This window comes from Sceloporus occidentalis, unplaced genomic scaffold, assembly GCF_023333645.1.
Source record: "Sceloporus occidentalis isolate IW3139 unplaced genomic scaffold, rSceOcc1.0.p SCAF_17, whole genome shotgun sequence".
In the NCBI taxonomy this organism is placed as follows: Eukaryota; Metazoa; Chordata; class Lepidosauria; order Squamata; family Phrynosomatidae; genus Sceloporus; species Sceloporus occidentalis.
In genome coordinates, this window is record NW_028316997.1 from 13,902,116 (window position 1) to 14,190,473 (window position 288,358).

General features: G+C 39.3%; 5 protein-coding genes across 7 annotated transcripts; 2 read left to right on the forward strand and 3 right to left on the reverse strand.

Annotated features, from left to right (window-relative positions):
* The first annotated feature begins 44,740 nt into the window (after positions 1–44,740).
* Positions 44,741–138,353, forward strand: LOC149302865 (cadherin EGF LAG seven-pass G-type receptor 1-like). Its single transcript, XM_089482078.1, has 35 exons — positions 44,741–48,026; positions 79,785–80,423; positions 83,511–83,733; positions 84,685–84,800; positions 87,698–87,786; positions 111,172–111,329; positions 111,698–111,861; positions 112,109–112,234; positions 112,863–113,026; positions 114,192–114,377; positions 114,920–115,033; positions 115,127–115,301; positions 115,679–115,820; positions 116,038–116,158; positions 116,519–116,702; positions 118,318–118,419; positions 120,604–120,698; positions 121,404–121,613; positions 122,894–123,077; positions 123,264–123,407; positions 125,856–126,045; positions 126,705–126,872; positions 127,047–127,173; positions 128,123–128,323; positions 129,927–130,101; positions 131,292–131,404; positions 131,964–132,043; positions 132,209–132,335; positions 133,844–133,969; positions 134,971–135,107; positions 135,834–135,922; positions 136,237–136,404; positions 136,549–136,791; positions 137,227–137,491; positions 138,329–138,353. The coding sequence occupies exons 1-35, from the start codon at positions 44,741–44,743 to the stop codon at positions 138,351–138,353; spliced, it is 8,856 nt and encodes a 2,951-aa protein (XP_089338204.1).
* A 7,234-nt stretch (positions 138,354–145,587) lies between these two features.
* On the reverse strand, positions 145,588–157,648 carry LOC149302866 (mitochondrial tRNA-specific 2-thiouridylase 1-like). The gene is made up of 11 exons (XM_089482128.1): positions 157,567–157,648; positions 156,369–156,534; positions 156,149–156,255; positions 155,744–155,866; positions 154,652–154,824; positions 154,009–154,062; positions 153,859–153,925; positions 153,188–153,288; positions 151,262–151,406; positions 146,597–146,679; positions 145,588–145,743 (listed from the first exon to the last, which is right to left on the reverse strand). The coding sequence occupies exons 1-11, from the start codon at positions 157,646–157,648 to the stop codon at positions 145,588–145,590; spliced, it is 1,257 nt and encodes a 418-aa protein (XP_089338254.1).
* Positions 157,649–160,038: 2,390 nt separating this feature from the next.
* On the reverse strand, positions 160,039–170,613 carry LOC149302867 (G2 and S phase-expressed protein 1-like). The gene is made up of 11 exons (XM_089482079.1): positions 170,598–170,613; positions 170,091–170,148; positions 169,344–170,007; positions 165,515–165,685; positions 163,002–163,140; positions 162,476–162,862; positions 162,119–162,191; positions 161,615–161,860; positions 160,567–160,741; positions 160,298–160,453; positions 160,039–160,128 (listed from the first exon to the last, which is right to left on the reverse strand). The coding sequence occupies exons 1-11, from the start codon at positions 170,611–170,613 to the stop codon at positions 160,039–160,041; spliced, it is 2,175 nt and encodes a 724-aa protein (XP_089338205.1).
* Positions 170,614–191,992: 21,379 nt separating this feature from the next.
* LOC149302868 (EKC/KEOPS complex subunit Tprkb-like) lies at positions 191,993–201,465 on the reverse strand. Of its 2 annotated transcripts, none has more exons than XM_089482179.1 (4): positions 201,424–201,465; positions 193,535–193,657; positions 192,695–192,871; positions 191,993–192,079 (listed from the first exon to the last, which is right to left on the reverse strand). In XM_089482179.1, exons 1-4 carry the CDS (start codon positions 201,463–201,465, stop codon positions 191,993–191,995), a joined length of 429 nt encoding a protein of 142 aa, XP_089338305.1. The 2 variants fall into 2 exon arrangements, with proteins under 2 accessions (XP_089338305.1, XP_089338304.1); XM_089482178.1 differs by having other exon boundaries at positions 201,325–201,465.
* Positions 201,466–203,797: 2,332 nt separating this feature from the next.
* Positions 203,798–210,494, forward strand: LOC149302869 (dol-P-Glc:Glc(2)Man(9)GlcNAc(2)-PP-Dol alpha-1,2-glucosyltransferase A-like). 2 transcript variants are annotated; one of them, XM_089482188.1, is made up of 3 exons: positions 203,798–203,962; positions 208,530–208,736; positions 209,457–210,494. In XM_089482188.1, exons 1-3 carry the CDS (start codon positions 203,798–203,800, stop codon positions 210,492–210,494), a joined length of 1,410 nt encoding a protein of 469 aa, XP_089338314.1. The 2 variants fall into 2 exon arrangements, with proteins under 2 accessions (XP_089338314.1, XP_089338315.1); XM_089482189.1 differs by having other exon boundaries at positions 208,530–208,727.
* Positions 210,495–288,358: the final 77,864 nt, after the last annotated feature.

A 288,358-nucleotide genomic window follows, 5' to 3' on the forward strand; every position in this document is an offset into this window, starting at 1 on the left:
CCAAGTCCTCCATCTGGCAAATAAAGCCTACCTTCTTGAGCCAAACAGAGACGGAGGGGGATCTAGCCTGCCTCCAGAAGCTAGGAACAGTAGCCCTAGCCGCGGCGATAAAATGAATAGTGAGTGATCGCTTATATACACCCATGCTAGAAGGGGTATAGTGCAGCAACATAGACTCAGGACTGGGTTGGAAATCCGGGTCATCTACTGCCCGGATCACCGCAGCTACAGCCGTCCACAAGGGCTGTACTAGGGGGCAGTGCCACCATAAGTGCAAATAGGTACCTTCATCAGTCCCACAGCGCCAACAGGGCGGAGCGACATGCGGGAGGAAGCGATGCAAGTCGGCGGGCACCCTGTACCATCTGGTGAGGAGCTTGTAAGCTGACTCCTGCAATTTACTAGAGGTGACCCCTCTAAGGGTGAGCAATATCATCTTGTCCCAATCGTCCTGTTCGAACGTACGGGACAGGTCCCTTTCCCACAGACTGAGAAAGTATGGTTTCCTATGGGTACGGCAAGACAGATACATTTTATAGAGTGTGGAGAGAAGGTGGGAATGTCTGGAGGGATCCATATAAAGTAACTCAAACGCCGTCAGCGGTCTAGTCAGGTCGGAGGCGGGGGACAGGGAGGACAGGAAATGTTTAATCTGGTGATACAGAAAGGTCGCCCCGAAGGGCACGGGCACAGCAGATACAAAATCCGACACGGGGCGAATAGAGTTCCCGACGTAAAGATGTGTGACGCGGAGCACCCGCACTTGAGCTGGAACAAAATGCGAGGGAGAATATTCATTTTGATTACGCTCACCCTCCCGAACCAGGAGACGTGACTGAAGGACCATTTCCACAGATCTGCTGAAACTGACGCCAACAGGGGGGCAAAATTCAAGTCCACCAGAGTGGATAGGTCAGCCGGAATGCGCACACCGAGGTAAGTAAGATACGCATCCGCCCAGCGAAAGGGGTAGACGGCCTGGAGGTGCAATTTCATGGGGGGGGGACATGTCTACCCAAGATCTCCGATTTCTGCAGGTTAATCTTATATTGCGCCAAGTCGTGGAACTGCTGCAACTCTGAAGTGATGTGGGTGAGAGAAAGCACCGGGTCAGTAACAAAGCACAGCATATCATCGGCGTAGATCGAGAGCTTATAATCCTGACCTGTCACCGAAAGACCCGAGATATGGGGATTGGCCCGTATGGCGTTAGCCAGGGGCTCTAACGCAAGAATAAATAATAGTGGCGAGAGGGGACAACCCTGCCTAGTACCATTGGCCAACGTGATTCTGTCAGAGAGGGAACCGTTAACGCGTACATGTGCTGAAGGTGAAGAGTACAACGAGTGAATGTGTTGGAGGAACCTGGGACCCACAGCCAACTTGTCCAGGACCCGGAAGAGGAAGGCCCACGAGACCCTATCGAAGGCCTTCTCCGCGTCCATGGAGACTAGAAGGAAGGGAGTTTTGCGCGCGTGGGCCAGTGCCACGAGGTTTAGGACCTTGAGGGTGTTATCCCTGGCTTCCCGACCGGGCACAAATCCCGATTGGTCACCATGGACACACCTGGGGAGGAGAGGATTAAGTCGAACAGATAAGATTTTGGCCAAAATTTTAAGATCAGTATTGATCAGTGAAATCGGGCGGTAATTGCCACAGATTTCAGGGTCCTTGCCCGGTTTAGGGATGACTGTAATGTGGGCCGTGTTCGTTTGGGGGTCAAGAGGCGACCCGTCAGCGAGGGCGTTAAAAAAGGTCACCAGTTGGGGGCCTAGAGTGGGGAAGAATTTGCCGTAATACAGTGGGGTGAACCCATCCGGGCCTGGACATTTGCCCTTCGGCAGGAGTTTGATCGCCGCTCCACTTCCTCCAAGCTAATAGGAGAATTGAGTCCGACCCTATCCTCAGCAGTTAGCTTGAGCTTAAGGTGTTTGTCCAGGTACGCTGCCATACGATCAAGTGTCGAATCGTCAGGGTCCCTTACCCATTTAGGTTATAAAGTTCAGAATAATAGTCAAAAAAACAGCGAGCAATGTCCCTCGTTTGATGATGCAGCATACCCGACGCGTCCCTAATCTTGGGTATATAGGTGGCCAACCGTCTGGCCCTAAGGGCCCTGGCTAACAGCTTCCCAGGCTTGTCTCCAAGCTCGTAGAAATGTTTCCTAGCGAGAAGGAAATTACGCTTAACTCTGGAATCCAGGAGGGAAGAGAGGTCAGCGCGGAGAGCCTGGAGCTGTGCGTGGGTATCAGGAGAGAGGGTAAGCTTATGTCTGAGCTCCAGGTCTGCTATTTGACGCGTGAGGGAAATGAGGGACAGGTAATCCAAACGTTTCAGTTTGGCTCCAAGCTGAATAAGATGGCCTCTCATCACCGCCTTATGGGCCTCCCAGACCGTCGGGACCGGGGTACCTCGGGCAGAGTTGTCTGCAAAATAATGTTTGAGGTGGTCTTCGAGTTCCGGGAGAAACGTGGGGTCGTTAAGCAGATTGGCATTAAGGCGCCAGCACCAGACCTTGGGAGGACCAGAAGGGAGCCGAAGGGACATGTGGACGGGGGCATGGTCACTAGTCGCCTGAGTCCCAATAGAAGCGGAGTGGAGGTAGGAAAGGTGGTGGTGAGACACGAATAAGGCGTCAATACGCGTGTACCTGTTATGCGGAGGGGAAAAGAAGGTGTAGTCGAGGTCAGTGGGGCCCTCCAAACGTCGACTAATTGGTTAAGGAGGAGCATCCGTTTCACTTTCTTAATTTTAGCGTATGGGAGATGGGACGTACCCGTCGAGCAGTCAAGTCTAGGGTCCAGGACCATGTTAAGGTCCCCACCAAAAATCGTCAGTCCCTCCTGGAGGTCAGCAAGCTTGGACAGAAAGCGCACTAGGAAAGGTATTTGGTCTTTATTGGGGGCATAAACTGTGGCTAAAGTGATCTTGTGCATACCCAAAAAACCCTTGACAATCAAACTTCTACCCTCCGTGTCCCTCCAAACATCAGTAAGTTGGAATGGAAGGCTCTTATGTAGCAAAATGGCAACACCCTTGGTCTTGGTAGTAGCAGAGCTAGAAAAGTATGCCGATTGGAAATGTCTATTTGTGAGCCTAAATACCTGTGCAGTCGTGAAGTGGGTTTCTTGTAGGAAGGCTATGTGGGTTCTATAGGACTGGAGGAGTAGGAAAAGTTTTGACCTTTGCTGGGGTTTATTCAAGCCTCTGACGTTCAGAGACGTACATTTAAGGTGATTGAGAGCCATAGGATATTAAAGGCCAAGGTATAGCAGTACTTGTAGACGGTACCTCATAGCATCCAAAGGAACATAATATGACAGCAAAAAGAATAGAATATCGTACGTGCATATAAACAATAAACAGAAACCAAAAACAAACTGGGCAACGTGGGGCCTTGATGTAACAACATCGAGTATTGAGCCAAATGACCATACCAGTGGTCAAAGACCTTGTACCGAACCCAAAGGGCAGGGGAAGTAGGCTCTGGTAGGGGTGGTGGAATAATACAGACAATGACAAGTCGTAGCGACAAGAAAAGATGGTAGCAAGGCAAGGTGCAAGAGCACCCCCTCCGTGTCAGACGGGCAGCAAACACAAATGCAATGGTAAATACAATAGCGTGCATGAATGTGTGACTAGGTAAGTATGTGTAGGGAAGGCAATCAAAACAGAATAAGTGAGAAAGAAAAAAAAAAAAGGGGGGGGGACATGGTCCGTGGTGTAATGTATCTAAGGGATGAAAAGAGGAATCCACCTCGTAGTAGGCACACAGCCCAGGAGCGGTAGCAATTAGGTCCATACCTGAAAGGTTGTCTTGTATTTTTAACTAAGTCTGAAAATGTATTTCTTTATATGTACAATTGTTAAGATTCCGCTAGCCGTTGCATGCAGGGTCATCGATTGTTTGCTCAGTCTTTCTTAACTTGTAGACTTCTAAATTATTTGTGTAATGAGTATGCCCGTAGTGTAACACCACAGATAAAATTGAAACAATGAGTTCAAATTATTAATTGACAACACTGAAATGTCACTAGATCTATTAATCATACATTTTGTTCATTCTTGTTTGTTTTTGTCAACTTTTGGATTAAGAGTTTAATATGCATTAAGTTGAGAACCATAATTCATGTAATGCAGAGACATATGAGAAACACAATGTACTATTTGATTCAGCAGTATGTGTATAAAAATAGGCTCTTGACAGTGCTGGGTTTCAGCATACAGTTTATCGTATTATGCATTTTTATTTGCCATGCCCGTATTTGAAGTCTGCTTTTATTGCAGTATTTGCTTTGAATGTATTTATTTAACGTGGATGTCTTCCCTTTTCTGAACAAAATCTATTACTTGGAATTAAATAACACAATATATGAATGTAGCCGGTTAAACAAAATTCAGGCTATATAATGAACAAGCTACTACTAATACCACATTTATTTTTTTACATTTATACTTTGGGCTACACAAACCTGCACAATCACGGTGTCTCGATTGCAGAGCAGGGCTGTCTTTAATGTGAGCCCAGGGGTCAACAAGGTGCCCACCACCCTGCCAGCTCACTCCAGAGGTGGACTGGACTGCTCGCCCCTGCAGGAACAGGGCCTGTTGGGGAGATCATGGATCTTTATCTAACGGTCCCAAAATAATAACATCATATCCCAACACTCAACACTAAAGCTTCACTCACTGCGAAGGAGCACTGAAACAAAGGTCTGTAGGAACAGACCTTGTGCTCCCACCGCGGGAAGTCAGAAAGGTAAGAGGTGGGGAGAAAGGGGAGATATAAAAAGTTATAGGGGAGAGATAGTGAGGAGGAAAGAGGAGAGATTGAGAGAAGGGGAAATAATGAATAAGGGGACGGATAGGGACAAGGGTGTAGACAATGCAAAGGAGGAGAGATTGGGACAAATGGGAGAGCTAAAGAAGTGAGATAGAGATAAAGAGGAGGAAACAGAGAAATAAGACAGATAAAGAGGAAATAGATGAGATAAAGAGTAAGGAGGAAAATAAGTGATTGGGAGAGGTAATGAGAAAATGGGGAGTAAGGAGAAATGGGAGGGATAAAGTGAAATAGAGGAAGATATAAAGAGAAATAGCAGAGGTCAGATAAAGAAAAAGAGGAGAGATAATGAGAAAGGAGGATCAAATAATAGGAGGAAATAAAAGAAAATGTGGAGAAGTAGTTAGAAAAGCAATAGAAAAGAGGAGGAGATATAAACAGAAAGGGCAGAAATAAGAAAAAAGGTGAGGTAATGAGAAGGAAGAGGAGAGATTAAGTAAAAGGGAGAGAGAAAGAGGAGAAGAGATAATAAGATGGGGAAGAGGTAATGAGGAAGGGGAGAGATAAAGAGAAAGTGAAGAAAGAGACATGAAGAGAATATGGATGCTGGGGCACGTTCTTATGTTTGCAATCTGGGTGCTGGGCAAGTCCTGTCATTGCTGTCTGGGTGCTGTGCCAAGTCCTATGTATGCAATCTGGATGCTGGGCAAGTCTCATGTGTGCAATATGGCTGCTGGGTAGATCCTCTGTGTGCAGTCTGAATGGCATGGCTTGCCTTTGGGTTGTCAACCTGTCATATATGTCTGCAGTTTAGGGTTTCCATGCATTATGTATTTGATTTATATATATATATTCAATCAGCGTGCATGTGGTTTTCAATTGATCTAAACCTGCAAGGCTGGGTGTTAGGGACCAGGAAGCAGACGTAAAAAACCAAGCAAAACAAAGCCAAAACGTGATCCAGAAGAGTATACCAAAAGACAAGCCGGGGTCAGGAAGAAGCCAGGAGGGACGTCAGGGAAAGCCGGGTCAAGCATAGGTAATTAGGAACACAGGACAAAGTGAACCTTTGCTGCTTCAATAGCCTGAAGAGCTTGCTGTGGGCTTGATAATAGGCTGGTCCAAAGGAGAGCCTCCGAGCACACCTTCTCCCCTATTTGTGGAAGAGGGGACAGGCTATCCTCATGGCTCCTACCTTTTGTGGAAGTGCACCAAGAGGCGAGAATATTGCAGATAGAGCCGCAGAGAAAGATTGGAGTGCCTGGTCTCATTGGCAGCAAATAGTCCAGGAATTCTAGTACCTCTGCCTGAAAACATGTAGTTGTACGTAACTAATAAGCAAGTTATTACTTTTTGCTTATATAGCATCATAACAAATTCCACACTGCTGAGGTTATACAGTACATAAAATTACAGATTTAAAATGTGGAGGGACCTGTTTTCTAGAGCTTCAAGCAACATAGCCTGTTTAGACTTTATGTGAAATGTAATTTGTTAATTGTTTATTGTAGAGCTCATCATATTAAACAGACTCTTACAAATGTGTTTATGAAAAATGGCAGGCAGGCAGTCAGACAGTATATTTATAGCAGGTCTGAGTCCTCAGGCAAGAATAATTGATATAAGAGGACAAAAATCAATTAGTGCCGAACATACTGATAACAACAACCATAGTTTTATATATATGTAATTTACTGGAATCTAAAAAATAGGAAGATTCTGCTCTGGGGTTCAGTTTTATGCATTAGTTCTCTTATTAATATTTAGTTAAAATATAAGAAAATACTTTGCTGCGGGTTACACTTTGGCAGAGTTGCCAATTTGCCACCCTAAGGCATGTTATTTCAGGATAGGTTTGTGGGAAAAGAGAAGCGTTCCCGCACCTCTCTTTCTCCGCAAATCTATATGAATTAGTCTTTCATGTACCGTTTGGTGCTCTAAATGCGGAATCCCCATCTACTACATAGATACACACATCATGAGTATTCATGACAAGGGACGTGTCTTCAATATGACCACGCCCCTATGGCAAAGGAGGATGCAGCACCGTCTGTTTCTGATCAGGAAAAGGCGCATCTGTGACCTATAAAGAAATCAGCTGACCCTAGGACGTTGCTCAGTTATACTGTCATATTCAATGGGTAGTTACACTCTTTGTTTCTGACCCTTGGCTTTGAATATGACGTTGACCCTGTTTTCCGGTGTCCAGATCACTGGTTTGTTTAGATTAACATCCAGCACCCTGAACGTCGGTTTGCATACCAATTCCACTTGGTCAAAGTTACTCCATCCACTTCTGGCCCCCTCTAGTGTATACTGTTATGGCAATAGTGTCAATCTCAGCTCATTTGGGCTCCCCTCAGTCTAACCATAAGTCTAAACCTAACATAGTCTTGCCTCTCAGTGCACTCGCAAATGGGCGTAGCCACTGGGACAACCTCTCCCTTGTTTTTCCAAATGGAAGCACCACCCTTTTGTGGAAGTGTACCAGGAGTCCAGGTTCACGGAAAAGCAGAAAAACAAAGGGGGCAGGAAAGAAGACAAAATATAATAAGAAAATAGAGCTGCAAGAAAGAAGACGGGACACGGAAGCAGTCAGCTGTATGAGAGTGTTAATGAGAGTGCAAGAGACCTTGAATGAGTGTGTGAGAGTGTCACACCATCATAAAGTTTGGGACCCCCTTTCACAGATTACCCTCCACAACACCAGGGTTTGGGGCAAATATGGCACAGGCAGGCTGTTTGGGTGTACTCACAAGCTGTTGTGTGGCAAAGATGGCACAGACAATTTTTGGCAGGTACTGAAAAGCTGTTTGGGGATAAAAATGGCACAGACAATCTGAGGAAAAAGGTGGCACTGACAAGCTCTTTGGGGACAAATGTGGCAAAGCTGAGGCGCTGACAAACTTTTTGGGGGCAAATATGAAAGACAAGCTGGGGGCACTGGCAAATTTGGGGTGACAGGCAAGATGGCACAGGCAAGCTGTTTGGTGCAAAGTTGACACAGAGGACAAAGGTTGCACAGACAAGGTCTTTGGGGACAAAGATGGCACTGGAAAGTTGTTTGGGCAAATATGGCAAAAGCAGGCTGTTTGGGGGTACTGACAAGCTGTTTTGTGGCAGAGATGCCACAGAAAATCTGGGGGCCCTGACAAGCTGTTTGGGACAAACTGGGGACACTGGCAAGCTGTTTGGGGACAAAGATTGCAAAGGCAACCTGCAGCTTGTACAGTTAGCTTGAAGGTTTACTTCATGTAAGGGTCAGCATTATGTGCTCAATTTCTAGGTCAGTCAAGATATTTTTGATGACTTTTTCACCACACTGAGCTAGTTCTTTATGGGCATGCTAATTAAATCCTGAAAGTCTTCCTCCATAGACTCAGTAGTCAGTAGTTATACTATAAGGAGTCAGTATGTTTGTCTAGTATATTGGGCTAAGGTAATACGGATAGAAATTACCTTATAATCATTGCAAAAAAAAATGTAATACCTTTGTGTAGCTTAATATATCATAGGAAACCTACACTAAATCACTGGAGCGTATGTGTGTGCATGTGTATACACACTGCACATGTGTGAATAGTTATTCATACAGAAAATTACATTTGAGTTACATTGGTTTGAAATAATTATAAAGATTAAAATGGGAAATTTGGGCTAAAACATTTGCATAGTAAAAATGGGCACTTTTTTTGCATATGAGCCAGGTTCTATTACAATTTAAAACGATCAATGTATGAGAGTATTTCATGTCATATGCTGGTTTAATGCACCATTTTTACTTATTCCATTTAGCAAATGTAATGCTTTTCATTCTACTTTATTCTTAAATGTGATATTTTAATACAGCTGACTTAAGCTGACTAAAGGGACACTCTGGTGTGCCATACATTCCCATGGGTGTGATATATTATTAATAGATTTCAATAACACCAGCACCATCCCCATTATACTGCTCCCTCACCGTGAAGGTAAGGGGTGAGCTCTGGGAGGCAAAGTCTTTATTTTATTTCTATGAGGGAAGAGTGGTAGCAGTCACAACCTTGCTGACTCCGCTGCATTCAACTGTTTTCTTTTTAGACTTTCGTTACAGTTTGCTGCTTTTGGAAACCATGTACCAAGTCTCCGGAAGAGAGAGAGCTCTCGGCAACCCTATACTATGGTTGCTATAGCATGCTATGTTAGATTTACATCTGAAATGGTAGAGGTAAATAATGGCCTTTATTGAGCCTTGAACTAATTGTTTCTACATAAAGTTCTAAATATAGTATAGTCTGTATCACGTAAGCCTTGTTGTGGTCCTCTCATCAAAAATGGAGGTTGCTTGTGCTTGATGTTTTCAGTAACTACATAATAGCATTTTATTTACGTAATAAGGTCAATGAGATCTAATTCATAGTCACAAGATCTGTTAAGAAGTATAATACCCAGATTCTTAAATGATTTACGCAAATCAGTCTATTGAGTTAATATAATGCTCAAACTGTTCACTTCTGCATGTGGTAGGCATGTGATTTAAGGTGCTGCATTAATATATATATTGATATATATTGACAAGATGTCCTTGACCTTAATGTTTTAGTGATGTGCTATTAAAATCGACAAATGCTATCATTCCAAACCATGCTGCTTTATCCAGTGAATATAAGTTAATATAACCATTTGTCCCAGACCTACAGAATGGACCTGAGAACCAGTGTGACTGTTAACCAAAGGAGTGGCTGCATTAATGGTTAGGCGGCGTACAGTGCTGATATTTACCTAATTTTTTGTGTGCAAGTATTGTTGGCTGCCCAGGGTGCTTAATCAGTTTAAACAAATTTACAGAAAGTACATAGAATGTGGCAGCAGATAAGAACCATTTGGCACATGTTCCACTTCTAACAGAATCTTCTTTACTAATCCACAAACTAAACTATTAATATCTGGTGTAAAAGACTGCATAGGGTATACCTGGCTAGAAACAACACAGCTAACATACCCTTTAATTTCAATAAACAGAGTCACTGCAACCTGGGAATTAAGTGGAAATTATACCCAATCATGCGTAAAAGATGTCTGTTTCCTTAACCCATTCTCAAAATATATATTGGTTTGTGAGTTTCGATTACAGCAAGCATAGTTTTCAGTTCATCTTTTCTTTGCATTATTCAGGTAGCAGGTATACTTCACCTAATAACCAGCTAGGTCAGATCGTATTGTGTAAAATACAAGACAAAACAGATAATGAGTCAGAGCGTGACAGATGTATGACAATGAGAACACAAGGTCAGTATACAGTTACATTTGCTTACCCCCCTTGGGCATAGAGGTGACACAATAATTACTGTGGATTTTTTATATCCATTGACCTTGTTTTAACCACTTCTGTGCTTAAGAGGCCAGGGCGGCAAAAGGTTACATAATTAGTGGGGCACATCCATTTGCAGTGATAGATAGCAACCACTAATAATCTATACTCATGTCCATTATTTTCAATATCACCACCATGAATTTTGGAAAGAATTTAATTTTGGGAGTTAATTTGAACATGCAGTAAATTATTCACCAAATACACAGTTTATTGAACATGGCGGAGTGAGTTAAATGGTGGAGAAAGAAACCCACTAAATGTAACAATGGTTTTTTTACATATTTATTTACTTATGTATGTTTTGCATATGTTATTTATTATTACGTATGTATTTCAATTATATCTAACCTAGTGAGCTTCTATAAATATGATTTTCATCCCTAAAAAAAAGAGTCCCTAAAACACCAAAAATTACAATTCCATATGTGTTCCAATAATGCATTATAATGTATAGAAATATTGGCTCAATCAGTAGCAAGACAATTTGATTACGGGTTTATTTTCTTCTAGGGGAAATTCTGCGACACCGAACACCCACCACAGGACGCACTGTGACTTCTCCGGAGAGTGGTCACAACCGCCACTGCGAGAAATTTCCAAATTTTCCAAGAAGGTCTCGCCAGACCCTCCTGAAAACTCTGGCTCCCCTTGCAGGTTGAATAAAGGTACTGCATTCAATTATGCAATTCAACGGAGCCCAGCTTTCTAATCTAATGTGATTAGTAAAATATTGTAAAAAGTTATTAAACATAAAGGGAAAAAATAGCCGTCACCATCAGGGGAACCATTCGGTCCAAAAAATTATAAAATAAAAAAATTAAAGTTTATTATTATGAGGAAGTGCTAAAATTAGATCTTTCCAAAATTCCTGACATGGAAAGAGTTAAAACACTAGCATTTCAAATACCGAAGGGGTGTCTACTTTAAAAAAAAAGAATGGTTTGATGGGGTAAATTGGAGTGGCCGGGTTCAAAGAGAGGACATACTGACCAAAATGGAAAAAAGCACATTTCTCAAATGTGGCCTTTTACCCCCCAAACAACAAGACAAACCCATGCATGGGTGGTATCACTGTAATCAAGAGATGCATGATTGCTGAACACATATTGGGGTTTTATTTGACAGTGACATATACCAGGAGTGGTACATTTATACTTGAAGTACAATGTGTTTGAAAAAAAAACACACAAAAAATACCACCACAAATTTTGACAAAGGCTGGTGGTAAAATTAGTGCATGGAAAGGGTTCAAGTACTGGCATTTGAAATACCCTAGGGTAAATTGAACTGACCGGCTTCAAAGTTGGCCCAAATAGGACATGGTCGCAGAAGGACCAGATGTCAAAGTTCTAAGTTAAAAAATACACACATCCCAAATGAGGCATTTTACCTCCCAATCAACCCGACAAACCCATGCATGGGGGTATCAGTGTATTCAGGAGATGTTGCTGAACGCATATTGGTGTGTTGTTTGGCTGTGACGTATACCAGGAGCTGTACATCCATACCTGAAGTACGATTTCTGTGATAAAAAAACAAACTCTGACAAACTTTGTGGTAGTAATTTATTTACTACCCTTTGTCAAAAGTACTGGAATTAGTGTATGGAAGGGGTTCAAATATCAGCATATGAAATACCTTGGGGTGTCTACTTTTCAAAAATATATGGTTTGATGGGGATAAATTGAACTGACCGGCTTCAAAGATACCTGAAATAGCACATGGGGCATAATTACCAGATTTGGAAAAAAATGGTTTTGAAATAGCAAAACGCTAGTTATACTTATTGCCCAATAAAAGCAAAAAAAGAAAAAAAAAGAACAGAAAAACATTGGGTATTTCTAAACTCAGGACAAATATTAGAATATAATTAGCAGTTTTCGCATTACTTTTTAGATGAGTAAAAGAGCTTTCAAATAAAAGTGATAAAAAGTTTTTTGGTTTTTTTTTTAACTTTGTCATCATATTTTTTTTATAGGAAATTAGATGATATGATCAAGAAAACTAAAGAAAACAAACAATATATAACTTGTGTGGGTACACTAAATGGGAGAGGAAAAAAAAACCCACTATACATCTATATAATTTATGTTTGATATCTTGAAACAGAAACACAGAATCTTAGAGGAACACAATGCACATTGTAGTTAATGTAGTTAACATAAAATAAAACCCTATGATATATCGACAAACATTTAGAAGACCCTATAACACACGTCCATTATAAAAGTAGTAAGAGAATGCTTGTGTATTGAGAGACTGAGTATTTGGCATGTACTCTTAGCTCCAGAAGTAAAATGAGCTCATGTGACCCAGCTACAAACACATTTGCTCAAACATGCCCAAAGGGAAAATTTATCCTTAAGAAAACGAATTAAAGTTTAGTGAAAGCTTCTTTTCAAGCGATAGTTTGTCTTTAGGCGCTGCACATATTGCCCAAAACATGTAGCAAAAAATATGTAAAACACATATCAAAAATGATATCCCACTCAAAGGATTTGGGGAGAAGTACTATGCATGAAGAGCCGTACCAGTGCATTAAAGGTACAGTATGAGTGTAATGATTGTCCTCTTGGCTATAGTATAAGATGCAGGTAATTGTATGACATTTTTGGCTTTAAAAAGTGTGTTTATTATGGAATAAATGTGTTAATAGGCACTTTGAAGTCCAAGTAGTGTGTCAGATATGTCATATGTGATATGAAATATGTATCTATTTATAAATCTGTTTATTATGATGACACATAAAATGTATCAATAACAAAAAGGCTGTTTTACGGAACCACAAAAAAAAAAACAATAAGCAGTTATGCAACCCTATCATTCAGCAGAGGTAACATCGAAAGAAACAGTGTCATCAGCCACTCATTTTCAATCCAAAAAGTAGACCAAATTAACACAAAAAATAAACAAGCCCGATCCCACCCCTGCCTCCAACTGGTATCTCATTGGTCCATGGCATCCTCACCATGGACCCAAAGTCCACATCAATGTTCACATCTCTAGTATAAAGTGTTACCTAGGCTACATTATGGGGGTTTATCAACTAACACTTGGGTGCAATACCATGATGTCAATTCAAAGGTACGTTTTATTGTCATTTGGGTATCAATATCGAATGTAGCAATATAACCCTGGCCAGGGGCGGGGGGGCAATTGCCCCCCAGGCCGCCCTGAATCCGGGCCGGCGGGCTGGCCGGGCGGCCAGCAGACGAACATTCATGGCAGCCGCAAAGTTAAAAACTAAGCGGCTGCCACCGGGACCGGCCACCGTGCCGGTAGCGTACCTGGTGGGGGGCGGTCCGCCTGGAGTGCCGCTCACTGAGGGGTGCCAGGACGCCTCCAAAAATGATGCGCGCGGCAACTGTGGCTGTGCGTCGGGACTTGATGTCAAATCCCGGCGCACAACACTGAAGCCACGCCCACCGTCTTCCGCGCACCGGAAGGACCGGACACAGAGGAGGAAGAAGAAGAGGAAGAATGAAGAGGAGGAGGAAAAGTGACAGTGCCAGAGGAAAGGTAGGAAAATATTAGTAAGTGTGTGAGAGTGATGGGTGTTATGCTGTAGTTTATGATGAATGTTTGTGAATGAGGGTTTCAGATTGCATGGAAGTGTGGGGGGATAGCATGGCATAGGGAGGCTGTCTAGGCATGATAGGCGTGTGATTGCTGTTATCAAATTTTTTTGATCACACGCCTATCATGCTAAGTCAGCCAGTACATGCTAGAACCTGGGCATGATAGGATTGTGATTGCTGTTAAATATATGTATATATATATGTATATATATACATATATTAATATTGTTGATTTTTTTTTTGTCTAATTTTGGTGTGTTACTTAAACTTAAATAAAGTATTTTAAACGTTTTTTTTTTGGTTTTGGCCAAATGAATGCTGAATTTTCAGTTTCGGTCCAGAATTTTCATTTCGGTGCATCCCTACTACATACTATGCCAGTCACTGAAGTGTTAGGCCTACACCACATCAATGTTTGGCTTAGTATATAGTGATAGGGGTTGTACTGCAGTATTGTCAGTGTCTGGCTCAAAGTATAGGCACACATTGACAGTGGTACAGCGTAATCCCTAAGTATATAATGATAACAGTTATGCTGTACCACCGTCAATGTGTGCCTCAGTATATAATGATAACAATTTTGCTGTACCCCTGTCAATGTTTGCCTAACCATAGAAAATATGCAGTTTTAAAGTGTGTGTGGGGGGGAGTGCCAAATACAGGATCTGCCACAGGTGCCAAATACTCTAGGTACGCCCTTGCGTCGTGCGGCAGTCAGGCCCAATGGCCATTCCTCAGTTCTTCGTCCCACGTCTTAAAAGGGGTGGGATAAAGAGCTGAGGCACGGCTATTGGGCAGCGTGGTGCATGCACGCCGGCCGCTTTAATTTCATTAGGCGCCAGTGGAGTGACTGCTATCATTGTCGCTCGCAGCCGCTTTGGTGGCGCAGTGGGCCGCTTGACTAGACTTGCCCCCCAGGCCTTAGGCTGCCAGCCCTCCCCTGACCCTGGCAAACATTAAAGAGCTTCTGTGTTTACTTTCTTGATCAAGCTAGGTGTCCAACCAATCCATATGGAATAAATAGTATAGTTTAGCTGTTACCGGGGTTAGTGTAGGAGGGGTATCATTGATCCACTTTGCTGCGTGTAAGAAATTAAATGCGAGCAATGGACAAAATAGCAATTGCCGGTGTGATATAATTCACCGGACATTTAAGACCCATGCCAAACTCCCTCCCCTTACCCCAAAAAGTCTGAACAACCAGGCAGAACCAAAGGCAATGATATAAGTCAGCATCCAGCAAGTGACATTTAGGGCAATCTGCCCTCCCGTGCCCATATGCTGCTTACACACCGGGCAGAGATAGACATAGTGCTTTAACTTAAGATGCATGTCACTATATGTAGCTGTCACAAACCGGGTCCATACAGACGACTGTAAAGATCCAGAGTGCCCAAAGATTGTGTTCAGGAGTTACGGTGCAGTAGCGGAGTTGGACAGGGCCTGGTGCAGGGCGACAGCACTCTCCCAGTGGGCATCTAGGATTGTGCAGCCACACACCAACGCCCAACCCTGCTTAGCTTCCGAAATCAGATGAGATCAGGCGCATTCAGGGTGGTATACTGTCACGCTCTACCCAGACTGCGGAGCTGCATATCTCTGTCTTGCTTCAGTTTCTGTTTTGCTTCAATCCATTCCTGGATTTCCTTATGCTCTGTTCTGATCCTTCATTCCTTGCTTTTAGTTCTGCTTCCTTCATATAGGTATGCCCCACCCATTGTTTGTCTCAGTCTGCAATCGTCAGGTATGTCTCTCTGATATGTGTTTGGATTTCATGTTTGGTTTGTTTAGTACCTTTGTAAGTAGGGTTTAGCGTTAGGACCCATCGTAAATTGGAGTACTTTGGCATAGTGGTGGGCTAAGCATACTATGGCCATAATATGTGACGGAATCTCCAATTGTTATCTTGTAGTCCTAGGCTAGTCCTGTTTGGTCCTGTGGTTTTTGTGTATTCTTATCATGTGTTGCTTGGTCACTCTTGTCAGCTCTGTGCTTTGTTGTCCTGTCTTGAATCCCCGGTAGAGGGGTGTCCTGTCATGTTCATGTTGGATCTTGAGTATTCCTTGTCTTGTTCCCTGTATTATGTATATCATGTCTGGTTATGCTCCTTGTTCTGTCCCCCTTGCTTGCTATGTTTCTCCTGTACTCTGCTTAGCTTCCATACTCTCAGCCTGCAGCATCCTGCACATGATTCCAGTGCTATGTCTCATGCCTGCTCCAGGGTGCCTGCAGGATATCTCCAAGTTCTGCTCTGTTCTGTCATCATCTGCTGCTATGTCAGGGCGCTGGTATGTGGCTGCACAACCAATGACGTGTCTACTACACTTGAAGTCAAAGGTGCTTCCAGGTCAGTGAGTTAAAGCTATGCTGCAGTTTAAACTGCTCCAGAGCCTATCATGAGTGGGTGATCTTGATTATTAGTGAGTGATCAGAACTTAACTTGGAAGTTAAAAAATGCAAAAAAAACAAAACCAAAAAACCCACACAAATTATTAATGGGGGAAAAAAAAAATCTATTTCAATGTTTAATACATAATTATTACTATCTGATCATTCTAGGTCACTGATTATTGATTGTCTCACTGATCTGTGTCAGTGTCCTAAAATTGTCACTTTAAATGATTAGGTTTGAAAACTGCAACTCGCATGGTGCAATTTTGAACCCGCAACATTCAAAAAACATGCTCTACCCATGCATGTGAGGTATTGCTGTACTTAGTGGGTGTTGCTGAATACAAATGATGATTTGTTTCTGTGCTTTCACATACCCTGGGAAAGAAATATGAAGATTGGTGCTAAAATGGTTAAATAATAACTGTTCAAATGCCCCTAGAATATATACTTTTTTTTTAGCAGTTTTGCTTTTTTTATAAACTCTATTGAGACCCAACTCCCAGTATTTTTTTATACTCCACTGTATAGAACAGTATAGAGTGATGGGAGTTATGATGTACTAGAGCATAATTATTTAATGAAAAATACATTGGAAATGGTACAGCATAACACCCATCACTCTCACACACTTACCAATCCACACATATACCAATCCACACGTATACCAATCCACACGTATACCAATCCACACATACACCAATCCACACACACACACCAATCCACACACACACACCAATCCACACACACACCAATCCACACACACACCAATCCACACACACACCAATCCACACACACCAATCCACACACACACCAATCTCCACACATACTAATCCACACATACTAATCCACACACACCAATCCACACGTATACCAATCCACACGTATACCAATCCACACGTATACCAATCCACACATACACCAATCCACACATACACCAATCCACACATACACCAATCCACACATATACCAATCCACACATACTAATCCACACATACCAATCCACACACATACCAATCCACTCTCACTCACTGAATGCTTTCCTACCTTTCCTCTTTTCTCCTTACAGCTTCTTTTCCTCCTCTTCTTCAGTTCTTCTGTCTTCTTCCGGGTCAGAGGGCACTGACGGCAGTAGGCGCGGCTTCAGTGTTGTGCGCCGGGATCTGACAACAAATCCCGGCACACAGCAGCTGTTGCCGCGCAGATCGCAAGGGGGCGATATCGGAGGTCTTTAACAGACCTCCGGCTCCTTTGAGTGATTTTAAGCCGGGTTCAAGGGTTGAACCCGGCTTAAAATCACTCAAGGGAGCCGGAGGTCTGTTAAAGACCTCCGATACCGCTCCCTTGCGAGCCTGCTCCTCCAGCGGCGGACATTACTGTCCGTCTCTGGAGGGGTGCCGGGTGCCGGCAAGTTGGCACCCCCCTGATGAGCGGCACCCAGTGCGGACCGCCCCCCCCGCCCCCCGCTAGGTACGCTACTGCCTATCACTATATAGAGAGGCACACATTGACCGTGGTACAAGCCAGACATTGACAATAATGCAGCATAACCCCAATCACTATATACTAAGCCAAACATTGATGTGGTGTAGGCCTACCACTTTAGTGTTAATTTAGCATTCACTTGACTGAAACCGAAAATGACCCCCCCACACATTTAAAAACAAAAAAAAACACTTTTATTAAAAGTAAAACCAAAATTAGACAAAAAAATCAACAACAATATATATATATATATATATATATATATATAATTAACAGCAATCACACTGGTTGCTTGGGCATGATAGGAGTGGGATTGCTGTTAGCAATTATATATATATATATATATATATATATATATATATATATATATATATATATATATACAATTTTGGTGTGTTACTTACTTTTAATAAAGGTGTGGTTAACACACCAAAATTGAACAAAAAAATATATAATTGCTACCAGCAATCTCACTCCTATCATGCCCAGGCAGCCAGTACATGCTGGAACCTGAGCATGATAGGAATATGATTACAGTCTCCCTATGCCATGCTATCCCCCCCACACACACTTACACATCCATGCTATCACACACACACACTACAGCTTAACACCCATCACTCTCACACACTTACTAATTCACTCACAGAATGTTTTCCTACCTTTTCTCTGTCTCTGTCACCTCCTCTTCTATGTCTTCTCCTTCTGGTGCAGTAAAGACGGTGGGCGTCAGAGCCGGCCTTAGGCGTTGTGGCGCCCTGTGCGGACTACTCCTCTGGCGCCCCCCCTCTGCCCCTTCAAACTAACCCCCCTCTCTGCCCCTTCAAACTAACCCCCCTCTCTGCCCCTTCAAACTACACCCCCCCTCTGCCCATTCAAACTACACCCCCCCTCTGCCCATTCAAACTACACCCCCCCTCTGCCCATTCAAACTACACCCCCCCTCTGCCCATTCAAACTACACCCCCCCTCTGCCCATTCAAACTACACCCCCCCTCTGCCCCTTCAAACTACCCCCCCCCTGCCCCTTCAAACTACACCCCCCCTCTGCCCCTTCAAACTACCCCCCTCTGCCCCTTCAAACTACCCCCCTCTGCCCCTTCAAACTACACCCCCCCCACTTACCTTGTTGCCGGAGTCCTGCGGTGAGAGCGGGAGGCATCCGTCTTCTCGCTCTGCCGCGGTGCCGGCATTTCATGTTGAGCGCCGGACTATGAGATGCCGGCACCGCGACGGAGTCACGGAGAGTAAGGGGCGCCGATCGGTTGCTGAAAACTTCACGAGCAACCGCTCGGCGCCCCTGCCCGGGATTTAGATTAAAGCATCGTTTTTTTTAAAAACTTTATTTAACATGAATGATGTTTATTTAACATCATTCATGTTAAATAAAGTTTAAAAAATTTAAAAAATTTAAAAAAAAACGATGTTTTAAGTCCCGGGCAGGCGCCCCTACTACTATGTCGCACACCCCTAAGGCCGGCCCTGGTGGGCGTGGCTTCAGTGCTGTGTGCCGGGATCTGACATCAAATCCCGACGCACGGCATCAGTTGCTGCGTGCATCGCAAGGGAGCAGGATCGGAGGTCTGCATTAACAGACCTACCGCTCCCTTGATTGATTTTAAGCCGGTTGGAGGGAGATCCTTGATCTCACCAACCGAGCTTGCTCCACTAGCGGCGGACATTACTGTCTGTCTCTGGAGAGGTGCTGTGCATACAACCGGTAGCGGACCGCCCCCCCCCCCTTTGGTACGCTACTGGTTGTGCGCACAATTTTTGTTCGTGTGCGCTCCCTCTGAAAGCTATGTGCGCGTGCACAAGCGCACAGCTTAGAGGGAACACTGCACCTGTGTTGCATTTATTTTCATTTAAAGTATCATATCGTAATCATTATTAACCAGCTACCTGCAACACTGTTATTATTTGGTTTTCATAACCAGAACTATTGTACATCATTATTAAAGCAGACAATTAACTCTGCTCTCTGAATTTGCTATTAGCTCACCTGAAATAACACTTTTGTTCTAATACAAAAGGACATGTATTGCATATAAAGTGTTTCTATTAAAAACTAATTGTTGGCTCCACAAGCAAATATTTTCAGTGATTCTTTTAATACTGGTTTTCCTTTATTTCGTTATCTATTTCCATTGACCTTTCATAGATCAGCCCACCATTATGTATATGGCAAGCCCTTCCAAGTACTGTGCAGAACACGTCACATGACAGCATGCGCATGTATATAATCCACTCTCATCCAAATGCTTCTGCCAAGAAATGCAATTAGAGAAGCGCATAAAGGAACCAGCCGTGATGTGTCTGCTGGTTACAAATCCATGGAGACAGGGATATGGAAATGCATGGAGACAGGGATATGTAGCCATCAATAAAACAGCCTCAGCTCACACTGACATATTTGTTAACTTTCCTAGAAATAAGTATTTAATCATGTAAAACTTTATTCAGTGGAAACAGTTTAAGCCATAGAAGCCGTTTTTTATGTGGTTAAACCTCCAGAGGAAAGGCTGCCATACAATTTCAAATCTGCTAAATTCTAATTGCACAGTAGTGCAATTAATGTTTTGTGGAAAAGTGCCCTTAAGTACATAAACACTTAAAGACCCACTCAAATGATATAAAGTCTTTTCATAGTGTGTTAAAGTTCTTTTTATATGATTTTCTCTGTTGCCAACTTCTATAATTCTATAATTTGAAGAAGGTCTACCACTTTGTAGAGCCCCCTTCAGGTGTAAATAACAGTTCTTATCTAACATGATTAGCTATAATTTCTCCCTACAGCAAGCTTCTGGTGAGTAACCTTCACAGAAAAGATATATGTAGATAAAGCTATCCAGAACAAAACCACCCTCATAAAGCAAAAAAACTGCAATTATGTAATAATCATTTAAACAAATGAGTTCATGCTTATATTTTTATATATACTTAACAATAATTTGATTCATCTTTTTGAAACTATGACTTTGGTCGCTTGTTCCTTCTTCAATCTGGGTGTCTTCAAAATGTTATACTCTAAGTTCATCAACCTAAGCATGACTTCAGTTGTAACTATACATGTCATATATTACACGTAAAACAATGTCCATGTCTGTACCAGACAATATTGTCCATGTTACCAATAAATTGGTCCATACATTTTTATAGTTAGTAATAAAGTTAGTATGTTGGTGGAATGGAGTCTGGATCCCTTAAAAACCTGATGAGCCCATATGGACAAGTAGAGGAGCCTATGTAGTGTATGGTCTACAGTTTAGCAGCCCAGATACATTTCTGTAGAAAGCATTCCTGGAAGCTGAAAGCTGTGCTATTAGTGTTTCAAAACATAAGGTATTGGGGGGTTTTTTTCTCCTGAATTAACATTTGAGCTCATACAATCTTTTAATTAAAACATGAAAACTGCATATACAGGCAATTCCAGATCCATGGTCAGATTTTGCCAGTATCATTATAAAATAAGTGCCAGAGTGCTGTGACTGTCAAAAGGAAGATCACATTGCAATCTGGTCATGATCTAAGGACAGATACTGTTATAAATGGAAGCATCTTTTAAAGGCTGTAATTGCTGTTCCATTAGCTTGGAAATAGGAGACAAAGACAAGTACAGAATTGCCTAAGAAACACGTACATTGATTTATCCCCCGTAGTTTGATACATCTGCAAAGTGTAAATAAACAATGTTCGGAAACGTAATTTGTTTCACTGCATGAAGTTGTGTACTACTAAGTTTATCTTAAAACTCCTAAGACATCTAAGTAATATCACAACATGTTCACACAGTACTCTAAGACTCCAGAGAGACTTGGGGAAAGAGATAAAGCACTGACATTTCCAAAGTGTTTACATATCTTTTAATGGAATTAAAATGTCTGCTTATAATTTCTTTTTTTATTGTTTAGCTAGTGAAATTAGAAAAAATCATGGAAAAAGTTAATATTCCACACCAATAATGATTCCCCAACTTCAATATTTAGGAAGTGTTACTAGAAAATGTACACATTCTGTAATGGATCATGGTTTTCCATCAAAATATATACCAAAAAAATAATAAAAAATAATTCCTGTTTAAATTCTAAAGGGATATTTATTGGCTGTGTAATAAGGGTATAATTGAAAGGGTGAAGTGTATTTAAACTCATCTAGGACTGTGTGTTTTGTCTTTTAGTTGGAACCTTCACATTAGGAAAGAATAAAGTGTAATAGTTGCGTTCCAAGAGACCCTTCACTGACCTGCACTAATCGATCCAGAGCCATAAGCACTGTATAGCAGAATATGATTCCATGCAGGATGTAGTAATGCCATTTATATGATCCATTACATGGATCCATTCCAATGACTCTGTGTTCTTGTACTCGTGGTGCCAAAACAACCATGCACTGTATATTCCAATGAGAACACAATAAATACAAATTAAGCAGGAATAAATGAAAGCACTTTGGTAGTTATGTATTGTCATTATAAAGCATTGGTATTTTGCAGTTGTCACATTTTAACTTTGCAAACTGTAACACATGTGCAAAGAATGTGGTGTCTAAATGAAAAGGTGCAAAATCACTCTTTAAAAGCCTGTGCATATTATGCATAAACATAGTATTTATAACATTGTGTTGCAAGTGTAACTGTAGGCATTGCTTCTATAGAGTGCTTGCAACACATTTGTACATAACCTTCTTTATGCATATATATACACGATCAACCATAATATTATGACCACCTGCCTAATATTGTGTAGGTCCCCCTTTTGCCACAAAACAGCCCTGACTCGTTGAGGCATGGACTCCACTAGACCTCTGAAGGTGTGCCTGTGGTATCAGCGTTAGCAGCAGATCCTTTAAGTCCTGTAAGTTGCGAAGTGGGGCCTCCATTAATGCATCCTGGTGCCATGTGTTCTCCAGGTAAGCGATGCATACACACCCGACCTTCTATGTGTTGTAAAAGAAAATGTGATTCATCAGACCAAGCCACCTTCTTCCATTGCTCCGTGGTCCAATTCTTATTCTGATGTGCCCATGGTAGGAGCTTTCGTCAGTGGACAGGGGTTAACACGGGCACCCTGAATGGTCTGCGGCTACACAGCCCCATACATTAACACCTGACTTTTTCAGCAATTTGAGCTACAGTAGCCCTTCTGTTGGATTTTACCATACGGACCAGCCTTTGCCCCCCATGTGCATCAATGACCTATTGCTTTTCCGTCCTTGGACCAATTTTGATAGGTACTGACCACTGCAGACAGGAAACACCCCACAAAAGCTGCAGTTTTGGAGATTCCCTGACGCAGTCATCTAGCCATCACAATTTTGCCCTTGTCAAAGTCGCTCAGATCCTTACGCTTGCCCACTTCTCCTGCTTCTAATACATCAACTTTGAGGACAAAATGTTCACTTGCTGCCTCATATATCTCACCCGCTGACAGGCGTCATTATAACAAGATTATCAGTGTTATTCACTTCACCTGTCAGTGGTCATAATATTACGACTGATCGGTGTATATATTAACCAAAAAGGCTCTGTTTTAGGACTCCTGTTCTCTCTTTACACTACCTCACTTGGCAAACTGATCTAATCCTTTGGCTTGTAGTACCACCTGTATGCTCATGACACTCAGATCTACCTACCCTCTCCCGATCTCTCTCCTTTTGTCTTCGAACGTGTAACAAAGGTTACAGAAAACCTTTACATACAGATCACATTATTTCGGGTTTGTGTATTATATTTACCCAAGATTGGTTATTTTTGGCATTGTTACATACATTTTATTTGCACAGGGCATTTCATTGCCTTTGAGATGTTGGGATTGAAAAAAAGTCTTGGAATATTTAAACTACAGCTGTATGTACTTAAGGTACTCAAGAATTACGGTATAAATGTTATTAGCTTAGGCTGTTACCTGCATCATGATGACTTTATGTTTCATGCATATTATGATGTTTTATATATTTTTTTTCTCTCCAGAACATAAACAGAAATGTTACATTTATCAGAATATTCTGGAATTCACACAGTTGCCATTCATGTTCATGTTTCAGGCTCTCTGCTTTATTTTAAATCTGGTATCTGCCTAAATTTTAGATTTACTCCTTAAATTGTTTACATGTTTATTTGTTATTAAAATGATGAAATTGTAAAATATAAAAGATCAAAAATACCTTGAAATGCTTACACAAGATGAAACAGCACATTGTAGACTTACAAGAAACCAGCAGGGGTCAACAGAGCCCTAACTATCACATTGCACAGTATAATGGATAGCATGTGGATTAATGTAGGGCAGGGGCGTCCAACATGCGGCCCGCGGGCCACATGCGGCCTGCGAGACCTCGAGGTGCGGCCCGCGTAAGATCGGCAGCCAGGGCAACCGATCTTACGAGAGCCGCACCTCAAGCCCTGCTACTTACTTGTGGGAGGGTCTTCTGGACTGCACAGAGGAAGCGGAGTTCACGTGACATCCTACTTCCTCTGTGCTTTAGCAGAGAAGGCAGAGGGAGGCCGCGCCCCCTGCTGAAGTCTGTGAGCGGCATCGAGGAGCTGCAGTGCAGGTAAGGGGGTGGGGAGGGTGTTTGAATGAGTGTGTGTGATTGAGGGAATGAATCTGTGAATGAATGATTATATGAATAAATGAGTGTGTGTGTGTGATAGCATGGATGTGTAAGTGCTGGAACCTAGGCATGATGGGACTGTGATTGCTGTTAGCAATCACACTCCTATCATGCCAAGTCAGCCAGTACATGCTGAAACCTGGCCAGCTGCCCCCCTTGTGTAGTGATGCTGCCAGCAGTATGGGGTCTGCACATCACTTACAGCCACCCTGTACCAGCGTGTGTTGGCTGACTTGGCATGATAGGAGTGTGATTGCTAACAGCAATCACAGTCCCATCATGCCTACGTTCCAGCATTTACTGGATGGATGTGTAAGTGCTGGAACCTAGGCATGATGGGACTGTGACTACTGTTAGCAATCACACTCCTATCATGCCAAGTCAGCCAGTACATGCTGAAACCTGGCTAGCTGCCCCCCTTGTGTAGTGATGCTGCCAGCAGTATGGGGTCTGCACATCACTTACAGCCACCCTGTACCAGCATGTACTGGCTGACTTGGCATGATAGGAGTGTGATTGCTAACAGCAATCACAGCGAGCACAGTCCCATCATGCCTAGGTTCCAGCATTTACTGGTTGCCTGGGTATGATAGGAGTGTGATTGCTGTTAGCAATCACACTCCTATCATGCCAAGTCATATTGCTAATTTTGTCCAATTGTGTGTTACCTACTTTTATTAAACATGTGAGTTTTTATTATTATTTTTAAAGGTGGGGGTCATTTTCGGTTTTGGCTAAGTGAACCCTGAATGTTTTGGTCCAGAATTTTCATTTTAGTTCATCCCTAGAATAAATCTAGGGAATCCTGAATTTGTAGTCGCAAAACTTTCAAGGCCCAGAAATCAGTGAGAGGAAGAGTAAAGGTTTTGTGTCATTTTACTTTATTTTAATCTGCATATTTTATTAAAGGCCATATTTTTTGTCACAGTGAAAAATGAGTGCGGCTCGCGCACGTATACAATTCTGATGAAGTGGCCCACTGCAGAAAAAACTTGGACACCCCTGATGTAGAGGAAGAGCAGGGTGCATCCTTTTGTATAGTGATTGATTTACTCACTAAAATAGTTTCCAGGTGAGTTACAGACTTTTTAAAATATTATAAAGGACCAGCGCCATTGTGCTTTTGTTATTAAATAATAATAATAATAATTTTTTTAAAGACACTCGCTGAACCTGGCATTATACAGGACCAGCTCAGCTCTTTTTGCAGGAGAACATTGGCATCATTTGTAGGTTGGACTTAACTCTCCTGCAAACCCCTGATGATTTGCAAATGTTTATTTTATTCAGGTAAATAAGGACCTGGTTCACATACACATGGGTTTAAGTTTTTACAAGAGGTACATTACTTGAAGACCATTTTTCTTTTGCCATGGGTGGGGTTGCATCTTCAGACACATTGGGACACATTACACTATTTCATGTCATCAAAAAGTGCATTTTCAGACTAGATTCACTTTGCTACTTTGCCAAAATAGCATATATTGTATTTGATGGTGCTCTACAACATTCACTTGTGATAATTCCATTTTAGATGAGAGTTTATCTAGAGATTCTCATAATCTCCAGCTTGTCATACACCAAAGTGATGCGTGTAGGATAGCCGCCATTATGAAGTGGCTGTATATTTGACAGGATATACTTGGCCTCTTTTTTAAAGACTTCAATAACTCATTCTGCGCCAGACTACTTGTCCATGTGCCTTAACTCCAGGTTTTACTGTAGCTTTTACAAATTACTTATGGTGATAAAAATGGCTTTTCAATAAATCATGTAAAGATCTCTACATTATGTTCAAATGCTTGTGACAGCCAGGGTTGGCCCTACCATGGAGCAGAGTGGGGCAATTTGAAACCATTGTAGTTGAAGAATGGGAGAAATGGTTTAAAATTCCATTTTAAACTTCGCCCCAGGCAGCATTATGTCTTGGGCCCAGGGGAGGGCTGGCAGCCTAAGGCCTGGGGGGCGAGTCTAGTCAACTGGCCCATTGCACCATCAAAGCGGCTGCGAGCGACATTGAAAGTGGCCGTCGTGCGGCAGTCACTCCACCAGCGCCTAATGAAATTAAAGTGGCCGGCGTGCACGCACCGCATGCCTCAGCTCTTCATCACACCCCTTTTAAGACGTGGGAAGAGGAGCTGAGGCATGGCCGTTGGGTCTGACAGCCGCATGATACAGGGGCGTACCTAGAGTATTTGGCACCTGTGGCAGACCCTGTATGTGGCAACCCCCCCCACACACACACACTTTAAAACTGCATAGTTTCTATGGTTAGGCAAACATTGACAGGGGTACAGCAAAATTGTTATCATATACTTAGGAATTACGCAGCACCACCGTCAATGTGTGCCTATACATTGAGCCAGACACTGACAACCCCTATCACTATATACTAAGCCAAACATTGATGTGGTGTAGGCTTACCACTTTAGTGACTGGCATAGTATATAGTAGGGATGCACCAAAATGAAAATTCGGGACTGAAACTAAAAATTCAGCATTCACTTGGCCAAAACTGAAAAAAAAAAAAAAAAAAAAAATTTAAAATACTTTATTAAAAGTAACACCAAAATTAGACAAAAAAATCAACAACAATATTAACATATATATACACATATATATATATATATATACACATATATATATATACACATATATATATATATATATATATATATACACACATATATATAACAACAATCACAATCTTATCATGCCCAGGTTCTAGCATGTGCTGGCTGACTTAGCATGATAGGAGTGTGATTGCTGTTTGCAATTATATATATATATTAATACTGTCATTGAATTATTCTGTCCAATAAAAGTGTTAACACACCGAAGTTGGACCAAAAAATTATTTATAACAGCAATCACACTCCTATCATGCCTAGGCAGCCACTACATGCTGGAATCTGGGCATGAAAGGGATGTGATTACGGACTCCCTATGCCAAGCTATCCCCCAACACGTACACATCCATGCTATCTGAAACCCTCATTCACAAACATTCAGCATAACAACCATCACTCTCACACACTTACATTCAGCATAACACCCATCACTCTCACACACTCACATTCAGCATAACACCCATCACTCTCACACACTCACATTCAGCATAACACCCATCACTCTCACACACTCACATTCAGCATAACACCCATCACTCTCACACACTTACATTCAGCATAACACCCATCACTCTCACACACTTACATTCAGCATAACACCCATCACTCTCACACACTTACTAATCCACTCTCTCCTACCTTTTCTTCTTTCACTCTCACTTTTCCTCCTCTTCCTCTTCTTCTTCTTCTTCTTCTTCTTCCTGTCCTTCCGGTGCACTGAGCGCGGAAGACGGTGGGCGTGGCTTCAGTGTTGTGCGCCGGGATTTGACATCAAGTCCCGGCGCACAGCCACAGTTGCCGCGCGCATCGTTTCTGAAGGCGTGCCGGCATGGTGGCACCCCTCAGATGAGCGGCAGCCGGGGCGGACCGCCCCCTCCCCCCCCCGCCAGGTACGCATGACGGCCGCATTCAATCCTGCTCGCGGCCGCTTAGTTTTTAACTTTGCGGCCGCAGCTGCATTGAATGCTCGTCTGCTGGTCGTCCGTCCGGCCCACCGGCCCGGATTTAGGGCGGCCTTGGTGACAGCAATTTAACATCTAAATGTTGTAGTTGAAGAATGGGGAAAAAATCCTGATATCTATGGTTAAGGTGCAAATTCATGCTTAGCGTTTTTGTCTGATCATCCCAGGAATTGCAAAAAAAAGGAATTATATAAATACATATACAGTATATATATATATATATATATATATAAAATGAAATTTTTTTCTTTTTTTTGTTAAATTTTCTATTTTAGCAAATAATTTTTTTTTCTAAGGTCAGGACAAAGCTATGAATAAAAATGGAATCAAATCAGACTTCCAAATGAATGTTGGTGATGAAGTTTGGAGGGGCTCCAAACAAAAAAGATTCAATTTAGAGGAGCCCCATCTCATGTACCAGTGATACAAAAGGATACATATACATAACTAATGAATCACTTTAAGGTTTGCAAATGAACAAAATGCATTGTGACAATTGATATAAACGTATACATTTTCTGAGGAGGAGCATGAAGATAATGGTGGCTCTATGCAGCTACTTAATCTGTTTAAATGGTATTTTGCTCATGGTTAAGAATATTTTAAAACTGGGTTTATTCAGGCTTGCATAAAGACAAAACAAGACATATGTAACATTAGAGATATGCATCAGATATTAATCGTAAAACCAGATTTCTAGGAAATGAAGGGCTGCATAACTCATAACTCTAAGGCTCTCCTCTAACGTCTAATGAAGAGAGGATGCTATCTCGCAATAGGTTCTTTAATACCCCTCGAATCTTTTAGATTTTTTCTGAAATGGGGGGGATCTATGCCTCATCGCAGGCTTTTAGAGCCAGTCTCTTATTTTGGTGGGTTACAGGTCCTCCAGGATGTGCTTCTGGTGCCAAATTCTTAAGGTAACCTTGACAGGTCCTAATGCTGACCCCTGCTTTGAGCCTGGTGGCATCTAAATCAGTAATTACTAGACTTGTGCATTCGTCTTCTGGCGAACATGAAAACGAACACGAAGAGTGCGTTTTCGTGTTCGTTCCGAAGACACGCCGAAGAGAAGACAGCGGTGGTAAAACGTAGGCGAAGACGAAGACACACACCACGAAGATCTTCGTGATCGTCTTCGTCTACCATTCCCCCCCCCCCTTCTAACTTACCTTGTCTTCGCAGGAGCGCGGCCGTGCGAATGAGCCTATTGGTCGCCTACAGGGACCTCCTCTGGCATCAACCAATTGGTTGATACCAGAGGAAGACCCTGCAGGTGACCATTAGGCTCACTCGCATGGCCTTTGTAAGTTGTAACCTCTGACAGCGAACCTAGCGGAAATCCGTAGGTTAAAGGGCCGTGCAAGCGACCAATAGGCTCACTCGCACAGCCCCTTAAGAGGGAGGCCAGTGGGATCTGCAGGGTAAGTTGCAGCATTGGGGTTTTAAAAGTCTGCACGAGAGACTCTGTTGGTCGCTCGTACAGACTTTTAACCCCTTCGTGACAAAGGCTGATTTTACTTTTTGTACCCTTCGTGACAATGGCCGTTTTAACATTTCTGCGCTGCTCGTGTTTAGCTGTAATTTTCTTCTTTCCCGTTTACTGAACCCACACACATTAGATTGTTTTTTTCAGGACAAGAAGGACTTTCTTTAGATGACATTGTTTTGATTGTATCATATTATTTACTATTAAAAAAAGTATAAAATATGGTGAAAAATTTAGAAAAAAATGACTGTTTCTAACTTTTAGTTGAAAAATCTTTTACTCATCTATAAAAGGTAATAAAAAAACCTGCTAAATAGATTCTACTATTTGTCCTGAGTTTAGAAATACCCAATGTTTTTATGTTTTTTTGCTTTTTTCTGCACGTTATGGAGCAATAAGTACAGGTAGCGTTTTGCTATTTCAAAGCCATTTTTTCCAAATCTGGTAATTCTTCCCCCCATGTGCCATTTCGGGTATCTTTGAAGCCGGCCAATGCAATTTACCCCATCAAGTCATATATTTTTGAAAACTAGACAGCCCAGGGTATTCCAAATGCTGGTATTTTAACCCTTTCCAAGCACTTATTCTACCATCAGCCTTTGTCAAACTTTATGGTAGTAATTTTTTTGCATTTGTTTTTTCACACACATTTTACTTTAGGTATAAATAAACAGGTTCTGGTATATGTCACTATCATAAAACACCCCAATATGTGTTTAGCAACAACTCCTGAGTACAGCGATACCTCACATGAATGATTTTGCCTGGCTGTTTGGGGGCAAAAGGGCCACATTTGGGGCATGCACATTTTTCAATGTTGAACTTTGGCATTTGGGGATCCACTGCCCATGCCCTATTTGGTACATCTTTGAGCCGGGCCATTTCAGTGTGCCCAATAAAGCTATATATTTTTGAAAACTAGACACCCCAGGGTATTTCAAATGCTAGTATTTGACACACTGTGATTAGAAAGCTGAGCTCCATTGACTTGCATGGTTGAATGCAGTACCTATATTCAACCTGCAAGTGGAGCCAGAGTTCTCTAGAGGGTCTGGAGACCGTCTAGCGAACTTTTTAGACTTTATTGTTTTTCTTTATTGAATTTTCCCGGACCGCCGCCATTTTGCAGATGGCGAAGATCACCGGCAGCTGCGGCTGTGACCGCTCTCCGGAGCGATCACAGTCCATCCCCAGGTAAGTGTTTGGTGTCGCTGGATGCCTCCTGATCGAGGCATTCCAGTGACACCATTTAAGTTTAGGAGGCGATCGTTGATCGCCTCCTAAACGCTTTTAAAACGGGCGTCCGCCGCCATACAAAGTATGGCGGATGTTGACGCCCCGGGGAGGGGCCAGAGATGACCCCTTTGTGCCGATAATGGCGTTGCTGAATGCCTCGAGGTCGAGGCATTACAGCAACGCCGTTTCGGTGCAGAAAGCGAAAATAGATCGCTTTCTGCACCCGTTTAATGACGTGCCGGTCCTGGCACGTCATTTGTCGTTATCGACTTGAATTTCCGTGACGTGCCCGGACCGGCAATTGTCATCAAGGGGTTAAAACCCCAATGCTGCAACTTACCCTGCAGATCCCACTGGTCTCCCTCCCTGTTCAATTAGTTAAATGTCCGTACGAGCGACTTTATTGGTCGCTCGTACGGACAATTAACTGATAGAACAGGGAGGCCAGTGGGATCTGCAGGGTAAGTTATGGCACCAGGCGTTTAACAGTCTGTACGAGCGGCCCTATTGGTCGCCAGCAAAGCTGTGTTAACCCCGTATTAACCCCTTAACCGGAAAAAACGAAGAAAAACCGAACACGAAGAATGTCCACGAATATTCGCCCGAAGAGAAGAGAAGGAACGGGTGAATATTCGCGGAATACGAAGATTTTTTTTCCCCCGAAGACGAGCACGAAGACGAACACGAAGAGCCCCCTGGTACCCAAGTCTAGTAATTACTATGTCCACAGCACAATTCTTAAACAATGTATTAGTAGATGTCTCACTTAAACAACCAGTGGCACCTCATGGGGAGAGCTGTGTGTAACATTGGAAATCTGACTTTATGAGCTTATGTAGTCATGTGAATGTGAGACAATAACAAGTCAGATTATTTCATTTAGCTGTACCATTCATTTATAAGTGGATTTAAGAAAAGTAATTAACTTCTTAAATGCTGGCAGTTACATGTTTTAACCCAAGCCCTGAAGCTTTTTTTTTTTTTAAATAGCTCAGTTGAAACCTGTATTTTCACTGCGTTTTACCAGCTTCCTTTGATGGGCGTTTCCACGCCAAGGGCAGGTATACTTTTAAATGGTGACCGGCCCCATGCAATCATGTTCAAAAGAAATTGTGTGCAATCATCTGTCAGCACATTAGAATATTACACCCACTGTTAGTGTGCTTAGAGTAATTGTTGATCTAAAATTGTGCATGCACACAAAAGGTAATATTGATCGTTTTTAGGATGCCATGCCCAAGCAAAAAAAATCTAATTTTCATTATAATCCGATGTGAAACAAAGGAAATCATGGTTAAACAAGTTCATCATTAAAAAATTGAAAACTAAATCTCCAGGTTTTAAGGAACACTATACCTTTAGTAAGGAAGTTAACCCCATGACTGCTGAAATCAGTAGCCGGTGGTGGTAGAGCCAACATTATTTGATCAGTTTCTTGTGCAGTGGCGTCTCCAGCTTTCATATTTAGGGGGGGCACATGGGGGGCCAGGGACCAAAGTAGGGGGCCCAATTATAAAACGGTACATATACACTATATATATATATATATATATATATATATATATATATATATATATATACACACACACACACGTTAGACGTGCATTTTTAACTACATAATATGCACTTATCTCTTTGAAGTAAAGACTGTGATTAAAATATGATTTCAAAATAACAGCTAAAGTGACAGTTATTTTTCATTCTTTAATATTAGCCCCTGCTGACGATATATATAAATATTAGACCCTGCTGCAGATATATAGAAATATTACACCCTGCTTCTGATATATATTAATATTAACCCCTGCTGCGGATATATATTAATATTAGCCCCTGCTGCGGATACATGCTTATATTATACCCTGCTGCCGATATACATAGAAATTATACCCTGCTGCCAACATATATTAATATTAGCCCCTACTGCCGATATATATATTATTAGTCCCTGCAGCCAATATATATAAATATTAGCCCCTGCAGCCAATATTTATTGATAATAGGCCCTGCAGCCAATATACATTAATATTAGCCCCTGCTGCCGATATAGATAAATATTAGTCCCAGCTTCCGATATATATTAATATTAGCCCCTGCAGCCAATATATATTAATATTAGACCCTGCTGCCAATATATTTGCCACACTGACTGCAGATCAGGGGAAGACAGCGAGAGTCAGTGCAGTGTTCCCTCCTTCTGACTGCACCGTGACATTGAGAGGTCCTCTCCCCTGTAATCATCCCCAGAGTCCCTTTGTCCCCTCATTCACTAAACCATACCGCTCTTTTACTTACACCCTGTAGTTCAGGTATAGATCAAATAAACAACACATGGAAACAGCACACGCAACTGAATGAGATAAAAAAAAACAACCTGTATTTGCAGGTATACATAAATAATGTATGGAAACATAGCAGATACAGATCAACAGAATTTGACACACTATTTGACATCCAAACAACTATAAATCATTCTTTTTTATCACATTATTAAAATCCCAGAAATCAAAAAAGTTAAAAGGCCCAAATAAATTAAGGAGATTAGACATAATGGAAACTTCAACAAAACTTTTAGCCATTAATGCATCACAACCATCTTAGCGCTGCGTCACCAAATGAACACCTCATCACAGATAACACAATGCATACAGCTGCACATAACTAAGCTGAATAGCACTTGGTCTGTGAAGGCCTGTGAAACCAAAGGGGAATAGCATCCTCTATAATGAAATCAAGAATTGAGTTTCACAAACTCTGAACCAACATCTAACTTTTAATAATATATTCAGATTGAAATAACACAAAACCTTTACTTTTCCTCTGATTTCTAGGCCTAGAAAGTTTGGTCCTCTGAAGTGACCACAAAATCTGGATAAATAAAAATTACAAAGTTCTATTTAACCCTCTACAGCAAGTAAAGTGCCAGGGAACAGATGACCAAACACATATCAGGACAGGCTCTGCCACACTGACACCCAAACACATACCCCAGGACAGGCTCTGCTGCCACATGGACCCCCACATCAGGATGGGATAACCATATAAAATGCCTTCCACATTGCTTTGCTGTTTGTGTGTATTGACCCTTGTGTATTTGTGCCCCCCCAGCCACCCCCCTTTGTGCATTTTTGCAATACACCCTTGTGTATTGATTTATTTGATGCCCCCAGCCAGCCCCCCCTCCCTTGTGTATTGATTTATTTGATGCCCCCAGCCAGCCCCCTCCCTTGTGTATTAATTTATTTGATGCCCCCAGCCAGCCCCCCTCCCTTGTGTATTGATGCACCAACCCCTTGTACTGGTTAATATAATGACCCATGTGTATTAACCCCCCCCCCCCCCCGTTTGTGTATTGATATATGTGACATCCTTCTAACCACCCTGATGTGTAATTATGTCCCCAGCCACCATCTTTTTGTATTATTTAATTTTCCCAATGCAGCCCCCCCTTGTTAATGTCCCTCCTTCTGTCACCTCCACTATTTATTTAAAATAAAATACTTTTTTTGCTGGCCTTCATTCTTCCACTGTAACACAGCAGACCGCTCTTCTCCCTCATGCTCTTCTCCCTGTCAGGCAGTGACAAGCAACTGTTCCGTAAGAGCCCGCCCCCTTCAAAGGGGCGGGACGAAGAGCCTCAGTCAGTGATCGGCATGCCGGCAATCCATTAAGCAGCCAGCGGAGGCGGTTTTACAGCCGCTTTGAAACTGTCAGCCGCATCGGCTGCAATTGGAGCTTAGTGTTCCGGCACACCGGGTCAATGGTATAGCGTTTCAATTGGGGGGCACACTGGGGGGCACAGCATAATGTAGGGGGGGCCATGGCCCCCTCTGGCCCCCCCTGGCGACGCCACTGTTCTTGTGCTGAAAATCACCAATTTGTTTATTTTATAGAACCATGAACTGTAGAATTTGGGAAGAGTGACATTCAAGTTGTTAATTTCTGGGACTTTATATATATATATATATATATATATATATATATTAATGTTTATAGGATGGTTCTGAAGCTATAGTGTTAACGTTGTAACATTTGTCTTGATATACCATCATGGGGAGCGATGAAACTATCCCATCTAAAAGTGTCCATTCCATTCATTATTTTATCTTTCTGTTGACTAAATCTTTTGACAATAAACATTAGACTTGTGCTAACATGGAAACATACAAACTTCACTTTTACAAATGTTTTGCCAATTTTTGTGTGTTCGTATTAATCTCCGATAACAAGAAGGGTCCCCAATGAAACAGAGGAAAATGAAAGGCATAATGTCAGAAATGTTAAGCTTTGTTCAGTTGTTTGCCCTGTTTTGGTTCTCTTTCATGGGGCAAGTGGGAAGGAACTGTGTATAGAAGGGTGCATTACAAATTATTAAGAAGTAGCCAAAATATTGAAGGGATGGTATAATTGAAGGTGTGATTGATGGGTCCAACAGCATGTTTTTTTTCCTATTTGTATTCTGGTCAATCAGTATTTACAAAGGGATAAGCATAGATATATAAGTGTCTGATGCCATTTTAAATTGTCCGAAGCAGTTACAGACTGATGAGAGTGGAGTGCGAGGCAATCAGTGACAGTGTTGAGGCTAAAATTAAGCTCATCTACCATACAGCAAGTGTCACTATTGTACTGTAGAAATTTTACAGGGTGGGATGGATTAGAGAAGCTGTATAAATTTTATTATTGATTTACTGGGACTACAACAAAAGGTTTTTTCCCCACTGTTTATGTAATAGATTTTTTTGAACTTTAAGGCTGCTTTTTCAACTTAAAAATTAACTTGGGAGACAATTATTCAAATATTGATTCTAATTTGTATTCAGTTGTTCTTTAGTAAAAACACTATTAGCAAAACTTCTTTTGTGTTGTGCTCAACACAAAACTATAAATCATTAATAAATATTGGTGACAAAATTAGGCTGCTGTTCATCTATCTTCATCTATCTTCTTCCTTACTTTATTTTTGGGGATTGGGAAAATTCAGTCCTGTACCAAGTAGCTGAATGTGTCTGCCTGCCAGTACCTGCCACAGCCAAGTGCACTCCAATTGCTCCTCCATCTCCTTCCTTACTCTCAACTATCAATTATTTTATTTTGTGGAATATTGGGTAAATTTAATACAGTACCAAGTGGCTGCATGTGTATGTCTGCCAGTGCCTGCCCAGTACCCTACTACTGCTGCTCCTCTGTCTCCTTCCTTTACGCTGAGGTGCTTAGTTATTTTTTTAATATTGGAGAAATTCAGTCCTGTGCCAGTCCTGAATCCCCTATCTCCCATGTTACCATGTGTACCATATGTCTTGTACCACGTGACTGGATGTGTCTGTCTTTGTCTACTCTGTACCCTGCCCTGCCTTAATCTTCATCCTTACTCTGAGGGATCAATTGTTTATGATTTATTTTATTAATGTTGGGAGTAACTCTTGTACTGAGTGACTGGGTGTGTCTGTCTGCCAGTGCCCCTCTAGTGCTTTATCACCTTCCTTACTTTGAGAGATCAACTCATGAAATTGCATAGGTAGACTCAAGGGGGCCACATGACAATGGCCACCACCGAGAAAGATGGTAGCCAGCTCTAGTTGTAGGCATAAAGAGGCAAGTCCAACATAAATCTTACCTCTTTATTTCCCTAATTTCAAGAAGGAGAAGAGGTTGAGCAAGCTCACATCACATTGCCTCACAGGCTAAAGCTTCAGCATGGTAAGTGGGTTATTCGTGTCTGGGTATGTTAGTGGGGTGACTGTGTTTCTGCTTATGTGTGTGTCTGTGATTGTATGGTGTTGAGTGCCTGGTTGTGTTAGTGTGAGCATCTAGGTGGGTGTGTTAGCGTGAGTCTCTGGGTGTGTGTTTTACTGTGGATATTTGTGTGGATATGTCACTATGTGTGGGGTATGTTAGTGTGTTTGTGTGCATGTGTGATAGTGCCCAGGTGTGTGTTAGTGTGGGTATGTTATGTGTGTGGGTATGATAGTGTCTGTGTGCATGTGTTGAGTGTTGTGTTTGTGTGTATGTGTGCATGTGACTTAATGTGCCTGGTTGTGTTAGTGTCTGGATATGTTAGTGTTCGGTTGTACTAGTGTGCGTGTTAGAGTGCCCCTCCTGAGCTGAGGCTCTGGATCCATCCCTGGGAAATTGGTTCAGATGTTGGATAAATTGAGTCCCATAGCATGCTGCTGATGGGACCGGTGGTGGTCCTGCAATGCAAAAGGGAATCTGGACCTATTCTTGAGATGCTGCTGCTGTAAGTGGTGAGTCCAGAAGGTGGCAGGGTACTCCTTCTTTGATAATACCCATCCGAATTTTGTTTGTGAATAAAAAAAGCCCTCCAAATTTTCTCCCAAGCCTAAGCGGTGTTGCTTAACTTTTTAACATGACCTAACACATGCTATTCAGCAAAATGGGCCAGTGGGTTGACCACAGTAATACAATGCGATATGTAGCTACCACAAGGTACAACTACAATTACAGTGCTACCTAAACGACCATCAATTGTCATCACAACAGTCAATCATTTTTTGCATCCAAAGTCATAGTGAATGTGCACTCACCTGTGCAAAATCACTTAGCAGAGCCAATATAATATCTGGATAATGGTTTATATGGGTATTAAGAGGTATATTGGGTGGACCATCTAACAGTGGAACAGGAAAGAGTAAGGTTAACCCTAGGGTATCTAGCTCCCTGTGTGAACGCTCTGTCTCCTGCAGCCCTACCAAGTTTCTAATTGACTGCTTTAAGGCTATTGGATGCTCCGTTGTTATCACCCGTACTAGCAAAACATAGGAGTGAAGGGAAGCTTCATCAATGTGGGTGGAGCTGAAACATAAAGGGGTATGATTTTCATTAAGCTCCTCCTCTGTCATATCCTCCAACACTCTTAAAACATAGGCATGGTTAGTCTGCCTAGGGGAAGTATGCAGGGGCGGGCTGGGCCGGGGGGCAATTGCCCCCCAGGCCGCCCGAAATCTAATCTAAACGGCCGCTGGGTGCTGATGCCGCCGGCCGGCGCTACTTTAATACTTTTTTTTAAAATTTAATATGGCAAGCCGGATCGGCTATTAAATGGAAAAAAAAAATAGTATTAAAGCAGCGCCGGCCGGCGGCATCAGCACCCAGCGGCCGTGTGCGATGGCCGCCAAGTGATGGGAGCAGCGTGAGGGGTGAAAGCCCTGCCCCCTCGCACTCACCTTTCACCCCTCACGCTGCTCCCATCACTATGCGGCCATCAGATTGTTGGAAATCGAATCTAAACGGCCGCTGGGTGCTGATGCTGCCGGCCGGCGCTACTTTAATACTTTATTTATTTATTTTTAATATGGCAAGCCTATCCGGCATATTAAATAAATAAATAAAAGGATTAAAGTAGCTCCGGCCGGTGGCATCAGCACCCAGCGGCCGTTTAGGTAAATTTTCCAGCAGTCTGACGGCCGCATAGTGATGGGAGCAGCGTGAGGGGTGAAAGGTGAATGCGAGGGGGCAGAGCCACTTCACTTGACTTGCCCCCCAGGCCTTAGGCTGCCAGCCCTCCCCTGGAAGTATGTCCCAGAAGATGACATTTAAAGGGACATTGTTAAAAATAAACATTTCATTTTAGTTTAATTCAAGATAATCAACGTAAATGTGCATTACATTTTTGTTTTAAATTCTATCAAAATCTACTGTAGTATATATGTTCACGTTATGATTAAATGGTACTTAATGCTTAGTGATGGAGTTAAACCTTCAAATCCCTATAAGTGCTTCAATATAAAAGATCAAACAGTTCTTACCTTAACTAACTTTATTTGACTCTTATAAAATCTGATTAATTAATTAGAGGTTGATATATGTTCAAGTGACAACCTAAACAGCCGCTACTTCGTAACTCATCTGTTTTTAGATACAAATTTAGTTAAATTCTTCCCATGATGATAAAAACAATACATATCCACTAGTATCCACTAAATAGTGGATAATAGCTTGGCTGGCTGTTATATAGCAACCTCAGATGCTGTTTTTGTGTGAGCAGAGTAATTATTCTTTACACAAGTATACTACAGATAAAATATTATATCATTGTCGAAGAACATTTTAAGGAAAATCTTTGTACTGGTTCATCAAATATCTGCTAGAAAAGTGTAATTATTGGGCTTAATTGTGTATTGTAGGGGATTCATTGTTATACAGTCTTCTATTCAATATGCAAGCTGGGTGGATCTCTAACATAGGTGGGAACAGTGTTATGCTAATTCAAACCCCCTTCACCCTACTCATCTTTGCATGTTCTTCAGTGAAACAACACAATGTTCAAAAGTGTAATGATAGAAACCTAGTCACATAAACAATGTGATGCAGCCAGAGCAAAGGAAGTTCTGTAGTTGCCCCCCCCCCCCACAGACAGTAGAGATTCAAAGTACTTGCTTTTAAATGCTGATGAACCAACGTGCCATGGCTTTTTGTTTGATGCTTGTATTGTAATTCATACTGGTAGACCCCTTTAATCATTATTTTCTTCACAGCAAGACACATTGGACACGATTCACAGATAAAATTGATATACTTATCACAAAAAAATAACTGGACACTACAAGCCTTTCTCTGGGTCTCACTGACTGATATGGGGGTTGTAGATAATTTGGGTTTTCATATAGAGTATGCATTTAAATCGAGCCACCCATACAGTGAGAAGGGCTATGTTGGCCCTGCACACATTTTTTTCTGTGCCTACACTTTTTCATCAGGGCTGACCCTTCATAATTGACCCTGACCCTTCATAATTGTTTACTGGTTCTGTATATGACTCTACAGCATGCTGTGATTTTAAATTGATTGTTATAGGTAAAAGTTGGTTGAGTGCATTCTGGACCACTTTTAAAGCGAGCATTCAATATATTAACACATTTCCCGAATTCTCTCCAGGTTGACTAGAAAGACAAGTCTTAGCAAAGTTGTGGAAGGGGAGCCCCAAGGCTTCTTACTGCAAAAGTGACCTTTTTAAAACTGACTTTAATCTGCTGTTTATTATATCTGCATTATTTTATCACTGAGCATAAGCAAGGTGTGTATTTACATGTCTCTGGCATATATTATAAGCCAAATTTCTTTCTTTTTTTTTTTTGCTCCATAATATAAGTGCACATCAGAGAGCACTAATTTCATATGTTTCATATCATCTTCCAATACAAACATTGAATTCCAAAAGATAAGTCATAAGGAGTGGGTGGAGGGGGGCTATTGTGTTATGTCATTAGGCCAAAGTTAACTTTATAAATACTCAACTTGATAATTTTCAAAGTTAAGTGCTATAAATAAAATTACAAAAGTACAAGACTAAAGTAAATATCGTATCAAGGAAAACACGCTTTCAATGACAGCTGGAGATCAAAACCAAAATAGAGGTCAAATAGACAAAGTATGTGAAGAATAATTGATCTTTGTAATGTCACATCATTTCAGGCTTTTCAGTTTAGTGGATAATACTTGTGGTGTTATAACCCTCTCAGTACCTTTTAATGAGAGAGTGGCCTGTGTTTGGCATCTTAAAAGGAAACTCTCATTTTACTGAAAGTATCTGGTTAAAAATATGTTTTGTGCTGTTTTCTTTTAAAAGTGTTTTTTGTTGCATAATATAATGTTTCAGACAGCTGCATATTAGCCATTTGTAGCCCAATCTACTTGACAAACACCCTGATTCTTAGACACTCTGACTAATTAAAGGAGAAGCAGACTTCATTACAACTGCCATAAAGAATCAGCTCACTGCTGTGTTTGAACAGAGAAAGCCACGCAAAATATTACAACTGACAACAATGGCAACCTACAGGTCTATAGGAAGTTTATTGGAACAAAATGAAATAAAACTAGGCGTTTTTAATCCTAACCTACTTTACTGTATAGAACACTATCTTCTGTGCTCAAGGAAAATATTTTCTTCCATAGGATTTGCCCTTTAATCTGAGAGACTATGCTTAATCATGGGTAAACCATCCACACAACATAAAAATGTCACTTTACTACAAAAGCTCTGGCCTGACTGATGAGGGTATCATGTTTTATTAGAGATAATCATTTGGTGTATGCAGTATAATATATCTGCCAACAGGACAATGCATTTCATGTTATGATTCTGACATTTGCATTAGGAGCACTTAAATGTTGTGCTATTGTGTATTTTGATATTAGTAATGTTTGTTTTTAAATTAGTAAGGCTCTCAGTTAAGCTCACGGGTTGGATTATATTTCTCATGATAAATGTATTACTGGCATTGTTCAAACTGTTCCCATAAACTGTATTAAAAATCTAAAATAAAAACATTACATGCTATCTTCAGCATTGTAAATTTTAAATGATTTGTAAACAATGTTATGTCATTTTCATAAGGCAAAGCCTATGGTTCATGTCTCCTTGAAGTACTCCTGATGGGTCCTTCCAAGTTTGGGATTTACTTAAAAGGTACCTCAAACCTTTCCATCACAGGACCAGAAAGTATTTGATGGTAACACATAACACTAATAACACATAACACTAATACTAAGTGAACAAAATGCGCACACGAGGCTTGCTTGGTTTGGTACTATGACCACTAGGACAAGAGCACTGGTAGAAGAACACTGTTACCTAGGTGCAGTCACTAAGCTCAACATTTGCTGGTTAGGTAAAAATTTCCACTCGGTGGGTCACTGTACATTGTAAAGAGCCAGTCCTAATGAGTTTCTCATGCAAGTATGAGGAGATAATAAGATGAGAGTTGTTAATTTGCCTATAATTAACCAATTTGCCTATTGATATTTAATTTCATGTTATATTTAGTATGGCTTTTTTTGTTTCCACTGACCTTTATACCACAGTGCTGTTTGTATCACTAGCTACAAAGAAGTGAATATGATCAAGGTTGACAACAAAAGAGTCTTAAAGGGTCTTAAATGGCAGAGTAGATAGGCCAATTGTTTCTTCTCTTATATCACTACCTATGTATCTGTGATCCATACATGTAATGTCAAGAGCCAAAGATTTGATGAAACAGTAGGTCATGGTAGCCATTAAGGAATAAGATAAGAATAAGATGGTTAGATGTCCAGAGGACAAAGACAAAGCAAGGGCTGATAAAAGACTGATGAGAAAGTGGGACAGGAACTGGAGCACTAGAGATTACTTTATCATTGGTACGAGAGTATTAGTTATAACTGACGGTGATCACATTGTACTACACACAGTATGGAAATATGCTTCTATGTGGTTTAGATGCACTGGTGACACCCATGTTTGCAGTGACACATATGTCCTTAAATTATGCCTACAGTATGTGTGGAACGTCCAGCTGCCTGCTTATGTATGAAACAGGGAGACCTTTCAACAATATCATTCTCTAGTAACTATATGCCACGAGGGCTGTCAGTGGGACATATTAAACTAGTCCTCAGAAGCCATACCTAATTGTCAAATAGCTGACTTCTCATGTAAGAATTAAAGATATAAGCTGGTGTTATGACTTCCATATGGCATATGGGCTTGTCTTTCTCTAAAACTGCACTGGCTCAACTGTCCATAGGGGGCATGACAAATCGGCATGTGCTTCAAACATTTTTGGTGTAAGAACAGTAGTTAGTATCACCCAGGGCAGCCTTTAATGCAGTCCAGTCATTTCTGGGGGCCCAAAGCATCTGTCCCTTCAGACCATGAATCAGCAAGGTGTCCATACACAGACACAAGATTCCGCCACCACAATGTGTGGTGTCCACCACCATGCCTGTTCTCTCCAGAGGTGAACTGGATAGCCTGCTGCTGGAGTAGCCAGTTGGGGAGATCATTGATCTTCCTCTAACCAACCCAAAGTAAAGGGAAGGCGAGGTCTGTCACTACAGACCTCTGCTTCACTGTTCCCTTGCAAAACATCCCAGCTATTGAAGTAGAGCCCGGATATGATGTCATATCTCGACGATCCGCACTGAAGCCACATGCACCGCAATAGAGCAAATGCTTGCCCGGGGTCCAATCAATGTTAAAAACGGCACTGGTGCAACCATTGTTTGCCTAAACATACATTTTTCCTTTTAGGATATTTCAGAAGCAGTAATGCAAAAAGCTAAGAAAATGTTATCCACATCCCAGCTGCACGGTTGGATATTCCAGCACTGAGATTAGGCATCAGTTGTGAATGCCAATGTTTTATTAAGTATGGCTGCAGATAGTAGAGGAATGCAAGAGCTTGGCCTCATTATACCACTTGTTGTTAGCAGCTGTATTCAAGTGACTTGAAACCAAGAATAAAACAGCTAACAAATCAACAATCTCCAGTTCCTACTCTGAATGTTATTTATGGCAGCAAGTACATGGATTTGGGTAATGCTTTCACGGTGAAAATATTTTAAATAATTTACAGAGATGCTTCCCTCTTATATAAAGCCAGATGGATGAACCCAGAGGTCCACCATCAAAGGACAGTTCAGGCGGTGCATTTTTAGAGATAGACAAGGCCCTATGTCCCCAGGGAAGTCATGGCAGTTGTATAGGTATGGCTTCTTTGAAACCACCACCCCCCTCCTTCCCCAAGCATTTTTCCCCACCAATTCCCTACCACCATACAAAGGCTAATTTAAAATAAAACTATTTATTTTATTTTGAGTAAGCAGTCTTTGTGCCTAGGGACATACTGGGCTATAATATCATATCATATAGTTACTGCATCACCCATAATGGTTGTTAGATGACCCATAGGTTTGGTGACAATTTAAAGTACCCCTTTCATTAAAAGTCAGGTCTCATTTTGTGGAGGGGAAGACGGAATAAATACATCGTGTATTATTACAGAGCATCATGTTATTTTACATTTTGCCAGCAGGTGGCACTAGACCACATCTCCTTTCATGACATCCCGTTGAGACAAATGGGGTGTGGCAGGCAATCCCCTCCCTGGGGACGCTTCAGTGACCTACTGTCTCCATGGTAACAACAACTTACTCGTCTCATTCAACGTGTTCAACAATACATTTAAACTGAACTAAAAAAAGTTTCTTTTCCCACTCGCACTTTCGATTTTTCGTGGAGCCTTAATCCTGTGTCTCGGTAGGGTGGCATAGAATAAAAATACTTGCTTTTATAGATCAGTAAAAACTGTAGTCACACGCCTAAAAAGTGACATTATTTTGACCACAAATTCCTTAGAATCGTTGCAAGTTATCCTTTTAACCACTTAATGATCAGAAGTGCTTATGTTAAAAACATGTTTTCTCTTTGTATCTAATAATATTTACAGTTTACCATTTCAAAGCCAAATACAATGGCTTCTTTTGGTGATGGGAATATATTTATAGAAAATTCCCCTCCCCCACATAACCGGGCACTCCTCCCCAAACTGTCGCTCGTGGATTTATGGGTCACGCTGTTCGTGCTTCTTCGTACCCTCCTTTATATAAAATGCCCCGCATTAAAGCCTCCAGGCCGTGGTGTTAACCCGCTATTGTCTGGAATCGCCCGTTGGCATCATGTGCAGTTTAGGGAGGGCTACATTTTAGTTGAAAGAAGAGGGGACAGGTGCAGGCAGCAGCCTGTGTTGGGGGTGGGTAGGTGGGTCTTTACAATCCCATCCGGGAAACACTGGAAATACAGCTTTTGAAGAAAAGGGGGCTGATTGGCAAACAGTGAATGGAAAGAAGTTCATACGAGAGAGTTGGGGAATAAGAACGAGAAATTTTAATCCAGGGGGCAGAATCCGTGGGGTTGGTTGCAGTCTATAAAGCATCGGCTCCATCTCTGGCATGTAGTGGTTTAAACGCGGACGCCCGGCTGGCATCGTGGGCATCCTGTGCCCGCTGTTTCGGAGAAAGCCACGGTCCACTCCAGCACTGGGGAGGAGGGGGGTTGCTGTGGGAAGCTCCGGACAGGGTGAATAGATAGAGCAGGTTTATGCTAATCAGCTCCACAGTGGGAGGGGAGGAGAGGAGCGGCACAGGGTGAGAGGGGGATGGAGCCATTTTGAAATCACTTTTGAGAGTTACCGTGGAAATTAAAGTTGAGGTGCGGGTCCGCCCCGGTATGCCGCCCCCCAGCCCGGTGTGAGGGGTGCAAATGGGCCGAGGCAGAAGATCTGAACGGGAGATGTGGGCGCCGTGCGTGTGGATCGCTCTTCTTGGGCTGCTCCAGCCGGCTGGGGGACTGGATGTGCATCTCTATCCCGGGACCCCCGGAGGAGCTAACCTGTCTATGGGAGCGGGGTGGACTTATCACTTGGAGGGCTCCCGGCAGATGATGGAGACCGTGGAGGTGACCGAGCTGGGGCAGCTTAGGCTGACTTCTGGGGCAACTTGTAAGCGACTTTCCAGCCTCCCGCAACCTGTGTCTGCGCTGCTGTCCTCCCGCAGGGAGCTCACCTCCATATCTCTACGGCTGCAAGTGTACGTGCACGGGCAGGACTGTTACACCAAGCACCGGAGGAAGAGCTTCTGGCCAGTGGAGCTTGATGTGGATATTGAGCACCTGGCTGCCCCGGGGGGCCCCCCGTATCCCCCGGACCTGTTGGACAGGACGCAGGAGCTGGTGGCCGCCGTGACGGGGAGCCCGGGCTGTACAGTGAGAGGGTCACCCTCCTACCCAGACCAGGGTGGCAGCATAGATGCTAGAGGGCTTCGGGTGTTGCTCGTTTGCCCCACTCAGGACTCTTCAGGGCAGGTGATGGCGCGGGTCAGACTGAAAGCTGGCGGAGAAGAAGCCAAGGTGGCCTCTTCGAGACGGAGAAGGGCAAAGAGGAATACAAATAGTACCCCTCAGTTCCAGCTATACAATTACCAGGCTTCAGTACCGGAGAACGAGCCTACGGGGACACGAGTGACCACCCTGAAGGCTTCGGACCCGGACGATGGAGAGTCCGGCAGGGTGGAGTACTTCATGGAGGCTCTGTTTGACAGCAGATCTAATGACTACTTCGAGATAGATCCCGAAACGGGCACTGTTACCACCACTCAGCCACTGGACAGGGAAACTAAGGACACCCATGTACTGAAGGTGACGGCCACCGACTTCGGCTCGCCCAGGAGGTCGGCCACTACTTTCCTCACAGTGACAGTAAGTGACACCAATGACCACGTCCCCATGTTTGAGCAGTCCGAGTACAGGGAGAACATCAGGGAAAACTTAGAAGTGGGCTACGAGGTAATGACCATCAGGGCCACCGATGGAGATGCCCCTTCTAATGCCAACATGCTGTATAGGCTGGTAAACGGCGACGGGGTGAATGCAGTGTTTGAGATAGACCCCAGGTCAGGGGTGGTCAGAACAAAGGCACAGGTGGACAGAGAGTCCGTTGCTGACTATCAACTCATAGTGGAAGCCAATGATCAGGGGAAGGACACGGGCCCCAAAAGTGCCACGGCTACCGTCTATATCTATGTAGAGGATGAAAACGATAACTACCCTCAGTTCACAGAGAAGAGGTATGTGGTGCAAGTGCCTGAAAACGTCACCCCCAATACTCAGATACTGCAGGTCCAAGCTACGGACAGGGATAAGGGCAACAATGCCATTGTCTACTATAGCATGGTAAGCGGCAACATCAAAGGCCAGTTCTTTATCCATTCACTGACTGGGAACATTGATGTCATTTACCCCTTGGATTATGAGGCCATCAGAGAATATTCCTTACGGATTAAAGCGCAGGATGGTGGGAGGCCACCACTAAGCAACACAACTGGCATGGTGTCAGTGCAGGTCATTGATGTGAATGATAATGCACCTATATTTGTTAGCACCCCATTTCAAGCTACTGTCTTGGAGAATGTGCCCATTGGTTACTCGGTAGTTCATATCCAAGCCAACGATGCGGATTCCGGTGACAATGCCCGCATACAGTACAGCCTCACTGACATTCCTCCAAATTTCCCCTTCGTGATTAACAATAACACCGGCTGGATTACAGTGTCTGCCGAGCTGGACCGAGAAACAGTGGAGCTCTACACCTTTGGAGTAGAAGCCAGAGACCATGGGGATCCCATCATGACGTCATCGGCAAGCGTTACTATAACAGTACTGGATGTGAATGATAACAACCCTACCTTCACTGAGAAGGTCTACCAGCTGAGGCTCAACGAGGATGCTGCTGTTGGGAGCAGTGTCCTCACCATGACGGCTGTGGACAAGGACGTGAACAGTGTTGTGACATATCAGATCACCAGTGGGAACACCAGGAACCGCTTTGCCATAACCAGTCAGAGTGGCCATGGGCTGATAACCCTAGCACTGCCTCTGGATTACAAGCAAGAGAGACAATATGCCCTTACTGTAACTGCATCTGACGGCACCCGCTCGGACACTGTCCTAGTATTCATCAATGTGACAGATGCCAATACCCACAGGCCAGTATTTCAGAGCTCTCATTATACAGTGAGTGTGAGTGAAGACAAACCCATAGGCACCTCTATAGTCACTATAAGCGCCACAGACGAAGACACAGGGGAAAATGCCCGAATAACATATTTCATGGAGGATAACATCCCCCAGTTTAGGATAGACCCTGACACAGGTACGATCACAACACTCATTGAACTGGACTATGAGGATCAAGCTTCCTATACCTTAGCTATCACGGCTAAGGACAATGGCATCCCACAAAAATCTGACACCACCTATGTAGAGATCTTGATTCTCGATGCTAATGACAATGTCCCACAGTTCCAAAGGGATAGGTATCAAGGTTCTGTGTTTGAAGACGTTCCACTTTCCACCAGCGTGCTTCAGATCTCAGCCACTGACAGAGACTCTGGGCTTAATGGGAGGGTCACTTATACTTTTCAAGGAGGAGATGATGGAGATGGAGACTTCTACATAGAGCCCACCTCAGGCATCATCAGGACATACCGAAAGCTGGATAGAGAAAATGTGCCGGTATACAACCTAAAGGCTTATGCAGTGGATAGGGGCAACCCTCCTCTGAAAGCTCCCGTGGATATTCGTATCACAGTGCTGGACATCAATGACAACCCTCCGGTGTTCGAGAAGGACGAGCTGGATATTTTCGTGGAGGAAAACAGTCCCGTGGGGTCTGTCGTGGCCAAAATAACAGCCACTGACCCAGATGAAGGTACCAATGCTCAGATAATGTACCAAATAGTGGAAGGAAACAACCCGGAGGTTTTCCAGTTGGATCTGTTCAATGGAGACTTGACAGCTCTGGTAGACCTGGACTATGAAGTCAAGACAGAATATGTCATCGTGGTCCAGGCGACCTCTGCCCCTTTGGTCAGCAGGGCTACAGTCCACGTGAAATTGTTGGATAAGAATGACAATGATCCTGTTCTGCAAGACTTTGAGATCATATTTAACAACTATGTGACCAATAAATCCAACAGCTTTCCAACAGGAGTAATTGGCAAAATCCCTGCTTATGACCCAGATGTCTCTGATACTCTCCATTACAGCTTTGAGCAAGGTAATGAGTTAAACCTTCTCATTCTGGACTCCTCTACTGGAGAATTAAAGCTCAGCCGGGACTTGGACAATAACCGACCTCTGGAAGCCCTGATGAGGGTCTCAGTTTCTGGTAAGTGAAGCCGACATTTACAACTGATTTGTTTCTTTATGAAATTGTTACAGTTTGGTCCCTACAACTTCTTAATTTTGTCAGCTATGTGATCTTATCTGTTTAGATGAATTATGTAAACCGAGGAAGTGCAGTATAAATTTGCTTTGACATATTTGCAGAGGTTACTAAACACGATCACCTTTCAGGAGGAAATGTTCAAGTAACTATAGCTAATCAGCCATAATGTTTAGAATATAGCACAGGGTAGGTTGGTCATGGCTAAAGAACCCGCCATGGCTATGTAAAATGCTCTGTCCTTCATAACATTCATCTGGTAAAGTTAGCTATCTCAGAAGTAAAGTTCACATGTGGAGCAATTCATGCATGTATCTCACTAAATACATCCCTACCACCTCATTTGGGTAGCTCTTCCATGTATCTGCCATTATAATATGTCATCTTGTTTTGCACTCTACCAATACCTAACATGAACTGTTTGAGTTTATATAGAACATTCATATGTTCACACTGCTACTAATAATACACTGTGTATGGGGTAGCAATTTGCATTAGTAAGCTTGGCTGGAGATGGAAGAATAAGACATGCTCTTTTAGATGTGGGTTGTGGACACCTGGATTAGTTTTGTTATTTTGGTTGGTAGATTTGAAACATTTGAACATACTGTATACTTTGATTAACATTTTAAAATATGTTTTGGAATTCTTACAAGTTACTTTCCCAGACAAATCATAGTAAAGGCTAAGAGCACTACTCTTTGTCATGCTCACATGTTTCCTATGTTTCCCATGTTTTTCAGGCTTTAATGTAGACTCCACAGTGTTCCAAGATGGATAAAAACATTAATCTTGCCTTTTAGAATTTACAGGTCACTATTTTTCACATATAAAACAAATTTATGCCCAATTGATGACATTGAAACGGTGTCACTTTGATTAGTTTGACTTATGTAATTCTAGCTAGCGCACATTTTTATGAAGTACTGTCAAATGGAGCAATCATTTGGTGTCTTTAACTTGTCAACAGGTGACTTAAATATGTATTTAATAACCTGGCAGCTGGAAGGAGAGCTGAACTTTTCAACTGCTTGGCATCAGTAAACATCATAAAGGAAAAACCCTGGTTAGCTTTTCCTTTAATAAGTGCTGAGATTGCCATGCAATTACATTATTATTATTTATTGTTTTATATACCGCCATCAAATTCCGTAGAGCTGTACAATGGGTAAGCAGTACATAACATGTAGTATATAACATAACAATCTGACTTACAGAAACAACTTTATGATACTGGAAAGGAAATCCTGCAAAACCCCTCCTTAGCCAATACACCTTTTATTGTTCACGCAAAATTTATTCTGTTTATTAAGGACAATGTGGTACAGTCAGCAGGGATGATCTTGATTTTTAGGTGATTATTCTAAATGTATTCCGCAAGCCACTTCCTTGCATTTTAAAGAGTCGTATACGTCAAATATATAAATCTGCACTGAATAAATTAGTTAATTATAACTAAATTTTAAATACAGTATCCCTTTCCCCTTAATGTTGCCGTTGAACATTCGACTAATACATTATAGTTTTTATGCAAAAGACCAACAAGCTGTTTTTTCTTTTCCTTCCTCAATCTAAATACTTGTACCAGAAGCGTGAGAAAATATAGCTGAAATATGAAAATACAAATACTTATATTTATATGTCATTAAAAAAAACTATAAATGTGACACCCACAGGGATCATCAAAATAGGCAGGATGTTTTTTTAAACTGCTGAAGCTGTTAATTAGTGCTCCACGTTCTTTTCTCACCAGTTTAGACAATGTGCTCATACTGACCTTTTCTGAAACTACTTCATTGACCTGCCATGCATTTGAACACAAAGCAGATGGTTCACCATGTGAGATCAACCCAGCTGTCATACCCCATGTCTGGATCACTCCCAGACACATTAGTGGAAAGCTATACAGCATCTCCTCCAACTCAGGCCATTATATTGGTCTCATTAATTGTTTATGGCTTAATGAACATTAAAGGACCACTTACATTATGAGTTAGCTGCAGAGATGAGAATATGGCTAATGTAATGTAATTTAGTTCAGAATGACTAGACGTGTGGTTAAATGTCTCTGGAAGCAGCCAGTGGGTGATGTGTCCAAATACACATTATAATATTTCTCTTGGTTATGATCCACCAACAAGATCTACCTTGTTCTGGTTAAGAGCCCATAAAGGCAAACTCATTATGAAGGACCAAATTTGGTGACCTTCTCTTGAAAGTCAACTTACCTATCTCACTTTACCTTATGCCAAGCCAATTAGCCCCCTTCTTGCAGGAGCAACTCATTGCAGATTGCCATTAGTGATACATAGTGAAGTCAGTTAAAAAGTTCTCACTCAGCTGCAAAAATGTGAGTTTATTGAACTGAATTAACCTTAAGTTTTTTCTTTTGGGGTTGCATTCTTTTTGCCTCACCCTAATTAATATAAGAGCCTAATAATCTGTGTACATATGGCCAACTTCATGCATCTGTCTACTTTAATAGCAGTTTTTCGTGTTTCTTCTTATGTACTTAGAGTATATTTTTTATTAAGTGCTAACATTCTGCATGCGTGGAGCAATCGAAATTTAACCCCTAATTAGTATGTATAATGTAAACCAATAAATGAAGCTGAATACATATAATATGCACTTGTTCTCCTGGCACCGTTAAGCAATTATAGCATGCTTGTTAAGAGCTCTCAATAAACACCAGCTTCTTATCTACAGACAGGAGGCAGATTCAGTATTTCTGTTTAGTCTGTAAGACGACTGAGAGAGGCACAGCTGACATGCTGGAACAGATTGTTGAGAACCGCTCTATTGTATAGTAAGATCGGGGAAATCAGTGTCATTTTACAAGAAGAATCAGTCAAAAATCATGACATGCAATGCCTTTTTAACACAATTGAGCATATTTTTCATGGGAAAGGGAGTTTTGGCAGCGATTTCTTGCCTAGATTCGGAGGAGTTTCCCCCTCCTCATATGGTAAATGCCCACTATTCCAGTTTGACACTATCCAGAAACTATTCCCATGGCTGTTTACTGGAAATCCTTGGGAACCAGACTAAGGGAGTTCATTCTGATTTGCTATTTAATGTCTAATGGTCTTTACGAGGGAGAACTCAAAATCTGTATTTAAAAATTCAATATTTTTCCCTAAATAATAACATTTAATTGAAATGTTTTATTGTTAACATGAAGTCTAATTTTTAAGAAGCCTAGATATGTTGAGCAGGAGCCTTATTGCCGTGAAACTAGTGACGTTCATCCTCAAGTATTTCTGATTAATTTAAGTTATGTGATGATGGATCAGGGCCAGCATAGCAATGACAAGACGTCCTTGGCACTTTAAAGCCGGACACCGCCTGATGAAGTAGGTGTGTGTGGCTGCACGTTACATGCAACCGGGCAGATTTAGCCACCAGACGCACACTGCAGCACCAGATCTGCCAGTGGAGAAGCAGATTGAGTGTTGGAGGCAGTTGGCCAGTGACCCATTGGGCATTTGACTGGTGTGCCAGGTGGGCAGTCCTTGCATGTCATGCACACAGGTAGATATAATCATGTTTGTATTAAAAATACCCTTTATCTCTATTACCTTTTGGGAAGGTTTTAATTAGTTGTCACAATTCTGTGCATTGTCATTCCTCTCATTTGCTGAAAACCAGTTCAGGCAAACTTAGGAAGAACAAGGTGAAAGGACAGACCGAATGGAAAACTAAAAAGTGCAAGCTGTAGTTGGTATATATAAGAACATGTAATGGTGCTAAAATTGCAAATGCAGCAGGTCTACTTTAACTCTATGCTTCTTCCAAAGACTAGAAGCCGAGGCTACACATGGATTTGTTGTCTTATGATATATTATTTCTCGCTATCTTGGTAGCCTTTTAATAAAGCTGTATGATATTTCCCTAAAATGTCAGATCTTTAACATCATACTGTGTGGCTTTCTCCAACTTGCCGGTTTCAGAAAGTTGCAGTTCATAGGCCAAGCTGCCCTCTGTCTCTCAGAAGTCCCGGCTTGTCCTCATTTGCTGTTGCTATCAATACCAAGCATTCATAGTCCGGTATATCGAGTGTCTAGATAAAACAGACTGCAATAAACTTGCCATGTAATCCCCGGCTTCGTGTTGCTGAAAGGATACGTTTATTGCGCCTCGTGCCAAGAAATTACCGAAATCTATGAAAATGCTGCAGAGTGTGAGAAGCCACGGTTTTCACTCTGTGAAGTGGAATTACAGGTGTGGTGTCTTCAAAAGGAAGACATTTTTCACTGTCAAGACATTTATGAAACATTTTTTTTCTGCCAGCAACAAATTGGAAGTGATGCCTTTTAAGCTAAGCACAAACTAAACATGAAAGGAGAATAAACCATAATGACTGACAGGCTAAAAATGTTTCTTTTTTCCCCTTTGTTTTATACTGTTTGAATCTCTATCGGATTTGTGTTGTTTGTATATTGAGTGTTATTTTTTAACATAGACAAAAAAAAGATATATATATCTTTATTGTTTTTATTTCCTTTTATTTACCACTCTGCCCCAAGTTATGCACATCTGCCCCACGACTTGCTACTCTGCCTCCCTGATATGCCTTATACCCCCATATGCCACTCTGCCCCTGACATGCCTTTTAACCCCCTATTTGCCACTCCCCCCCCCCCCAGGAAGTGCCAGCAGCAGTGGTAGTTGCCTGTGTGCAAATGGAAAACGTTCACCGGCTACGAGATGCGGAACAATATCCGCTGCTGCCGGCACTTCCGCCGGGGATTTTATGGTGGAGCACAGGAAGGTCATGTGATGCCAGCGCTCCATCATAGAAGCCCCAGAGGAAGTGCCGGCAGCAGCAGAGGTTGTCTGCACGCATTGCATAGACCTCCACTGGCAGCTGGAGGTCTGATTAAAAGACGACTTTGAATATAAGATGAGCAAATACGATATATATATATATATATATATATGTATGTGTGTGTATATATATATATATATATATCTCATGTTGATCAGTATTGCTTCAGACCTGATAAAGAGAGGATAACTCTCGAAAGCTTGTTTTTAAATGTTATATTATTCCAATAAAAAAGGTATCACCGCATACTCTGCAATACTTTGACATTATATATATATATATATATCTATATTATCACACGTTTCCAATTATGATGTCAGTGGATGTCAGATCAATAGGATAAAGAAGTTTCAAGCTATGTACCATATGAGAACTTCTTACTCTCCTTCAAAGAAGTGGTCCCTGTAAGAGTAGATGTGCGTTTCAGTACATAATAATTAAATTAAACCTCATTAAGACATTTTAAGAAAATAGGTATAATTGAAACAAACATACATTCTGTCATTTAGTTTGTCTCTATTGCAAGGAATGCAGACGTCCTATCTGTGTTACCCAGGATTTGTGTAATTATTTCTTCCATCTGAGATATGTGGTAAACGGTTTCAAAGCTTACATTCCTAATCTATTCCCTGTCCTGAAGTTCGCTCTCTTCTCCTGGCCTCTCTCTTGCAATTGCTGCTTGAATCATCAACTTAACCACAGAGCAGAGATAACATAATAGGGACGGATAAAAATAGAGATCTTGCAAACAAAATTGAAGTATTTAGCGCAAAACGCGTTAGGTGCGGTTTATCTGTCCACATCCCCGTGTTCACTGAACACTTCCATATAAACATATTTTGTGAGTTTGCTGTGTTTTTGCGCTTTGGTTTTTGCTTTGATACATGCCATTGGCTCCTGCTGCTTTCTTTAACCCCAGTCGGAGTGCTACTGAGCATGTCCAGTAGTTTGCATGCAGCTCATGCATTGGAGTTCATGCAACATGTAAGATGCAAGATTTGGGATATTAAGGGCAACTTAAATGGAAATTAAAAGCCATTTCATCGTCACAGACATCTTAGTCTTGGTTGCATGCCGTAACCTGTTTTATACCGTGTGTGTGTGTTTTTAGCATAGGAGCTGCAGTTTTTGCAGGCGATATCCTTTCATCACAGCATTGTGCTCTGCACTGTTTTTTGTAAACACCCTGCACCTTCTAGCACCTGTGAATACTGCTATCGCATATCTGCCATTCAGGGGCTTTGTCTTTTTCCCTTTTCTCTTTATTACTGTAAAAATAAAGCCCAAAACCAACAAATCCTGAAATTCCCGTCTCCTGCATGTGCAGGTTTAAGTTCCAGGATGTACATAAAGTTGTATGTTTTTTTTTTTTTATCTGTTAATGCCCTAAACTTGTTTTTCACAAATATAGTAGATTATAATAAAAATATGTCTTCCAAAATCAGAAATATATATATATATATATATATATATATATATATATATATATATATATATATATATATATATATATGCAATGTATTCAGGCGAACAGAGGCTTAATAGCTTTTCTAGCTATTATTTTATACCACTTTCCAGGAGCACAGCAGTGTATTTATTATTGAACGTAAATGAGTTGACAGCTTAATAGGGCATTCTCCTTACCTGCAAAGTTTGAACTATAAATGATGTCATGAGCATGGGTGTCGGATCATGATGTTATAATCCCAGCTACTAATTATAACACTTTAACCAGAGGGTTGCAAGCATAAACGTGATGTTGCAGGGATGGGTTTGTAAGAACAGAGCCATTCTAATGCTATAGAGGCTGTCAGGTCATGCTACATAAACCCATCTACTATTATGTAGGGCAGATCTCATCAATAATAAATATCCATACTTCAGAGAGCATCATAACTAGTACATTTCTTTTTCTAATGGGTTTCTTATATTGCCCTTGAGATAGACTAACAAGCAAAATCTTTTACTTGTTTAATCTCTCGTTTACACCTGGGAATTTTTAAGGGTTTTGTTTTTATTTCTTAAAATCTAAATTCAAAAGGAACTTGCTCATAAGGTGAATAATGATGAAGATCATCCATTGGGCTAATCAGCTGTGTATGGTGTAGGGGCCATCTTAAAAAGTAATTAATAATTTGCAACTATTTTATCAAGTAATATATTGGAAAACTCATGGATAACAAACAGGTAGGAACCACTAGCTGTATGATTAGGTATGACTTGGTAAAAGTCAAATCCAAGGGAAGGGATGACATTTTTGGCTGTGCTAATCAGTTTTATTAAAGTTTGGCAGGGTCAGACTACTCTTTGGGGTAATCAGGAAGATGTATGAATGTCTCTATTCCCTTTTATATTCTCATTCACAAACATGTGCATGTTGACCTGGTTTCCTTTTTCTGGTTGCAGTTGAATGGAAGTTGAATGTCTAGTTTCTACAGTATACCTTTCCTTCCCAAAAGGGTAGCTAAGGGCTTTGATGCAGGAAGTGTCTTGTTTTCTCACTCAGCTACAGAAAACATGTTGATAATTATATCATATGCCAAAATATTAGTATTGTAGTTCCTGAGTTCTAAATATTTCATTGTCCTCCATAGTGCGGAGTGTGGAGGGTGAAAAAAACATAAAACTAACAAATACATATGTGCCTGGCAGGCAAAAGGCAGACAAAACTTTTTTGTGACCTTCTAGACATGTGTGTCTGCGTGATGGTATCAGGGTAATGGTTGGCTGCTATCATTGTGGTGATGAGGGGGAAAAGTGCAAGGTTATCTGAAAAGTGTTCTTTCCATAAAAATTACCAATGTGGAGGATGGGAGAGAGTCTAGTGTTGCATGATGGGAAATTCCAATGGCAAGAGTAAACCTAGAATCCTCTATTATCACTAGTACAGATATACAATAGTATACTACAGTGCTTATATCAGCCAGACACGACGAATAAGTTGTATTCATTACACAGTCTTGGAGCTGTTGACTTGTAACATGAAATACTGTGCTAGTGAAGAGGAAGCATTTCTTTGATGACAGGAGTGTAGTCTCCTGCATTGTAGTACCATCAGAGCTTTGTGGCTCAAAAGCCACAATGAATGGCTGAGAATGTTTTTTTGTGCTTCTAGAATAAAATAACTCTGTAATAATAGGTAGTAGAATTTGTTCACTTCTATTTCCCTCTTGGCACACCTTGTGGGTAATGTTGCCAAGTCTGTTACTTAATCCGACTGAGAGCTGTGTCTCGCAGACCTATTAACCAGCCACCAATTCAGGCTCTGGATAATCTTTCCAGTCAACCTCTCCATTCTTACATGTATTCAATGGGATTGTTTGTGATTAATAACATATTTAATAAATTATTTTTTAAATGGAGATGTCCATGGTAGATCACAAATAGTTTTGGAATATAACTATTTTTCCAATGTCAAGCAATACAAAGAAGGAATTGGGGTATTTTTTTTTTAAATAGAGGCAATGTGGGACTGTCTTAAATTGTTAATTTGTCCAAAATGTTCTCTAGGCAGCCTAGGGGATATTACAGGGTTTTTTTTTAGAAACCTCTGTACCTTTGTTTAGATGTGAATTGGTAGACAATGTTCTTTTACTTGCTTTGGACTTTTTAGTGATATTGAATTGGGTCTAATATGAGTATTGAAAAGCTGGTCAATCTGAGTAAAACCCAGCATTTGTTACACTTATTAAGTAATAAATGTGGCCATTTGTTTTCTGGGATTGTAGACGGGTTTCTAGGAGGATATGCAGGAGGAGTGCCTCTCCCATTTAATAGCTTGCTATCTGTAATGGTATCACCTGGTTATCAGCAAAATGTATCAGCAGTTGACATGCCCCAGCAGAGTGGGGGGTGTTTTGGAAATGCACTTTGGTGCATTAGAGGTACATTCAAACCAAGATGCCTATTTGTAATTCGAGCAGGGACTGTGTTTCTTTCTCAGTCTTAGTTTTAGAGAAACTATAATCAAAGCAAAACTGGACATTATAACCCCTTTGGTAGATACAGTTACAATGTGCAGATAGTTTTTACAGTCTCGAGATAACCCAGCCATCACAACATTGTAACATTGCAAATTGTTTTATTACACGTATAAAACGTGTCTGCTTTAGGTGTTATCACAAAAAAAACTCTTATGCAGCCCAAATTGCCAATGAGTGAAATGGTGGTTTTTGAACCTTTTTGAAACCCTGTTTTTACATGTATGTGTACAAATAAAGGATATTTAATATACGTTACAGTGAGATAGTTGGGTGAATTATTGGTAAAGTATTATCATGTACATTTTTTTTCTTCAACGTTGTCAAACATCTATATTAGGCAATCTAAATTGCACTAATTATTTGTGTAATGTTCAGCATAGCTGGCAAAGGAATTATGCTGGGACCCAAAGAATAGTTCAGATTTTAGGAATACTCCAAGCAGAAAAGGATTCTGCCCAGGGGGCTGGAGTGAAAGATTTGTGATCCAATAGATAAGATTGCATTTCAGAACAGCACTGCAATTGGTTTGTCTTCTCCTTTTCACTGCTAGACGTGTGGAAGTAGACGGATTCTAAAATCCGAAAGCAGTGATAAAGTTGATGCAGTGTCCAACAGCATAATTACTTTTATTGAGGAAGCTCGTATTTTTGTTTGTCTTTAGATGAAGTCCCAAAAAGGTCAATGAGTTGCTCCCCTTTTCTGGTTCCTGTTCTGTGTGCCAGATAGCTGACTAATGTCCAGAACAAATCTGTTCCCACCCATAGCGCTCCCAAATAATTAAACAAAGGGATCATCTATAAAACAGCACCAGTTTACAAGAAGAAGTAGGATGTTAATAGAGCACACAAGCAGTTAGTGGGCTGGGGTGGTAATTTCTACTTAGTAATGTTGAAAATTCAGAGGCAAATTAGTATTTTTATATGTGTAGAAATGGAATGCAACTACTACAGCAGGGGGTAAACGTGAAACTGTCTGAGTAGGAAATGAAAGGATATATTAGGACTTATCTTTGTAGATAGGGAAGGACAGTTGAGATAGGACTATTGACTCTATCTATTGTAAAGTACTAGGATTTCTCTAGCTCCTTGGCTTTTACATTACTCTGATGGTTTTATTGATGCCTTCGTTTACTGGAACAGTGAGTCTTTCCCTGTAAACTGCAGAAGTCCTGGAAAGAGTATAGCATTCAGTGCAATAGTCAGAATACAACATGGAACTGAGTATGGGAAAGAAGAGTGTTTTAATTTACTTTCCGATGGTCACACTCGTAAAACTTCAGAGCCCAGGGTTGGGCTAATAAGGACAGGCTTTAGCACTAGTGAATTGCTCCGTCGGTAAGCAACGGCTTGAATCACTTTTCATACAAATTTGGATTGCTACTGGACCTTGTTTTATGTAGCATAATGATGGATTGTAAACATGCAAAAACAGGGTCCTTCTCCTTTACCAGTATGTCATATCCTCATGTCATAGTATATTTTGTATTTTGCCCTTATATGCAACCTGCTGGCGCACTCTTCATAAAATGTAAGAGTAAAGCACAGAAAATGTATACTGCTGGGGGAAATTCTGAACTGTATATGATAATTATGTTTACATGATTGCGTATGTAATGGTGGCAGCCTATGTATACATAAGGGGTTTTGCTCATTTATGACAACTTTGAGTTTTCTTCTCAAAGAGAGGATTTTAGAAAAATGCTTTAGTAGTAACTAACCATATGCTAATCTTTGAAAACTATATCACTTATAAAACAACCTACAGTTATCTAATACAAATATCTAAACTTAAATACCTAGCACAAGCCAATTGCAAATATGTCATTTACTTTGCATTCGTTGAATCATTTATAGAAGTGCTTATGGTTATCAGAAAGGTCACTTTTTCCAGTGCAGCGTAGTATCTGAATACAGCTACTGACTTTATCACTGCTCAGACTGACTGTTGGGATATTAGCTGCTCATTAAATCTTTAGGGTAATTTGACAGCTTTGGGGAAAACCAATATAGTGAATTATTAACCACAACCTAATAATTCCTAACTTGGCCCTATGACATTAAGAAGGTTTGCATGCAAAATCATCAGTTCAGTTAATTTAGTGGTCACTGCATACCTATAGGAATAAGAAACAACTAGTGAGCTCTAACTGATGGACACACTGATAATGCTGACACATGTACTAAGAGGAATTTCTAGTACGTTTGTAAGGCCATTTGAGTTTAGGCCCCCAATGCGGACCTCTTTGTTAGAGTGGGCATGCAATTTTCTCATATCCTAGTGGGCAGGGAGTGGGAGACTTTAGGCAGAATTTACACTTCCTATGAAGTTTTTCTCGGGAGGTGTGTGTAGGACAGGCCTAGTCCAGTAAGTGTATTTTTGGCTCCATTAGTATTGGCCATCTTAGTGAGGCTTTCTCTCTTGGGATGAATCATTAATAATAGCTTCACAAATGCTGTTCTTTTATTAATGATATGAAAGTTGCTGCTACATTATCACAAATGGTCCATCACAACTATTACTTTTTAAAGACCATGGTGCCATTTGTAATATAAATGTTTGCTTCAAAATACATCATTACTGTAACAATGTTTTTGAACATGTTACTGACAAAGCTTAACTCATGACCCACAATACACTACAGGTAGCTTTTCAAGTGTTGCTGAATATTATCTCTCATGATCATATCTGGGAACATCCCAGTCTGGCTTACTATGATTGTCCCTCCTCATGTTCCCCAGTTGGGTCAAGAAGGTTAGGCTAGCCACAAATAGGTGTTTCACTGGCTCTTATTCCATCACCTAGTGGGCATGAAGTATGCTAAAGAGTAATGACAAGATGGAAGACCACATCACCTATCCAGAACTGCCTCCGAGGTCATCTAATGATCTGCGAGGGTTCACAGGTATCCTTAGCTTCTGGCTGTCCAAAACGTGGCTGAGGAGAATGGATGCAACTCCTGAAGAGATACCCTTTGGCTTAACTACACCTTCGCTTAGTGCTCATCCTTGGAAAGTGTATATGTCTTCTTCAGGCATAAATTTGGGGAAAAGATTCAAAAAATATTGTTCTTCTTGTTAAGTCATCTACTTATAAAGGGCACAGCCAAATGAAAATAGGTATTCCGGAGACCTCTGAAGTTAGCTAATAGGAATGATGTGTTTTGTTTGAGTATTTGTTCAGTAGGTGCAGTTGATGAAGCTCTCTGGAGGTATTTGAACCCATGCCACCTATTTATTTGACTTTATGTGACTGAAGAACTGGCACAGTCTAGATGTTTTCTCTGGATTTCGGGTTCTTTCTTTTGTCTTTAAAACTAAACTGTGACATAAATATATTATTATATGCCTCATAAAGGGGAATGTACAGGGCACTCCTTAAGGTGAGAACCAGCAGGTTTCTAGCACCTTAGGAAACCTTTGCTTCCCAAACCCCTCCTGCATGTACTTGCGTGCTAATGTAGGAGAGCCCCTGGTGTAGGTGTCCTCTGCCATCTCTGCGGAAATGGGCTGAGAGTGAGTGGAGCCAACATAGATATCTTAGATGCCCAGTAATCAGCTCTGGTTCTAAGAGCCTCTGGATGAAACCTGGAGATTTCCCATATATGTTTATGAGTTAGGTGTAGTGATATTCCATTTTGTCTTACAGCATATGCTTTATGATTAGTTTCTACCTCCCTTTCGCTGAATGTGATTGGTTCTGACAGCTTTAAAATGAGGTGAGAAATACATACACATTCATCCAGCAGAGCATTTGTTGGATCAGGCAGTGATGTTGGAGGCCTGGCTTGTAATTTTCCTTCCAGTTCATCCCAAAGGTGTTTTTGATGTGCTTGAGGTCAGGGTTGTGTGCTGACCAGTCAGGTTTTTCCACACCAAATTCACCCAACCATGTCTTTGTGGACCTTGCTTTGTGCACTGGGGCATAGTGATGCTGGAGCAGAAAAGGGCCTTCCCCAAGCCGTTCCCACAAAGTTGGAAGCATGGCCTTATCCAAAATGTCTTGGTATGCTGAAGTATTAAGATTTCCCTTCATTGGAAGAAAGCAGCCTAGTCCACCCCCTGAAATACAGCCCTATACCATTATTACTCCTCCACCAAAATGTACAGTTGGCACAATGCAGTCAGGCAGGTTATGTTCTCCCCCCACCTGCCAAATATAGAAGTGTGATTCTTCACTCCATCGAACACTTTTCCACTGCCCCAGAGTCCAGTGGTGGCGTGCTTTACACCTTCACTCAAACCAATGCTTGGCATTGTACTTGGTGATGTGAGGCTTGCATGCATTCAAAGCAGGAGTGACGTGAATATAAATACGTAATAAGTGTAATAATGCTAAAAGCCACATAGGTATTGGATCACCCCTCTATTTGAAACTGATTAGAGGCAAAGCAGGGGTGTGCTGTAGACATGGGGAGAAGCAGTACTTGCCAGTGGATATTGGAACCTCTCTGATGGCTTACATGATATATTACAACCTGTCTACATCTGGAAAGAATACTGTGGCAAACGATGTTGAATGCGTTGTGGGCAATATATAGCATAATAATGGTCTGGTCATTGTCATTGCAAACAGAGACGTGCTCTAAAAGGGTTGAAGTATTGTTTGCTTGCACGCCACCCACTCAATAATAGTTTTTTTATTATACGAAACTATGAGAAAATAGGTTCTAATGGTTTCCAGTGTATTCGTGAGTAATGTTTAAACCAGGTTTGTGTAAAGTAAGATAACACTTTCGGTTCTCTACGGGCTGTTATTTTCTCTATAAACAAACCTGTTTGCTCTTGCATAGCTAAGCTTGACACCCATAGCAGTCTGCACATGTATGTGAAATACTGACGAAACCTTCTTTGGGTGAAAGGCTAGTAACACTATCATGCAGTAACCAACAGAAACCCTCACATAAAGTGAACAAAATGATTATCGCAGGGGTGCTATAGCATCAGTGCTGCATGGCATGATCCATTAATGTGTCCATGTACAAAATAGCCTTATATACAAAGCCAGTGCCACTCATGGACATTTAAATAGTTTAAGGTTTGGAAACCATACAACTTTAGCTGTACAACTATAGAAAGCAACAAGCTAGCTTCTTAATTCCCATTTACATCCCAGTGGACGTGATTATGTTGGATGTATATGATCTGTTGTGGATTTTGTATATCAAGTAGAATTATGCTGTTTGTCTTTTGTTAATGCATTATTCTATAACAAAATAGTTTGTTATAAGAAATGTGTTATATACCATTCAATATGAATAAAAAACCTTTTAAGAAAGGTCTTTCTTTAAAAAAAAGGTTGGATTTTTTTTTACAAACATATTGTTTCCATGATCTTGTATCTCCATCACTTTAGTTTTTTTTTAACCTTTGTATTATGTATTTATTTAAGAACATTAAAATAAATCTAGATGCATCAACCTACAATATTATTAATATTATTATTATTACATGTGGATTAATAATTAGCTGCAAAGTTTATCTATTAAAAATTCAATATAAAATCTAGGTAAAGGTTAGCGATCAGGAGATCAAGTGAATCAGGATGTTGTTTTCTGTTGCCAAACTTTATTTTGCCATAAATTAGGAGAAAACCCAGTCTTAAAATTTGAAACGTCCAGGCAGGTCAGAGCAGGTACGCCATGCAGAAAAGGGTAAAGAGCACAGAAGAATAAATATGAGGAACCTGATTTATATGAAAAAAACCTTTGGAAGAAAATAAAAAAGACCTCTTGCCGCAGGTTATCCAACATTTTCTAATATTAGATGATTTATGGGACAGATTATAACAGTCTTATTCAACAAAATGACAGTAAACATTTCATAAGACTACGTAGACATTCAGCTTGTATTCTTGGGGAAATCAAAATGCTAGCTATCAAATGGATTAATATTTGACTGATTGTTTCATCAGGCAACTGTCTTCTTAATTTATTGGTTCTGCTTAAAGCAATACATTTATAATCCAATTTTTGTTCACAGTTGAACCCATACAATAAATCATAACTTCTGGAAATCTATAGATGATTCTTCTTAGGGTGTGCAACATGTAAAAAAAAATTGGCTCCAGGTACAAATGGCTTGAAGAATGAGTCAGAACATGCTGAAAATAACAAAATGTGTAAATTAAAAAAAGTAAACTTCCTTCACATCAAAAGGAGCATATTTCAGTTCAGCAATCCAATATTACTGATCATCCGGACAGAGCTGATTTAGTGTGTCAGCCATGTATGTAGTATGTAGCATGTGCATGTGTATTTGCCCTGGGTTACTCTGTAGCCAGTGCAGGATGCAGTTCAATGGGGGAGGTTAAATATGTTGCATATACACAGGTGGAAAGAGGTTCTCACAGCATTTATTTACCTGTGTTGTCATTTATTAATAGGAAGGAATGAAAGTTCAAGCTTTGTGGCACCAGAGTATTGACCAAGCATTTAAGTATTTCCAAGTAGAGATTCTATGTAGACAGACTTAATTGATTTACCACCTAAAAATACACTCACTCTTTGCTACGATTAAGGTAAAAAAATAAGTAAAGTGAAAGAATTTAACATTTTCAAACATTGAATAAAAAAAATCTACAAAGTGCAAATTTGATGACACCATGAATTACATACGCTTAGTACTTTTTGGAACCTCAGTCATTTACTTGTGTCAACAATATTTTATAATATTTAGCATTTTCCAAATTGAAAGGAAAAATATAAATACAGCATTAAGCATACAGTTATCCATCCGGCAATCTTATCTACCTGTGTCAATTAAGACTAATTTTACAATGTATTTTTCTTTCTGTTTGGGACAATATTTTCCATACTTTACTATTTAAAGCTTTTTTCTTTCTTTGAAATAATAAAATGGTAAAAAATAATTCTAATAAGGCAATATAATGTATGTCTGAATCACCGATGATGTAATGAAAGATCAAGACCAATATGCACAATATCGATGTAAATTGCAAAGACAAGTCATTGTGAACTGTCTATATGCATCCCCTAGACTTAAGTGTATTGGGTTTTTTTTAATGTTTTTTATTTTTTCTGCCCACAGCCTACAATAGCCAGAACGGTGGTTTTCTTTGTTTTTGAATAAATTGTATCTTTATTAAATAATGCTGGGTGGGCATGAAAAGTTAAATTGTAATCTGCCCTCACTTTGAAGAAGTAAAGTAGCTGCCAGCTTGGAATATTTCAGTTTTCTTTGTAAATAACATAGTTTGCCCAAGGTGACCTTGTCCATTATGGTGTTGTCAGCCATGCTTAAAGTACAGTTTTGGCAGAATTTTGAGACATGCCCTTTTGCAAGACAATGGTTGTCTGGGGTTGGAAAAGTTGTTGGCATTACAAAGGGGTCCCCATGGATACCGAAACCTTCACATAAGCATTTCACAGTAAAAGCAGACTGCAAGATGTACCTTTTGTAGTTACTTTCTAAGCAACGGACCCTTTAAATCAGGGAGTCCATTTTATTGTGTTAATGCAGATTTCTGTCACAGCCACATCAATGGTCATCAGCAGCGCTGTTTGCGCATCAATGAGTATTTTAATTGCACTGCACATGAAAGTCTACAAAGAAAGTTGAGTTCTAAGGCTTAGTTCTTGAGCAGGCATGGGATACGGAGAATCAAAGAAGTTAACATGTGTCTCTAGTTTGTTATGAAACATTAAGATAGACTAGTACAGAAATAAAAATAACAAAATAACAAAATGTACAATTCTATCAAGGTTATAGGACTTGAACTCGACTCCAGAGTGCCTAATTCTTTTTTAATGTACATTATCAAAATAGTCATTCTAATAATGAGTTCCATAACAGCTGCTTGTATCCTAGTGGGTCCAAACACAAGGACCACCCTTGCACTGTAAAGTGTCCACTCTATAATCCAAATCATTAGGATTTTCTCGTATTGTTTCAGCAAAATTCTCCATTAGAAAATATGCAGAAAATCCAGTAAAATAAGCTCTTCTGACAATCAACACAAAGTAAATCAGATTAAAACACTGATAATGTCTCATCATCTAGATGTCTTGCCTTGCCTCATCACCTTTGAAAAGTAAAATATAACAGACTGAACTTCTTGTGAAAGCCAAATGTGCCCTTAGATGGTTTGATCCCAGCACTGTAATGAAAATAAAGTCAATTTCACAGGCACATGGATAACCACAACATTGCATTATGTCTACAATGTATACCTTGGGGCCATATAATCAGAGCAGAGACTGCACACAACTGTGTGCTTTATTTTAATAACTGACTGCAAAAGGGCATTCTCACAGCAACACGATATAGCAAGAAACTACTCGCAAGAAAAATACATTTACAGAACTGTAAATTGTAGGAACCTAGAATCGTGGCTTGAGAAAAGAACCTTTGAACCCTTTGAATATATGTATTGTAGGAAGTGCTCCATAAATTTAGTCGCTATATAAAAATAATAAAAAAACAATAATAGAAAGATCGGCTTATTTGTTAGGATATCTTTGTTCACATCCTAACTTTTCTTGAATTTGATGACAGTATTTGCTTGTACTACTGGTAAATTTTCCATATCTACTATCCTTTCTGAAAACTAAAATTCCTTAACACCCCTTAGCCTCTTCCTTCTAACTTCAAAGCAAAGGACTTTTTCAATCCCTTAATATATTTAAACGTTGCAATCATATATCCCTTCTCTCTTCTAAAGTTTTTCAGTACTTTCTGTTATGTTTTGTGATTAAGGCCATGTACCATTTTACCAAAAGTGGAAACAATATTACTAATTACTAACTGTAGTATGTCCTTTTTCCTGCAACTGATACCTCTTCATATACAGCACAGTGATAATTCTTTAAGCAACATAAAACTTGAAACCAAAGTTATTCAAACTGCTATAGTATAACATGTTGGAATTGTATGTTTTAAAACAGGTATCTATTATAAATAGTATGTCACAGCAATTATTTATGGTATCATATTTACATTTTTTTCAGTTTTACCAAATTAAATGTTACTATTTATTAATTTTGCTCTAATATTAATGCTCTCATTGCGTATATTGAAACAGTAGCTAAAAGTGTGGTCACTTGGGAGTATAACCTCTTGCCATTGCTATCTTCGGCCTGAACTTATAACATGGTTATGCTATAATTTGCATACAATGAAGGATGAGTGTTTGTCTTCTAGTGAACTTGGGCATTATACTTTTTGTACATACGTTCTCCCTTTGGTAATCTCTCGTGGATCTTCCCAACCAGTGATGAATTCTGTCCTAGACTGACAGGTCCAGAAAGTGTAAAGGAACCCCTTGGGCAATTAGAACCTCAAGGTGCACCTTTACCCAATGGGCAGGTTACAAGGGCAATCTCTGACCTTCCCGACCAGCCCATTTACATTTATGGACTGCTAGTGGCACTACTATTACGTGCCTTTAGATAACAGGAGCCCTGGGTCAAGCTTAGGGCAATGCCCAAGGTAAATGCATATTTCCCCAAGTATAAAGGTGTGTCCAGACCTGAGACTTCCTGCTCGCTGTGGTTAGAAGGACACAAACAGTACTTGCTGTGAGGCTGTTGATTCCCTTCTGTGGAGGAAATTTGTCTCGCCTTGCATTTTTGATGTAGATTGCCTTTTGTGAGTCTATTAGTCTGTTACGCTGATGGAGAATATTCCTCAGTAGCAGCTAAAATCTGTGACAGTCCCATGTGGGAATTTCCCTGTAGGGCAGGTTATTTAAGTGCTTTCTGTTTAGTTTGTCTCATGTTTCATTGTCAGTTTTTCATATATTATCATTTGTATTAAAATATATAAAATATAAAATAAAACAGTATGTGCACTATAGCAAAATGTATAGATTGGATCAGTGCTTCTCACTAAAATGCCACTTAATCTCATATATCATATGTTACTGTGGCATACCAAGAGACCTTTCATATCTATCTGTGATATGTTTATATGTATATATATATATATATATATATATATATATATATATAATCATCTTCAAATGAGGTCAGCAGCTGGGTAAATGTTTCTACTTATCTATTGTCAACAAAGATATTAAAACAATATAATCACAGAACATAAAAGGGCCAGCTGGTTGGGAGCGAGGATTATATGGCCGTTACTCTTTAAGGGGTTGCTACACGTAACTAGTTTAGTAATATTGCATGATATGACCATTTAACTTTATAGCAAACAAGATTATATTATTTTTAACAGGACACTTTATTGCATATGAGAGCTGAGTGTTACCTTTAAATTAATATTTTCGAGTCCATATACATCAGCATACTTCTCTATGCATTTGAACTGTGATCCTGCCCCACAGCTCCTTGGCTTGATGTTGCTTACCAGTCCGCATGGCTGTATGGGACCCTAGACTGCCCCTGTGAGGAGTACATATGCATTTCACATGCAACTGACTAACACAAGCTGTTGTATTTCTCTGCAACACTCTCAGTAAAGTTAAACTGCCTTACATTTCATGTAAGCCTCCGACCCTCTACTTTTAGCTTATGACCCTTTGTTCCAAATTTTCTCTTCCTTTGAAATAAATGTCTTGCCTGTACATTGTTATTTCTTTTTACATTTAAGTGTTTCTGCCGCATGTCCTCTCTCACTCTCTCTGCTCTTTCCTCCAAGATATTGGAGCAGTATTTACCATGGGTTGTCAGTATAGTGTGATGTTTATGGAAAATAGCTGATATGGTAAACCTAGCTATACTAAAGAACAAGCAGTTTGCATTGGCCTATAGCAATAAAGACATCGGTTTTCTAAGGCGGTGAGGTGGCCCCACACCCTGGGAAATCTTGTTTCAGGCAGATACCTTCTTGATCCACTTGGGACAAAGATTGAGACACCCTTTACACCCCATTTTCATACAATGCACCTTTGTCTGTTGTTGGACTGTAAACCCATACTTGCTATGTATTCTGGTGGGCTGCAGGCCTGACCTACATTCTAAAATTTCTGAGGCATTACTCAAGTAATGAATAGACCAGCTTGTGGGAATAGTCCTGTCTGTGTAACACCCGTAGGCATATTTTAAATAATATGTAATGCCGTCTTACAGGGTAGGTACATTTATCCCCCTGGCTATTCTTTTTTTTGTATAATGCTACTGTGTTTTAGAGGAAGCTGAACATACTGTATGTACCCCATTTCCTCCCTTCTTATCTGCATTGGTTGTTTGATAAGGTCAGGGTGTGGTAAAGAAAACACTTGCTTGACAAACACTTAGCCACAATATAAATCCTTAATCTAGTTATTAATCTTTATATAAGCTTTGATTTTGTTAGAACATTGAGGATGTTTTTAGTAAGATCCGCTCATTTATGGACACTTCTGATCACACAACTTAAAAAACTGATGTTACCATGCTACACAAATATAGTTTAACAATGTTTGCTAATGTTAGAACTAGATTTTAAACGAAAACAAAATTCCCTGATTATTTACAATAACTTTTGCTAATAAAAAGTTGATTCAAATAATTATTTTAGTGATTGAGTTATTTTTCCAATGATCTTGGACGTTTTTTAGTTACTTCCTAAAAATGACACTTTAGTCTCATACGTTATTAGATACCTCTGCTAAACCAGAATTTCTCAGCATAAATCTTCGGTTATTCCCAACAGTGATTTAGTGTTCTGCCCTGACAGGTGTATCTGTCAGTGTCTGACCTCTGGTAATTGCCCCTTGGGCTCATGAAGAGAAACAGAAAAGAAGAATTTAAGTACCCAACATTCTAAAGCCAGTTTGAGAAAGATGTTCTAAAACACTATGCTCTGACATCTGATACGTCACTCGTTACTCATGTCCAGGTCCTTTTAGCAGACTGTGTCTGTGGTATAAGTATCTGTTGATGACATAAGCTTATTGGGAATGTTAACCAAGTGCATTAAAGTGGGTTGCACAGAGTTACAGTTCACTGCTCGGCCCTCTGGAACTTAACAACTTTAAATTTGTAAGAGCATTAGTATTTGGGTTTACAAATGTTTAGGTGGTGAACCATTTTTCCTCTGGTCCCCACGAGGAGCCTCATATGGTGCACTTTTGAACCTGTACACAATTAATTCACTTTATAGTAACAAAATAACCATGATTTTCCTGTAAGTTGGCATAGCTGTGTTTAACTGTTGTGATAGCAAAGCAGCTGACCTTGAAAAGGTGTTATTCTACAATAGACTGCACCTTGATTTGATCTATTGATAGAACTCCGCTTGCGTAAACAGTTACAGCAAATACGTCTGTCGCAGAGCACCTGCAAACAACTCGTATTATTCACCGGCCTTTGTAACAGAAACAGGTCCTGATCCAAGAATTTTCTTCTTTTCTCACAAGAGAAGTTCTATGCTATTCTCATATCCCGGGTGTTTCTCTTTTGGATGGAGATACACAAGAGCTAAGGGAAGCTTTGGGAAGACAACCTCTCGGACCTGCGTTTCTCCTCTTATGTATCTCGTTAACGAAAGCTTACAATTTGAGGGACGTGTGTGCGTACCTATAGCAGAGTTGTGTGGCTAATTAATTATACTGCAAAAACTGTACATTGATTAGTTAGCTTTGGTAGTTTACAGTTTAACTGTATACAAATTACACTAGAATATACATTTTGTTCTTAATACTCTGCTTAGAATGTATCGCATGCGTGGGAAAAGGTAGTTAACATGTCAACATGATGTTTTGTTAATGACATCTATTGCATATTTTTCTGACCCTTCTTTACCTGAAAGTAAGAGAGCAGGAAAACACAGATTCTGTAAAGTTTACAGTCTTGTTGATCAAACCTCAACTTAGTAAATTTTTTATTATGCAGTAGGAATGTGCTTATTATAAGGTGGATCTTATTTTATTGAATGTTAAATGTTAAAATCCAAAACAGACACATGGTTGAGGTTGTTAATACTGTGTATATAATAAGTCCACAAACAATGGTAAATAATGTTAAAGTAAATAAGCTAGTGAAAATGTGTAAGTGCAAGAAGATGTGGATTTTTTAAATCCATTTTTGAGACTAAAACGAAAATACGTCACAATATTGCTTCTGCATTGAACTTAGTACCCTTGCTTGAGGTATCTGTTTCTCCTCCGTGATTGTCAACATTGAAAAAGTGTCTTTTTGGATCTAAACTGGGCTTTATGTCAGTGTAGATATTACCAGTTATTGAAAGACTAAAAATGAAATATGATGAAATGTAAAAACTGAACTATAAAGTGTCCTAATGGGGCACATCAATAAAAATAGTTGTATAAAATATTTAAAAATATATTTATAAAAGGTAATGATAGTAAGAATTGGAAAAATGATAAATAGAAAGTAGTGAGAGTAATTTTTTTTATTTTTTTTACTGTCGGGCCAATTAAGGTAGAGGAAGGTGGACAACTCTGCCAAGTGAAGTGGTTTTGCTGAATTAAGCTAATGCTTTCAAAAAAAGATTGATGCACACAGGCATCAGTAATTATAACAATTAGTTTAGCACAGTTAATTATGGATTGTTTTTGTTTATTTTTTACCTGTATGGTACATTGTTGGACAAATATCTCATTTGGCATGTTCTTGCCTGCTGGATCAACAGATATGGGTACTTACTTGTCAGGGTTGAACTTGCTAGTCTTTTTTCAACCTACTTAACTATGCAATTATAATACAAAGAGTCAATACAATTTTAACACAATCATTAACATATTCCCTGGAATTTCTTCTGGAATGAAACAGGGTGGGGTATATTTCAAATGCTGAGTGTGAATAAGAACACATTTTGCTTTTGAGGACAAATAACAGGTCAGGTGAAGTTTCAAAGTGGGCTGTGCCCCACATCTTGTTCCCACATCCCTTACTGTAAGTCCTTCTTCCATGCCACACATGATATAATATTTTTTTTTTCTGCAAATAGACTTGACACATATTTCTTAGGTTGTTTGAGAATGGCCAATGTGTTTACTATTACTTGTATTTTAAATTGAACCTTTGCTTGCATACCAAGCAAAAAAATACATTGCTGTTTAATATTCACTTATTTCATCAACTGCAAGCTCTCAATACTCCTTAATGCACTAGAATTCTTCAGTGATGTTAATTGCCTTTATACCATATATAATTAATTACATCTTAAAATACAGCACAAGTAGAGACCTTCTCATGCGATAAACAAATGGCAAATATCTAGTCATCACAGCAAAACAACTTCCATCACCCTCAGCTAGCCAATACATCAGGGTCTTGCGGTCTCCTCTTACAATCCAGGAATGGTCTGGATTTATATTACAGACTCCAATATCTCAGTCAATCCCACTTTACCTGACGACAGTTTCCTTTCCCAGGTATTTGCCAGCAGGCACCAGACTTCTTCTTTGTAATGTATGTGAACGCTCAATTTTCAGTCTATGCTTCTAGTAAAATGTGTTACTCGGACGTTTCACCTAACTAGAAATTGTTATCATTATTTATACCGTCTATAGTCTGAAATTATATAATTAAAATATGTACAATACCAACAAAAATACAGTTTTGATACAAATCCAGGAATTTTCAGCCAAAATATGTTTTCCCATGTAATAAGCCAAAAAAACACAGTTGCGTAAAAAATTAGAAAACTGACTGAAATAATCCAGATTTCTTGACATGGTGCATAGGCATTCATGCATGGGAGATGGGGGGGTTATTAGCTATGCTTAAATATTGTGTCACAGATAGAATGAGGCAGAACATAAGATAGGATATTAGATGGGTATTTCTAACATGCCATCGCCATACCAATGAGCACCAGGTAGAATGTTGGCGGGGCTAACATTCAACCGTATTCAAGTAAAACACACCTGATGTAGCTACTTTAGAATTTTATAGTGTTCTTTCGTCTATAGATTCAATATAATGACCATAATTGATATAAAGTGGTTTTGCATTCTGATGGCACCATCTTCACTGATTTTGGTCTGAAATGTAGATTGGGTGACTGACATGACCTTTCAGGTTCAAATCTAAATGAAGCATGGTGAACACCCACATACAAATTAAATTGGGCTGAGGTGCTTGCTTTTCATATGGACACGCAATGATAAATGCTGAGCTGTCCGTTTTACCTTACATTTTCTGGCTCTTTTATGTCTTTGCTGGAGGACTCTGGTTTTGATCTTTCTCTTGCAAACTCAATTATATTATAGATTTAACCTCCACCTTAAACAGGATAAGCTATATAAAGTGACGGCAGCTCCTTGTTTACAGTTCTAGTTCCGGCTTAGTGATAGTTGCTGCCGACTGGCAATCAAAGTATTTTGTCTATGGGAGCTTCCAGCTGTCTTCATAAAATGAGCATGACATTGACAATGGAGGGGGTGGAGTGGACAGACACTTTACAGAAAGTCGCATGGAAAGTTTAATATAAGATTATTACACTCAGTGGGTGCATTATATTTTGGAGAAAATATGTGTTTACCCAATGCATTTTGGAAAAGGTGGATGATGAAAGAGGATTGCCCTAAAGTTTTGAACTGAACTAGTGATAAAACATCCCAAAACATTTTTGGTAGACAAAAGGCTTGCTGCAATCTATATAGTACTGTCCTACACATGCTCATCACAGAAACTGCATAGAAAACATTTAAAAGAAGCACAGAACCGATCTAGTCATTGTCCAAACACTGCCCAACGTCCATGTTACTTTAGACACCCTGCAGACTTTATATGGAATTAACATAGTAACATAGCCACATAGCAAGTCAGGTTCATAAAAGTCTATCAACTTCAACCATTCTACTTATCCTTCCTCCTTTTGATCTAAAACAAGGGAAAACGTATTTTTTATTCCCTATTTTTCCAGATTTCTCATTGGATCGAGAAGCTCTAAAGTAATGTCTATTCTATCATTTATAGCGCTATATGTTCTGTTTTTCCAAAAAATAGTCATTAAAATAAGCCTTATTGAAGGCACCCATTGTTTTTGATAGCGCCACCTCTCTGGCAAGCACATTTTACACAGGGGCATCAAACTGTGGCTCCAAGTCATAGCATCCAAAGGGGAAATGTCTCCATTCCCACCCCTGGTGGCCTTTAATAACCTACGTTTAGGCAAGTTAAGACAGCATTCACCCTCGCCATAACATAACTGTTTACACAGTTGCTAAACCTGTCACAGGGTCACATAAAAAAATCTAAGTAAAGCCTTGCCCAAGACATGCTTCTAACCACATCTCATAAAACAAGTGTTCTGCTTTAAGAGATGTTGATAAGTATTCATTATGATACCGTGAGCCCAATGATGGATAAGTTGAGAATTCCGCCTAGATTCTCACACAGTGTTGCGGGACAAGGTCACTAGGCTTGGCCCTTTATAATGCATAGTGAAGCTGCAGTGACAAAATGTTTCAACTTGCCCTGAAAAGTGCTGGTTTAGTGACAAAATGGGTGAATAAATGTGTGTATTACAATGAACCAAACAGTTTAATTTCTAGGTCCACCTGTCTGTCCACTTGTGTCATGCCCCACTGACCACAAGTAAGGCAAATGAGCCGCAAATGTCTTATGAAGATCGCTGCTCTTACTGCAGTGTTTGCCACAGTTATGGGAGGAATTTCAGGAGTGCCAAGTGGCTGGTTTGGAAGAGGTCAGCAGGAGGGAAATGCATTAAATCTGAATTGACAGCAGCTGAAGGGGTAACAGGGGCAACCAGTTTGGTATCAGACAACAGCTGTAATATCCCAGCAATGGAAGCCGAGGAATGAAGCCAGCAGGAGCAGATAAAGTAAAAACAGGCTAACGGCATTCAGTTCATATGCCTCTCTGCAGACAGCGACCTGCCCTGTATAAAGGATCACTTATCTGAATTACCATTATTATTTATCCAGTTTATGCAGCACCCGTATTCAGCAGCTTACAAAAAAAGGCATGTAGGTAAATGTAGGACGTAGGCAGGTATATATATATATATATATATATATATATATATATATATATATATAATATTTTTCTGTATCTATCCCTGCAATGCATTGAAAGAATGTATGGGACCTGATACTGAACAGACTGTAAAAAGCAACTTCTTTGAAGAGTCAACAGTCATATCTAGGTTCTCTTGGACTTATTGGCTGATATGATGCATCATACATTTGTCCTTAATGGACCTCTGTTACATTGTCTTTATAATACCAGAAACACACAATCATAAGTTCATTCTTTATAAGTTTCTCTGTTGTTTTCTGTTCCTACAGTAACTGTGTGCCTTGTTAATGAGCGGCACTTTATACTCGACCCATTGTTGTCTTGTTGTCATTTCCTTATTAATTATTCACTGGTGATCTACGTTGATTAACTCCATTGTTGCCTGCTAAACATGCTACCTGCTAGCATAAGACGAGTTAAAATACATTTGTGTTGGTGCATGTGCTATGTACAGAGAGAGAATGTATACACTAATATATGTGTTAATTATCATATGTAGCAGGGCACTTCAGAAAATACAAGCTGATTTAAACAATGATTGAAAGGCTATTCGGTATTTTAGGTTTAAAATTCACACCTTTCTATGGTTTTGGCCATAATATTTCAATATATGTATTTATGCGGTATAGTCTTTATTTCCGCACCTGCACTGTTTGTCATTCTGTTGTTTTACCCAGTAGTAATGAAAAGAAGAGGGTAGAAGCTAATTTTGCCTTAGTCTGTGAATTTAGTAGCAAATAAATCTAATGTTTCTTATGACACTTGTAAGCTTCATGTTTTAATTGATGCGTTTAAACACGCAGGATAATTACAGTGCAGCTGGCGTCACCGTGGCTTGCCTACATCGCTACCAGTGGCTACATGAGCCTATGGCTCATGAGCTACTTTATCTATGCTGGCAAGCTCCGGTGTCACAGGACAGCAGCCGGCACGCTGAGCTGCACCATCTGCACACCATTCCCACCTACACTGGTGCCTGCTTCCAGAAGATCACTGGTCTCCAACTTGTTCATAGTGAAAGCCACTTAAGTTAATGGGGAAAAATAACGCTCTATGTTAAATGCATCCTGAGGTTGGAACAAAAACCTTGAGACTTGGGGTCAAACCCTGAGAGTCCCCCGGAATACATTTAAGGATATTAAAGGTATATTGCATTATTATAACTTTTTTTTTTTTAATTCCATGCATGAAGTACCTAGTATCTCTGGCGTGGTGATGGCAAAGTTGCATCTATGACAGGTGGCAAACTGTACAAGTTTTTTAATTAAAAAATATAATAGATATCTCCATTAACAAATATATTAATTAATCATTAATACATGAATTGCTACATTTTGTCTACTATGTAACAAAAAATTTGACTTAGTAAGCTCATGTGGAACACAATCAAGAACAGAGGCAGGGTTATTCATATATATATATATATATATATATATATATATATTCCTCTTGGCATGCCTTTGCTATACATTACACCATATATAATATACCTTTGATATATATTACTCGATATATTATTACAAATAAACAAGGCATGTGTTTAAATACACAGTTTCCCCGTTTTGTTATTTAAATACTGCCCCTGTCAATAATATATTACAGTTATCATTGAAAGGAAACGTATTGGTTGCTCAGACAAAAAGCGTAACGCATGATATAATCTGATGCTGCCTTGAAAAAACAATAATGCTTATTTGTTCCACAGTAAAACCGCCATGCATATGGATGTTTGTAAAACAGGAAACACATTTGCCTTCTGATTGAAATGTTGTTGTTCGCTGGTAGGATGGAAAATGTCCAATAATATGTTTTTACCCATCCAGTTTAATGTGGTATGTAACGTTATGTTGGTGACAGAGGTGTCACCAGCCAAATTAAACAAAAGGTGTTTGCGCGTCCAGTTTGGCCACTCAATGACAGCAGTGCCGCAGGCCGCCGTGTACACACACCTGCAGGAAAGTGCTCAGGGGGTGCGTGTGCCTTTTCAGTCACCTTTGTGGAATGGAGTTTGCTGCATTCCAGGTAGTGCGTGGAATGGTTGGTTTACAAACACTCTAATTGCTTACTATATTTTGATGGGCAAGGTATGTCTACTAAACCCTCAACCTGCCTCTACTCTACTCATGATCAAACTGCTGTGAGTAGAGAAGCAAGTTGAAAGTTTTAGTTTAGACATTAATTTCATCAAAGCATATATCTATATATATATATATATATATATCTATATATATAGATATCTATATATATATATATATAGATATATATCTATATATATATATATAGATAGATAGATATATATAGATATATATATATAGTGAATACTTCAAAATTCATGGAGAATTCATGATTCATGGAGAATAAACATTAAATCGTCTTATCTTCAAGTGTGTGCTTTTGCATTCTGATCGCCACTCCGCCATCTTCATGATTCTGACCACAAACAGTCTAGGACTCAATGGGCCTTTAAACAATTCAGGATCTGAAGAGGCTCACACAATGTAATAACCAGCTGGTGAAATTGAAGTGACCACTTAGCAAAGTAAAAACAGAAACTATGTTAAACCATCACAAAATAAGCGGTGACTTATGACATTGCATCGCCTTCCTTTATATGTATGTGTGTTTGTGGGGGAGTTATGCATGCGACGTTGCATGGTGTTGCAAGCCCTGGGTATGGACATACTCTAGTGCATTAGGGACATATTGTGGGTGAGAAGTTTTCTTTAGGAGAGATTTGAGGAACCAAAGAGACAAAGATTCCAGACAATCTGTTGGAGAACAATTCCCCAGAATAAAACCCTTAGGCAGTTAACTTTTGGCTACTCCCAATGCACATGACTACTAAATACTGATTCAACAGTGACTCTCAGGCGGAAGCAAATGCAAGGTATTCAATAGCTAAATTGTACCCACAGTCAATATAAAACATATGCACATTATTTTTAATTTTTTTCTATTTATGGTCCACTGACCATACAGGTATGTAAGTGTATCAGGTAATTGAACAAGTTAATCTTAATAGTACGATGGTTTTCAGAATGCAGTGAAGGCCTTTGTAACCGTGAAACACGGTTCTATCACCATGGCAACGAATAAGTTGTTCCTGCTGACTGGACCATTGCATTGGTTGATGTGGTGATAAGGTAATGTTTCAAACTTTTGACAACTATTGGGAAAGTGACATGGAAATGGACCTCAAGTAGCAATAATAAATTCACCAATTAAACTGCCTGTGGTTTGTGTTTTGCTTGTCAGAGGAATTGTTTTGAGATATTTAGTTTAAAAGTTTAGAGACCAGAGCAAAAATTATCTGTTCCTAATCCATTTTCAATTCTGAAGTTCCCTCCTGCCACAAAGGCTGTCTTCATATATCAGCAATTTAACCCATAACAATGGGTAGGAATAATCATGCCGAACTTTTCCCATGAAATACCGTATATAATGATTCTATAATTCTATTATGTAAGATAGACGCAACAGAATAAAACAACTTTTGAAGTTTCATATCAATGCTATTTATTATGTAAATACAAACAGTAAGAATTTGAATACATTTGGATGGGTTCTTCCATGGCTTGATGAAGGCTGCCATCATTATAGAGATTATAATTTACATATTTGTAGATGATGAATCCAACCAGGCAGCAGCTCTGGCAAAATGTCACAATCATCACTGATGTTATATCCAAGTTGTTCTGATAATTGTTTGGAGGCTTGCTTGGTACTATCTTCATCTTGATTAAATTGTTGTCGTCATCATCATGCCAACTTACAGGCAAGGGAGCAGGGCAGACTTCCATCACAAATTCTAAAGCTATTTATTATGTAAAGAATGCAGACAGTATGACTTTGAATACATTTGGACCGATTCTTCCATGGGTTTGATGACGGCTGGCATTATTATCGCCATTAAAAGCTACATATTTGTAGATGATGAATCCAACCAGGCAGCAGCTCAGGAAAATTGACACACTTAAAAATGATGCAATAGAAGCAATACATTTTGTACGCATGTTTTTCTGATAATTGTTCGGAGGCTTGCTTGTCTTCATCTTGATTTACTTGTCATCATCATCATCACAATTTACAGGCAGTGGAGCAGGGCAGACTTCTATCACCAGTAGAAATACGAGGATAACTAACAGCTTCATTTTCCTTGTTCAGTCAATCCAGCAAAGTGGTGGCCTGAGCCTGTGTTCTCCACACATTCAGCTTTGCCTTTACTGCATCACAGAGCTATGATGTCACCATAAGTACTGTTACAGCTGGAATATTTGCACCTGGACTCAAGTGAACAAAATATAGTTTTATTAAAAAAAAAATAATAATTTTGTGTTTGCTTTGTAATTAATTATAGGATTTTTAATGTGCTCATCAGTATACTATTACTGCAAATAAAAAAGATAGTTGTTATTAACTGTGATATGTAAAAAGGCACTTAAATGTAATGATAGAACTGAAATATGTTAGGAATGCAGTGAAGATCCCGGTTTCTATTACTATGGCAGCCAATCAGTTGTTCCTGCTGATTGGACCATTGCATTGGTTGATGTGGTGATAAGATAATGATTCAAACTTTGCACAACTATTGGGAAAGTAACATGGAAATAGACATCATGTAGCAATAATAAATTCACCAATTAAACTGCCTATAGTTTGTGTTTTGCTCGTCAGTCAGTGAAATTGTTTTCAGAGAGTTAGATATATAGTACAATAATTCATTGAGCATTATAGAGGACCATCCCTTTTTTCTGTGAAAGGGTTTAGCTGGCCCTGCATAATGCATAGTTCAATTAAGTACTTGAATCAATCTCACCGCATGCTTTACACAGTACCAAACAAAGTGTTCATACAACCGAAGCTCATTGGGGTTGGGCTTTTATAATGTAAAATAAAGTCAGTAAGGTGAAAAACAACTCTTCTGTCAACCGCCTGTTTAGCTAATACCCATTTTAGAGGGATTGTTGATGTAGCTTAACCTTTACATCCGTGAAATGCTAATCTATCTCTCCCGTACCCTGTAGACCATTTTGTATCTCTGTAATAGTCTGGGTAATTTTGGATTGGGTAAATGGATTTTACAAGCCATTTAGTTGAGTTTTTATAGTGAACAGTCAGTAATGGTGATCAAGGCAAAGATTGAGATTACACTGCTGTTTCCCTATTTAATGATGATGTTATGAGATCTGACAGGTCCTCTCAGGGGACTTCTAAATCCACAGCAGCAGCTCCTTTTGTTGCACCACCACATATTCTTTAATAGAACATACAACTTTTTCCACTCTCCATAACATAAGTTTATTTTCTTTTGAATAGTTTCTTAGAAGGTCTTTTATAAATTAAGATGTACAGATTAACAGTCGATATGTATAACGGTATATATATATATATATTAATATATATATATAATGTATGTATGTATGTGGGGACCTGCTTTTATACTAACAGACTGTACATTGTGAGTATATCCTTTTATGAATTGTTCCACTTAGTCTTATTGCCATGTAAATCCATACATGGGTCATTATTCTGCACCAGGGAGATTTGTGTTTGTCAAATGCAGTGATGAAACATAACTGCATATTTATGTGCCAATAGCAACCGCCATTTTTGCTGGTTACATGTGTTTTACCACTTCATGCCAGAACTGCACGTGTCCTCCATTGGGCCATCTAGTGCGTCCAGTGCAGTGGAGACCTTTGTTTTCCCTGCCTTCCAGGATGCTAAACATTCTGGACCCTCTTCTCCTTCTGTACCAGTATATTTGTATGTGCGTTAATGTTATTGGCAAATTGTATATTGTCCGTCTTGTAACAGTACTATGAAATCTGCTAAAGCTCTAGTCACGATAAATTGCATATAACAGTGCATTTAATCCACAGTCAATTATTCTGGGATTTTCGATTAGTGCATATTTTTAGTGTTGATTTAATCTTAAATGGAATGTACTCATTGGTTTATTTTTTTTCTTTCAGATGGTATTCATAGTGTAACCGCACATTGTACTCTTCGAGTGACTATCATCACAGATGATATGCTGACAAACAGCATCACAGTACGCCTGGAAAATATGTCACAGGAGAAATTCATGTCCCCGCTTCTTTCACTGTTTGTGGAAGGAGTTGCTACCGTATTGTCTACCACCAAGGATGGAATTTTTGTCTTCAATATTCAAAATGACACAGATGTCAGTTCCAACATTCTTAATGTGACTTTTTCTGCACTTCTTCCTGGGGGTGTCCGTAACAAGTTTTTTCATTCTGAAGATCTCCAGGAACAGATTTACCTCAACAGGACCCTTCTAACCATGATTTCCACACAGCGTGTCCTGCCTTTTGATGACAACATTTGTTTGAGAGAACCTTGTGAGAACTACATGAAGTGTGTGTCTGTCCTAAAGTTTGACAGCTCTGCCCCCTTCATTAGCTCAAACACCGTACTTTTTCGCCCCATTCATCCTATCAATGGATTGAGGTGCAGATGTCCTCCTGGATTTACTGGAGACTATTGCGAAACAGAAATTGATCTCTGCTACTCCAATCCTTGTGGCAAAAATGGGCTGTGTCGAAGCAGAGAAGGTGGCTACTCTTGTGAGTGCAATGAGGAATACACAGGTAAGCTTCATTTATAATATCTATATATTATATATATATTATTTACTATTATTTATTGTATTTTGGTGTACTTTGTTCAGTTGGCATAATAGCAAAGAATGCATTTTTCTGTATTATATTATCTGGTAAATGCCCTTGGTTTTTAAGGAGGCTGGGTGGATATTGGAACTCGGCAAAAATGTTACTTTATTATTATTATTATTATTACTACTACCTTTTATTTATTAAGTGCCAACAAATTATGAAGCACTGTGCAACTTAAATGGGGCAGTTAACAAACATATCTAAAATGCATGAATCCATACAGACACATCAGGAGATGAGAACCTTACTCGAGAGCTTGCCTTCTAGCCAGATGGTACTTTTTATACAAAGTTTCAGTCAAGAATGGTGGGCTTTTCGGGCCCCGCTTGAAAAGTGTGTTAGATGACTCCATAACAAGACATGCAGGATTACTCATATGTGGTAGTAGTAGATGTACCTCTTGTGATGTTCATGAATAAACAATTCCTTAGCTAGCTAGTACATATATCATCAAGCAGTGTCTGGTGAATCTGCAAGACGGAAAAGTCAAGATGACTTATTACGTATAAGTGCTGTAGGCTGTGAGCATGCCCGAAGTGCCCCTGATTTACCTCCGCTGGTTGGCCTGGCGCATTCACTCCATGATATCAGAAAACTACCTGTATATAATTAAACACAAATTATTTTTATGGACAAAATTCTGTTCATGTGTTTCCCTGTTTAGCTTTAGTAATTAAGCAACGTGTCTGCTCCCTCAGATCTCACGTAGAGGTTTTATGCATAGGTCATAAACAATTATGTTGCATGCTTTATACATTTCACAGTTTACAAAATATACTAGAAAACACATTCTCGCAATTTAATGTATTTCTGAGTATCGTGAAAGACACAAAAGAACTAATGACAAGCAATTTGTAAAGCAATATCATTGTATGTGTTACTTTTTTTTTTTTTTTTTTAAAGACATCTCTATTAATCTAACAACCTTTTTTTAAAAAAAAAATAATAATTTGGGCTTTGATTGCAGTTAATCAGGATAATAAAAGTCTCCTTCGTGACAGTTTGCACCCATGCTGGGAATGTCTATTGTTCCCGGGAATCTTCTTCCCAGTAAAATCTAGGCCCCTGGAACTCCAGCTGTAACAGTCATGTTATCTGTGTAGCCCTGAGCGGTGGTGACTTGCTGCAAGCTGCATATTAATGCCAGGCATTGTTTGGGCCATGAATGGGCTTGGCGTCCAGTCATTCTGGTTGATGGGGTAATGCTGGGTGGAATGCAGCGCCAGCTAGGGGCTCCCTCCTTTTCATTTTCCCTTTTCGGTGCGCCGTATATCAGAAATCTGCCATTTCAAAATGCTACAATCTGTCATCCAAATGATAAGGCCCACTAAGGAATGATGATGGAGAGCATGCCAGAGATATAGCTCAGTTCACAAATAACTACTTGTGGCCAAACATGAAATATACCTCATTAAAAAGGGCAACGATTATCCTCCTTCCTCCGGAGGATAATCATAGCGTAATGTCACCATTATCCCATCCAGTACTTTGAAGGTCTTCATTTGTCCTGCAGTAATTATTAGTAATTTATACACGATGAAAGTTATCCTATCGCTTGAGTTTTGTGTAACTTACACTCCAGTAAACTGAGCTGCAGTGTGCATTTTTGTAACTGGTATTCAGGACAATTAGACTGGCTTATCTTTAAGTCTGTTTCTTTTCTGAAGGTTTTGACACGATGAAATAACTAAAATTGCATGTACTTTTTTAAACGAAAGTTAGGGAGTATGAGATATTATAATATTCTTTTTTTCTCTAATGCCTTCATCTTCCTGAATTAAATATTGCAATAGTCAAACCAGGTTTCATAAAATAATAATGTTGTTATCGTAAAATACCATGTACTGTAAAGACCATTTTTACATATCCTTTTAAGGGTTCTGGGGTGAGGATATCATAGAACCTGTTTTTTATTTATTTAATTATTATTACATATTATACCATGGGATTTAGAAACATTCTGGCGCATTCCCAGTACTCTTTTAACTAATATAAATGCTGGTGAGCTAGGTTGTTTACTTGTGTTACCTTTCCTCACCAAATGCAATAAACTGTATTCCATGTCTCCAGGGGTAAGCCTTCCCTTTTTCATGAGTAATATGAATTCTGCTCCTGTGGCATTACTAAACAACATGATTGCCAACTCCGGAAAGTGATTAGCACATATAAACAGCCTCAGGCCCAACAATTCAAACCAAGTGTCTGCCAGTGATAGATGGCACAGATGACGCTATACCCAGTGCTTATCTTTATGATATAATGTGAGATATTGAAACAACAACAAAAATAGCTGTGTTACAAAGCTATAGAGATTGTATTTCAAGATGAAATTTCTATAACCATAAGTATATAAAGTGTGAAAAAAACGTGCATATGGGCTTTGTTAAGGTTTACAGTTTCTATGCCATTGAACAGTTATGAACTGAATATTCCTATCTTGTTATTATTTATGCACTTCAAGTGGTCAATATAATTCCATTTCATCGTCTCACACCAGCAACATATTTGGGCTCATTTTGGATCTCAAAATTAGGAAAAGGAGCAGGTAACAAAGTAACTGAGACAGAGAGATAAAATAATCTAATCAAGGTCAAATTTGTCAACCTTGAATTTCCGACACATTTCTTTTGTTCACCAAAAATGGTCTTGCAATACATATTGAGGGTCATCACTATCTGGTCAACATGACACTTCATTATATTTTACACTTGCTCTTTATGAAGATGAGCACAGTTTCCGAAACGTATATTTTCAGGAACGAGCCAATGGGTCTTTTGGGCAATTTCAAAGTTTGTTCCGATCAGGAAGGATCCAGGGGCCTAGTAAACCATTACAAGGAAAATTACTTAATAATTACATGAATATATGAAATACAAATTCTTTTATTTATTGTACTTGTTATTATTAGGTATGTCATTCTTTGCAATATAGTATTCTAATGCCCTGCTTATGTTTTTAGAGTACCTAATAGGCTTTCTAAAACTTTACTTACCTCTTCATTAGGAGAACACTGTGAAGTGAGTTCCAGATCTGGACGCTGTGTTCCCGGCGTCTGTAAGAACGGAGGAACCTGTATTAACTTGCTTATTGGTGGTTTCAAGTGTGAATGTCCAGCAGGTGAATTTGAGAGGCCTTACTGTGAAATGACCACAAGAAGCTTCCCACCACAATCCTTTATTACATTCAAAGGATTAAGGCAGCGTTTCCATTTCACAGTCTTTCTAATGTGAGTATTAACATATAGACCAATATATACGTGTTATGGCATAGGTTAGTATGTGACAATGTACAATACAGATAGATTTATTGTATGCACCACTTTACCAAAGGTAATTCTTTTAACAGCACTACACTATGCTATACAGAAGAGTCATATTATCAGCATGGTTCACCGTTTGTTTTATTAATATATTTATATATTTATAATAATCATCATCAAGCTAATGTTTCTAATGAAAACAGTGTATCACTAGCCAATATACACAAACAGCTAGAAATCCCATTACATTGCTCCAGTAGCTTTCCTCAAAAAGCAGCTCCTGGGATGATAACCAAAGCTTAAAACCTTGAGGGAATAGGGTGAGCCGAAACAGAGAAAGGTGGGGTAGTGTGGTAGTAGTATCAGTGACAGGGAAGTTCTAGCAACTAAGATGGTATGCTTTTCTGGAGAAGTGGCTTTTGAGATTTTGCTTGAATGTTGGGAGGGAGGTTTGGTGGAAGAAGGTTCCAGTAGGCATGGGGCAGCCCAAGTGAAATCTTGTAGAGTGGAAAAGTGAGGAGCAGAACCTTAGCCGATGGAAAGAACGTAAAGATCGAGTAGAAGACTCGATTTTCTGCCATTTATGATGGCAGAAATGCATGGCCTTATATGTTAGTACCAGGATTTAAAATTCAATTCTTAAGGTAATAGGGTGTCACCACTATTTACTGGTGACTCAGTTCTGACACATGACTAGTTTGCCTATGTAGTAAATACTATGGGTAATGTTTTGCCGCAAGTTGGTAAGAGTTACTACAGAATTAGTACATGTGATGCTTCCTGGTTGCACTCATGTTAATTTTGTAGGGAAATGTTACAGTCTTGATGAAACTGACACTTTTGTATTGTTTTACTCTGACTTTTGACCCTCATCCTCTGTGTTTCAATGTGAAGAATGTGCCTGTTTTTGTGTTTCAGGTTTGCTACCAGAGAAAGGAATGCTCTGCTGCTTTACAATGGGAGGTTTAATGAAAAGCATGACTTTATTGCACTTGAGATCATTGAAGAGCAGATCCAGCTAACTTTCTCAGCAGGTACCTTAATTATCTTGTGTAGATCACATGGATATTTATATACGAAGACTCTGAGATATAAATACTTTTTTGGGGTTTTAGTATTCGTTATTGATTTTAAAACATACAAAAATGAATAACGTATTGGCATATACATTCCATTACAATACAATGCAGCAATTTTAGTGTAGCCAATATATATAAGACAGACAAAACAGACAACTAAATAGGGGGGGGGGATTATATTGCCGGTTGGGGGAAATCTGGGATAGAGAGGAGGTATAAATACTTTTAAGTACCTATGGAATCAAACTTAATTGACAGTGGTGTTAATGTCAAGGGTGTATTTCTTGATTTCATTGCTTTGTTTTGGTTTATGGTTACTTTTCAGTCAAAGAGTCGAGAGACTGTGCAGCCAACTAACATTGTAAATAGGATGGTTTTTAAGAATAGTGTTCCTTGACCAGTGATTTTATTTTAAACCAGAAATAGTATTGAAAATTTGAAAATCATCTATGAAGGCGGCAGTCCACAGTTCCAAGTTAAATGCAGCGTAACTCTACTTACTTCAGCAAATCTGTAGTAATCTTCCAGTAACTTTTTTAAATTAGAGAATATGTTACATTCTTGCTCAAGAGGGAACAACCTGGAAAATCCTGGCCTATTGTGCCATTTGGTTTACATGTCCTGCAACTAATCATATCCAATTAACTCCAGATTAGTCTGCATAACCTCTGATACATATTAGTGTCAAATAATCCCAGATTACCAGATGAACACATTAATATGCCTAAAGATAAATTAATACCAGATTATACAACTATCTAGCAACTATTTATGAACACCAGGTGAAGCTTTGTAAACTATAGCCAACCTAATTGGTGATTACTGCGTCTAACCAGCAAAATCCGTTTTGGACTAACCTTTTCAAGAGAAAGGATTTAGCACGTTTTAGAGTCTTTTTCTTTTTCTTACCATATATCATGATTCCTCCTTTAGTGTACCCACAAAAAATTGATATATTGTCATTTGACAAACAGGATTTATATTTGGTACGATTTGTATAGTCCATAATTTAAAATGAACAATTTATAATAGAATTATATATATATATATATATATATATATATATATATATTTCTAGTGGGAGGAGTACTAGTCTGTCTGTTTTTCTTTCATTCTTTCTTTCATTCTTTCCTTCTTTCTTTCTATACTAGAGGTAAAGAATGGTTCTTATCTGCCTTCAAATTCTATGGTTCTACCTCTTCTCACTGAAGCTGATCCCAAATTAATAAAGAAGCAATACAGTATAATCCTGCATTCCTGATCTCAGTACCTTTTTGGTTCGGGAGCTTAATAATAAATAGTTACGTTTGGTTAAAAAAAAAAGAAAAGAAAAAAAAAACAAAAAAACCAAGCATTTATTGTTGCCTACTGATGATTTAAGGAGATTATTCACTAATTGCTGGGAGTGATAACACATGAGGGGACCGTTCCCCCCCCCCTGAAATTTTTATTCAACTCAGTCCTGATTAACAAAACCTCTGGGAAAAACTTGGAGGGTTCCCAGGTAGGCTACTTTGCTAACAACATCATGTCTTTGCATACAACAAACAATTTGTAAAGAAAACATTCAATCAATATAATAAAATCTAAAACATTTTGTAACAGTGGAACCCTTTGTATTCCTTTAGATTAAGTTAGGTGTAACTTTTAACTGCAGTTGTTGTTTTGTTGACCTGGAAGAGTACTTCTTTTTTTAATTAACAAGCAGCTCGTCTTCTGTTGCCCTGAAAACTGGTCTTTAAATTGCCCTCTGGGTTACGCGTTGAACAAGTCTGTATTAAAACCATCTCTTGATTTCTGTCATAACATTTTGACAAAACCCGTATGACGCATCGCCTCAGCATACCATACAGGCACACGCCACGCATTTTGAAAATTACCCTGAAAGTAGTTATTATGAAGGTTGCGTTTCCCACAAAGTTGAGCTGCAATCCTCCCACTACTGCATGTCTTGGCAAAACACTAAATAACATAAATACGCTTCCAGTCGTTCATTAATGGGGTAAGATTTGTATGCATTTTAAATACTCTGGTATTTTCTTTATCCTTGATTAGGCTAGATTAAATAAGCTTTACTTAAAATGCTGTGCACCGCACTGATTTATAGTGAGCGCTCTCATTATTGTTCATGATCCATCCACGCAACATGCACATTCTTGTGTGGGTTATTATAAGACCTTAGGGATAATATGACACATTTATTCATCCATTGCATGTCGTAAACTAATTTATTGGCATTTCAAGCCTAAACTAGGACCCCACTGGTTTCTGTGAATTATCCAGAAGCTTGTTGGCATAAAGCGTGTATGATATAATGGTCGGTTACAGGATTCTAGAATATAACAACAAATCTCTGCGTTTCGGTTAATTTAGTGTTTTGGGAGTGTACTAGTGGTTTAAGAATAGGCTTACAGCTAAATACATTTTAGGGACCAAGCTAAGATGTGCAAACTAAGAGGTTACTATGGTATTTAGTTGAATTTGGCACTAAAAGAAAAGTACTTAATTATCTGAACATGTGCAGTCTTACGAAATGAGGTCCTTAAGTGTTAACTATGATTATGGTGAATTTCGGTAAATGTTTGTTTTGCAATAATTGCTCACCTGCATACATAGATTTGATTTGAGGAATTTCTTCAGACATTTTTACTGAATCATAACTATTTTGTATAGTTTTCACTGATGCCACTTTTTATGTAGCCATCTGCTTTTTTTAAGATTCTCAGGCTCAGGCACATCCCTTGTTGGAGTCAACAGAAATAATGTATTTTTTCCGATCCGTGTCAGCAAAGTCAAGCAAAACGGATAAGTGTAGGTAATAATAAAACTTCCCTAATTGTGATCTTCTGCAGGAGAAACCACAACCCGCGTGACCCCCTATGTTGAAGGAGGAGTGAGTGACGGGCAGTGGCATTCCGTGCAAGTGCAGTACTACAACAAGGTAAGGATTAAAGCGGCTTAATCTTTGCCATCATGACATACAGGCAGCAGCTTGCGTGTTGGACTTGCATAAAATTGGAATGTTTGCCTATGCACCTTCTTTCGCTCTCTCTGACATTTCTTTCCAGTCGCTGAATCACAATGCAAATAGAAACCAGTATGATTCTGGAATTTGATAGGGCTTACTTTTTTCTGCTGTAACATTTCTTTCAGAAATGTAAAATGATGCAGCATATTTGCATATTTTACAAATATAAATTTTTAAGAGGGAATAGAACAATTGGAGTTATGTATAAAAAGGTGGTTCTGGAGCAAAGTAAAAAAAGATCACCATTAGCAATCAAAGGTATGGTTCTAGCGGCACAGACACTTTATTGGTTTCTGGAGAGAAAAGACCGCTTTTTAAACTTTGTGCCTAAATCACTTCTTATTCATTAACCCCAATATGTTTGCCTGGGGAAAATATTAATTTATTAAGAAATAATATCGTATATTTGTGAATAGCTTTGGCTTTGTGTAGTTTGTTTATGACTTTTAATGGCCCAGGAGTGGTTTTTGTTTTTTAAAAAGGGATTCTGGTGTAAAATGGGAAAAATGCTCTTATCCCCATAGAAACGAATTGAAGCATTCTGTGGGTTATTATGGTGATATGGAGACTTTACAAATGTGGCACTGGAAACACTCTTTATATATAAAGCCTCCACTACTTTGCCAATAATGACTTTGTGTGACTACCCGACACCGAGACTACTAAAACTGACATTGTAAGTGCACCCAGCTTTGTTTGTCTGGATATTGGCTCCTTATAGAGAATATATTTGAGAATGGCTTTTCCCACTGCGCATGTGCACTTACATGTTTCCTTCTCACAGTAAACATAGCCTGTTCATGCTTGCATTTGTTTTATAGAAAAACAAATGTCCCTATATGAAAATCCCATGATGTCTGATACTTTCCTAGAAAATGTCTCGCTTTGCATCACCGTTTTTTTCACTGAACAATGAAATAAAGGGCCAATACTGCCACGATACAAGAAAGGTGAACTAAAGGTGTATCGTGGCTCGTAAATAGGCCGGTCAAGTTTCACCAAGGTATTCATTTGACTTGTCAGCCCCATATGAGCTGCGTATAAAGTTACTGACATGCGTATGGAGAGAAGTGTATGGGAAGTTTCCGGAATGTCTTATGCTAGATCTTTCCATTTGTTCTAGTTTCCTCCAGGTCAGTGGGCATACGTCCCAAGTGAATTCAGTGTTACATAAAGCCTTTGTGTTGGTCCTCTAAAGTAATAGTGATACCCTTTGAAACTAAGCTTTGGCTAATTATTATAATGATTTCTAATTAGTTGGACTAGTGTGAGTTTCAGATGTAGGCTCCAGAGAAACCTTTTGATGCTCCTCAATGACTATAACATGTGTTATAGTCCTACTATAAGTAACATAGTTCTACTTCTATGTGCCTTTGTTATAATAGACATATTCAAATTTGCAAGATATATGAAATGAATGTTGTGTACACGAAGATATACAGATGATTGGGGCGCAGGTACATATAGGGAAGAAAAACAAATATATATAGTGTAAATCGTATAAACACTAGAAAGTGTATGGAAATATGGATGCACTCACAAACGAACAGAATGCTTCAGGCCTCTCAAGTGTAGTAAACAGTGAAATCTTTAATTGATCTTCATATCAGATCTAGAAAATAAAACTGAACATAGTGCAGTATCTCAATAAAAGCAAAAATACTTCTTTAGATTGCACTCACAGTTCATCCATGCACGAAATGCATTTAAAAGCAAATGAAGTCCACCAAGAGGGGGGGGGAAAGGGGAATCCCGTATGGTGTTTTCCTCGTGAGTAAAATAATAAACGATAAATCCGCTATGGGGGTTCCGTATAGTCCTTCTGACGCGTTTCGCCGTGTGGCTTCCTCAAGAGAAGGATTTTCTGTTCGGTTTTCGGCATCGTCGTTTCTCTTATCTGTAGGTTCCGTCGCTTTTTCTGACGTGCCCTCTGACGTTTTCAGTGTAGAAAAACGTCTGAAAACGTCAGAGGGCACGTCAGAAAAAGCGACGGAACCTACAGATAAGAGAAACGACGATGCCGAAAACCGAACAGAAAATCCTTCTCTTGAGGAAGCCACACGGCGAAACGCGTCAGAAGGACTATACGGAACCCCCATAGCGGATTTATCGTTTATTATTTTACTCACGAGGAAAACACCATACGGGATTCCCCTTCCCCCCCCCCTCTTGGTGGACTTCATTTGCTTTTAAATGCATTTCGTGCATGGATGAACTGTGAGTGCAATCTAAAGAAGTATTTTTGCTTTTATTGAGATACTGCACTATGTTCAGTTTTATTTTCTAGATCTGATATGAAGATCAATTAAAGATTTCACTGTTTACTACACTTGAGAGGCCTGAAGCATTCTGTTCGTTTGTGAGTGCATCCATATTTCCATACACTTTCTAGTGTTTATACGATTTACACTATATATATTTGTTTTTCTTCCCTATATGTACCTGCGCCCCAATCATCTGTATATCTTCGTATTTGCACCCTAAGGAAGAGTGCTTTTTGGGTTGCTGCGGTCATTTGGGAAGTATATTATAATTATTATTTTTCTCACTTTTTTCCACTGTTTTCATTTTACTCACATACACGTGATACAGCATATTATTTTATTTCATATTGTGTACACGAAGAGCCTACAAGTTTCAGATACATTACAGCATATAGCTTTGGTGCAAAAAATGCAATCCAATTAAGCACAGCTGGAGTCCCATTGAGATCACTAATCTGTAGTGAATGGCGTTTTCACTACAACCATCCTACTGGATCTGCTGTCATGATATGACTTTCACATGTAAGAGATTCATGGTACAATGGAAGGAAACTTAAATCTATTTGTTTTTAATTTTAACAGACACTTGTACAGGGCAGTATCTTCATTTCACAGTATGGAATGCCTTTGGTGACACGACCAGTGTTCAAGGAAGGAAGACAATGTCTAAACCAATTCACTGACCTGGATCTTGAGAGGCACCACATGCTCAATTCACTTTATAACCCAAGTGCCTACTGAGCCATTGTTATCGTCGGCCTTATGCACTAAAAAGGAGACCCGCACAGGCTTTCAGTCCAACTTCCTGAGAACGCCAGTGTTAGTCCACTAGCGCTCTGCTTTTCATTGAGATGTAAATATATTTGCCCGAGTTCCTAGGGGCTCTATATATGTCAAGATACTCAAGGAAAGTTAACATTTTAAGCATCTTTATGCGATTTATTCTTCTTCCACGCCACACTACGTAGAAATCTATTTAACAGAGATATTTCTATGAAATTAAATTAAATATATTATTAGATATAGGATAAATATAATTGACATAATGTTCTAGCTCTCATTTCCACAATGTATGTGGAGTTGACATGTATTTTTAGTATTATTAGTATGATCTACACTGTGATTTGCAAGGCCCTAATGACCAAGTAAAATACATAAGGCAATAGTATTATGTTTCCGTTAGTAAGACATCTTTGAGCTGCTGTAATCTACTTAAAGTGTAAGAAGACAACGACCGTAAATCCGGAGAATTAAAAAACAGACCTATATTACCTGTCTCTTTAAACTATGAGAAAATCCCATGTTTAAAAATAAACGTATTACCTCATAAGGAGGCTAAAAAAGAAAACCTAAAAATAATAAGTCATAAGTAGACCTATTTGCTAAGCCAATTTTTAGACCAGTCTTCTGGTTATAAAATGTATGTTAATGTGGTGCTCAGAATGTCTTAAAGGTGAAGTAGTCTTTTTAATGCATGCTATAAAAGAAATGTTAGATATATTCCCTTAGCTAATGAGTTGGATGGCAGGTAAGCTGAATTTTAACTTAAAACTGATCCAGAGTGTTTCGAACATTCTATAGTTTGAATTTTCATAAGGGGCTGGTTGACTTTAAACATAATAAAACACAGCAAAGGACCATAAGTAATGTACAGTTGTTCCATCCGTTCTCTTTTCTCTAGACAAAGATTTGTTTAAATTTCAGGTTTATTTAAAAATGTATCACAGGGAAGACATTTATTCCTTATAAGGTAGAGTTTCTCTGGGGGTCTCTGTTATGATTTTAGTATGGTATTGCCTTACATAGACACTTTACCTACTTCTAATCCCACTTAAATTCCCAGCTAATAGTGGACGGGAAATCTAATAAGGATATGTTTTTTTTACATGCAAATGTATAATCCACTTGTCTAGCCTGTTTTTATTAGACTTCTTGAAAGCTTAGCTATTTTCAAAAATGTATCTTGTTAACGAAATTTAAAACATGCAAATATCTAATTTTTTTTTCATAATTCATTGTTTTATTTGATTTTTTACATAGTGGACTGGCATGTACTGTGCCATATACTGCAATCTGTTTTAGTCATCTTTTCCAGTTTTTAAGACAAATTAATATAACACATAGTATATTTCATTTGTTACAGAATCTCTTCCTCCACTCTTATGCTTAATGTAACCCTTTGAAAGCCACAGCCGCTTGCAGTACATCATGCATAATGCATTTCCTATCACGATGTACTCAGAACAGGTTCTCCACTATCAGAAACTATTTTCCTTATACGTTTGTTTATCAATGCAAAGTAAAAAAGATACTGTGGTTTTTAAATGTATTTATTTCTCTGTGTTTTATCTTGTCAAGTTGATTATCACATTTTTTAAAATGCATGAAAAGGGAGTTGCACAGTATTGCCAAAAAAAGTTATCCTATTTTTTGGGGGTTGGAATTTTAGATTAGCTTGGATTATGTGTATATGTAGGGCCATGCGCTTTACATGTCAAAGAAACCATAAACATGACATTGTTCGTGAAACCCACCCAAATCCATCTAGTTACATTTACCAGTATAATCTTCTGCGAGCAAGCCTAAAAGAATGTTCTGCATTGCTTATTCAGTTTACATTTTCCACGCTAAATTTTAAACCCAGCCTCAAGCATTGTGTAACATATAATTTCTACGTTCTGAATGTTGTAATCGTATATTAGCAGTAAGCCAGTAAACAGCCGTAAGTAATAGTTTTATTTTATTTTTTTTACTGTTTTGGAGCTTTAGACCCAGGTTTAAAGCATCTGATCTGTTGTGACAAGTAAAGATACAATGGAAGACGACAATGCTGTTTGTAGAAAAGCCTTGCATTAAAAACAAGTAGCAAGATTGTGCTTGATGTGGTTAATTCAATGATGTATAACATGCACACATATTATTTCATCCCTATTTGTTGTAAAAAAAATAGCTGTATTTTTGACATCCCTTAACCATATACTAATCTTGTTATTGATGATCCTAAATTCTATATTTTGTCAGGGCAATTTGAAGGAGCTCTATTATTGAATAATAATTATTACAATTATTCTATTACCTCTGACCGTTAAAAGCGCTTTGTGGTAAGATTTTTCAAGTTTGAATTTACTAATGGCACATGAATTAATCAGTACAATCAAATGTAACTGTGGAATAAGCTAGAAAAGAAAATGTATGTAGTAAACTTTGGGAGTTCTGAAACTAATCAAGAAAGATGCTTTGCCATCATCTCTCACATCTTAAAGAAACCTTCCCTTGATACTATATCTTGATACTATATCCCTATAAAACTACTGTCTAGTGTCCCTTCTCCCCTTGGCATGCAATCTGGTTTATGTCCACAGTATTTTACAGACAGCACTCACTAAAATTACTAACATCTCTGTTACTGTTGACAATTCCACCATTCAATCAACAGACCATGTTAGCTGCCTTGGTGTTACATCCCTTACATCTAGTCCCTCACCAAATCCTAAAAAACATAATCTGAATCCTCCCATCCCTTCTGGATTACTGCAGCTCACTACTAACTGGTCTCCCAGTCTCTCGCTTTTCATCACTTCAGTCCTTCCTCAACACTGCTGCTAGACTAATCTTTCTCTGTCATTGTTTCTTGTCTCCTGCTCCACTGTGCCAATCGCTCCATTGGCCCCCATACCCTTCTGACCATGACCAACAGAGCACTTAACAACCCTACACCCCCTACATCTCTACCCTCTTATCCAAATACATCCTTAACTGCCCTCTGTGTTCCTCTCACATCTTGTGTGTCTCTTCTATCACCATTACCTTTTCCCTCCCCTGCATTCAGGATTTCACACATGCTGTACCCCTTCTCTGGAATTCCCTACGCCATTCCGTCAGGCTTTCTATCTTGTATGCAAATTTCAAAAGCTCTCTGAAAACCCACACGCTCAACCAGCATCCCAATCAATCCATCTGAATGATCAACAACATCTACTGATTGGATTAACTGATGCATATCCAAGCAGTCCTCTCCTACTGTTTAATTTCCATCATACATCTACAATAACATATGGGGTTTCATTTATTGAACTCTGGGTTTGCAAGTGATTTTCCATAAATTTGAAGTCCTACAGTATGTTAATTCTACGCAAGCAATAATCACTCTGCAAAGAATAAACTCTGTTATCTGAGTTTATATAAGTACCCAACGGTGACAGCATCTTTGAAAGCTGTGGCAACTCTCTGTCCCTAGACCTTTAACCAGTTTTGTAACAAACTAACAATTATGTTACAATAGGCTATAACCCTAAAAGTAAATGACCTGCTTACCATTTAAAAAATACATCCATATCTGCATCCGCGTGAAGGCAAACTATATGGGCCAAACGGTTGTTAGCTGCCAAAAGGCCACCTGTCCACCATGTGGAATGACCACAGTCAGTTTTCGCTTTGTTTCTTAGTACACGTATAAAGCATGGATTTATGAGTTTATTTGGTCACCTTGCAAAATAAAATATGATGGTTTCTTAAGCCTTGCATGTCCTGGCTTATTTGTCATTATATATTCTGACAGATTCCAAAGTAAGGATGTATATCTATAGCTGTGTCCTATATTAAAGGCTGATGCTCCTACTTGTAAGCCTTAAACCGTTGGCTACTCAGCAAGCTCAAACATAACAGAGCAAGATGAATGCTCCAAGGGGGTAATTCAATACGCACAGAAGCCTCTCTGAGGCAACTCCCTTTAACATGAATAGAAGTTTTTCTGCCAATCACAGTGTTATCAAGGGTTACTGTAAGTGAATGACTCAAGAACACCCATGTACTACCTTCTTTGCATTGACATGCACATCAATCATTAAATACTTTTCTGATACAGTCACTTTGCAGCCATCTGCTTGACTAATTGGTGCAGGTATAGTATTTTAGTGTTAATGCAACTGTGAGCCCACTATGGAAGCAGACCAGCTTGTAACGTATTATTCTAGTCTGGATTTTCAGTTGTTTATGCCTTCAAGAAGCCAGCATTCCTGTGATACTAGGTCAACATATTGTATATTGAAGTATCAACTTTCATCTTCCAATAGCAGAAGAACCATGTCTTCCCACCTTGTCAGTGGCGACTCTAGAAACAATATATAGGGGGGGCACACAAGATACCACAGTCAAACTGGGGGGGCATTAATAATTTACACCATTAAATCATACCACTGAAAAAACACACATATATATATATATATATATATATATATATATATTAGACTTGTGCATTCGTCTTCGGGCGAACATGAAAACGAGCACGAAGAGGCCGTTTTTTTGTTCGTTCCGAAGGAACGTAGAACAGAATACAGTGCCGGCAAACCGTAGGCGAAGACGAAGACTCACAATCACGAAGAATCGAAGATTCTTCGTGATCGTCTTCGTTTTTGCCGCGCAACCGCCAAAATTTCAAACAGGAGTGAGCTGATCCTCGTCTGTCCAATCAGCTCACTCTTGTGACGTAACGCTAAGGGTCTCGTCCAATGCCTGTGCTGCTGTTTTTTGAATTCTGAAGGCGCCTTTATAAGACCAGAGCTTGCCTGAGAGATCCATTCATTTTTCGCTGTGACTGCTTTGGCAACACTGCTGTGCTGCATCCGAGCGTTACAGAGAGAGATTGTTCTGTTCTGTGTGAGACTGGTAAGCCTTAGCCTGCCATTTCTCACTGTGTACTTCATCCTCACTTCAGTGCTACTTAATTAATATATTTAATAATAATAATTTGATTAATTTAATTTTTTTAAAATTAATTTGTCATCAACTTTAGTGTAAGTGCTGTTGAGTTGACAGTGCACCCAGTGCCTCAGTGGCACTGGGGTGCCCTTGCCCTGGGCTGGCACTAGTGCCTATTGCCTGTCCTGCTTAAATAAATTAAATAGAATTTATAAATTACAATTTAATAGAATCTATAATTTAATAGTTCATTATAATATTATATATATATATATATATTTGTCAGTCATATATATATATATACTATAGTATACTAGTGTAGAGTGTACTGTAGACATTCATCTACTAGTGTCTAATTTAAAATCAGTAATATTAATTAATATAATTAATAATTGAATTCATTATAAAATTATATATATATTTGTCAGTTATAGTTAGTAATAGTATACTAGTGTAGAGTGTACTGTAGACATTCAGAACATCTACTAGTGTCTAATCTAAAATCAGTAATATCAATAATTCTCTAATTCTTTCTTATCTTAATAGTTAATTAAATTAGCTATAAATAAAAGTAATAATATTAATTAATTACTACTAGCGTATAGTTCAGCTAATCTTATTAGTACTGGTGCTGCAGCTCTATAGTTTGTGCTTTGTTTTAGCAACAGTAAGAGACCAAGTCAATTTTTCTTAATTAATCTTTCATTTTATTTCATTTGTTTTGCTCACCTCAGTCCATCAGTGAAGTGAACTTGTTGGGCTAGTGAGTGCAGCCGCATAAGTGCTGTGGTTTTTTTTGATCAGCAAGCAGTGACGTTAACTGTTTTGCAAAGATTTTCTCATTTATTTTACATTTTATTTCAATTTTATTAAAAGTACCCTTAGTGTTTTGCTCACCTCAGTCCATCAGTGAAGTGAACTTGTTGGGCTAGTGAGTGCAGCAAGCAGTGAAGATAACCGTTTTGCTGTGACATTTTATTTTATTTCTAATTCTTTTCAAGAAAAATTGACTGTGACGAGCTGTACTAAGCAAAGCTTCAAGCTACTAGCTGTAGTACTAAAATAATTCTAATCTTCTTTAATCTTAATCTATAATATATTATAAATAATAATATTCTAATTCATAATCTATAATAAGTAATTCTAATTCTAAATTCTAATTCATAATCTATATTCTTCTATCTATAATACATAATATATAAGTAAATTAGTTCTAATCTATTAATATTATATAACTTAATATTAATTAATAAATCATATACTGAATCTGATTTAACCTCACTTTAGCTTAGTGGGTTTGAGAGCGTCTGCCTAGAGGTAGACTTATAGTAAGGAAATATAGCTTTAGGCTAGCATAGTGGTAGGCTAAGCTCTTAGGCCCGTGTAAATTCAAATTAAAAATAAAATACTGCTAGTTATTAAATAGTTAATCTTGAGTTAATAATTTCAATAACTTTAGGATTTTGGCAGATTGCACACAGCACAGTGCAGTAGTGCATAGTTTTACTTTTTAAGCAGTAGCACTGAAGAGAACTTCCTCTAATTTTTTTGTCTTTAATTCGTTTTTCCTTTTTTTATTTTTATTTTTTTATTTTTTTTTTTATAGTTTTTTAAACACTACACTACACTACACTACACTACACTACACACACAACACAAAATTTGAAATGGATCCTCCTTTTGGGACTAAGGAGGGACAAGCTCCATCTACCACCACCACCACCACCACCAGCACCACCACCAGCACCACCACCAGCTCTAAGATGCAGCCTTTGCGTCAGTCTAGTCGGCCAAGTAGGCCAAGCTCTCGCTTATCATTTGGGGAAGCATTGCTTGAAGGATCATCAAGTAAAGGAAAGGCACCAAAAGCAGGCAGTAGTAGTGCGGCTAGGCCCACAAGCTCTATGGTTTTTTACGGAAAGCCTAAAGCACCAGAAGCACGTTCAAAGTTAAAGGGTAGCACAAGTAGTACCAGCCCAGTGACTAAAAAGAAGTGCCTTTTGCCCCAAGCAGCATCTTCCCCATCCACCAGCAGCATGCAAGGTACCAAGCAGAGCCAAATTAGCAGCAAGACTCAGAGGGGTCCCAAACCAACGCGATCTCATTCCTTTGTAGGGAAAACCACCACCACCACCACCCCCGCCTCTACCACCACTAGTGCTGCGCCTACTGTTCCCACTGGTACCGCCACGCCATGTCCTCCTAGTACCTCTAGCAAGCCACCAAGTCCTTACAAAATTTTTGTAAAGACAGTTAGAGAGAGGGCTACACATAGTGGAACTCCACCTAGCGAGGTAGCAGAGGAGCCTGAGACTGAGAGGCCAAGTGCAGAGTCTATTCTTCCTGCTCGCACTACTACTAGTCACGAGTCTCACGACGATATCAGTCTTAGCTCCAGCCTAGCAGGAATTCCATTCGATCTGGCTAATGAAGAGCTAGACTATGAGCCAGAGGAAGTAGAGGAGATGAGTGGTCAGGAATCAGATTCCTCAGGGAGCAGTGTCCAAATGACTAGTGCACAATTTTCCCCTGAGCCTCCACCTTCTCCGCTACGATCATCACCATCACCACCACCAGCAGCAGCAGCAAAACCTAGCAAATCTAAAGCAATTAGCAGTCCCACTATGGCCAGTACTGTTACCACCAGTCCCACCACCACTAGTTCTGCCTCTGTTCATCCACCCCGAGCAGTAAGAGCAGCACCCAAGGCACACTCCAAGGCTATGCGCGCCCCAATTTGGGAGCACTTTGAAAATGTTGAAGAAGGGCGCTATGGAAAGTGCAAACATTGTGGGAAGCTAATAAGCAGAGGGAAAGTGTCTGGCCATTTTACCAGTGCTAGCATGAAGCATCACCTCAGCACTCAACACAACGCTGTGCTATTGGGGAAAGATGCAGAGGTAAAACTTAGTGCAGGCAGCATAGCTGGTGGCCGTGGAAAAACCCCAACAGCTTCTTCTTCTGAGCCAATAGCAGCAGCAGCAGCAGCAGCAGCAACTAGTGCTGGCAGCCAGAGACCAAGGCAGGTTGGAGCACTGCATGCCCAGCCCACCCTGGAAGAATTTGGGGCATTCCACTCCAAGAGAACGATGCCCAAACAGCAGGCCAATAAAGTAACGCGACTTATTGGTCAGTTCATTGCTGTTGGAGGGGCATCCTTCTCCATGATTGAAGGGGAGCCTTTCAAACAATTGATGGCGGCTGTGGCTCCACAATACACAGTTCCGTCACGTTCCACTTTCAGCAGGAACATTGTCCCCTCGCTGTATCGGTCCTGTGTTGCAGCAGTGAAAGAGGAGCTTTCCAAGGCTGCTGGTCAGTGTGTTCATTTCACTACAGATTTGTGGAGTGCACCTAGCGCCCAGCATGCCTTTCTTTCTTTGACAGCACACTGGTGGCAGCCCGGTGTGTCTAAGGAAGTTGCTGCAGCAGGCTACCGATCATTCCTTCTCCATGCAGAAGTGATGGATGAAAAGCACACTTCCCAAAATATTCTGCATGCGATTAGGAAAATGTTTAGCCTTTGGGTGGGAGCAGAGGCGGGCACCAATGTTGAAGTTGGTTTTGTGGTAACTGACGGAGGTGCCAATATGGTGAAAGCGCTGCGAGATGGTCATATTGTTGGTGTGCGCTGTGCAGCCCACATCATCCATCTTGTAGTGAAGGCAGCAATGTCAGAAGGAACTAATGTGGCAGCAGTAGTTCTGTCCCGCTGCAGAAAGATCGCTGGGCACTTTCACCATAGTGTTAAGGCTAGCCAACTTTTGAGGGAAGAGCAAGAGAGGTCAGGTCTTCCCGTACACTGCCTACGTCAGGATGTCAGTACACGGTGGAACTCCACGTTAGACATGCTAGAGAGGATTTTGGAGCAGCAGAGGGCAATCCATAATCTTGCCTCAGAGCACAATATTGGGATTACCTCTCCATTGAATAGGGAGGATTGGACAGTGATCGCCCAGCTAGTGGCAGTCCTTAAACCATTCAGGGATGCCACAGAAAATTTAAGCTCAAACACTGCCAGTCTGGCCCAGGTAATCCCAGTGTTCTCCCATCTAGGCAGCAAGATGGATGTGTCCCTTGGAAACCGTGAGGCTGTTCAAGGTGGCACTCTACATCCTGACGTAGCAGCCATAGTCAGGAAGCTGAAGGATCTGCTAAAAGTACACCTTCGCAAGCGAATGGAAGAGAGTCCCGAAATGATGCTAGCGTGCCTTTGTGATCCAAGAATTAAGGGAAAGCTAGCTTTGAAATTCAATGTTCTCAGTAGCTACCGGGAGCAATTGGTCAACAAGGTGCGTGACTGGCAGCGTAAAATGGGAATGCTGTCCGAGGAGGGTGAGGTGCAGGAGGAGGAAGAGATGATGTGGTCTGCTACCCCTAGCAGCAGCATCAGCAGCAGTGCCACAAGCAGCACAACACAGCTGAGTGGAGCAGCTGCGTTTTGGGAAGAGGCACTTGGCAGTATAGTTGGACCATCTGACAGAGCTAGCAGCAGAAAGGAGAGTAGTGCTGCTGAAATGGTCAAACTTTACCTCTGTGAAGTTCCTTCTGCTCCTAATGTTGATCCTCTTAGCTACTGGGATGAAAAGAAGAGTGTGTGGCCTGCACTCTCATGGGTTGCGCAGCAGCTTCTATCATGTCCGCCAACCACTGTTCAAAGTGAGCGCGTGTTTTCTATGACTGGAAACATACTGAGTCCACAGCGCTCACGCATGGCACCTCATCTGATGGAGCAGATTGCCTTTCTTAAATTCAATCTGCCCAAATTGGGTTACCCAGCTCTTAGCTTGGAAAGTTAAATTTTTTCTCTCTAATGTTTAAGGTAGTTTCTCCCCCTGGTTGCACTTGCTGCGGTGTGGCAATGCCTGCTACCTCCGCTGGTGTAGCCAATTTACGCTAGGGCCTAGTGTCTGAGCTCTGTAAGTCCGCTCCCAAACGCCTAGGACTGACAGTCTTTGGATGCTTTGCCCTGGGGTGAAACAGGTGAGTGGGTCGTCAATTGCCCACTCATTCACCTTTTTCCGTTTCCAACGCTGCTGCTGGTGGTGGTGCCAGTATCTTTTGCCAGTTCGCTTCCTGGCTGAAATCATGCCTCAGATGTCCCTAATGGAAAGGGTAGTTTCTCCCCCCTGGTTGCACTTGCTGCGGTGTGGCAACGCCTGCTACCTCCGCCGGTGTAGCTAGCTTATGCTAGGGCCTTGTGTCTGAGTTCTGTAGGTCTGCTCCCAAACGCCAAGGACTGACAGTGCTTGGATGCTTTGCCCTGGGGTGAAACAGGTGAGCGGGTCGTCAATTGCCCACTCATTCGCCTTTCCCAATTCTGCTGCTGCTGGTGGTGGTGCCAGTGTCTCTCTTCAATGCCAGTTCGCTTCCTGGCTAGTGTCATGCCTCGAATGTCCCTGATGGTAAGGGTAGTTTCTCCCCCCTGGTTGCACTTGCTGCGGTGTGGCAACGCCTGCTACCTCCGCCGGTGTAGCCAGCTTACGCTAGGGCCTTGTGTCTGAGTTCTGTAGGTCTGCTCCCAAACGCCAAGGACTGACAGTGCTTGGATGCTTTGCCCTGGGGTGAAACAGGTGAGCGGGTCGCCAATTGCCCTCTCATTCGCCTTTCCAATTTTTCAATGCTGCTGGTGGTGGTGGTGGTGGTGGTGGTGGTGCCAGCATCTCTTCTCTGCCAGTTCGCTTCCTGGCTAGAGTCATGCCCAAAATGTCCCTAATTGTAAGGGCAGTTTCTCCCCCCTGGCTGCCTCTGTCTGCGGTGTGGCAACGCCTGCTACCTCCGCCGGAGTGGCCAGCTTACGCTAGGGCCTTGTGTCTGAGCTCTGGAAGTCTGCTGCCAAACGTCTAAGACTGACAGTGTTTGGGTGCTTTGCCCTGGGGTGAAACAGGTGAGTGGGTCGCCAATTGCCCACTCATTCGCCTTTTCAATGCTGCTGCTGGTGGTGGTGCCAGCATCTCTTCTCTGCCAGTTCGCTTCCTGGCTAGAGTCATGCCCAAAATGTCCCTAATGGTAAGGGCAGTTTCTCCCCCCTGGCTGCCTCTGTTTGCGGTGTGGCAACGCCTGCTACCTCCGCCGGAGTGGCCAGCTTACGCTAGGGCCTTGTGTCTGAGCTCTGGAAGTCTGCTGCCAAACGTCTAAGACTGACAGTGTTTGGGTGCTTTGCCCTGGGGTGAAACAGGTGAGTGGGTCGCCAATTGCCCACTCATTCGCCTTTTCAATGCTGCTGCTGGTGGTGGTGCCAGCATCTCTTCTCTGCCAGTTCGCTTCCTGGCTAGTGTCATGCCTCAAATGTCCCTAATTGTAAGGGCAGTTTCTCCCCCCTGGCTGCCTCTGTCTGCGGTGTGGCAACGCCTGCTACCTCCGCCGGAGTGGCCAGCTTACGCTAGGGCCTTGTGTCTGAGCTCTGGAAGTCTGCTGCCAAACGTCTAAGACTGACAGTGTTTGGGTGCTTTGCCCTGGGGTGAAACAGGTGAGCGGGTCGCCAATTGCCCTCTCATTCGCCTTTCCAATTTTTCAATGCTGCTGGTGGTGGTGGTGGTGGTGGTGGTGCCAGCATCTCTTCTCTGCCAGTTCGCTTCCTGGCTAGAGTCATGCCCAAAATGTCCCTAATTGTAAGGGCAGTTTCTCCCCCCTGGCTGCCTCTGTCTGCGGTGTGGCAACGCCTGCTACCTCCGCCGGAGTGGCCAGCTTACGCTAGGGCCTTGTGTCTGAGCTCTGGAAGTCTGCTGCCAAACGTCTAAGACTGACAGTGTTTGGGTGCTTTGCCCTGGGGTGAAACAGGTGAGTGGGTCGCCAATTGCCCACTCATTCGCCTTTTCAATGCTGCTGCTGGTGGTGGTGCCAGCATCTCTTCTCTGCCAGTTCGCTTCCTGGCTAGAGTCATGCCCAAAATGTCCCTAATGGTAAGGGCAGTTTCTCCCCCCTGGCTGCCTCTGTTTGCGGTGTGGCAACGCCTGCTACCTCCGCCGGAGTGGCCAGCTTACGCTAGGGCCTTGTGTCTGAGCTCTGGAAGTCTGCTGCCAAACGTCTAAGACTGACAGTGTTTGGGTGCTTTGCTCTGGGGTGAAACAGGTGAGCGGGTCGCCAATTGCCCACTCATTTGCCTTTCCCATTTCCTTTTCCATTTCATTATTTTCCTTCTGATACACAACCAACCAAACATAACACACACAATAACACATATAACACATATAACACACAGTGACATCACACATAACACACATACACACACACTTACAATGCACAAAACACAAGGACCTTTTCCTTGTTATTTGCCCTGGCCTTCACTCACTAATAGCATTACATTAACACTATAACTCACACTTCACCCTATAACATTTTTCCATCCACATACCTGCCAACAGACCCAACTTTTTCAGGGACAGTCCTGCTTTTTTCCAGTCCTGTCCCATCTAATTTAGCTAAACTAGGTATGCAAAATGCAAATACACATAGGTAGTTATAGCTCGGTAGGTAACGCTACTATAAACATTTAATAAATATAATCAAGTACTAAATAATAAATCTAACTTTAAAATACATTTAAATAAACCCCTATTTTTTTTTTAAAAAAAACATTAAAATTAAATTATTATTATTTAGACATAATCCATCTTTAACCAAACCAGTGCACTGCTACTAATCTTAAACATAACCGTACATTAACCCTAAGCTATTTTTTAGTTCTTGTCCAACATTTTTCCATCAGCATACCTGCCAACACACCCAAGATTTTGGTGGACAGTCCTGCTATTTTCCAGTCCTGTCCAATAAGTAAGTTGGGTTGTTGCAAAGTATGCCATTGTAAATAGGTAGCAAATGTTAGGCATGTAAAGTGGTCCAAAATCAATTTAAAAATGTAAAATATTCCCTATTCTTTTATTAAACATCTATGGACAGTACACCTCGGTATGTGTGTGCAACTCTGTTGGTCGTTTCGGCAGGGGGCTCGCCTGCCATCAACGAATGAAGTGCTTTCTGCAGTTCTGCAATTCACTCGTTGATGCCAGACCAGCCCCCTGCCGAAACGACCAATAGAGCTGCACACACGTACCTTCACGGCAGCTGCTGCTGCTGTGATGTGTTATTAACCCCGTATTAACCCCTGCTAGGCAACCAGGAGGAAAACGAAGATTAAACGAGCACGAAGAATGTCCGCGAATATTCGCCCGAAGAGAAGACAGGAACGGGCGAATATTCGCGGAATACGAAGATTTTTTTTTCCCCGAAGACGAGCACGAAGACGAACACGAAGAGCCCCCTGGTGCCCAAGTCTAATATATATATATATATATTGCCAAAAGTAATGTGCTATGGAATGATACTTTTGTTATTGGACAATACAATACTTGATCATTCAACATGGGAATCCTGAAGCCACAATTTAGTACGACTAATCCTTGAAATCCTTTAAACAACACAATACCTTAACTTTTCCACTAAATGATTTCAGGGCCTAATATTAGTCCCTGCTGCCGATATATATATATATATATATATATATATATATATATATAAATATTAGACCCTGCTGCCGATAGCAGGTATAGATCAACACATTAACACACAAACCCAGCTTTGCATGTATAGATCAATTGAAATTCACTTGTGATCTCAGCACTGAAGGTATATATCAAATCAACAGAATCAGACATACAAATCCTGTATTTGCAGGTATACAATAATAATATATGAAATGTAGCATTGCAGGTATAGATCAAATAAATACATGGAAACAGCATTGCAGGTATTAATCAAGTGAACAAGACATACAAACCCTGTATTTGCAGGTATACATAAATAATGTATGGAAACATAGCATAGCAGATATGGATCTACAGAACACACAAACCAACCTTTGCAGGTACAGATCAATTGGAATTCACATAAAAACACGGCATTAAAGGTATATTTAAAACCCCTAAATTACAGGGATAGATCACAGGTTGCACACCCCAAAGCCAGCCCTGGCGTTCACACTGCCCACATAGAACCTGGCCAGCACCCAGATAACACACATAAGATTTGCCATCTTTGTCCCATATACACCCTGCCTGTGCCATCCTGTTCCCCAAGGCTAAAACATCCTGCTAGTGCCATCTTTGCCCTTCCACAATTATACATCTATGATACACACAATCACATTAACTCATGCTCTCCCTCATTCAGACAACTCATCCACATATTAACTCATACTCATCCATTTTAAGAAACTACACCCCTTGGAGCTTCAAATGAGGGGCTACATGTATTTCTAGGACAAAAGTTGAGTGCACAAATAATGATGGAATATATCGCTTTGGCTTGAAAATATGTTTTTTCTAACCATAACGACATGTTCATTTGTGTCTTGCGCACTCCAGGTTTGTACTAGAAACACATGCAGCCCCTCATTTGATGCGCCAAGGGATGTCGTTTTTGCAAATGTGTACTTTTTGTGCCATAATTTAACTTCCTACGTGAGCAGTAATGCCACGTCAAGGCTTCAACCGTAATTACTGATCATTCACACGCCTTTCAAATCTCCATTCACTCACAGAAGCACACGCCATTCTTTCCATACATTTACTCACAGTAGCACACACCATTCTTTCCCCTTACAATCCCAAAGAAATGATGGTAAAGGGAGAAGAAAAAATCACTTTTACAGCAAAAATAAGTTTTGCATTAAAAATGCAAGGCGCTCCAGGGATGATATGGTTACTCACGTACCGCACGGGCTAAATGGCTGATTTTAATAATATTTGCAGTGCATCAGGATTTCAAAACTTGCCTCCCTCTACCGTTGGCTAAATTTAACCCCATGATCAAAGGGATCATAGGATTAAAAATTAGTATCGGCCATTTTTAAAAAGGGAATGTGACTTTTTATAGCTATATGATCGCTGTGGTAACATTGGCTACCACAGTGATCATTTAGCTAGAATACTTCAACTTTTTTTTTTTTTAAAGTTAAACTACTTTATGTTTAAATAATTTAATTTGGGGGTCTCTAGGCAATTTTGATCTTTTTTTATCTACCTTTAGAGACCCCCAAATCATTTTTTTTAAATTTTAATTTTTTTTAACTTAATATTTTTAATTATTTTTACAATCTATATACCATTGGAAAGGTGAGGCGATTACCTTTCCAATGGTATATGTTGGGGTTATGTAGCTGCTTAGATGCCTGAGATACAGGCATCTAAGCAGCATGCCCCCATACCTCTTTAACTAACAATTGTCAGTTGTTAATAAAGTTGCGCGGTGATGTCATCGCGTCATTGCGCGAGACGTCACGGGGCAGATCGGGTGGCCCCGGTGATGCCCTTCAGTGTGAGGGGCAGATCGCCGGGGTAGGTGGTGATGGAGGTCCACAGACCTCCATCAAGGTAAGATAGTGCTAGTGACGGCATGGTGCCGTCGTTAGCACCTGACTGGGACTGCGTGCGACGGCACCATGCCGTCGTTAGCAGTCAAGGACTGTCCTGGGTGGTTACAAATTCGGCGGGGGGGCAACAGGGGGGGCAAGGAATAACCTAGGGGGGCAATTGCCCCCCCTTGCCCCCCTGTAGCGACGCCACTGCACCTTGTCCTTATTCAGCATTGTTTTTATATTTTATGTTGTGCTATTTTGAGGTCATAATTTATTTGCGGTTGTGACTGATATTTTAGTGTGCATATAGTGAGAACTTGTTGCCTCCAGTGTTCCCATGTATGACATAATTCTAATAAAACAGACACATACTTATTTTTTCTCTTAAAGTGTCAGTTACTCAATTTCAATGGATTCCATGTGGATTTGTAGTATATTAAAGGCTGATTAAATTAGTAATATGGCTATCAATGAAAACAAAATTTCCAGTAATGCGAAGGGAAGAAGTAAGTAGATGCTTGAGAAATGAGGCTTTACAGTATTTTTTGGCTGAGGTCAGGGGGTTAGTGAAATGCTTCTCCAGGGTTGGCTGGGTGCCATATGGGATGATACTTGTTTGAAGTAAGCATCCGATATTTTCCAGGTAAACACTCCCATTACTTAAAGGGAACTAGCAAGATTTGGTCTTAAATACTGTATACTCTTTTGTCTCCTTATTAGACAGCTTTAGACAGAGACTTACATATGGCTCATACACTTCTGTGAACCTAGTTTTAGAGTTTATCATGGAGTTTCAAAAAGGAAAAACTACAAAGTCATTTTAAGTACATTAAATCATTTAAGTGTTTGCCAATATAATCCTCTAAATAATGAAATTTCGACAGTTGATTTATGTTAGCTGATAACTATAACTAAGAATGGTCAGAATGCCCTCGTTCTTCTCTTTGGTCATTGTTTAGAAGATAGGAGTAAGTGTTATGTTACTTTATAGTATGCATGTAGTGCCTGAAGCTTCCTCTACAACCTGTACAATATTTTCTGTATACTTTTTGTATAGCGCATATTCCACTTTCCTATGTATCATTATAATAATAATACTCCATAGTTCCATAATGTAGTTTATACTATTAATTCCGTTCCCTCTGAACAAGTTAATATATATATATATGTATAGTGTTTCATAATTTAGTGCCCTGCTGTATTACCATGAGAAGATATGTGTATAAGTGAGAGGGACTTCTCAAGGTGTGCAGTTTTTAAGGTGTCCTGCTAGTTTGGTGTCCAAACTAACGAGTAATATCCTGTTTGATGACATTCCTAGCTCAAATAAGTTTATTTAGTGCTTCAAACACTTGGTTGGAGGCAATGTTGACTTCTAAATGCTATACTTAAATGTAAATGTGGAGACATTTTAAAGGCTGTGTTCTGCTTAGATCATTGATTGGACTGTCCATTATCTTAAGCAAATAAACCTTAGCTAATTTGTCACTTTGTTCTTTCCTCTGATGGCTGAATCACATAAAAACACCTATTTTTTAAGCAACAGCCTATCAATACGTGCTTTTATATTACGCGACAATTAAGTATTCCTAGCAAAAAAATATGAATCAGATTATTATTATTAGCTTTTATTTATATAGCACCAACAATTTACGCAGCGCTTCTTACAATCCATATATATTCAAAGGGGTCTGACAAGACGAGAATTGGCAGACTAAGACAAACCGACACATTAGTTGGAGAAAGCCCTGCTCGCAAGCTTACAATCCTGTGCTAAAATTGTACTTGATTAAATCATTTCTATTTGTTTCCGGTAAGAGTTTGGGCATTCAACGTACCGTGAATGATGTTTCTAGTGTTACAAAAGTGTACCGAACCGTTACAGACCATCGCCAACTCTGGAAGTCTACGGTCATAGTTCTTTCTCCTCTGTTGAGCATTTACCTGTGAAACCTGTGAAACACGTGTTTATTTACGGCTGTGTGAGCTGCAAATGCTGAAAAATATCTAGCCATTTAAAATCGTGACAAACACAATATATTTATATTTAAACCACAGCCACCAAAGTGGGAACACCCAGATAAAACTAAATCAATGCTCAACAGTGGGCAACCCAAAATACAGACTTCCCATAACATCTTCATTCAGCTTTTCTAGTTGCTGTGTAACAAGTTATAATTCAAAACTAAACTATTATTTTCTTTGAAAAGGCACTTTCCTAATGTTTGGAGGATATTATTTTAAAAGCAAAATGTTGTTTTTTTTAAACTGGCGTCAACATGCAATAAAAAAAAAAATTATATATAGTATATAATTGGCTTTAAGGTAAATCATTAGCTTACCATTAAATATAATTGTGTATTTGGCATTTGTTGAATTTTCTGTAACATGCAGATTACTGGTGGGGTTTTTTTTCAACATTTTAGTAGATCAACATAAATTATTTTGAATTGAGCATGGGACAAGCGTGTGAATATTCTTAATAGCCACCATTTAAAACTATGTTCATTTATAGCCACGGATTTAGCAATTTGAGATGATACAGGCAGTTTTCATAAAGCTGTTAATAACATTAATTGCCGGGGGTAGCTTATAGCTGTGATCTAACTGTACCATGTGTTGACATGGCAGAAAAGGTAGCTAGGATCTGTCTGCCGGCATACATTTGATCCTTTAATTTGTGGTTCGCTAAACCTTCCCACAAAAAAAACCAAAAACTACTTATGAATAACAGACACCACCAAGGGCTGTCAGTAATGCCTGGGTAATAATTGTAGAAAAACAGGATTATAGGATTTCCTTGTTGCCGAAATGCTGTGTATTAAAAAACCTTTTTTTATTGGACACTTACCTTTTTATTTTAACGTAATGTTGGTAAAATACAAATGATTTATGTGTCTTTTTTTTAATACATATTTATACATATGTTGGATACATTTATATGTGAAGGGCACCTAAGACTGTAGGTTATTCATTTAAATGTACTTAAATGAATGATTTTAATGGTATTTGCTGGGAATGCACCGATTTCTTCCTTTGTTTTGTATTGATTTAAAGGCACAGTAAAGGGTTTATAAAATTACTTAACACTTTCATAGGTTTATGAAAAATAAATAATCTTAATGCTAGTTTTTCTGTCTGAGATTCTGAGAATCGGTTACTTTCTGTGCAGCAGATTCTGAAAGAGGTTTTGCAACATTTGTAAGAATTGTCACAATGCAAAACCTGTTTGGAAAGGAGCCTTTGTTGGAGTTACATGGTTCCACTTGATGTATGAAAAGAAATCTGAACATGTTTAGGCTTCATGGGTTTCTTGGAAGTCTGGAACAAAAGTCTAAAACATAGATCTTTTGTGGAGCTGGGCTTTAACGCTTTCTGTCTGTCCATTTATTAGAAGAAAATGTGAGCCATGCAATAAGTATCCAGGGTTTGGTGCATCTAGACCGCCATTTATTCTGTAGAGTTTTTGCTGTATTTCTCTGTACATGGTGTGATTACTGGTATGACAGGAAGATGCCGATTGCAAATGTCTTGCCTTTTCTGAGCTTGAACCAACATTTTAACACACATGGGTCCATATGTTACTCAACGTATTGTAATATGCATTTGAAAAACATTTACCATGTATAATATATATATATATATATATATATATATATGATTTTAGACTTTAGTTTTTTTCAGAACGTAATAGATGACAACAGGATTTATATAGGACTGGTGCCTTCACGCACATTATAGTCTTAATAATAAGCATTAGCACAGTTTCTTCCTTTTAAAATATTTCTGTACCCAATTTTTTTCTTCTAATAATATAATATCAAATAGAAATGCATAGCGAATTTGTTTGGAAAATAATATTTCAAATAATTCAATCTGCAACGTTGATCTTATTAATAAACATTTTTTTAAAAAAAACAGGAATTCCGGATTAGTTTTCCTGCCTGCCACTTTGTGATTATGTTTCACCCACCTACTGAAGAATACCAAATCATGTTTTCTAGGGGATGTTGCGAATTACCTGAGTGCTTTGCTATGTATTACCTGAAATACAGGTAGTGGGCACTGAAACCACTCAGCGTGACTGTTTAAAAGGTTATGTTGCTAGCAGAGCTTGTTATGTATGAGAGCTTTGTTCTTAGGCCAATTCACTGTTGTAAGTCATACTTAGCAATGATGCTGGTACTATTAGCAAGGTAATGCTACAACATACAAGCACCAATAAAACTACTATTATATGATTTAGATGTGGATCTCTATTTCATGTAAACATGTCCTTGTGCATACAGGTTAATCTATGAGATGGCTTTGTCTCTGTAATACATTTTTTTGATTGAAAGACACCAAAATCATTCATATCAAATAAATGTTGTTATTGCAGGAAAAGGAAGGAGGTGGTTAGCAATGAAAACAAAGAGGAAAGTTGTTTGTTTGAGTAAATCATTCCTTTGTTTCCCCTGGACATAAAATAAGGAGACAAATTGTGTTTTGCTTGTTGAGGGTCAGTAAGCATATGGCAAAGACACACTAACCTTGCATGATGCAAGAAGTTAAAAAACATCAATAAATAATGTTATACATAATACAGACTTTTTCCTTAATTGTAAACATTTCAAGTTCAGTTATCATACTGAGAGCCGAAATACTTTATTAATGTAAGCTAATGATTTAGTAATCCTGCTGTAAGGTATCTGACACTTGTGACATGCACCAGCTCACAGAATCGTTGAACTCTCAGCAATTATTTTTGCAGCCTGATATTGGAATGCACATGTGGATTACAAAAGGCAAAAAAATAGCTCTTATTCAAGGTACACTGCTATAATAATTTCCTGCATCATTAAAAATATATTATTGTTACCATTACTGGCGCACAGATTAAATTAGATTACACTAATGAAAAATGAAGCGTACAAATTGCTGTATTTTTACCGTTTATTCAAGTTTTTGTATCCCTAACGCTGAATATATTTTACATTGTAGCCTAACATTGGAAGACTTGGTATCCCACATGGACCATCTGGGGAGAAGGTGGCTGTTGTTACAGTAGATGACTGTGATACAGCTGTGGCTATACGGTTTGGAAACTTGATCAAGAACTATACATGTGCTGCTCAGGGGACCCAAACAGGTTCCAAGAAGTACGTTCAATATATTTCCTTTAATTACTTTGTACTTATTTTAGACTTTAGGTCAAGTAAAATACAATATTATGCATAATGTGATGGAGTATCCTCTAGGTCCCATTTGTAGTGACATAAAGAATATTGGTGATCAATGCCTTAGTTTATCTAATATCCTGCATCTGTCTTTCATGATTAGCTCTATAGCATTGGGCATTATACTTATCTTTGTTCATATTATAGTTTAATCTATACATTTTCTGTCCCTGCCTATCCTACTTTGCCCAAAGATTTTTTAATAGATACATATTATGCTGCTCTGTAGTAATTGTTTACATTGTTGTACTGTATCAAAATGCTTAGGTATTTACCAATTAATTTCGTAGGTCTCTTGACTTGACTGGACCTCTTCTACTGGGAGGTGTTCCTGATTTGCCTGAAGACTTCCCCGTTCAGAATCGCCAGTTCACTGGATGCATGAGAAATTTAACCATTGACAACAAGCCAGTAGACATGGCTAGTTTTATAGCCAATAAAGGCACTTTAGCAGGTAATTTTGACATATAGTAAATACTTTAACAAGTTATATAGCGAATTGTTTTGCAGTTTTCTGGATGAGCCAAGTCCATAGGTATACCTAAAATGTTAATGTGACATAAGCTTACATAGATACTAATATAACGAACCTTACATAATATCAGTATGAGACAGAATACTTTCACAATCCTCTTTTTGTTTCTTATGAACAATAAATTCTTATGTAAAGTGATTATACCTCTCTATCTTATACTTGGAAGGATGTAGTGCTAAGAAAAATTTCTGTGAAAACATCTTATGTCAAAATGGAGGGACATGTGTGAATAAGTGGAACACCTACTACTGCGAGTGTCCTCTGCACTTTGGTGGGAAAAACTGCGAACAAGGTAAATCACAAATATTCACAAAGTTCTTATTAAAAACAATGTTTAAACTCCCAAGGCACTGCAATGTTACCAACACAGTACATCCTACCAATATTATCCAAAAGACTGTTTTTGTAACCATTTAACAAACCATGTAAAAACCAAGTTTAATGTTCTTTAACACAAAAGGTACATCACATTGTTGGTCTGCCAAGGTATCATTCAGCAGGATGTTCTAAGCCTGAGTAGGAAATGCCACCTTTCATCTGCTGTATATGTTTGGGACATACTTTGTCCTTCAAGAAAATGGCATGGTCATTTGCTTGAAATATAAAGAGTGATGGGCTATGTGTGTAATTTGTGAGAATTCTGGGAGACATTAAGAGAGAGCGTGAGAGAGCGTGAATGAGTGTTTTAAGAGTATGTGAATGAGGATGAATGACAATTAATTTTGTTTCCGAATTTAAAATGCCCGAACCAAAATGGCAAGAAACGGAATGAGTTGTCCGAATAGTTTTTTGGGTCCATAAGCACAAGTCTAGTTTCAAAAAATGCTGTTTATGTCATGTGTTGCCATTTATAATGTAGTAAACTCCAATCTTATGGTGAGTTGCTGATTGTGTCATTAATAATGTGTTCTCTCTTGTAGCAATGCCTTTCCCTCAGCATTTTCAAGGCAATGGAATTGTGATTTGGTCTGAGATGGATATCATGATTTCTGTGCCTTGGTATATCGGACTAATGTTCAGGACACGACAATCTACTAGCGTGTTAATCCAGGCTAACGCAGGGACTTCACGGATTAATATTCAGGTTAGTGTTTAAATAGGGCCTATGTGAAGACACCATACTTAGCAAGCCATTCCTAAGCAATATGAAACATAAATGACACCATATAAATTCCCGGGCAGATGACCAACTTGCCTGTTAATGCAAATGTTACAGGATCATTTCACAGTGCCAGTTTTGTCTATAACAAGATTTTGGCCACCATATGATGGTATATTTTTGGTATATATAATAAGAAACCACAAGATTACATTACAACAAACCAGAACAACCAGTATGTTTGTAAATTAAAGTTAGTAAGGCTTCATAAAATGAGATACTGCTGAGACTTATTCAAGGGCAAATCAAGGGCATTCAAGTCTTTAGATTGTAATATGAAGTTAAAAGTGACCTCCACGCCTTTGGCCTCTGTTTGTGTATATATATGTAATGTGTATATATAATCACTGTGTAGGATCTGCAAAAAACATGCACATAGTATTTAATTTGGTGTCTGGCCACAACACTTCCATCTTGTGTTCTATATAGTGTTGTATCAATATGCTTTGGGAAAAACTAAAGCTGTGGAAGATTCTTCCTAGTTAGATATACAAAGGGTTATATATAAAAAAGCAACGCTTTTTTTCAGTAATTTGTTTTTCAATATATGCTCTATATAGAGCCATCTTATTTGTATTTCAACTCTTCCATAAATGATGAATATGGTGAATATATTTTTTTATATTAATAATAATTACGTTTTGTCTGTCCCTGGTTAGAATAAATCAGTGTCTTTATATAATTATATATTTCAGTTCATACCACTACATGATAAAGAACAGAATATTATTTAAAAATAATTATATCAATGCTAGCAAGGTTTACTTTTCTCCGTGATGAGCTTTTTTCTTTTCTTTTTAGTCTACATCATCTGTTATTAAAGCTATCAATATTAAATATAGAAATTAACAACATTTTGTTTATATCATGAGATGTGTGTTTCCTACTTTTTTATCGATCATCTTTTTCGCTATATAGATCCCTTTCTCGTGGTGTGTAAATGTACTTGACGTTCTATACCATTATTTCACTAATGAGTTAGTATCTTACGGCACCTTAGTAGACTACTTTATACATTATTCTTACTATACCAAACATTCCATATAATGTACTAGCCTTTAACTGACGTAAAATGTTAACTTGTTAACAGATATTAAACAAGTACATTCAGTTTGAAGTATTCAATGGCCTCAGCCGCATTGCAAGCATGATCATCCCTCAGACCCATGTGAGTGACGGCGAATGGCATCACTTGCTCATAGAACTGAAAAGTTCCAAAGATGGAAAAGACATCAAATACCTGGCCATAATGTATCTAGACTATGGAATGTATCAGGTAAGGAATTATTTACATCAAAGACATGAATAATAATGTGTTTGGATTCTGGAATATATAAATGAATAACCTATATACTGTACATCAAAATAACATTTCAGGTATGCACGTGAATTATGAAATACATCTTGTAAAGTAATTAAAACATCAATATTTTATCTTCTATTCTATATTCTACTTCTGTCTTTATCACTTCTATGGGCAGTGTTCAGGCTTATTTTGTACCTGCTATACTGGCATAAGTGTTGATGAAATACTTGGTACATTCTTTATGATTTATATTTATTTGTTTTATAAAAGTAGAGAATGTTTTGTATAGTAACATTGTTTCAACAAACATCTCCTATGTCCATTAAAATAGTTACACTGGTATCTCACTGATGGGTTCTTCAAACATCTCAATGGGCCCTCAACAGGATTCTGTAACAGAGTAACATTTAATTGTTAGACCACATATTTTGTGTTCATCTCCATGCCCTCATCCAATTTTTCTGCCAGAAATGTCTCCCTTAAGAGGTTTTTGTTTTTTTTTGTTTGGATAGAACTCTGTGGAAATTGGGAACGACCTTCCTGGTCTAAAGCTGAAGAATATCTTTGTTGGAGGTCTCACTGACACAGAAGGCACCGTAACACAAGGTTTTAATGGATGCATGAAGGTAAAATATTCTGTGACTGCATATTCACCCTAATGTCAAATTATCTGTACCTAGTTAACCTTCACGTGTTTTGTTTTTTAAAATACCATCTAGGGAGTAAGAATGGGAGAAACCTCAACAAATATTGCCACTCTCAATATGAACAAAGCAAAAATAATCAATGTAGGCAGTGGCTGCCAAGTAGACAACCCGTGTGACACTAACCCCTGTCCATACAACAGTGATTGCAATGATGATTGGAAAAGTTTCTCATGCCATTGCGAGCCAGGTAACAATGAAACTAATGTTTTTACAAAAACAATGAATAATCATGCATGATATTGCCAGTATTGATGGTACTGGGTAGTATCAATGAAAATCAATACGACACATTCTCCGAAACAGGAATACATTTCAGTTTTACAATGGTCATTCCTGAACACATCTAATTGTGTAGCTCTTGACATTTTCAGAGGGAGCTCTGTGAGGGTTAATAATTACACATGATTGGAATTTACAGCCCATAACATGTCCAATCTAAAAGAAAACGCCACAGACACATTATTGACATTATCATTGAAGATCTGATTAATTGAGATATTTGAACGGTGTCCATATTTGATAAGTTATAGCGGAGTATGTAACTGTATCTCTTCTTTCCTCCAGGGTTCTTTGGAAAAGACTGTTTAGATGTGTGCAGCCTAAACCCCTGTGAGCATGTTTCTACATGTGTTCACAAGCCGAGCTCTTCTCATGGATACACATGTGAATGCGGATCCAGCTACTATGGGCAGTACTGTGAGAACAAGTAAGACCCAACTAAAAGTCTTGCTCTGTTGTATTGTTGTCTTCGTTAGTCAAACCATGTATAAATTGGTATGTTTACCGAGAGATTGGTTACGTCAGGGATATGCAGCTCATTGAAGGTGTAATGTACCTTGCCATTAAGAATGTGTTTATATTAAATGTATTATTTTATGCATGAAAGAAATGACCAACTATCTTTTTTCCATTTCTCCATAAAGAGTTGATTTGCCCTGTCCTAGGGGCTGGTGGGGGAACCCTATCTGTGGGCCATGTAACTGTGACATCAGTAAAGGCTTTGACCTTGACTGTAATAAGACAAATGGAGAGTGCCGCTGTAAGGTGAGTGTTTTTCATGCGCTACCCTTTTTCAATGAGCTGCTTGTGTGTATTGGTCTGTTCTCTAATTCAGCGCACTGAAGCAAAAGACAGTAGGTGGGCAAATCATGTAGGCAATCCTGGGCCCACAAAATAGCTGCTTTCTGAGAAGTTGCCCTGTAAGGGCTAAAGCATTTTAGTGTTTCGTCTGCGTAATAGAGTTTGGTCTCATGGTTATCCAACCATACTTGCGAACATGCCTAGAATGGCCATCAACATGCCAACTACCTGGTGGGACTGTACGTGTTCCTAACAATACCAAAGCAGAAGAATCTAGAATGCTGACATTTTTTTATTTAATTATTTATATTCATTGCCTTACAGGATAACTATTATAAACCCCAAGACAGCGATACTTGTTACCCATGTGACTGCTTCCCCTCTGGTTCTTATGCCCGTACCTGCGACATGGAGACAGGACAATGCCCTTGTAAAGCAGGAGTTATTGGCCGACAGTGCAATCGTTGTGACAGTCCATTTGCAGAGGTTACCAGTCAAGGCTGTGAAGGTACTTTACACATATTCTGTTATTCACTATTCGCTCAACAGAAAATGAAGTCCTCAGTTGATGTTGATACCTTTTATAGGCCATCATAGAAAAAGATACATAATCTCTCTTCAGATCAAATCCAAGAAAGGCCAATAAAAAGTATTAACTTTGACTAAAGGCTTTATACTAGAGGTTCTGATTTAGCAAATTGTGGTATATATTTTTTATATTAAATCTCTGAGCGTATAAATGTATTGAGATTCCACATGGGCAGCCTGTCCTCTATACCTACAACCACTATTAGCAATCTCATGATATTACTTATTCACCTAGGAAACGGGTGGCGTTCTGACATCTTGAAACTGAAATAGTGGAATACGATAGAGCTGTCTCACCAGGACTCAGACTCAGATTAGAGGATTTCTTCAAGCAGATATCTGCTTTATGAATTAGGATTTTACACGACATAAAAATACTTTTCATGCTACTATGGCTTTTTTGGTTATGTTTGCAGGGCCGGCCCGACAATGGAGCCAAGTGGGGCAACCGCTCCAGGCGGCACTTTTGAAGGGGCGGCACTTTGCCGCCCCAAGCCCTTTTTTTTTTTTTTTAAAAGCGAAAGAGAGAAAGGGGCGCCGAGTGGTTTTCGCTTACCAAGCTGTCAGTACCTGCTCGGCGCCCCTCTCTCTCTCCTCTGCGGCGAGTCTCCGTTCGGTCTCGGTGCCGGCTTGTAATGCTGAGTGCCGGACGATTTCCGACGCTCAGCATTACAAGCCGGCACCGAACAGGGAGACTCGCCGCAGGACTGCTGAAAGGTAAGTACAAGGGGGGGGGGGGGGGAAGGGTAGATAATGGGGGGGGGGAGGGTAGATAATGGGGGGGGCGGCAGGGACGGAGGGAGAGGAAGGGTAGATAAGGGGGGGGGGCAGCATTTTAAAATTCGCCCAAGGCGGCATTTTGCCTTGGGCCGGCCCTGTATGTTTGGAACAGATGAGAGATGAAATTCCTGTTTCTGGAAAAGCCTGTTTCAAAATGTTTATTTTAATATTTAGATTTATATCACATATCACATATATTTAGATTTGCTCAGCAAACTAAGTCGCATACAACATCTGCTTTCCTCAGATAACACCTTACTTTTCATTCTATTCTGACACTCAGTGTTATAGTTTTCCATAGAAGGTGAGATATTTTGGGGTAATCGATAGAATGTATTCCAAAGGTATAATCTCAATTTGTGTAACCTACACTTTCCATGAGGAGATTTCCGACAATTCACGGGCAAGCTGGTAAAGGCTTTGTTGTTTTTTAAGTGTTGGCGGCTCATGATAAGTTATCAGAGCACAGCTGTGGACTGCATGCTGCTGTATTTTTCTTGGCACGTGAACAGCCATAGGGGACATCAAACCTAAATATTTTTAACTTTGCAAGAAAGGATCTGAGTCACTTTGTAGGTGTGATTCCAAGACCGGATTATGGTGGTTGTGGCATGGATCAGTAAATACATTTCACAATGGTAGAAAAGAACACAGTTATGGATCTACCGACCTGTCCCACTGTGCTTTAGCAGAATATGTCATGTTCCTGCAGTTACTGTGAGTGACAACATCATGATCTGCTCTTTTGATTGCAGTGATTTATAATGGATGTCCCAAAGCGTTCGAAGCTGGAATCTGGTGGCCACAGACAAAGTTTGGTCAGCCAGCTGCTGTTCCGTGCCCCAAGGGATCTGTGGGTAAGTTCAGCTGTGAAACTCTACCTGCTTAAGGAGTACAATAAAATACAAATGCCCTGGAGGACTTTCGAAAATATGAGCATATGCAGACCAATGTAGTTAAAGAAAAAGACACCAAATCACCATCACCTTTATTACTTTACAGCTAAAGTAACTTTCTAATATACATATATATCATATTGAATGATACGTACATCCATTAACCATAACAGAAAGATTTATTTGTCTGCATTTTAACATTGTTGTTCATTTCCGTTTCAAAGTGAGAGAAAACATATTTTTGAGAACTTTTTTTTTTTTGTCTCAAAAACTGCACCACGTTGACCCGTTACCGATTGGTGTACATTGATTATATGGTGAGGTCCAAAGTAGGTGAAGTTTAGCATCGATGTACACTGCAGGTTCAGGCTATGGCAAGCTTGACAAAGGAAGCTGTAAATGATTAACAGCGTGAGTCATAAACTTTCCAGACTGGTCAGGCCATTCATTTATTTAGACAGGATTGCCCTGAGTTAGATGGAAGAAACAAACGCGGTAAACCGGCTTCTATGCTGTCAGTGCATAATTAATGAATGCTGTAAATGAGTCAAGTTAAACAAGGGCCAGCGTAGTCACTGGCAACTGTACAGGTTTCAGAGTTATGGGAATAACTTTTTCTGGTCTAATTTACAAATACATGTTACAGTCAAAGTGTGAAGAATCTAGCATTAGACATAATGTTTGATCAATTCAGAAAGAGTGTGAAATCTGAACATTCTTTCAAACTTTGGTTAGGCATTGTATAGCATGGTCAGAATTTTTTTTTCCAAAAGCAAAAAAATGCATTAAACATTAAAGTTTTAGTTTAGTTCTCGCACTTCATAGGCACGCGTTAAATATTTACATAACATATCTTTATAAAAAGTCATCATATGAATATGCAACTTAAAAGTTTGCATAATTAGTGAAATGTTACCATTCATTTATACATTGTGAAGCGTTAGTAACAGTGCATGAATGGCATATTACTAAATCATAAAGGTTAAATATTGAACAGTGTAAACTTTGATAAATTCCCCCACTAGTCACTAATCCATTAGTATTTTGTAAATCATTACAGAATAGTCCATCAACAAAGGAATTCCCTGTAGTTACCATTCACATGTATTCTTACCTTTATTAGTGCCATATTAAATTACTATTTTAAATTTGCTCTAGTGTGTATGGTAATTCCATGGTTTATCGCACGACTGGTTATTTTAACTTTGAGCCCTAAAGTTTTAACCCTTCTTTGCTTTGTTCAAATCCACTCTCTTAGCCATCGGCCCTAGAGTGCTAGGAAAGTGGCATACACCCCTCCAGCATTGAAGGGGTTACACGAATATCATATGCTAATCTCTGTTCTGTTAATCTGCGCTGACATTATAACGTAAAATGTATGGAGGAGGGTAGCTATTGTATTTTAATGAAAGAAACAATGGAGTTTTGCAGTCATTGGCACCACTACAAGTTTCGGGGTATCTATATTTTGTTGTCTCACATTATATTTTATTGTTCATGTCTGTAATTCCAGCATTCACTTGATTTCCCGGAAGGTTTCCTACTAATTATGAGAATAAAAGCCTATGGAGCCGTATAATGATTACTGGCGGCTGGCAGTATTTAAGGGTCAATTTTACAAATGTTAGATGAACAAAAGATCCTGGTATTTTCAGATTACAAACTACATTATTGTCTGTGTTTAGAGCCTCAGGTCCTGATTTTCATGTAATAGCAATGCCACTGTTGGTATATGTAGAGAGGCACCAAAACAATTTGGGACAGGACTTTTATTGTGGTCATTGCAGCCATGTTCAAGGGGGGGGGGAGTATAATGCCACAAGGGTAAGCTACTGTTTCACTCTGACCTTGAAAACCACACGTTACCCCACAAACATTTGTATTAAAAATCCAGCTTTCTGAGTGTGTTTGATAGATTTACCAAGCTTTTATTCCTACCTGTATAGATTAAAGGAAAAGCAAAAACATTAAAATGCATGTCTTTACCAAATCTAACCGATTTTATATTTATTATACATATAACACCAAAAAAGCATCTGCTATGGCTGTCCATTCCCAGAAGAGCCACCCAATTGGTGGAAGACCTAGCACCAAGAGCTAAATATTGTAGAAGCACATGTATCATTTGGTTTTCATTTGGCATAGGAAACGCAATCCGGCACTGTAGTGAGGAAAAGGGCTGGCTACCTCCTGAACTTTTCAATTGCACCACCCTGACCTTCCTGGAGCTGAAGACTTTGGTAAGTGTTCCTCCGAAACAAAAATGACAATAGTCAGGCATAGATGGCATGAGGGTGTAGCTCACGCTCCATTAGCATCAGGCTGCCGTCACTCACAAAGCTTGACGGTGTTAACTTCCCTTTGCTACAAGTGACCAGTCTGAGTATGGCGGACACATTCAATGTTCAGGAAACAATGAGAAATGATTAACATATTTGAAGATGTCTTTTACGTTTCATGGGGTACCCTGGCATTGCTTGAGGAATGAGCACCAAACACATTTCACAGAACAATTAATGAGGACCAGTGAACTGTGTTCCCCATGCCTGCCAGGATCTCCACAAACATAGCTTTGCTAATGAATGTTTGGCATTCTGTGCGTGTGTGCTTCTATAAACTCTTACTTGATGAGGTTGACTTTGCACAACACTAATATGTTTTGTGATATGCCTAAAGGTATTTGAAGACTTAGTGTCAGAATTTGTGTTGGTTTTGCACGGCTTTAGGAAAAGCTATTTAAAACAAAAACCTGGATATAAACCAGATCACAGATATGTTGCTTTCTTAATTCTTATGCTTCTATATCTACATTTCTTTGTATCTGAAGTTATTATTTAAATGAGGCATGGATATATCATCCGAATCTTGCTTCTACATGACATAAGTCTCATTAAACTATTTCAATGCAATGGTTATAATGCCCAGCAATGATTGCTCTATTCTAGAACGAGAAGCTGCACCGCAACGAGACTACTTTGGACAGTGACAAATCAATCATGATTGCCCGGGTGCTGCAAAATGCCACCAACCACACAAATGACTTCTATGGGAACGATATCCGAACCAGCTACCAACTTCTTGTCAGGGTACTGCAGCATGAGAGCCAAAAACAAGGCTTTGACTTGGCTGCAACAAGGGATGTGGAATTCAATGAGGTACGGAGATCTGTCTGTATTAATCTGCTGGACTGCATCATCACAATATAAAATTGTATTTCTTTTCTAGAAGTATGAAACAAAAATGTACTGGTTTTGATTAACCAGTATCATTGATTAGTCCGATATGGTTTTGTGAAACAGACACAAAGTAATATTGATTGCAAATTAGGTCATGTCCATGCTTGTTATCTGCAATGAGTGTTATGTATAGAGCAAATATTATGCAAAATGGTAGACAAGGGGCCATTGGCAGGAACCCTCACTAGTTGTATGGTGAGTGCTCCATATTTGCTAACATATAACCTCATAGAACCACACTAACTGCATAGAAGATACAGTTAAAATAAGGCTTTCAAAATATGCATTTGAGCAAGTTTAGAATGTATGGTTTCCCAATTTCATAAGGATCAAGAAGAGAAGGGGCATTGTCATCTTCTTACTGATTGGTAATTACAATGTTATTTCCAACTGCTGGGTCATAGCCAGTGATAAATACATGTTCCTGAGCCAGAGTTACTCTGCTGCTCCAAATGACTTGCCGACATGCGGCTTTGTGGTAACTGGACTCCTTTAGAAGAGAGATACCTAGGTCAGATAGAAAGCAGGCTGTTGATGGATGCTTCCTCGATATCATTAAATCACCTTGAAGATAGGTTACTAATCTGGATGCATGGACCTCTAAGCCTTCCGTGGTGTTTTTAGCATTTTGGAACTCAAATTCTAACTTATTGACGGTATTAAAGCTAGAACACATTTCGGCTTCCATATTAATATTTATAGTAAATTGCTGAAATCGGCTAAGATTTGTTAGTAAAAAGTTGTCTTAAGGATTTACTTGAAAGTTGTGCAGTTTGTGACCTTGAGGTTTATTACAGGAGATGCAAAGCCGTGCAGTGAACCAAAATTAGATGATGTTGTTAACAAAGTCTTTAATCTCTGTTCAAGAATATATGCCCTCTATGCACTGGGACATACCTGTATGCTGTTACTAAGTCTACAAAAAGCGTAGTTTTACCATACAAGAAGGTTCTGCACAGAAGCTAAAGCAAAGATATTACCTATAGGACCATTGTAAAGAGCAATTCTGGTGCCAAGTACTAAACGTGGGACAGTTGCCAGCAAAGCTAATTACATTTTCCTGATGATTTCCCCAAATATAAAATACATTGCACTAGAATTTTTGTTTACTATTATGAGTTTGTGCTATAGGTTAAGCCTCGTTCTGTGTTTTCTGTCCTTATTATTCACCATGCATGCATTTGCCTGTTATTTCACAGAATGTCATACACGCAGGGAGTGCCATCCTAGACCACAAAAACAAGGACCACTGGAGCCAGATCCAGAGAACTGAAGGTGGCACGGCTCACCTCCTGAAACATTATGAAGAGTATGCTAACAACATAGCTAGGAACATGAAGAGGACGTACATGAAACCTTTTGTCATTGTAACTTCAAATATTAGTAAGTCAGTAAGCACTAAAGTGGCACTGAATAATATACTTGTTAGGCTGCTTATATATATATACAAAATTATGTATAATATATCTTTATATATATATATATATATATATATATATAAAATGATGTGAAGTGTAAAAAGTACTGTTGTCGATTTCACTTGATTTATTGTGGTCTTTTTCCCAACAGTCATTGCTGTTGACATATTTGATAAGGCTAATTTCACTGGTGCCAAGGTCCCGGCATTCAATGAGATATACGAGGATTATCCAAAAGATCTTGAGTCATCAGTCATATTCCCTGACACTTTGTTTAAACCCCCTGAAAAAAAAGGTAAGATAATTTGTCCATTGGTTGCTGCTACGTAAAATATATTTCACATGAGAAAATAATTGCTACTAGCTGTTCTCAATTAACGTATCTGGGCATGCCTTTTATCCTTAATCGCTGCCCCACCTGTCTCTGTTCGCAAGCAATTAAGGGTCTTCCCTCGGAAGACCATATGTTGCGTCTACCGCTATTTCTTACAGAATGGGTTTAAGCCTTTAATTGCCAGATATATAAGCAGATTTGTAATTTGTTACATGTTCCTCTTGGTGTAGAAAAGGGTTAAGGCTTATGATCACTTTTTGAGATTTTTGTCTAGTGACATTATTTTTCCCTGAACCTTGATGCATACATTTATTAATCTGTTCAGTGCACCAAGCGGTAAGAGACAATGAATGGGTTATTGAGATGAGAGGAACAGGGTTAGATTGTAACATGCTTTGTGATGTTTCTGCAAAAATGGATGGCATTCTTTCTGGATTAACACTTTGGTTTGCATTTTATCGCTAAGCAAGATCCTGTAGATGGGCAATTGAAAGTGTGGTTTGTAATACTTTCAACAGAGAGCAGATTCTGGCTGGTAATGTATTTGTAAAGAAGACTATTGATAAGCCTGAGAATGATATTACATTTGTGGCGGGTAATCTTTTTGAACTAGGCTTAACCACTTCAGGCCTGGGTATTTTCAGAACCAAAGGACCAAAATACTTTTTGTTATTTTTACCATATATGTGTTAAGCCATGATTCCCCTTTTCCATTTTTGATGAACCTGAAAAAAATAATACATCATTTTGTTCAGGAGAAATTGGAACTTCTTTTATATCATAGAAAAACCATAATTATATAATTATAATATTTGTTTATAATAATATATAAATATAATATAATATAATTTTTTTTTTATATTATTCATTTTATTCTTTCTTTTTTTGCATTGTTCCTAGCCCAGTATGGCTTCAGATCCTTTTGGGGATCTCTTATGCATTTTTGTATGCTAATGATGTCATGGTAACATCACTGGGCTCCCAATTAATTTTTATTTATTTCATTTACATTTCATTTTTACTTTTTTTTCATTTTTTGGAAGGGGAGAAACTATTTTCCTCCCACTCCTCCTGATCTGTTTTTATTTATCACACTGAGATCAGCAAGCATGGCTCCATAGCTCTGCATTGCCATTTGCAATAATTGCAGTCAACCAGCAGAGGAGCAATGAAAGAGCACAACAGGGTCTAGAACTTCCAGTGGGTGTCAGCAGTGACACCTACCAGAAGGGAATGTCTGATTGTGTGATTGGGCATACATTGAATGACATTGTACCAGCGCTGGCTGCAAGTGCTGGCTTCCGCCAACAGGATAGAGTCCAGGCTGTCGACAGTTATGCTGTACCACCCTCTATCTCTGGCTCATTGTATAATAATAGGAGGCATGCTGTACCACTGTCGGTGTCTAGATCACCATATAATAATAGGAGACATGTTGTAACACCATCTTTGTCTGGCTCATTATATAATGATAGGAGTCATGCTGCATTTTTTCTGTCGAATGTCAAAGAATGTGGCCCATCCATGCATGCACTTCTGATGAAGTTGTCCACTGAAGAAAACTGGACACCCTTGCAATAGAGCATATGGGTTTCTCAAACAATCTGCAACCACTAATACTTTCAAGCATGCAATTATTGCCATAAAAAAATGCACATTGATCACTGTAATCTTGGAACATTTAATTCACCAGTAAATATTCAAATTATATATAATTTGAATATTTACTGGTGAATTAAATGTTCCAAGATTACAGTATTTATATATATAGGTACAAATTGAGTATGTGGATGTATAGAAGAGAATGGCAGGTATTTAAAAGATGAAAATTGCAAATGTGTTGTTTACTGCTTCGAGGCATCCAGATGAGGAACACAGCCCTCTGTCACTAATCTTTCTTGTGACTACGCACTGCAAAGCTGTCAGAACTGTGCTCTGGAGTACCTTCCAGCTCTCTCTAATCCCAATGATTCCAGCTCTGTAATTGGGCTGAACACCTGGACAAATAGGAGATGCACTACTGCTACTAAGGCAGGGTAGTAAATAATCCTGCCAAATTAATGCCTTTATTACTATGATCCTAAATCTGCCCAAGTGGCGTGTCTTGTGTGTTGAAAATCATTTCATGAAATATTACAGTTATATCAATAAAAAGCTAGTTTTCTAAAATTTAGACAGTTCCCAAAGTGACAAGATATACAACAAATCTGATTTTAAATGTACCACTTTAATTCACATTGACAAAATATTGTACGGGACATATAAGTTACACACACAATGTAATTGTATGAATAAGTATCAGCTGTTTTGCGTATAGCAAATAAAATATTTTGTAAAAGTGATGATAGTTTCCCTCTGGGATTATATATATTGCGCCCTTATTCACACCATTTTCTTTTTTGTTTGCAGTGGCCCCTACAGCTAAACCTCCATACCAGCAATTTCAAAGTAGAGATGACGGATATGAGGCAAGCCTGTCCAAAAGAAAAAAGAGGCAGCCTGACCATTCAAACCAGCATGCTGTTGCTATGGTGATTGTGTACCGTTCCTTAGGCCAGCTATTACCAGAGCAATATGACCCAGACCGTCGCAGCTTAAGGTACGGTAACTTTGTTCTGAAGCAATGACTGTCAGGTGCAGCAATAATTTCCACCTGGAGCTTTAGAAGTTTGATACACAGTCTGGGAGAGAGACCAAAGATGAATGGTCCTCTCCATGTATGGGCTGGCCAGGGGCCTTGCCCCCCAGGCTGGTCCAAAATTGTTCACAATGGGCCGGTCTGACCTGCACGTGGCAACCTGCAGAGGGGGGGGGGACACAGCAGGTCATGTCAAGGTTAGGGAGTGAGTGAGACAGAGCGTGAGGGTAGGAAGTATGTATGTTAGAGTGAATGTGTAACTGTGTGTGTTAGTGTGAATGTATATGTGTGAGAAGGAGTGTGTATTGGCATAAGTGTGTGTAAGTATGTGTATGAGTTAACCTGTGTGTGTATGTGTTTGGGTGTTAGTGTGAATGTGTATGTTTGCGAGTGTGTAAGTGTGAGAGTACATGTAAATATGTATGTCGGTGCATAGGTTAGTTACTGGGGGTCCAGAAAGTCTCAGCCCTCACCTGGTCCTTTTACCACAGACCCATAAATACTTATGTTAAGCAAATGTGTACAATAAACAAACCTCTAGTATTATTAAACTATGTCTTACACAATGATTGATCAGCCAACTGTAGTGACATTTATTTTTTGTTTCTTTTTCCTTACAGGGTTCCCAATCGTCCCATCATAAACACACCTATTGTAAGCACAACTGTTCATAATGAAGGAGACCCCTTGCCTGCGCTTTTGGAGAAGCCAATAATACTGGAATATACTATGCTGGAAACAGAAGAGAGAACTAAGCCTGTCTGTGTGTTCTGGAACCACACAATAATGTAAGAGTACCTTTGTAATGAAATTATCCACGTTTTCTAAAATACAAACTCATCATCATACCTGAACATATGTCCTGATACTTTGGGTTCTGCTATATGTCATTTACGTTTTGCTTCTTCAGGAATTTGTAGGTTGCTGGTGCTTGCACTAAAATCGCATTTTTAATCCCACAGAATTGGAGGAGCCGGAGGCTGGTCTTCCAGAGGGTGTGATCTTATTTCCAGAAACAAAAGCCATGTTACCTGTCAGTGTAATCACATGACCAGTTTTGCTGTGTTAATGGACATTTCTAAAAGAGAGGTCAGTAACTGTGTGGAGACAGCTTTGGCCACGTTTGGGGACTTGTCTAAACCTAAATTCCTGTCCCTCATACACACAGTATTACACATGTATATACTGTAAAGCCATTTTATGTTTTGATACTGTTTACATCATGAGTAAAATCAGAAAAAAATCAACACAAGAAAATATAACAATGGACTATGCCGTATGTGCTTAAGTGGTCTTTACTTTTCAAATCAGAAAGAAGGTGGACGTCTTCCCATATGTTTTAGTTTTGGGAAAGATTTAGGGTATTCTGTGTAAAACAGGTGTATGTGGAGCATCCAAAAGCTTGGGCATGTGACTAAACCAGACAGACCACTCATTCATAGTAAAAGGAAGGAATTAGTTAGTTGATACGAGATACAATCAGCAACCAGTTGGTCAACTACAGTTCTATTTATCCACAAATCCTTGGAATTTATTTCCCATCATTATGGGGACTGCATAGAAACAGTTCTATACATCATTCATATGTAAGATTTTTGTTTAATAGATTGGGTAGGTGTCCTTATGGCCTTGTCAGGATCTCCTAACATGATAACTTGAACTGTACACAATTTATAGTGTTTTGAATATTTTATTTAATAACATGTAAAGGATGTTTTTAAAATATTATTATTGTTATACATAAATTGAATTTCTGCTATTACCTTATTAGGCTGTGATATTGTTATAGAGTAACTGAAATTGCATAAAAAGTACACAATTGCAAAAATAACAATTATCCCAGAATAGAAAGCATGTACTGTTTGTAAGCAGCAGAAACATATAAACCTCAGTTAAACATGCTGCGATAATATTTTTTTTCCTCCAATGTCGATATAGAATGTATAGCTATATACCGGTATGTTAACCTTAAAACAGTGGTAAGTACACAATGTATTTGTGCACAGATGAAATTAAATGTGAAATGTCTCCTTAACAGAACGGGGAAGTGCTTCCCCTGAAGATCATTACATACGCCTCTGTGTCGATTTCACTGGTGGCTTTGCTGCTGACCTTTATTCTGCTGGTTCTTATCAGAACCCTACGTTCCAACATTCATAATATCCACAAAAATCTGGTGGCTGCCCTTTTCTTGTCTGAGTTGGTCTTTCTCATTGGAATCAATCAGACTGATAATCCGGTAAGTGGAAAAATGATCTGGTTCCTGCATTATTTCAAATAGCTAACTTTTAATGTCCTATTAATATGATAAATGGCCTGATAATGGACATGTCTATAGAGTAATTTCAGACCACTTGTCTAATTATTCCTGTTGTCTTTGGGTCTGGAAATTCCACATCCTACATTGGACACTTTTCATCTAAAGATCCCTTTTGTACTCTTCATCCCCTGGCAACAATATAAATGTTCAAGGTTTTAGGACTGAGAAATTTATTTTTTTTAACGTAAAGTTGCCTTTATGAATTTACAATGCATATGCCTTTAATACGCTATACATATTTACAATCAGTCGATACATATATTCCTGTTAGGAAAAAGAAATCCAGTTCCCAGGCTGTTTGGATCAACATTGTAGGAATTAGGAATTAGGAATAGTGTAGCTTTCCGGAATCCTCCATGGACAGTATCCTTTCTATTTCTCCTTTATCTTTACAAATACAAATAAGTAATTTAAAAACAATAACAGCAGCATACATTTTCCTTGCAGCCCTTTTTGCTGGTTTTTTATCCATAGACAGACGATTGGCTCTGTGCAAGCAGAAACAATATAACTTATTGCAGACACAACATGTTTTGTAAAAACAGTCATGTTGAGCTTTTAAGTTAATTTATATTTTAGATCTGGGCTAGAAATCACTTTTCTTTTGCTGGTTAAAATGGTATCATCAGCTCGTCCTAGTTTGCAATATATGCTTCAGGTTTCTGTAGCCAGTGCTGGGTGTTTTAAAAGGAGTTTAATGTTCTTGCTGTGCTACCACTGTGCAGCTTTGGCAATTTGGTACCTCGATTAATCATCTATGTACCTGCACTTGAGCTGCTGCCTGACACGTAACGCACTGGTAAACCTGAGAGCAAATAAGAATGCTGGAGTGGAAATAATTCATGGGTACCTGGCTCCAAGCCTGAGTTACTGACGTTAGCAAACAATGCCGTTACAGGGAGAGGCCCTAATTCCCCATGAATGCCGATAGCCTCAGAAGATTAATTGCAATGCTGCACCATTTTAGTTTATTTTTTAATTAAACTGTTTAGTGAAGGCCTCTCAAATACAAAATTGCTAAATTACTAGATTGTTCGAAACAAACTAGCAAAGTCTGACTAGTTGAGACTCTTTTTTAACAAGCATATGCTATGTGAGTTAATTGATGATCATATACAGTATCTCACAAAAGTGAGTACACCGCTCACATTTCTGTAAATATTTTATTATATCTTTTCATGTGACAACACTGAAGAAATGACACTCTGCTACAATGTAAAGTAGTGACTGTACAGCCTGTATAACAGTGTACATTTGCTGTCCCCCTCAAAATAACTCAACACACAGCCATTAATGTCTAAACCTTGGCAACAAAACTTTTGTGAGATGCTGTATATGGTATTAACCATTCCTTTCTTAGAGTGATGGCTTTTTTTTTAAGAGAGGTAAGAAGTGTAAGTGCAGATGTGTTTGATTTGAGATATGCGTGTAGATTAGTGTTCCCTGTGTGGGACCTAAAAAAAGATTTAAATGTGGGTGATCCCTCTACTGCACCTTATGTGACTTATTCCTCCTCTTACAGTTTGTGTGCACTGTGATTGCTATCCTCCTCCATTACTTTTATATGAGCACCTTTGCCTGGATGTTTGTGGAAGGACTTCACATCTACCGCATGCTGACAGAAGTGAGGAACATCAACTCCGGCCACATGCGATTTTACTATGTTGTGGGTTATGGGATCCCAGCCATTATCACAGGTATGGCACGTAGAGCTGCTTTCCACGATACATGCTTCATGTTAGTATTGTTGTAGTTTGAATGAAGGAACAGCCTTCCCTTGAGATCTGCAGCAGGCTGTGGCAGGACCAGCATTAAGTTTCCTGTAGTGAAGCCTTCTCCCTCAAAGGCTGTCTGAACCAATGAACATGTCTTTCTTTGTATGGGTGATCACTTGTTATGCAATCACAGTAATTATTAAGATTACTATTTTTACTACACATGTGTTTAACCCATGTATTACTGACAACTGCTTAATTGGTAAAGAATCATCCCCAATTCTGCTAATTTCATAGCCGGTTCATAGACATGTTTTTATTTAACCAGTAAAGAATCAGGTGCAAATGGGTATATAACCAGGGATAAGGGAAGTGGTACGAGATATTACAGTTGTCTGGAAGGCCCAGACAGACACAAAGGCTGTATTACCCACGTCTGAGTAGTGACGTTGCTTTCAGGAACTCTTGTGATCTGTGGCTGTGTTACGTTTGATTCCTATTAAATGTAACCTTACACCTGCTGAATTCAATGCTCTGAGTACAATGTAAGAATTTACAAACAACAATGTGCTAAAGTCTTCTTTCTTATGTGCATTCCTGTTTTCTTTTCATGCAACCTTCAAAAGTCAACCCCATGGAATAAAAGTGATTGATATGTGTACGCGCAAGAATAATAGCTGTTTGTGTCCAGAAACATGCCCGCAGTGCATTCGTATCTTGCTTTTCCAGACATAATCTACCACCCCACTGTATTAGGGTATTCTGTATGATTAACAAGATTCCAGCCTCTGAAAACTGACAGAAAGTAGCCTTTTCCACACACTTTTGTGGGAAAACTCAGCTCCGAGTCTTCACTGATGTATATGTCACGATCATTGTGGCATGCGTGTCACGTAACCACATTTTTTTATATGTCACCTACCTCTGGATCCTGCTATTCTCCATGGATCCTGGGCCCTTTCTGAACATTCACTAACCACCTAGCGTTTTGTAAATGTAAAATAGCGGTTTTAGGAAAACGTCGGCTTCTGCTTGAATTTCACCGAATCCGCATGACCTATTGCGATTTGCGGTGCTGTCAGTTCACTTTACAAATGGCCCAGCTGTTCTGTTACTGATACTGCATCTTGTGTTGTTCAATGGGCTTAAGTTTTTTTTTATTTATTATGCAGGGCTCGCAGTTGGGCTGGATCCTCAGGGTTATGGAAATCCAGATTTCTGTTGGTTGTCTGTACATGACACACTTATCTGGAGTTTTGCCGGACCCATTCTTGTGGTCGTCACTGTAAGTGTTTGTTTATAATCTCTAGTCTGCTTGAGTAAAATGAATGCCCATCTGATGAGGGCAAGTAGTCTTTATTAGGTGTTTCCATTTATATTTAGTAACTGTAAAATAAATTAGAAATGTTTAGATTAGCGGTAGTAGAGAGTTTATTGTACAGGTATTTATATAGGTATGGGTACTGATTTGAACCAAAGTGCTTAGTTGCTGGACATTATTATTATTATTATTATTTATTACTTGTTGGTCAAAAGGATACATAGTTAGAAAGGCTTAAAAAAGTCCATTGATTCCTGCGTTTAAGTCAAAAAGAATTAAACCTGGAGACATGGACAGCAGATATGTTGTGAACGTATCCAATCTACCTGTGTTTAGCAGAGAGAATTATAATGGGACATAAAAAGCATTTTGAAGGATAAATTGTGTAAAATGTAGTGTTATTTATATATCGGAGAAATACCACATAAGTTTTATTTAAGTAGAAAGAGTATTATTATAATCACATGTACTGGACTAACAAGCAGCGGCTGGTTTTATGTGTAATGATGTGTTATCTTCACAGATAAACATAGTCATCTTTGTGTTGGCTGTAAAGGCATCCTGTGGACACAGACAGCGGGCATTTGAAAAAACCGGAGTCATGTAAGTCCATATTGCAACTCCAAATAAAAGTGTTTAATTAAGTGTCGGACTGCTCAGTGCAGTGCTCTGCATTGTTCAACCCTACACAAATTCAAAAATGTCTGGAATAAAAAGTTATTCAAAGCATTAGAATCACACCTGTTCACTTTTTTGTTTATTTTTCAGCTCTGCACTGAGAACCGCTTTCCTGATGCTCCTCTTGATCAGTGCAACGTGGTTACTGGGACTTATGGCCGTTAACAGCGATGTGATGACCTTCCATTACCTCTTTGCCATCTTCAGCTGTTTGCAGGTGAATTGTCTTCTGGTCTGCTCCATTAAAATCTACATTGACCATTTACCTACTGTTTTTTTTTTTAAATAGTCAGCTCTATGGATTATGTGGTGATTGGTGATTAGCTCACCAAACGTAAGAAATAGCAAAGGCCACCAAAACATTTGCCTACAGAGCCAAGTACTGTGGAAAACAGAAAATTATATTTTCCTAAAAAAAGAGTGGATTAAAGGAGAGCTACCCTGTTTCATAAATATAGACAACTGCAAGGATCTCAAGGGTATCCCTCCTCCCTGTATATAATGTGTGTGTTATTTATGAGGTTCTAATTGGAGTTTCATGGGTATGCCAAAGAATTCTTTGTTCTGTAAATATAGGCTCAATCTGTGTGAGAAAATGTTAACCTTAAGAAAAGCTAAAACAAAATATACCAACTTCAAAAATATTTTATTACTAAATGTTAGCAAATGTATTAGTTGTATACAACACTAATAATACAAATGTAAACTTCTTTTTATGCAATTCATTTTTATGTATCTTTGTTATTTTGGAATGAATACAGGCTCAGCTAATTTGAGTTATCTTTATAAATTGATAACATTACATAAAAACAATGTTGCTTGCCTTATTAAATTTTTTATGGCGATGAACACTTTGCTTGTTTGGTTTCATCATAACTCACAAAACCTTGAAATACTGCATTGGTCTTTTTTTTCAAGAAGGTTACTTGTCTGTAAAACTGCATGTCCAAAAAAATATAACTTACCGGAGCAATATAACCCATATCATGAAAACTTGGCAATTGTTTTAGCAATTTGTCAAAGTTCGCTATATGTGTTCTTCAAACCTGTATGTCAACTTTATAATAGGGGCTAGAACTGAACTTATTTGAGATGTAAAAAGTACTAAGGCTGCTAGCAATGTCTATTTAATAGTGTCAAAGCCGTGCAATGTGGTATTTTGTCATGCAACGTCCATAGATCTTTGGAATCAATGCGCCCGTAGTTAAGAACCAAATACAAAATAATGATTTCATGTGAGGAAGCCTATGGAGTTCTCAGGAAGGTGGTTGGAATAACACGCATTGACCCATGTCCTACTTAATTACGAGACAGAAGAAGACTTTAACTTTTCAGATGTTTAATAAGTGAGATGCTGACACGCGTGTGTATATCTAAATAGAAGAGAAAGGGGGCAAGCACTTGTATGTGAGAGAAGACTCTAATAAGGTCTGTAACAGTGCAGTGGCTGGCAAATGAGGTCACTGGCCTGGGAAAGCTCAATGAATCAGTACAATAAGGGTGACTGCCTACCCTCCCTTCTCATCCTGAAGAGCTCAGTGAACCAATTCTACTGCCTGTGCTGTTACTCCTGCTGAAATAGGGTTATTAGGACATTAAACCATTCCAAGACCTTCCAAAACATGCATTTCATGCCTTTGGTGTTACTGCGGTGCACGTGCTTTATAATTGGCAATTACTGGCAACATTGCTTCACCTCTTCATCTTCTCTTTTGTTTGTCATAGGGTCTCTTCGTTTTCTTTTTCCACTGTGTCTTTAATAAGGAAGTCCGCAAGCACTTAAAGAATACTTTTAGTGGAAAGAAAGCTCTAGCAGACGACTCCACAACAACAAGAGCCACATTGTTAACAGTAAGCAAGTCAATGTATAAATTGCCATTGTATTCATTCAGTTCCATACTGCCCTCTATAGGCAAAAATATGTAACTGCAAAATTGTTTGAATGTTTTAACCATGTTTTAAGAGGATGAACAGACATATATATACCTTTTTAAACAATAATATTTGTCAGTAAAGGATACTAAAGAAAGAGTGTGAGGGCACTGGTTTGGATTCAATTTTATTTTGAAGTAGGACATATATTAAACTGCCCTTTCACTCCATGAGTGGTGAATTCAAAGATGTCAAAAAATTTCTTTCCTGACCTTCTTCCATCTTTTAAAGATGTAAGAAATTGTTTATAGAGATTTCCACGATCAAGAGGGAGGTGTCAATGTAGTCTAAATTACTTTATTTGAAGAGAAAAAAAATGTTTCTTTTCAAGGAATGAATGAAGAAAGGATAAAGAATTATAGTCTATAGTTGCAAAGTTGTGGAATGTAGCTTATAGTAGTCATATGTTTTGTAATAGGATTAATTTTAATATTTAAAAGTAACTGGTGCACTGGAGGGTAATTCTTTTTCTTTCACAAACATTTTCTATGATTACTTTAGTAGTAACTAAGATCCTTGAAGATTTTGCCATTCCGTAGTTGGGGTCGGTGGAGTTTATCCATCATTAATATATTTAAGGAGAAAACAAAAAGAAACAGCAGAAAGGTTCAGTTGCTCCAGTGTATTTATTTTCCAAAACACATATATATATACACAAAATAATATATCTTGGATTCACCTCGTCTACCTGATGAGGGCCTGTTCTTATGCTTTGTTTATTTTAAGGGATTCAGGAGGCCATTTGTAGGGAAGGTAGAGTCTTAGTGCCAGAAGTAGGGCCACAAAAATACTCTGACCTATTTGTCTTTTTTTAATTATTATTATTATGTTTATTCATTATTTTTACAGTACACTTTCTTGCTTTAAACACGATTATTTAACAACAAACAAATGACATTAATTATAACTTTTTCATAAAGCGAACTCTAAACTGCAACAATACATATATGGATGAGCCAAACATGTACAGGACAGGCATCGGAGAGTCCACTGCCTCACTGGAGAGCACCGTCAGGTCAGCCAAGAGCCACAATAGCTACCTTGCTTATATTCTCAGGTAATCTGGTGGTGGGTGCATGGCGCTTGGGTTCTATGCTATATCTTTTGCAGAGAAATCGCCCCCTACAAAAAAAAGTAATTTGATATTAGCTGAAATATTTACATTAAAACCTCCACCAACATGAATGCTACATGTTTTTATATCATCTTAACAATAGGTGTTCTTTCTCTTTAATATTGCCACATGAGTTGTTGTGGTCCTATATAAAATATTACATGTTGTTTTGAAAGTGTTTGATATGACTGGTAATCATAGGTTCATTATGAATGAGAACATTATAGCAGTCCATAACTAAAGAAAGTTCTTGCAGTTGGCCCCTAAAAGCCCCCATGACTATGCTTTAAACATACCTAAGTAGTCTTCAGAACTTGCAATCTGATGAGTTTCAGTTAACCTATGAAGGTATTGTCCTTACCAACTGCAATGCTCATCTTCTTTTCACAGCTAACACAATGCAATTGTATACCTCCAGAAACCACTAACTAACACTGTCTCTATTCCTTCTGAATTTTAATTTAAACGCTATACACAAGAAAACCCAATTTCCTGCTAATTATCTGTTTATGGCTCTTTTAACAATATTTCACTAATTTGGCTGGTTGCTTGAAATCATAAACACAGAGCATGAATTCACACAACTTGCAAGCAGTGATTTTAATGGGCGTTTTGTTTGTGGTTAATTGTGTCCACTGATAAAACGCTGGCATTTTTTTCTAAATTCAGAGATGAAGCTGCCCAGAAGCTTAGTACGTCTTCTGGACAAACTCGGGCTGAGGTAGATTCCTCCTTTTTGCGCAGAGCACGCTCCAATGGTATGTAATTCAATCAATATGGATTTTTGGTTAAATGTTTTTATATTTCACTGTAATGCAGGGTACTTGTTTTTCTTTATCTGATTTCTGATCTATTTTCTGGTTATTTGCCGAGCATCTTTAAGGAGGTACTTAATATCTCCTTGAACAAAACTATGCATCCACTTTACCTTCGGTTTAGCCAGTACTGTGGTCTTAGAAACCAATTTGCCAGCCAACCTATTTTTGCTGTATTCCAAGCTGACAAAATTCTGTTGGAAGTGCGAAATGATGTTTCATTGTGTTCTTTCATAACTCTGGTTGCTTATTTGTAGGCCATGATTCTGATTCAGACAGCGAGCTCTCCCTTGATGAGCACAGCAGCTCATATGCGTCTTCACGTTCCTCGGACAGCGAGGAAGATGGGATTGAAACGGAAAAACAATGGAAGCCATCAAGTCCCAAAAACAACGAAAGAGGCCCTGTCCACAGTACTCCTAAAGGTATTTAGAAGTACATTTCACAGTCAAGCAGAATAATCTGTCTTTTATATAGACATAACACAACTAAATTATATACCTAAACTTTCGTTACTTGCTTGTTTTTTAATGTTCATTTGGTGAGATACATATGTTGGTTCCTTGCAGTGGATTCTATACCGAATCACATTAAACCTTATTGGCCTGGAGATGGTATGACTGCCAGTGACAGTGAGGATCAAGGTGGAAGATGTAAGTTGAGAGTGGAGACCAAGGTGAATGTTGAGCTGCATAACGAAAATAAGGTCAATCATTGCGGGGACACACCTCACGATAAAGAGAATGAGGCACACCTCAAGGATGGGAAGCTGGTCATCAATCAAAACAACCAGCAGCCAGAACTGAGAAAAGGTAAAACATCACAAAAGCGTAAATGTTTTTACAGTATAACAGCAGTATTTGACCTTTGCCAGTGCAATAATATTAATGCCAAGAGAGTGCTATTTAGCAAGGCCCAGAGAGCTCTACAGCCTTGATGACCTGTTGCTGGAGCATGTTATATCTCTACAATATTCCTGAAGGTTCTAAGGAACAATCTAGTAGTTTAACATTATATATATATATATATATATATAAAAATATATATTAGAGTTATCTTAGTTAAGCACCAGGCAGTTGAGTTGAGCAATTGTTTTAAACCGTAATGTAATTTATCACCAGATTGCTAGCAAGACAATTGCTGAATTTGTGTTCTATAATAGAATGGGCATAGCCCATAAAATCTGCTTTTTGGGGACAAATTGTTTCTTAACGCTATGGTAACTTTCTTTTTAACTTTTTTATCAGGTATTTTAAAAAATAAGGTAACATACCCTCCACCTCTGACGGACAAAAACATGAAAAATCGACTGCGTGAAAAATTATCTGATTACAATCAAAGCACCATCTCATCAAAGCCTTCGTCTCTGTGCTCTAATGATGGTGTCCGTCCAGTAACAGACCCCGGGATGAGTATTAAAAATGTTCAGAGGAATCACTCTCGAGAGCAAATTAATGGCATGGCTTTGAGTGTGCAGGTTGGACCTACAAACGGAGAGGCATCAGATTCAGAGTATGTATATCCAACAACAAAAAAATTATGGGGATACACCCTGGAATTAATGGGATAAATTGATTCTTTTAAATAATGAGCATGTACTTTATATAATAACATTTAGTTTATGAACTTGTGTGATTAACTCCTGCGTACAACACGCAACACACAAAATATATGTAGTGATTTTATTAATGTAGGATAATATCACCCTATTTATTTAGTTGTAAAAATCATTTTCTGATTTTATTTCCTAAAATATTGTGGGCATTATTCTTCTTCTCCATTTATAGTGTTACTATGCATTAAAATTTGATGCACATAGTATTTTTGGAAAACAGGTTTTGTAAAAAGAAAATGTAAAAGATAAAACTCAGTGCTTAATTTTACCCTTATACAAAAATGATTGGTCAATGTATTATATACGACCTATAACAGAAATAGACAACTCTACAATATATATATGGAGATTCTCTGTTAAATGTATGTGTTTAATTTGCCTTGTGTGTATTCATTGATAAAATGTTTCTTGGCTGTTTTCCCTTTGGAACCCGTGGACGCTATAAACCTAATTTCATGGTGTTCATTGGGTTAAACTTACTAGAAGTGTACGTTCAGACATCCTGTAGAAGGGTCTTTTCTGTTACATTTTGCCTATGTGTACATATTTATCATTGGCATAGTGCATGGTCCCATATTGATAGGGTCATCGTAAATGTTAGGTCCTGGTTTGGTCTTCTGTTTTTCCTCATCAAGCAGCATGATCTGGTAATGCATGATAACTAACACACAGTGACTGGTGTTTGGCTCCTGTACCTAACCCTAATCCTGCATGGTCCCTTCTTTCATGCACAGCGGCAGTAATGAAACCTCCATTTGAATCATCAGGAAACCATGAAGGCTGCTAGTAAACCGGAGCGCTGGTGGAAGTGTGGACCTCCCTGTGCAGAAGAGCTCACCTGTCAGCATTGAGGATGTGTTATTGTAATTACTTAAAATGGCATGCTTGTGACTGCTTTTAAACCAAGCAATGAAAAAAAGCCATTTAATAAGCGAGGATCCCTGCTCCAAAGCTCCATGCTGGACGCCAGTGCCAAAAGAAAAATCAATGAGACTCCATTGCCTTGGATGCACAAGACGTCAACATTATGGATCTTGCTATAGAAGATCAGCAGTCACTCCAAGCCATACATGGAAACGAGATTGTCTTGTGTTCAGCCTGTGCTCATGACTTTGGAAAACATGTAAATACAATGGATGTACTATTTTCAAATCAGCACTGTATAGAGAACCCTCCTGCATGGGGTCCAGCTTGCTGATTGTTACGTGTCTGTCACAATGTGACATTCCAGCCTACTGAACAATACTCACAGGAATGACACCAAGTGCCCTTCATTCATTTCACCACATTACAAATTGTCTTAAAAAGAATCAGCTTATAAATCTATGAAAAAAAACAAACAGATGTAGATAATTTTATATATTTTGTATGGAGACTCTTACAAAGAAAAGCTCTTTTTATATTCATTTTTTTGTCACTAGTACTAGTTTTGTTTATTTGATACCCGCAATCATGCTGATAACAGATATTTTTCTAAAACGAAGATTGCACAAAGTTACTTGAATTTCATGTGTCACAACACAAAGGTTCCCATAATAGAGGGTTTTTTTTAAAGAAAATCACGGGTGGTTCTTTAAACAATTAGCTCCAAATTGAAGGTTCTTATTCTAGTAGTGCTCCAAGATAAATATGGTGTTCCCAGGTGGCCCTTTTAAATGTCTTTGCTTTACTAAGACCCCCATTTACCTTGGCAACCAGTAGTAGGGAAATTTACTTTTCAAATCTATTCTTCCATTTTTGTTCTCGATTATCCGATACGTCTTTCTTGCTACTTTAACATTCCACCATAAATGTTCATTAGAGGTTTTATTAGTGCCAATGTTACTCTTAAAGTTTGGTGGCTCATTGATGTTTTAGGACGGTATGTTTTGCCTGAAATGTTTATCTTTCCTTCTCCATATTCTTCACTGCATGTACTATATGTCACATTCAAGTTACACAGTCATGCTTACTTCCTAAGCTCCAATCAAGGGCTGATCATTTCTTCTTTGAAAAGTCTTTCTAGGCTGTAGCCATTTGCAGGTAACTGGCAGTGACTGTAGCTACTAAATTCAGGGTATTTTCTCTAATACAAGGAGTCAGAGAGTAAGAAATGCCTTAACTTAGATTTTTTTTTGTTAAATTATGACATATTCTTATTTTCTTTTTTAACCCTTCATTTGGAAGTATCCAGAAGAATATGCATACATTGCAGATGGTTACAAATCCCTAACCCCTTCAGGTTTAGGACCACGTGTTTGTTAGGAATATTTACACAGCCAGTGTATGATATCTGTATCTGAAATACTGACACAGCGGCCCACGCGAAGTAATGAATGCGTAAAAAAACATTGTGGAAAATATGCAGGTTATACTTTGGTGCAAAACCACTATGAAGTTGTAAAAAAATGTGATCTTAGAAGCTCTCACCTGTTTCTGTCTTCCATAGAACTACTGTAATAAATATTATCCCTCCTCCTCTGTTACTGTAGCCTAGAATCCAAGGCTTTGTTTTACAGAGACTTTTTATGTATATTTTGACCCTAAATGTTTTCTTGGCTTGGGTATTTAAAAAAAACCAAGAAGTGTTAAAATATCAGTTTTGTTGAAATTTTTAAAATTATTTTTATGACATACTTTTATGAAAAATATCAGACACTGGATTTTTTAACGTGTATTTATTGATGTATAAAACACTGGAAACAGTACAGATGGAAGATGGAATGGTAAATTAAAATTATGAATTTTTGAGTGTGTGTTGTTTATTACATTGAAATAACGGTTTTAGCCAGAGAGGGCTGGTAGCCCACTCTGGGGGGCAAAGCAACGAGAAGGCAGAGAAAACCACAATTAACAAACAATACATGCCCTTCAGTCCTGTCCAACTTCCATAGGGAACTACAGAGACCACCTGTAAAAAAAGAACACAGAATCCCACCAGGGTGTAAATGTTACCTTGTTACTCTAGACTGTAAGTACCTTTATGAGGAATTGCAAATAAAGCATAGAAGAAATAGTTTCTGGCGGTGGTGCAAAATCTTTAAACCAGAGTGGTCCAAGACTCAATTGCCATATTCCCCTCTTAGCCAGCCAACATCTGGCCTTTATATCCTCTTGTCAAGATTTTCATGACCTTACTTTCCACCATTTTGTTAAACTACTATCCCCCTTTACTTGTCCTGGTTGCCTATTGGGCGTGGAAGGGGTAGATTGGGATTCTGTACTCATTTATACAAGAAATTCAAATGTCTGCAATGTATTGTGGATTTCACAAGATCCACCTAAACCAATTTAGAAGGGAAAAAGTAGGTAATCTAATGAGATTTTCAGTAACATCCTACAATTAACTAGGGGGGAACAATTCTTCCAGCACACAAGTAGCAGAAAGAATGTTACATCTTAAATAAAGGAGATAAAAGCAAGTCCTGGTATGGCAGAGAAAATAATGGGGAAAGGCGCATCCCAACCTCTCCTTTCTTGTACTGGTTTGATGGTATTTATATTCTTGCTTTCCACAGTTTCATCAAGAGCAATAGTAGGGCTTCAGAATAACTAATATGGCAAGCTTATCAGCTGAGTATGAGTATGAGCTGAGAATACCTTCAAATGGGGTCACGGGCACATAGACTCCAAATCAGAAATAGATGACAGCTGTTCTGTTCTCTCTAATGAATGGACTTCGTAGCTTCAAATAGTCTGTTTAAATGTACTTTTTAAGTAACTGAGGTTATTGTACTGGTGTTTATAAGAATTTTTGTAACTGTCAGCCTTTACACATTTGGATGATTTAGGATATTAAGAAATAGTAGTGAGTTTAGTAATTTTGGGGTGTACATGTCTAAATACTTATACATAACCATTTTATTAAGTGATTTGAGGCATTTTAATTCACAGACCCAAAGTGCTATACAAATAGTTGCAGCTGCAAAATACTAAGAATTGTTACTGATTTTACGATACCTTTCTCGCCATTTTAGAAGGAAACTCGCTGGGCTTGGCCCTTTATAATGCATAATGAAGTTGCTCCGTTGATATGTTCAGCTGTGCCAGGTTAGTTATTACACTTTAAAGTTACGTTTAGCGGTGGCGGAGAGTGTGTTTGCCGTACTATACCCCTTGCCTGACCCGATAAAGCACACACTTGCTCTTTGTATGTGACCTGTAGACCCGCCTTACTCTTTTTGTTTAACCGAGGGTGTGGAAAGCAAATATTACATGGATTAAGTGAAATAATAGCTTGTAAATATTACCTGTCAGGTAAACCATTTGCATATACCTTATCAGCCAACTGTTTCAACTGTGGTGAAAATACCGGATTTTCTGGATTCTGACGACATACCTTATCGATTCTTCTTTGCAATGGATTTTCAGTTATACTTCGGTGCCCTAGGAAAATAAGCACACAGATGGCTGTTCACGAAGGTCCAGGAAACATCCACGTTTGCTTATTAACACATCACTGAAATATTATCAGCTAGATCAGGTTTTCTCCCCTATTGACTCGGTGCTTTGAGTGTAGACAAAGGGTCTTTTAATGGACGCGGATTTTGTATGTTACTTGGCTGCCTTACTATTGTGTAAATTCACAATGCAAACAGACTCATGTGCACATGACCCTGCAGTGTTCAAGGTACACTAGGAATGGTAAAGGCAGATAATACTAGAGAACGTTTCATAAAATCTAAATACCCGGCATACCACACCTTGTCATGACTCCATTTTATTTGCTCTACTTCACTGGGGTTTCTAGATATCCAGCAACAACCATGCAAATTGTTTTAAAAGGACCCAACGCATTTTTCCGATAAAAAAAAGAATTCTATAGCTTAATATACTTATTAAACCTATGTTCAGATTAATTGTTTTGCAGGCCTGCTTCACGTGTTTATGGTCCGAATGAAAATTGCATTGGTGGCAGCTGCTTTTGGTAGACGTGAAGGTTGGAAGCTGGAAGCCATTGTTTATTTCTTCTTGCTTTTGGCCTGATAGTAAAAGAGCTACTAGGGTGTTTAAAAAGTATTCCCTGCAACAGAGGGGTCTTAGAAACTTGATTTTGTTTTATTTCAATGGATGCAGCTGCAAATCCTTTGAAAATGTGAATATAATAAGCAAAATAAAGCAAAAAATAAAAAAAGTTGAATACTAATGGTTAATTAAAAAAATAAAGAGGATTCTCAAGATGTAATAAAAATAGGGTAATGGAGCTGCTAAGATCTGGGCTCCAGTGATACCACACCGAAAGGAAAGAAAAAGACAGCGCTAAAATGACTCAATGCCACAATATAATATATATATTTTTACAATATATACAATATTTTATAAATATATAATGGTATTAGATAGGATACATTGATATATTGTATTTATTTCCTGTATATGTTTATTGATCTTGATTTATTTATATATGTATTGAATAAAATGTATGTTTGAATCCTAGTTTATGGTAAAGTGTGCAGAATATAACAATATATAGTGGTAAAAACAAAACAAAACAAAAAGATATGCCCAAAATCAAGCAGACTATACGCTGCTCAAATATGCCATCCTTTATGAGCCTCTGATGTAATTGTTTGTGGAGCTGCAACTCCAATCACCATTGTCATCATTCTGGCTGAATGTGATGGTAGTTGTAGTCCATAATAGCTAATTGGTCCAATTTTGGGCTTCAAAAAAAATAAATTGTTTCATGGACTCAAATATTCCCAAACAAGCTACAGTCGGTCACATACTGATCAACATACTTCTCCACTACAGACACAATAATGTATAAGTAGTGATAAGGGATGGCCTATGGGATAATAGTGATTTTATGCAGCAAGAGTGAAACAATAGGGCCCAAAGACCTATTAATCAACAATATCATATAATGCAACAATGGCAGTGCTGACACCATGATGGAATTTATTACATTATTAAATGGACACAACATACATAATACAGAAAGCATCAAAACAGGTACATTCGATTCCTTTAGTGGCCATCATTGTACTGTATCACACATGATGTCACAAGCAGGTCAAAGGGGGTTTTAACTTATATACCCTCAACTGGCAACCTAAAGAAACCATCTGTCATCCCCACCTGCAAGCTCTCAATACCACTGAGCTCTTACCCCAGTCTTGTTGGTGCAAGGTTTCCAGGGCTTCCCCAGATGCTTGGACATCCTAGATGTTTATCATGTGTAAGTCTTCTTTTCAAAGTCATCCGTGGATATAGGCTAAGATGTCATACCCTAACGTTCTACTTTGGTAAGTGATCCTGCACTAAAATTGGTTTCATGGAACATTAAAAAGATAAAGACCCCAAAGTTGAAAATTGTGTTACAAGGGTCTCATGACATATATTAAACTGTACCTCTGCCATCGCCACAATCACATACTCACCTCCAGGTGCCTCCTTTTTACCATTACAAACAATGCCTTCAATGTATGTTTCAATAATGTATTGAATATGTGATCGGCGCTCCACTGTGTTTATAGCGCGCTACCTTACGTCTAATGTCTAATAAATATTTTCTTGCGTAATGTTTTCAGGCAGCTGCATATTAGCCATTTGTATGATAAAGGAGAAAAGTATTTTTCCATGGTACTTCCCCGAAGGCAGCCACTAATAGGTTCTTCCCATAAAACTGAGAAAAAAAAAATCATTCTTCAATGTTCTCATAGCCTGTCTTTATGTAACTAAACCTTCAGAGAAAAGAATAAAATGACAAATATGCTAAGATTTATTTACAGCACCTTTGATATTTTATTTGGGCACAGGTTTTACAGTGAAACCAAATGAAATACATTGCCAATTCTTCTTGTAGTTATTCAGGGAAAGTGATTGTTTGTCACCTGCATTCAGAAGCATCGGCATGCAGCTAGTTATTGAGTTATAACATAACATCCATTAGCAGCTCACACCTCTGCACTAAAACAGGGGAAGTATTTCACACAAAATAAAATAAGACGAAAAGAACTACCAGAAAGCCATACCGGGAAAAAAAAATAAAAATGTATCATACAAAGCAATATCTAGCACTAAAACTTCCATGCAGAACGTAGTTGCACAATTAACACTGCTCCAATGTACAGAAGGAACTTGTTTATGAGACATAAAAAACATATTTAATATATGGAAAATAAAGACAGCAGCACACAAAATGCATATCAAAACACATCATCAGCCAAGGCATCTGCTTACTCTGATCCCATTTACCAAATTGGAGATTTCCTAATTATTTTTCTCCCACATGTAACATTTGGGGATTGCCAATCTGATCAAAAAGCCAATATGTAAGCCAAAACGCACTTAAATATATAGAGCATATACATGTTGAGGTATGATGGATTAATAAACTGAATGGGAAAAAAGTGAGACAACTTATCCTGTTAATTTTGCTGCCTATGTTTCACAGTTTTCAGACAAATATGGTCCATAAAGTCATACCTGAAATAGATTCATAAAATAATAATATACTAATCATTGTTTCCTTATTTTAGATGTAAACCGTAAGTGTGTAATATACATATATGTATACCGTTCAGCTCTTGCATTATACATGGGTGCCTATTATTCTAGTTTTGTAGTTCCCACTTTTTTCATTTTCAATAACATAGTCAGGGAATTTAATGTAGATTTTCATTGGTTTCCCATGACTATATGTCAAGCTTGTATTGGAATCCATAAGTCTTTGTCAAACCTTAATAGACCAAAAAATTCAATCATTAGCCAGTGTCTAGAATTTAATAGAAATTATAACAGTGTCAATAATAAAACAATTTTAAAAATGCATCATTTAATCTTCAGCAGAAAATATATTTTCATGCCATTGTTCAAACACACATGAGTATAGATTGTCTTGAACACAATCAATGATTGTTTATAAAATGCCCCGGAGTTAGTATGCCAGTCATATCTGTCAGAACTTGTGCCTTAATTAAGGTAGAGACAGTGTGTGCTTTCCTTCCCGCATAATTCCACGGCTCAGATTTCATAGAATTCTTTCAATTTGCCAGGAAAATAGGAGCCGTCAGGACACCGGATCCATCTCTTCAACAGCCTCTGTCGACACATTTGCTGCCGATTTCATTCTTTGCTGGCCCTGCTGCAATGTGTGCAGCGAAGGGCCCAGTCTCATGATCTTGCCACTTCCAAGGCATTCCTCCCCTTTGTAGAAGACTGCAAACTGGCACAGGGACGAGAAATCAGTACATTGCTGGTTTTTAATGTAAACATACCCCATTGCGCACACACAAACTGAAATGGAATCAAATGGATTCAGGCAAAGAATCACAAACACATTTCCAAGTCCTAAAGTACACACAGAACAGATATTAAAGAAAACAGCTCCGTGCAAGTTGTTTCACGAAGACGCCTCTGCAACCCTGCCAGTGTTCACATTACGATAGCTTTTATGTTGGGACACCTGCAGCTCTAATCGTAAAAACTTTATAGGGAAAAATAGTAACCCATGTTGGTCCTACCATGGCAAAAATTAATTGCAATGCTTTATTAACTGGAATAATTTTATGGTAGCCAAGAAGCTCTGCTAATTTCACAACCTATGGGGTTCCTTGACATGGTAGGCAAGGTGTGTGGCTTGTCCAAAATGTAGTACCAAAGGCATGATTACATTTATACAATAGCGGGTTCAGATTTGAGCCCTGGCAATTTGTTTAACTGCTGTGTCAAAATTGCATATAATACTGCAGGAGTAAGAGTTGGCTTTCAGCAAGTAGATGGCAGCAGCGCATTAAACGGCACAGAGCATGTCTCTAAATTTGTAACATTCAGTTATAATTTATTTATGCCAGTAAAATGGGGATATCCTTTAAAGCTGCCCATTGTATTTGGAGTATGAGATCCCTTAATAACCTGTAAGCCATGTAAGGCCATTGCCAAGTATTTAGAAACAAATGATGTTTTACATAACATCAAATATACACCCCCCCCCCCCTTTACATTCCTACATTCCTAGTGCAGCCAATAAATCCAATCAAAAAGTTTTAGGAATGAAAAGAAAAAAGTATAAAGTCTACCTGTCCAGGCGTCAGCGCACGGATTGGCTTGACCAACGACACCCATACTGAGCCATCTTGGTTTAGCGTCAGCACACACGGCACTAGAATATAAGAAAACCCCTCAAATTTGGCATTGCAAAGATTGGGACAGGCAAGTAACACCACCAAGATAATGATTCCTTTGTTAAGCAGATTGACATAGCATTCTTGAGTAAAGACATTACATATATTACATATACACACACAAATTAGATTAAGCACGTGTGAAAACCTGAATACAGAAGTCAGAAGAGGAGATAACAGTAGGAGAGATCCAAGTCATCGGAGGAACCAAGAGGGCGGTTGGGATTGTATATGCATATGAGAGTAGCAATATGGAGGGGTGGAGAGTTGCTTTCTTCTGGACTGGTACAGTGAGGATAGGAAAATTAGTCTGGCAGCAGAGTTGAGGAAGGATTGGATCAATGCAGGGTGGAAGAAGTAAGGGAGACCAGATAGTAGGAGTTGCTATAATCCAGACTGGATATCACAAAGTAGGGGATTAGCAGTTTGGTTTCTTGTGTGAGGAAAGGGCAAATTTGGGAGATCTTTTTACTGTGAAAGTGGCAGGACTTTGTGACTGACTCAATGTGAGGGATGAAGGACACAGAGTCAAGAGTAAAACCAAGGCAGCGAATGTAGCCCATTGGGTGGATTGTGGAGTTGTCAACAGTGAGAGATGTTGTCAGGAATTGTGATAGCGGAATAACCATAAGCTTGGTCTTAGAGTTGTTGAGCTCCAGGAAACGGGACACCATCCATGATGCAATTCGGGAGGAGGGAAACCAGACGGCCGCTTGATGGGGATTTGAGATTAAGGGAAGGTTTCTTTAGATGAAAGAGAGATGGTAGGACAACAACAAGGTCAAGTGGGCAGGTGGGAAGACAAGAGGGTGTTAGAAACCTTACTAGGTGTAACAGGACTGAGGGTGGGTTGTGGTAAAGAGAGGTGTTGAGGTACAGTATAAGTAGCACCCTTGGGGTGGAGGTTCTCTCTGATATTTTGCATTTATTTTTAAAATGGGTAGTAGACCTTGGGATGCAGATGGAGAACAGAGGTATAAGAGCAGAGCATAACTTTGTACTAAAGTCGTCAGGTAAACACAATTTACTCCACAGAGGCTTAGTGGTGCGCGAACACCTGGAGGCAACGGGACTGTGTGGAATGCCTTTGCTGAGGCGGGGGACAGCGCAGTCACAGAGGCAACCTCCTCTAGACCAGAGGATAGCATGTGTTGGTGGTGGTTTGAGTAGTGGGAGGTAGAGATGGTTGAAAGGAGAGGCAGAATTGTGTTTGTTAGCTGTAGAGGGTTAAGTTCACAGAGGTTTTGGTAGGTTTGTGGTGGCTGTTTAGGTAGAGGAGGTGGTCCAACGATTTAGAAAAAGGACTATAAGCAGCAACCAATAAGACCTGGGCCAGTGCAATGAAAGGAGTAGTAGGATATATAAATGCACAAAATAAAAATTCCCCAATTTACACAAACAAAAGTAAAGCACCAAATGCATTTGCAAGTGATGGTAGCACTGAAAACTATAGAAGAAACGCTTCTGTTTTAGGTTTCTCAAGAGACAATATCACTACTCTGTCCTTTAGCAGGATGGCAGCCACAGAAGAGGTGGCTGGGGCACAATACATTTTTTTTTTCTTTTTAAAAGGAGGCCGTGAAAAATTCAGATATAGATGTCAGATCAGCTGAGTTTGTCAACGTGAACCGTTTTTAAGCCTATGGGTAATGACAATAATAGTAATAGTAAAAATCCCATGGCTGCAGTAACATACAGGGACTGCATGGATTCTGTTGTTGAAATGGTTCTACGATGGGAACCACAAGGCATGTTCCAACGTATAGCAGCGAGACAGTTAATCGTGGTTAGCATCATGGTTATAGTAACTTTTCTTCAAACTCCAAACAATGTAACGATTGAAAAAAGCAGAACCCTAAACATGATTTCTGAGCTGGGTAACAAGACGTGACAAGCAGTGCATTTCTCTTGGATTAGTGCATGCCGTGGGTGCGTTCGCCAATAATATGATACATGAACTTCACAAGAGCTGCTATAATCACACTGAAACGCCAGCCAACGCTAACCACCATTACCAAAGACAAAAGCTAATTGCAGACAGCACCTTATCGGATGGCAAGCAAAACAAGCTATTTAACATTTGGAAAAGCTTCAGAAACATTACAATATATACGCACAATGAAAACTTTGTTTACTCGGTTTTGTAGTGCAAGCCAAATCTTTATAAAAAAAAGAGCTGCTGAAATTATACAATTTTAATTATCACAGTTACAGAAAAGTGACACTTAAAAATAATAGCAAAGTACACTGGATATTAAAATTGATCTCGTATTCACTAGATGAGGTGGGACAAGCGCGTGTGACCTAGCAACGCAGTTTCTCTATGAAAGCCGCACTCCCGTCACAATATATATATCTCCAGTGCCCACTCCCTGGGTATTTTTGTGCAGGAGATTTGTTTCGCCAAGGTGAAAATGTATTTAAGGGGATTCTACAGGAAAACCCCAATGATTCTGGAAGGGGCCACCATATCATATCATATATACATTAAAGGAGGGCTTGACAGATTTGCTTTGAATCTAGGAGCCAGTTTTGTGTTTTTTATAAACTAATATATATATATTTTCAATGACAAAAATAACAGACCTTAAATTTACACATAATAAAGACTAGAAGCAAAGAGATTTAACGTATGCAGATCACTAATATTCCCTGATGTGACAATAGATGTTTCATGGAATATATCAGTTTTTAGAACTGAAGTGCCAATGCTCCACAGGCTTTGCACCTTTTTTCTAACCTCTTACTCTCTTTAAAGTCTTTTCTGTCTACTTCTTGCAATCTTTTTACCTTGTCTGTCTTTTAGATTCTTGCATGTGATTGCTATATCTCTTTCTGCACCAGACCTCCCTTGCTCTTTTTTCCTGTGGTTTTCAAGTCCCCCTCCCCTTATTCTCTTGCTGTCTTTTGCTTTTACCTTATTCTCATACTGGAATCAGAGAGCCAGAAAAGGAGATAAAAAGGAAAAGAGACTGCAAGAAGTGGGCAAAAACGTTCAGCAAGAGGAGAGACAGAAAAGAATTAAAAACAGAAAAAGAGGCATTGAAATCAATATGCAAAAAAAAAAAAAAAAAAAAAAAAGATATAGCAAAAGAAACTGTACAAGAATCAAAAAGGCAGAAAAGGGGATATCAATGGGGGGAAAGAGATTGCATCACAGGACAAGATCAGGTCTTGAGATTTAAATGGGCATTCTTTGTGACAGACACAGATGTACGTGTACGGACACCATGCCAGTCACTGCAGCCAGCACATCATCAAAAATGAATTGTGCCACGGCAGACACAGTTTTAACACTAGTCAAGAAACAAATGTATCTACCATCCCTGCTGACAAACAGAAAAACTAGACTAATCCAGCCACATTTTCCGTTGTATGGACAACAGTGAAAACCAAATCCATTAAAGGAGACTAGAAAGAGGCGTGTAAATAAATTAAACGTGATTTACACTGTGTGGACTCATAATATAACATATGAAGACCCATAATAATATGAAGACCCTGTATGAAACAAACTGAAGACAACTAAAATTAATAAGGATGTTCTGCGTGGCCAAAATATTGATTTTCACAGTTTTACTGGTGTAAGGCTTTGATAATAAAAGTTTTATATTATTAGACCAGGGCTCGACAAATCCCAGGCGCCAGGTCGCCATGGCAACTGATAATTTTGTCCTGGCGCCTAGGTGTTTGTGAGCCAAACCGGCAAAATGCCGAAATTAAAAAAAAAAAAAAAAAACGGCCGAAAATAATCCCCGCAGGGGCCCCACTGCTTAGCTGTGCGTTGCTCTTAATGTGCAAGCAGCGTCTCTTGTGCTGGAGTGGCCACAGGAAGCAGGAAACCAGAGGAGTCGGGATAAGAGAAGTTCGTGCAGAGAGACAGAGATAGAAGCAGCAGGGCCCCTATGGAAGTCTGCGTGTGAGAGATCTGCAGTGCAGGTAAGGGGGTGAAGGAGGGTGCATGAGTGAGTATATGAATGAGTGTGTGTGATAGCATGGTTGTGTAAGTGGTGGGAGGAGCATGGCACATGGGGCTCTAAGTGATGTGCAGCATCAATACACAAGGGGGGGGGGGGCAGCAAGCCAGGTTTCAGCATGTACTCCTATCATGCCAAGTCAGCCAGTACATGCTGGAACCTGGGTATGTCTGGGCAGGACTGTGATTGGTGTTAGCAATCAATAACTCGAGACTGAGTGCTGGGGCAAAGTGTGAGACTGAGTGCTGGGGCAAAGTGTGAGACTGAGTGCTGGGGCAAAGTGTGAGACTGAGTGCTGGGGCAAAGTGTGAGACTGAGTGCTGGGGCAAAGTGTGAGACTGAGTGCTGGGGCAAAGTGTGAGACTGAGTGCTGGGGCAAAGTGTGAGACTGAGTGCTGGGGCAAAATGTGGGTGCTGGGGCAAAGTGCGGGTGCAGGGGCCAAAAAAGTCCTGGCTCCTAACTTTTTTAGCTGGCTCCTAGATTTTTTAACAAATTTGTCAAGCCCTGTATTAGACAGTCATAGCATTGTTAAAGTCACCTATACTGAATGCACATTAATACACATGTAAAGTAAAAACTCACTGAGCGCCATCTGGTGTTGGAATCTGAAATGACACTCCATCATCTTATCCCTGATCAACTCTGCAGGTGGGTCTTCGGAGAGCCAGTGCACACGATCTGTTCGCAGCAAGTCTCTCAAGAGAGCTGGATGGTTTGTAGATGGTGCCTATAAAAAGAAAAATACATAAAAAATTATCTTTGCTGGCATCTCTTAAATATGCGGCTAGGCGTAATCCTTAATATCACAAGTGGGTCAGAAGGGGAGAGCTCCCTTCTAATTGTTTTTTTCTACAGTGGTGGCCTCCCAAAGTGTATTGCTGATCCAGATGCTATGAAGTGTCAAAGACAATATCAGATAATTACAAAAATTACATAATGAGATACAGATTTCAGAACTCAAAAGATATAAAAGGCAACAGCAATATATTTATAGGGGAGTCATGCCCGTATATCCCACGGAAAAAAATAGTTGGATCTTTGTTTATTATTAGTTTTTGTTCCTACAAAGCTGCATGAAACTAACTGAATGTCCACACATAACCAGGTACCCATCAGACAAGACAGTATAAAAATAAATTGTTTGCATACATGATGGAAGCAATTATGCTGCTGTTGTCCTTGTGTTGCTACACCAACACACAGACATATAAAGGCACAATGCAAATACATACATACATACATACATACATACAGACAGGGCCGGCCCGACAATGGAGCCGAGTGGGGCAACCGCTCCAGGCGGCACTTTTGAAGGGGCGGCACTTTTTTTTTTTTTTTTTTTTTAAGCGAAAGAGAGAGAAAGGGGCGCCGAGTGGTTTTCGCTTACCAAGCTGTCAGTACCCGCTCGGTGCCCCTCTCTCTCTCTCCTCTGCGGCGAGTCTCCGTTCGGTCTCGGTGCCGGCTTGTAATGCTGAATGCCGGAAGATTTCCGGCGCTCAGCATTACAAGCCGGCACCAAGACCGAACAGGGAGACTCGCCGTGGCAGGGACGGAGGGAGAGGAAGGGTAGATAATGGGGGGGGGGCGGCAGGGATGGAGGGAGAGGAAGGGTAGATAAGGGGGGGGGCGGCATTTTAAAATTCGCCCCAGTAGAGAAAATTCGGCCGGCCCTGCATACAGATATCCTTAAAGAGCACAACCACACACCATACAGGGCAGCCAAGATCACCCCGCAGAAGAAGCTCATTGGAGGTGGATCTTCAGAATGCATATTGAATAAAGTCTACATACACTTCTGCTGCAGGAAAGTGGCTCTATTCACCTAGAGGGCCACTTCTGGGCAACCACATTACCCAACACAACTCTATTCCCGCTTATTAGTGTAAATGCATAAATTACACTGCAGCAAGTGATGCCCCTTGCCACCAGCCAAAAGACAAATTATAAAAGCTTTTGGGCAGTGTATGCTGAATAAATATAAAATACTTAATAAAGGCTGCCTGTCATATTTCAGGAAGAATTCCAGGTCCCAGAAAAGCAACCATATTGTTTTTGCAGAATAAAATTAATTACATTATTAAAATCCTAGTTGCTTTAAGGCACTTGCTTAAACAGACCTCACTGAATTTTAAGTTCCAAATAATGCTGTAACAAATGATAAGCAGGGCTGGAGAAGAACACAAATTTATCTTAACGACGAACACTGTGGTCATCAGCAACCTCATTGCATATGAGAGAGTTTGTTCCTGCACTCCCTATGGCGCTATATACTAAAATGCATAGCAAATGCCATAAATTGTTATGAATTCGTTTTTTTTACAGGAAGCCGGTAATAGAGATGAAATGCCCCAGACTCTATTGCAAAACAAAAATGTATTGCATTGGGACTTTAGTAGAGCAACTTTACATTTAAACTTTAATTTGCACCTAGAAGTCAACCTGCCCACGAGAATCTTATGTTACAATGAATCGAGTCAATGGTGATGCTTATATATAGGAGCCACATACCACATAAACAGTCCCTGTGGCCACATCCTTATCCACAACAAACCATGCATCCTGCTGACCTCCGATTCTTGCCCTCTGTCCCAGGGTGAACAGGAACCAACCTATTGAAACAAAATAAAGTCAAGATATATCATACATTTATTAGTAGTGGGACAAGTGAATTAAAGCAATTGTGGAATTTCATTACAAATACAGTGGCTGTATGGGGTGGGGGGGGGGTGTTTTAATGAACAACTCACTCAGTATAGCCAGTTTCTTTAGTATGAAATGCACAGCCAACACCTCCCTCGAGGAAATACCTAATACTGCATGTAGGTTATCTGATCATTGGTTAAGAGCCCAAACGTTGCTATACACGCTATTCTACTAGCATGTATGCAAACGTAATATATATATATATATGTATTCAGATATAGTACAAACTTAAACAAGTATGTTTTCATCCAGCTGCTATATATTTTGGATTCCACCCCATCCACCTAAATAACAGGTTCACCGAATAAGATTTGGTAGAAACGGAGTTACACCTTAAGTAATGGAAATAAAAACATAGCAAGTCTCGGAATGGAGAAAGGTGAATCCCCAAACCCTTTCTATTCTTGTACTGGTGGGGATTGTAAAAATTCGGACTTGAGTAACTATCAAGAACAGACGAAAGTTAGGATGCTCACCTTTATGAGTTCCCATGATTTTTCCATCCTCTATTGAAACAAAGTTTCCAGGCTGAGGTTCCAAATACTTGAACGACAAACATAGATTGCTATTAGAATTGCACTGCCATTTTATATTTCCGGTAGCATGATCAACGCGAAAGAACCAACCTCCAGTATGAATCTTTCGAAGTTCCTTTCTCCAATGAAACAGATTCCCATACTCTAAATATATATATAAAAACCAAGAAATTAACCTTGTTGTATAAAGTATGTTTCATAACACTAATACTTTATATTCTTCTGGTTTATCATGTACCAAATTGTTGAATACATCTCACAGTATTATGGTTTGAGACATGTTACCATTGTTACTGTACTCCCCTTTATTTCACTTTAGTGAATAAACCCTACTATATTATTACGGTAGGAAACCAGAAATGGCGTAACAACCAGGTTCTTTGCATGATCAACTAGTTATGTCACAGCTAGAAGGCAACTTCCTGGTTATATAAATTATATAGAATATATTCATAGTAGTGAATTGGTTTGTCACATGTAATAGGGAATAAACCGATACAATGTTATATCAAAGTTACCTACAAATTCAATTGGGTAGGAAATACCAAAACTCTCAGTAAAACCAAGCCATGTGCAAACTCCACTGCTCTGAATCAACGATGGATATGTGTATTTCCTAGGAAATATATGTGCTCTTTTTATATCTAGGGGGCATCCCACATGCTTTTAAGTCGGTTATTGTCATTTAGTGAACAGAAATCTCAATAGAGAAGCACTGAGCTTGTTTTCTTGCCTCTTTTCTCTTTAAGACATGGTGGAATCCAGCTTCTGCAGCTATTTTCTTTACAAAGTCCTTTGTTAATCCTCCAAGCGGAAACATGGTTTTCCGTAATGCATTTTGGGAAATCTGACATAGGAAAAATGTCTGGTCTTTAAATTTATCAGCTGCTTGTAAAAGCTTTACATCTGTAAATAATAAAAGAAAAAAAAAAAGAATTCTAAGTTTAATAGTAACTCCAGCACAGCCCAGGCTTTTGTGTAACCATGAGCTCAGTAGGTAATGGGCGACGGTAAAAATGTTGACCTAAAACCAGTATGTGACAGATTTACATGTAAATGTAACAGAAATGGCCTTCAGACAGATGTGGTACAGCCTAATTTACACGGGGTGGCATTAGGTTATCTATGCTAAACATAAGCCATGGAACAGTTTAAGATTTTTCTGCAAAAAGGGGGAAATGCTTTTTTTTCCCCCAATTGTATGTTTCTAAAAGTGTAGAAATCTTGTCAGGAACACAGACAATAAATATTTTCAGAATGGAGTTCTTTGCCATGAAAAATAGAATTTTCAAGCTTATTACCAATCTTTGTTATGAAATTATAAAATGCTGTAACAGTATGGCTTAAGTGCTTAATTACAAGGGATATCATCTTTTTACAAAGCTAATGAAAAAAAATATCACCTTTAAGAAAGATGAAAGGTTAAGAAAAAAAATAGAAAGTTATATATATATACACACACACTAATATATATATATATATATACACGTATGTATTATTTATTACATATACACATACAAACACAGAGAAATGGGAGAAAGTTCTTGCAGCAAAATCTCAAACTAAAAACCCTAGCATCCCCCTCGTGTATAATCCTAACGACACAAAAACAGGATTGGGTTGTAGTTAATTAATGTAGTTAAGTAAGAGACAGCCTTGAGGTCCTTGATATTACCGAGTATACAAGTTTTACATACATGCTCTGGACCCATTGTGTATGTTAATGTGGGGTATGCCTGTAGATACTCTGATTAATCCACCCGTACTGAAGCAGAGTTAGCCACAAAACAAAAAAACGTAAACGAGTTTACGAATCAAAACCTACCATTTCTAACTTCAAATCTGTTCCTAAAGAGACTTGGTCTATGCTTAATATATTTCTGCTGAAATACCTCTTCATCTTCTTGTGATGTTCTAGCATAATGCCCAGTGGCAATGGCGTCAGCACCTATCATACAATAGAAATATAATACAAATAAGCAATCTTATTCCGATAACATGAACGAACACCAGTCTATCTGATACAAAACAGAAAACTAAATCTAATTGGAGCGTATATAGTTTATAGGCAACGTTTCCTCTTCTTACGAAGTCACTTACTACAACTAGCAGCTGCCAACAAGACATCCAAGTGATCAGCCCCTGTCAAATAATTACTGGAGTTTTGGCACAGAGATAAACTTAACTCAAAAAGCATAATGAGTAGGCTACTAGCACATGAGACACTTACCTAAATTATCTATGGCTTGGCTGATTAAATAATTAAACTTGATATGCTTGTTGCACAGAATGTCAGGGTTAGGAGTTCTTCCTTTCTCATATTCATTCAAGAAGTAACTAAGAAAAAAAAAAAAAAGAATCAAACAGATCAGCATTTCAACAGAATTCAAACCCTCCTGTTATTTTCCTAGAGAATGCTGCATAATTATATAACGATCACTTAGAAGTACCTGAATACATCATGCCAATATTCCTTGACGTAGGACACTTGATGGAAGGGGATATCCAGCATCTGGCAGACCTTATATGCATCCTCGCAGTCTTTCTCCGCACTGCAGACACCATGCTCATCCACTACATCCCAATTGTTCATAAATACACCAGTGACATCATATCCTGTTTAAAGACAAAAATAAACACTAATGTTTTACATAGAATATTTTAACATTGATGATGGAGCGAAAAACATCCGGGAACATAATGCCTAAAAAAATATCAACACTACAATAGCATCAGATGTTCAGGCAGATCAGTGAGGCAAGTGATTATACTGTGGGGTATTCTATCACAAACAAGTAAGCATATAAAACACATTTATAATGGCATAATAGCATATGTATTTAACGTTACTTTAATTTCTTAAAAGGGACAATATTTATCTCCTTCGTACTGCACAAAGTCATTATAACACTCTAAAAGTCAGTCGCTAAATGATATTTAAGTTAAAAATGAGCTTTAGTACGCAGTTGTGACACAGTCCCCATGATGGGATGTCTGTCTGGACTTGCATTGGGTCTTCAGCTCAGCATGTCAGCAATTTATTACAGGCTCTGAAAGTTGTTGCTGTTTGCTGCTGAAAGGCGAAATATGGAAAACAGTAAAGCTATGAAGCGATAAAGTGCTGAAATGCGTTGGTTTCACATGCAGCGAGTCTCAGAAACTGATTTGGATTCGGCTACAGAGATCTGTAACGATGGTCACTAGTCAAAACCGGAGGGAACGGGGTAATCAGAGGTCTATAGACGAAGCGCAGCAGAGTACTAGTCCCATAGTGTGTCACAGAACTCAATAGGTCCGTGCAAAACATAATGGAGTTTATTCACTAGGAGGGTTTGCAAGCAAGTTGTAATTTCAACTCCCTGACTTCACTATTCATTAGGAAGGGCCAATAGTGGCAGGTTTCTCCAGCCCTATGTAATGCATAATTCAATGGGTGAGGAGACTAAAGAAATCTCACCGAGTTAACTATACATTATACAGTGAAGTAAAGGGCTGAAACCCAACTCTCCCTTTAAATGAATAAACACCGTTAAGACGCCAGTCCCAGCTTCACTCACATGTCCCCAAACAGACCTCCGAACATCACAGTGTCATGATGAATGCACACGGTGGTAAATCCGCGTGTTACTGAGGCATAGCCACTCTCACCTCTTCTCCGGAGCAGTAAAGCGGCCACCGAGCTGTCCACCCCGCCAGACATGGCACACACCACCCGGCGGACTGCCTGCATGTTGCCCTTACTTCCACACCGGGCAGAATGTCACCGATACCGCAGCTGGCGGAAAGTGCAGCGTCAATACGCGCCCGTGGGAAAAAGGGAGTCGGAATAAGAGTTCCGAGTTGGGACTACTCAACCTGTGACTAGCTTAGCGCGGGCGGGATAATGCTACTGGTAACACCGTGTCTAATGTATTGTAAGAACGGCCCACGCGTGTCAGTGTTAATGATGTAAGCGCAATTATCAGGCATTAGAAATACAGCTCATATATCAGGTTTCCGGCGGTTCCCCTCAGGAATTGTCTGTCGCTTGAAAACCTTTAATGTGACCCATAACTTGGCCTTTTGATTTTAATATTTAAAGAGCCGGTAAATGTTATTATTTTAAAATGAAAGAGGTAATTGAAAAAACAAAAAAAAATTGTACCGTGTTTGCGTAGAAAAAGCGCAGTACTTATCACCTTTACCTCCTGCCACCTACAGTATGGCCGCCAGCTGAGTCCAGCTACACTGTGGGCGCAATAGCACGTCCAATAGCGAGGGTCCAAACTGCGGCTATGGACGCTGCCGGCACCCAGCAAAAAGGTGTCCAGCGCTTATGTGTGTATTGTTGATTCTTGGGGCCACAAATAGTGTAATTTATCATACAGCCCAAGCGTCCCTATTTGGGAAGCACAATTCCCTCTTTCCTCCACTGATGTATGACTTTGGTGGGTATAAGTATGGCAGTGTCCTGGAGTACCAGGTCACAATAAAGTAATACATCCCCATAGTTGCCAACTGTCCCATGTTTTCCCCTGATTTGGCAGCTTCAGTGCTCCCAAACACCACGTGCTGGCGATTGATGCTGAGCACCCGGATATAACATCATATCCCGGCGGACAGCAAGGGAGCGCAACACTGAAGCAGAGGCGTGAAGAAACATACCGAATCTGTCAGCGCTTAATAAAGGATTATAATACCTTGCACTTCACAAGACAAAGAAAACAGAGGGATAAAGCCAAGAGATGGAGAGAATAGCTTGGTCTGCCATCTTCTACATCTACCTAAATGAATTTGTTGGCTGCAAGCAAATTTGTGTCTTCAGCTTATGTTCATATAAATTCATCATATATTTGTAACACACAAAAGGCCACCAGGAGCCATACCCACTTCTCCTTTCCAGTTCATGGGTTTTTTTTTCCCTAAAGTGGGAGTTCATAGGGAAATTTCAATGTGTATTATGGATATCCTTCTGTGACAGCTTTATCCTGCAAGCAGGAGCTACTTACCACACACCATAACACGTTCAAGCTCACAGATTTTGAAAGAGGATTACAAAGGGCCAGTTTTTCTTTAATTCACACCACAGCTTTTAGACTCAGTTCTACTTCCGAACTCTGAATAAGGGGCAAGGGAGGCTAGCTGTGTAGACCACCCATTTCTAACATGCTATTTTGGGGTATTGTGCACGGTTTGCATGAAGCGATAAAGTCAAAAGCCGCTTCCTAGTGATTATATATTTTCCATGTTTTATTTCAATTTCTTTAGCGCCGATAGTAGACAGATTATTGTATTTTCATTCATAGATGCCTCGTCGTCAATGAAAACATATACAAGACAACCGCCTAAATCAAGTCTCACTCATTTATGAGAGGAACTGCCATTCCCAAATTCAGACGTAATATGTGGCTTAACTGCATGTAGAAGAAAAAAAAAATATATATATATTACTTTCATATAGCTTTATTTTACAATAACACAAATTTCAAACAATCATAATTTACAAGAATTGTGCATGTAGCATTGCTTATTTGAGATATTTCATGTTTTGATTTTTTTTTTCTGCACAAATGCACTTTAAGTACCCTCTTTCCTCTTACATATTTTCATCAGGTAATACAAACACTTCCCCCAAATACCAGTTTTGTAGAATTAATGGGATACTACAGTTCACCCAACAGAACAATTACATACAAATTTAGAGACATTTATTTGATGGTGGAGGCAGCAGCACAAAGGACCGCTGAAGGTCATGCTATAAATGTCCCGGTCGTTTTACAGTTTGTGTCCAGTGAATCTTGTAAACAAGCAAAAAAAAAACAAAAAAACACTTTCCAGCTATTTCTGACTATAATGTCAGAAAAGGTTAATCATCCAATCATTAAAACGCGATAGGTATATAACCACCGCAAAGTTTATTACAGCTCTTTATTCTGTCCTATTCAATAAGACTTTAAATGGTGGCGATCTTTGTATCTCGTGTAGCCTTGAGCGCAGTAAATTTTAGTTCTTCCTTGTGGAAAATAAGTCTTACACCAAAGCCACCAATCCATATCTCATTGTACATTGGCTGATATGTAGTACGGTAGCTTTTGAATGAATCTCCCAAAATGCACTCCCTGGTAGACAGGGTTGTTCCTGTTAAAACTTTAGAAGAGGAGACTCAAAATCCATGTTTTCTTTGTTCACTATGGGGCTCAGCTTAATAAGAGGAGAACTGAAATCTATCAGCTGGAAAGAAAACAGAAGTCAAACATTAATATTGTGAGCCGGTAATGTTCTTGGTACAGGAGAAACACTACTAACATGGAGCTATAGTTTATACATTATCTGTAATAAAAGCTTTTAGTATTTTATACAGTGCTAAGAAATACAACAGAAAACGAAAACAAATGCTCACCTGGCCAACATGAGCTGCTTTCGCTGGCACAATTCTTTTGTTCAATTCAGGTGTGTTGGATAGGTCAATAAGAGGTTGGCTGTCAAAATCAGCTGACATTTTTTTCACTTTCACACCCTTTTCGTGATTTTCCATTCCAATGTCAATCAATAAAGCCTTATCAATAGAAAGGAATATATTGTATTACGAGAATTGGTCTACACTACGTTCGATCGTCGCAGTGTTCCAAGCATCGAGGGCGCAATGGAGCGCAGCGAATATAGACATACCTCTGTGCTTACCGGAAACGCCACACACTTTTGCACTTCACTTTGTTCCAGACATGCTGGCTTGCTTTCTGGAGAAAAGTTTAAGGAACATGGAACGATTTCAGGCATGTCTTCATCTGTTGGCGAACACGGACTAGTAACAGCAGGCAGACCATTTCCATCAGATTCCACAGGCCTAAATTTAAAGTTATAGTACCAAAAGAAAAATAAACATTTATATATCTACATATACACACACACACATATATATATATACCTATCAATACAAGTCACGTAAACGTTACAAAACAAAACATTTAGGTGGGCCCCAATTCAAAATAGCCCATTTGTCAGATTCCATAGTTTTTTCAGAGCTCGGGATCTTATGAATGTCAGGCACAATGATGCATAAAGAGCTTAACACACATTGAAGAGCATTTTCCACAGACTGCAATACATTTACTGCATGGAGTCTTCAGTCCTAGCCCATATCTTTTATTGTGCCAAAACAGAAAAGTTGTTGCGCTACACAAGCTTTTGTGACCTCAGACGTCTCTCCCTCAGACGCAGCTCTACATGTATGTTCATATAAAGGTATCAGCTTTGATTTGAAGACACCATTCTTCTCTTGGTCTAAGAATTATGTCCATTATACTTTATGCAAATTAGTGTATACATTCCTAATATTTGAAGTTATGAGTTGGAAAGTTAGATTTTCTGCATATGGTCTGAAGGGCTCCAGCCAAAGTGAACAGAAGGTCAGTGGCCATACTTTTAAAATACTCTTCCTCCTTTCAGTACAGGCAAGTGTGGGGGTGAGAAGTCATTTTCCCACTCCAATATCTTAAGAATGTAGGCAACAAAATGTATATTGTGTAATAAGCGTGCAAATTCAAATAACAAAAAAACAATTCCATGAAGGTAAGATTTGTTCCTTTAAAGCCATCAGTCACAATCTCCGTCCTTTAATAAAAAGCGCCACTTTTTATGGAAGAGAAGGTTCAAATTTACCTCTGAAGCTAATGTTTGTTGTACATGCCACCCATTGTAAACACAACTAACTTCTTACCCATTAACAGGACACTTTATGGCAGATTTGTTTGAGACCGGCAGAGCAGGAGTCTGCCGCAGAGATGAAAGAGACCTTGGGAGAGTCCTTGGCGTTAGCATTCCAGAGGTCCTTCGGTTAACGGGAGTGGGCAAGGCAGATGCACGCTTTGCGCTAGGCGTTGCGGAGGAAACTGATCTTCCAACCAAGGTAATGTTGCTTGGAACGGCCTGTATTTCTCTCATGGGGGTACTTTGTTCAATACCACTAAAAATTATAAAATTAGGTTTTTCACAAAAATGGAAATACGAGAAACAGCAAACTACTCACTTATAAAATGTCATTTGAGAGAAAAAAAAAAAAAATCATCCATAACTTGACATATCCACTGTATAACTTAATGCAAGTTTGACAGAATTAAGTTTGAGGCATTCTGTGCAAAATTATATAATATGAATCTGCCATATAGACAGTTTAAATAAAAGTAAAATGTAAAAACAGTTTAGTAGAGGTGTTCATACCTACCTTCCAATATCACCACAGGACATAAGCCTCGTTGGTTGCATTTTTCTCCCAACAGGACGATCAGGAGACATCCCTATGTTAAACAGATACGCAAGAACGCCCCTTATTCAAATGAAACTTGCAATGAGCTACAACCGACAAACATTTGAAAGAAGCCTATTGTGGTATTCCCCATTCATAAAGCCTCAATTAACAGAATTTCCCAGCTCATGTTCATGATATTTCTCAAACTACACTACATGAGATTATTGAGCAATACAAGCTCAATTGAGCCCAAGTGGGCTAGTTTGATATGCTTAGAAGATAATGGTACATTTTTGTGACATGTTCACTAAATTAATCAACACAGTGCCTTACCTGCAGGCCTCTGGGGCAGTTTTAGCCGGCTTGTAGGTGTAGGCAGTACCCTAGCCTGAGGTTTAGCACATGACGCTCCTTTGACAGCACTTTCTGGGTTTGTCTGCACAGGTAGCCTTTGAAGATTAGGAGCGGATATCTGCCTCTGGAATTTGCCGGAAGGCGTCTGTGGTTGCACCACTTGCATGGAGGAGGACTTGCTGTTATTCCCAGCTATTTTTCCTTTTACTGCACCAGCAGGCTTCAGTAGGTTGTTTGGAAGCTCTGTGCCATTTGCTTTTAAAGAGGATGTGGACCCACCAGTAGGACGAACTAGTGCAAGCCTACTTGGATTCGACTTGATCTTTGAATTGCTTGCCGAGATATTCAAGGAAGCATTTATTTTGGCTGGGGGGAAAAAAAAAAAAAACATGTATGTAAGCACACCATGCATTTTATTTTGGAATATTACCTTTAAGAATTGTTTTTTGTAATTAACAAAAAGGGAAACAGGGTACCGCTTATCAGTTTGATAAGGAAATCTTACCATTACTAGCAGGTGGTGAGAATGATAAGCTTGAGTTTAAACTTGTGTTGACGCTAGAATGCGAAGATGATGAAGAGGAGGTGTTCCTTCTATAAGCAGTCGATGTTGGTGCCTTGAACTGCGTATTTTTTAGACTGAGCTAAAATAAAACAAAAAAAAACAAAAACAAAACATATATAAACTTTAGTTAACCCCTTAAGGACCAGGCTGTGTTTTACCTTTTGTACCATTGGGACCGAGGCTGTTTTAACACTTTTGCGATGTTCGTGTTTAGATGTAACTCTCTTCACTCATTTAGTGAATCCACACAAATTATATGTTGTTTTTTTCAGGACAAGAAGGGCTTTCTTCAGATACCATTGTTTTAATCATATCTAATTTCCCATAAAAAAATAATAAAATATGATGAAAAATGTAAAAAAAAAAAACACAAAAAAACCCCACGTTTTCTGACTTTTACCCCAAAAATCTTTTACTCATCCAAAAAAGCTAATGAAAAAACCTACTAAATATATTCTACTATTTGTCCTGAGTTTAGAAATACCCAATGTTTTTATGTTTTTTTGCTTTTTTCTGCACGTTATGGAGCATTAAGTACAAGTAGCGTTTTGCTATTTCAAAACCATTTTTTCCAAATCTGGTAATTCTTCCCCCCATGTGCCATTTCGGGTATCTTTGAAGCCGGCCAATGCAATTTACCCCATCAAATCATATATTTTTGAAAACTAGACACCCCAAGGTATTTCAAATGCTAGAATTTTAACTCTTTCCATGCACTAATTCTACCACCAGTCTTTGTCAAACTTTGTGGTAGTAATTTATTTTGTGTTTTTTAATCGCTAAAATTGCTCTTCAGGTATGGATTTACAGCTCCTGGTATACATCACTTTCAAACAACACCCCAATATGTGTTCAGCAGCATCTCCCGAGTACAGTCATACCCCCCATGCATGGGTTTGTCTGGTTGTTTGGGAGGTAAAAACGCCACATTTAGGAAGTTCACATATTTTTTAACTTGGAACTTTTACATCTGGTCATTCTGCCCCCATGTCCTAATAGGACCATCTTTGAAGCCGGCTAATTAAATTTACCCCATCAAACCATATATTTTTGAAAACTAGACACCCCAAGGTATTTCAAATGCTAGTATTTTAACCCTTTCCATGCATGAGATTCTACCACCAGCCTTTGCCACACTTTGTGTTAGTATTTTTTTCACACAAATTGTACTTTGGGTATAAATTTATAGCTCCAGGTATACGTCACTATTAAACAACACCCTAATATGTGTTCAGGAACATCTCCCAAGTTCAGTCATACCCCACATATATGGGTTTGTCTGGTGTTTGGGGTTAAAATGCCACATTTTGGAAGTGCGCTTTTTTTCCCCCCATTTCGGTCAGTCTGTGCCTATGCCCTATCTTTGAGCCCGGCCACTCCAATTTACCCCATCAAACCATTCATTTTTTTAAATTAGACACCCCTTGGGTATTTGAAATGCTTTTATTTAAATTTTTCCACGTCAGGATTTTTGGGAAGATACAGCGCTAATTTTAGCACTTGCTCATAATACTTTATTTTACTCTTTTTGGACTTTTTTTACATTTTGCTGGAACTGGATAGTTCCTCTAAAGCATAATTTTTAAATGTTACCATGTTTTTTTTAAGCTTTTTCTTTTTTTTTCTTAAATATTTTACTAATCGCATAGTGATTAGAAAGCTGGGCTCCATTGACTTGCAGGTTGAATACAGGTACTGCATTCAACCATACAAGTGGAGCCAGAGTTCTCTAGAGGGTCTGGAGACCGTCTAGCGAACTTTTTCAACTTTATTATTTTTTTTCCCGGGCCGCCGCCATCTTGCGGATGGCGAAGACTGTGTGCAGCTGCGGCTGTGACCGCTCTCCGGAGCGGTCACAGCCGCCCTGGGGTAAGTATTTGGTGTCGCTGGATGCCTCCTGATCGATTGATTGCCTCCTAAACGCTTTTAAAACGGGCGTCCGCCGCCATACAATGTATGGCGGATGTTGACGCCCCGGGGAGGGGCCAGAGATGGCCCATCATGCCGATCTCGGCGTTGCTGAATGCCTCGACATCGAGGCATTACAGCAACACCGTTTAAGCTTAGAAAGTGATTGTTGATCACTTTCTAAGCTTGTTTAAGTCTGATGACATGTCAGGCACGTCATAGGTCGTTAAGTGACCGTTTTGCATGACGTGCCTGACCCGGCAATGGACGTTAAGGGGTTAAAGCAGAGATTGCTCTTCAAAAGCAGTATGTGCTAGGGGGAGTAGGCTTGATAATTAATGAGAAACACAGGCCTAATTTACTTTCAGCCCTCAATGGTGCATATCAGATGAGCGCCAAAAAGATTTAATTTATAACTTGAATTTTACTTTGTGTGTTATACAAATAAAACAAAGACTGAACTAGTGGCAGTAAATACACCAGGGGAAGTGCTCTTCAAAACATTTACAACTAGCATTACAAGCCATGAAATAGCTTAAATTTACCTTGCTTGAGGCGGGAAGGGTCTTCTTTGTTTGCCCCACAGTACTGTTATTGAATGAAGTGTCACTGACATCGGATGCAATGCTGGATTTATCCGAAATTAGGTCTTCAGAAGAACCCGCACTACTGAGATGTTTCCGTCTAATTGGACTAGGCTTCTTGCTTGTTTTAGGCTACAGTAAAGATGACCACACAAAGCCAGACTGAATCAGACATCGCTAAACCAAAAAGCTTAATACTACATGTCAAAAATGAGTTGTGTCATAATGTGCTTTAGCCCTAATGTATTTATAACCAGTAACATAAGGCTTCTCACATGCAGTTTGCCAAATCTACTTCCACTTAGTTGTGAATCACAACATTCACTTGTGTTCCAGCACTTGTGACCGTTGCAGTCACAGATGGGCAGAGAACATTTACATGAGGTAGAAGCCACGGCCTTGCAGCTCCATGGTCAGACGATTCTTTCCACACACTGGCAAGAAAGCACTCCCATTGAAATCAATTGAAAAGACTTTCTTGCATGCGCATAGGGGTCAAATGAAATATACAATGTAGCGCTGGCTGATGAGCACAAGGGGACGCCAGGTAAAACAGTAAGCTTTATCAGAGTCCATAGACCAAGATTGAGAGACAGTAAGCACATGGTCCCCAGGCTAGCCATGTTTTACAAAGAAATGCAGCCCAGTTGAAGAACAAGCATACATCCAATTAAAGGGCAATAACCAAAATCAATTATGACTCCGCTGTGCTGGAGCGGAGAAAATGAAGAACTTAGAGGTAGCATAACACCTCCACCAGAAATTGGAAACAGAATTTGATGGCAAATAAAAGCCATTCATACGATCTAACCTGCCCATTTTTCCTGATGTATGAGATTCAAGCACCTATCAATCCATGGTCTGGTCCCTTATTGTCTATCCCATGCCGCCGCAACTGTCCAATTTATCTACTACACTCAGTAAAGTCCAACTTCCTTACGTTACATCTAAGCCTCTAGCCCACTAGTTTTAGACTATGACCTCTTCTATCATTCTAACATTAGTCTTCCTTTAAAATAAGCTCACCTCTTGTACTTTTAAATCCCTTTTAATATTTAAATGTCTCTTGTAAGAAATCATTGTTATGCTTTTATTCTGTTCACACTTTAGGCCTGAATGCAACTTGAGTGCCAGGAACAATAAATATCAATTATGTGACATAGCTTAGAGGGTCTTCTGCCGGTGCATCCTATGACTGCTCCAATACGATTCCTTAAATTCATATATTGCCCATATAGTAAGAACTTATACCCTAACTGAAAGTAAAGGGGTTTAAATATTCATGATTACAAGGGCAAGGTATCTCTCTCCATCTCGCCAAGAATACTGAGCCTACAGTACCTAGAAACACCATCTGTTCATCAATCAGTACTGTATGTATATTACTTTGTCACTAAATAAACCTACTTAAGACTTACAAGCTGTGGTCTTGATTGCTGTTTGGTTACTGGAAAAGTTTAGATATTTAAGGAAAAGAATATCTAACATCTCTATTGCACCCCATCTCTCTTTTCTTTCGCCTAAGCTATCCTTGAGATTTTAGTCTTTCCTGATGGTTTGCGAGTCTAAAGTCACTTATTTTTATAGCCCACCTTATTCCGAAGGTGGGGTCTCTGGAAATGTACACACCACCCTAAATGAGGTCTGACCAGAGATCTGTAAAGTAGCAGAAACATCTCTCTCTCCCTGCTACTAATTCCTCTCGCTATACAAACCAGCACCCTGCTTGCTTTTTTTAGGCTCTATTACATTGTCTGCTCACCTTTAAGTCATCAGAAGCTACTCAAATCCTTCTCTTCATTGTCCCCAAAGTTATATGCTCTCTTGGAATTTTTACATTTAATATTAATCTGCAGCTGCCACATCCTCGACCATTCTTCTAATTTACTTGAGTTATTTGCAATTGGACTTGTTCCACCAGAAATGTCTACCCTGTTGCAGACCTCTGTATCATCTGCAAAAAGCCAATCCTTTCCATTAAGACCTTCTGTAATGTTAATATATTAAAGTACACGTCCCAATACTGATCCCTGATGTACTCAACTAGTACCAAGTCCTTCCTCTGAATATACCCTTAACAACCTTCTGTCTCCTACCACTCAACCATTACCTTATCCATCCAAACATTTCAATTTACTTATACATGTTCTATGGGGACAGCATTGAATGCCTTAGTGACATCTAGGTAAGGCTATATGAACAGCTCCTGTGTGGTGTCTTATCTTAGTAACCTAGCCTATAAAGTAAATTAAGTTAGTTTACATGTGCCATTTGTGATCGTGCAAACCATTTACTTTCAGATATTCGACAATCCTACACATTGTTTCCATTAATTTGCCAGCTACTGACAGAAGACTTGCTGATCTGTAGAGTCTTCCCTACTACCTTTTTTGTGAAGTTGTACTAGAGTTACCAACTCCCAGTATTCTGGAAGTACTTCTGTCAATAGCGAATGGTTAAATCACAGGACACTTTGAAGCTCTTTTTAATAACCGAATATGCCATTGGGTCCCATGTTTTCGTCTATTTTACTTTGGAGAGTTAAAGTACAACTTCAGGGCTCTCTCCACCTAATGTATTGGTTTGTCTTAGTCAATTCTTGTCTTGTCATACCCCTTGAATTTATGTATTGTATTTAGCGCTGCGGAAAACTGTTTATATAAATAAAAGATAAAAACTTTCTGCGTAAACACAGCTGTACTACATGTCGTCCTATTCCTCTTTTCTAACAAGGTCCCTCATCTTAATCTTCCTCTGTAAAAACAGTATTTAAGCAGTCTTTATCCCTTTATTTATCTTGTTTAATTATTCCTGGTTTATGTCTGTTTATGTATTATCTATGTTTTATTAACCTGGCAATTTTCTCCATATTTGTTTTGGCGCATCTGATAACACGCGTTGTCTACCTAAGCTTAGCATTATATTTGCGCCCATCTTTCTTAAAAGCTCACTTCTTCTTCAGTATATTTACCACAGGATTCCTTTTTTTTAATCTTACTAATGCAATGTTCTGCTGTCTTTAGTCAATAGTTCCATCTCTGCCAGACTCCTAAAGATGCCAAGATCAAAGGCACACATAGAAATCATCTTCATTTTAGAAAATCTCACCTTTCTACAAATAAAAGCCTTAGTTTAGTGTGGTTCAATGCTAGATAAGGCCCTGCCTCAGACACAAAAAACAAATGTAAGCACCTTCATAAAGGATATAATACCCATGAATAGCACTAACAGATGTTATTTAAAGGAAAATGTAAATTTAAAGCTATATATACACTGGTACATATAAACAGGTGATTATAAAAAGTGAATTAGCTGCAGAGGCAAATTCATAAGCCAATAACCAGTTCTTGGGAAAGCATTCAAGATATATACCTGGAGATACACACTATTAAATACATAGTAGTACACGAATCTTCAACAAAATATAATTGCAATTATAATGCAATGCAAAAATAATATCAGTTAGTTTAAAAAGAAATTGTTCTCGCACTAGAGCATTTGAGACCCGGGGAGATAGGTTTCTGTGTGAAACGCATCAAGCCTTGGGACCATGTGCCGACTCTTGTCTCTCGATGCTTTTATTTTGGTCTATGGACTGCAATAAAGTTTGTTACTTTTTTACCTGGATGTCCCCTTGTGTTCACCTGGTGCTACATTGCATGTTTATCAAGACTTTCTTTTGGGATCTGAAGTCCTCTAGGCATTGCAGCACCTATAAAGGTCGAGTAACTTATTTGGGACTTGAGCTCTTATATCTAAGATCACAATTAATGACCAAAATGCACATTACCTTTTCAACTGTTAAGAGATTTTTTTGGGTATAAGTCGTAGAGGTCTTCATAGGCTGTAACCGGCTTAACGTAGGTTTGCTGGTGCTTGCTGCTGGAACATTGTTTTTCCATGGCAGAGCTTTGGTCTTCTGTGCAAGTGGCGACACAGAAAGGGTCTTGGCAGATTTTTGCACTTTTGAGGGGCTGTCTTGTTTTGAAATTTTTAGACCCACCTGCTTTCCCCTTTCCGTGCTCGGCATATTAAGTCGCTGCTGAACTGAAGGCGGGAGCTGGTGGAAAGGACTTTCATTCACACAGTAAGTTTCTCGCTTGATAACTACTGGTGTTTTTGCAGACTCCAGTCCTGTTTCAAGTATTTTCAGTTTTGATTTGGACTCCTGAACAAATTTCTCCACCACTTGGTTTGTGGCTCTCTCAGCAGGTTGCTCTTTCTTTTCATCATCAGTGGTCAAGCATCCCAGCTGTAGTGCCAGTAGGTGGGCTTCTTTGAATATCTCAACAAACTTATCTGCACTTAAAGGACTCCAGGCTACCTGGTCACATTGAACAGGAGTCTTCTCCTCTGATACATCAGAGGCAATTGCAGCACGGACACATTTTTCTTTGTGCTTTACAGGTCCAATAAATACTTCATCATCACATTCTTCGTTGTCCTCTTTCGCACTAAGTTTAAAAAGCCACATTAAGAAAAGTTAGTGTATTCCTCACTAAATGTTCTAACAGGTAGCAGTGAATTGGTAAATTACCTTGAGGGAGATAATGAGATATCAAAATCAAACTTCTCATCGGTCAGAAGAGAAAAATCTACAATATTAAAAATACATAAAATATTAAGTTGCAGATTTCAACAACATGAAAAAATATCCAATTTAATAACCAATAGTTAATTAAAATAGATGACAAAGCAGCTCTTTGGGGCAGCACCCGCTTAACAAGCTAGCGCCAGATCCGCATCTCCTGAAAGATTACAAGAAAAATGTAGTGCACATTAAGGGGTTAAACTAGGTATCTATGAATAACTTCTTGAAAATGTAAATCTAATTTTATATAACTTCCCTAGGTAAAGTATTTTATAAGGTTAACAAAAAGAATCTAACAGTACTATATATTTTTATTCAGCTGCCATTGAGTTACATTTAATCGTAGAACAGCACCTTTAAGAAGACATATTTATATGCTTTTACAATTACGTATACTTGCATCCGAATTATGTAAAGAAACAAAAAAAAGGGACACGGTGAACATCTGCTTACCCCCACCAGTATCCATTCTCAAGAGGTATTCCAGTAAGTGTTGATATAAACCCTGTTGCCTAAAATAAAAGTAAATTTGGTGAGCAATTCCAAAATCCTAGAGGCTGTGGTGCAAGACCTCTATGTCCCATACCTCGAGACTTAGAACAAACATATATACCCACACACCTTTAAAATTTGAACGCAATAGGGAATGAATGATAGCAAAATCTGCCCAATAAAACGGTTTTGGTATATAGGCGACATCACCTATAGTTTGACACCATCACACATTTTATTGAGGCAGAAATAAGTAGAGTCCTCAAAGAAACATTCAACTATAGATCAGAACTGGGAAAAAATTGTTTTATTTTTCAGAAAATTATAAGGAAATAATGTAAAACCTTTGAAGTCTTAGCACGGAGCTTACAGCAAACAGCTAGCGCCAGGAGGACACTAAAGGCATGTTCCTTACTGACCTATAACACAAAGGTAGCCAATATGACCCGGTAAATAAAGGTCCATAAAGATACGGTTGGATGTGTTTGGTGTGGAAGAACTTGACAGTCGCTCACAGAGCCCTGACCTCAACCCCATCAAACACCTTTGGAATGAATTGGAACGGAGATTGGGAGCCGGGTCTTCTCTTCAAACATCAGGAGCAGAAGCTGTTACAGCATCAAAGGGGGGGCATATATCAGTATAGCCAATGGGGGATCACGACAGATCCCGGCACACATGCACAGCTGCTGTACTTAAGTACACTGCGGGTTTCAATAGATAAAGAGCTGATCTCCAATTAAAAAGAAAAAGCGCAAGCATTTCCTGACATACAGGGAACAGGTTTCACTTCCAGATAGGACAGGCCTATTCCTTTTACTTATTTTACCCCGCTTTTGGGGTAAGGACAGGTCAAATTCTTTAATATAAGTCCACCTTCACATCTGGAGACAGAGACCCCAGTGCTCAGGCATGTAGGTAAATGATGGCGTCTAATCATCTCCCACCAGCTTGGAGTAAGATATTAGCCCTCAATAACTAAGACAAGCTTTAGCAGTGTGCTTATTGTGTCCCGAGAGAAGGCCCAACGCCGGACAGCCAGCTCAAGACCAAGATAGGTCATCGAACTAATAGTAACTGATAACCGGCCTGGACTTCTCTCACGAAACATTAAATAATTAAAGCCAATGCGTTCCATTACAGTCCTACGTGTTAATAGTGACCAGCCGTGATAACACCGCCGCGAACGGAACGAGACTCGGTATATAGAAAGTGCTGGTATAGGCGGTTAGAGCCGGTAGCGAACTGTTCGGTAGCCTGATACGAACCTGTGTGTGAAGGACCGGTCCGGCCGACCCGTGTAAAACGCTCCGCGATTCAAAATTCGTTCCCTACAAAAAAAAGAGAGCACGTGACATGGAATGCCGATCATTTATTGGATGGTTCAAAGTCAGCCGGATGTCCCATGAAAGCACGCGTTGCGCTCCGTACATGCCCCGAAGCCACACGGGAAATGTAGTTTTTGTTTGTTAGTCATTCCGTTGAGAAGACGAGAATTGGTGGTTTGGCGTTAGTGGGTGGGAGTCGGTAAACGTTCAGGAAAAGTTTTTTGCTTTAGGAGATTACTGCGACTGTACGTCATAAGTACATTTTAATTAAGAGACACATAATTATTCGATTATGCAAAAAAAACCCAAAGACCTAGGGGGATATGTGTCCTATAGTCATTATGTGAGCAATAATGGATTTTATTTCTGTACACTTTAATGTGACTTCTAAACCTTGACAACAATTTATGTGCCAGGCACAAGACAGAAATGCATCCCCTTAAAAAAATTGACGTGTCTGGCACATCATAGGGTTAAACAAGCTTAGAAAGAAATCAAAGATCGCTTTCTTCTCACAAACGATAGAGACAGCGAACAACACTGAAGACTGCTGTAAGGACCCCGTGTGATCGCTCCAGAGAGCGTCAATGTGCTCGTAAAAAAAAGTTTATTTTTATGAGCAAGTACTAAAAATTAAAACCTGTATCTAAACAAAAATCCTGACATGGAAAGTGTTAAAATACCAGCATTTGAAAAACTCTGGGGTGTATAGTTTTCAAAAACGTGTTTTCATAGGGTAAACAGAATTGGGCAACTCCAAAGATATCCCAAATAGCACATGGAAGAAGGTTGACCAGATGTCAAAATTCCAAATTTAAAAATGCACTCCACCCTAAGGTGGCCCTCAGGAGATGTTACTGAACACACATTGGAGTGATTTATACCATGAGCTGTAACTTCAAACCTAAAATACAATGTGTGTGGGAAAAAAAACACAAATTACTGTCACAAAGTTTGACAAAGGCTGGTAATAGAATTAGTACATGGAAATAGTTAAAATACAAGCATTTAAAATACACTGGGATGTCTAGTTTTCAAGCATATATGGTTTCATTAGGTACATTGAACTAACCGACTTCAAAGATGTCCCAAATAGGAACTGGAGTCAAGCTATCCGACACTTTCAAATCAGTGGTCATGCCATCAGACGCTTTTATCCGCTCATATCTAGCAAATTACCTTTTATAACATTTCTGCATATATTACAAAATTCGACCGTTGGAGCAACACATTTACACTGCACATATCTCACACACACACACCCCTATATAATATCTTACAATATGGTGCATTTTTACTGTGGAAATTTAAAGATATAGCACCCCAAATAGCAGCGCAGTACATGATAAATGTCATATTTCAACATTCTACATGGGGTTAAAAAAAATTCCCCTATTGGACCAATACAGTTACACTGCACATATCTCAAACACAACCCCCTCTATTATTTCTGAGAATATGGTGCATTTTTACTGTGGAAATTTAAAGCTATAGCGCCCCAAATATCAGCCCAGTAGACAGCAACCGTCATTTTTCAACATTCTAAAGGGGGTTGAAAAAAATTCCCCCATTGGACCAATACAGTTACACTGCAGATATCTCAAACACATGCCCCTCTATTATTTCCGAGAATATGGTGCATTTTTACTGTGGAAATATAAAGCTATAGCGCCCCAAATATTAGCCCAATACATAGCAAATGGGATTTTGCCGAGGGTTAAAAAAAATTCCTCCATTGGACCAATTCAGTTACAGTGCAAATATCTCAAACACACCATCCTCTATGATTTCTGAGAATATGGTGCATTTTTACTGTCAAAATTTAAAACTATGGCGCCCCAAATATCATCCCAGTGGACTGCTAATGGGATTTTTCAACATTCTACATGGGGTTAAAAAAAATTCCCCCATTGGACCAATACCGTTACACTGCAGATATATCAAACACATGCCCCTCTATTATTTCTGAGAATATGGTGCACTTTTACTGTGGAAATTTAAAGCTATAGCGCCCCAAATATCAGCCCAGTAGACAGCAACTGCCATTTTTCAACATTCTACAGGGGGTTAAAAAAAAATTCCCCATTGGACCAATACAGTTACACTGCAGATATCTCAAACACATGTCCCACTATTTTTTTCTGAGAATATGGTGCATTTTTACTGTGGAAATTTAAAGCTATAGCGCCCCAAATATTAGCCCAATTCATAGCAAATGGGATTTTTCAAAAATCTACAGAGGGTTAAAAAAAATTCCTCCATTGGACCAATTCAGTTACAGTGCAAATATCTCAAACACACCATCCTCTATTATTTCTGAGAATATGGTGCATTTTTACTGTGGAAATTTAAAGCTATAGCGCCCCAAATATCAGCCCAGTAGACAGCAACTGGCATTTTTCAGCATTCTACAGAGGGTTAAAAAAAATTTCCCCATTGGACCAATACAGTTACACTGCAGATATCTCAAACACATGCCCCTCTATTATTTCTGAGAATATGGTGCATTTTTACTGTGGAAATTTAAAGCTATAGCGCCCCAAATATCAGCCCAGTAGACAGCAATTGCCATTTTTCGACATTCTACAGGGGGTTAAAAAAAATTTCCTCCTTGGATAAATACAGTTACACTGCAGATATCTCAAACACATAACCTTCTATTATTTCTGAGAATATGGTGCATTTTTACTGAGGAAATTTAAAGCTATAGCGCCCCAAATATCAGCCCAGTAGACAGCAACTGACATTCTTCAACATTCTACAGGGGTTGAAAAAAATTCTCCCATTGGACCAATACAGTTACACTGCAGATATCTCAAACAAGTGCCCCTCTATTATTTCTGAGAATATGGTGCATTTTTACTGTGGAAATTTAAAGCTATAGCGCCCCAAATATTAGCCCAATACATAGAAAATGGGATTTTTCTAAAATCTACAGAGGGTTAAAAAAAATTCCTCCATTGGACCAATTCAGTTACAGTGCAAATATCTCAAACACACCATCCTCTATGATTTCTGAGAATATGGTGCATTTGTACTGTCAAAATTTAAAGCTATGGCGCCCCAAATATCATCCCAGTGGACAGCTAATGGGATTTTTCAACATTCTACATGGGGTTAAAAAAAATTCCCCCATTGGACCAATACAGTTACACTGCAGATATCTCAAACACATGCCCCTCTATTATTTCTGAGAATATGGTGCATTTTTACTGTGGAAATTTAAAGCTATAGCGCCCCAAATATCATCCCAAATCAGCCAGTACATGCTGGTACAGGGTGGCTGTAAGTGCAGACCCCATACTGCTGGCAGCATCAATACACAAGGGGGCAGCTAGCCAGGTTTCAGCATGTACTGGCTGACTTGGCATGATAGGAGTGTGATTGCTAACAGCAATCACAGTCCCATCATGCCTAGGTTCCAGCACTTACACATCCATGCTATCACACACACACACACACACACACACAAATTCATTAATTCACAGATTCATTCCCTCAATCACGCATACTCATTCAAACACCCTCCCCCACCCCCTTACCTGCACTACAGCTCTCGAGGCCCCTTACAGACTTCAGCAGGGGGCGTGGCCTTCCGCTTCCTCAGTGCAGTACAATAGACCCTCCCACAAGTAAGCAGCAGGGCTCTTGTGATCCTGGCTGCCGATCTCACACGGGCCGCACCTCGAGGTCCCGTGGGCCGCATGTTGGACGCCCCTGGGTTAAAGGGAAATTCCGGTGTCCCAGGTAGCCATCTGAAAAAAAAACTTTAATATATATTCCTTAATTTAACCCCTTGGCTGCTAAACCATTTCCCACCTGGGTGCTAAGCTGGTTTTCGGCATTTTGGTGCATCTCACTTTTAAACGCGTTTAGAAGTACATTTCTTGGGAATAAACTATACAAACCATATATTGTTTTTTTCAGCACACCCAGCAGATTCCAAATATACCATTTTTATATGTGTATGTCTCATAAGGTTTGCAAAATAAAGCCAAAATGGAAAAAAAGTGTATTTTTTCACTTCCGACTCAATAAAAACTAGTTTGTAATTTTATTTTTCTAAACTCTGATATCAAAACCTGTGTTGCTAAATATTTGTAGAAGGTAACCGGTCTAAAATAAACAGAAATTGAGAACAATAGACTGTGTTTTTCTACTATTTTATTGCTAAAAGTAAAATTTACTAGACTATCACAAAAGACATCTTTAAATGTAATGCATGGCTGCCGTCAATTAAACAGCTCTAGCTGCCCGGGATGTTAAAATATGCCAACAAAACTATATATTTTTAGAAACTACACCCCCAGCTGCAGCAAATGAGGTCTTATTTGTATTTGTATCACAAATCTGACGTGCACAACAAATAAGTGAATATCACACTTATAAAAATAAAATAAAAATTAAAAGCGCCAAGTTCATTTATGTCTTGCGCACTCCAGTCTTGTGCTACAAATACATGCAGCCCCTCATTTGATGCGCCAAGGGGTGTAGTTTCTGAAAATATATACTTTATGTACCATAATTTAACTTCCCAGCTGTTTAGAGCTGTCTAATTGCAGGCATCACCCCTAAATGTTTTAAGACAATTTTTTAACAAGATTCTCAAATCTGCCATATCTGAAGTTAAAGTGGTCTAGACATCTGGGAAGTTAAATAAGGGTACATAAATTACACATTTCAAGAAACTACACCCCTTGGCGCTTCAAATGAGGGGTTACACGTATTTCTAGGACAAAAGTTGAGTGCACAAATAATGATGGAATATGTCGCTTTGGCTAGAAAATATGTTTTTTCTAACAATAGCGACATGTTCATTTGTGTCTTGCGCACTCCAGGTTTGTACTAGAAACACATGCAGCCCCTCATTTGATGTGCCAAGGGGTGTAGTTTTTGCAAATGTGTACTTTTTGTGCCATAATTTAACTTCTTACGTGAGCAGTAATGCCACATCAAGGATTCAGCCCTAATTACTGACCATTCACACGCCTTTCATATCTCCATTCACTCGCAGAAGCACACACCATACAATCAGTACATTCACTCACAGAAGCACACACCATTCTTTCCCCTAAAGGGAGAGGAAAAAAAATCACTTTTACAGCAAAAATAAGTTTTGCAGTAAAAATGCAAGGGGCTCCAGGCTGATTTTACTAATATTTACAGTTCATCAGGATTTCAAAAATTGCTTTCCTCTACCATTGGCTAAATTTAACCCCATGATCAAAGGGATCATGGGGTTAAAATTTAGTATCGGCCATTTTTAAAAAGGGAATGTGACTTTTCATAGCTATATGATCACTGTGGTAACATTGGCTACCACAGTGATCATTTAGCTAGAATACTTAAACTTTTTTTTTATTTTTTAAGTTAAACTAGTTTATGTTTAGATAATTTAATTTGGGGGGTCTCTAGGCAATTTTGATCTTTATTTATCTTCCTTTAGAGACCCCCAAATCATTTTTGTAACTTTTTTTTTACATTTTAATTTTTTTAACTTAATAGTTTTTATTATTTTTTCACAAGCATTATACCGTTGGACGGTATATGTTGGGGGTCTGTAGCTGCTTAGATGCCTGAGATACAGGCATCTAAGCAGCATGCCCCCATACCGCTTTAACTGACAATTGTCAGTTATTAATAAAGTTGCACGGTGATGTCATCGCGTCATTGCGCGTGCCGTCACCGGCCGGATCGGGTGGCCCCGGTGATGCCCTTCAGTGTGAGGGGCAGATCTCCGGGGTAGGTGGTGATGGGGGTCCACAGACCTCCATCAAGGTAAGATAGTGCTAGCGACGGCATCGTGCCGTCGTTAGCACCTGACTGGGACTGCTAGCGACGGCACCATGCCGTCGTTAGCAGTCAAGGGGTTAAACCTGCAAAAAATAATGCTTACCTGAAGTTGCAGCAGAACTCCTCCTCTGTTGACTCCACTTATTGGCCGTTTGACGCAACCAATCAGTGGTAGAAATGCATTCCCATTGAAATCAGTGGAAGCACTTTCTGTGCTTGCAAACGGGGAGCAAGTGTTTCCAGTTAGACAAACACAAAGAACAAATACCAAGCCAGGGCTGGAGCTGATTGGGTAAGTATATCACGTGCCATGCCAAATAGCTGGGGGAAGGTGCAAATGCATTTGAGGGGGGGTCTGCAGAATCACCCCATGCATTTGGAATGGGGACCAAACAAACTTTAATGTGAATATGATGGCTGAAGTGTCCCTTTAAGGTAACAGAGCAAGAAGATGTACAGACATACACAGATATATTTTATATATCATATTAAAAAATCAGTGAGAAAGTGTTCCCAGCAAAAAATAACACATTTGAGCGCTGGCCCGTTCTGGAAATAATGTTTCTAATGCTGCATTTATTGTTAAATTCTCCAAAGTAGGTAGAACAGCACCTTTAAGTGGCTTCCCTATTTCCCCAACTGAAAGCAGTAAAAACAAAATATTGGTTAAGAACTGTAGGTCATTTTTTATTATTTGGAAGACATTGTGTACACACACATAAAATTATATAAACAGATTGCAGCGCTTTTAATCCCTAATATTTTATTAACAGAGAATAGTTCCTTACATGCTGGTGGTCGCCTTTGTAACAAAAACAACCATGCTGTGTGGCTTTCCCCCTTGAGGATGATGTAAACTCTGTTCTCCACAAGAAACACATCATTGGTATAAAGGTTAATCTCAAACACCCTATCAGTCAAATCCTTATGGGAAAAGTCACTCTCTGTATCTGCTAGTAGGAGTGTCAGAGCAGCAGGAGGCTGCCCTAGTGTCTGTTCAAAACTGATGGACCAGATACATCTTGGGCTTAGTAAAAGAAGTTCAGGACAGAGATAACATCAGAGGCTTCCTGAGGGATCTACTCTTTGAAGCACATCTGACCTGAAAACCACCAGCCGAAGTCCAGGAACATGGTCACTTATTAAAGCTGAAAACCATTCTAAATCACTTTGAGAATTTTATGCTGTTTTAACAGAGGGTTCTTGGAGTCTGTTCCCTGGAGAAAGTGACAATGAATTCTTCAAGAAGGTAAATGCTTAGTTTTATAACACTTATGGATAGAGCATGGCTATTTCAGTTAGGAATTTGTCTTAAGAAACGTTAAATAACAAGTCTCTAATATTTCATTACAAAATTCTTATATTTAACAGCGTACGCTGCAGTAGATTGCAAGCTTTTAAGGCTACTTAGGTTTCTTCTTGAGGCATATTATACCAAGTAGCCTTTAACCTTTGCAATCTAATGCAATTCATGTAAATGCATCATCTTTAACAAATTAGCTTTTTTTGAAACAGCAAGAAGTTATTATTCCCACATATTTGTTTCGAATTAACAGTTAAATATTTTTTTTTCCTGACCCAAGCCTCAAATATATCTGATGCTCAGATTCTTGAGCTAGAAAGCTCTTGATTATTGATGAGTTTCTTCAATCCATTAGTGTCTATTTTATTCAGACAAAAGGCAGTGATTTAGTGAGTGTTGAAAGGCTGGAACCCTTCAGTTTTTCTATGGGGCTTGATAAGTGTTAAAATTCTTTTTTACAATACATCAAAATTAAATGTATACATTTCAACGACACTGCTTGGTAAATCTTCTCCATCAGTTTGCTAATCTAGTTATATGTAGCAGTTTTAAAAGCAATATTTATTGTGTGTGTTAAATAATAACAATATTTCCTTCACTTTACCAATTACATTCAATCCGATAGTGGTGTTTGCTTTAGCTGCCCCTTTGAAATATGAAAAAAATTAGCAAGATTTTGAATTATTGCAAACCCATTGGAGAAATTATGATTTATGATGATAAACTGGTGTGAAAGCTTCAGATCTCACAATGTAATGGGCCTCAATAACAATTCACTGTAAAGGAGGCTACTGCATAATCAAATTACCTGTTGAACTACATTTTAACCCTGTGTAAATTAACATACATTTTGTAAATCCACAAAGTGGTCTATGGTCCTCTGAAAGAAATTGTTTTTCCCAGTATAAACCTATATAATTAAGCTTCGAGCAGGGCCTTCTTTACTTAATGTATCGGTTTGTCTTGGTCTGTCATACCCTTGAATATATGTGTTGCAAGAAGTGCTACATTAGAGCCATATAAATAAAACTAATAAAAAATAATAGTAATAAGTACACTGTTCTGCAAATTTACATTTTTGTCTTAAAATGAATCAACGCAAAGGGCATAGACATCACTGTACATACCAGTATTTTTTTAACTAAAAAAGGAAATTAGTACAAACAAAACTTTAATTAAACTAAATTGGATGGGTTTCAGCCTCTGATGGAACGTTTGGATAACTCTGCATGGTCGCCATTCAACTAGCAATCATCCCACCGTGTTCCCAGGGGTATCCCCAAGCATCTGTAACTTGTATATGAGCGACCTCTGACCAGGCAGTTCTTCCAACTAATTGGACCATAAAACTGTGCATACCAATTAACAACTAATTAAATGAAAATGTGAATTCTTACATTATTTCAGCTAAATAATTAACAACATTAATCTTGATATATATAGTAAACTGGAAATACATGTTTTATAATTTAAAATAATAATTTTTATAATAATTTTTTTATTGTAACTAAAATAAGTTATTAGAAAGAAAACACTAATGTAAAATGATGGGGATTTGAATCCATTAAAAAAATAATAATAATATATATATATATATATATTATATATATATATATATATATATATATATATATGGGAAGGAGTGCCGCCATTGGTTATTAGTGTACTTTTCTAAGGACTCATTTTGTTTTTATAGTTGTTCATTGGCCAGATTCACACTTCTCTAATTGATTTCTCATGTTTTGTGAATGAGCCCCATGACTTTTCAGTAAGCACTGTGCGTTATCAGACATCCTAACATTAATTGGGTATTTGATGTTGCAAAACCGTGTATTAGTCTTGTACTGTTAACAACTTTAATGATAGCCATTTAGCAAATATTCTAGGACAAGTTGAATAAGTCAATTTAATGACAATAATAGGTATTATTTAAAAGTCTTCTATTTATGATACAAAATTGACAGCTAAGTGTTCTGCAGACAGCAGGAAATTAATGAGATGTCATTAGTTGGAAGGCCTAATTACTTATATCAAGGCTCTATAGATTTGCGGTAATAAGCTTTTACAGATTTGGGAAGTCTTATAAGCTAATCTTATCTGAAAATGAATGTTATTAACAAAGCAAATTACGTCTAGTGTTATTTCTCTGCCAGCAAGTGACTTTACTAAAGAATTGCCAACAACCGGCAAATCTGACCTCCTATTATGGAAATAATTCCCTTCCTGGCAGCAAAATAAATTGGTCCTTCACCAGCACCATTAATCACACTGAAGATGGTTAAAACTTCAAATATTGTTTCATGTGAATACACTGTTTATCCAGGGAAGTTGTGACGGGTGATCAATGAAAAGTTATCATTATAGCCATTTTTTTGTTGGTGTTTCAAAAAAAACAACTGACTTTTCTAATGTGGAAATGATGGCCATATTACAGTATATTCAATTTAAACATTATTGCTTTCTTTTCTTCTGTAAAAATGATAACAAAAGGGTTAAATATTCAGTTAGGTTTACATCCATACCACTGACATCATTCGTTCTAGCAACAGTTGGCACAAGGTGCATAAAACACATAAGTTGCATTTTAAATATGATTTTTAAGTTAAAATACCCCAGGAATACAAAAATGATCACCAGTGGCCAATAACTGATCAACATCTGTGGTTACCTGGAATTAGCCAGGGACTTCACTAATAATTTTGGGACGATTTTGTGCATATGTATTGTTAATTGTCTTTCACTAGTTTTGATATATATTATTTTCTCTCCCTAGAATACATTCTCTACGTGCCCACAGACAAAGGATCCCTGTAACCTACGTGGATGGCTGGCAAAATCAGTACTGCAGCTGTGAAGACCAGTGGTGCATTGATGAACTGGCCACCTACTTACTTATTACCATGATCGTGGTAATAGCTCTTTTGGGAGCATGGGCAAAAAAAGACGTCTATGTGTAGCTGCACTTTGGATCTGAAGCCCATATAAAACAGTTATAATGCGTTCAGCTGTACGGTGAAATCAAAGATGGCGTGATGTGTACCGATGCAAGAACTTTAAACTGTTGCCACTGACTGAAGACAATGATATATATATACATCTTCAAAGTTTTATTTGAAGAATTATTTGTCTACCATGCAATTACCAACGCTTATACATATGTACATATAAACTTTATTCTTCATGTGAAATAAGGGAATACTGCAGCTGGGAAGTTTACAATACTTCAGGAGGACATTATGAAAAATATATCCCTCCTCTGTATGATTGTGGACAGTTTTGACATGTCAATAAGTGGATAAAGATGTGTTTACAAATGTTGCCCCCTTGCTTGTTTTTTTGCCAAGTACTACTCTTGTACTAGTCAAAACCTTGGCCGCTGAGCCAACCGAAAGGCGGACAAATGGCCTTGAAACGTCAGTGTTGGCAGCAAAGTGGAAAAGAAGAGCCAAGATAATTATTTTTGTATTGTAAAATAACATCTTTAAATGGAAATTTTCAGTACAACCAAGCTTTGATTAAACTTGTATACAAATTAAACATGTGTTTCAGTGAGAGTTTATCCCTGCATAACCTGTCCCTATTCAGAACTATATCTGAATGATGTAAACAGATAATGCTTGACTGTCAATATAATATGAGTGTAAATGTGTCTAATGGAAAAAAACAGAAAACAAATAATTCATTTATTAAAACTATGTACTTTGTCACTACATTGTAGAAAGGCTGAAAATCCTTAAAAAGTAATAACAAATCAGGGCAGATGTGAGATTGATGTATTTGATATTCTAAATCCTAGTCTCTGTACAGGTAACAGGATGTGTTAGAGACTCTGCTTGTATACATAGATCTGCACTTTAAGATGAATATAACATTCATATGGGACACTAGTATAGAAGAACTTCAGGCTGAGCACAATGAGCCCAACATACTATCTGACACACAGTATGTAAGTATCCTGTCCTGCAGGACCGCAATCCACATAGGAATACAACTAGAAGTCATATACAACTGTACAAGTGTAAACATAAAACGTTTATATTAATTACTACTAATGTACCGGTACTGAAAGCATCCCACAAAGCTTCTTGAGGTCCTTGTCTAGTTATAGGAAATGCATTGTGCTTATCTGAGTGGATCACTGGAAAAAACAGTATATAACTTATGAGAAAAAAGAAAATAACAGTGAAACACAAACACTGCTAAAATGTTAAAACAGCCGTTGTCACGAAGGGTACAAAGTTTGAAAAACAGCCCGGTCACAAAGGGGTTAATCCTTCAGTGCCATGATTGTACAACAATGTAAGTTGTGTTCTTGTGTGGGTACTATGCCTCTTTGTGGGTATTGTGCTTTTGTGTGAGCTCTAGGTGGGGCATAAAGTAAAGGTTTGGGTTGCTATAGATGGGATATAATAGTGGAGCAAGAGGGGGCCCCAACATTTTGTATTAAACCTCTGAAACCTATTGTAGAAATTGCTGGTTGATTCTACATTATACAGGACAAGTCAAGCTTTTCATGCAGCAGAAATATAATGAATAGAGAAGTTAAGGAGCTCAAACACAACTCTCTTGTAAACTCTTCCTTTGTGAATAAACGCCAATGATTAATGGCTAGAGAAAGTCATGATTCCATCTCATTCTATCTTAAACCATTGGGTCCATATGTTTAGATTGCAAATGACACCATTGAAAAGCATGTTCATTTATTGCACCATTAAGAGAAGTGTATATGCCGAAATGATATCAGAATTAGGGTTATTTAGTTTGGAAAAAAGACGGCTTAGGGGGGATTTAATAACTATGTATAAATATATAAGGGGGCAGTACAGAGATCACTCCCAGGACCTATTTATACCCAGGACTGTATCTATAACAAGGGGACATCCTCTACGGCTGGAGGAAAGAAGGTTTCTACACCAGCACAGACGGGGGTTCTTTATAGTAAGAGCGGTGAGATTATGGAACTCTCTGCCAGAGGAAGTGGTGATGGTAAACTCAATAAAAGAGTTCAAAAGGAGCCTGGACGTGTTTCTTGAAAGCAATAATATTACAAGTTATGGATATTAGATTAATAGGGACAGAACGTTGATCCAGGGATTTATTCTGATTGCCATATTTGGAGTCGGGAAGGAATTTTCCCCCTGGTATGGGGCAATTGGCATCTGCTTCATAAGGGTTTTTTTGCCTTCCTCTGGATCAACACAGTAGGGACACAATATGTATATAGGTTGAACTTGATGGACTTTGGTCTTTTTTCAACCTTATGAACTATGTTACTATGTTACTAAATGATGGTAGAGAGTCTTTCCTCCACCGGTGTCATTGGTTCTAACCTACTTTTTTTTCATCAGTGAATGATGCTACTGGGATTATTCTTTCATAACTCCACGGACCATATAGGTTCTAACACAAAGAATAAGATTGATTATTGCTATCATAACATATGCGCCAGTTGGCTGACAGCAGAAAGCAATCCGCAGCTTTTGAAAATGTTGTCATCATTGGCTTCGCTCAACTGGTACATAGAGAGAGAAGGAACAACATGCCATGTACCTAACTGGGAGTATTTCAGCAGAGGAAACAAATGAGTGGGGCCACCAACTGCCACCTGCAGCACCACTACAAAAAAGGCATGCTCTGAACAGACATCTACTGATTTTACTGTCCAAAATTCATCATGAATTACAAAAGCTGCAGGTTATTTATTTGAAAAGGCCCAATTTATGAAGCCCTTTTGCATTGTGCATTTTATATACAACACATAGGGGCCTATTCACGTGGGAGCTTGCAGACCTAACTGATATCTCCCTTCACTGGGGTTTTCAACACTCACAATGCCATTGATAGATGGATTGCAATAGAGTTGGGAATTTGTTTTAAAGTTTAGAGCTCGGAAAGAAAGACTGCACAACATCACATGAGCAACCAGCCTTCTTAGTATCCCTGCCCAAAGAACCGTTAATCTCTCTGCGCACCTGACGACAAAATCCACCGAGATGACATAATACAAACGTATTGGCAGAAAACATGTGTCAGTTTTTACGCACGGCCTGTTTTCTTATTAACGCTAAGGTTTATATTTAATATCCAATGTACAAATTTGTGAACATGTTCAAAAAAGGATGTAAGCGCAACATACCTGATTAGCCACGTTATTTTAGACTACCAAAATAGTGTCAAACACCCAGCCAGAACATTTCTTGACATATTCCATACGCAGTTGTTTTGTCAGAAGACATACACAGAAGTTTTATTTTCCATAGTGATGGTCCAGCTTTGCAGCAGGGCATGGTTAGTCTCATGGATGGAAAACTGATGCTCTCCAATTGCCTTTTCTTAAGAAGTCAGTGTTGTTGAAGGTTGTTTTAAAACTTCCCACAAAATATTTAAATATTCCCAGATGTCTCTCTTAATGTTCAAGCTGTTACTACAGCGGGACAATATTTACATTAAAGCAGAATTTGATGAGCACTCTGTCCTGAAACAACAGTATAGTAGCAGAACTAGCAAAATAACTTTTTTTTTTTTTTACATTTTTTAACATTCATGTAAGTAGAGTCTTATTCACTATATTTAAAATGTTGTTATAATTAACTAATTGTATAGGTCACTTGTAAACCTTACAACCATGTAGGTTATTACTATTATAACATAACATACATATTAAGAATGTTTTGTGTCCTTCAAAAGAACACAAAACATTCTTTCAGACTTTCAAAACCTCTCTGAAAACCCACTTCAGCTTCAACACATCATCGGAACCAGATCAACTCATCCCCATCCAAGCAGTCCTCTCCTATTGTCTCACTTCCCCCTCAACCACCGGCTAGATTGTAAGCTCGCAAGAACAGGGCCCTCTTTTCCTTTGCACCAGTTTGTTATTGTATGTGTTATTGTATGTGAAATTGTTCTACTGACTGTAACAGCGCTGCGGAATCTGCCGGCACTTTATAAATAAATGTAATGTAACATAAGGTATGTTAATGCTTCCACTTGGGGTATAACATATGTCTCTGATTTTCTATTGCATGCCAAAATTAAGGTATGGAGAAAAATGTGAAACTGCCTACAGACCCAATTTATAATAAAATACTGCTATAAAATGAATATTTAAATTTTCACAATGTTACCAGCAGCTGTTATAGTCATGTATATTTTTATATTATGCAACAGTGGGCTCCTACCATCAATTCGTACGATACAGGATCTGAGTCAAGCATTTTATTTACAGGATAAATACCAAAAAATGTTTAGCATACATGAAGACTAAATAGAAACAAAAAGTATATCAAAATACTTACAGCAATTTCCTGAACCGATAGAAGCAACTGGATGGTGATTTATGTAAAACAAGAAAACCAATTCTTAACTTTAAAGAACCACCATCTTGTATATGATCGACTATGCTTATTTTATCAAATTGCTTTAAATTGATGGTCATGTGTCTGCCTGTCTTACCCAACCTGGACATCTAGTGGCACTCAGCTTCAAGAAGTCTCAAGGTGGCCATGTGGGAATTGTAACAGTAATTAATATAGTCCCATGCATGACACAGGCAGAATAAGGAGGCAGAAGAGTGAGAAAACGAGAAAGTACTACTCGTGATGGTGTAAATGGCTCTGGTATGCTAGGGCATAAAACAATACTCCCACATGGAAACAAAGGAAACAGGTAACATTTATTAACTGTTACTAAATATATAAGGAGTAAAACATTATGTGACAGTCCTGTGCATGAAAACGTATAACATTACAAAGGGCCTTTTTGGTCCTTATGCAATATCCATTAGTAAAATGCTGTCCACATGCTGTCATGCAATTGCCTCCAGCCCTTTGTAAACAATTTTGGTACAGCCCAGGGAGGAACGTAGCGCAAGGTTACGCGATTCTGCCGTAAAAGCGAGGCTGCTCACACAGAGTACGAGTACCAGAAAGAAAACTGTGAGTGAGGTAAGGGGATGATGGTGGGAGGGATATTTACGAATGAATGTATTTATGTATGTATGTTAGAATGCGAGTGTATGTGTGTTTATGTGAGAGTAGACTTGGGCACCAGGGGGCTCTTCGTGTTCGTCTTCGTGAAAAAAAAAATCTTCGTATTCCGCGAATATTTGCCTGTTCCTGTCTTCTCTTCGGGCGAATATTCGTGGACACTCTTTGTGTTCGGTTTTTCTTCGTTTTTTTCCGGTTAAAGGGTTAACCCCTTGATGACAATTACCGGTCCGGGCACGTCACGGAAAAACATGTCGTTTACTTTCGCTTTCTGCACCCAAACGGCGTTGCTGTAATGCCTCGACCTCGAGGCATTCAGCAACGCCACGATCGGCACTAAGGGGCCATCTCTGGCCCCTCCCCGGGGCGTCAACATCCGCCATACAACAAACGCCCGTTTAAAAAAATGGTGTCGCTGGAATGCCTCGATCAGGAGGCATCCAGCGACACCAAACACTTACCTCGGGATGGACTGTGACCGCTCCGGAGAGATGGCGGCGGCCCGGGAAAAAAAACAATAAAGATGAAAAAGTTCAACCATGAAAGTCAATGGAGCCCAGCTTTCTAATCACAGTGTGATTAGTAAAAATAAATTAAAAAATAAAATAAAATTAATAATAATTAGAAAAAAATAGTAAAAAAAACAGTAAAATGTAAAAATAATTTCCCACTGATGTCACTATCAGGGGAACCTTCAAGTTGAAAAAAAATGTTAAATTTTTTTTTAAAAAAAGGCAAAAAAAAATAAAATATATATATAAAAAATATATTTTGGTGAGCAAGTCCTAAAATTAGCATATTAGCTTAAAACAATTCTCGCATGGAAAGAGTTAAAATACTGGCATATTAAATGCCCATGGCGTGTCTACTTTAAAAAAATGTATGATTTGATGGGGTAAATTGAATTGGCCGGATTCAACAATGTCCCAATTAACACGGGGGGGGGGGGGAGGATGGCCACACATCTAATTTCCAATTAGAAAAATGCACACGTACCAAATGTGGCCTTTTAGTTCACCCAAAAAATGACAAACCCATGCATGTGGAGTATCACTGTACTCAGGAGATGTTGCTGAACACATATTGGGGTGTCGTGTGACAGCGGCATATACCAGGAGCTGTAAATTCATACATTACATAGGTGTGTGGGGGAAAAATACACACAAAAAAATACTTCTGCAGACTTTGAAAAAATTCTGGTGGTAAAATGTGTGCATGCAAAGAGTTAAAATACCAGTATTTAAAATACCCTGGGGTGTCTAGTTTTCGAAAATATATGGTTTTGTTGGGCACACTGAAATGGCCCGGCTCAAAGATGTACCAAATAGGGCATGGGCAGTGGATCCCCAAATGCCAAAGTTCAACATTGAAAAATGCGCATGCCCCAAATGTGGCCCTTTTACCCCCAAACAGCCAGGAAAAATCATTCATGTGAGGTATCGCTGTACTCAGGAGATGTTGCTGAACACATATTGGGGTGTTTTGTGATAGTGACATATACCAGAACCTTTTAATTCATACCTGAAGTAAAATGTGTGTGACAAAACAAATGCAAAAAAAAATACTATCATAAAGTTTGCTAAAGGCTGATGGTAGAATTAGTGCTTGGCAAGGGTTAAAATACTAGCATTTGGAATACCCTGGGCTGTCTAGTTTTAAAAAATATATGACTTGATGGGGTAAATTGCGTGGGCCGGCTTCAAATATACCCGAAATGGCACATGGGGGGAAGAATTACCAGATTTGGAAAAAATGGCTTTGAAATAGCAAAACTCTACCTGTACATATTGCCCCATAATGTGTAGAAAAAAGCAAAAAAAACATAAAAACATTGGGTATTTCTAAACTCAGGACAAATAGTAGAATCTATTTAGCAGGTTTTTTCATTACCTTTTATAGATGAGTAAAAGATTTTTCCACTAAAAGTTAGAAACAGTCATTTTTTTCTAAATTTTTCACCATATTTTATACTTTTTTTAATAGTAAATAATATGATACAATCAAAACAATGTCACCTAAAGAAAGCCCTTTGTGTCCTGAAAAAAACAATATCTAATGTGTGTGGGTTCAGTAAACGGGAAAGAAGAACATTACAGCTAAACACGAGTAGCGCAGAAATGTTAAAACGGCCATTGTCACGAAGGGGTTAATGCGGGTTTAACGCGTACAGCAGCAGCTCTGGCGCCAGGAGTTTAAATGTCCGTATGAGCAACTTTATTGGTAGTCAGCAGGGGGCTCGTCTGCCAATGGTTGATGGTAAACGAGCCCCCTACTGGCGACCAATAGGGTCGCTCGTACAGACTGTTAAACTCCTGGTGCCGTAACTTGTCCGGAAGATACCATTGATCTCCCTGTTCTATCATTTAACTGATAGAACAGGGAGACCAGTGGGATCTGCCGGGCAAGTTGCTGCATTAGGGTTTTAAAAGTCTGTACGAGCGACTCTGTTGGTCGCTCGTACAGACTTTTAGGCTCCTGGTGCTGTAACTTGTCCGGCAGATGCCATTGGTCTCCCTGTTCTATCAGTTAAATGTCCGTACGAACGACCAATAAAGTCGCTAGTACGGACATTTAACTGATAGAACAGGGAGACCAGTGGAATCTGCCGGGTAAGTTGCAGCGTTGGGGTTTTGAAAGTCTGTACGAGCAACTCTGTTAGTCGCTCGTACAGACTTTTAGGCTCCTGATGCACTTGTTGCACCTTAAGGGGCCGTGTGAGTGAGCCTATTGGACACTTGCACGGCCCTTTAACCTACGGATCTCCGCGCCCGTTATCTAACGCAGCATTGAAGGGGTTAACGGGATCGGAAATCCATAGGTTCGCTGTCAGGGGTTACAAACGCCGTGCGAGTGAGCCTATTGGTCACCTGCAGGGTCTTCCTCTGGCATCAACCAATTGGTTGATGCCAGAGGAGGTCCCTGTAGGCGACCAATAGGCTCATTCGCACTGCCCTGTAACCCATGACGGCGAACCTGCGGATTTCCACTTCCGTGAACTGCCGCGATGCCAAGGTAAATTAGAAGGGGAAGGGACCGGGGAGAGTGGTAGACGAAGACGAAGACAATCACGAAGATCTTCGCCTATGTTTTACCGCTGCTGTCTTCTCTTTGGCGTGTCTTCGGAACGAACACGAAAACACACTCTTCGTGTTCGTTTTCATGTTCGCCCGAAGACGAATGCACAAGTCTATGTGCGAGCAGGAATGTGTATGTTAGCATGAATGTGTGTATGAGCACGAATGTGTAAGTGTGTGTAAGGGAGTGTGTGTTTACTTGCCAACCGGGACAGAAGTTTCAGCTCTCCGCTGCGCTAATGCATATATGCAAAACAGACTCCCGAAGAGCAGAATTAAGTTGACAATGTGGGGTTATGCATAAAAGGTGATTCTAATCATTACCCATGAATCGGTTCAATACCCATAAATACTCGTTTGCTATGGTAATCCACCTTCAAACTTTGCACCACAATCGCTTTTTATACATAAACCTCATTAAGGTATCTTTAAAGTGATGTAATACAATTGAAATAGTCAATTTAACCCAATTTAACCAATCTGAATTGTATGAGCCATCTGACAAACAAGCTCACTTTCACATGAGATTGAACTAGTCAAATGGATAAACCATATTCCTTTGGTATACTTATTTGTAACTATATTTAGTTTTTAACACTCTGCAAATGGCCCTAAATCTCAGTGACAAGTGATTTCACAACACTATGTCTGCTCTGGCATGAAAGTCTAGATAAATTATATATTCTGTAGCCAACAGGTAGCTGTTGTGAAACTACAACTCTAGTGATGTTCAGCTAGCAGACACAGTCCATTTCTTATGTAGCGACTGCTGAATGTTATATAAATTAGAATTTCCCAAAAGATGGACGGTTAACCGTTAACTACCCCTTTAATAATAAAATGTTGCATTGTTTTCATATGGTGCATATTTTTATCAATTATAATGAACATTAATGAACAGAGACAAAAGCATTTGTAGCAAAGAAACATTCTTCCATTATTACACACATGACTTGCCACAGAAACCACTTTCTTTGACCTCAGATGTATACCTATCAGATTTATTTCCCAATGAAAAGTAGGTGGCCTACATAGCAATATGCTGAAATAATGCCCTTCGACTCACTAAACGAAGTTGACTCAAAAGAATATGTCATGCTCACCCTAGTCCTCCTCTGTGCTTACATATGAGTCATTCTGACAGTTGTTTAGTTTAGGGTAGAAATAAATAATACAGGTTTAAACAAAACCATCTTCACTTGACACTAAAATTTACCTTTATTTATATTGAGGGTACATTGTGTTGCTGAGAGGACATCTGACACGTTGCCAGTAACAAATGGGAGACCGTTCTTCTCTTGCGGGCATATTGTGTATCTGGGCAACTTCTGATTGTTTTCACTTATGACAGTGATAATGTTCCGTGACAAATGCAAGATGCAGAGTTGTCTAAGTAAAGCAATATACTGTCAGGTTTATGGCCTCGGGAAATTCAAATCATACTGCTCTAATATGAAAGACAAAGAAATATCAGTGGAGTTTTTGTTGTTGTTAGTTTTACATCATAGAAAGTGTACATGTAACTTTGTGTAAGATGAAAATTGCCTTTAAACGTGCCGGTCCTATATTTAGAACTCTCATAAATAGTTATTTTAACTAATACTGTATATATTAAAAACAGGGAGAATCATATTGTTGGTTAAATGTTTTATGGTTTTGGTTACAAACCAAGCTTTAGATTTTGCTGACTAAACATTTTAGAAAGAGCAATACCCATTTAGGAAAATAAGGGAGAAAGAACACAAATTCATTTTTACTGTAGAGACATACTGTGTTCTTATTATCAATATTTATTTAAAAAAAAAATAAAGCATTCTACAGCAGTTTAATCAAAGACAAACATCTTTCCATCGCATACTGAAAACTGTAATCATAAAACATCTTTGGTGGACATTCTGCAGATTACTGCATCCAATGTTGAGACATTTTTTTCTTCTTGTGTTGTAAGTTTATAAACCTGAGAATAAAAGACACAATAACTTTAAAAGCAATGGCATGAAAGTTTGGGGAAAAAATGTGATCCGATAGCAAAAAAATACAGGTGACATTTGCTGTAATTGTTAGAAATGAATAAAGGCAATGGAGCGGCCAAGAAACAATAATGTTTTGCTTCTTTATACTAATTTTTAAACTTGAAGAACCATCATGATTTCTCATTAGGCTAATTCTACACACATACTTGACTACTAATGGCTCATATAGGAAGACAGAGAAATTTAGGAGCTATGAATTGTGGGTATGAAATAAAGAGGAAAAAAAACAAAAGAAGGAAATACAGGAAAGAGGTAGAATGGTCAAGTGTAGTACCGAATGAAGGGTAGGATGGAGGACATAGTGAGAGAAAGTACATTTCAGCTAGTGTATTATGCATGGCCAAGAAATTAGCATGACATGAACTTCTGTTTGGATCACAACATCTCAAGTTTGAATTAGCCCGATGCCTGCACGGCCTGTTTGTTTGATAGAAAAAGAAACTGTACACATGAGATTAAAGACTATCTTGGTTACTACATTCCCAAGGGACACAATCAATTAGCTCAAATATATTAGGATCATTGACTTGGTTTCCTACCTTCTTCAATTTAGCGATATCTGTTAGCCGTGGCAGCTCCGCTAGAGGAACCTGCTGTCCTTCCACGTGAGAGATTATTTCTTGGGAATTCAAGATATTACTTCCATCGTCCGTCAAAACAACAAGAACTCCAGAATCGCTGTCTGACAGGCCAAACTTTTTAAAAGCTTCCGAAATCTAAGCGGAAAAGATATTTATTTAAATGTCTTTTTTTAGATTTTCCTTGTTCACAAAGATTCATTTTCTCACACGTGGAACTATAAAAAGCAATCACTCGGATATCCAGTGATGGTTTTGGGATATGTGAAGAGGATGTCCACTGTATGTGTTGTAGGGTAGAGAAAATGTCTACTGATCCACCTGCCTCCCACATTTTCTCCAACCTACAACATCACTCCATAACGTGTTTCTCTCTTTCCCGGATGTAATGTTCCCAATCTCTCCTGCTAGTTAACACTCTATACAGACTGAAATTAGATAAAGATAAGTGAATAGAATAAATAATAATAATAATAGTAATGTGTTTTTTTAAGGGGTACCATCCAAAAATATTGTTGTCCATTTAAAATTTTGTCCAGTTAACATTAATAGATTATATAAATTCAAATATAAATAGCAGACTTGATATCAGAAAATGCTAGCTACTTGAATTCTGTTTCCTTTCCTTCTTTCTGTTGAACTATTACCATGGCCATTTTTCTTTGAAAGAATTCTTACTTTACAGCAATTTCTTTACATCTGGGTAAAACCTTTGCACAGTACTTTATAACTAGCAAAATGGGCAAACAGCTTGGAGCAATGCAGAGCGGTATTTGGTAGGCTGCCGTATGATCTACTCACGTTGTTGGTAGGTGACAGGTTAAATATGATCTCAGCATTAAGGGTCCTGGTCTTCATTTTCCCAAGCAACTGCAGATGTACAGCTTTGTTTACTGCCACAAGAATCTGAAGTGGATCTATAATCTTTAAAATTAAAAACAACAATATATCTCAACATATTTACTTCACATTACATTGTTTACACAGTCTGTAGTTCATGTCAGGTATTCTATATGAATATCAAAGGGAATACTGAACTCAATTTTAAAAGAAAAAAGAAACCATCCCTACCAACATATTTATTAAGACTTAACCCACAATAATGGGAAAGTATATATGTATATGGCTTGTTTTAATATGTAAACACAAGGCAGGAGATCTTCAAAATGTGACTTATGCTTCCTCCCTCTAAGGTCAATGTTGAAAACATCTGTGTAGCACAACATATATCCACACAAATAAAGTATTTCCAAGGATTGTGAAAAACTTCAAAACAAAAGCTCCAAACTGGGGAAAAACCCCACTGGTGTAGCAATAGGTGTCACAGCTATGATCTGTCCATGTCTACACAGGAGAAGGAAAGCTGCAGCCCTGATTGGAGGAGTAGCTATGAAGTAGAAATAAGGATGCTTGGGTATGATGTCATAACTATACTCATTGAAAACTGGAGGCAACCAAATAAGAGATTTATAATCACAGAAAAAGGTGACTGCTGAGCCGCTCCACTCTGTTAATTCCAGCAAATTTCCAGGTAAATAAGGACGTTCCATAATATTTTCAGAAAGTCTATAAAAACACAAGACATGATATCACAGAAGCCCAACTATATTTAGCATTAGCCGTACAAAATTTATTTTTACAAGGCATCTACAGTCTAGTCTACTCAATCAGCACTTCAAATGAGAGAAATCACTGGTAAATTGTTTATTTTGGGCATATGTTCTAAGAATTCTGGCCCCAGCTTTACGTAAACAGCTAATAATAGTAGACATTACGGTAATTTACAAGCAATTAAGGCCTTTTAATATACAGATGAGTTTCATGTTTTTAATTTCTATTTAGAGCGATAGAAAAAAAAAAAGCTTGTCCATGTTGCAAAAATAAAAATACACGTGACAAAGTATCCCACAAAATACCATTAAAGCATATTTTTTTCTTATTATTACAGAACGGTAGAAAGGGTACAAAAAAAAAAAGGGTAAATGTTTTATAAATTATTATTACGGTGTTTATTTATATAGCGCTGGGTAAACTGGACATAACACATAGTACATAACAATTTCACTAATAGATACAAAAGGTGATGAGGGCCCTGCTCGAGCTTACAATCTAGAAAGGACTAAGTTAAGGTATGAAAATGTGACTTTGTACATATGACATCACAAAGTTATCTATAAAAGAGGGCTTTAGCAAAGTATAAAACTTGAGAACAGTACCCCCTATTCACAGAAGCTCCAGAACCAAGCTGTATAGCAATAAACCATATGATGTACCAATAGCCAAAGTGTGTCCTTAAAGGTGCTGTTCCACATGGTGGGGGGGGGCTCTAAAATACCCCCAATACCCTCAGATAAGGTCTGCATTGTGTATCCAAGACTGGAGTGTTGGGGATATCTACAAGTATGATGTTGGTAATCCCAGGGGCTTAAGAAAGGATGGTGAATCCTTCAACCAAAATATGATTGCACATTGTTAGAGACAGAGAATGATTTGGAATTAGCTCGATGGTAGCACAGACTGAGAGACTGACCGGTGACTGACCTCTGATGTCTTCATTGAACTGTAGCACATAGTAAGTCATGGGGAAATTATAACAATACATTCAAAAGGCACAAATGTAAGATTTTAAAGCTTGTCAGGAAGACTTGAGCAGACATACTGGCAGATATCATGGTGCTTGGGATGAGGTTTAGCTGCAAATTACTGAATGTGCCATCACTTCAGCTTGTAGTGAATGCACACGGTCATGTTATACAGCACACTCCTCACATTCTTTAAATCATATGTATGTTTTAACTTAGCCCTGATAGTTTAAAGTAGAATAATCACAAACTAGGTGGGTGTTAAGCATCCTTGTAATTAACAATATAATTAACAAGGACTGCGTTATGAGACTCAAATGCAGTGAACATGCCAGGACTTTGACACGTAACTGTTAGTAGTCTCTGAATAAAAGTTTTGCGTCGACTTGTGTAGCTGGGCATAAATCCAGATAGAATTAAACTGCATGATGTAATATGATTAGCAGCAGCAGGTCTTGTGTATATTACAGACATAGAGATCACTGAGATATAGAATTTGATGGTAGATTAGTCAGATCAGCATAGCTTGAAGAACAATAGATCACAAATGGGAGTTTAATTTTCATATCTTTGATGTGTTTGATCTGTGAAATCTGTTGGGGTTTCAGTTTCTGAATCCAGCTGCCAGTCACCTCATTTGCCGAACCGACGAAAACAAGAATGCGGCAGGACGATGAGCATAAATTAACAGAAACACAATTTTATTAAGGACACGGAGGCTCCTATTATAGTGCATTCTCTTTCTTTATTACTACTCCCTCAGCAGCAAAAAACAAGGGAAGCAGTTAACTGAAGAGAAAAAACATATATAAAGTGACATAACATATCAACCAATCAGCATAGATCCAACATATCAAAAGGTGTGAGACACTGCTGCACTTCCTCTTTTCTTGCTGCTCCCTCAGCAGACAGTTAAGTATATTTTCTCTTCGGTTGTTGTCTGTGTCATTTATACAATTGCTTTCATTATTAATTAATTAATTTCATATTACCCTATTTACTGCCTTCTTATTGTTTTCTTCGTTATCCCTGTATGGTCAATATCCTGTACCTTTTTCCCTTTATTCGTTTTATTGTGCGTGCCGTTTTCTCCCTTGTAGGTCCCCTTACCTTAGGTTGCCTCCGTCGCTCGCCCGTGTCGCGGTGCTCTTTCTCTGAGCTGCCGCGTCTTCGGCCGTTTCGGCCGGCGGGTTCGTTTCGCGCCGCCGTTCTGTCTTTCGGAGCGGCCTTTTTCCTGGGCGCGCATCTGTCAGTTTTCTTTGCTGCCGCGTCATCGGCCTTTCGGCCATCGGATGCGTCTCGCGCGGCGGCCATTTTGTTGGCGTGCATCTCACGGGATTAAGTACTGGCTGCGTGTTCCGTCTCGTCTGGCGTTAAGGTTCCTCGTTTTTCCTTCCCTACGGGTTAATCAACCCTTCACAGGTTTCCTATACTGTTGTCTGACATTTCTGCAGCTATATTTAATCCTCATGGATCGTTTGACCGATCAGGCTGCTCCTGCTGGAGCTTCTGGCTCCTCTAGTAGGAATCATGATGATGATTCCCATCCTCTATCCTCAGAGGATTTTCAATCATTATTGGATGCTACCATGTCTCACTCAATCACTAAAGCACTGTCTTCTGCCATGGGTGTTATGTCTCACTCTATTTCACAATCTATCCAGCAGGCCTTGCTCCAGGTGCCTGTTACCTCAACTCCTGCAGCTCTGCCCATCCCTCCTCCCTTAGGCAAGAAGGCCCTTTGTAAGACTAAACACTTATCCCCACTCGTGACTGACAGCCATGCTTCTGTCATGATGGACAATGCTTCTGCTCCTGTCCCTGAGAGCGCTGGTTTACCGCGCAAAAGAGTCCCTGACATTGACAAAAGCAGCCAGACATTGGAAAAGAGCTAAGGCTCAAATAGATTCATCTGAGTCTGATGAGAGTGGTGATGATCTTGATTCCTATAAAGACCCTGGTTCTGATTTATCTGATGGGGATGACTCCCCTGTGTTGGTCATGGGTTCTTCTGAGGGTGATGTGACCCATGCCCTTGCTCCTCCTTGAGACACTGATGACAATGTCAAAGACCTTGCGTCACCCAAGGTCGGCCGAGTGGGACCCACCGGCTCATATTGCACAGTATCTCGCACTTCGGGTGCGCAAACCTCTCTCTAAAGAGAGCAGGCGTAAGCTTAGGGCTGAATGCCCACGGCCTATCGTTCCTGAAGAGGTCTGTAAGACCCCCGAGGTTGATCCTCAAATTATTCAGTTTCTTTCTAAGACTGGTTGGAAACCCAGAAAGGGCTTGGAGTTCTCACTTCGTCACTGTCAGGACAAACTCCTGGACAGTTTAGGCCCCATTACCAAACTTTTTGAGTTGCTTGAGGCGGGCAAAGCCTCCCCTGATACCTTTGATTTTGACGAGGCCCTCGGCTGGCTACAACGCCTGGTCTGTTTGACGGGCAATGCAAATTCAGCCCTCTGTGCCGAGAGGTGCAAATCCATACTGATTAAAATCGAGCCCAAGCTAGTCAACATAGCTACTCAGGCACCAGGCCCTTTGGCCAAGGGGCTCTTGTTTGGTGACTTGTTCGTCAAGAACGTCGGTTCCTTCGTTAAAACCTTTACTGCCCTTGATAAGGCCCAGTCTTCCATGAAAAAGGTTTTCGCCCCAAAGGTTTTTGCAAGGGCTGGACGAAGCAGGGGCCGTTCGTCCGGCCGTGGTTCCAGATTCCTTGGAAACTATAGAGGCTCCTTCTCTCACCGCCATAACTCCGAGCAACGATCGACACCCTTCTTTCCTTCCAGAGGTCGCCCTGGATCCACCAGAGGCCCCAGAGGTTACTTCCCATCCAGACGTCCTTACGGTAAGTCCTTTTTCCCTTCCTCTCGCGAAGGTGGGCGGTCGTCTGGCGCATTTTGTCCACGTCTGGGCTCAGCTGACCTCGGACGCTTGGGTGTTGAATACTGTCAAGGGCTATCATTTAGAACTGACCGTTTTTCCTCGACAGGCTCGGCTTCCGCCTTCCCCACAGTTTCCAATACTTCAGAGGCGTCTAATTTCAGAAGAGGTAAGATCACTTTGCCACAAAGGGACTATTGTTCCTATTCCCATGACTTCTCCCGGGTTTGTCAGCTCTTTATTCCTGGTTCCCAAGAAAGGAGGGGGTGTCCGTCCGGTCATCAACTTACGTCCTCTCAATGCTTTTGTGGTATATCACCACTTCAAAATGGAAGGAATCCATTGCCTCAGAGACCTCTTGTTACCGGGGAATTGGATGGTGAAATTGGATCTTCAAGATGCTTACTTCACGATCCCAATTGCGACCTCTCATCAGGATTTTCTTCTGTTCCTGTGGGACGATCAGAAGTGGAGATTCACCTGCCTTCCCTTCGGTCTCTCGTCGGCCCCGTGGTGTTTCACAAAGGTCATGAAGCCGGTAGTAGCCTTCCTTTGTTCTCGGGCAGTACGGCTGATAATATATTTGGACGACATCCTTATTATGGCTCAGTCCCCTTCTCTTCTCCGTCTACATCTCGATTGGTCTCTCCACCTTCTCCAGTCCTTGGATTTTCTCGTAAATGGAGAGAAATCCTGTTTCATGCCTTCGCAGACTATGGAATTTCTGGGGTTTCAGGTAGACTCGGTTCAGCAATCCCTGTTCCTTCCTCCATCCAAGATCACGGCAATCCAGAAAGAGATCTTCATTACAGGGCGCTGCAAAGACTAAGAACTTCTTCGCTATCTTCCGTTCCCTCTTACGAAAGCTGTGTATCTCTAAACGCCGAATCCAAAGACGAACTGATGTGGTGGCTGTCCCACATGGAGGCCTGGAACGGCAGGGCCATCTTCGGTACCACTCCAGACGTAGTTATCGAGTCGGACGCAAGCTTACATGGTTACATCGTTATATCAACCACCTCGGGGGCACAAAATCCAGACTGTTGGCTTGTCTCGCAAGAGACTTCTGGAGGTATTGCCTTCATCATGGAATTTCCGTTACCGCTGTACACATTCCGGGTCTCTCCAATTTCACGGCGGATTGGAATTCTCGTTTCCTTCGGGATTCCGGAGATTGGTGACTTCACCCGTCTGTCTTTCAGAAGCTTCAGCGCCTATGGGGTCCGATGGACATAGATTTGTTCGCATCTCGTCACATCTGAACACGCAACTCCCGAACTTTTTCAGCTGGAGAGCAGACCCGGAGGCGATGGCCACGGACGCGTTCCTTCAACACTGGCCGACAACGCTTCTTTACGCGTTCCCTCGTTTCAGCATGATTGCCCGGACGATCCTGCACATGATTCGTTTCAAGTCATCTCTCGTCCTGATAACACCTCTTTGGAAGTCCGAGCATTGGTTTCCCAGACTGTTGGAAACGTCATCAGATTTCCCCAGGATCATTCCGTCCTTCAGGGATCTCCTCCTCGACCCGGACCTTCGTCCTCACGACCTGATTCTGCTGGGCAAGCTTCGGTTGGTGGCTTGGCGTGTTTTCGGGGACCTTGGTCTGTCGAGGGTGTTTCACAACAGACTCTCCTCCTCTTGGCCGATGCATGGGCTCCGGGAACTAGGCGAGCCTATGCTTCTGCATGGCGATCTTGGTCTTGCTGGTGCCTGGGCAGATCATTGGATCCCGTGTCGGCGCCTCTGAATATGGTTCTGTCCTTCCTTACGGACCTCTTTCATGGCAACAAAGCCTATCGTACGGTCAATTTATATCGCTCCGCCATCTCGGCTGGCCATATCCCTCTTGACGGGGTCCCTATTGGCCAACATCCTTTGGTTTGTCCCTTACTTAAGGGTATCCGTTTCTCTAGGCCTTCTCTTCCACATTACTCTTCTACGTGGGATGTTGATGTTGTTCTTCGCTTTTTAGAAACTTGGTCCTCTAATCAAGACCTTTCTCTCAAGGAGCTTTCTGCGAAATTGTTACTGCTTCTTTGCATACTTTCCTGTAAACGGGTTTCGGATGTCAGGGCCTTGGATTTTCCTGCTAAGGTCTACCGTCCAGATGGTGTTTTGTTTGATATATCTAGGAGGACGAAGACCAATATTAAGTCGGTCTTCTATCCGTCCTTCCCGCTTAGGCCTCTTCTCTGCCCCGTTCTTTGCCTTCGTGAATATGAGTCTCGCACTCAAGTTCTTCGAGATCCTTCCGCTCTCCCGTTGTTCCTTTCTTTTAGACGACCTCATGGTCCGGTTTATTCCCCTACTCGTAAAGTCATGATTTTATTAAGGACACGGAGGCGAGTATTATTCCCTCCTATTCCCTACCCTTCGTTGGGTTTCGTGGCTGTTATTATCTCGCATGTTTTGTTTGTGATGTATTTCTATTACTGTTTATTTATTGATTCATTACGGATAGTTTCCTTGTGTGTTATGTGATCTTATGTTTATGTTTTGCGCTATTATCTTACCGTTTGCATCGTCTTACCTAGTTTAGTGTCTTAACCATTCCAATTTAGTCCTTGGTTTCTACCGTTGTTCTTTTTTCTTTCTGTTCTAGTTTGATATCTTCTGGATTCTCATGGCCCGTTGCCCAAGGTTTCCGATGTCCATGTTTGTTCGTGCTTCTGGGCTGATTATGTTCGCAAGAAAAGAGGAAGTGCAGCAGTGTCTCACACCTTTTCATATGTTGGATCTATGCTGATTGGTTGATATGTTATGTCACTTTATATATGTTTTTTCTCTTCAGTTAACTGCTTCCCTTGTTTTTTGCTGCTGAGGGAGTAGTAATAAAGAAAGAGAATGCACTATAATACTCGCCTCCGTGTCCTTAATAAAATCATGACTTTATGTCATGAGACTAGTAAAATCTTAGAATTCATTGGGGTAGCTTTTTGTTTTTGTTTTTTTAAGGACCCAAGAAGATTCCTTGGAGATCATTATTAAAAAAAAAAAAGTTGTTAGAATCAATGGAATAATCAAAAGTTATGCTCAATAACCAGTCTCCTGGCTCTGCTTGTGATGAGAGAGCTAAACAATCACTAACATTAATAGTCTATTTAACGCATGCTTACCATTGCAGGGTTTAGCAGAGCCCCTTCAAGTGACCCGTCCATTGCTTGCTTTCTTAGGGCTGCAGCATTTTTTACATTTTTAAAAAGTAGCAGAGTCACCTTATATCCAGGAAACAATTCCAATGTGTATGTTTCATTCATTTTCATCTACTACTGCGCACTGCAAAGAAAAGACATCTTAATACTCAAATAAATTATGAATTCTGCATATTGATTTAGAAGACAAAATAAGTGTGTATTCTTCCAGGTACAAAACCAGATTTCAAGTCAAATCAACATATTTTCCAAAAGATTTTATGTCTCAACTGATGTATTCCATTAATATGATGCTGCCTGTGGTTATTTTAAATTCCCAATATTATTACCAATGTTACAAGCCATCATTAAATCAGTGAGATTTTTCTTCTAAGTCTTCTCACAAATTGTGCGCTGTTGATCAGCGGGTGTTGCTTTAACACTTGCGTGTGTGTGTTGCTTGAATACGTTTGGATAAAGGAATAAAGGTGTCCCAAGTGTACAATAAGCATACCTGGGAACTTCTGGGCTCTGGCTACCCTTGCGGGACGCGGCTAGGACTGCCCACTGGTGTCGGGGGGGGGGGGACATGCCAAGGGGAAATGGGCGGGTAGTTTATATCGCTCCGCCATCTCGGCTGGCCATATCCCTCTTGACGGGGTCCCTATTGGCCAACATCCTTTGGTTTGTCCCTTACTTAAGGGTATCCGTTTCTCTAGGCCTTCTCTTCCAAATTACTCTTCTACGTGGGATGTTGATGTTGTTCTTCGCTTTTTAGAAACTTGGTCCTCTAATCAAGACCTTTCTCTCAAGGAGCTTTCTGCGAAATTGTTACTGCTTCTTTGCATACTTTCCTGTAAACGCTGTAATCAGCGGGACGCGGCTAGGACTGCCCACTGGTGTCGGGGGGGGGGACATGCCAAGGGGAAATGGGCGGGTAGTGCAGTGTGTCAAGACCCCGCTCCAGCGACCCGGAGGATTCGCCCGTTGCTCCAGGCCGAACCCAGGGAGTTCCCAGGTATGACAGCCTATACGAGCTCCTGTTCTATGAATGCTACTCTGAAATAAGCTTCCTTCCTGTACCTTGTTAAATCCCTTTAAGCGTACCTGGGAACTTCTCGGCTCCGGCTACCCTTGCGGGACGCAGCCAGGACTGCCCACTGACGTCAGCGGTCAGTCCCGCCGACGACAGCAGGAAACACTCCCATTTAAAGGAAAAAATGGGCAGGGAGGGGGGCGTGTCAAGACCCCGCTCTCGCAACCCGGAGGATTCAGGTCTTGACCCGGAGAACCGGAGGAGCAGCGCATTTGTCATTCACAACCCTCATTTTTGGTACAGGGGGTCACAAACAAGACACATCTGCAGCAATCAAAAATACCCGCATGTTTAATGCTTTTATGACTGTAACACCTTTATAAATACCCCCTATGCAGTGTGCCTTACATTATGCTATACATTATGCTATTGAGCCCGCTTTCCATAATACATAATAATACATTGCTGTATCGCTGTAGAAACAGTTCTTCTCTAAGCTTAGTACGGTAATGACAGCACCGACTCCCCATCCGTGCTGCGCTCACAGGGGGCAAGCAACGGGGGACTAAAACACCCGCCGTTCTCCCTGCACTCCGGTCACGGGGGGGGGGATTACTTACCTTCTGCGTGAACCAGACACCGGCAGCCCACTGCTAAGTCTCTCTGCCCACCACTTCCAATCGAATATTTTTCTTCAGACGTATGACACGAGGTACTTTTTTTGTACGTTCTCTGTTTGTGACCGGTCACAGATGAACGTTGCACACTTCCGGGTGTAAGAAGTCACGACTGCTGATGGAGAAAGAGCCTTCCCTTGTACGCGTTCCATGCTGTTGACACTTATGACTTGTCGCTGGCTGTTTTAATCATTTTTTTTTCCAGTCGGTGGGTATATTTAATACGCAGATACACGTTTCAAAATCGTTTCGTACAAACAAGGTATACGCGTCCTGTGTCCCCAAAAGCGTCACACATGGTGCTATGTCGCAGACGGTGGAAAGAGGCTGTCACAGTACCAGAAAAACCATGGTCGTGTTTGTGTAATATTTATTATTTATTAAGTATTGTTATTTTTTCTATGCATATGGACTCCAAACACAGATACCCCTACAATTTTCACCACAGCATTGTTTTCACAATAAGGTGTGTGTGTGTGTGTGTGTGTGTGTGTGTGTGTGTGTGTGTGTGTATATAACTTTTTTGTTGAGCCTTCAGTATGTGTTGCTTTCCACGTTGTTATGTTTTGTACCCATGTACACACCTCTATGATGGGTTATTTTGTGTGAAAATTGTTATTTTTCCTTTGCTGATAACATCGCTGTCACTCCCAAGCAGGTGTAGGCATTGACAAGTACCTGGTATAAATTTCAGTATATGTTATTTTTGTTTCCCTACAGGAGATAAGTTTACTCCCGGGCACTCATGGATAGGCTTGAAGGGTATTATTTTTCTGCCCTTTTCAGCAGCAGTTTTCTGCTCTCCAGCATACTGTTCTCTAAAATAAGTAGAGAACAGAGAGATCCATACATGGATGAAATCTTTCACATACCACAGGCCCAGCACTACTGCCATGGACACTTTAATAAGGTAAGAAAAACAAGATTATAGATATTTCTTGTATGGTTAACCCCTACGTCATAAGGAAAAAAAAATGCACTAGACACAATCAGTGCCATGGAACTGGTTAAATGAATAATCACACCTAAACGTGACCTTTCATTATCTAAGCTATGTGTATACACACATATATATATATATATATAAACATTTTTTTTTTTACTGAGATGAACCACAGACGTGTTACTTAAAGAGTTACCGTATTTGCTCGATTATAAGATGCTCTGAAAAATACCCCTCATCTTATAATCGAGGTCGTCTTCTAATCCGACCTCAAATAGAGGTCTGGCTACAAGACTAAGATCCAGATCTCCCGCAGCGCTGCAGGGGACCTGGATCCTCCTGTCTGGTAACCTCAGCTGCTGCCGGCACTTACACCGGGCTTCTATCACCGAGCGCCGGCCAAAGTGCCATACCTTCCCCGACTGCGAAGGGAATTCTCTTTTCTGGGAGCCGGCAGGGGCTTCTATGACGGAGCACCAGCGTCACATGACCTTTCCGGTGCTTAGTCATAGAAGCGCTGGCGGAACTAATGCCTGCCTCCACCCGCTGCCCCCATTAAACACCGGGGAGTCAGAAGCACTGGTAAGTCGGGTAAGTGATATGCCTTTTAACCCCTTATATGCCAGAGAGGCATATAGGGGTATAAGGTATTTCTGGAGGCACAGTGGCATATAGGGGGTTAAAAGGCATATCATGGGGCACTCTGCCTCCAGAAAAGCTTTTTGCCCCCCCCATATAACATATCATGGGGCACAGTGGCATATAGGAGGGTATAAGGCATTTCTGGGGGCAGAGTGGCAAGCCTGGGGGCAGATGTGTATAACTGGGGGGGGGGGGCAGGTTGGCAAATAAAAGGAATTAAAAACAAAAAAATAATTCTCAGTCATAGCTTTTATTAAATATGAAAAAAATTACATGAATTAATATTTACTGGTAAAACTTGTTTCCTGTAGGGTAGTCTTATATTCAGGCTTTTTCTTTTTTCCTAAATTAATATTCAAATTTTGGGGAGTCGTCTTATAATCAGGGTCATTTTATAATTGGGCAAATACAGTATTCTTTGGCATTATCGATTACTCCTTTGGTTTATAAGGCATTGACATTTGAGCTCCAGGTTGCCTGTGTCACTTTTATATAGCTTTGTATTTAATTTTGTCAGTAAGAAAACAGAATATGTGTAATATTTAACTACACTTATTGGGTACATCCATGATGAAACTCAGATGTACGCTTGTGGATTGTTAGGACACATCAACGTTCAAAGATGTCAAGTGAGTTAAAAAATGTTTGAGATCATAGTAAGGTTTACCCCTTTTCCATATTTGATGTTTTTTTTCAGAACAAATAGAGCCTTATTTTGATATTATAGAAATACATAAAGAATAATAATTTAATGTGTATTAATCATGAAACATTTGCCAGCCCCAAAGAGTTACATTTTTAAACCTGTGTTTGTTACTAAACTTTTTTTTTTGTTGTAACGAAGGTGGTGTCACCTGAAATATCACATCTCTGATTACAATGGCAGCCTCCAGGTCTGCAGATAAAAGAAGTTTTTTGGAACAAAATTGATACTTATGTAGCAAACAGTCTAGTTGAATTACTTTAAAATGGTTAAATCAATTAAGTGAAACTTCTTGCCCAGAAGTTGTTAAAATTCATAGTTTACAATGGAAGGGGAGAAATCGTTTGAGTAATAATAATACTCTTAAATATATGAGATTAAAAATATTTAGAATTAACTCTAATAATTAAAAATGATCTTTTTAGTGTTGGTGCATATTTCATGAGTTTAACATGACATTGAAATAATGTTAAACTTTTTCTGAGCTTGTCACAAGTGGGTGTTTTTCAGCTTCCTGTGGTGTTAATCCTTTAGATGTGTACAAAATGTTTTTTTATTTTAGTCTAGAGCAGGGGTGGGCAATTAATTTTCCCATGGGGCCACATGAGAAATTGGAATGGTTTTAGAGGGCCAGACCTCTACAAACTACAAACTCCGAAGCCTTGTCCATTTTGTTAACTTATGTGCTGTTTAATAAAGTTATTCAAGCCTACGTCATTGGTAGAGGTGCTTGAATAAGTAAGGCCTGAATAACTATTAGCACAGCACAGAAGTGAACAAAATGAACAAGGCTTCGGAGTGCATACCGTATTTTTCGCTCTATAAGACGCACCTGCTGATAAGACGCACCTAGATTTTAGAGGAGAAAAAAAAGGAAAAAATATTTTGAGCTAAAAAATGGGCTAAAATATTTATTACAATAACTGAATAAGCTATGAACACAGTAAGACACACGCAGTAAGACACACACAGACACAGTAAGACACACACAGACACAGTAAGACACACAGACACAGTAAGACACACACAGACACAGTGAGACACACACAGACACAGTAAGACACACACAGACACAGTGAGACACACACAGACACAGTAAGATACACACAGACACAGTGAGACACACACAGACACAGTGAGACACACACAGACACAGTGAGACACACACAGACACAGTGAGACACACACAGACACAGTGAGACACACACAGACACAGTGAGACACACACAGACACAGTGAGACACACACAGACACAGTGAGACACACACAGACACAGTGAGACACACACACACAAACACAGTAAGACACACACACACAGTAAGACCTCCCTCCCTAACCCCCCTTCTCAGTATCTCCCCTCTAACTCCCTAACCCCCCCTTCTCAGTATCTCCCATCTAACTCCCTAACCCCCCCTTCTCAGGATCTCCCCCCCCCCGTCCCGGTCACTTACCTTAAACTCCTGTGTTGGAAGCGTGAGGCGTTTGTCTCGGGTGCCGGCGCTTCACTGCTGATCGCCGGCGTCTGACGTCATATGCCGGCGCCCAGCGTAAAGCGCCGGCACCCGAGACAAACGCTTCCAACACAGGAGTTTAAGGTAAGTGACCGGGGCGGGGGGGGACACCGGACTCATTGGTGAGTCACCAGGACACTCTTTGCGGGCCGGTCCGAGCTATTCAGCGGGCCGGATGTGGCCCGCGGGCCGTGCTTTGCCCAGGTCTGGTCTTAAGTGTATATTGTGACAAACCCTGTAGCACGAGGGCCATACATATCACATTTAGGGGTCCTAAGCTCAGTCCTCTAGGACAATCAGAGTCTGGAACACCAGCTTGTAACAAAACAGCGCTTTATTTTTAATCGCTTAAACCCCAAAAACCAAATCATAAAAAAAAAAAAGAAAACCTAGCTCCCAATTGGAGCCCTCTCTAATTACAATATACTGGCCCAGACTGACCAGCCTAATCACCCACTAACTTGACCTCCCCGCCAGACCCAGCTAAGCCAGGCTCTGGAAAACCTCCCCCAGACAGCACACACAGGTCCAGGCAGGTATTGCCTCACTTGGTTTAGGGATGGTCTTCTTCAGGGCCTCTCCTTGCCCTGAGAGCTCAGGGAAACTTCCTCTTTCCCCAACAGTCTCTCTGAGTATCAGGCTCCAGGGGTTTTTAATGCCCAGCACCTGTGCCTGACGCCAGCCCCATAGGAATCCCGGACCGGATCCTGCAGACTTCAAGCCTCCTGGAAAAGCCGGCATGGAATTTCCACAGAATGGGGGAACGGAGCATTGGCCCACCCTGCCCTCCAATTGCTCCACCCCAGGGACCCATATGTATAATCTGCATAGCAGCTGTACCCAGATGTCATGCCAATCAACTCCCTGGGGTTCACAGTCTCACAATATGTAAAAATCCCAATTGAACTGCTTAGCAGAAGTTCTATAGATTTCAATGTAGCAGTTTAAATTTCACAATTGCAAAACATGCAATTTCCAGAATTTTCGTAACGCGTAATATGAAGTCACATGAGGTTACGATACCGCGAAGGTCCCCTTTTCAGATCTGTATATAAAAAAATCTGTAAAATAAATTTTAAAAAAAAAGGTCTAAGGAATGATTTGACACAGAAATATAGTGTGACAACAAAAATAGTTATATGTTAAAATAGGCATTCCATATTGGTGGAGAAAATATACACGTTTGATACGTGGAAGAATGAAATTAATTACAGGACAAGTCATTTGAGTGATTAAAAGCTTTTGCTGCAGGCCAGCAACAGAATGTCTCTACGTTATTCTTGTTTCTCATCTGGTGCCTGTTAAAAGTATAACTGATTTAATCTTTTCTGACATCTTAATGCACACAGTTACTGTTTCTAAAACTAGGCAAATCCGCCCGGTGTGAAATTAATATTTAAGAACATAGATAAGTGCATTTCAAATGGTGTATGTTAGGTTTTTTTTAAAAAAAAGATGTATTTGGAAGGAACCTGTTTACTTTGTCATCCCTTTTTGACTAAATTTGTAGCATTTTTTTATGATGGTGCAAGTTACAGGTGTTTTCTGCAATTTGAGCACTGGTAAGATTTGTTTTATGTATAAACTTTTCAAAGTTATTAGTGAGATTGTTTGCAGACCCCTGATTGTTAAGTTTTATTAAAACACTTTTGGCATCTCGTTACTTTTTTTCTTCAAGTGGGATCCCATGATCACAACGTTACCTGGCTTGTACCTGGCGTCGGTGGGCATAGTGAAGCCTGTGGCTTGGCTCTTTGCATGGAGCGAAAGTGTCGTCTGTTCCCCTGGGATGCTGCGCTTTGTAAACCTTCTTTTTAGCCTTGGCAATCTATATATCTTGTATCTAATTATTTGTAGGATACACTACAAGCAGAATGTAAGTATTGTTCCGGATTATATATATTACAGCGAGTTGAAATAGAAAAAAAGCTTCTATGTGAGCTAGTATAAAACGCTGTCCTTTTTGCCTTCTTGTGTGATAACTTCAATGGAAACATTGATAAGCCGCATAGTCCATTCATGCAGATTTTCTATCCAGGAACTCATCCTCTCCTCCCCTCCATATGCAATTTAAGAACTTTCTTTGAGTGGTTTGGGCACTCAGTCCTACCAGCAAATGTGCTGCATTTACTTACAGACTTATTAAGTTCAGCAGAGAAGGTGGAACAGGACGTGAAATCATCTGTTTCACAAAATGTTTTCCCATTTACCCAGATGTTAAGCTATATGGGGCTGACATGATAGACAGTGACACTCACAGTCTGTCACGGTCTCTCCATCATCAGAGGAGTCTGAGCAGGCAATATTCGATGAGATAATTTCCCTGTTTCCTAGTGATAGAGTGAAATGCCTCTCTGACATAATATAAAATAATAATGCATTCACAAATGCAAATGTAATGCTTTGCAGATAATTGAGCTATGCTCTGTATTATGTCCACCATTCAATCTTGACAGTATTTAGTACAGAGAATAAACAGGTGATTTTGAATGTATCTCTCTTGAATGTATTAATTTCTGAACATGCCTTTTGATGATACTGCTATTTATTATTGCGAAACTAATATTTATAAAACTAAAATTGTTTTGCCTTTGTTTTCCACTAGGTTTCAAGTTTTAGAAGAATCCTGTCTACCCTTAATTTATATGTGTTTCCGACTCTATATTTCTTTACGTTCCTCTATTATACAGACACTGGATCCACCTTTTTTATTCTGTTTACGTACTTAATGTGTCTTTATGGAAACCATAAAAGTGCTGCCCTTTTAGGGTTCTGCGCATTCTGTTTCCGTCAAACAAATATCATATGGGTCATTTTTTGTGCTGGAAATGTTATTTCAGAAAAGCTAACAGAAGAATGGAAGAGCCATTTGAAGAAGAAGAGAGATGAGAAAGGCCAATTTTCAGAAACTGTAGACCTTGTAATGTTTGTTGTTCGTTACTCCATGTCCTTCAAAAATGTGTTGAGACTTATTGTGTTAACATGGCCTTACATCACCTTAGTTATTTCTTTCTTGGGTTTTGTTATTGTTAATGGTGGAATAGTCGTAGGAGACCGAAGCAACCATGAAGCTTGTTTAAACTTTCCCCAGGTGTTTTACTTCCTCTCTTTTACCCTTGTTTTTTCCTTTCCACACCTTATTTCTACACAAAAAAAATCAGACTTCGTTGGGTCTATAAGAAGACATCCTCTCTTATACATTGGATTAACCACCATATCTTTATTTCTTATCTGGAAATTCACTTATGTGCACAAGTACTTGCTGGCAGACAACAGGCACTACCCTTTCTATGTCTGGAAGAAAATATTCCAGAGACATGAGCTGGTCAGATATGTTCTAGTTCCGGGCTATATTTTTGCTGCTTGGACCTTCTCTGATGCTCTGAAGGGGAAGTCAATGTTGTGGCTCTTGATGTTTTTTGTCTGTTTACTCTTTGCTACGGTCCCTCAGAAGTTGCTGGAGTTTCGTTATTTCATCCTGCCATATCTCATCTTCAGGCTAAATATACACATTCCTTCTGTAAGAAAGCTCCTTCTTGAGCTGGTTCTTTATATCACCGTGAACATAGTAACTTTCCACCTGTTTTTAAATAAAACGTTTCGCTGGCCTGATAGTGAGGACATTCAGAGGTTTATGTGGTAAACTGATGGACCATACTTTGCGTAAAAAAGTATTTTTGTTCTGTATTCAATGGTCTCTCCATCAAATGTGACCAAACGGCTCCATTGTTACTGGTATTTTTAAAATGCAGAAATGTTCATACCCCATGTTTGTTTTCCTGGCATTGTGGTCACATGGCCTATGAGTTCCCAAAAGGTGGAGAATGAGTGCGCTTACCTTATGGAGGATCATGGTTCATTTGTAATTAATGGAGAGCTGGTTCAAGCTTTGGACTCAAGTTATCTCACACGTCTGAGAATTCATATGATTTGGGGCTGGTATTCTGAGATTGGTTTCCGCTGAGATGTTCTTATGTACAGTATTCAAATGGTTAGAACTAAAGATGTCTGGTCTGTGCTTTGCTTTTGTTGTCTTCTAACAAGTAATTACTTGCTTCTTGTGCGCCGTTTGCATAGATTCTATGTAGAGTCTTTATAGAGAGGAGATTTGGCATGGTAATTTTTTTGTTTTATTTCCATAATTCTGTTCATTCCACATAATTATGAGACCATAATCTTTGGTTCATGGTAGATTCAATGGAAAAATGCTTAATATATTTTTATTTCTGTAACTATCAGGCAAAAGTGGCTTCTCAAGGTGAGGCATGCTTAAGCCGTCGGCTGGCAATGCCCCTTAAACCCCCTTCCACCTCTAGAAGTAGGCAGAATGTCAGCATAGGACGGGACCTCTGATCCTTCATCAGGGACTTTATACCCCATTGAGTGATAGCAGTTTAATAACCCGCCTGTGTGAAATTTGTATGTTATGAACATTTTGCATCATTCTGGTGTACATAATATCTATTATGATACTGAAGGTATTCATTTTTACAGACTGAATTTAATTGTATATAGACGTTTTATAAAGTGACTAATACATTCATGCACTTTGTATAAAATATACATCCTGTGCAATTTTACATGAGTTCTCAAAAACACAATTATCAAAAAAATAATAAATGTTTTAGGGAAACTTTTGAAAACGTGATACTTATCATAAGGGGTTATGTTTCCTTAAACTGCAAACATTGACTAAATCAGCCATATTGTTTTCTTAGATTTCCTGTAGGGTAGCACCAGTAACTCCAATAGTAAATACCTTAATTGTAAATGCCTTAGCGCGATAACTCATAATTCATAAGTGGTTAGACACATGGATGAACCTTGTCATCGCTAGAGCAATTGTATGTGTGATAATCATGGCAAAAAAGGTGTTACACTTTTTATTCTTGATTGTTTCCAAAATGTATACAAGTAAATATAAATGTTAAGTTTTTTTTTAAGATTTGCTTTGTTTCATGTCAGAAAGGGTAGACATTTTTTTCTACTATTATAAGCCGATTAACAAGATTGTAAATAAAGTACATAGTAAAAATGGAAAAAAACATTCGTCTGTGGAATAGCTAATCTTTTCCCTGAATCATATGTAGCTTAGTTATAAAATTACTGGCTCAGTGCTCTAGATCCAAGGTGTGATAATGATGATAAATAAAGGTAATTTTGGATGATAAATTGAGCAAATATCATGCAAGCCATGCAATCGTTATGGTGACCATTAGGTGGCAGTGTTTCGCTTGTTGTGAACTGTAAATACTCCTATTGTATGCTGTAAATATGTATTAATGTCAGTTCCTAGCAGATGTAATGAAAAATGATTCTATTTTTTCCGAATTACTTTGTGAACTTCTGTAAGAATGTATATTTATGTTAATACATTTTTTGCATTCATTAACAAGAGCTTGGTGCTGTAATTGCTGCATTCATATTATTCCAGGCACCTAGAGAAGACAGAAGTTGAGTTGGGATACCACAACTACTAGGGTCGTCTGTAACATGTAAGGTGTTAAAGGTTTGCGAGGTTCCACAGCTGCCTGTTTGTCTGCTTCTCTGGATTGTATTTGTAATACATCTGGAAGCAAATGCTTAATTTTCCAAAACGCGTTGGCAAGGATTTTTTTGTTGTTGTCAATCTGTCATGTTTGTGACAGGAAGCAAACAGACTGGACGGGGGGGGGGGGGTGTAATTGCATATGTAATATAGTTTGAATACAGAGCACCAATTCTGCAGACGTTATCGATGTTCATTTTCGTACACGAGCCTGTGATGGACAGAGATTGAATCCTTCTTCTTTAAAGGGCACTGAGATGTAAAGCAGTCTAAAGTGAGTGAAATGTTGTTGGGTTTTTGGAGATGAGCCGAAAAGAGCACTTCGGAAATGTCAAATGTGTTTAATTTAACACTCTTTTTTCTTTGTGGCAAAGATGCCGGGAAAAGTATTAACTGAAATAACAGCCAGACTCAGTGGAATTCAATCTTAGTGTTTCACACAAAGAAAAACATACGTACAAGCTTGATTAGGACCACTACAAACATCATACACTTTTATTTTTTTATTTTTTTATATATATATTTTTTAAAGTGATCCACAAAATGTTAATACCCTTTCCTTAACAGGTAGATGCATCTCCCTCTTAAGTATTCCTCCAATGCTTTTATCAGAAACAAGTCTTACTAAATCGGGGCGCAATTACATGACAATAAAACAAACACATAATCATAGTGTAATACTGTAAGAAAAAAATCATAGTGAATGGCATGTTTCTCAATGCACCCACAAATTGTCAAGATCATAGACGCTCATCAAAACCGATCCTTTTATTCCTCGTTTCTCAAACCAAATAGAAAAATCCCAATGGCACGGTATCATAACATGCTTTGCAAACAGTGACGAGACAGAGTGTATAGTGCACGATCCCATGTGCAAACAGCACAAAACTAGCAGCACACAGATAAACTGGAGCAGATGACAATCATCTGAAGTTCTTCAACGTGTTTCCCTAGGTTGTACCCAGCTTCTTCAGGAGGTAAATATTCAAATAATTGCCTCCATACCGCTATAGCTTCTTTTTAAACTTTCCTACATTTTTGTATGTACCCCCCCCCCCCCAATTTTATGAAGAAAAATATGAAAGGCCCTACATTTTCCTGTAATTGTTGTGCATAGTACTACTGAGTGAAATGCGGGGAGACATGGTTTGTTTCACCGATCCCTAGAATGGCTGCCCTTTTAAACTTCAGTCAATATATGCTTTTTAATGCATATGATAGCAGAGTGTCGCCTTATATACCATCCGAGTGCATAGAGGGATTCAGCCCCTTGCCATTTGCCTTACAGAAGATGTGCATACATGGATACTCGCATCATGTGAGATTTCCGGTGGGTCCAACAAGAACCCCCAGGCTCATGCACATTTTGCATTCCCATTGAATTCGATGGGAAGTCTTTCCTTCAAGTGACTGTCTGGTTTTAGCAGCCAGAAACTGCAAGGAATGGGTGAAAATGCTGAACATGGAGCTTTTTAACTCATGGGAAGATGTTTACCTCTATATAATATCACGGTGCCTTTTCTTTACAACAGTGACCTCATAAACTTCTGATACAGTTTCACATACTGATGAAAAAATAATCTGTTTACTCACCACTATTTGTGAAATCATTGTTGTGCAATTTATGTACAACACCATACTTTCATTAATTTGTCATATTGAACTGCAATGTATGTCTATTCTTTTTGACTGCTTATTGATGGTGCTTTGCAAACAAGTGTATTTAAAACATATTAGCTATACTACTCCATCTGTCATAGTCCATAGACTTGGGTTATTCGCGTTATCTTTGAATCTTCAATCACCACCGTTGGTCCGCAACCATAAAAAAAAGCCCCAGGTCAAGGGTGGCATAACAATTATACTGAAGAGAAAGATCAGCCTGATGCTACAAAACCATTATTATTATTATTTGTTTAAAAAAAGAAAATATAAAAAAATGTATTGTTTCCTATGGCCTATTCCTGTGGTCTCTATCATCCAAACCATGGTATGTACCAAAATAGTGATATATTACAGTATTTTAGTCATTCATTGTTTTGGAATGTTAATGACAACTGTGGAATACGAGGTTACACGCATCCTATTTTAACAAGGAGCATGTGACTACGCCAGCCAAAAACCTGTGGCAGAAACAATCATTTTTGGATGCCTCGATGCAGAGTTGGCTGGAGATCTCTATTTTTAGTGCACGTTTCTCTCTAGACAAAATAACGACAGCAATTTAAGTTTTGTAGCCTGTAGTTGCGATTACAGCTCATTCTCGCTTCTCATTTGCTTTGAGATTTGTTTTATATAACTGTGCTGCATATGTTATGATTAAAGCTTCTGAGAAATTCTTTTATGCAAGATTTTTGCTTTAGTGTTCAATTCTACAATTTGGTTTCCTAGAGGGTAATCCTTCTACCTGAACTAAGGCGACAGGATGGCTACTTTACCCAGGGATACACACAAAAATGCATCCTACATGGCAGGCCATTTCTCTTCTTGGTTGGTAGTCTAAGTTTAGGTACCTTTTTATTTTTTATTTTTATTTTTTTACTTTCTGCACCATGACTCCAACCTCCTTTGTGACCTCACTTTCTACGCAGAATAAATGATGTCTACATAAGAGGGCTTTTATTTTCTATTTGAGAGATACATTTGCTTGTAGCCTCTCCACGCATGTCCCAGAGTTGTACAGAGTTTAGAGGATCAGTTCACTTTGAACACAATCATTTATTTATGAGAGTTCAAAATATTCAGAGTATGCAGAAAAGGAAAATTGATCCAATACATTGGTAACCAGAAAGGTTTTTATGGATTTTTATTAAACACAACCAAATGTAATATCTATTATGTTTAAGGAAGCCTGCTGTTTTATTGTGCCTATGCGTCCTCTGATATTTCTCACTGCTTATTGACTCAACCTCAAATAAGAGTATTGGAATCACCAGTACAGCCATTAACATCTTGGTTTTTGGGCTATATTATTGTCCGAGGTGCTTTGCAAGAGTCAATTTCCCTCAAAAGGGAATACAGTGTGAATGTGCGCTCACTCCAGTAATGATAAAATAGCTTGAAAGCTAAAGGAAAGGCAAGCTGTAAATTGCTGAAAATAAAATGTATTGTCCCAGAGAATACAATTATATGGAATATGCCCCAGAAAAGGATTTTCATCAGTCTAAATTAGAGTAAAAACTCTGTGAAGCTATTAATTTAAGGTATGAAATTCTGTTGCTTTTCTATGCCGCCTGTGTTGTGTTTGGATTTTTTTCCCCATCTCTGCAGTCCAACAATCATTTTTTTCCTGCTTTTAAGAAGGGCCATTAAGTGTCAGCAGGAGGGCATGTTTGAAAACGGCATGATATTAATATAAAGTATTAATTGGAAGCTAGATTCCATTGATGATATTGCACATTTAGACTAATGCTTAATGTGCTTCTTAATGCTTTTAAAAAAATATATATATATAAAGCTAATAATAAAAGCTATATTTTAAAGCTGAATTCATTTTGAAGATGCTCACTGCTTTCAGAACATAACAAAACTAAAGGGATCATTAACACATCTGTTATTTTATATCCCTATCGCCTCTAGACTTAAAAAATGTTATACAGTATGAGACTTGCCATTGAAACGTAAGCTGCTGCCATTGACGAGTAAAGGCAAGACTAGTATCTTTTTGGGCAGCACTGAGCAATTGTGCAAAGAAATCACTAAGATCTCCTTTGTGTAGAGCAGTGGGACCGGCAGGCAGCCTTCTCCTATGTCAACCTACTGATGTCTGCATGTGTAAGAGGGTGTGTAGTAGTTTACATTAAAAAATAAAGTAAGAATGATTTGATTTTAAATTGATATACATATAGTTATTGTGTTATGTATAGTTGGAGTAAAGCTGGCTTCACAATTTTTATTTTTTGTAGCTGTTTTCCCCCCATGCTTCCCCGCCAGGCATAGGTTAATACGTCTTCATACCTACCTTAATTAAGTTCACCGCCGCAACATCTACACCTAGAATCAAATCCAAAATTTTTTAATACAATTTGAATATATTGTGCCTCAGATATTTATGTCTTGGGCCGCGGCAGGGCTGGATTGACTTAGGGGCTAATGGAGCTGCAGCTCCAGGCCCCTACCTTAAAATAGGCCCAGTCAGGACCGGACTGGGCCTATGCGGCCTTCCTTAACGCAGGGCAAAAGGGGCACCTGCCCCTTAAGCCCGCAGCAACTGCGACCGGGCCCGCAACTCTAGCAGCGGGCCCGCAACTTACCTGTCAGACGCGCACGAGCACCATCTCTTCTAGGGGGTGAGGGAGGCCGTATGGAGTATGTGAGATTGAATGAAAGAGTGAATTAATGAGTATCTGTGAAGGAGTACATGTAAATGAGTATCTGAATGAGGGAATTAATGAGTATCTGAATGAGGTAATTAATGAGTATCAATGTATGAATGAATATCTGAATGAGTGAATGATTATCTGTGAATTAGTGAATAAATATTTGTGAACAAGTGAATGAATATGTGTCTGTCATAGCATGGATGTGTAAGTGGGGGCAAAGATGCCACAGGCAGGCTGTTTTGGTGGCAAAGATGCCACAGGCAGGTTGTTTTGGTGGCAAAGATGCCACAGGCAGGCTGTTTTGGTGGCAAAGATGCCACAGGCAAGCTGTTTTGGTGGCAAAGATGCCACAGGCTGTTTTGGTGGCAAAGATGCCACAGGCTGTTTTGGTGGCAAAGATGCCACAGGCAGGCTGTTTTGGTGGCAAAGATGCCACAGGCTGTTCTGGGCGCAAAAGATGCCACAGGCAGGCTGAGTGAAACCGTCCGTGGAAACCCTCCGGATGCAGGTGTCAGTGTGGCAAAGATGCCACAGGCAGGCTGTTTTGGTGGCAAAGATGCCACAGGCAGGCTGTTTTGGTGGCAAAGATGCCACAGGCAAGCTGTTTTGGTGGCAAAGATGCCACAGGCAAGCTGTTATGGGGGCAAAGATGCCACAGGCAGGCTGAGTGAAACCGTCCGTGGAAACCCTCCGGATGCGGGTGTCAGTGTGGCAAAGCCTGTCCTGGTGTTTGTGATTGGTTGTCAGTGTGGCAGAGCCTGTCCTGTTGTGTGTGTGTGTGTTGGTGTGACAGAGCCTGTCCTGGTGTGTGTGTGTTTGGGTGTCAGTGTGGCAGAGCCTGTCCTGGTGTGTGTGTGTGTGTTGGTGTGACAGAGCCTGTCCTGGTGTGTGTGTGTTTGGGTGTCAGTGTGGCAGAGCCTGTCCTGGTGTGTGTGTCTGGGTGTCAGTGTGGCAGAGCATGTCCTGATGTGTGTGTCTGGGTGTCAGTGTGGCAGAGCCTGTCCTAGAGTGTGTGTTCTGGTGTCAGTGTGGCCGAGCCTGTCCTGGGGTGTGTGTTTGTCCTGGGGTGTGCGTTGGTGTGGCAGAGCCTGTCCTGGTGTGTGTACAAACACAGAAAAGAACCCCAGCACTCCAGTCAGCTTCCAATCCTTAGGTTACTTTATTCAAAGAAAGCAAAACAAAAAAGCAACGTTTTGGCCAAACAGGGCCTTTGTCAATCTCAAAAGGCCCTGTTTGGCTGAAACGTTGCTATTTTTGTTATGCTTTCTGTTTTTGTTTTGCCCTTTTTTAGCTGCTAGCTCCCAGCTTCCTGGGAGTTGAGTGCTGAACCATTTCTTCTTTTTTTAACTTTCCTGGTGTGTGTGTGTTTGGAGGTTGGTGTGGCAGAGCCTGTCCTGGTGTGTGTGTGTTTGGATGTCCGTGTGGCAGAGCCTGTCCTGGTGTGTGTTTGGGTGTCGGTGTGGCAGAGCCTGGTGTGTGTGTCTGGGTGTCGGTGTGGAAAACCCGGTCCCGGAAAACCCTGTGTGTGTTTGGTTATCTGTTTCCTTAATTTACAGTAGGAACTATTTCATTTTTACTCACCCAGAGATAAAACGCCCTCCTGAATTTGTAGTGACTTCAGGGGACAAAACATTCAAGGCCCTGAAATGATTTAGTAGAAAAGATAAGGTATTGTGTTATTTACTCTATAATATTTATTTCAAGGATTAGTCACACCAGGCTTCCCATGTTGAATGACCAAGTATTATGTATATGTATGTACATATATGTTTTTTCATAAAAATGGGCTGCTCAGTCTGAAATGCCCGGGCCTATTTTTTGTCCTAGTCCGGGCCTGCTTTTTAGTGTGGATATTCCAGACAAATACTCTTCTATGTAAAGTGCATACCACGCTGTTATGTAAAAGGTGTCTCTTCCCCCATAGTGATGCTTCTTTGCAGTTTGTGAGATGTTAAAATTCTTTGCAAACCCCAAATCAATGTGTGCGAAGAAATCAATGAGCCGAGTTGTCTGAGCAGGACACTCCGTCACCACTGTGCACTTAATGTTACATCCGTTTTCTTTACAGATAACCTGATGATGATGAATCCTTCCTTATCTACGACCTCAGAAATTAATTCTCAAGACCAGCAGGTTTTCTCTTATGATAAGAAATCAGCACCTTTGCATGAATAAAATAGGTATAAATATTTTTCACAGAAAAAAATTGAATTTCTCTAAAAATCACACAAAACATTTATAAGATTTGTATTACTTGCAGCTATATTATATATACTATATAAAGAAGAGTGAAGATTTGCTACCGTTAAGTCATGTGTTCTTAAGGTTACATATTTCAATTCTCGAGCAAGAATGCACCAATGTGCAGATTTTAACCCAACTCTTTTGGGTAAGGGACTCCTGTACGATATCCTCCCGCATTCCAAACAATTTCGGAGGAGGAGAAAACCCCTCCTCTAAAATGATTTTGTATAGAATAGAGATACTCCAGGGACACCCCATCCTGCACGCAGAGCCTCTCAGGGGTATGCATCCCTTGTCAGTCTGTGTCTACAGGAGTGGGCGCCTATGAAATGGGACGCCTCTTCAAAGCGAACCTCTCCAACCTTGTGGGGTAGAGGGGGGTGTGATTTTTTTAATATATATATATATATATATAAATTTTTATTATTTATTTATTTACTTATTTTTACTTATGGTGGTAAGGGGCACTTTTTATTTTCTTTATTTTACTATGTATATGTTTTGTTTGTCCCTTTGGGGATCTCTCATGTATTTTGTAATCACTGGGCTCCCAATAATTTGTTGTTTTTTTTTCCAGGCTCTATAGCCTGAAAGAACCTGCTGAGGCTCTCCTGTTCACAAGTCAACTTCTGGTGTCAGCAGTGACACCTAACAGCAGAGAATGCCTGATCCTGTGATCGTTCATACCTTGAATGACGCAGAGTGCTGTTAAAACACGATGCTGGCTTCTGCTGACAGGGGAGAGTCCATAGACAGCCTGATCTCTTGTTAAAGTCAGGTAGTAGCTGTACATCCTAATGAGCTTCTTGCCATAAGTTTTAAGGGGACTCGACGAGTTATTGCGAAAAAATGTTTTGGGGTGGAAGATATTTCAAAATCACTTGTCTTGTGTTGCAATTCCCCCAACTCTTTTGAATTTTTTTTGTAATTTATTTTATTAACAATCCAAGAAATGGTAGAAAGTTTTACAAGGTTGTACACTTGTTGCTCTTATGGACTACCCCCCACCCAAGTACCAATGCACACACAACTCTATTCAATAGGGAGTGAGGCTGGAGGCCTAGTAGGGCTCAAGACCCTATAACCTGCCTTAGAAACATACATTAAGCTGGTTGCTCTTTTGAATTTTTAACATGTTCGCAAGTAATGACATCATTAGAAAGACTATTCCTATACTGTTGAATGCTCAAACTATAGCAGAAATAATTAATTAAGCAGGCAAAATGTAGCCTCATTCATAGTTTTAGCCAGCTCCGTTTAATTTTCATGTGACAGAAAAGCAGCCGGTGATATCCGTAGAAACTGAAAACAAAAGTTTTCTGTGTGTTTATGTATTTGATTAATCATCAGACACAAAAATAAAAGGGGTTATTTGCTTAGCTTATTAAATAGTGCAGTTAATGTTTATGGTACTCTTAAAAAGGCAGGTGCATGTCCTACTATATTTAGCTTCACCTTCTTTCAATAGCTAAAATGTGTTACCACTTAAAATTCTCAGCTTCCCCTTAATGTCACAGGTTCAATAAAGAAATAAATGGCTTGAAACTTCCACCTGACTGTAAATTGGCAGTGGCAATTTTAACTTTTTAGGGGCCCCAGGATTGTGGGAGTTCCATCCATACATAATGCATGCAATGAAAGTAACAATTCTAGGTGGGTTAGAAAATTAATTAATTACAAATTTAACTCCATGTTAAATACCGGTACATACATTATAGAGAGATCCCCTGATAAATTCTATTTGGGGACACTTTAAACCAGTGGAGACTCTAATTGCTGCGTATTTGCTTTTAAGGTAGTCCCTATTCACTCGCAATAGCACTTCATCAGTAGCAAGCGTACAAGGTCCAGGCCATTCTTGTCTGAATATTTATGATGAATTAGAAACCTGATTTGATTTGAATGAACTGTGCATGTGCAGCTACATAATCCTATGAAGATTCCTGCTGAAGCGTGTACATGTCAGTTGATGAAACCTCCACTAAAGTCCTCTCAAGCAGTCATATAATTGGGGATCCAGAAAAGCTTTGCCGACCAGGCTTATCTAAATCTCTTGGGGACATTAGAAATAGTACAAAAAAAGGTACCAGAAAGATGTATGGGATAAAGGTTTAACAGGTCATTTGCATTTATTTGTATCTCACATTGTGATGAATACTGTACATTTTTCTAAATTTAAGCACTAGTACAGTATTTAGAAAGAGAGTATGACTTTAATTTATTATCATCAATTTGTCATTTCAACCTGAGGCCGTATTGTTTGAATCATGTAAAACAATCTGTTTTAAAGTTTAATTTATTATTGCCAGCTTGATCTTGTTCTTTTCATTAGCAACTTGTCTGAAATTCCCTGTAGTATCTCTTCACTAAATGACTTTATTAATGTAGAGCCTATCTATGCAATAGCTTACCAAACCCTCAAGTGACAGCTTGTTAATTTGTTAATTTTTATGTTAATTTAAACAGATTTTTTTATACTCTGTATATCAAACTGTATGCATTTTATAAGTATTTTTTTGTATGTAACTTAACATGGAGAACTTCATGAGAGCACATGATGCCATTTAAGAGTGTCCTATATCTGGCCAATATGATTAACCTATTTGGGTGGCTGGTGTTGGCTCCAGGCTTGAGTCCATTCCTTGGCTTGGGCCATCTTGTACTGAGGGGAAAAATATGGACCAGAGGTGAGCTAAGAGCTAGTACTAATTCCTTTGATCCTTTGTTGGAGGAGTCTGGCTTGCATTCTATGTAGCTCAATAGGTTGAGCAAAACTTCAGGGCCATGCCACACGTCAATACCAGCTCACTCACCTTTGAATAACTGCTTAGTTTAATTGCGGGTCATCCTATCATTTCCCTTTTGCAAGCTAAGGCTGAGGTACACTATAATTCTTGGTTTTCTAAAAATAAAAACATAATTAATTACATAAATGAATACATAACTAAATTAGTACCGTACTTCTGCTTTTGTAATGCTCAAAGCCCACCGCCAGAGTTGCAGTTTGCCATGCACAGAGTATATGTGAGCAAAGGTGCTCTCAAGTGGTTCATTTCTTGAAACGGAGCCATGCAAATTGAGCACACATTCCATAACAGAGGTGTGCACCATTGGGCAGCACCCAAGGACACGCATGTGGTGGATGGATGCAGAGGTGCAACGGCAGTGTGTATAGAGCACAGAGAGCTAACAGACTATGGAGTGAGAGCAGTTTTGATGAAATAGGTTTATATGGTCTTTATACTTATAACTATTGATGATGAGTCTGCTTTGTTTTCAAGTTGTTTAAACTTCAAGAAGCTTGAGAAGGGCAAGGAAAAGCATTTTGTAAAATCACAATAACATGAAATAAGATTAAGGTACATGTTTGATGCATTTAGAGATGAGCGTTAAGATTTATGAGAAATACATTCCTAAGAGCTTTAAATACCCTATTTGCTTCAAGGGAGGGTTGATGATGGAATCTTCAGGTAAAGTGCTCATTAACTCGATCTCAATATAAGTTTCCTTTATCTCCGGACAGGGGAACCTGTTTATCCATGCCCCCTCTCTTCGCCCTATTCACCTATACTCCTTGCTCACTATTTGATATTTTTAGCAAAGGAAATAAACTGGATGTGATTCCAGTACAGTACACATATGAGGACAAAAAGGGCACCCCATAGACAACACATATAAAGAGATCACTTGTTAGTATTAAATGAGCAATAGTTCCATTTTACACAAAGAAGGGTGTTCTTCACAGAAAGGGCTGCAAAGCTGAATCTATGAATTTATTTATGTACAAGGGTAAACGTAATTTTAAAGATGTTCCTCCAGTTATTCAGACCTTTTCATTCTGAGCAAAATTATCATGTGGTTTAAAGGGTGGATTATTCTGGATTAATACAATTGTTGGGTCGCTAGCCTGGCCATAACCCTGTGCCTGAAAGATGCCAGTTTATCACTGGTTATTTTGTCTCAAATCTGCTTCATTTTACTGTGACTTTATCCTCGTAGAGCAATGAAACCAGAAGGAAATGTAGATTATCTTGAAGCAAAACAAAATGATGCTACGACAACTGGTTTAACTGGTTTGACCCAAGAATAAAAAATAATTAAATGTTTTAAAAAAGCCAGAATAAGATAACAATCTACAACATAATTGAAAATGTCATGTATTGCATCGTTCATGCAAGAACAATTTTCCTCCATTATTTTGTTTAGAATACAAGGATATTAGTAAATTTAAGTAAAAGATTGAGGGAAATATTATCCCAGTTGTCTTTTAAACAATGCTTCTTTGATGTATATTCCTGGAATCTACTGAAATAGCTCAAATATGATTTGCTGTATTTAAATATTTTGGCATCACATAATAAAACTAAGTGGATGTGCTGTTGAATGCAATAATTTCCTGTAGCGAAATGCAATCACTGAAAAGTTTTTCAGAGATTTGTATCACCCAAGTGAAAACAAAAACACACTATACCTTAACTAAAAAATAAAAAAATGCATGTTTTTAAAACAATTACCTGAAGTATAGGTTTATTAGTGTCTGAAGATTTTCCCACACAAAAGACTTTTCACAAATTCTTTATGTGTAACTAAAACCACTAAAACTCCTTCTAGCAACGTGTACTAAGTGGGAAGTTACTCCTTGATGTAGAAGAGCAGGAAAGTTCATGCAAAGTCTTTCATGGATGTCCCTTTTTGTAAATCCAGTATTTGCCACAGCTGAATGGCTTCTTTCTAAGATAGACTTAAAGAGACAGTAATAGCCTGAGCTAATATCAGATGCCCTATACGTAAAACTATTGTCAAAAATAAAGATCAATTTTGGTAATTTTTCTATAAAACTCGGCTTGCACAATGGTGTTGGACACCATTTACGATATTGATATAATAGATATATCAGATGTGTTCTGATCTCAAGGAGGCTTCCAGGTTGTGAGAACTTGCTACCCAAGTAGGAGATGATCATGGGTAGGTGTAAGTACTCACATGAAACATATACTGTATTGGCTCGGATATAGACCGCCCCCGTATATAGGCCGCACCCTAAAAGTTTGGTGCTTTTTAAAAGAAAAATGCTGCCACTGTCCCCCCCCCGAGATACGCTGCCACTGTCCTCCTCCTCCCCCCGAGATATGCTGCCACTGTCCTCCTCCACCCCCCCGAGATATGCTGCAACTCTGCCCCCCTTACCAGAGCAGACTCCCGGGTGTCTTGCGGGGCCGGCGGGGGACATCTACGCAATACGCGTATACAACTTCCGGTGCTGGCACTGAGCGGATGTGCCGGCACCGGAAGTTGTATACACGTATTGCGTAGATGTCCCCCGCCGGCCCCGCAAGACACCCGGGAGTCTGCTCTGGTAAGTCTTGGGGGCAGAGGTAAAACGCATCGTGCGGATGTTCACCGGCTGCAGCAATGTCCATAAACAACCTCTGCTGCCGGCATGTCTGCACGATGTGCTTTAACAATCTCCCGTGCCGGCACTCCCCCCGTGGGAAGTGATGGCAGGGGAGGCTGTCGGAGCGCATCAGAGAGTAGGATACAGGTCCCCTGCACCGCTGCGGGGGATCTGCATCCTAACCCTGCTGCCTGCCCAGCACCCAGAACTGCATGTCCCGGGCGTCGGGCGCTAGACCCCGAATATAGGCCGCACCCCCTCTTTAAAGACTTAAAGTGGGGGGGGGGAAAGTGCGGCCTATATTCGAGCCAATACGGTATTAGGAGACATTTATAGTTTAAAGGTTTCAGCAAAACTATTAACTACATATTACTTACCGTTTGTTTATTAAATCATTATATACAAGTATTGTAGGAGCTCCCCTATCAGTATACTTGGGCTGTAGTGGCACCTAGAAACTATTCACTTGTGGCACCTGCCTTAGTCCACCCTTGTGTTCAAACTAAAATCCAACTATAATGTTAATAAAATTCAAAATAGTCAGTAACAAGCTTCATGGAACTGATCCCAGAAAAGGAAGTTTACAAAACTGTGATATGACATTACCATTATTGTATAAATTACATTTATTACAAAATAATGTAGTGGTTGTGCGGGAATGAAATGGCTAACTGCTAATTAAGACATTGTTTGTCTGGTTAAATTAATACAAGTCTTTATATTTTCTACATTACCGGAGATGGTTAAACTGCCCCATCATCTATTATTGATTTTATTTTTGCAATAATTCTGTGTCCTAGGTGGAGAAACATAAGCATGGACAAAAGTAGAAAACAGCCTTAATTAACCAATTAAGAAAGTTTTAAAATGTATCTCAATTGAAAATGTGTTGTTTACGAGAATAAAGCACAGAATGCAAATGAACCAACAGCTGGAAGATGTAGCAACATGTTCTTTCTCATTTAGGACATTGCTATTTCCTAATCAAGCTTTTGGTTGGTTCATGCTATTTCACAAAGACTGAACTTTCAACAGCCTCAACCTAATCATGACATTCTCTTCCAACAAAAATAACACAATATTTACCTTTTATATCCTGTGCAATTCATGCATTATGACATTTGCTCACGTGTAACCCTCAACTGTAGATATTGCATGCTACAGAGACACTGACATGAACAAACAAGTAATGTAAAACCATCCATCTTGTATGTTGTACCAAGGCTGTTGTGAGAAAGGATTGTAATTTCTATTGTTTTAATTATCTACTCGTGCCTGGGAAAAATGATACTTCACCTGGTCGCTTTTTGGTGGAGCTGACAACACATTACAGTTGTGGCTATGCAACGGAGGTATGAATGTGTTTGCTATCTTAAATATAGCTTGTTATTGAAAGATGTAAGGTTGATTTACTGAATTGCCAGTTGTAGATTAAGTTATTGTGAGATGAAACATTTCTACCCACTGGCTTTAACATTAGGTATAAATGTCACCCTTTGTGACTTCTCATACGTTAAGGGCAAAACTGGCTCAACGTAATGTACGGTTCACTGGAGACACTCATAGAGATTGGTCTTTCCTAATGTGCTATTAAGCATTTAAGATGGAATGCTTAAACGTATCGGCAACATGTAGTTTATCAGACATATCCTATTTATCATTATTAATACAATGAAAATCCAAAAGGATGATTCTAGGCACGCAATGACTGACTGACTGAAGATTCAAGTGAGTCAACCGGAGGAACACTCTACACGATTCCAGATTGTCTGTATAAATATATACGTATATTCGCATTGCTAAGCATATCTATGCGTAGAAAAATGTTTCTATGCATGCAATACTACAGTTTTGTGTGTGATTTGGTCTAGATTTTGCAATTTTATAGTGTAGACAAGGATTAAGAGAGTGGGTCCACCATTCTAGGCTCTACACAAGAACAAACTGCAATCATTTGCTCAGTGATTCCATACTAGGGGTCAAATTTCTGTCAATATTCCTGTTTGTGTGCCGGAAGCTCAATAAAAATGGTTGAAATTGAAGAGGGATTTAAATTTACATTTCCTGGACTGTTTTTGGTGCTCCGAGCCAGTAATTGACATCCCTGTTATTTACCTTTTAATGTCTGGAAGGTATGTAGTACAACTAATAGACTGTTATGCAATTCTCTCTTGAGAAGAGAGTGAGTACCGCTACATTAACGGACTTTCACTCCACCAAGAGTAATCCCTATGCTAATGTACAAAGGCATGCTTCCGACAGAAGCATTGTGAACTCCACTGCAAATTATGTTGAACAAACAAAAAAACTCCGCTCAATATGAAGAAGCTCTGCTGTAATGAAATCTGTAAAACCTAGGGCAGTGGAAGTCTCAAGGGTATCTTAAGCAGAGGCATAAAGCCTATGATCTCATCCAAAACTGAAAGAAGCAGATTGAAAGGGTTAGTAAGAAGTTGGTTTGAAATTAATTAATTTCTGCCTATCGTTTTAGGCTCAGTCAGCGGCTGGATATGATTTCTAATGTGAATGGCGTTAATCCTCGTCATGATGAAAATGTCTTATTGAGTGTACAACAGACATTCAGCTTAATGCATTTGATGCCATTTTTGCTGTTAAAATGTAGTTGATTTACGCACTTAAAAGATTCAATTTAAAGGATCCGTGATTCCATTAGGTGAAAAATAGATGCTGTTTTTTGTTCCTCTATTCCTAAATTCCTTAGGAGATGTTGCTATAGTATAAGTGGTACTACCATGAAAAAAAGAGAACAAATTATTTGGCATTGTTTTAGCTTTTTTTCCTACCAGTTAGCTACTCGTGTACCCGTGTTATTGTATCATCCCTTAGGCTTCATGATTTCACAAATAAAAACCCAGACTTTCTATTATTTACAGCAATGCAGTCAGATAAGCTTTGATAAGGGTTTAATGAGGATATTGTGAGAAACAGAATGTGATTAAATGACTTAAGTTTAAAAGTTAGGATATGTAACACCTATATTGGTCTAAAAAAATGTGACCATAATTTAGTCTCCATTTAAGTTAGTAAGATGGCAAACAGTGTCACCAACCCTTTAGATTTGTGCTAGTACCAGCGTTGTAGTGCAATTTATTACAACAAAGATTGTTCCATTTGGGATTTGTGTTAGTGAAAAACACTAATAATCATGTTATCGTGGCACCTGTCAGTGGGGGGGATATATTAAGCAGCAAGTGAACAGGAAAAATGTAAGGATCTGAGAGACTTTGACAAGGGCCAAATGGTGATGGCTAGACGACTGGGTCAGAGCATCTCCAAAACTGCAGCCCTTGTGGGGTGTTCCTGGTTTGCAGCGGTCAGTACCTATCAGAAGTTGTCCAAGAAAGGAAAAGCAGTAAACCGGCGACAGTGTAATGGGCAGCCAAGGCTCATTGATGCACGTTGCGAAGGATGGCCCTTGTGGTCAAATCCAACAGACTAGCTAATGTAGCTCAAATTGCTGAAAAAGTTAATGCTGGTTCTGATAGAAAGGTATCAAAACACACAGTACATTTCAGTTTGTTGGGTAGGGTTGCACATAACCACAGACCTGTCCCAGTCCACTGCCGAAATCACCTACAATGGGCACATGAGCAAAAGAACTGGGCCACGGAGCAAAGGAACAAGGTGGCATGGTGGTTTTCCTTTATACCACGTGATGGCTTGGTGCGTCGCCTACCTGGAGAACACATGGCACCAGGGTCTAGTGGAGTCCATGCCTCGGTGGGTAATGGCTGTTTTGGTAGCAAACGGGGACCTACACAATATTAGGCAGGTGGTCATACTGTTATGGCTGATCGGTGCATATATATATATATATCAAACTGGTAAACGATCATTTAAAATATTAGTAAAAATTGGTAAATGTGAATAGAGTGGAAGAAGTAAAATGTGTTTTCCAAAGTGCCTTTATATTACACTATTATCTCTGGGGTAGGAAGCATGACTGAAAATATTTGACTAGTTTACCATTCTATGTTAGGGATATGAAGTAGGATTTAAGGTTAACTAATGGTTTATAAAATCCACTAGAGGTGTTCCTAGAAAGCCTTGGTATGATAGCTCTTTGCAGTAATACATTGAGGGACCTGACAAAGGGTAAGTTACTTTTCAATATGATGGAGAGTTTGTGAAACCATTTTATTGTCAATGTAATTAACAATGTACTAGAAGGATCACTTTTTTACAGAAAAGTAATGTATGACTAATAGGAGTGAACATGATAAACCATGTTGTTGGCATTATATTTTGCCAGCTCTAACAAAATTTTTCTTTCCAGAAGGGTTGGGTTGCTCCTATGTAATGCACAGCTTAATAAATGATGTAACTTCCAAGTTAAACTTTGCATTTTGCAAACAAGTTGTTTCTCCTACATCCTAGTAGAAACACTGGTCTCTAGGCTACTATTCACAAAAGCGGTAGTAGAAAGAGAGGGTGGAGTGTGATTGCCAACCATGTTTTGACATCTGGGGGTCAGTTTCTTTTTTCTCCATATCTCCTTAAGGACCAAAGAAATGTTACATTTTTTTCTCACGAACACTTAAATTTATAAAGTATTCCCTAACCAAGGGAGCAATTTAAAATTAAGACTTTGCTTTTTATTGCATGCAGGCATACTAGAGAAGCTAGTCTCTTATCACAGTTCCACGTTAAAGACTATTGAAAACTTTAATTGTAAAACCGAAAAAGTACTGTGATTGTTGTTTCAAAGTGTCTAGCCGTATATATTCCCTACATACTGCTTTATATTATAGAGTTTCCAGTAAGGTCAGGTAGGAACCAGTACTTTCCTTACCATTCCCCCACTTACCAAAACAAAGGATAGGATGACAAATGCATTTATGTTGAACTGAAACATACATTTTCAAGACAGTTAAACATCTCAGCTTTCTATTTCACAGGGAAGTACACATTTAGCTGTAAAAATGATATGTATAATTTGTGTAGCCTCTTATAGCACATTTTTTAGTGTGTTTCAGATGTTTCCATGGTGACCGGACTAAAGCTACCAATGTACAATAATTATTGCCTATGTCATCTATTAGGTATCACAAGGCCTTAGCTGCAACTACATAGACACTTGACATACTGAGTGTAAGTGCGAGGTAGAGTAATTATTGAGACTGATAGACTTAATGGAGGTCCTAAAACAATCCATTATGGTTTTGGAATGTGATCCAACTTTGAGATCACGGTAACTACATATTGGACTTTTACTTAAATAGATTATATATCTGCCATTAGAAAAACATGCATTCATTAAAGAGTTTATCCCACAAGAGACTCAAGGCATAATTTGGACTTATTTGGGCAAGACTCTCAGGTATAAGTCATACTGAGTCAACATCATAATTAATGTTTTACATTCTAAACCCTGATTAATTTGATTACTTTGAATATCTTCATTTAAATGAGGGTCCGACTGCAAACATTCATTGTTTGCTCTCAGTAGCGGGAGATCCTTAATTTAAGAGAATTGTACTTCCATTATTCAGAAGGTAAAAATTAAGTCCATGACTGCAATCTCTAAATAGCTTTTCCAAACCTGAATATAATCACGGGCGTTAATGTGTTTCCACTATTCTCCAGATTGACATGTAATGGTACCAGCCTTAGTAAGATTGTCTTAAATGTGCATTTGTAGAATATAAAATGAGCAGAGTTATTATTAAACTGCTGTATATTCATTTCACGGATTGCTTTCTTTTCTTGTGGTTTAGAAGACTTCCTTACATTCTCTTCCAAAAAGGTTACAGTGTTTTAAGAATGTAAATAACTCTAACACAAGTGTTATAACCAATCTATTCACAATTATAGATCTGCTTGACAATAAAAACTGTAATTTGCCATGTGATGAAGACCGACAGCCTCTCTGTGGGAGGCTGAAATCATGATGAAGTAGGTCTATCTCATAAATCAGTCTATTCGTATCAGCTGTGCATTGTGAATACTGTAAGGCTATGTCGTGATACTTATCCCCTTGTATTACAGGTTAGCATTCTGATGCATTTTCCTTGGAGGGGGGGTTAATGCTGAAACATTGTTTCTTAAAAATTCCAATAACGTGCACTAATTTCTAATAAGAAATCTCATCATTTTAAAGGACCAGACATATTTTTAATACTAACACATAATAATGCATAATTGTGTCTTATCAGAATGTTTTGATATTTTTTTTCTGTGCCAAGTGTTGAATAATGTTTGCTTCATTTAATATATCCTCCAACTCATACACGTTTTCCTGCTTCAGTGTTCAGTAATTGAATATCAATCCATGCAGTTTACAGTAGAAAAAAGTAGATAAGAATAGTGATATATTTTGAGTTAATTAATCTAGGTTCATATACTTCAGTTTTATCTCTTTTCTTCCATTTCAATCCCTGTAAGGATTGCAGTTCAATTATAGTTGTGATTTAAACTGAGTAAAATAGAAAAACTGCATTCACAGGAGTTACTGAACAAGTAGGCTTTTCACCTCTGCATACTGATGTCACAGCATACTCTGTCCGCTGTGATGTCACAAACTGAGATGCGTAAACAAGGCTTTTCTTCCATGAGAGTTTTTCCAGGGTGGAAAAAAGCTCAATTTGTGAAATTATTCTGTCTTGTTTTAGGTGCAGTGGCGTCGCTACAGGGGGGCTACAGGTTATTCCTTGCCCCCCCTGTTGCCCCCCCCACCGAATTTTTAACCACCCAGGACAGTCCCAGTCAGGTGCTAACGACGGCACCATGCCGTCAGTAGCACTACTTTACCTTGATGGAGGTCTGTGGACCTCCATCACCACCTACCCCGGTGATCTGCCCCTCAAACTGAAGGGCATCACCGGGGCCACCCGATACGCCCGGTGCCGTCTCGCGCAATGACGCGATGACGTCACCGCACAACTTTATTAACAACTGACAATTGTCAGTTAAAGAGGTATGGGGGCATGCTGCTTAGATGCCTGTATACATACCCCCAACATATACCATTGGAAAGGTAATCGCCTCACCTGTCCAATGGTATATAGATTGTAAAAAAAAGAATAACAAATATTAAGTTAAAAAAATTAAAATGTAAAAAAATGGATTTGGGGGTCTCTAAAGGCATTATTTGTGCACTCAACTTTTGTCCTAGAAATACATGTAGCCCCTCATTTGAAGCTCCAAGGTGTGTAGTTTCTTAAAATGGATGAATTGCCTGAATGAGGGAGAACATGAGTTAATATATGGATGAATTGTCTGAATGAGGGAGAGCATGAGTTAATATGTGGATGAGTTGTCTGAATGAGGGAGAGCATGAGTTAATATGTGGATGAACTGTCTGAATGAGGGAGAGCATGAGTTAATATGTGGATGATTTGTCTGAATGAGGGAGAGCATGAGTTAATGTGTTTGTGTGTATCATAGATGTATAATTGTGTAAGGGCAAAGATGGCACTAGCAGGATGTTTGAGCCTTGGGGACCAAGATGGCACAGGCAGGGTGTATATGGGACAAAGATGGCAAATCTTATGTGTGTTATCTGGGTGCTGGGTGTGGGCAGCGTGGTTGGGGTGTGCAACCTGTGATCTATCCCTGTAATTTAGGGGTTTTAAATATACCTTTAATGCCGTGTTTTTATGTGAATTCCAATTGATCTGTACCTGCAAAGCTGGGTTTGTGTGTTCTTCTGTAGATCCGTATCTGCTATGCTATGTTTCCATACATTATTTATGTATACCTGCAAATACAGGGTTTGTATGTCTTGTTCAGTTGATTAATACCTGCAATGCTGTTTCCATGTATTTATTTGATCTATACCTGCAATGCTACATTTCATATATTATTATTGTATACCTGCAAATACAGGATTTGTATGTCTGATTCAGTTTATTTGATATATATACCTTCAGTGCTGAGATGACAAGTGAATTTCAATTGATCTATACATGCAAAGCTGGGTTTGTGGGTTAATGTGTTGATCTATACCTGCTATCGGCAGCAGGGTCTAATATTTATATATATATTTATATATATATCGGCAGCAGGGACTAATATTAATATATATATCGGCAACTGGGGCTAATATTAATATATATGGGCAGCAGGGGCTAATATATATATATATATATATATCAGCAGCAGGATCTATTATTTATATATATCAGCAGCAGGATCTAATGTTAGGCCCTGAAATCATTTAGTGCAAAAGTTAAGGTATTGTGTTGTTTAAAGGATTTCAAGGATCAGTCTTACTAAATTGTGGCTTCAGGCTTCCCATGTTGAATGTACAAGTATTGTATTGGCCAATAACAAAAGTATCATTCCATAGCACATTACTTTTGGCTATATATATATATATATATATATATTATATATATATATATATATATATATATATATATATATATATATATATATATATATATATATATATATAATGTGTGTGTTTTTTCAGTGGTATGATTTAATGGTGGAAATTATTAATGCCCCCCCAGTTTGACCCAGTATCTTGTGTGCCCCCCCTATATATTGTTTCTAGAGTCGCCACTGTTTAGGTGTGAAATATAATTAAACATGAAGAGTTTTTAAGAGTACATTTATAAGCTTTCTTTTTTCCCACTCTCATTCTAGCTGGGCTTTTCACTTATTTTAAACTTACTTTGCCCTTGCAAGAGGGTAGAAAGTTTTGGCTAAAGAGGGTCATGTCGGTTCCTAATCTGTGATTAAAAGGGTATAAATCAATAAAGGCCTTCCATGGCTATGGCTGCAGTTTTTTCAGGTTACCTGGAACACAAAAATCAAAGATATTCCTGATAGCAAGAAAGATTCTCTGTAAATGTCAATTACAGTTCCCTCTAGGGTAAAGCACTGTGGTGAAACAAGGATGCATTTGAACCCACTTCGTCACGCTAGACTAATCGCAATCATAGATACATGGAAGCACTGGTTCTTGATTTCTTTTTTCAGATCCACAATGTTCTTGCGGCCTGCAGTTGTAAATTTTATTAAGGATTTCCTGGTGAGTAAAAATGTTGTACTTTTTGGTAGAAAACAATCTTACCGTTTTATTTCTCATAACAACAAAAAGGAAATCCAAAAAATACGTGCTACTTAAGTGAAATGTAATAAATAATAAATAGATGTGTAAATACTTCCCTAGTATGGACCGCAGCTGCCCATGCGACACTCTTCCTCAAAGTGTAGAAAATACAAGAAAACCAGAAATGTATGGGGCGCAGGTACATATATAGGGAAAAAAACAAAAAACAACACAATATAGTGTAGATGGTATGTTCAATGCTAGTTACTAAGTGATATGTTGCACTCACAAGTGAAAGAGGCAAATCCAACCCATCAATATGGACTTTAAAAAACTTTAATGCTCTTCAAGGTAAATCTAAAAAACAAACTAAAATAGTGCAGTATCTTCAGGTAAAACAGTATATACCAATGGTAATGCACTCACAGTTTTTTCATGCACAAAGTGCATATGCAGGCATTTGGTTAAAATCTCATCAAAAAATGAAGTCCAATTGAGTTTGAGTTTTATTTCTCAAACTACCCATTGTGGATCTAATGCAGAACTCAAACGAATTATAACCTAAGGTGTCTGTATGAGTTTTTCTCTATGTGAGCTTTTTTTTTTGGTAAATTGATTTGTTTGTTCTTTTAAAATATCAGGTGTGATGAAACTTCCCAATGTTCTGTGTGTTTCTGTTCTACTTCTTTCTCAAGTGTGACTCTCAAGAGGAACCCAATAAGCAGACATAACGATCAAAAATCAAATTATCAGCAGTCTGCTTAAGTCAATTTATTGAAGCCTGAATGTTTGTGGAGCATGCTTTAAAGGCATAAATAAATAGCAACATAAAAACTTGGAAATGGGAATTAGAAATGCAGCTACAGGAGGGATGTTGAAAGCCTCTGAGCAATGAAAGCAGTTTAGATCACAGTCATTCATGGTTTTTGTGCCATATGATTCCTTGGAGGAATTCTTAAGAAGAATGGTTTTGAAGATGAAGGGTGTAATAGGAGAACTTGCAAAATGAAATAATTTAATAGATTTGAGAAGTCTGTTTTCCTACCACTAATAGACATTTGTAGAGAAGCAGGAGTAAAAAGAAGTGTCATGTCTGTGAGTGCCAGGTCAGATTGGAGTATATGTGCTGGGACAGATGCTTGTTCAGAACCCTGCACTTGTCTGATGAAGCCTGACTCCTTAGGTTGAGGATGGCTGTCTGCTGCAGTCTTAACTCTGCACTTGGGTGCCATCTGTCTACAAGGTTTAACTGGTCAATTGATTAGGGCTGGCAGATGAGAGGAGGGTAGGTTTCTGAGATTGGAATTTTGAAGGAGCCTTTGAGCTGCTAGATGGCAGCAGACTTGGGAACTGGCAGACATACACAAGGTCAGACTAGCCATACTAAAAGGACCAGAGTAAACGATAGGGCTAGGTCGAATACCAGTTAAATGGGAAACCATAACAGGGTAACGGTGGGCTAAATAAAAGCAGAGTCAAGTTACAAGTCAGGTCAAATCCACATAAAGAGGTACCAGGGTTTGCAGGAAAAACTCAAAATCCAGGGTCCATGTAAAGGGTCAGGAACCAGACAGATAAACACAAAACTGAAACCCACACAGGGCAGAATCAATTCTTCCACAAGAGAAGCTGGAAGGGTCACTGGTATATAAAAGTCACTGATGTCAAGATTGGCCATAGGTGTGTCAGGAAGCTGAACAAAGATAGCAGGAGGATATGAGGAGACAGAAATCCCAGCAACCACAGAGCTTCCTACTGGCGATATGGGTAGGATTGCTTGTTCTTATCCTATGCTTTCTGACAGGGAGTTTCTGAAATCTAAATGGCTGCTAGTTAGAGATTTCATAATTTTAAAATGGTCTGCAACATATACATAAGTGAATATTCCAAACATGTTTAAAACGTGATTGACCTTTTCTCCCTAGTGTTTGCTTGTCATGTTGATCTTTACGTTGTTGAGGCTTGTGTCCTGGCGATGGTAACATGATGACTTATAACAAAGAAACACAGAGTTCAATGCATTTTGAAGCACCCGTGACCTTCCAGAAAAGCATTTGAGATCATGTTTAGAAAAAACACTTTTGGGTCAATGTGGCAAATGAGAGACAATGGGTAAGAATACAGGTGAACAAGTGTACCAGTGGCCCAGCATGAACAAGGCCAAGCTAAACCCTGGGCCTAGCTATCTGAGCTGTTCACTGAGCTGGAATCTCCCTGCAGTTGTGGAAAGTCCTTACAAGGGGGAGATGTATTTTAGCCTGTTTGGTTCTGGCTCGTACACCCTTTTTTTGAGCTGGTCTGAGGCAAGCTCATGGCCACATTGATTTGTGCAACTAAGCAGAAACCTTCCCATTGTTTTGTCATGGTGACTGATCCACATTTGGTGTCTTTTAAATGCTGTTTATCCTGATGATGAAGATGTATATGTCACCACCTAGCAGGGTTGCATGACTGATTTAGGTGGCAACAGCTGGAGAAGTTAGCGTGTAAAATGATGCTGGTTTTGATTAAATACATAAATCAAAAAACTTTTAACAGTTTGATTCACTGATTCCTGAGATACGTAGCCTATTGCTGTCCCTTTAAACATAAAATATATCAGAAATGCAACACCTCATTTGAAACTGAAAAAAACTACTAAATAGATTCGACTATTTGTCCTGAGTTTAGAAATACTTTTTTTGCACATTATAGGGCAATAAGTACAAGTAGCATTTTGCTATATCTAAAACATTTTTTTCTGAATCTGGTCATTCTGCCCCCATGTGCTCTTTTAACACCTTTTAAGCCGGCTAATGCAATTTACCACATCAAATCATATATTTCTGAAAACTAACAACTCAAAAGAATTTCAAATGCTGGTATTTTAACCCTTTTCATGCACTAATTCTACTACCAGCCTTTGCGGTAGTGATTTAGTGTTTTTTTCACACAAATTGTAATTTAGGTACATATTTACAGCTTCTGGTATATGTCACTTTAAAACAACACTGCAATATGTGTTCAGCAACATCTCCAGAGCACAGTGATACGATCTGTGCATTGATTTGTCAGGATATTTGCAGGCTAAAAGACAAAATTTGGTTGGTTCAGGTCTTTATCTTGGAATTTTGACATCTAGTCCTTCTTCACCATGTCCTAATTGGGCCATCTTTGAAGCTGGCCAATTCATTTTACCCCCATCAAACCATATATTTTTATTTTTGAAAAACTAGACACCCTGAGGTATTTCAAATGCTGGTATTTTAACTCTTTCCATGCACAAATTCTACCACTAGCCTTTGCAAATATTTGCGGTAGTAATTTGTTTTGTATTCTGTTACAGAAATTGTAGTTCACTTATGAATTTATAGTTCCTGGTATATGTCACAGCCAAACAGCAGTTATTAAGGAGTTAAAAATATGCAGCTGCCTGAAATTACTATACAGGAACTAGAACTGTTTAAAGAATTAATAATAAAACACAGCACCATATATTTGAAAATGTATTTTTAATCTTATACTAGTAGTAAAAATGTTGGGTGTCCCCCTTTAAGGAAATGCCCCATGAGTCACGTGCAAATGATTACTGCAATGTCAGCAAAATGTATTCTCCTTCAAGATAAGTCGTAGATGGGTATTCAGTTGATAAAGACCTGTGAAGTGACAGCTTGTAATTCTGTACGTGCAAATCCCTGTCATCAAAGACTGTCTTCAGCTGCAAATTGAGCGGGGGTTATTTCCGGGTGTATATACCAGTGCTCTCTACTTATAGACTCCATTGTGCTATAATGACATGGCTAAATAACTAAACAGAGGCAATAATTACCTACACATTTATTTATATCACAAAAAAATCCTTCCAAACGGAGAAGCCGCCTGCTCCTTCCAAGAAAGTACAACATAGCCAAAATTATGCCTTTCTATTAATGAAGAGTTGATGAGTCATGACTGAGTTTTAGCCACCTACAACCAATTTTAATGGGTATTTAAATATAAGAGTGCACACATTTAAAATGTTCTATTTCAGACACAAAAACAAATCATAGCTGAGAGGTTAATGCCATTGATAATATGCATGATTATTTATCGAGCTATTGTGGCATGGAAAATAGTACCCATAATTAAATCTGGCAACCTGAAAGCTGTTAAAAATGACTCTTTGCCAGAAAGCATGAGATTAGTCTTGAACACATTCTATTTAAAATGCAGAAACGTTCTTTTTTTATTTGTCAGATTATACAGATGAGTGATAACCTTATTCATTTCCTGTGACATTTCAATGTATTTTGGTAGGATAAGGATATTTGTACGTTCAGGCTGTTAAATCATATGCACATGTTCGATTTATGGCTGATATGTCTGGCAAAGAATAAGAAGTATTGCAATGACTAAAACAATGTTTTCTTTTTCGGAGTTTGCAGATTAGGAAAAGGGAGACAGAGCCAAGTGGTGACATTAGCAATGGAATGGTTGATTCTGCCTGGGTTAACAGTAAATATTCATTGTAGTTATATATATATATATATATATATAATTTTGTTCCTATAGGAGTTTTAGTGAATTTTCATGGTATCTCCCAGGGGAACTCTGGCCTCTTGTAAAGATGGTACAGGAACACACATTTGGAAGGAACTCAATGAAAAGACACAAATGAAGGTAGCTCAAGCTTTTGTAATTTTTAACACAATGGTAGTAGTCACCTACTTCCAGCTGCTATAGAGGCACCCGCTTCAAGATTCCATGAATCAAGATGCAAGAACATCAGCTGTAACTCACACTATATGTGCATATTCCAAAACTAATTTGGAATAAGCATGGATTGTGCAAAAAGCATCAAGTGTTTATCCTGGTCCTGTCAGGTGTTCATTTTGCTCTATATTTTACTGTCCAAGGACGTTAATAAAGACCATCTGATTTTATTCAAGACATGGATCTACCTCTTTATTCTAAAGGTACGGTTGGTATTTTGTTTGTATTCTTGTATCTTAATATACCCACAGACTTTCTATATAAAGATAGAGATTTTTACAAGCCATTGTATGGGGGAGCTGCACACAATATAATTAACAACTAATAGTCACACAGCTTTTACCACCTGTTTCCACCCCAGCATTCATGAACTATGATCTGTTTGCACCCAAGGACTCATATTTGTCAAAAACATCATCATTTGAAGACTTATACAGTAAGTGATACGTTATGTTGATATTTTCTACCAAGCAATATGTAAGCATATCAGTGGCCAACATTCTGACCAGCAGATTATTCCATTGCCTTAGTTTCCCACGACTCTTGGGGAGCATTCAAACAACTCAACAATACTTTGTTGACTGATTGGACTGTGCCCACACGCTCAATCAGCAACAAAAGCACAAATCACAGCACCCTTAGCCCAAACACTGCTATTGTGACGATTTTTGAAACACTTTTCCTTTTATCCTTTTATCTACTTCCCTTTTCCTGCAGCTTACACAGAACTCAAAGTGAAATAATTGTTTGCCTTATTCACATTATACCTTATTCACAGTATTATTATTAGACTTTGCCTCAACAGTGGAATACTTCCATATTTTTGTTCCCTATTTGTATTGCTGTTTGAGTGTCAAGTCTGAGCAAAAGCAGCAGCAGCAGCAGCAGCAGCAGCTTCAACTTTGCAGCTGTTACATCATTGTAAGGCTGTGAATGGACAAAGGTTATCGCCAGCTCTATGCAGCCAATTGAGATCAAAGTAATTTAACAATTAGGCTCAATTAAGGTGAACGAGCCATAAAAAATGTGTCAAGATCTCCTTGTTATGAGCTGTAAATGATACAAGACAAATATAACCTTTTCACACACACATATTTATGCCCTAAAACCTACGCATCATTATCATATTCGTGTTACAATTGTTTTGCTTACATTAGTAATCATTTAAATTAGCATGTGTATATATATATATATATATATATATATATATATATATATATATATATATATGTTTTATATATAACTAGAGGTAATAATAAGTATTTGTAATTATAATAAATATGTAAATAGGTACTGGCATTGCATTAAGGATTTCTGGGATGTCTGCTACAATGAGTCAATGTAAACTTCAAGAGGAATTTCACCAACTATGAAGATATGTTAACACTTCAAGTCAGAATTCTGTGAATTTTTATTGAGGAAACTGTCTAACTACAGATACATTGTAGCAAATTGTACAAAAAAAAAACCCTTGTTCATATAGTTGCTGAAGAGAACCTGAAATGAGAAGTTCAAGAATTAGTATGTATTTGCAGACACAATTGTTTGCAAATATACAGAAAAAAATCAGAGACAAAATATTTGTAACACAATTGTATAGAAGTTTAATAGGATGCCTGATGGGTTTTGTGTTACTCAACACCCCCAGAGAAGTGAATGTGCTTCTCAAAGTGTTTGAAACCCTTACCTGGCTGTAACAAATTATGCATGATGCAGTGTATTTCACTCTTATCCTATATTACACACCAATGTGCTGCTTACAATATATGCCCATATTAACCTGGTCCATATTTATGGGTTTTAATAGTTTATACTCAATTGGGTTTAGTTATTATAAGAAGCGTTAGAAGAAAACAAAGCTTCATCAAATAGAGTATTTTCCACCTTTGAATTCTGCTGTTAAAAGCTGAAATTGCTTTCAAAGCTTGAAAAGTTAATGAATTAGTCTTGTCTACTGTCACCGACATTACTGTTGTGCAATAAGAGATTCTGTGTGGCTAGTTATGTGTTACTACATACATGTGTGTGACAGAATTCCCTGCTTTATTGTGTATACAATACATTGAATACAGAACTATATAGCTTCTTGGATGTGGTAGATATTTAGGATATATTTCACCAATGCATCATCATAGTACTAAATTGAAAGAACAATTTCAACTTGTTCTACAGTCTTGTCCAAGGCATAGCATTTGCCAGAAGGTATAAATATTCGACAGTGACAAGAAAGATAAATTGGGCTTGTGATATTTTATAAACACATGAGAAATAGTTTAACTGGCTGAAGGGATACACAACATTATTGTTCCGTTTGATATTATTTATCATTCATGACATCTTGTCAATAACCCATCCTAACCTTCCCTCAGAACTCTGCTGGAAACGCTACTCACAAACCAGTACTCATCTCTATGTCTGTTGGAGTTGTCCTAAACTGTCCCCATGTGGACACAGATCCAGCTTTTGATTACAAACCTAATGCAGAAACCTGTTGCACTAAAACCATAATAGGCTTCCTACTCTCACACCTACTTGGCATCTGTACAAAACACAAAAACCAACTAATAGCCAGAATAAGCTTAACTACCGGTAGAGTTATTGCTTTGAAATTGAACAACCATGTTCCTTCGCTTTGCTCAAGAATAAAATTAGGGAAGCGAGATCGATCAACTGACTGCTTTACTACAAGATTTACAGAACTGTTTCCATAAAATTTAGGATCCATGAGTTCCATGGAATCCACAATTATACGCCAAACATTGCGAACGAGGCCTGTGACGTCTGATGTCTAACTTACGTACCAGGAAAGCACCTCTCCCCAATGGAGGCAATCCCCTTTTGAGTACACACTGTAACCCCTTTTCTCTCATACCCTATTCACATTTTCCCATCCTCTTCACTTCCCTTTCATCCTTTCTTTTCTTCTCTCTACCCTTTTTTCTTCCTCTCTCTGCCTGACCTCTGCATCTAATAATCAATACTCTACTGGAACTTCGCTGGGACAAAATGTTGTCCATACCTCTTGTTTAACTTTAACTCTTACCCCTAACAAGATTCCAAGTAAATCAATGTTAGTGGGAAAGTTGTGATTAAAGTTGTGATTAAAATAAGCACATTTAATCTGCCTGCATTCAGGTGTGTAATGGAAGTGAAAGGTACAGCAGTATGTTGAAAAAGTCAAACTATACATGTTATAACATTATAATACAAATCTGGATCTGGACCATTCACTCCAAAAACTGTTAATAAAAGTATACCTGTCAATTTAGTACAGTTAGGTGAACAGATGTCACCCCCCATTTTTAAATCTGCATGAAATCCAGTAGTAAGTTATACATATAGTCCACATGATACTCTTTTTCTAATTTATTACACAAATTTGATTTAAACTAAAAGGAACATTAAGTGACAGATGTAAATAGAAACATGGACTCTACTATGATCGATATGACTTATTTGTAGGTCAAAAACATCCCTTTGAGGAAGAGGAAAGGAGCTGGTATTTATTTTTCTATATGAAGTGGCTTGAATGATTCTTCAGTGATTTTTGTATAGATTACAATTATACCACAGTGAAAATTTCTATCGCAAACCTGCCAATTAATTTATTGATTTCTCATTCTATACAACATTTCGTTTCACAATACCAATCTTCCTTGTTATTTGCTGTAATTTGATTTGAATATGAATTTCCGACAACATTTTTGAAAAACAGGCATCATCAAACAATTATTTGAAAACTTGATTGCTATAGTAACATTGTACATAGAAGTAGTATAGAAGAAAATTTTAGCAAGATTGCCAAAATGTGATTGTTTTTCTATTTTAGTATAGTTTTTTCTATTATCTCTAATAATTATTATGTCTTAATGTATTCTATGATTTTTTAAAAAGGCCCTACTTCTCCTGAACAAAATGATGTATAATCTGTGCAGGTTCATCAAATATGAAAAAGTGGAATCATGGTTTAACAAACATATGGTAAAATTGACAAAAGTGTTTTGGTCCTTTAAAAGGTTATGGAAATCCCAGGACTGAATGGATTAATTTCCTTGTTGTAAGAAATAATTTTTATACTTTTATTTTGTTCTGCACATTTTAGGCCTGAATGCAACTTGAGTGCTAGGAACATATGGTATCAATTAAGTGACGTAGTTTAGAGGGTCTTCTGTGGAATGCCGGTGTATCCTATTACTGTTCCAATAGGATTCCTTTACGTATACCCTAACCAAATGTAAAGGGGTATAAATTGGCATGACTACAAGGACAAGGTCTCTTTCCACGCTCTTTCCACGCTCTCATCTTCATCTCACCAAGATACTTAGCCTACAGTACCTTTTATCAACATTTGTTCCAGCATTGGTATTGTATGAATTGATAATTTGTTATCGAATAAACCTTATTAATAAGACATAGAAGCTGTGGTCTTGATTGCTGTTTGATCACTGGAGAAGCTTAGATATTCAAGACAAAGAATATTCTAACAAATTGACGAGCCAGCCAGTCTTTAGTCAGTTTTCTACGGCGAGCCTTTACTGCACGTTTGTTTTTTCCTTTTCCTCTTCCGACAAAGGGGGGATAGTGTGCAGTTGTCTGAAGAGATCAAAGAGATCCTCTGACTAAAAAAAAAAAAAACCTAGCAGTGTGATCAGAAGAAAGTGTAATTCGACACTACCAGACCATTACCAGACCACGTGGTGAGAAGCAAGAGCATTCCAGAACCGTGTATCGTAGTGAGAGCAGATTGAGCAAGCAACTGATCTACGGTAAGTATGGATTTTATTAATACTTTGTCTTCCGGAAGTAAACTTGAATTTACGTTTGTTCCTTATACGGCTAGTGATTCAGCTTTGTGGCATGATTTATGGCGTCAATGTGAAGATGCAAATAAGAAGATAGACAAAAAGATATTTTCTGTGAATAAGGAGAAACAAAAGTTGAGAAACGTAATGAAAATGATTAAGATTTTTAATACATTACTTGATGGTGGTGTTAATCTGACTAATAATGATGTTAGTCAAAGTAATTCACAGAGTAGTGACATGGTTAAAAATGAGATGCACAATGTGTGTGCAATAGAAAAGGAATGTCCTAAATGTGATTTATTAACTGAAGAGATTTCTGATTTGTCGGATTGCTTAGAAATTAAGAATTTGTTAATTACAAAATTGCAGAAAGATTTGAAACAAGTTTGTGTAATTACAAGGGGAGATAGACAAAGACACAGCTTAATTCCAGAAAATGTAGAGGATGAACCAGAGGTCAGTTCAGAACAGGAATTGCAAAGGAAGAAACTTAGAAATAAAGCAGCAAAACTAAAATTACAGATACAAAGTGAGTTAATGAAATTACTTAAAGAAATACCGCCGTATAATTCTAATTTGGATGCATTTGGTAATGCAGATGTATTTGAATCGAATACAGAGAAGCATAATTTGTCTAATAAAGAAAAAAATATTTTGTTTAAAATTTGGTTACCTACATACATGAGTAGAAGATTAGTAGCTCCAATAAGTTCTCCTATAGTGGAGAATGATGAAATAATTCATGGAACAGATAAGGATAGACTCCAACAGTTGATTAAGTTTACAACTGGAAATGAAAATCCAACACTTGACATACTAGAAAACCTGAAACCTACAATTTCAGAGGATCCATTTTCTTTCTTGTTAAGATTTGAGCAGGCTTACAGATTAGTTTTTAACATTTCTGATGATGAATGTCCTGTTTCTATGATACAGGTGTTTGTTAAAAAGTTTAAATATTTGGATCCTACTAGCATAGCAATTGCTTCTGATATGCAAACACTTGAGGATGCTGCTGCATTTATTGATAAAATCAGGAGAGAATACAGACATGAAGGGGTTAAAATGAATGTGTCTGTAGTTAACATGGTTAATAGCAAGGATATAGGTAGAAAGGAGAGATCACATTTAATTCACCCCCCTTCTCCCCCTCAGGAATTTAAACATACCCAGATGCAGAATCCCAGGGGACACAGGTTTTGGAATAAAGAGTCTTTTCACTGTTTCTATTGCAAGAAACTGGGACATTTTAAAAGACAATGTCGCAAATTTCTCTATAATAAAAAATTAAAAGAGCAAAGAAAATCAAATGGATTTGTTTACAGTTCAGATCCAAATGAATATACTAACAGGGCTGTAACACCTCAAAGAGATTTACTTTACACTCCAATGATTAGGCAAATCAGGGAGATTGAAGTTAATAAAGAAGATTTACCTAATACAGGAACTATACAGGAGTATGTTTGTTGTAAGTGTCGTGAGAGCTATAATACGTAGATCTATGTTGATTCAGTATATAGGGAGCTAGTATAGCAATTAACTCTAATTCGTACTGTATCCCTGCACTCTGTCTTCTATGAAGATGTTTGGAATAAGTTAATTTATTTATAAGAAAAAACTATATGAACAACATCAGATGTGTTATATGTTAAAGTTTTGTGTTTTGTTTTATTCTCTAAGTTAAGATCCTGTAATGTTATATGTTGTATATGTTAAACTGCAACTACATAGTGTCCATCATTTGCAGAAGTACAAGTTAGGGATATTTCCTTTCTTGCTTCTCAGGTTGATTCAAAACCTTAATTTAGTTCATGAGAACAGGGTTTTGCGTCATGACTAAAAAGGATTACTATGTATTGTATTGTATTGATCAAATATGTTTTTCCGTAATCAATTGAAGTATTAATTATTTACTATTGTCCATATTCTTAAATTAATCTCATGATCCAAATTCATGTGTTATAATTTGCTATTTGGTTATTTGATAAAATGATGCAGTCTTTAATGTTAATCATTTTAAACAATTTCTTAAGAATCATATTAGAACATTACATCATGTTTTATAGTGAGGTGCTACAATAATAAAGGTTTTGTATCAGCTAAGATTTTGATGCTGCATATCTGTTGTGTTTTTTAGGTTGTATGTAAGAATCGAATGGACAATGCAAATTATTAAAAAGTCTATCATGGCAAAGACATCTGACATTCAACAAGAGACAACCCTTTTTGTTTCTCGCAGTTCTGACGGCGACCATACTGATGATTGATGGTTCTAAGAAAGATCTACAGAGTCAAGAAGATATACAGATTTGACAACCAATTTATAGACAATTTAACAATACTCAAGGGTTCCCAGACATAATTAAGAAGAAAAGAGAAATTGATGATTTCAATGGTCATGTGTGTTTTGGTGTAAGGAAAGGGTACTTATTAGTTTGTAACATTAGAATTAACGTCACTAGACAAAGTAATGTGAGGTTAAATGTTACGATAGGGCCTAAACATTTATTTAGTTGGACTAAAGGGACCTACACACAAGATGATAAATTTGGGTTTTGGGAACATATCATAAACAAAGTAGCTTTATTGAGTATAGTAATAGGATGCAGTAATAATGTATGTGAAGGTACATGTTTAATACCTATGGCAGATAAAGAAGAAACATTGTTTCCTATGAGAGTATTGGGAGTACCTGTCAGTAGTACACAATTATTATTTTATAAATTAGAGTATCCTGATTTTGTTTTTTCCACAGATATGTCAGAACCGGAACAGTTAGACTTGTCTGCATGTTTACATTTTGTGTCCAAAATTATTTGTTTGTCTTATCAAGCTGAAACTATATATCATTCATGTTTTCATAACCAGAGCTCATGTTCAGGTACAATTCAAAGTGTGAAAACATCTAACGATCTTGTAACGCCTATAGAGAAAGGTAGAGTATGTGTACAGGTAATGTCTAATGGGGAATTGATTAAAGCAATGTTTTCTAAATGTACGCATACAGAAATATTATCGAAAGGTCTGTATTGTATTGATGGCGATCCAATAGCAATCTATATATATGGAACTCAGATTAATGTTTCTCAAATTAATTCTCAAAAATTAAATGTTTTGCCACTACAGTTTAATTTATCACAAGTAAGTGAATTTCCATGGCAAAAGTGGGCAAATGAGATAAGGAAAGATGTAGGATTTTTAAATGTCTTGCAAAAACAATTAAAAGAAGCACAGATTGTATTTCAACATGAGCAAGGTAAACTCAAAAACATAGAACATGAATGGTCAATAGTCTCAGGTACATCTTGGTGGAAAAACTTTGCTAAGTCAACAGAAATTATGGCAAAATCATCTGTTGGCTCCGCTATCACCAATGTTTTGTTACATCCATTTATTATTGTTTTATTTGTGTCTTTTATATGTATTATTTTTCAAATATGTTTATTATGTAGAATAAGAAAATCATATTTAACTATTCGAGAAAAGATAAAGCAAGGAGAGATGATATTAAGGGAAACTTTAAGACGTAGGATGCATCAGTCTTCCACAGATTCTTTTTTATAATATTATCGTTTACATATCTTCCTGCACTCACTGAATGTGATATGAATGTGATACGAATGTTGTATGAATGGACAGCAAACATTTATTTATGGTACATAACCATAAACAGGGGGAAGTGTAAGAAATAATTTTTATACTTTTATTTTGTTCTGCACATTTTAGGCCTGAATGCAACTTGAGTGCTAGGAACATATGGTATCAATTAAGTGACGTAGTTTAGAGGGTCTTCTGTGGAATGCCGGTGTATCCTATTACTGTTCCAATAGGATTCCTTTACGTATACCCTAACCAAATGTAAAGGGGTATAAATTGGCATGACTACAAGGACAAGGTCTCTTTCCACGCTCTTTCCACGCTCTCATCTTCATCTCACCAAGATACTTAGCCTACAGTACCTTTTATCAACATTTGTTCCAGCATTGGTATTGTATGAATTGATAATTTGTTATCGAATAAACCTTATTAATAAGACATAGAAGCTGTGGTCTTGATTGCTGTTTGATCACTGGAGAAGCTTAGATATTCAAGACAAAGAATATTCTAACACTTGTTATTTATTTTTCTACTTTCCCAAAAAAACTCTGTAAAGGTGATAACATTTACCTGCCTGATTTACACTATATGGATAAAAGTTTTAGGACACCCTTCCTAATTATTTAATTTAGGTGATTCAGCCATACTTACAGAAGAGCTCAGTGAGTTTAAACATGGCACTGTCGTAGAATGCCACATTTGCTACAAGTCATTTTGTAAAATGTCTGCCCCAGTCCACTCTAAGTGCTATTACTGTGAAGTGAAAATGTCTAGTAGTAGCAACAGATCGGCCACAAAGAGATGGAACACACACATTCACAGAGCTACTTAATAGAATGCATAGTGTGAGGAAGGATAATGGTCTGAGTCTTAGTTCCAGTAAAGGGTAATATTAAAGCTACAGCATACAAACACACTTTAGACAATTGTATGTTTTCAACTTTGTGAGAACAGTTTGGAGAAGGACTTTTTTTGTCCCAGCATGACTGTGCCCCAGTGCACAAAGCAAGGTCCATAAAGTCATGGTTGGATGAGTTTGGTGTGGAGGAAATTGACCATCCTGCACAGAGCCCTGACCTCAACCCCATTGAACTACTTCCTACTGGAAGAATGGGCAAAAATTCCCACAGAAACACTCCAAAATCCTGTGAAGAGTGAAAGCTGTTATAGTGGCAAAGGGGGAACCAACGACATATTAATGTTTACATATTTAGAATGCAACGTCATTAATGTCCCAAATGGTCGGGTGTCCCAATACTTTTGTCCATATAATGTATGTTTGCACTCACATCATACCAAGCTATATATACTCATACATACCGAATGTATTATAAACATACATACAATCTCTCTACCACAACATATTTTTCTATAACATTATTAGCATGGTTAAGAATTGTATGTAATAGAAGTTAGTGTACCACAACATTTCACAAATTTCAGGTGGTTTTATAATGGATGTCACAAATTCAAGACCTTGGGGTTTATTCACTAAAGGGAGAGTTTACAGCAGTGTTGTGGTTTCAACTTCCTCACTTTATTATTCATTATGAAAGGCTAACACTGGCATATTTCTCCAGCACGAAGGGCTGAGGCGGACCTGTATAATGCATGTAATGTGTAGGGAAACACATCTTTCTGGTTAAATTTTGTATTACACAGGACCTTTCAACCTCATTGGGATTGGACCTTCGTAATGTATAATGAAGTCAAGTGGACTTCAGTAGACTATCTTGACAACTCTACCCCTATAAGTATCTATTCTTATATACAGATATTATTCACCAGTGTTCTGTAGGGTTTTAATGCAGCAATGGCACATTAGAAGGTACCATATTAAATATAAGTTAAAAAAGTGTTTTTCCATGGATACTTTTTATTTTTTGTAATATTTAAAAAGCATTGAAAAGGCAAGCTTTAGTTTCTTGACTGTTTTTAAACATTTCTGTTGATAAAAGGCTGAAATTAAATAATATTTCCAGATAGTTATGGAGAAAAAGCTGCTAATACCAACCCTTAGACATGAAAATATTGATTAAATGATTACATACTGTAATTATATTATGTCTTTGTATCCGACCTCTTGCGGTTTTGTTAGGGAAGAATAACTATTATTATACATATTGTTGTATTAAAGTATACTTATATTTAAAGTATTAAAGGTGCTGTTAATGCAGAGCACAGGCAGATCAATGAGAGGCATCCCCAAATCCTTCTGTGCTATGATGGCAGCACACACTGAATCTAAATGAAAGATGATTCATCCCTGTGGCGGCTGCAATTACTTCTGGTTCAGCTTTTTTAGACCTCTCCGCAGAAGCAGACATACTGTCAAGAGACAAGTCTAAATTTAGATTTTTTTTCCTTTGCTAAAATTACACTGACCACGTATGTCTGTATTATACTTATTTCTTGTAAATTGCATTAATATTAGAGTTTAAAGATATACTGCACTGGGAGAGCATTATCTTGAGTACTTGCATGTGTTATAACTATGTTCTGCATTATTTCTAATTTTAAAGTTGTCTTGTTTATTAATATTACTAGGTATGATTACACAATGTTTCTGCATGTGTACAGCAATAAACAAAATGCATGTGAACCCCTTACAAAGTATCTGATTTTATAGTTGCACTATATTAGTTTCTCAATGTTCATGTAGCCACTGTCCCAGTGTCACCAGCCACACAATCTGGAACTAACTCCTTTCTATTCTACACTGCTGTGACCATATATACAGTACAGTGCCTTGCAAAAGTATTCACCATTGGCATTTTTCCTATTTTGTTGCATTACAACCTGAAATTAAAATTGATTTGTTGGGGTTTGTATGATTTTATTTACACAACATGCTTCTCCGTTAATTTCCTCACAGCTTTTTATGGCTCCCGCTGTGTAGGTATCTAGTGTAGGATCTGACAGTAAAGGAGCAAAAACATTCTTATTGAGGCCCAGAGGAAAATCCCTGTTAGAAACAACTGTGAGTAGCGGACTTGGGAATTTTGTAAGGGATTCTATCTTGCACCGTTTGCTTCCATATAATAATGGCCAAAGCAATACTGGGAACTAGAGCAAAGGAGTAAACAAACGGCGACATAAGTGGTGGGGGGAAGAATCTGGGAAGCTTAATTGAGAGGGTTTGGAGTATTGATTCCCATCCCTACCAGGTAACATAAGGTGTTAAGGTCTGTTCTTATTCTATTCATTAGAGGTAAAGTTTAATTTAAAAAGCATCCATAAATCCCAGCATAGGAGGATGCCAATGCATTTAAGCGTGTATGTGCACCACCACATGTGCACCACTTTAGCTAGATACACAATAACAAGATATAAATGACTTACCCCATACCAATGCTGCATGACTTTTTAAAATGTTCTAATATTGGTTATTATCTTTATATAGAATTACAGAGAATTAAAAATAATTTCTTACATTATCTTATTTTTCATATATTTCCATTCCCTGTTACTGTATTATACTTTACATGAATCTTCAACTCATACCACTCTTTTATATTATATATATAGATAATGCATAGAAAATACTTATTTGACATATTAAAAGCATAAAGTCCTTGATTTTTATTTTTTAAACCCCATGCTCCAAAGAAAAAGTTGTAAATTATCTTTTAAAAACAAATCAGTGGAAGAAGGTTTAGAATAACCTAAATCTATAGTTACATACTATCTGTTGGTTTATAAATATTGACAATAGTAGCAACCTAATGTTACATAAGTAATAAACGATGGTGTAATCTGATGCTGGAAGAAAATTGTTCAGTCTACTCTGCCTTCTCCATATGTGTGGCTTAATAGGGTAAAATTATTTATTACAGCTTTTATTGCCAAACTTGAAATGAGATTACCAGAGCTCAGTGCTTCATACATAATTTACCAACTTGTGATTAGTTTTTAAAACAAAGATATGAAAAATAAATCTAATCTCTGTAAAAACATGGAAACAATTTAAATATTTACTATTTTATTAGAATAGAAGATCAGTCATTCTACATCCAGGAAATTGCTTTAAATATGTAGGTTTTACAGCAACAAAAACAAAAATACCAGGCATCATTACACTATAAACAAAGAAGTCCCAGAAATGCTAACAATCTTGCTACCAACATGACTGGCCCACCCCCATCATACCTGAGTATGTGTATTCATCTTGAATATTCCTACCTCTCTCAGACATATTAACTTTATCTATGCCTTCTACAATACATCAATATTGCCTCCATTACATTTAAGAACATTTTGCTCAACCATTGTAATTTTTATTATTTTCTGTGTATCCGCAAATGCTTCATTTGTAATTTCTGAGGCACTTTTCCATTAAAAAAAGTAAACGCTAATATTATTATTATTATTATCCTTTATTTATATAGCGCCAACAGTTTACGCAGCGCTTAATACAATACATAAATTCAAGGGATATGACAAGACAAGAATTGACAGACTAAGACAAACCGATACATTGGGTGGAGAGAGCCCTGCTCGCAAGCTTACAATCTAGAGGGAAATGGGGTGACAAACATAAGGCATAGAGAAAGGGTGAGAGGTATTGTGGTGGTTGTATCGATGACAAGGAAGTTCTAGCAGCTAAGATGGTGCGGCTTCTCGGAAGAAGTGGGTTTTTAGATGTTTCTTGAATGTCGGGAGGGAGGGTGAATGCTGAAGGTTCCTTGGGAGTAGATTCCAGAGATATGGGGCAGCTCGAGTGAAATCTTGTAGACGGGAAAAGGAAGAGGTGATGAGTGAGGAGGATGGGGTATATGAGAAATCACCTGGGACTCCCACACTGAACTCCTTTCCACCAGGTGATTTCCATTAAGGAGGGATGCAGGTAGAGTAGAGTATGGTAATGGCGATCCTATTGCAGCTGGAGCCAATGAAGATGGTGGATGGTGGCAAACAGGATGATGGTACATACGTGGGGCTGCAGCAGGTTATGCCAAAGGCTCCTGAGGGTGGAAAATTGTGGCAGAATTAGAAATTTTGATTACCGTTGTCTATCAAGGAAAGGCATATGTGACCTATGTTGTGGTAATGGAGCAAGTGTCATCTGCCATCTCATTGTGTAAGTGATGGAGGATGTGGTGGGGTATAGTTGGGCCCTATATCCCCAAAAGTTATATTAGAACAAGCATGGACATAGGAACCCCTAAAAATCTGGGGGGACAGCATTTTCCGCATCAGATCCCCACTTTCTCCCCATCTCTCACACTATCTACCCCCTCTCCCCCTTCTCACACTATCTACCCCCTCCCCCCCTCACACTTTCTTACTATCTACCCCCTCCCTTCTCATACTATCTACCCCCTCCCTACCCCCTTCTCACTAGCTACCCTCTTCCTACCCTCCCTTCTCACTAGCAACCTTCTCCCTACCCTCCCTTCTCACTAGCTACCTTCTCCCTATCGCCCCCTTCTCACTAGCTACCCTCTCCCTACCCCCCTTCTCACTAGCTACCCTCTCCCCATCCCCCTTCTCACTGTCTACCCCAGGGGTGTCCAAGTTTTTTCTGCAGTGGGCCGCTTCATCAGAATTGTATATGTGCGCGGGCCGCACTCATTTTTCACTGTGAGAAAATATGGCCTTTAATAAAATATGCAGATTAAAATAAAGGAAATGACACAAAACCTTTACTTTTCCTCTCACTGATTTCTGGGCCTAGAAAGTTTTGTGACTACAAATTCAGGACTCAGGATAATTAAAAATGAAATAGTTCTATTTATTCTAGGGATACACCGAAATGAAAATTCTGGACCAAAACATTCACGGTTCACTTAGCCAAAACAGAAAATGACCCCCCGCCTTTAAAAATAATAATAAAAACTCACATTTTTAATAAAAGTAGGTAACACACCACAATTGGACAAAAAAATTAACAATATGACTTGGCATGATAGGAGTGTGATTGCTAACAGCAATCACACTCCTATCATACCCAGGCAGCTAGTACATGCTGGTACAGGGTGGCTGTAAGTGATGTGCAGACCCCATATTGCTGGCAGCATCAATACACAAGGGGGGCAGCCAGGGCCGGACTGGCCCACCGGGATACCGGGAAATTTCCCGGTGGGCCGGCAAGTCCGTGGGCTGGGCGGCCGGCAGACTAACCCTGAAGACAGCCGCTGAGCGGCTGCAAATGGCATTGAAGGCCTCCCTCGGCGCCAGGGGCGGGCTGGGCAGGGGGGGCAATTGCCCCCCAGGCTGCCCGAAATCTAATCAAAGCTGCCGCTGGGTGCTGATGCGGTCGGCCGGCATCAGCACCCAGCAGCCGTGTGCGATGGCCGTCTAGTGATGGGAGCAGCGTGAGGGGTGAAAGCTCCGCCCCCTCGCACTGACCTTTCAGCCCTCACGCTGCTCCCATCACTATGCGGCCATCAGACTGCTGGGAATGTAATCTAAACGGCCGATGCGTGCTGATGCCGCCGGCCTGCTCTGCTTTAATACTTTTTTTTTTTACTTTATATGGCAAGCCGATCCAGCTTACCATATAAATAAAAAAAAAGTGTTAAAGTAGCTCCGGCCGGCGGCATCAGCACGCACCGGCCGTTTAGATTACATTCCCAGCAGTCTGATGGCTGCATAGTGATGGGATTAGCGTGAGGGGTGGAAGCTCCGCCCCCTCGCACTCAGACTGCTGCAGCACCGGATGTCAGGTCAGTGGCATCCTGTCAGCATAGAGGAGAACAGTGTGCAGCTACCAGAGGACGGAAGTCAAGAGAAGTAGAAGGTCAGTAAACCAATGTATTTTTTGTACTGTATAATATTTTTTTGCATTTGTTAAAAACAAAAAAAATCGTCATGTGTGTGTATGCAAATGTGTCCCCCTATATGCCACTCTGCCTCCAGAAATGCCTTATACCCCCCTATATGCCACTCTGTCCCATGATATGCCTTTTAACCCCCTATATGCCAGAGTTGCATATAGGGGTATAAGGCATTTCTGGATGCAGAGTGACATATAGGGGGTCAAAAGGCATAACATGGGGCAGAGGAGCATATAGGAGGGTATAAAGCATATTGGGGAGGCAGAGTGGCATATAGGGGGTTAGAAGGCATATGATGGGACAGAGTGGCATATAGGGGGTATAAGGCATTTCTGGAGGCAGAGTGGGATATAGGGGGTTAGAAGGTATATCAGGGGGCAGAGTGGCAAGCCTGGGGGCAGAGATGCATAACTCGGGGGTAGGTTGTCAAATGAAAGGAAATAAAAGCCAAACGTCTCAATCATAGCTTTTATTAAATATGGAAAAAAATAGTCTACATGAATTAATAAAGAAATAAAAGTTTCTTACCAGAATATCGTGAAGAATAATGTGATCAGTGTTTTATTCCACTGAATAAAATGGAACTTTTTCAGAATGGCGAATAGTGTGACGCGGGTATGTATAAGGGTATAAGAGCTTGACCGTGAGATAAACTATATGGGGCTGGTCTCCAAATTTTTCCAGGGCTGCTTTTCAGTCCCAGTCCGGCCCTGGGGGCAGCTAGCTAGGTTTCAGCATGTACTGGCTGACTTGGCATGATAAGAGTGTGATTGCTAACAGCAATGACAGTCCCATCATGCCTAGGTTCCAGCACTTACACATCCAACCAGTAAATGCTGGAACCTAGGCATGATGGGACTGTGATTGCTGTTAGCAATCACACTCCTATCATGCCAAGTCAGCCAGTACATGCTGGTACAGGGTGGCTGTAAGTGATGTGCAGACCCCATACTGCTGGCAGCATCAATACACAAGGGGGGCAGCTAGCTAGGTTTCAGCATGTATTGGCTGACTTGGCATGATAGGAGTGTGATTGCTAACAGCAATCACAGTCCCATCATGCCTGTCATACCTACCTGTCTGGCCGGGGTCCCACGGCGTTCCTCGCGCACGTCCCCCTCGTGTACTGACGTGCGCTCTACACACACACGAGGGGGCGTGCGTATCGAGCAGGCACGCCTCCCAGCCACTGACAGCCCTGATCGGGCTGCCGCAGCATGTCAGCGGCAATCGGAGAAACGATCCGCCGCTACATGCTCGCGGCACCCGACCAGTGCTTCTTCTGCCTGTGTGGTGCTTCCGCGTCGCTCGTGGAAGTAACACAGGCAGGAGGTTTTGTTTGGTTGCCATCGCGACGACGCTATTATTGCGCCGGTCGCGATGACGTCATCTTACCTGCTCTCCCGCCATTGGCTCTATTTAAACTTCCTGGTCCTATGTTTCCTTGCCCGTTCAACAAGTCCATGTTATTGTTCTCAGGGTGTTTGTGTTGCTCTTGCTTTCTGATTGATATCCACGTGTACCAGACTTCGGCTTTCGTTCTTCTGACCTTGATCCTGCGCTGCCCGTCCTGACCTCGGCTACTGTTCTTTGACTACGCTCCTGTGCTGCCTGCCTTGATCCCGGCTTGTTTATCGGATATTCTCGCCATTCCTGCATCGTGGGTCCATCACCTGTGGTGCCTGATCCGACGTAACAATGCCTAGGTTCCAGCACTTACACATCCATGCTATCATACACACACTTATTCATATACTCATTTATTCACAGATTCATTCCCTTAATCCCGCATACTGATTCAAACACCCTCCCCACCCCCTTACCTGCACTGCAGCTCCTCGATGCCGCTCACAGACTTCAGCAGGGGGCGCGGCCTCCCTCTGCGTTCTCTGGTACTGCACAGAGGAAGCAGGATGTGATGTGATGTCACGTGAACTCTTCTGGGTTCCGCTTCCTCTGTGCAGTACAGAAGACCCTCCCACAGGTAAGTAGCAGGGCTCTTGTTGTAGCAGGGCTCGAGGTGCGGACCGCGTAAGATCGGTTGCCCTGGCTGCCGATCTTACGCGGGCCACACCTCGAGGTCTCGCGGGCCACATTTGCTTTTCTATGGGGGGGGGTCCTACGGCCCTGGGGGGGATTTCTTCATTATCGGTTCCCCCCGCATGAGTTACTGGGGGGGATCTGCCCCCCCCCCGGTTCCTACGCACATGAGAACAAGGGGTTAACAGTTAGTTCTCCTTGGTTAATGGGGACTCTGTGTAAAATATTGTGTGACGAAAAACCAAAGTCTTACTATAGCATAATGATGCTGTAGCATTTTGAGTTGAATGCTAATGTCGCAGTCCCGGGCCCGGCCGGCACCGGCAAGTGTTTGCCCGTACGCGGCAAACTCCGGGATCCTGGGCTGCACCCTCAGGTCCCGGCGGACACAGGCAAGTCGATGCCTGTGAACGCCGGGTTCCGGGGTCGCGGGTCACAGTCTCGGATCCCGGCAAACACAGGCAAGCCGATGCCTGTGAACGCCGGGCGCCGAAGTCAAGTGGCACAGACTCGGATCCCGGCAAACACAGGCAAGCCGATGCCTGTGAACGCCGGGCGCCGAAGTCAAGTGACACAGACTCGGATCCCGGCAGACACAGGCAAGCTGATGCCTGTGATCCACCAAGCTCCGGGGCATATAGGGCGTCCTCCGGGGATCATCCTACCAAGCTGCAGCAGCCTGCCTGCAGCAGTGGAGACCCCCGGAGTCAGAGACTTACCCGTACTCGGTCCCTTCCTCGCGGCAGGAGCATTTCGTTACCACGCAACTGGAGGCGTGGTTTGGATGGCCGACTGGAGCTTCAGCGGTGACGTCATCTTGGGGCGGGGTTAGGTTCTGGCGCCAGATTTAAAAGTCAGGAAGTGCTCTAGCCTGTTACCCTGTTGTGGTCTTTATGCCCGGTTGTGTTTTGAGTTGCTTCCAGTTATTTTTTGACCCTTTGCTTGCCTGACCTCTCTTTGCCTGCGGATTTTGTACTGTTGCCTTGCTGATCTTATTGCTGAACCACGAATTGTCTGACTTCCCTCTCTGGATCTCGACCACGGCTTACCTGACTACCCTCTCTGGATCTCGACCACGGCTTACCTGACTACCCTCTCTGGATATCGACCACGGCTTACCTGACTACCCTCTCTGGATCTCGACCACGGCTTACCTGACTACCCTCTCTGGATATCGACCACGGCTTACCTGACTTCCCTCTCTGGATTTCGACCACGGCTTGTTGTGTTCCGGTGTCCGTATCCTGGCTCGGCTATCCAGTCTTTGCTAAGCCTTTCACCTTGTACTGCCAACTCCGTATCTTCTACCTATACCTACCTTATCTGGCCTCCTTGCTGTTGGGATCATCTAAATCCTGGAGTGCTGCTGCCAGGGGCTCCTCCTTTGGTCGTAGTGTTCCAGGTGGAATAACTTCCGCGGTTAGTGCCAGTGTAAGGAAGGTCGTGACAGTACAACAGGGTCACATATGAATTACTCCTTCCTTCTTCTCTGAGAATGCCTCGGACCTTTCACGTCTCCTTGCTTAAACCTCTTGTGTGTAATAAATTTACCAAATATACTCCACGTCCCAAATCCATTTTTATTGATTCCCAAGAGGAATATGAAATCCAGTCCATCCTAGATTCCAAGAAACTACGTAATTCCGTTCTTTATCTTGTTCATTGGAAGGGATATGGTCCTGAGGAACGATCTTGGATCCATTCTAGAGACCTTCATGCCCCCGCGTTGCTTAGGAAATACCATAAGAAATTTCCCCATAAACCTGTTTTTTTTCGGCCTTCGGCCGGCCCTCGAGCAGAGGGTACTGTCGCAGTCCCGGGTCCCGGCCGACACCGGCTAGTGTTTGCCCATACGCGGCAAACTCCGGGATCCCGGGCTGCACCCTCAGGTCCCGGCGGACACAGGCAAGTCGATGCCTGTGAACGCCGGGTTCCGGGGTCGCGGGTCACGGTCTCGGATCCCGGCAAACACAGGCAAGCCGATGCCTGTGAACGCCGGGCGCCGAAGTCAAGTGGCACAGACTCAGATCCCGGCAAACACAGGCAAGCCGATGCCTGTGAACGCCGGGCGCCGAAGTCAAGTGACACAGACTCGGATCCCGGCAGACACAGGCAAGCTGATGCCTGTGATCCACCGAGCTCCGGGGCATATAGGGCGTCCTCCGGGGATCATCCTACCAAGCTGCAGCAGCCTGCCTGCAGCAGTGGAGACCCCCGGAGTCAGAGACTTACCCGTACTCTGTCCCTTCCTCGCAGCAGGAGCATTTCGTTACCACGCAACTGGAGGAGTGGTTTGGATGGCCGACTGGAGCTTCAGCGGTGATGTCATCTTGGGGCAGGGTTAGGTTCTGGCGCCAGATTTAAAAGTCAGGAAGTGCTCTAGCCTGTTACCCTGTTGTGGTCTTTATGCTCGGTTGTGTTTTGAGTTGCTTCCAGTTATTTTTTGACCCTTTGCTTGCCTGACCTCTCTTTGCCTGCGGATTTTGTACTGTTGCCTTGCTGATCTTATTGCTGAACCACGAATTGTCTGACTTCCCTCTCTGGATCTCGACCACGGCTTACCTGACTACCCTCTCTGGATCTCGACCACGGCTTACCTGACTTCCCTCTCTGGATCTCGACCACGGCTTACCTGACTACCCTCTCTGGATATCGACCACGGCTTACCTGACTTCCCTCTCTGGATTTCGACCACGGCTTGTTGTGTTCCGGTGTCCGTATCCTGGCTCGGCTATCCAGTCTTTGCTAAGCCTTTCACCTTGTACTGCCAACTCCGTATCTTCTACCTATACCTACCTTATCTGGCCTCCTTGCTGTTGGGATCATCTAAATCCTGGAGTGCTGCTGCCAGGGGCTCCTCCTTTGATCGTAGTGTTCCAGGTGGAATAACTTCCGCGGTGAGTGCCAGTGTATGGGAGGTCGTGACAGCTAATATTCCATCTGAATGATGCAATGAATGCTCAGCATAGGGTGTTGCAGACAGAGGCATCTACAATTTACCGCGGTAGATCTTTTATTTTCACAGGCAAAAACTGAGGGCCAGATATTAATTAAATAAGTAAGATTGCCACAATGAATAACTATTAAAATGGATACGATTACACTTTGGCTGGAATAATATTCTTAATATCCTTTAGGTATTACAAGGTTAAGCAGCTTGGCATTATGCTTCCAATTAACATAAATTAGTGTTTTGTAGCTGCATAGTGTCTGTGGGCCTACAATTTTGATACAAACAAAATAACTTTATTAGCATTTAATAAATGCATTAACTGTATTATAAGTTTGCAAAAGTACCAGTATGTCTTAATGTATGTTAATTTTATTGTCAATTTCTGTTATGAACATTTTAATGTTATTGCTAATTTTGTAATCTCTTCTTCTGTAATAGTGCTGGTGCTCTATAAATAAAATGTAATAATATAAATAATATCGTTTAAAGCCAAAACAGATCTTACTATATAATATAAATATATGGAAGTCACAAACTATATCTCTGTGGTGTGGCTAATGTTAAATGCTGGTAAACTTTAAATAAACAAAAAATAACTTTGCTATGAGCATATATACCTGGCCTGCAATAAATATAAAGGTATATTAAGATAACAGGATATATTTTTATTGAAAAATAGGAATCCAACATTTTATTAGTAAACTGGAGATGATTATTGCAGCATTATTTGTTTATTTTATGAGAGCTAGTTGTCATCTAGTACACACATATCGGAAGCATTTAATAATATTTTAAATTCAGCATTCTGTGTTTTGAAAAATGCTGGTTTAGATTACTAAGGTATTTTATTGATATAAGTACCATTACGAAATCTTAAAAACCCCCTATAGAACATCATTATATTCTAAATATTATACTTTGTCTCACAATTGTAGTGGAGAGCATGATTGAAAAGTAAATCATTTTTATTGGATAGAAATCTATTTTCTATGTATTTGTAGTAGAACATGCATTATTGTTAGGTACGTGTACTCTGTCTTGTAGTGATATCATTAACAGCTTCATATTAGAAATATCAATATGAACTATGGCAAACTAGTTATTTGTACTCTGGTTTCATATTTATTGCACAACCATACCTCATCAATGATTTATCTGGGTTGTGATGAAATCCACGTTTTCATACTCTGAACATTATACTGAGCCAAACATTGACACTGACACAGCATAACTCCCATCAAAATATACTGAGCCAGACATTGATGGTGGTACAGCATAACTCTCATCACCCATCACCATAATTTTCATTGGCAATTTCTTGCTTTTTCACTTGTTTTTACTCACTCTCTCTTGCACATTCCCACTCAATGTTTCCCCTACCTTCTTTGCTAAACGCTTCTTGTCTTGCCTCTTCTTGTTCTTGTGTCTTTTCTTTCTGTTGTCTTTTTTCAACCACGTCTCCCGGTGTCTTCTTTTGTCCACTTCTCCACAAACAAGGCCTCCAGGAGCAGTTCTGCAAAAGGGAGAAGCTTCCAGGAACACCATCTCCTCCAATTGGAGGAACAGAGGAAAGGTTGTCCCGTGGCTCCATGCATTTTCAGAAGTAGTCCAACGGAACAAAATAATGGAGACTCACAGAGAAATAGAGGTGCAGAATCAGTCTTCATTAGATGAAATAAAGAAGACTGATAATACAGTGTGATTTATTTGTTGTATTTGGAAAGATTCATATGTAACAGCTTTGCTCACTTAAAATTATTCTGGGTCTCTTAACCTATTTATCAATAATCTGTCCAGATGAGGATCAATTCAACCGCCGTAGACAACCAAGGCAACAGACCACAGATGCTTAGTGTTCAAAAGATATTCACACCGCATGCTGGTGCTCTTCAGCCACTGACACTTCAAATAACATAATCAAAAAGAAGCTGAACGTATATGAAAATTCCTTGTATCCCAACCACATCAAGTCTAGCCATATATTTTTTTTTTCGTATGGAATTTATAAATTGGCATCATAATGTCACATGGTATTCAGACCAAGACACAAACAGTATTTATATAAGATTATTTTGTTTTTAGTCGTCACTGTTTTTAATAACTTTAGAGGGGAGAGATAAAACAAGGTGGGGATAGTGATTACTTTGTTTTTATGAAATTTAGACAATTATCTTCTCCCTACAATTTGCAGTAGGGGGATGGGTTCAGAACGATTTAGGGGACATACTTATGAGTATATTCTGACAAACTTTGGAAAATATATTTCCTAGCCTGTACACATGGAATTAATGTCTTAGTTTTATACAATGTTAATTAAATCTAAACATATGAAGTAGTTATAGACGAACGACCTGAGTTCACATGACACGAATGAAACAGTCTAAAAAAGATGTTCACATAAGCTGTGTCAGAACAATGCTGTGTAACTTTTTCTTAGACCAAATGTAAAATTTGAAGTGTACATGATACATCTAAAATCTGCCTGAGGCTTCCTTACAGCAGCCTCTGCTATGTAGGCATTTTGTTTGGCTAATCAACTTAAACGCTGACCAGAGCACAACCCTTGTATTATATTACATTTACAGAATAAATCTTTAATGATTCAAATAAATACATACAGTTACATATATTGTGCTGGTTGTCACAACAGATTAAATACAGCCTTCTACAGGACTGTATAATACAAAAGATAAATATATAAATATCCCCACAAATAGTAGGGTGAAACAATGAAAGCGACATATCCTTCACATGGGGCCAGACCCTCAATATTTAAATAAATTGAAAAAATACTGGAGCACAAACTCCTAATAATGGATCTGTCAGAACCGTTTTACCTACACTCTCTCCTACTGATGATTTTAGGATATGCCTCCTAAAATATTTATATAAAATAGTTGGATACAAATAAACATAGGATAATTTGGGAAGTTTATATTTCATAACTAACATAGCTCATCATGTAGTTTTTAACGCATATGGTGCTTTACCACATAAATATTTAAATTGTTTGAACTATGCCTTTTATAACAATTCTGAATGTGAGCTTATAAAAATAAGGATTCCATAATACATCCAAAGTCACCCTACACTGTTTTCTTAAATAGTTTATGTATGTGACACCAGCCCTTCTCTACAGCAATATGTCTTTAACTGCCATTCTAAAGTGGCAAAAGTATTTCACCCCATCTAGCACAAAACTTATTAGCCATAGCACGCAATTGCTCATGGTAATATTTCAATAAATTAGGGATACGGAGTCCACCATCTATTATTGGTAAATCAATTATTTTTCAAAATAAGTTGGTCATCATCAATATTAATGAACTTAAATTTTGACTGCTGATATTTGGCCAATCAAAATGGGATCAGTGCTATCATATAAAGTAATGGTAAAAGTAAGCATCCTTGTAAGTGTTATTTTTGTCATAAACATTTGAGACAGGAAACTGGCGTTTGTCACTGCTGGATGACAATGGATTACGACATAACCCTATCATCAATAACATTAGTCTTTCTGGAAATTGGAGCATTTGTGATACTTGTGTGGGTTTCCGGTTCAGTCTACCAAATGACGCCTACTTGTCCAGTGTGAGTTAAAGGCAGGGAAAATGATTAGTAGCAGATAAATGATGTGGCAAAATTTACTTGATTATTTCTAAGAAGGGTCGGTAACAAGACGGATATACCGTATTTGCTCGATTATAAGACGAGGATTTGTCAGAGCAAGTGCTCTGACCTAAAATAGAGGTCTGACTACAAGACTAAGATCCAGATCCCCCACAGCGCTGCAGGGGACCTGGATCCTCCTCTCTGGAAACCTTTGCTGTTGCCGGCACTTCTGCTGGGGCTTCCGAGTGGCATATAGGGGGTATAAGGCATATCTGGGGGGCAAAGTGACATATCAGGGAGGTAGAATGGCATATAAGGGGGTGTAAGGCATTTCTGGGGGGGGGGCAGAGTGGCATATCTGGTGGGCAGAGCAGCAAGCCTGGGGGCAGATGTGCATAACAGGGGGAAGGTTGGCAAATAAAAGGAGATAAAAACAAAAAAATAATATTTTTTTTCTCAATCATAGTTTTATATTAAATATGAAAAAATAGGGTAGTCTTATATTCAGGGTTTTTATTTTTTTCCTAAATTAATTTTCAAATTTGGGGGGGTCATCTTATAATCGAGCAGGTACGGTACATTACAATAATGTATAGCTTAAAACAGAAATAAACCCGTAATTGACACAGCAATCTGGATTTCCCAGGTTTCAGAGTGTTAAACATACCTTGAGCTATTTCCCATATTAGAAACATATATTATATAATTTCAGAATATGAAAATCTGTCAGTCCCTGTTATTTTATGTGATTGAAACTTTTTTTTTTTAAAGCATCCTCTACTTCCTTGTCAGTGAAAGATAGGTTTAATCATTCCTGTAATCCTCTGTTAAATCTAGAGATATTGAGCTATGTCTCCTATAGTAGGTTGCTGCATATTTGGGTGTGTATTTAAATAATATGGTATAACATAACACACCGTAATTAGCTCGGGATAACTGTTTGACGATCATATTAAGTAAAGATTTATTGAATAGCTCAAACAGCCCCAAAGTGAACCCTGTTTTATTATTATTAGTGAAATGTGGTTGCATTATTCATTGAGGCTAATTCTATATTTTACCCCTTTACCCCATGTAAGCCTTTCTTAATTAAAGGGATAGCACATTATTTGTCTTGTTGAAGTAATAGCTGGCCATCCAAGATAAAAACAATTTTAGAACACTTGTCATGAATCATTTAAAAAGACAAATATATCACTTTTCAGAGGCATTTCCCACTCTGCATAAAGGATATAGGAAGTATTCTTGATTTGGTCTTTTACTTGTACCCATGCCTACTTATGTGAAAATGTTTTGTAAGCTTTGCTGCTGTATTACATAGACATTACTCCAAGTCTAAGCTGAAACCATTAGTGATCTACCACAACATTAGTAGGGGAACTAATGCTAACATGCTAACATATATATGCATTGAATTTGTAATGGTACAGCATCCAGCAAAGGATTTCCCGTAGAAAAAAGCCACAGAGATAAGGGGGCTAAAGGAGTTTAACTTTTATTTACTAGTTTCAACAATGTGAAAACAAATATGCTGTGACTTTTCATTGAATCACAATTTACTTTTTTGTGAATTTATCTCTAAATAAACAATTGTGAGATGTAGGATGAGAGACATGAGTGAAAAAAAAATAGTTATTTTGTATATACAATAAATATTCATTAATGCACTCCTCCACAACAAATATACCACAACCCACATACTGGATTTGTCATTTTTGACAAGTTATATGACAAACAACATATGAAGAATAACAATTCACAGAGCTGGCTATTTTAAAACTATATAAAGTAAGTTTAACAAATACTTTATTTTGGAAAAAAATATTTGCACCCTCATGTAGCATGTTTAAAGGGAAATGGTTACATTTTTGGTACACCTATATAAAATGTATTAATCAAAGTTTTTCTTATTTCCTTATATATTCATATAAATGAATACTTATAATTGAAAGTTTATTTTATGCTGTATGAGGGCAGCCATCTTGCCAATTCATTATTCGTTTTTTCACTTGCAGCATCACTGTATATTTGTGATAATGGCTTTGCTTAATTCATGAGACTTATGTACAATGTGCTAAAGCAATGCAAGAATAGTGAAGCATCAAGTGTGATTTGCATAAAGAATCCTGGGTATGCCTTTTGGGGTAGGCAGATGTGATGTTATTTTTGTAAACACATATTTCTCGGTGACTTAGAAAATTAAATAATAAATTATTATTAATAATAGTAATCATAAAATAATTGTAAGTGAAGGGTGATTTAACCACAATATTTCATTATGGTTTTATCTTGTATGCCACAGAGCATGAACAAAAAAACACGGAGAGGACAGATATTATTCATAATGAACTGAGCTTTTGTGTGGGGGGTCATGGGGCAAAAGCCTGGTGGGCCAATGCCAGATCGCACTTGTCACTTACCTTGATTACTATCCTGTGATTCCAGTCGTAAAAAAAAAGTCTAATTCTTAAAAACTGGAAAAATTTAAAAACACAGCAACAATGGTACAGATCCAGAGTGATTCCTGAGTTCATAAGGACTGTGAGCTGTACTATATTTTTGGTCAAGTTGCAAAGAAAATCCTGATTTATCTCCTGAGGAAGCCCTTTGTTGGGCGATACGCGTTGAGAAAGAGAGGGATATTCTGAGAAGTTCCTACTGCTGGACACCCCCCTATATGGATGTGTACCCCATTTGGAGAGTGGCATAGAGTACTAAGTGTTGGAGGAACACTTATTTGGGTGCTGGTGTCTAATTAGGGAAAATATTATTTACTAATTTACACTAGTGGTGTGTGTTTGCTTTTCTTGTGTTTTTGGAATTTTTATTAGACTATAAAATGCTAAACGATCTTCTGAGAATAGAAACTAGCTGTATATGCCATAAGAATTAAGCTTTAAATGACCCATACATAGAAAAGAAGAACATTGTAAATAACTTGTAACTTTGTAATAAAAATAATATATCACTTAAATGGCAGAATGCATAATAAAAAACATTTTAGCCTTATCAGGCCAAGATATTAAGGGTAGCTCATTTCCCTAGGTCCACATATAGAGTCTTCTTTGTCTGTCAGGTGATATATCACAGATCATTGATGTGCTACAAAAAAAAGATGCTGATCCAAGTAATAAAGATGATCTGTGTATATATGTATAGCTGAGATATGTAGTTTCCTTTAGTTCCCTACTATACCACGTTAATGCAATTCACAATACCGACTGTTACTCATTTTTAGCCATCTGTGTCATTCTAAATTGCCTCTGGATTACCTGTGGTCCTGTCTGGTATATCTCAAATAATATTTTAATATTTTTGCAATTTGCATTGTTTCACACATTTTATTTTTTTATATTATACTATTATATATCCCTCCACAAATATTGTCACCCTTTCTAAATACTAACCTTTTGATCATTACACAAAAAAACTCTGCTCTTGTGAGTATCAATCAATTGCTGGTGCCCTTTTAGTCAATACTTTGTGCTAACTCCCTTTGCCAAGATAACAGATCTGAGTCTTCTATTAATAAAATGTGAAACTTTATTAATTTAATTAAAATGTCGCCAAATGGTGGGAGGATATTTGAGCCTTTCATTCTGGGGTGAATGCAATCCCAGGTAGAAGGAGATCTTCTGACTATTCTGATATCACGCCCCTTGATTCTAATATTAATATAGCTAGAGGGGTATCATGGGGCTATCTTATCTCTGAGTAACTCTCTGATCGCTGCAATTGTATAAAAACCCTAGTTCCCTAAAGCGGGGAAAAAAACAAAGAAATGATAGACAAGCGTGTTTTGCTATATTCAAAAGTGAAAAAATAAAGTAAAAAATGCGCCGGATATTTAAACAGCCAGCTCCTCCCTAAATTGGTTGTGACGCGGAAGTGGTTCGTCCATGACTACCCAATCCTTCCCTGGCTGATTATGACGTGGAGGGGGCTCGTCCATGACAACTCTTGTTGCTATGGACGCTTGTTCCAGGTCGTATTGATTTATCTCATATACTGTGATAATATCATTAAATAAAAATAGATACAATAAATAAATATTGGTGATTCATTTCAGGTATTGATTGTTGCACTAATACAGATATTTTTTTTAAACATAAATTAATATTTGTGTTTAATCCATTTATTTTTATTGAATCCAGTTATTTTATCCATAGGAATGTATGCATAATATAGGATATTAATATATTGTTTGTCTATTATACCAAAAAAGCATTTTTTTTATTTAATTCAAGGGTATATTCTTTCCTAAAAGGGTAATGAAAAATTAATATTTTTTCTGTAAAGGGATATGCAACAAGAGAAGCATTAATAAAGTACTTATTTATTATTATTAGACATCCATAAAATATTGAACCAATGGGCTCTATTTTAAAGCAATATGAAGGATATGCCATTGAATTCCTAATTCGGGCCAACAGGGGCTAAAGTTCAAAGTATAAATCCAAAAGGATTCTCTCTGAAGTAACCTACTGTCCCAGGGGGGTGATAGAATGGTAAATAGATCTCATTCTACCTGAGATTGCATTCACCCCAGGATTAAAGGCTCATATATTCTCCCACCATTTGGAGATAGTTTAATTAAATTGGTAAAGTTTCAGATTTTAGGTTTTTTTTAGGTTCATTGCTTTAAGGGATTTAGTTCCTACTAATAAAACCCTGCCGCCAGTTTCTTTGCGAATAGGTTTGGTGGTAGCCATCCCAGTGTCTTCTCCTATAATGTCTGGTTAGGTTGGAGAATACATGGCAAGGCATATGAGACCATTCCTCTATACCAAATCTAAAGGTCGACTCTGGTGAACCCTTCTCTGTAGTCTCCCCCCCGCAGGTTCTCTATGGGGTTCAAGTCAAGGGAGTACCACGACCATGGTGGGACCTTGATTTTGTGGTCAATAAACCATTTTTGTGTTGATTTTAATAAGTAAGTTTTTGTAAGTTTTGGATCATTGCCCTGCTGAAGGTTCCAATCATGGCCCATTTTAAGCAGGGGCAGTCAGGTGTTCATTTAATATCCATTAATATTCGATAGAGTCCATAATGCCATGTATCCTAACAAAACACCCAGGTCCTCTTGCAGAAAAACACCCCCAAAACATTAAAGAGCCGCCACCATATTTAACCAGTGTGTTTATTGTCAAAAAGCTCTTTTTTTTAGAACCTGATCCTATTTGAAGTTACAGTAGTGTCCGGCAAACTGAAGATGTTGAGTTTGTTTTTGGATGAGAGTAGAGGCTTTTCTCTTGATACCCTTCCAAACAACTTGTGGTGATGTTGGTGGACGTCGGATTGTAGTTTTTGAGACTTTTTTGACTCCAAGACGCAACTAAATTCTTCAGCTGTGATCCTTAAAGATTTTTGCCCACTTGGACCATCCTTTTCACAGTGCATTGAGACAATATCAAGACATGTCCTCTTTCAGGTTGATTCATAACATTTCCAGTTGACTGGAACTTCTAAATTACTGCCCTGATGGTGGAAATGGGCAAACCTTTTTGCCCCAAATCACAGCTATATTCCTTGGTCCTACCCATTGTGATGAATGGTTAAGGGAATTTGGCCTATATGTTATCTAATATCTATACCCCTGTGAAACAGGAAATAATTTTTGAACAATTTCCTGTTCCTAGTCACCCAGGTGTACTGAAAATGGAAAATATCAATGGGGATATACTTCAAATATATTTTTCTCATATTAATTCATAGGGGTGTCAATTATTGTGCAACACAATTAACATTTTTTTGGACAAACCTGTATTTTGTTTGTAATTGTTTGATATCCATGAGAACAGATTATTTTGGTGTATATTTTGAATAAAAGATCAAAAGGTTAAACAATAAAGACAATTTTTCATAGTCTTATATATATATATATATATATATATATATATATATATATATATATATAGAAGGCTGTGAAAAATTGTCAGGGACAGAAAAATTGTCAGGGACTGAACTGTCCCTTTCAGCATACAAGACATTTTCAAAATGCTAGGCTTCCAACTTTGAGGGAACAGTTTGGGGAAGGCCCTTTTCTATCCCAGCATGACTGTGCCCCAGTGCGCAAAGCAAGGTCCTCTGCACGTCCAGTTTTACTTCTCTCTTAATACATCTCCTAGTTTTTCCAATCTAACCCAGGAAACACATTGACTGAACATCACCACATTAATCATAGTAAATACTAGGAAGGCCAGTCCTCCACAGTATACTATTTGATCTGTAATCTGTACAGGTATACACTGCACCACAAAATGTGAAACACTTGAAAGATGCTCGAACTGACATGCTGGCGGCATGGTGTATGTGTCTGTTCTCGTGAAACAAGATTATGTAAACAGGGGAATGGTTGCGACTACAGTATGTCCTTAATCGTGAGTGTCCTTAAAGTGAATGTCCTTAAAGTGAGGTATGCCTGTAGCCTTTTCCATGGTAACTGGAGATATGTGGAACACTAGAGCCACAATTACTATAAGCCCAAAATTGCCCTGTTTATAAAAGAATACATGCTAAGCATACAAATATTCAATGACATGATCATTTAGATGCCTCGGAAATATGAAGCAATATAATACAAGGATTATGGACACTTGTCCAAGTTGTTACCTATTGAGAGTGTGCCTTGACGTGGCGGGTGAGCTTAATTATGCTTTGGCCAATTCATATAACCAAAACCTCTCATTTATGTAATGTTTATATATTTGTTGCCAACTTTATTAAGGTGAGAAGCGCAGACAGTATTTTGTATACATTGTACAGCCAACACACTGTATTTGCAGCATGCTCACACTGTTTGGTAGGCCTCATATTATACATTTGTATTATTTGAGCCTGAGACTAGCTTAGCGCACCGACATTTTTTCTTTTCCCTGTTTGCACATATTTGAGGTTGTTGGCTCCTCATCAGTCTGGTTGCAGCTTGCTGTCCAGGGGTTAAATGGGAGGAGGTTTAATTGCACCTCCCCCAACACATTAATCTGGTTTTGGTAGCAGTATAAACTGCTTTGTGTGCCCACTATGTAGGAGGTGAGAGTAGGTTGAGAGTGTGCCTTGACGTGGCGGGTGAGCTTAATTATGCTTTGGCCAATTCATATAACCAAAACCTCTCATTTATGTTATGTTTATATATTTGTTGCCAACTTTATTAGGGTGAGAAGCGCAGACAGTATTTTGTTTTTTGTACAAGTTGTTACCTGAATATATATTGCTGGCAAAAAACATGTTGCCACTCTGTCTCCCGCCCCCGAGATATGCTGCCACTGTCCTCCTTCTCCCCCCCCTGAGATATTCTGCCACTGTCCTCCTCCTCCCCCCCCGAGATATTCTGCCACTGTCCCCCCCCCCGAGATATGCTGCCACTCTGCCCCCCCCCCGACTTACCAGAGCAGACTCCCGGGTGTCTTGCGGGGCCGGCGGGGGACATCTACGCAATACGCGTATACAACTTCCGGTGCCAGGACTCAGCGGATGTGCCGGCACCGGAAGTTGTATACGCGTATTGCGTAGGTGTCCCCCGCCGGCCCCGCAAGACACCCGGGAGTCTGCTCTGGTAAGTCTTGGGGGCAGAGGTAAAACGCATCGTGCGGACGGTCACCGGCTGCGGCGATGCCGGTAAACAACCTCCGCAGCCAGTGACCATCCATAAGATGCGCTTAGACAACCTCCCGTGCCGGCACCACCCCCATGGAAAGTGCTGGCAGGGGAGGCTGTCTGAGCGTATCGGAGAGTAGGATGCGGGTCCCCTGCACCGCTGCGGGGGATCTGTATCCTAACCCCGCTGCCTGCCCGGCGCCCGGGACTGCATGTCCCGGGCGTCGGGCGCTAGACCCCGAATATAGGCTGCACCCCCACTTTAAGTCTTTAAAGTGGGGCCTATATTCGAGCCAATACGGTAAATTGATACTCACCACCACAAACCATAGTATAAGCCAGAATGCACTCAAAGTACAAGTCATCATTCACCTCATTTTTCTCTGTACATACTAATATAAGGTCAACTCACTAGTAATCTCTGTATTGTAAGCTCATTTGAGCAGCGTACTCATCTTGGTATGTTGTATACTTATTGTTATGTCCTGTCTACCCTTTGTAGAGCGCTGTGGAATCTGATGGTGCTATATAAAACAATAAATAATAGTAGTAGTAACTCTACTATACAAAATTGCTCCCCTTAACCACCTGTTTATATTTTTATTCAGTATACCTTTAATGCCTTGCTGTTTTCTGTTTAAAACAGTTGTTAAAAAGAAAGAACTACACACATCATTTAAATTAATCATTAAATTAATTGGTTTATTTGAATGGTGCCCCCACTGCTTCTTCTATATTGAGTGAGATATATGAATAAACACAAGTAAATAGCTAAATAAATGTTTAAAGTGTAAAATACATATAGAGAATGGACACATTCCAGATTATTCCTTGTTCTAACCCTTAGACTTACATACAATTTATGAAACATTTTTTCCCTTTTTGCTAGTATTAATATAACATTTCCATCTGCAGGATTATGTTTTGATTTTCCTTTTCACCCTAAAATATTTGTGATAATAGCTTTACAGAGGAACTGTATGGCTGTAAACAATGTCTAGTGATTCAGGCTCAAGCAGACAGTCAAGCCAGTTTGTTATATCTTTCTCTTTGGGCTGCCACTAGACTTCTGCTGCGGGATCATGGGAAATCAAGGCATGAAATTCCCTGACTTTGTCTCTGGTGGATGCCAGAGGTAAAAATACATAAATCTGATTAAGCTACATTAAATAAGAATAATAAAAGAAGTGATGGATGGTTTGGGGGGCTGGATTCAATTATGGTGTTATCTCATATGTGATGGTTCCAATTTAAAGGGCTTGAATGAAGCATTGCTGTTGGTTTTCCTCATTTAGATTATAAAGGATATGTAGAATTTACATGTAAGATTATAAGATGTGCAGTCACACATATTAGTAATTAGTATTTACAATATTGCTCCAGGCAAAATCTATATTTCATTTAATGGGAGGAATGTTTTAAAAGCTAATGTGTTTCCACATTACTGTCACTTTTCATAATGGAAAGTGATGACATTTAAATAAAGAGAGTGAAAATTTCGACAGAGGCTAAATATGTTGCCTGCTGGCCCTCTCTGGCTAGGAATACCTTATGCCTTAGACCTTATACCATTAAAAGCCTGGCTCAAGCTCACACTATCCACTCAGCAGGCATCCTGGTTTTCACACACTATCCTGTGTAGCTGCCCCACTGTTCCACTTTTGAGAGCAGTGGCGGTCATGGGCAAGTAAGGAAGATCCTCTGATCTCCACTGATCGGCCCAGGGAGCTTTAACCCGTTCGCTACCCTGTAGACGTACATGTATGTCCATAACACAAGAGGATCCTTGGGACATTCCTTTTTTTACGGCAGCAGAGTGATCAGGCTGCCACTATTGATAGCGTGGACGCCCCTGTCAGCAGAAGCCAGAATCGCTGCTGACAGATCAGGTGTAATGGCGCTCGGCCAGAATTCTGGTACACTGTTATATAAGGAATGCCTGATTGTGCAGTTGAGCATTTCCCTCCAGTAGCTGCCAATGCTGACACTCACCAGAAGGTCACTGGACAGGAGAGACCCAACATCATCTGCCTAGACCCTACTAGAATCTCCAATTCTCCAATTCTCCAACTGCTGGCTGATCACAGTGGGATCAGTGCAGGGGAGATCGAAGGGAAGACAAAAATTAAGAAATATTTAACAAAAAATGCCCATCCAATACCCATAGCGTAGGTTAAGCAGTACATAGTTGTTAACTTCAGTAAAGCCTCTTAAGCTCTATTGATATGGATATATTCCCCTTCTCTCAGCACCTGTGTCAGACTATGATTAAGCGCCTGAGGGCGTGAAACACATCAGGCATTTTTTCTGTCCACCAGGCATTGTTTCTGTCCACTTGGCTTGTGGCTGATGGGCCTTTCCCACCCTAGGCCTAGGCGGTCAAGGAAAGAAAATGTACTCCTTCCACGGGATGTTTACTCAAGTTATTTTATGTACTTTCTGCAACATAAAATGTTCTTGCTTCATCCCATAACCTTCTATCCATTTTTAAATGTATTTAATAAAATAGCTTTCCTGAATGAATAACTGTTATCCATTTATACACCTACCTTTGCTGTGCTTGGGATGTGCATATAAGTAGCATATTTTTCCCTGCTCTTGATAGTATCTTCCTATACAACCTATCATACTGTTTTTTGCTGCTGCTGCTTCATCACATTACCTGTGTGGAATTTTGGGGTGTGAGGAGTATGGATAATAGGAGGTTAAATGTTTTCTCCATTCTGGTGATAAAGTCTGATGCTCTGGGAGGTAGTCAGGGCTGGACACTGAAAACAGCCGCTGAGCGGCTGCAAACAGCATTGGAGGCCTCCCCTGGCGCCGGTGGCGGGCTGGGGGCAATTGCCCCCCACGCCGCCCGAAATCTAATCTAAGCGGCCGCTGCGGGCTGATGCCGCCAGCTGGCGCTACTATAATACTTGCTTTTTTAATTTAATATGGCAAGCTGGTCCGGCTTTCCATATTAAATTTTTTTTAAAAAGTATTAAAGTAGCGCCAGCCAGCGGCCGTGTGCGATGGCCGCCTGGTGACGGGAGCAGCGTGAGGGGTGAAAGCTCCGCCCCCTCGCATGGACCTTTCACCCCTCACGCTGCTCCCATCACTATGCGGCCATCAGATTGCTGGAAATGTAATCTAAACGGCCGATGGCAGAGTGGCATATAGGGGGTATAAGGCATTTCTGGAGGCAGAGTGGCATATAGGGGGTTAGAAGGCATATCATGGGACAGAGTGGCATATAGGGGTATAAGGCATTTCTGGAGGCAGAGTGGCATATAGGGGGTTAGAAGGCACATCAGGGGGCAGAGTGGCAAGCCTTGGGGCTGATGTGCATAACTCAGGGGTAGGTTGGCAAATAAAAGGAAATAAAAACCAAACATGTCTCAATCATAGCTTTTATTAAATATGAAAAAAATTGTCTACATGAATTAATAAAGAAATAAAAGTTTCTTACCAGAATATCGTGAAGAATAATGTGATCAGTGTTTTGTTCCACTGAATAAAATGGAACTTTTTCATCTAAAAATGTTTGCAGTAGCAAATGTTTTGATCCCATTATGTGTAATGTATTTCATTTATTAGGGCCTTTTAACACATTTGCTTTCTGGCATTTTAATACAAATAATGAGATAAAAAGAATGGCAAATAGTGTGAGTGTGCTTTTCACTCCCAGTCCGGCCCTGGAGGTAGTATTCTTCTGTAGAAGATCATGTTTTATATATATATATATATATATATATATATATATATATATATATATATATATATATATATATGGTAGAGGGTATAGGTCAAATTAAACAGCTAAATTAGTTGGTGAGAAACTGGACCATAAGTGTGGACTAGGTGTGTGTGTCTGGGTGTCGGTGTGGCAGACCCCGTCCTGGTGTGTGTGTCTGGGTGTCAGTGGGGCAGACCCGGTCCTGGTATGTGTGTCTGGGTGTCGGTGTGGCAGAGCCCGTCCTGGTGTGTGTGTTTTGGGTGTCGGTGTGGCAGAGCCTGTCCTGGTGTGTGTGTTTTGGGTGTCGGTGTGGCAGAGCCTGTCCTGGTGTGTGTGTGTTTGGGTGTTGGTGTGGCAGAGCCTGTCCTGGGGTGTGTTTGGGTGTCCGTGTGGCAGAGCCTGTCCTGGTGTGTATGTGTTTGGGAGTCCGGTGGGTGTTGGTGTGGCAGAGCCTGTCCTGGTGTGTATTTGGTCATCTGTTTCCTGGCACTTTACTTTCTGTAGGAATAAATTCAACTATTTAACTTATCTAGAGATAAAATACCCTCCTGAATTTGTAGTCACTTCAGAGGACAACACTTTATAGGCCCAGAAATCAGTGAGAGGAAAAGTAAAGGTTTTGTGTTATTTACTCTGTTTCAATCTGCATATTTTATTAAAAAGGATCAGTGGCACTAAATTGTGGCTTCAGGTGTTCCGTGGATGATTACTTTTTTTTAGTTTACTGATTATTCCCAGTCCCATCACATAAGATTCTATCTGGTATTATCTGCTGAGCAGTGATGTCATCTTTATCCAGTACACATCAATGCAGAGGAGTCAAGATTCTGTCTATTTTATTAATTCCCATAAAATGGCACCAAAATCCCCAGTGTGCGTCAGCCATCTTAAATCCAGATTCTACCCACAGTGTGCTCCAGCCTTGTGTTTTAAATGGTTTGTGGACTGACTTTATTTACTGTTTAAGTAAATTAGTATTGATAGAATTACATATAGAAGTTGATCAAAAACACTGTCCACTGCTTTTTTCATTATCGCCAAATTAACCCTGTATTAAAATACATTATAAAGCTAGAAGGCCATATTTTCTTTCAGTGAAAAATGAGTGCGACCCACATTTCTGATGAAGTGGCCCACTGCATATATATATATATATACATTGCGTGAAATTGTATATATATATATATATATATATATATATATGCTCGATTATAAGACGACCCTGATTATAAGACGACCCCCCAAAATCTAAATATTAATTTAGGAAAAAAACAAAAAGCCTGAATATAAGATGACCCTATAGGAAAAAAAGTTTTACTAGTAAATATTAATTTATGTAAACAATATTTTCATATTTAATAAAAGCTATGATTGAGAAAAATATATATTTTTTTATTTCCTTTTATTTGCCAACCTGCCCCCCCAGTTATGCACATCTGCCCCCAGGGTTGCCACTCTGCCCCCAGAAATGCCTTATACCCCCTATTTGCCACTCTGCCCCATGATGTGCCTTTTAACCCTCTATATGCCACTCTGCCTCCAGAAATGTCTTATACCCTCCTATATGCCACTCTGCCCCATGATATGCCTTTTAATCCCCTATATGCCAGAGTGGCATATAGGGGGTTAAAAGGCATATCATGGGGCAGAGTGACATATAGGGGTTAAAAGGCATTTCTGGAGGTATATATATATAACTGCTAACAGCAATCACACTCCTATCAAGCCAAGGTAGCCAGTACATGCTGGAACCTGGGGATGATAGGAGTGTGAGTACAGTCTCCCTATGCCATGCTACCACCACTACCCCCCTTACACATCCATACTAACACACACTCATTCACAAACATTTAAATACTCATTCATTCCATTAATCACACATACTTGCTCAAAAACCCTCCCCCACCCCATTACCTGAACTGCAGATCTCTCACTCGAAGACTTCTGCAGGGGCCCGGCTGTGCGAGCAACTTCTCTGGCCCCGCCCCCAGAGGAAGGAGGGGTGAGGCAGAGTTATGTGACACTCTTCTAGCTTGCTGTTCTCCTGCTGCTCGCGACCAAAGCCCGGTAAGCAGAATGGCCCCAGCGGACATTTTGAGGTCTGATTAGAAGACGACCTCGATTATAAGACGAGGGGTATTTTTCAGAGCATTTGCTCTGAAAAAACCTCGTCTTATAATCGAGCAAATACGGTATATATATATATATATATATATATATATATATATATATATATATACATTGCGTGAAATTGTAAAGTTGGCAGACCTGCCTGCTTTTGTGGAGGTCTCACTGCAGCTGCTTGTATCTGGAATAAACTTTTATACTTTCCAAGAAGTCTGGTTGTCATCACGTTTGATTTCCACAACACCTGTTCGTTCACCTTTAAATATGCAGAAGTAATACAGCTCAAATGCCTTTCTTCTGAAGTAGATATCAGAAAAGTAGCATTTAGTATGTATTTGATTTTTTTCTTTTACACTTACCCGTATTTAACAAATCCCAGACCATTCCAGGCCATTAGTAAGCTGGGCTCCATTGACTTGCATGGTTGAATGCAGCACCTGCATTCCTTCAATTTGGGGGAGAGGACATCACTAGAAGCTCTGCCATTTTGGCAGAGGTTCACACAAGGTTATCTTAGGGCAAAATGGCAGAGCTTCAGGTGAAGGGCTCTACTCTGACCTTCCAATCATGGAAGTTCATTGGGGGGTCAGGTATGCGAAGATGTGAACAAAGAGAGAAGAGAAAAGTAAGATAAAGACCAAAAAAACGAGATGCAGAAGTGGTCATTCAGAGAGACATTCAGAGAGCATAAGCATAGAGAGTGAATATGAACGAGATTGTGAGAGAATGTGTGAGAGAGTGGGAGTGAAAGACCCCAACTTTCAGACAAAGATTCTGTGCATTTTGCTTTGATTTTGTCCATTTCGTGGGGGCTTAATTTTCTGAGATTCATACATATTGACGAAATTGGCAAATTTCATTAAATTTGCAATTTATATGAATCTGAATGCGCAAGTCTAATATGTAGAGTTTTTATTTATTGTAAGAGATGTATTTCTAAATTTGGATGTTACTTGTAAAATTTAAATGACTATGCTATCTACCACCGTTATCCTTTTTATCCAACTTACAATGTCAGTTCTTCCTCTGTTATGTCAAGTGTTTTTGACATGTCATGGCACAGTGCACAGTGATTTGTAATTATAATGTAGCACAAGGTCCATACTAGAAACAGTAGTGCAACTTACATAACAGGAAAAACTCCAAAAGGTTGTTCAGTTCCATAAATTATTTAAGAAACTCTAAGAGTTCCAGATGCGGTTAAAAACACATTTCATTATTATTGATGATTATGAGTCATGTTGGCATAAAAGTCGCATTCTTAATTCCATTATTTATGAAACAGTGTGTGCTTGAGCTAGAGTGCACTTCCGTAATTGTATATTTATGACACCGAATGTCAGAAGAAACAGAAATGTAAACTCTTAGCAGGTATTCATGTTTTAGACACATTAATTAAAAAAATGTTTCAATTATTTCAAGTAAAAGTCAGGTATATTTTAAACCTTAAGAAGCTGCTGAAGGTCTTTGACATTTAACCTCTAAAACATCTCACTGACACAAGCTATGACCCATATTGTTTTGTGGCACCGTTGCAGTAAACGGGATAGAAAAGTGATAGAAGCGGGCACAAATATTAAACATGTATTTGGGTTAAGTATTCAATTTCAAAGTGAATTGGCTTACAACTGGAATCAGTGGACACTTGGCTGTTATTAACCAATATATCTGCTTAATGTTTACATTTAGTTAAGCTTTAAGCAGTAATTTTATAGATGTCATGGACAAGTGGCCAACCTATGCATTAATAAAAGCCCTCCCCTCGTGGGATCTTTATGTAGGTGTGCTAATTTTAGTAAAAAGAGACCACCGGTATCAGCTTAAATAATATCCAAGAAAAAATGAAGGTAGTAGCGCACCCTATTGTTGTGATAATTCCAGTTCTTCCGTTATGCAGTGGCATCGGCAGGGGGGCAGAGCTGCATCATGCTGTGGCCCCCGTGTGCCCCCCAATTGAAACACCATCTTTTTTCTTTTTTTGTGCAGCCGTGATTGACACGGAGGAGAGAGAGGGGCACCAAGTGGTCGCTCAGGAATACGTTTTCAGCAACGTTTTCAGCGACCAAGACAGAAGCCTCTGTCTTGGTCGCGATGCTGGCATTTCATTCTGAGCACCGGAATCTGTCTTATTCAGTTGATCAATACCTGCAGTGCTGTTTCCATGTGTTGTTTTTTTTATTTATACCTTCAGTGCTGAGTTTACATATGATTTCCAATTGATTTATACCTGCAATGCTATGTTTCCATACATTATTTATGTATACCTGCAAATACAGTTTTTATGTCTTATTTAGTTGATCTATACATGCTAATTACATGTGTTGTTTATTTGATCTTCACCTGAACTACAGGGAGTAAGTAACAGAGGTGTGGCTTAGTGAATGAGGGGACAAAGGGACTCTGGGGATGATTACGGGGGAGAGGACCTCTCAATGTCACGCTAGGGTCAGCAGAAAGAGGGAACACTGCAGTCTTCACCTAATCTACGTGTGGCTTTTTTTTGGGAGATGTGGTAGCGGAGGGAGTGATTGCATGCTAGGGAACGTGGAGCGGGGCCCAGGAACATGCTTTCCTGGGGTCCAATTTTTTCAATATAAAATATATTGTCAACAGGGTCTAATATTTATAAATATATCAGCAGCAGGGGCTAATTTTTATATATGTATTGGCAGCAGAGGCTAATAGTAATATATATACCGTATTGGCTCGGATATAGGCCGCACCCGCATATAGGCCGCACCCTAAAAGTTAGGTGCTTTTTTAATAAAAAAAGTTTCTGCCCCCTCCCCAGAGATATGCTGCCACTCTGTCCCGAAGATGTACCCCCCCGAGATACGTTGCCACTCTATCCCCCCCGAGATATGCTGCCACTCTGTCCCCAAGATGTCCCCCCCCCACCAGACTTACCGGTGCAGACACCACGGGGTCTTGCGGGGCCGGCGGGGGACATCTACACATAACACGTATTCAACTTCCGGTGCCGGCACTTCCGCCGTGGGAAGTACCTGCAAGGAAGATTGTTCATGCAGACGTTCACCGGCAGCGGCGATGCGAGGCACGTCTGCCGGCGCGTCTGCAAGATGTGCTTTATAAATCTCCCTTGCCGGGACTCCCCCCATGTTAAAGCACATCGTGCAGACGTGCTGGCAGCAGAGGCTGTTTGCGCGCATCGCCGCTGCCGGTGAACGTCTGCGCTATGCGCTTAGACAATCTCCCGTGCCGGCACTCCCCCCGTGGGAAGTGCTGGCAGGGGAAGCTGTCTGAGCACATCCGAGAGTAGGATACAGGTCCCCTGCACCGCTGCGGGGGATCTGTATCCTAACCCCGCTTCCTGCCCGGCGCCCGGAACTGCATGTCCCGGATGTCGGGCGCTAGACCCCGAATATAGGCTGCACCCCCACTTTAAAGACTTAAAGTGGGGGGAAAAAGTGCGGCCTATATTCGAGCCAATACGGTACATATTGGCAGCAGGGTCTAATATTAAAGAATGAAAAATAACTGCCAATTCAGCTGTAATTTTGAAATCATATTTCAATCATGGTCTTTACGTCAAAGAGTACGTATTATGTAGTTAAAAATGCATGTCTTACGCATATATATATATATATTTATATACACACATACACATACTAGTTATGAAGAGAGACTAAAAAATTTAAAATTATATACTTTAGAAAAACAGCGTCTCAGAGGGGATATGATAACAGTATATAAATATATGCAGGGCCAATATAAAGAGCTCTTCAGTGACCTGTTCATTAACAGAAATGTACAAAGAACAAGAGGTCACCCTCTGAGACTGGAATAGCGGAGATTTCATAGACGACAAAGGAAGGGATTCTTTACAGTGAGGACAATAAAGGTATGGAATTCACTGCCAAGTGAGGTGGTGTTATCCAATACATTAGATACCTTCAAAAGGGGCCTCGATATTTTCTTAGAAAGGCATGACATACAGGGCTATAAATAGAATAACATTAATATATTAGATCCAAGCTTCTTGATCCAAGGAGAAATCCGATTGCCTCTTGGAGTCAAGAAGGAATTGTTTTCCCCTGATGGCAGAATTCGAAGTAGCTTAATTAGGGGTTTTTTTGCCTTCTTTTGGATCAAGAATAGGAAGGTTAGGTAGAAGGGTTGAACTTGATGGACTTTTTTCAACCTTATGAACTATGTAACATATACATATATATACACACATATATACATATATATACACATATATATATATATATACACATATATATATATATATGTATATATATATATATGTATATATATATATATATACATATATATATATATATATATATATATATATATATATATGTAGTGTGTATGTAGCGTTTTATAATTGCCCCCCACACACACACTTTGGTCCCTGCCCCCCCCAGCAGGAAAAAAAGACAGGAAAAACATTATAGTATAGTAATTAATCCAATAAATGTGGAAAAGATGAGAACAAATATAGAGACTCCATAGATGCTCCTATATGACGGCTTCAAATGGAGGATGCAAGGTTCCCTGTATATGCACCCTGCTTTCACGATCCCGTCAGTGGTCAAAGTGGTCATATATCATGAAATTGAGGCAAAATATGAGGGGTTATACGAAAATATACTTTTAATAAATAAGTGAAATATCCATGTTTACATTAAAAACCGGATCCAAAGTCCCGAAATATGTTCTTTAGTCCGAATCCTCGGATTCTTTTGTCCTGAAAGTGTAGATGTCTTCTTCTGGATCCACCCCCTTGTGATGTTAATATACACGACACGTTTTGCTATGGACAGCTTCTTCAGATGCGAATGGGTCTTCTCAGCTCTGTCCTTAAATATCCAAACTAATTTGCATAGAACATGTTCTGTTGGAGGTCCAGTTCCTAATTTGCATATATTCACTTCTCCACATTTGTGAATGTAATAAACACTGCAGTCCTTCATAATATATATTATATTCATAAATAATAGCCAAACTGATGGCTTGTTTAACAAGAAATTGGACTTAATTAATAGATACGTGCAACAATATATTCACACACCTCTCTATCAGATGACAAGCTTGTTTAATTTGAGTCCTCTCAAAATGTAAAAAGGCACTAATCCACATTAGTCAATTAATAGCATACTTTAAAAAGGGATACTTTTTACATGTACGGTGTAATGGGATTCAGTATTATAATAATTACAATAAATCTGAGGGTAAACTTTTTAAAACTCCAAAACAATGAATGCTGAGATACCTTTGGCTGAATAGTTCTTATCAGCCATCAAATCTTAAATTCTACATAACATAACGATATAAGTAGAGTATGTAGTCAACTGATGCGTATTGTATTCTTTCTTTTCAAACACATAAGAATTAGACTGTTAAGTGCACATGTTGCCAGCCTTTAAACCTTGTATACTGCTGCATGTTTTTGTATCCAGTTTCCTTTATTAGTTTGCTTTGTTCTTTTGTTCGGTGTTCTCATTCTGTGTCTAACCTTCCTGTGCTTAACCTGTCCCGCTCACCTGCTCTATTTGTTCAGATTTAATGTGTGGTAACTTGACGGTCACAGGGGTGTTGCATTTTGCTGCAACTTAACCTACAAACCATCTGTATTTCTTCAGTTGCTTAAAGGTTGATCTTGGGAAATAAAGATCCATTCAACGAGTTAAGACAACCAAGAATTCAAAAAATGAACATCCCTTTTTTTAGGTTGTTTGCGATTGTTGGAGGACATATGGTGGGCAGAAAAGCTACTGATTGAGTTTAGAGAAATGAATCTCAGCAACAGCTACATTTACCAATTTCTTCTTCTATCATAGAATTTATTCCTTTCTATTCCTCATTTTATATTAGTGTTTTAGGTATTCCGGTTCTCTAAATATTATTCCAGTAAGGCTTCATACACTTAGATAACAGTTTGCCATTATAAATAGCTCCCAGCTATCTGTGAAAATTAAGGACATAAAATTGCACATAACTCGGTTGATTAATTTCTGGCTCGCTTTATGAAGATCTGTTTTGTTAATGTTCTGTCAGCTATCACAATACGCAAAGGCTCACATGAATGCAGAGTGAGCTCTATTAAACTAGCCGGCTCTCATCTGACAATTAAATAAATCTATAAGCAACATGCTAATGATTCTTTTAGATTAGGACTAGTCAACAAGGTAGCATCTAGCTGCTCTACTTAAGTATTGTGAACATACCGAGATGATGCAACAGTGTACGGACAGAGGAAGCCGCTTGCTCTATGCATTTTGTCCCATAGTTTGTTTTCAAATACTTTGTGGATTAAATGTATAATCCAATAAACAATAATGATGAATTATGTAAGGATATGTAAGGATATGTAAAGATAAATACAAAATATAATATAAAATAGAAATATTCAGATAGATGATTCTGATATTTTACTGTTCACACCACCAGCTCCTAGTTTTAAGAATTCTGGGTCTTGGATGTGCCTCCTTATTCTAAGGCTGTTCTGATGAAACAGGGGTGTGCGGCAACCCTACACCTGGAGCCCCAAAATGCAGATGTCTCAAACAACTATCTGGTCTAAAACCAGTCCTGTGCATGCTTATTGGGAGTTTAAGATTTCTCCAATTAATATATATTTATACATAACTTGGGCCGCCATACATGTTATATTCTCTGTTTTCTGGTTCAATACCCTCCAAACCTGGGAACTAATAACAGCTATTGCGCTGTTTTAAAAGAGAAAGATGTGTAAAGGAAGGAACTGTATGGTGAAAAGTTGTGAGTGATGGAGAGGAGTAGAGGTCAAACAGGTGTGGAAAGTAAGGAGAAGACTACTGTCATTGCAAAGTTACAGCTCTGTTACCAATACTCATATGTAAGTTATGCTGTCTGTGAGACACCTGCTCCCTGAATATAGTCAAAACACACATTTATATTTGCATTGAGCTTACATTCTTTATAAATGTTGACCGACCATGGCATCGCTGGATGAGCATGTGCACAAGTATTTTCTTCCAGACAGGGTGAGAGCCAACTCGTGGAAGGGGAGGTAGCATTGCCTTTGTGCAAATTTCAGTCCTCTCTTGATAGGCCAGATAGAGGCTTTGATTAGACTTGAGCCAATGCTATGATTATCAAGTTCTTTGTATGTGCGTTTGATATAGTAAATGATCAACAATGCCTTTTTAACCCCTTCGTGACAAAGGCTGATTTTACTTTTTGTACCCTTCGTGACAATGGCCGTTTTAACATTTCTACGCTGCTCGTGTTTAGTTGTAATTTTCTTCTTTCCCGTTTACTGAACCCACACACATTAGATATTGTTTTTTTCAGGACAAGAAGGGCTTTCTTTAGATGACATTGTTTTGATTGTATCATATTATTTACTATTAAAAAGTATAAAATATGGTGACAAATTTAGAAAAAAAATGACTGTTTCTAACTTTTAGTTGAAAAATCTTTTACTCATCTATAAAAGGTAATAAAAAAACCTGCTAAATAGATTCTACTATTTGTCCTGAGTTTAGAAATACCCAATGTTTTTATGTTTTTTTGCTTTTTTCTACACATTATGGGGCAAAAAGTACAGGTAGCGTTTTGCTATTTCAAAGCCATTTTTTCCAAATCTGGTAATTCTTCCCCCCATGTGCCATTTCGGGTAACTTTGAAGCCGGCCAATACAATTTACCCCATAAAGTCATATATTTTTGAAAACTAGACAGCCCAGGGTATTCCAAATGCTAGTATTTTAACCATTTCCAAGCACTAATTCTAACATCAGCCTTTGTCAAACTTTATGGTAGTCATTTTTTTTGCATTTGTTTTTTCACACACATTTTACTTTAGGTATGAATAAACAGGTTCTGGTATATGTCACTATCATAAAATACCCCAATATGTGTTTAGCAACATATCCTGAGTACAGCGATACCTCACATGAATGATTTTGCCTGGCTGTTTGGGGGCAAAAGGGCCACATTTGGGGCATGCGCATTTTCAATGTTGAACTTTGGCATTTGGGGATCCACTGCCCATGCCCTATTTGGTACATCTTTGAGCCGGGCCATTTCAGTGTGCCCAACAAAACCATATATTTTTGAAAACTAGACACCATAGGGTATTTTAAATGCTGATATTTTAACTCTTTGCATGCACACATTTTACCACCAGCATTTTTTCAAAGTTTGCAGTAGTATTTTTGTGTGTGTATTTTTCCCACACACACCTACTTTATGTATGAATTTACAGCTCCTGGTATATGCCTCTGTCACACGACACCCAATATGTCTTCAGCAATATCTCCTGAGTACAGTGATACCCCACATGCATGGGTTTGTCATTTTTGGGGGGAACTAAAAGGCCACATTTGGTACGTGTGCATTTTTTTAATTGGAAATTAGATGTGTGGCCATCCTTCCCCCCCGTGTTAATTGGGACATTGTTGAATCCGGCCAATTCAATTTACCCCATCAAATCATACATTTTTTTAAAGTAGACACCCCATGGGCATTTAATATGCCAGTATTTTAACTCTTTCCATGCGAGAATTGTTTTAAGCTAATGTGCTAATTTTAGGACTTGCTCACAAAAATATATAATTTTTTTTGCCTTTTTTAAAACATTTTTAAAAAAAAATTTAAACTTGAAGGTTCCCCTGATAGTGACATCAGAGGGAAATTATTTTTACATTTTACTGGTTTTTACTATTTTTTTTCTAATTATTATTAATTTTATTTTATTTTTAATTTATTTTTTCTAATCACACTGTGATTAGAAAGCTGGGCTCCATTGACTTGCATGGTTGAATGCAGTACCTGTATTCAACCTGCAAGTGGAGCCAGAGTTCTCTAGAGGGTCTGGAGACCGTCTAGCAAACCTTTTCATCTTTATTTTTTTTTTTCCCGGGCCGCCGCCATCTTGCTGATGGCGAAGATCACCGGCAGCTGCGGCTGTGACCGCTCTCCAGAGCGGTCACAGTCCATCAAGAGGTAAGTGTTTGGTGTCGCTGGATGCCTACTGATCGAGGCATTCCAGCGACACCATTTAAGTTTAGGAGGTGATCGTTGATCGCCTCCTAAACGCTTTTAAAACGGGCGTCCGCCGCCATACATTGTATGCCGGATGTTGACGCCCCGGGGAGGGGCCAGACATGGCCCCTGATTCCGATCATGGCGTTGCCGAATGCCTCGAGGTCGAGGCATTACAGCAACGCCGTTTGGGTAAAAAAATCGATCACGGATCGATTTTTTTTACCCGTTTTAATAAATGATGGTCCTGGCACGTCATTTGTCGTTAACAACATGTTTTTCTGTGACGTGCCCGGACCGGCAATTGTCATCAAGGGGTTAAACAAACAATGCATAGCTAAATTAACGATCCTTTGGGAGTTTGCTTGGCTCTTTTTATGCTGAGGCCATGTCGGTGTTTCTCTTTATAAGTCTTATTTACCATTCCTACAGAGTCAGCTTCCACATAAAGAAGAATTCTGATTACAGACTAGGAAAAACAGTGGCTACGTGGACAGCATATATTTGTTAATATCCTGTTCATAAATTAACTTCAAACTGTTTAATGCTTGAACTAGTGCAAACTGATTAATTAATTTGGTTATAAATGCAAATAAAACAGATTACAAAAATCATTAACAAATCTTTCAGAGATTTGAGACTGGGACGGAGGTTCACCTTCCAGCAGGACAATTATTGTTATTATTATTATCTTTTATTTATATAGCGCCAACAGTTTACGCGGCGCTTAATACAATACATATACTCAAGGGATATGATAAGACAAGAATTGACAGACTAAGACAAACCGATACATTAGGTGGAGAGAGCCCTGCTCGCAAGCTTACAATTTTGAGGGAATTGGGTGACAAACATAAGGCACAGCAAACATAAGGCACAGAGAAAGGGTGAGGTGGTTGTGTCAGTAACAGGGCAGTTCTAGCAGCTAAGATGGTATGCTTCTCTGAAAAACTAAGTTTTGAGATGTTTCTTGAATGTTGGGAGGGAGGGTGAATGCTGAAGGTTCGGTGGAAGAAGATTCCAGAGATATGGGGCAGCCCGAGTGAAATCTTGTAGACGGGAAAAGGTCATAATTGAGGAGAAGAGCCTTAGCCCATGGGAAGAACATAAGGTTTGAGTAGAGGAGTATTTGCCTATGAGGGCAGAAATGTATGGAGGAGCAGTGTTATGGAGGGTGTTATATGTTTGTACCAGGATTTTAAATTTAAAAGGGAGCCAGTGGAGGGTTTCACAGAGTGGGGAAGCAGAAAAGGAGCAGCGTGCAAGGGAGATAAGCCTAGCAGCGGCATTTAGGTCAGACTACTGAGGAGAGAGTCGAGACAGTGGAATGCTAACGAGAAGAGTGTTACAGTAGTCAAGACGGGAAATAATAACGCCAGAGTTTTGTGGATTCTTGGGTGAGGAATAGGCGGATGAGAGAGATGTTTTTTAGGTGCAAGCGGCAGGATCTGGCGAGGGACTGAATGTGAGAGATGAAGGAGAGGTTTGAGTCAAGGATGAAGGAGAGGGTTTAGTCATTGGGCCTACTAAGTAGGTCATTGTGAGATAGTTGTGTTGTTAATGGTGATAGAGAATTCAGGTAGAGGAGTGGAAAGGAGTGGAGATGATCCTAAGCATACTGTGGTTTAAGGGGAAACATTTAAATGTCTTGGAATGGCCTAGTCAAAGTCCAGACCTCCATTTGGAGCAATAGTCTAACAATTTAAAGATTTCAATGAATATGTCGTATGATAGTTTATATAGAAAAGTGTTATAAAATAACATATGATGAGGAAAATGAACAAGGGAATATCATTGTTAGCAAGGCCCTACCTATGATCATAATCTGAGATTTTTTACTAGCCTAATTTGTGACATATGTTTCTTTTTAGATCATTGGTGGTATTAATAATTGATTTTTGGTTATGAATTTTCCTGCTGAGGTAGCCATTGCATTTCTGAATCACAGGAGAGTAGGATAATTAAAGCATTATGAAAACATACTTGAACTCAGTTGAACTAACTTCTGCTGTTGTTTATGGCAGTGCAGGTAATTATAAATGTACGTTTATGAAAATTTATTGAGGACTTGTGTAACTTAGTTATTAAAATATCCTGAAAATCAATTTTGCATGGCCTGCAGTGCTTTACTGTATGCAAATGTATGCAAGCATTTAGTTATTGGAGTTAGAAAACGAGTCTTCTGCCGCAATTTTATGACAAGACACGGAGGCTCCTATTGCTTAACTCTTTCTTTACTGGATAAAATAGCAGCAAGAAAAAATGAATAAAGGTACAAAGAGAAAAAATATATAGTATAACATGTGACTCCAACAACCAATCCCACAACAGACTGCTTCATAACACCAAACTCCTCCTCCAAAACTTCCTCTTTCTTTGCTGCTCACTGGAAAGATAAGTATTGCCAGTGCATTCTCTCATATTTTACCATATATATTTGAATGTTTATATTTGAATGTTTCTATAATTCTTCGATATGTGTATTTTCTTTATTTTGCTCTATTGCTTATTTCTCCTTCGGCTGACCCCTCTTTCGTATGTAGTGTTTCCTACCTCCGGTGTTACTCTCTCCTTATTGTCAGTTCGTTGTGCTTTTAGTTTGGTTCTGCCTTGGACTTTGTCTGAGTTGTGTCCCTCTTAGACGCGAACCCGACGGCTCCGTTCCGTTTTTCGGCTGTTCGCGGGGTTTTTCTCTGCCATTCCGGCAACGGACGTGTTACGCATTCTTCTGCGCATGCGCGAGTCCGCCGTCTCTTCATATTGTGGCTTCGTTTTTCTTCCTCACGAAGCCTGCTGTGACGGCCGGCCGTGTTAGCATTTTCTGATCGTTTTTTCAGGCGTTTCTACCTATCAGCATCTCTTACACCCTGGTGAACCTGTCTTTATCTTGCAGTACCGCGTTTTATTACTTTTTTCACAGTTTTTCCAGGCAGGGGTAAGCTCCCACCCTGGGATTAGTTTATTTTAGTAGGTTAGTTTTTTCGTCACTAGGTTCTTATCTTCTAAGCACCTGTTCAGTCATGCATAAAACTTCTAGTGATATGCCTGCTCAGGCAATCAAAAATTTAACCCCTGGGGAAGTTACTGCTAATGTTTCACGTATGAGTATGGAAGGAGGTGAATCCTCTTCAGGGGCAGGCCTCCACGTGGACTTTCAATGACCTCCACATTGTCTCACTCAATTTCTCAGGCCCTAAAATCCTCTCATCAAAATGTACAACATACTTCTAGTTTACCACCTGACCATCATTCCTCAGCCCCTCCCACGTTATCAGCACCTAGGAAGGCGGTTGCTAAACGTAAGCATCTTAATCCTCCGGCCTCCAGAAATTATATGACTGGCGATGTACATGCCGCCCAAGATGGCGTGATTTCAGCACGCAAACGAGCCTTTCCGCGCCAGGCAGAACGGGCGCGGCGTTGGAGTGTGCGCAAAGGCACTCACCGACGTTTCGGATTCGGAGCTTGACTCCGCAGAGGAGGTCTGGTCTGTGTCGGATGTGTCCTCGGCCGAGGATGAGGTTTTGGATGAGGAACCTTTACGTTCCTCGGAGCTAGCATCCCCCACTCTTGAGGACCAAAAGGTCTCTCACGTTTCCCCGACCACGGAGGGTATTCTGGATCCCCAGGGTGATTCCCTTTTCGACCCCGAGGATCTCCATCACCCTAGATCAGCTGAATGGGTTCCGGCGGATCATATCGCCCAATACCTCGAGAAATGGGTCAGGCGACCACTTAGTAAAACTGCTAGACAAAAGCTCCGGGCTGAATGTCCACGACCTATTGTACCTAACAAGGTCTGTGAGACTCCTGTGGTGGACCCTAAAATGGTTCAATACTTATCTAAGTCAGGGTGGAACCCCAGAAAGGGCTTAGAGGCTGCCCTCAAGTCTTGTCAAGACAAGCACCTAGATGTTTTTGGTCCTTTGGCCAAATTGTTTGAATTGGCGGCTACTGCCAAAGACAAGGGTGAGGCCGTTGACCCGGATACCCTCTTAGGCTGGATCCAGAGGGCTATA

Coding starts and splice junctions, on each gene's coding strand:
- LOC149302865 (XM_089482078.1), top strand. CDS start 44,741: ATGATGGAGACCGTGGAGGTGACCGAGCTGGGGCAGCTTAGGCTGACT. Junction 120,699..121,403: donor TCCTGGAGCTGAAGACTTTG/GTAAGTGTTCCT, acceptor GCTCTATTCTAG/AACGAGAAGCTGCACCGCAA. Junction 132,044..132,208: donor TTTGAAAAAACCGGAGTCAT/GTAAGTCCATAT, acceptor TTTATTTTTCAG/CTCTGCACTGAGAACCGCTT.
- LOC149302866 (XM_089482128.1), bottom strand. CDS start 157,648: ATGCAGGCAGTCCGCCGGGTGGTGTGTGCCATGTCTGGCGGGGTGGAC. Junction 155,867..156,148: donor CCAAGCCATAGATAATTTAG/GTAAGTGTCTCA, acceptor ATTGTATGATAG/GTGCTGACGCCATTGCCACT. Junction 154,825..155,743: donor CAGATTTGAAGTTAGAAATG/GTAGGTTTTGAT, acceptor TATTATTTACAG/ATGTAAAGCTTTTACAAGCA.
- LOC149302867 (XM_089482079.1), bottom strand. Junction 165,686..169,343: donor ATCTCTTAACAGTTGAAAAG/GTAATGTGCATT, acceptor TCTTTACTGTAG/CCTAAAACAAGCAAGAAGCC. Junction 163,141..165,514: donor CCCTTCCCGCCTCAAGCAAG/GTAAATTTAAGC, acceptor GTTTTATTTTAG/CTCAGTCTAAAAAATACGCA.
- LOC149302868 (XM_089482178.1), bottom strand. CDS start 201,465: ATGAATGAAACATACACATTGGAATTGTTTCCTGGATATAAGGTGACT. Junction 193,658..201,324: donor CTCTGCTAAACCCTGCAATG/GTAAGCATGCGT, acceptor TTAATTTTAAAG/ATTATAGATCCACTTCAGAT. Junction 192,080..192,694: donor ATATCGCTAAATTGAAGAAG/GTAGGAAACCAA, acceptor TTTTATTCTCAG/GTTTATAAACTTACAACACA.
- LOC149302869 (XM_089482188.1), top strand. CDS start 203,798: ATGGATAGGCTTGAAGGGTATTATTTTTCTGCCCTTTTCAGCAGCAGT. Junction 203,963..208,529: donor GCCATGGACACTTTAATAAG/GTAAGAAAAACA, acceptor TTTTTCTTCAAG/TGGGATCCCATGATCACAAC. Junction 208,737..209,456: donor ACAAGCAGAATGTAAGTATT/GTTCCGGATTAT, acceptor GTTTTCCACTAG/GTTTCAAGTTTTAGAAGAAT.